This window comes from Megalobrama amblycephala, linkage group LG24 (genome assembly GCF_018812025.1).
Source record: "Megalobrama amblycephala isolate DHTTF-2021 linkage group LG24, ASM1881202v1, whole genome shotgun sequence".
NCBI classification, from domain to species: Eukaryota; Metazoa; Chordata; class Actinopteri; order Cypriniformes; family Xenocyprididae; genus Megalobrama; species Megalobrama amblycephala.
This window is the reverse complement of record NC_063067.1, coordinates 28,875,736-29,164,093: the sequence shown is the minus strand read 5'-3', so window position 1 is coordinate 29,164,093 and position 288,358 is coordinate 28,875,736. Positions and strand designations below refer to the sequence as shown.

Here is a 288,358-nt window from a genome sequence, read left to right as displayed (position 1 = left end):
CGGATGCGGAGAGTGGCTAAAGAACATCAGCATTACACGCGTACACAGGAGCCTAAGACAGGAGCCCTGCCACAGGTCAATGGGTTTAATCCACACAATCCACACACACACAAACACCCCTGCCCTACACACGTTCCGATCCGGCCAAAGCTCTCACATACGCACACGTGCAATACAAAATGGCCTGACTGTTGTATCTCAGATTAAGGGGTGAGAGACAGCACTCAAATAACAAAAACTGAACAGCATATCATTGTATCTCTAAGAATATGCTAAATTAGCAAAAGTAACCACGCCTCCTGTGATTTACATTTGTCGGTAGGTGATAGGGAATATTGAGAGCGTGATGACATGCCCGCGTTGGCGAATTCGAAGCGCCGTTCTCACCACTAGGGGGCGTGTGTCTCTCTCCACGCACTCGAGAACGCGCACAGTGGACAAAAGCGTGTGGCAGGCGCTCACTCACGCACAGACGCTCCCTCATGCAAATTCAGCAGTATCCAATGGGAAAAATCATCACATGCCCTATGAACTGGGCACTCGAGGCTTTAACAGATGATTATAGCCTATTTACAACAGTATTTTGCTAATTCTTGTATATTATTATTATGCATGCAGACTTTTGAAGCGAATTAGTGAGGACAAAATGTGATTAAAAATAATGAAAATTATGACAAATTAGTTTTATATTTAAACGTCATGCATATACATCAAATTGACGCGGATTCTTCGGATTATAACATTTATTTTTAATTAAATGATATTATTTTATTGTTTTTGTTTTGTTTTTTTAATTTTGAATCAAATTATTTTTGCTTTTATTTATTGGTTTTTGAGGTTGCAAGGATGAAATTAAATTCAAATTCAGCATCCGTATTCCACCTGTCATATTAGTATGATAAGCATCTTTGTGATAATAAAGTCGGCATGTTGCCCTCTGGATATTCATAATTGACCTGAAGGCTTCATGGCTGTGCGAGTTCAGCTGGAGCTGTCCAGGGTTTGATGGTGAATGTGAGCGTTTATGTTGCCTCATTTCCTGTATTTGACTCTCGGTCGAGCGAGAGAGAGAGAGAGAGAGAGACACACACACACAGAGGGGGAGGTTGGTTCCTGATACGGAGACACGGAAAAGCAGGGGAGGGAGAATTACAGAAAAAGACGAGCGTGGAGAGAGGGAGACAGCGAGCAGGGGAATTACACTGACCGACACACACGCGTCTCCCAGCTGACTGCTGACATTGTTGACTTGCTCACTCTCTCAAACCTGTCACGAGCAAATACTGGAGCTCCAAAGCATCGACATCGCGCTCCCCCAGAACTCATGGGTTAACAGGTACGCCTCTCTCACCTTTCCACACTATCTCTAACAGCACTTCCTCCCTTCTGACCACCACACAGGCTTCACTCTCAGTGCTTTTACAATCATACTTGGCTTGTCATCTGGATGTATGGCAGAGACACGAGCTCGCGCCTCAACACAGGTATTCAGGTAAGTTCAAGTTGTGAGTTTCCGCGAGGCCGGTGCGTTTGTTTTATTTCGCGTCATTAAGTAGAATGCGTGACAGCAACCTGTTTGACGTCTCCAGGTGAGAACATGTTCATGACAGATGAAGCACGCGCTGCGAACAGCTGTCAGATGTGCAGTCATTCATTCAGGGTACTTTTTATTGGAGTGATGTGAGACTTTCTTTTTGTCTTGTCAACGCGCTGTGCTTCATATTTCACCATTGAGAACTTAATATTATTTATATTACAAGTTTTAATCCTAAACCCATGTCCTTTGGGGGTCAGTGCATGTGGTGGTGGTATTTAAATGAAAAGCTCAGCTTTGGCAGGCAAGGGCTTAACCCCACTCTCTCCTCCCCTCATTTAACCTCCAAAAGGGGAATTTCTCCAGCTGGAAATTTCTGCTGCGTCAACACCCTAAACCTACTACCAGAAAAGGGAAGGGGATTTTTTTTTGGACACACTTTTCTATTATTTTATTTCCCGCATAATTCAAATTTGGGGCTCGGAGCCTAATACTTCCCTCAACTTGAGGAGAGCAGAGTATATTCGAGTCTTCACTGAGGGAAGCGTTCGGTGACATGAGCGCTGCTCTTCGGGTTATTGTCTCTTTTCCCCCGTCTGCCCCCTTAAAGCTGGTCAGTTCCGTCTTCCTCCATTTTCTCTTCGCTGACGGGTTGGTTTTAAGGGGAGCGACCCCACTTGTTTGACTCGCCGACGGCGGAACATCAGCGGTTTTTACTGATAAACGTCAACAATGAATTCGAACGCGCGTCTAGGAATTGATACATTTGAATCGAGCGTTACGCGCAACAATGTATCGTTCAGCGCGTCTGTCAAAAGAATGTACCACTCTGTATTGATGATTATGACGCTTGTTCGCGCCGTGGTCGCTCTTGTTTGCTACAGGTGCACCCGATTCTGATTGGTTTGTTGGGGAGATTTTATAACTGTAGGCGAAAATGTCAAATTCAAACCGTTAAAAACAATAAATGTTACTTATAAACGCATTTGCGTACGAATTTAACTACATATAAAAACGTAAATAATTGTAAACTGTTTTTAAAGTTACATTCATATATTTATGGCTTTGTGACTGTCTGCAGTGCAAAATGAGTCAGTTGAGCAGAAGAACTGGTTATGTAAGGAACTGTCCTCATGCCCATCTACACAGAATGAAGCCAACATGACAACTTCCTTTGCAAATCACTTTTATAGGTCTTTTCCACCTCTTGACACCCAGGACCTGCATTTTGATATTAAACAATGAGTTAATTAACATGACAATGGCATTATTTATACTCTATTGAAGATGTAAAGATTGTAATATATGTTGATGTTAGTGGTGTGTGTGTGTCTGATGGTGCTGTCAGGTACAGCCTGTCCAGTCACCTCTCTCCTGGGTTGGAAAACAGTCATTCAAAGGTAGCCTAGAATCATTTAATGACACCATGTGCTGGACTGACCTATCCAGGGCAGGAGATCCTCATACAGTCTTTGTATCTGTTATAGTTCCAAACTGTTATTAAGCACTAAAATGTGGTGCTTTTCTTTGCCTTCTTCCTTTACTTAAGTCTAAAGCGTGTAGACAGTCCACAGAATTATAATGAAAAGCACTATCTAACTCTTATAAAGTACAGTGATTGTGTTCCTGTAGTTTGACTGGTAGAGTGCGGTGCTAACAGTGCCAGGGGGTTGATTCCCATTGAGTGCGCATACTGATAAAAATATATACCTTAATACGTATGCTTTACTTTAGATAAAAGCGTCTGCCAAATGTGTAAACGATTGTTGTTCGATACATGCACAGCCTGCACAAACTGCATTTGTGTATTCTTTAGCAAGACATCTCATTCTAGAGGGCAGTGTTGGTGTTGCCTCAGGGTCATGTCCAGGTGTTTTTGTTTAATGGAGAATCCGTATGTGTGTGTGTTTGTGTATAAGTGGGAGAACATTTTAGGCAGGAGGGGGGCTTTGGTCCACTATGCATATTGACTTCCTCACAGGTGTGGCTGTATTGTGTCAACAGAAAGCAGGGGAGGGGAACTGGTTCCTACTGCGTGGGGTAAGGGGAAGAGAGGGACTGAAATAAGAGTAAAGAGTAGCAAAGTGTTCTAGGAACTGTTTTAATGAAGCCAAAATATCATACCTGCCCACGTCCAGCACTTAATAAACTGTTATAAAAGAACATTAAATACAACTCTATTGACGGTTTGCTGTTGAATATCACATAGGCTCATTGGAAAAACGTGCCCCTACCTACATTTTGGCAAAAGTACTTATACATGTAACCCACTGAATTTTTCAGCTGAAATGAACACTAGAGGCAGTAAAACGGCAACAACTTTTATTCCTTTTCACTAGGCTTGCTGCATTAGTCAGTGTTACACGGTGTTTGACCATGGCACTGCCCCCATTGTCGTTCTGTTTTTAGTTCAGTTGGACTATGGATGCTACAACTATAAACTGAAAGTGTCTGCTCTGCTCAATACAGCAAAAGCTGCAGTCAGATTTCACATGACAAGAGTAAGGAGAGTTGACTGACAAGACGATGGCGGAGGATTTGGTGTGCAACAGATCCTGAGCGCCATTGACAAAATGTGCGGTCAGTACCACCGGTTCCCTATACACAGAATATGCATGATCGCGAATTCGAAAGTGAAAAGCGGCCGCGCATTCAAAGTCGACCCCCCCCCCCCCCCCCATTGGAAAAACGTGACTCTACCTACATTTTGGCCAAAAACGTAACTATACATACAATTCACTGTATTTTCAGCTGAGGCACTAGAGGCAGTAAAACAGTGTTACACAGTCTTCGGCCGTACACCAATTACATTACTTGCCCACAGCACCACACCCACTGTCGTTTTGCTTTTTCTTTTTTTAAAGAAATAAAAACCATTTAGTTCAGTTGGACAACTAATGCTACAATTATAAACTGAAAGCTTCCGCTCTGCTCCATACAGCATGCGCTGCAGAATCAGATTTCATTTGACGAGAGTAAGGTGACTGACAAGACGATGGCAGAGGATTTGGTGCACAACAAAAATGTGCAGTTTCCACCGCTCCCTATACACAGAGAACATGTGATCGTGAAAAGTGAACGCGCATTCAAAGGCGATTTCAATACCTCGCACGTAGAAAGCTGCTCCCTGATGTCCACAAATTATAGGCATTTACACAGAATACACGTGATCGCGAATTCCAGGTGTTATCGGTAATACCGGTGTTGTGCCGAATTCTGTGACATTTTGACATTTGCATCACATAACTGTATATGTGTTTTCTGACAATATAATTGCTCTGTAGCTCATCTGGTACAGCATTGTACATTGAATCCCATAAAAGACAAGTCCCAATAACAAGAACTTGTAGAAGCAGCTAAAATGGTATGGTTGCTTCAGCAAATGTGTTTTTATCTCACGTTTGCTTTTGTCAACCTTGTCGGTTAGGTTTAATGTAGGTGGTAAATTTTTTTCAAACATGTTAGAGCCTTAACCTTATAGTGCACTAACTGCTGCGATATGTACAACAACCAATGTAATACAATGTTTTGGATGCAACTGAACACACTTTTTTGTGCCTCTCGATGGACATTTCACTTTGAAAGTCACGAAACGTGCAAGAATCGACGTAAAATCATTTTGCAGAAATATCACCACAGGCACATTTTTCTAGAGAGCCTGGTTTGGACTAATTATGACTCAGACCATAAAAACAAACAAAACGGTAAATGAATGCCCCATAGACTTCCACTGTAAGTGCACTCTGTCAACACAGTTTCGTCTGATGCTACAAACTAAAGTTGACATTTTCTATGGAAATCAATAGCATAGATGCTTCCAAAAGTGCAGAACTTGTATACAGCCCTTAATATATTATTTTTATGTGCTGAATTATGCATGGCAGTGCCTACAAGTTGCGTTCATTTAGTTACATTCAGTATACTTTTTATGCTTGATCTTGTATGAGGGAATCAACCACATTGGAGTTTGTTTTAAATGTTTGACTGTTATAATGTTTAAGCATACATGTTTAACGTGTGTAGATGTGCAAGTGTATCTTGAGGGAGGTTCAGGCAGTTAGTTGAACAAGTAAGTGCAGTGCTGTGTTTATTCAGGGTGGTTGCGGTTGTTAATCTGAACATTTGCACAGAAAGGCAAGATATGGGGGAGGAGGTGGCTGATGGTGGAGAGGGATAGAGAAACAGATAAAGAGGGGGTAGTTCAACTGGCCGTGTGTATGTGTACGTGTGTGTGTGTGTGTGTGTGTGAACGATGGAGAATGGGTGCTGATGTGGGGGGGCAGGGTATGGGGGTGCAAGCTGACACGACACACAGCTGAGTGTGTATGTGTGTGTGTGGGTGGAGTGTGTGGAAGATGGCTGCTCTCCCCGGGCTGTGGGCTGTGTTGTGTGGGTAACAGGTTAGAAATCATGAACCTGCTCCAACACTGGGGACCGGCTTCTCCCCCTCACTTTAAGACCACACAAAGCCCGACATTATATTTATCAGCTTAGAAACACACTCGTGAATACTGTACATTAAACATCTGTACGGTACGTGTCTTGTATGATGCCTCCCTTTTGATTCACATTAATATTTAAAGCTAAACACAAACATGACTGTTGAGCGCACAATTGTTGCATTTAAATTTTTTATTTCAGTTTTACACCCTCACACCATATGTGTTATCAATAGCGATGTGTGCCACAACTAATTTAATTAGCGTTCAAAATGGAATTTTGCAACCGACTAGACAACTTTTAACAAAGCCCCAGAAGACAGTTAAAAATGACATTCTCTAAAGCGAACCTTTTGAAATAGTCTAAATCAAACATTCAAATCCTATACTGAGACAATATTATTAAACTCAATGAATCAATAGGCAGTGTGCTGCAAACTCAATAGTCAATGTCAATTATACAATTCCTCAAAAAAAGTTAGATTGCGCATTCAGGTTTGCACGAGCTTCTTGTGCATGAAAAGTACCTGCACACATGACAGGCGGCAAAATCGCAAGAAAACCTTGACGTGTACTGGCAGCTATACTTTCATGGGTATTCTGTTTGTTAGTAGTTGTCAATTAAGTTTCATTCAAAATGTTTCCCTTTTAAACCAGTATAAAATTTCATGTGGGTATTGTCCCTCATAACCAGCAGTATAACAAGTCTATAAGCAAACTTAGAGGGATACATTTTGTCATCATTTACTCACCCTCATGTTGTTCTAAACCTGTATGATTTTCTTTCTTCTGATGAACACAAAAGGAGATATTTTGAAGAATATGGGTAACCAAACAGTTGATAGTCCCATTGACTTCCATAGTATTTTTTTCATACTATGGAAGTAAATGTAATCCATCACCTGTCTGCTTGCCAAAATTCTTCAAAAAATCTTCTTTTATGTTCAACAGAAGAAAGAAACTCATACCGGTTTGGAACAACTTGAGGGTGAGTAAATAATTTTTGGGTGAACATAAATTGTTATATGCTAGTTTAACACTACATTGCCTACACAAAACATTTCCGTTTTCTTATAGTCAAAATACTTCTTAATTTTGCTGATCTTCCGAGTGGAAAGTGACATTGTTAAAATTAACACATGTAAGGTCTGAGTTAAAATAAAATTATTTTCCCTCCAGATATACACTTTTCAAAATAATGTTTCATTTTTAAAACGTAACATTAACATGACATTAATTTGAACATAGCCTTAGTAAAATAAATAAATAAAGCAAAACATAAATGTGCAAAAAAAAAATAAATAAATAATGTAAACGACTATTTTTTTTCAGTGTCAAATAGCAGCAGCAATATTGCTTAGTCGCCTTGTCTCACACATCCCTAGTAATCAAACCAAAAAACTAGATTGTGGAAGTTCTTTTGTGTGAGTGGGGACGCATACAGGTGCGCTTTGCTCCCTAGAGCTGTTTGGGGGCCTGTGCGTGCGTGTGTGTGTGTGTGTGTGCGTGTGTGTGTGTGTGTGTGTGTGTATGGAGTGACAGCTGTGCTCATCAGCCACTTAGATGTGTTCATCCCCCTAGATTAGGCACTCGTTGTGTGGGTTAAACCGGAGCCGACCTCCCTGGAACCGCCCCACAAAGACCTGTGTCCTCAGGTGCCTTGTGAATATTTCAGAGGGGGCTCTCAGGCTGTGTGGAAAGCCCTGGGGGAGAAACCGAGTGAAAAAAAAGCCCCTGGAAATGAGATAGCATACCCTGGGTAAGCGCTTAGCAGTGGGCTTTACACTCCCAGGCTGAAAAAGAGGATGTGGTCATGAGGTTTTTGTTTCTGTTTTTTCCTCTTCTATTTCTCCTTATGCTTGTCCACCTTGCGCTGTTCGATAATATCTTCGGTAATTCTCTCTCTTCTATCTCTCGCTGGGGTGAGATTTGGTCCAGCTTAGTGAGTCTTAAATCATGGCATGCTCTAGAGCTGCTTTTGGGTTTGAAAAGTAAACACACAAACAAACACACACACATAAACTCGTCCGACAACACCCCCGCCCATGTCGCGCTCAGTCGTTTCTGGCTTACTTTCTGACCACACGTGGTCTTAAATACAGGATGTTTACACACAGGGAGGTATGCTAACCCTCACCAGTTAAAACCATACTTGTCTTCATCCTCTTCAGCCCCTTTAACGTGGTGATTAGGGATTTAGAGTAAGTAGACTTTATCTAATGTACATCCTTGCTGAGCTTCATATGCGAGTATTGAATGAAGTTTCAATACTCGTGTATTTTTGACACATTCTAACTTTTCCATGTCACACTTTTGAGTTTTGTCAACTTGTCGTGACGCAGGGTCGCCAGGTTTTCACAACAAAACCCACCCAACTGCTACTCAAAACTAGCCCAGTTGAGTTTCGGGGGGGTCCCCCGGTAAAAATCGCATCCCTGTGGGTAAAATCCACATTTTTGGCGGGGTTCCCCTGGTAAAATTCGCATTCCAGGGGCTAAATATAATGTTATTTGGAGTTGCTTCAACCCGCAGACGTGAACAACAACCCACAGCAACAGTGTTAAAGTAGCCCAAAGGGGCTACAACACTGGTGTGACGTCACATTCAAACAGACAGATTCAATTAGTTTTTGCGCCGGCCCAGAGAGAACCACTCATGCATATTCACACAAACTGCTAATCAGACTTTCTTTTCAAGCACATGGAATCTTTATTTAATGTCATAGAGAATCAAATAACAAAGTACTATGATAAGGGTTGCCAGATCTACCTTGACCAATCAAAACTAACCCAAGACCAGCCCAATGAGCAATGAATCTCGTATAGCAGAACTATTACAGTGCCCTTGTTACAAATGTTACATGCACTTACTGCAGTGATAACAGTAAATTATGCATAATTACATGCAACTAACCCTAAACAAAACCCTAATTCTAATGTAGTAAGTACATGTTGTACATCCTTCGGATGAGACGTTAAAACGAGGTCCTGACTCTTTATGGTCATTAAAAATCCTAGGATGTCCTTCGAAAGGTAAGGGTTTAACCCTGGCATCCTGGCCAAATTTGCCCAATGGCCTCTGTCCATCATCATGGCCTCCTAATCATCCTCATATATACTAGTATATGCTAGTAATGTGTGATGGGCGTCCTGGCTCAATATGGCTGCCGTCGCATCATCCAGGTGGATGCTCCTCATTGGTAGTGGTTGAGGAGATTCCCCCCTTCCATGTAAAGTGCAAATTATTATTATTAATATTAATTAATATTACTCAGTACTTAAATTTATAATTACACTGTAAAAAATAAAGTGTCCAAAATATGCCATTCCCATACCTAAAATACTAATATTTTAGTCACTGTTATGCTTTATAAATTAGCAATGTTAGCTTCAACACTGTATTGTATTAATCATAGTTTGTTTTAATAAATAAAAAAATTCATCATGGGGGGGCTGCAGAACTGTTTGCTTCATATGGAAAAAAAACAACCCCCAAATAAAAATACTATTATTTATACTTTTTAATTATCAAAGAACATATATTATTAAAGGGATAGTTCACCCAAAAATGAAAATTTGATGTTTATCTGCTTACCCCCAGGGCATCCAAGATGTAAGTGACTTTGTTTCTTCAGTAGAACACAAATGATGATTTTTAACTCGTTGCGGTCTGTCAGTCGTATAATGCATGTCAATGGGAACACCATCTATAAGAGTAAAAAAAAAAACATGCACAGACAAATCCAAATTAAACCCTGCGGCTCGTGACGACACATTGATGTCCTAAGACACTAAACGATCGGTTTGTGCGAGAAACCGAGTATTTATATCATTTTTTTACCTCTACCACTGTCCAACTGCCTTGCGCACAGCATCCGGTGTGTGAGGTGTAGTTCTCTGGCGTAGTTTAAAGGATTAGTCCACTTTCAAATAAAATTTTCCTGATAATTTACTTGTCATCTAAGATGTTCATGTCTTTCTTTCTTTGGTCGAAAAGAAATTAAGGTTTTTGATGAAAACATTCCAGGATTATTCTCCTTATAGTGGACTTCAATGGAGCCCAAACGGTTAAAGGTCAAAATTACAGTTTCAGTGCAGCTTCAAAGAGCTTTAAACGACACCAGACGAGGAATAAGGGTCTTATCTAGAGAAACGATCTGTCATTTTCTACAAAAATACAAATGTACAGTATATGCTTTATAATCACAAATGATCGCCTTGCACGTGCTTCTTTCTGTATTCTTCAAAAAGCTTACGCTGTACCTTCCCTATTCTACTTACGGAAAAAACGGAACTGGCGCTGCATTCGTTCTGTAAGTTGAATAGGGAAGGTGAAGGAGTATGTGTAGAATATACAAACTTTTGTTGTTGTTAATACTTATATCTATTTAAATGTCAGAAACATAAAATAAACATCATATGGTTGAAAACACCGAACAGTTGTGATATATGATGAGTGCTGTCCATCTCTGGCTCAGCGCCAGTCAACGCGCGAACGCAGATTTGAATTTAGCAATTGATCACGTGACGCACTGAATATTCTAATCACACCGATGTGATCGTACTCTTCAAAGGGTCAATCATCAATTTTTTTTTTTTTTTGTCTTTTGGAAGCTGCATTCAAACCCAATTTGCTCAGAAATCTGATGGGGCCCCCTTGGTTTAAGTGGGCATGACACCTCTGGTCACAAGTTCCATTGAATTGTGTTGGTAATGACAGAACTTGTGACCATAGTTGGTTTTGGGAAACACCCCTGGTCAGTATCCTCAAACAAACAGAGCAATGTTTTGAAAGCACCAGAGAGACGCAGTGTTATACTTTACAAGGAAATCAATCCAAAATGGCATACTTACAGCTGTCTCTGCGTATTAAGCTGGAATAAGGAAGTATTTTAACAAAAATGTAAAAAAAATTCCATGTGCTCTTCAATGAAAATCATTTCTGTCTAGAAGTAGCAATTGAGATATGACAAAAACAGTGGAGCAAAAAAAAAAGCAAACCAAGAATACGGCTTAATGTTGGCGTTCAGTTATGTCAGCATTGAGTCCTTTTTCAGTTGGACAGGAAGGCTATTACCATTTCAAACATTCTCAGGTGAATCGCTGGACAGTTGGTTGTCCACTTTCCATAGCGCTTTTGTCTGTCTCTTAAAAGCTCTGTTTATTTTTCAGAAGATGGTTTAGTCTGTCTCTATACTTTTCATCCCATCTCGTCTGCCAAGAGCTAACCATTAAGGGAGGGTGGAGACACTCCTAGCGCTAACACATTTACCCCACAATACCACAGAACACTTTTCCTTCTCGCTGTGAATTTTAGAAAGCCATTGCAATCATTGTTAGGGTGAAGATTTCCTTTCTTCAGAACCATCTAGATCTGTGTCTAAATGCTAGCGTAGAAAATTCCCAAACCAAAAGTCCAAGTTGGTATAAGTTTGTCTTGTACATGGCTCAAGTTCCCAAATCCCCAACTGGATTTAATTCGGTTTGCAGTGTCACAGTCTAGATCTACACCGCCTCATTGCTTTGGAGGCAGTAGATATGTCATGGCCGTTGGAAGGCCTCTGTTTTTTCCAAATGTATTGTATGATGTGCCGATCTGCATTAGTCCATTATCAAGGGTCGGTGTAATCCTGAGAGGAGTTCATCGCCAAGTGCTAAAGTGCTGTTAACAGGGCCTGTTTAACATTCAGCACTTCCCCCTCAACATACAATTATTCCGCTGCTCCTGCTATTAGCATGTAGCGTTTGCCTGCGTGCTTTTAATTGAACTGATTTAACGTATGCCAGATCAACTAGTTTTCGTTAATTAGTTCTGTCTTAAAAGTGCCATCAGAACATGAAATATTCATCACGGTGAAGAGGTACATTTGCGGCAGACGGATAAGTGTCTCGTATGGGAAACTCTCAAACCGTGATTGCGCGGGCAGAAACCTGCCTTCGTGCTCTGGCGTGTCGCGGGACTGCCGCTTTAGCTTGTCAGTTGTCAAAGAGCTTCAGTAACAACTTGGCTCTGCACACTGTGACGATACACAAAATTACAGTTGGTGGAACATCTGAATAATATACAGCAAAACTTGTGTTGTCACTTTGATGGACGATGTCAGTCAGTTATGCACTGTGTCCTTCATGCTTGACTCCTTGATCACCAGATCTGGCTTTCCAGCTCCCCCCAATCCAGTGTGTACTTGATTGTTAGTCCAAGAAAAGGGGTGTTGAAAATAGTACAGGTGTGCCCTCCATGGCCCCATTTTTCTTTTCTACCTAGATTAAATAAGAGCCCTGATCTTGCTCTGGTTCCAGCTTCCACGCCCTGTTTTCCGAGCTTGAACACCCCCACTGCCAGGTGAGCGTGCAGCCATGCCAAGCTGCATGGAAACTTTGTGCAGCCATTGTTGGCTCCGAACATTGTGACACACTTTGTGGTTTAGTGGTTATTTTTTTTTTTTATTATTTTTATTTTATTTTATTTTGTCTGACAAACCTACTAACACCCTCTGGCAGCCCCCACTGACTTTGCAGCAATTGTGTCTGAGTGTTAGCAAGGAATTGTTTAGATGTGAACACTTTATTATTTTATTTTAATTTTTTATTGGTTTACTTTATTTTGTTTTATTTTATTTTTATTTTTTATTTTATTGTTTTACTTTATTTTTGTTGTATTTTATTTTTTGTTTTGTTTTATTTTTATTATTTATTTTATTTTATAATATTTATAATATTTTTATCTGAACTTTTCAAACCTCCTAACACCCTCTGGCAGCCCCCACTGACTTTGCAGCAATTGTGTCTGAGTTTTAGGGAGGGATTGTTTAGATGTGAACACTTTTTTATTTTATTTTATTTTATTTTATTTTATTTTATTTTATTTTATTTTATTTTATTTTATTTTATTTTTTTTTTTTTTTTATTGGTTTACTTTATTTTATGTTTTATTTTATTTTTATTTTTATTTTATTGTTTTACTTTATTTTTGTTGTATTTTATTTATTTTTTGTTTTGTTTTGTTTTATTTTTATTATTTATTTTATTTTATAATATTTATAACATTTTTATCTGAACTTTTCAAACCTACCTAACACCCTCTGGCAGCCCCCACTGACTTTGCAGCAATTGTGTCTGAGTTTTAGAGAGAGATTGTTTAGAATGTGAACACTTTATTATTTTATTTTATTTTATTTTTATTTTTTTTATTGTTGTACTTTATTTTTTGTTTTGTTTTATTTTATCTTTTTTTTATTTTATTTTATTGTTTTACTTTATTTTTTGTTTTATTTTATTATTATTATTCTTGTTTTGTTTTGTTTTATTTTTATTATTTTATTTTATTTTTATAATATTATAATATATTTATAATATTTTTATCTGAACTTTTCAAACCTCCTAACACCCTCTGGCAGCCCCCACTGACTTTTTAGGGAGTAATGGGTTAGATATGAACACTCTTCTCTTCTCTTCTCTTATCTTATCTTATCTTATCTTATCTTATCTTATCTTATCTTATCTTATCTCTTACCTTTTCAGACCCCATAGCACCTCCACTGACATGATGATTTTGACAAAAATAGGCTTTGGGTTTAAAAATTAGGTTTTAGACATGGTTAAATACACAAAATGTCATCACAATATTTTGGGCCTTTTTACTTTTGTAAAACGACATGAGAGAGGAAGGGAAAGAAATGAAGGTCTTCTCGAACCCTCCCCACCCACCCAAGGGGTTGAACAGAGAAAGTGTTGGTTGGACACTCGATACCGCCACCTCACAACGTGGGAATGTGTGACTTTCTTTAAAATTAGGTTTGTGAGGTGGGCGGTGTCGCAGAATGATCGTGATCACCAGAGCAACACGCTAGCCCTGTTATTCCTACATGCAGCATGCTGCATGATATATATCGCTCGTTTCGTCCGTTGTTAATCGAGCAACGTTAGCACCTACAGTTCAGCAGGTGACACCTGAACCATTCTGTCAAGGCGTCGTATGGCGAAATATACAAAAGAAGGAAAAACAGACAGTATGGGACAGGAGCGAAGCGTGTGGTGACAGGGTTGACTCTTGGCCACACTCGTGGTTACCATGGAAACACAAGCCTGGGTAAAACACTGGCTATTGTTAAGCTATACTTGATTATCAAATATGAAACAAAAGAAGCTCTTAGAGATAATGAATTATTTAGTAGGGTCATATCAGCCTTGAGGATGATGTTTTATGGGTTAATATAAAGTGCATTAAAATCTGTTATAAGACTTGTAAGACCCATACAATCGCTAATCGCCTCTTATTCTTTCTCTCTTTCTTTTCTCACTCGTTCGCTCACTTCTTTTTCTTTTCAAACTGTCAGACCGAATAAGTATAGCCAGTTGTGTTTCTCTTCATGTTTTCCCCTTTAGTCCTCAGCAGACAGAAGACAAAGGTGTGAAAATGCCCCTGTATGACAGAAACACTGATCATATTAATATAGGACTAATATAGGGCTCGACGATAAAGATGACATGGCCACAGAGTGAGAGAGTTGAGGGTACTGCTACTTGCACTTTTAATCAATATATATATATATATATATTTTTTTTTTTTTTTTATTTCATTGTAAATATCTGAACATACCTGAACAAGACCAGTTTATGTAAGACTGAATTAACGTAAATGTAACCTAAATTAAAATACATCTAATAACATTTAGTGAATTTAATTCACTCAATTTATTTGCCATTGGCGTAATAAAAATACACTTAATTCAAGATAATTATTATTATTATTATTAATAATATATTATATTCTCTAAAATAAAATCTTTAACAATGAAGCATTTTATGAGTTTATCTTGTTTAGATATTGTTACTAAAAAAAAAAAAAAATACTGAATAAAGCCCAAAGTATGCTTCACTTTTTACACGTACGTGAGGGTCAGCATACAGTGTGCATGACATGAATTTCGTCATCAGAAGCACTGCCGGATTTTTGTAACCGCCAACTTGTATGCGCAGGTTGCACATGTGCATTTAATTTTTTTGCAGTAATTAGTTTATCCACAAGGTGGCAACCATGCCCTGGGGGCGTCGATTCTCAAGGTAGTCAAAGAAAAACTGCATAAACAGAACAGACCAGAAGGCGTGCAAAGTGCAAATTGTGCGAAGAGGTTAGAAAGTACCTTATTTGTACAACTCTAGCATGAAAGAATACAAAATATGTTTACATCGGTTGTAACTCGTGGACAGAGTTTGCTCAAAACTGCGCATGCGTCGAACGCCTGTGTACGCGTACAAGTCAAATGAAGTATACTTTTCAAGACTGTGCATTCGACTGTGCGCATACACTAGCGTATGCATAAAAAAAATGCCTCGTTCGCCAATGTAAATGTGCTTTTACTGCTTGCAAACTTGTCATCTTAAATGTGCTTTTACTGCTTGCAAATGTCATCTTAAAAATCGTATATATATATATATATTGTGTGTGCATATAGAAAATTTAATATTAAATGCAGAATTTAAATGTTTCCTAAGTCCTGGTGTAACCCCTGACCCAGGTCCTACTCGCCCCGCTCTGTGCGGGCCTCGAACCCGGGTCTCCGGCGGGGAGTCGGACGCTCTAACTCGCACAGCAACTACTAGCTGGCCTCCATTACACTGGCACATAAAACATATATTGCTAAAAATAAAATGAGGTTAGGGTTAGTGAAAATGTTTAGTGAAGTAGCTGAAAATATCCTTAAAGGTCCCGTTCTTCGTGATCCCATGTTTCAAACTTTAGTTAGTGTGTAATGTTGTTGTTAGAGTATAAATAAAATCTGTAAAATTTTAAAGCTCAAAGTTCAATGCCAAGCGAGATATTTTATTTAACAGAAGTCGCCTACATCGAACGGCCAGTTTGGACTACATCCCTCTACTTCCTTCTTTAATGATGTCACTAAAACAGTTTTTTGACTAACCTCCGCCCACAGGAATACACAAGAGTTGCGTTTGTAGAGTGTGTTTGTCGAAACGCTGTTATTTTCATCCCGCAGTCCAATCACCGGGTCTGATTCCGGCTCAAACTGATAGGGTAAAATTAAAGACATGTTTACAATAACACTGAGCGCGTGCATCTCCACGTTATGGTAAGAGGCGTGACCTTTCCGGGCAAGGTTCGCTAAGCTGCTGTCGAATCACAACACAGGAACCGCTGGCACAATCAGAACTCGTTACGTATTTCTGAAGGAGGGACTTCATAGAACAAGGAAGTCATCAGCCCGTTTTTATGACAGTGGAAACAGCGGTATACAGATAAGTAAATTATGTGAAAAATACTGTGTTTTTTTACACGCGAAACATGAACACATGTTATATTGCACACTATAAACACAATCAAAGCTTCAAAAAACCACGAAAAACGGGACCTTTAATGTTGAGCCCTACGTTATCAACTTGAGGTGTAAAGGTTCAAATTACTCGCAGTTTAGGGTCAAAATTTTAGGGTCACGGTTTCGGTACGGTTCGGTATGTGCTATGTTTAGGGGGAAAAGGACTATACTGTCAAATAAAAATAAAGAAAATAAGAACAAAAATGATCAAACTACAAGCAACGGCACAAATAAATACATTAGATCAAAGATACAAATAAAATAAACAGTGCTTTTCAGGTTATTTAGGTATCTAATAGTAGAATAAAGTAATCAAATATAAAATAAAATTGCATATAATCTTCACTGTATTAGTTAAATAACGATTAATCAATATTAATGTTACAAAAGCCATTCAGTCAAGAGCAGTTCGTGATTTCCTTGTCTTTTGTTCGGTTAACATTAAAAACACAGACAGCAGCAGGAAGGCAAGGCTGTTGTCACTTTAAGACATAATGCACAGATCTTATATACTGGCACTGATACAAATGCGAGATCTATTTGGTTACTGACATATCTTCCTTTGTGTTCAGCAGAACAAAGGAATTCGTACAGGTTCATACAGGTAAATGATGACAGAATTTTCATTTTTGGGTGGACTATCCCTTTAAGACAAAACCGACTATGTTTGCTAGGATACTCACCAAGAAAGGCATGTTGAAAATTTTTGTGTGAATTTGTCCGTTCAAGCGCAAGACTTGAATGAGAACTCCAATATTTGCACGCTGTCTGAGAAGCGGCTTTCTGTGTGCACGCCTCGTATGAGTTCACACACAAATCTTCTCACAGAGAATGCAAGTTCTCTTTTCGCATCTTGCTCTTGAATGTTTAACTTGGCAAGGCTTAAATGAGTTTAGTTTAAACACAGATAGCAACGTGTGCTGTTCAGATCTTCAGATGTGAGATGAACTCTGGTGCAAGTGCGTGCCGAACTGTGGGTGGAGAACGGTACGGTTTGATTTTATATACCGAGAACCATTACACCCCAAAGGTGTACTCGCACTAGGCGCTCTGAACCGTGCTCGAGCGTGTTTGACCCTCAAAGCCCAGTTCGTTTGACAAGTGTGATCGTTCTGTGTCCGGGCGCGGTTCATTTAGCCGGCCCTGGCCCACTTGGAAGAGGTGGGTCAGAACGCGGTTCGGTTGGGCTCGAGCGTTATATTTGGGTTTATAACGGGTCTTATTGATGAACAGGAATTGTAGTTTGCCAGTAAAGCTGCAAATTCCTCCATTAACGTCAGCTGCTGTAATAATCCTCTGATACGTGCAAGTGAAAATCACTGCGCGGCATTATTGATAAATATATTAGGCAGAATCTTATCAAAGAGCATTTCTTCCTGTTTTCTTCCATTCAAAAAGTTGCATCGTATATGACGTAAGCGTGCTCCGGCCGGGAACGTTAGGTGCAGTGTGAGTGCAGGCCAGCGGGGGAGGGGGGAGGGGGGACAATCGCGCTCAGGCTCGGTTCAAAGCAACCGTGCCTAGTGCGAGTACACCCCTAGACTACCCATGGAAGTCCAGACCGATGGGTCGAGTTTAGCTGGTTAGCACAGCCTGTTAGATCTTAACCAGCAAATGCCGCAAGACCTGCAACCATTCAGGTGAAACATAACTTTTGGCAAACATTTTATAAAGTTTTGCCAGTGTCTTTTTTTCCCCCTTCTCACAATAGTTGAGTTGCTGAGAAGCGTGTAATCTTTTGGATGTTAAAAACGCTTTCTTAATATGCTGAGTCAGCTATAATTAAGGCATTTGTAAATTGATTCTCCAGAAAAAGTATAAACGCTGTTTATGCTGCTTTCAAAACATTGCTCTGTTTGTTCGAGCCTTCGACCATCCTGACACAGCAACAGTGGCTTAACCAATGACATTAGTTAGGGGCGGAGCTATGAGTTTGTCTGACCAATGGCAGATGACGGAGTGTTCAAGGAAACCTGTTTGAAGTGTCATTATTTTTAAAGATCTGTTTCATCATGCTAGTTACACAGAAATTACACACCTATAAAGAAAGAGGTTTTTAAATGCCACGATCAGCGATTTGAAGAGGAGCAACAGTTCATTAATAAGTTGTGAGGTCATGCTGTTTTCCTCTCTCCAAATTCTTTCTTTCACCAGCTATGTGTCTCTCTTTTCTGCCACCCCCTCTTCTTCTCTCCCCATCATTTTAGTATTTGGCGAGCTGTTAGTTTGGGGTTATCCAGTACGGATGGTTTTCAAGAAGGATGCCAATGTTTTGTTGACAGCCCAGCAGTCACGCTACAGACACCCCCTCCTTTCTGTCCACCTGCACCTCTCTTTCTCTCTATTTCTCTCTTTCTCTGTTTTTCTCTCTCTCTCTGAGTCATTGACAGGAGCCAGTGTTCCTGATTATGACAATTAGCTTCCTGACAGACACCTCATGCCAGGACATGTTTGTTTGTGTGTGTGTGTGTGTGTGTGTGTGTGTGTGTGTGTGTGTTTAAAAGCCTATAAATCTCACTTTTAAAGAGGTCCTTAATGAGAATTTGAATCTCTATCTATCTATCTATCTATCTATCTATCTATCTATCTATCTATCTATCTATCTATCTATCTATCTATCTATCTATCTATCTATCTATCTATCTATCTCTGTCTGTCTGTCTGTCTGTCTGTCTGTCTATGTATCTATTGTTATATCTTTATATCGTTCCATCCATCCATCCATCTTTGTGGATATAAATGCATATGCTTGTGTGTATGTTATATTTCTTAAAGTTATAGCCTGCATAATAAGTGACAGAGAAGGTGGACAATGGACATGAAAAACTAAATTGCGACTGCACAAAACAAGTGCAATGCTAAAAATATATGTTTTACAAAGTTAAAAAATGAAAAGCAGCGTTCAGCGAATCATTCTGTGAAGTTTGCATTCGTGGACCTTATCTGGCGGTGATGAGCCTTCCTGTTGTGATAATGGCTTGTCACAGCATGGTGTGTGAGGTTGTGTGTTGGTGTGTGTGCGCACAGGAGTGTGTGCTTACAGGAACGGCTTGCTTCAGTGCAGCGTGACAACGCCGGTTTGTTGTGACACCTCTCACGGCGCGAGCTCCAGGAAGGTGTTAAAGATGAGTCGTCGATTCGTGAGTAGCGGCAGCCGAGCTTTAGGGAGTCATCGGTGCACCATTTGGTCGATTTGAAACGTTGACTGTGTGTGTGTGTGTGTGTGTGTGTGTGTGTTAATGTGAGTGTACACTCATAGAAAAAAAGAAATAAGTGGGAGAAAGCAAGACAGCGAAAGAGAAGGAAGAGGTGGAGATCGTGCTGGAATTTGACTCCCACTCAGTAACTAGCTTGTCATCAACCTCTCAACCCTGCGCTTAAGTGAGCCCGTCCCTCAGCGAAGATGGTCAGATGAAGATACACAAACTCATTCATTCAATTTAGTTGAACCCATCCTTGTAATCGTCTCATTTGCAGTATCACAATACGCATCGCTATCCAAGCAGTTTTTAATGTCAAGACTACACTGTAAAATATTTTCTTGTAATCAGTATTTTTTTTTTCTCGTTTTCCAGTATAAAAACATCCATAAATCAACATATATTTACTTGAAAAGCAAAAAAAAAAATGTTATTTTGTAGCTTTAATTAAGGTATTTAATTTACCTCACTAAATTAGTTATTTTTTAATTGCGGTATATAAAAAATGCGACAATAAAGATGATTATAATAAAAGTTTTGCTGTTTTATCGGTATTAACTACTCAATTTGATGCACTGATGCTAAAATAGTGAAAGTTCAGGAGTTTATCTGAATATATTAAGATATATTAAAATATATTTTCTATTAAGATATTATCTTAATATCTTATGCAGCTTTAATTTAGTTCAAGTAAACATATCTTATTTTAAACATCTTTATTGTAAACAGGACAAAAACACTAATTAAGAAAATGATTATTATTATTATTTTTATTTTTTTGCAGTGTATGACATGAATGACTGACGAAAACAAACTGGTCTGGGTCAGATTTCATCCAAAATATAATGAAGCCCATTTAGGCCAGTTTTTTTGCATCGTGATATTATTTTTATGACAATTAAGCACTTTACACCCAATTAATGTGCCGCAAAATAATTTCATTCTCATTACTGCAATCTAAAAATGATATTGTTGTCTTATTGGAAATAATTGGTAATTGGGGGGGGCTGGGGGCTGGGGGGGGTTAATTTAGCTTAACTGTCACTAAAATAATGTCCCAGTGCAAACATCTTAATGGTCATAAAACTATTTCTTCAGTGCACAATATGTTTTTTTTTTTTCTTCTTCTTTTGATTGTGGGGTGAAATGTGACCAGGACATGTGGACATGATCTTGGCAGGTGTGATTCACCCATCCATGGCCTTGTTGCTGGTAATGGGAGAAGATATGTGACAACCAAGACCCCACACAGAGGTTTTGGGACCCCCTAGGGACTCTCCCACCCGTCTTCTCAAACTCTCTGTGAACACTGAATATATCCAGTATTTTAAGCGTAACACGTACGGACAGTTAGTTCCCGGATCTCTTGTGTATGTCCTCATGCCATCATCTCTACGACCGTAAGTCACCCTAGAACATTACTCCAGGATCCACCCCTGTTTATTTTACTGGCAAATCCAATCTTGACTCCCTCCGTAACACCAGCTCTCGTGAAACAAAAGACACTCTGTCAGGTTATCTCCTGCTAACCTCCCTTCTCTCTCTCTTTCACTCTCCCTCTATCTTCCCCCTACCATTTTCTCTTTTCATTTTCCTACAGTGGTAATGAGATGTTTCATTATTTGCATTTCACAGCTTTTAATAGCGAGAGAATTTAGGCTAAGCCCCGGGTTGTCAGAGAGGGAGCCTCCACTGGAGACACGGCTGGCTTCAGGGCCTCCGAGGCAGTGAATAGCCCAGAAATACACTAGGACAGAGGGAAAGAGGGAGGGAAGGAGTGAAAGAAAGATGGAGGACAAAGGCCAGATAGCTCATGCTGCAAGAAGTGCCTCTGCCAGGTACAGTCTTAAGGGTTAACAGGTTAACTGCTTTTTGCCTGGCATGAACTTTTTCCACTGATTTTCTATCCTTTCCATTGGTTAGAGGAAAAAGAGGCAGTGTTTAAAGGGGACCTACAATGCCCCTTTTACTAGATGTCTCTGGTGTCTCCAGAATGTGTCTGTGAAGTTTCAGCTCAAAATACTCCACAGATCATTTATTATAGTTCTTCAAATTTGCCCCTATTTGGGTTTGAGCAAAAACATGCCGTTTTTGTGTGTGTCCCTTTAAATGCAAATGAGCTGCTGCTCCCGGCCCCCTTTCCAGAAGAGGGCGGAGCTTTAACAGCTCACGCTTTGGTTGCTCAACAACAACAAAGCTGGAGAATCTCACGCAGACAAAATGAGGATTGTCAGTAACGGTGTTCAGCCTTACATTGTTCAAACCGGAGTCGACACTGATGGAGAGACTCAGGAAGAAGTTACAACTTTTAGAATGAAACTGGACGTTTCTGAATGGTTAGTGGATAAATTTATGTAGCTGATGTGGAGTTGATTCAACTCATCCACTAGCATGAGCCGTCATGTTAATCTTTTGTGCAAATCCAGCGTTGAATTGACCCTCGATTTTGAAGCAGTCCGGCGTAAAATGAAGAGATGGCAACAACACTCTTCTACAACTCTTCCTCTTCTCTAAAGCAGCCAAAAATAGCCTCACCCCCTTTGTTGCATGTTCTCAGGGGCAGGGTTTATGTAAATTTTGGGGTTTGTGTTGTCACCAACCCAGGAAAAAGCTTGTTGTAGTCTCTACCAGCTGTTTGTTGTAGTCCTTAAAGGTGCCCTAAATTCAAACATTGAGTTTACCTCGGCATAGTTAAATAACAAGAGTTCAGTACATGGAAAAGACATACATTGAGTCTCAAACTCCATTGTTTCCTCCTTCTTATATAAATCTCATTTGTTTAAAAGACCTCTGAAGAACAGGCGAATCTCAACATAACACCGACTGTTACGTAACAGTCGGGGTGTACGCCCCCAATATTTGCATATGCCAGCCCATGATCGAGGCATTACACAGTATGTATTAACGTCTGGAGCTGTGCACAGCTGAATCATCAGACTAGGTAAGCAAGCAAGAACAATAGTGAAAAATGGCAGATGGAGCAATAATAACTGACATGATCCATGATTACATGATATTTTTAGTGATATTTGTGAATTGTCTTTCTAAATGTTTCGTTAGCATGTTGCTAATGTACTGTTAAATGTGGTTAAAGTTACCATAATTTATTACTGTATTCACGGAGACAAGAGCCGTCGCTATTTTCATTTTTAAACACTTGCAGTCTGTATAATGCATAAACACATCTTCATTCTTTATAAATCTCTCCAACAGTGTAGCATTAGCCGTTAGCCACGGAGCACTATCAAACTCATTCAGAATCAAATGTAAACATCAAAATAAACACTGTACTTATGCTATTAGACATGCTGCATGACGAACACTTTGTAAAGATCCATTTTGAGGGTTATATTAGCTGTGTGAACTTTTTTTATGTTGTTTAAGGCAAGCGTGAGCTCTTGGGGTGTGGAGCACGAGAATTAAAAGGCCACACACCCTGAATCGGCTCATTTCTAATTATGCCCCAAAATAGGCAGTTAAAAAAATGAATTAAAAAAAATCTATGGGGTATTTTGAGCTGAAACTTCACAGACACATTCAGGGGACACCTTAGACTTATATTACATCTTTTAAAAAAAAGTTCTAGGGCACCTTTAAAAAGCAATTTCTGTAAAATAAAATATCTCCCTTTGCACTGAACTTTGAGCGTCGTAACTTTGCAGATGATGTTTATGCTCAAACAGAAACATTACACACTTACTAAAGTTAAAAAACTGAAATCATAATCAAGGAAGACTTTAAGGGGAAAGGCATTAATAAAGCTGGTGTGTTATGGACTGTGATTCTGCGATCATTCAGAGACCAATGCAGTGAGAGAAATGCAGTGTTTCTGTAACGCACAGGCATTGCCAGCATACTTTCTGGTGAGGGAGTTGTTGCAGTCTTTCGAGGTGGAGATGAATGGAAATGTTCACCAGGCGTTTGGGGAAAGTGTGCCAGAGCATTACTAAAGAGTAGAGATAAGGCCTTTGTGTGCCTGTGAGTTTGCATGGAAAAGTACCTGTATGTCTGTTGATACTAAAATAGAAAAATTTTACAGTAAAATAGCTATATTCTGGGAATGTCCAGCCACATCCAGACTTTATATTAAAGATGTGTGCATTGCCAAATTTTGATCATACTGGTTCTTCTGCTGTAAAAGCAAAAATTTGAGTCATGTTATAGCAGTTTTGCTCATGAATATTAATTAGTCATGCTGACACATTTAAACTTTCATATTAAGGGTGCTTGATGGGTAAAACTGAATTTTTTTTTCTGCTGTAAAGGTAGTAGTGACTCAATTCTGAAAGCTTCGCTCATGAATATTAATTGATATGTAACCTTCCTGGAATACTCAGCAACTTTTTATTAAATATTTATTGTTTTAATTTTTTTTTAATTCTGTAGTGGCAATGCCAACTGAATTCAATATCAAAAAACACAAATTATTTTATGGCAAAGACTCATGGATATGACATTAATTTTGTCTTACTGCTATTATGCAACATCCAAACACATAAAAGATCGCATGTTTGATATAAAGGACTTGATTAATGCCATTTCAGTTTTTGCTGCGGTGTTGAACGGTAAAGCATGGCGCTAGCAACATCAAGGCTGTTGGTTTGATTCCCAGAGAATGCCGGAGCTGCTCAAAAAATGTTAAATTTGAATGCAATTTTGGATAAAAGTGATGGTTACTTTGATAGTCCACTTTAGACATTCTACTAACTATTAGTAATTTTGCTGCTACATGTCAACTAACTCTCATTAGAGTATTAATAGACTGTTAGGTTAAGGTTCAGGTTAGTAGAATATGTTGGGATGTGCTTGCAACGTTACCTATAGTCAGTATCATGTCTGTTTCATCAAAATAAAGTGTTAGCAAATGTCTACTAATACTCGAATGACTTCTAGTTGACATGAACTTGCAAAGTTACTTATAGTTCGTTCGTAGAATGTTTAAAGTGGACTTTCCAAATAAAGTGTTTATCAAATGTATATGGCAGTTGTATAATTGCTCTGTTGTTACAACACAAGGACAAAACCTGGCATTAGTGTGAGAGGGAATACCTGAATCCCATCACTAAGTTTTAGCAGACAAGCTCAGGGAAAAGTTTCATTATGAATTTTCGGATAGAACCTTGCAGGACCTCAGTTTAGCAGAGAGCACATAGGGACAAGGCCTTGATGTGAACCGGTAAACAGTGAAGTCTCCCTGTCCCTGTTTCACACCACTCACCCGACACTCTGACCTATCCAGCTTTTCAGCACGGACTCACCTTCACTGCTCCGGCTTAATGCTCAAGAGGAGGTAAAGGAGGACGTGGGTGGGGAGGGAAGAGGTGCTGAGCCGGGTGGAGCTGAGCGGAGGGTTAAGACTCTCAAAGCCTTTTAGATCCGCTCTTGTCACATTCTCGGTGGTGTGACAGGCTCTTGTCACCTGGGCCAGCTGGAGTCTGGCCTAAAGACAGACACCGAGATAGTGCTGCTCAGTCTGTGCAAAGATATATAGTCAAACGAGTTCAAGGATGACAATTGTTTGTAGTGTATATATATATATTTTAAAATGCAGTTTATTCCTGTGATGTCAAAGCTAAATTTTCAGTCTTCAATGTCACATGATCCTTCAGAAATCATTAATATGCTGATTTGCTGCTCAAGAAACATTTCTTATTATTATCAATGTTGAAAACAGTTGGCTGATTAATGTTTTTTTTTGTGGAAACACGATTTTTTTCTGGATTCAGTTCAAAAGAACAACGTTAATTTGAAATATAAATCTTTTGTAACATTATAAATGTCTACTGTCACACTGTAAAAATGAACTGTTGGTTTAACTTAAAAACGCAAGTTACCTGGTTGCCTTAAAATTTTGAGTTCATTGAAATTAAAATTTTGAGTTAATACAATGAAGTTGATTGGTTTAATCAACAGAAACTCAAAATGTTATGATAAATCATGAAAATATTTTTTTTTACATCAAATTAATGGATCTGTAAAATTTAATTTCTTTGAAATATCTTTATTTTGGATGTTTTTCTCAGCAAATATCGATGTATGCAATTTAATGCAATAATTTTGATTAATTAGTCCACTTTTTATACAATTATATTCAATTTTAATCGATTGGCAGTCCTAACTAAAACGTTTAAGTGCTGAAAACACCAGCAAAATGGCGGCATGTAAAGTATCAGAGATTTGCTCTTGCTGCAGTCAAATGTACAGTATTTCACTGATGTCCCCATGTAATTTAGGCCTGTCTATTAGTCATATAACTAGAACACATTGTGCCAAAGAACATTTCGTAACTAGCTTCTACTTATCTGCTAGCTTTGAGAGTGAAATAGTCAAACTCGGTATGAAACGCACCTTTTACTTGTATCAATGCCATTTATTTAACATCCACATTTTATTTTTAAACACTTCGGTATCACGTATTAAAACTTTCATTGTTGCGTAATACAGTATAACTATAATGTTCGGACATTCAGATTTATGAGTTTTAATATATATATTCATATTTTAAGCTTTACATTTGCTAATATCTCATTGATTATTATAAATAGTAACCGTCTAGTATTTGTCAATGCAGTGTATCCAAAGCCAAAACACCTTTTTTATCCTCCTCATTTGCTTGTGTCTATTTATATTGCTATCCTAATAGTTATAAATAGCGAGACTAAATGCATCCACCTTTTATCCTCAGCTCATTTATCTCTGTATGTGTTGTAACACTACATTCTTTTTGAATTTCTTCTAGATGCTTTTAAGAGGTACCTCAGCACGGCCCTTGTAACCATATTTATTTAAAGCTGCGCTTAATTCTCATTTTCTGTTTATTTTGTTTTATTTGGCTAATCTTTTAATACCAGTGCTGCTCGTTTAATGAGTCATTTACTCGGTCAGACCACATTTAAACAGCTGTTGGTTGAGTCAATTAATGATTTTACCACCATCTGGAAAGCCAATTTAAGGGTACGCTTGTAGTCTTTCCCTAATTAAATTTAGCTGTTTTATGACTTAAAATGCAGCAGCTGAGCTTTGTAAAGCCATCATAAAACTTTCATGAACTTCTGAAAAAGTTTCAAACTTGCCTTTCTATTTAATTTTTTTTTTTTCACAGTTGTAGCATACATTTTGTGCGATTTTTAAAGGCCTGCACCCTTTTTGTTCCACTTTTCCTGTTGCCAGCTCTGTGAAATTGGGGATTAACCCCTCGGATAATGGACCTGATGTCCAGTTGAGTGGTTTAAAATGACTGGCTGCCTGAGAAACACACTGACGCATACATGACTTACACCCTCTGAGCGCTCTCTGAGTGTCTCCTTCTTCCTCCCACCCTTCCTATTTCCGCCACCTCCTCGCATGTCACGACTGTCCTTCCCACCATCATGTACAGAAACGAAAAGAAAAAGAAAGAAAGCTGGCCTTGTTTCCCCCATCCCCTCCAAGAATATCAGAACCACCTCAACAAAAATAGGGAAGAGCGTAGACGTATATGCATGGGTGTTTGTGTTGAATGTGTGTGTGTTTTCTTGGCCGGAGGAACGCAGTCACTCCAGATCTGAGATTTTGAGGGTGACAGGAACTGTAAGCGGTGGTGGCACTCTTTAACACTCTATCCTCTGAGACTTAGGCTGCTCTGGCCTCCATTCTTTGCACATTTCTTCCCTCCAATCCCATTACAGGCCTAACCCTAACCTTAACCTTACTACTACCACTTCTTACGCCTTCTATTTTGGTGCGGACAAAAGCTGGGCTGCAGTTAGACTAACTGTGAACTCAATAGATAGGGTAGATAATATCATGATGTTGCGCTCTTGGTGGTGAAACATAGATGGATAGTGGTTATCGACCCTTATTAAAGCAATTGCTTCCAATCATGTATAATCATCTGAATCATCTGTTAGATGATGTATTTTTACAGGGCTCCCCCCCCTTCCCACAATTTCTCTGTTATTGAATGCAGTCAGAGAGCTTCAATTAAAGCCATCAGCCTACGTTTGGAGAATGTGAAAATCGTTTTTTTAAAGTCAACATCAGAATTGACCCTATGAAGTTCCTGGTCATGTGGCGAATGACGAATCGGTGTACATTATTACATCAAGACCACTTTTTACTGTCCAACCAATTCCCGCCCATTCATAAAATCAAGTCCCACCCTACAATCCTGTTTAGCTCATCAGAAAAGCATGAACATTTTTAAAGGATTAATTCACTGCAGAATCAAAATTTCCAGATAATTTACTCACCCCCATGTCATCCAAGATGTTTATGTCTTTCTTTCTTCAGTCAAAAAGAAATTATGTTTTTTTCATTCCAGGATTTTTCTCCATATACTTGAGTTTAACTGCTACCAATGGTTTGAAGGTCCAAATTGCAGTTTCAGTGCAGCTTCAAACAATCCCAGCTGAGGAATAAGGGTCTTATCTAGAGAAATTATTGGTCAATTTCTAAAAAAAAAAAAAAAAAAAAAAAAAATGGATATACTTTTTATCCACAAATGCTCGTAGGCGGATTACGTAATGCGTGGCACATCGCAGAGCAGTGCAAGACGAGCATTTGTGGTTAAAAAGAATATAAAATGTTTATTTTTTAGAAAATGACCAATCATTTCACTAGATAAGACCCTTATTTCTTGGCTGGGATCGTGTAGAGTCCTTTGAAACTGCACTTAAACTGCAATTTGGACCTTCAACTTGTTGTGGTAACCATTGAAGTCCACTATATGGAGAAAAATCCTGGAATGTTTTCCTCAAAAACCTTAATTTCTTTTCGACTGAAGAAAGAAAGACATGAACATCTTGGATGAAATTATCAGGAAATTTAATTCTGAAGTGAACTAATGCTTTAATTTGATTATTATTGCAGTGGACATTTATGGGCATTTTACATTTTTTACATCTCCAAGTATTGCTCTGGAATCCAGGCCTCCCTCCACTCATATAGTCTTTTCCAAAATGTGAAATGTAAAATATGGTCTTGCACCTGCACTTCCGCTCAGGGCTCTGTTGGGTTCACTAAGGTCATGTGACCCTGCTGTTTCTCTTTTCATACTCTTCCTTTTTGTCTAATAAGCTTCAGATCCTTCTCGTCCCAGCGAAGCAGAAAATCTGATTAGTCCGACTGCATTCAGTGTTTAGCTGCGTTACACGTCTGTCAATTGTGTTGTTTATGTTTATTGTTGTTTTGCACTTGATTGCCCAGATTGCCATGTAACTCAGTCGGCCAATGAAAAGATATTAATATTCATTGCTGGTTGCACAGTTGAAGTAGTTCTGAATAGTCACATGAAAAGAACTCACTAATTTGGTGTGTCTGGGGTGCGAAGTGCTGTTATTTACTGAGCGTATCCTCATTGTCAGAGAAAAATAAATTGGTCTAAAGGGTTAAAGTGGAATAGATGAAAAGATTTTCTGATGTTTAAAAAACCTGTCGTCATTTACTCACCCTTATGTCATTCCAAAAGCGTATGAATTTTCGTTCTCAACTGGAACACAAATGTAAAGATTGTCCTAAAAAGGACAAAACCACCATAAAAGTATCACAAATTGGTTTATGCGACTCATATTCCAATTCTTCTAAAGTCATCCGGTTTGTGTGAGGAAAGTGTAACTATCCCTTTACATCTGCAACATTGTTCAGATGTTCTTTAGAACAAGTCGAATGATGGAATTACAGACAATTGAATCAAAAACGCCTCAAGCGAAGCAGTTGGAGGCTAACTTAAAACTATTAAAAAGAAAAAAAAAAAGTCACTTGTCACTGTCAGTCTCTTCTTCTTTCAGTCTTCCAAGTAAGGTGTATTTGTACAAGTGGACATGGGAGAGGCAGAGGATTGATTTGATCTTACAAGCCATCAGGTTGAGAAGGAACTTTCCTAAACATGACCTGAAGTGTGCCGGCCCCGCAGCAAACGCTGCTGTCACTATAGTGAACGGGAGCTGTCACACTGCAGTTGGGCCGATGCAAGCTGACAGCCTGAACGCTCACAAAACAAATCATGGCCCCATTTGGTAACACTCCACGTCCCTGCGATTTAGCCCCAACCAGGACGACTTCTGTGCTGCTCATAGAGGATGCTAGTGGGGAAGTGAAGCCTATTGGGGATATCTGTGTACGTATGCGTAAATATGTAGGTGCATGTTCTGTAGGAAGTCACATCACAGGCCCTGTCCCAAATGGTACACTTCATGTGAACTTGCACTCTTGTGGACTTACGATAGCTGCCGTGTGCACGTGTCCGTTAACGAGACCATAAGGTGTCCCATTCGTCCTTTTAGGTTTCAGAAGGGTGCTCGCGATATGCGCCTTCGATGCGCAGTTTTGCTGAGCTCCGCAGCAGACTTCTACCCGACAGTCAAAGCTGCATTACATCATGAAAGTGTGGACTCGGTGGAAGATCGCGAGGGCTTAGGGTTCCATTTGGGACAGGGCCTCGGTGGGTGTCAGTGAAATCATGGCTTGGCAGTTAGATGAATCTTGGCTGTCATGAATCGTTCTGTGGGTGAATCTTACAAAGATCATATTTCATGCTAAAATCAAAAGATTACATTTCCCATAAAGAAGATAAAGCATATTTTTATGACCATTAAGATAATTTTACGGCCCAGCCTCTTTATGAATAAGTCATTGAATCATTCGCTAAGCCGATATCTGAATCATTCATGAACAAAACGCCACAACTGTACATTGCTTGGTTTTGCAACATTTCCGCTTTGGTATTTTTTGGAGCGATTGTTTGCGGAGAAAAAACAGACCATATTCTGTCTAAAATGACTAAAATAAAGTTGCTCAATATTAACTTCTTCTTTGATTCAATTGTTGTATAAAGGCAATATTATTACTTGTGACACCGACTTTCAGAAATGGTCCAAGCATTTAATTTAAACATGACATTTTTAGATTGCACACTTGCTTGTGTTGTTTTATTTATATATATATATATATATATATATATATATATATCAGAGATGTTCACGAGTCTTTTATCTGGAGTCCGAGTCAAGTCTGAAGTCTTTATCACTGGAGTCTGAGTCAAGTCTGGAGTCTTTTGTCACGAGTCCGAGTCGAGTCTCGAGTCATTAAAATGATTTTCAAAGTGTAAAAACTTTTGATTTGTCTTATTTGTTCTTGTTTGATGTTACTGTTCTCCAGTTCGGACAACATGAAGATTAGCCTAGCCTATATAAACGTTTCATTAGTGTCCATAAGCTATACTAGATGTTCGAATATATGTGACGCAGATATTACAAAACTATTTAAACACAACACAAAGTCTTTATTTATTATATCAGTAGTTAAGGGTAAAAGACTTGAGTCGTTTTTAAAATATTCCGAGTCTTTTGTGCCGAGTCGAGTCAAGTCTGAAGTCATTTCAGGTCGAGTCCGAGTCTGAAGTCTGTAAAAATGCGACTCGAGTCCGAGTCCCTAACTCGAGTGCCCATCTCTGATATATATATATATCAAATCTTAAAAAAGCAAATTTTACCATGATATGTATACACACAAATATGTTTTTTAATAAAAGCAATTTGTTATTTTTTTATTGCATTGCAGTAATGCAAATTTTTTTTAATTACTGAAGGCTACTGAGAATTGTGAGTTAATATTGTGTTTTACTGTCATGAAAATAACGTCATTATGCAAACGTCCTAAAAAATGTCCTTTTTTCTTTTTATATATATATATATATATATATATATATATATATATAATTTATAGATTCATCCCTATGCTTTTCCCCCTTTTCCCAGTTGAGTGTGTTTTGTGTTTATAGATTCTCTCTCTTTCCTCTGTGCACATTCAAGAACAATGCATTGCCTCATCTAGCTCTCCTCCCCCATCTCTCTATCTTAATGATTATAGCAGAGATGCTCAGGTGTTCACTGTTCAACCCTTTAATCATGATGTTTCTCTCTGTTCGCTTTATTAGCTGCCAAATAAAATCACCCAGTGAGTGTGTAAAGCACTTTAACACAATCATCGCCTCTCCTCTTCTCACTTTTCTCTTTTTTGTTGCTAAATTGTTTCATTTAATTACCATTTTGTGAGTTAGTTGAATAATAAAGTGGAAAATGGAGCTGCCAAACAGATAATTCATTTTTAGCGAGGAAAGGTGATGGCTGTAGCCCAGAAGACAATCAGCCTCAAGCCATCAGAGTTGGCCAATGCATGTCACCTGCTTCAGAATGGCATTTTAGTGACATTTAGTGCTTAAATGACTTTTTACAGAGATAGAAGACCCCAGTAATAACAACTCAAAGCTATGGCCAATTTCTTCTGTCAGGTTTTGTGCTGGTAGGTGTCTTTTATTGGAGGCAGGTTTTCGGTGATGAGTGAGAATTTCTAGATTTTGATGCAGCGCTCCATGAAAATGCAATTCTTCACTTGATTTAATATTAATCTTAAGGTTTCTTCAAAATGCATAAGAGGTTACAGCAATGTCAGGGACTGTCAATTGTCGCACTACTTAAACATTTTAAAGTTGTTTGCCACACAGAATTGGAAACCTTAAAATGAAGCATTTAGTTCCCGATTGCCCACGTGCAATCTGTGCCCGCAGAACTCTTCAAGTTTCTGCAGAATTGTGTTCTTCGTTTAATAAATATTTTGGCTAATTTGATAATGCTGTGACCTTGCAATAACATTGAAGTACTCTCAGCTCAATTTAATAAATTTTACCATTTTAACAAATACATTTAACACAATCCAGCATATTTCTCCCCAAAGTAGTGCAAAAAATGTGGAAAGAAGTCTGCAGATACTTTTTGGGCCTTCAAAGGGGTTAATGGCCTGTGTTTGGATTAGCATACTATACTATTCCTGCAGTATGTATACTGTGCACAGTTTATGAATTGCCTGTATTTATAGAATTGCCAGGATTGCCAAACAACAGAGGACATTGCACACACTGTTGTATCCCACAATGCAATGCTCTCAGTCTGATTTTCCATTTCTAATATGACTAATTAACTGGCAGATTTTAGCTGTTATTTCTCTTTTTTGACTATTTGATTGGATCGGCAAAAATTAAATAAATATTCTGGGATCTGTCAATACAAGCTCAAAACCAAATTTGCTGTATAATTTGATTAACGCAGAAAATAATTTAGACTTTATTGAATATTAAAGTGATTTAACAAAAATATGACCTTCACAAATACTGTGTGTAAAATGTAGTTTTGCTTAGTGTAAGTCAAAATGATTTTCTGATAATGATAACTGGATACCATTCACATGGAACATAATGTGTGAAAACAATGTGATATACCACTGTTTAAAATGGTTACTGTTAAATAATGCCAACTTGTTTCACAGTGGTCTACAAAGTGTATACTAGTGTAAGCTGTTTGGTATGATTCCTACATCTACTGCAACTGTACTAACCAGGGTTTGTGTATTGTATGTTGTCCTTCCGCCAGACTCTGTTCAGGAGAAGCAGCCACCCGTTAGTCCAATGAATAACCGGAAGGAAGACATGGAGATCACGTCGCACTACCGGCAGCTCCTGCGGGAGCTGAACGAGCAGCGGCAGCACGGCATCCTGTGTGACGTGTGTGTGATCGTAGAGGGCAAGATCTTCAAGGCGCACAAGAACGTGTTGCTGGGCAGCAGCCGCTACTTCAAGACACTTTATTGCCAGGTGAAAAAGGGTTCAGAGCAGCAGGCCACCATCACGCACCTGGACATCGTCACAGCCCAAGGCTTCAAGACCATCCTTGACTTCATGTACTCTGCCCACTTGGCGCTCACAAGCAAGAATGTGATTGAGGTGATGTCAGCTGCCAGCTACCTGCAGATGACCGACATTGTGCAGGCATGTCACGGCTTCATCAAGGCAGCGCTAGACATCAGCATTCGCTCCGAGCTCGCGGATGAACTAGCGGATATTGAGATGGGTAACGTGGTGAGCTCTATCGGAAGCGGGGCGGGGCCTGGTGTGGGCGGAGCCTCGGAGGCACTGGCGTCCATGATCTCGGCCCGCAGCTCCTCGCCGTGGCTGGCCAGGCGCACTAGTCCAGCAAATTCATCTGGAGACTCGGCCATCGCTAGCTGCCACGAAGGCAGTAGCAACTACGGCAAAGAGGACCAGGAACCCAAAAGCCATGAGAGCCAGGAGGATGCTTGTTTGCAGCCCTTGTGGCCTGCTGATTACCGTTCTGTCCAGGTCAAAGAGGAGCAGGTCTCCCCCTCCAATCTGCAAGACGGGGCTGGCCGAGGGGCACAAGGCACACCCGGAGAGCAAGGTGGAAGAGGAGAGGGGGGCTGGCAACCCCCTGGCTCGGGCCGCAGGAAGAACCGTAAGAACAAGGACACAGTCAGGCACATAACCCAGCAGAATGAAGGGGACAGTCGGACAGCATCGCCACTACCGTCCATGCTCTCCACCCCTGGCTGGAGCTACGGAAACCAGGACATTCCAGGTAGGATTGCTGTATTGACTTACTTTATTAGTGTCATCATATCACATACTATAACTGGAAAACATTTAACAACATCATTGAGCCGATTGTTGACCTTTCATGAAAGGTTTTGCAGAAGGAACTTAACCTGCATCTGAATATGCATACTCCCCTATTATATAATACACACTTAAAAATAAAGGTGTTTTTTATATATATATATATATATATATATATTGCCATCTACGGTTCCATGAAGAACCTTAAACATCCATGGAACCTTTCCATTCAAAAAAGGTTCCACTATTTATTAAAAAGTTCTTCACATTAAGAAAAAAAGGCTATTTTAGGCTATTAAAGGATTAGTTCACTTTAAAATGAGAATTACCCCAAGCTTTGCTCGCCCTCATGCCATCTGATGAATACAATCTGAGTTATATTAATAAATATCCTGACACATCCAAGCTTTATAATGGCAGTGAAACAGGAAACAATTAGTATGAGGCTCAAGAAAGTGCCTCCATCCATCATAAACGTACTTCACATGGCTCCAGGGGGGTTAATAATGTCCTTCTGAAGCGAAGCGATGCATTTGTGGTAGAAAATATCCATATTTAACATGTTATAAAGTAAAATATATAGCTTCCACCAGACAGCCCTCCGTATTCAACTTAGGAAGAAAGTTGAATACGGAAGACATAGGATGTAGCTTAAGGCAGAAGCTAGATATTTTCTGGCGGAAGCTAGATATTTTACTTTATAAATTAAATTAAATTATAATCGATTCGTTGGTCCTGTTCACTGCCATTATAAAGCTTGGACGTGTCAGGACATTTATTAATATATCTCTGATTGTATTCATCAGAAAGAAGAAAGTCATATACACCTAGGATGGCTTGAAGGTGAGTAAAGCTTGGGGTAATTTTCATCTTAAAGTAAACTAATCCTTTAACTGTTTCATAAAAAAAATTTGGGAAACCCAAAATTGTTCTTTTAATGGCATTTCTGTAAAAAAAAAAAAAAAAAAAAAAAAAAAAAAACCTTTTGGAAAGTTTATTTTTAAGAGTGTAGGTGAAAAACAATACATGAAATGAGTTGAGTAGTACAGTTGTGTTCAAAATAATAGCAGTCCAACATCACTAACCAGATCAATCATTGTTTTTGATAGAAATTATATTTCTACATGGCAAATATTTTACTAATAGATGTAGTAGAGTAATAGAAAACCAACAACACAACAGTCATGACATGCATGCTGCTGATTATGTGTAATTTAATCATTAATTGAAATGGGTGTGTTCAAAATAATAGCAGTGTAGAGTTCAATTAGAGATTAATCAATTTCAATTAATTCTGTGAAAAAACTGATGTCAAACAAATGGTCCTTATTTAAGGACGAAGGCAGCAAATGTTGTACTGTGCATTTCTCTCTGAAAATCGGAGTAAAATGGGTCATTCCAGACATTGTTCAGAAGAACAACGTACTTTGATTAAAAAGTTGATTAGAGAGGGGAAAACATATAAAGAAGTGCAGAAAATGATAGGCTGCTCAGCTAAAATGATATCTAATGCTTTAAAATGGCAACTAAAATCAGAAAGACGTGGAAGAAAACGGAAAACTACCATTCGAATGGACAGCAGAATAGCCAAAATGGCAAAGACTCAGCCAATGATCAGCTCCAGACAGATCAAAGAAAGTCTAAAATTACCTGTGAGTACTGTAACAATTAGAAGACGCCTATGTGAAGCCAAGCTATCAGCAAGAAGCCCTCGCAAAGTCCCATTGTTGAAAAAACGACACGTGCTGAAGAGGTTACAGTTTGCCAAAGAACACATTGACTGGCCTAAAGAGAAATGGCGCAATATTTTGTGGACTGATGAAAGCAAGATTGTTCTTTTTGGGTCTAGGGGCCGCAGACAGTTTGTCAGGCGACCCCCAAACACTGAATTCAAGCCACAGTACACTGTGAAGACAGTGAAGCATGGTGGCGCAAGCATCATGATATGGGGATGTTTCTCGTACTATGGTGTTGGGCCTATTTATCGGATTCCAGGGATCATGGATCAGTTTGAGTACATCAAAATACTTGAAGAGGTCATGTTGCCTTATGCCGAAGAGGAAATGCCCTTAAAATGGGTGTTTCAACAAGACAACGACCCCAAACACACCAGTAAACGAGCAGCATCTTGGTTCCAGACCAACAAGATTAACGTTATGGAGTGGCCAGCCCAATCCCCAGACCTTAATCCAATAGAAAACTTGTGGGGTGACATCAAAAATGCTGTTTCTGAGGCAAAACCATGAAATGCAGAGGAATTGTGGTGTGTAGTGCAATCGTCCTGGGCTGGAATACCTGTTCACAGGTGCCAGAAGTTGGTCGACTCCATGCAACACAGATGTGAAGCAGTTCTCAGAAACCGTGGTTATACAACTAAATATTAGTTCAGTGATTCACAAGAAAGCAAAATCTTTAAGCATTTTTCAGTTTATACAGTAAATATGTGACTTTGTAAAGAAAAATGCAGACACTGCTATTTTTTTGAACAGCCTAATATTCCTTTTCCTTCACTTTCTGAAAATGTTTTGATTTAGAATATAATGTGCAGTGTTCCCAATGCATTTGTGTGTATTGAAATAAAGGTTATTATATGGATTTTGAGCTTTACTCACTTCTTTTAAACACACTGCTATTATTTTGAACATAACTGTATGTCCAAATTTGTAGTAGTACGCAAAAAGTACCCAGATGACCTACTACTTCTGGCGAGATTGTGCGCAATGGAAAATGGAAACTCTACTGACACAGTAGGTGGAAGATGTAGTACATCCAGATTACATTCATACTACACACATACTATGTGGAACATACTTTTTAACACTCACAAAGCTTATTCCTCATCAAATATAGTGCCTTTCAGACAGTAAGCGATTTTGGACACAACTTTAGCACATGCAAGCACTGCCTCATCGATCCCGTGAGAGTCGGATCTTCTGGAATACTTTCCCACCGTGTTTGATTGTATAATTCAAACCCAGATAGAAATAGAACTCTGATGAAAATGAAAATTATTGTTGTAACACTAATAGTATAGCGGCGTGACAAACTACAGATTGAGGTGGGGAATTTGGGGTTGAAAAAACTCATTTCCTCATTAACATCGGAAAGACACATGGGACACGAGGCAGCCTCATCAACCTAAAAACAAAATCCGTGCTAAGGAACAGATCACGCTAGCAAGCGGGGAAGAGGCCCTACCTGTCTCGGATACTGTTGCTTATAGGTATGTAGATCATTAAAAGTGTGGCAGCTCTAATCTCTGGTGTATTTGTGCAGGCCGACTGTGAAATGGGCACACACACACTTTAAGAAAACAGGATAATTGAATTGACCTTGGTGGCGGTATGAGGATTAAATTGTATGTGTGTGTGCGAGTGTGTTGGGATGGGGGGTGCCCCAAGGTCTTCTGAAGTGTGGAGAAGAAGGGATAAAGTGAAGGAGAGAGGGAGGGGAATACGCGGAGATCTGCATCAGCTTAGTGCGAGTTTACCTACTTAACTCTCGAGGCACTCTCTCATCCTCTCTGTTTGCCAGCCCTGCTACCTGCGGCTCCAACAGAAATAACTGCACTTGCTGACCCAACCCCACAGATCAAATATCAAGTGCAAGACTCCACACATCTAAGTACACACTGGCTCTCTGTACTGCGTACACACACATGCTCACAAAAGTCACGCCCCTTTGTGTGCAACACAAATGGTACACATTTATATTCCACACGCATTGGCCCCTATAAGCCAAACTCATATTCTAGTCAAGCTTTTGAGGTCAATTTAATTACATTGTAAATGGAATCGAAACATTTTCGAATCTAAAATCATCCCTCTTAACCGTGTGTAAATCTCAGTCCGCTAAGGAACCGAGGACTTGAAAAACAACAAATTGCTTTGGATGTCATTTGATAATATGGGCCGTATCTCGATGCTCCGTGAAGATGGGAATATTGCTTGGTACACACTACAGGCTCGGGCTTGGGCGAGTCAGATCGGGGTGAGAGAAAGAGGACGTGTTATGAAAGCCCTCATGCCCTGCTCCGGGTTTTGGAACATGGCTGTAATTTTCCTACTGAATTCGTGGATTTTTGAGGAATTGAGGAAGACAGGTTTGTCCTCAAAATCCAAAACTTAGTCGCGAACAAAGTGCTAGTTTTTTGTAGCTCCATATGGTTTTGTTTTGTTTAAACTAGGGATGTCCCGATCAAGTTTTTTTGCCACTGATCTGATCAGAGTCATTGAATATTGAGTACCTGCCGATACTGATTCCCGACTCCCAATCCGATACTTGTTTTTTCCTAGTGCTTGGTGCACTTGGTGTATCAGTTGGTACACTGAAGCCGTGACTTATTCACGATACAGCACTAGCCTCAAATACCTTATTGCTTTTAAAACATGGTTACCGGTCCGTGTACGTTTTGATAGTTTGTTTTCCAATTTGAAATGAAATACGCAGAAACGAGAAAACGGTTGTTTCCCGTTTTTTCGTTTGTTTAAAAAACGGGAAAACGAGATTTTGACTCGATTTTCGTTTTTTCGGGTCACGGATAGAAAACGGAAACACGACTTCAAAACTCGTTTTCCACATGTGGGCGGTCATTACACGCCCTTTCAGCCGATTGGTCAATCAAATCTGAGCCAGTGACGTCATCTTCAGTTCGTTCAACAAAATAATAGTCCTCTGCCGCTATATCAGTAGATGTCATAAATCGGCTTTCTTCTGTGCAACCTATAACGCGTATATCACAGAAATATGTTTGCACAGATAAAAAAAAAAAAAAAAAGCTTTAAAAAACTACATAATTAAGTCTGTTTTTAAGCTGTCATTGTGTTTTTAAAATGTAAAATGTAAATGCCTCAACATCTGTTACCAAGCACATGACATCCTTTGGGCTAATACCACCGATCAATAGGCTATAGCTACATAGACTATTCTCTATAGATCAGTGGCTGCACTCATTTTTTTTTTTCTTATTTTAATGTTTTGTTTACATTTTATACATTTAAGTTCAATCATTTAGCAGACGCATTAGACTATGCAGTCATATTAGAAAATAGGCTATCCACTAGGTGGCAACACCTAATAACGGTATCACCATCGGGGGGCTTTTTAGTTTTCCTTAGCTTATAAATGGTCATACAGATTTTATCTCTTAAATTAAACACTTTTATGAACACAGTGAACATTATTATATGTCACAGTTTACTTGCTATCCTCACTTTTTCTGTCTTTCCTTCGCTTTTGAACGAATTAGCTATAAATGGCCCTGAACATTTTACTTTCAATTTCAATTTAACGGCTATTGGCGATTCTGCGTCAATTGCTTTAGTGGACAACAGCAAAACAAAAACTCTCGTATATTAAACATAGAACTTTTATTATCTTTGTAATTATTTTATTATCTTTTATCATTTTTGTAATTATTTTATTTTGTAAATATTCGTGGCTTAAACAGCGGGAAAATTTACTGTATGCAGTTCTGTGGATGTTTTGAAAAACTTAAACTAAACGAAAATTATTGTTGCCTTGTCAATATAATTTCTGTTTTTTCCCCCTGACTTTCAACTGATGCGATCATCATCATTTCATTAACCGACAAGATTATAGTAAATTAGAATTAAACGAAATTTGATAAATGTCTGTGAATCATTAAAAAAATCCCAGGGATTTAGTTTTAGCCTACATGAACAAATAGCAGAATAAACAACAGAACATGAGGATTCATCATCATCACGCACCTGCCGCGCTTCTGTGAACAACAAATGATTCAATTATATAAAAGGAATAAATAGCCTATGTCTATGCGCGAAATTTATTTCACTTAATTAACATATTACCAAAATGAAAGGTTTCCTTTCTGTGAACTTCTCAAAAATGAACCGACACTCATATTGTCGCATTTTTCCCTGAGACGGCAGAAAATTTCTTTATTTTACGAACAATGTTTTGTTTTTATTGTGAGAGTACAAAAATAATAGGCCTATTTAACCCTTCACAGATTCGAATGGTGTTACATATATTTGACCATAAATGTCTGAGTATTTTAAGTTGTTTCCGCTTTTATAAGAAAATTCAAGTGAACGCGTCGGCGCCTCACGCACACACAACATCAGTTTTAGTAACTTGACATCACAGCCTGTTAACTGTCAAAATAACATACATTCAACCAAATCTAAAAAGTTATACTGCTCATTTTAAGTAGTCTGTGTAGGCTACAATAAAAGCGTTTAAATAATAAATATAGTTTAGCCTCCAAATCGTGAATACTGAAACATTTGGATTTGTGTCAAATTAGAGAGGTAGTTATAACGCCGGTTTCTGTTTTTAGTTCAGCTTTAAATTAATTTGTTTTGGCTTAACATTTATATATTATTTTTGTCATAACTAAAATAGCTATGTAGCTGTAATTTTGATCTTTAATGTTTGATCTTTACATATTCCCTCAATCTTTTAACCAGGCTATTAACATTAGCCTATAATTCAGCAGGCAATGTTAGGCTATATAAAATAAATAAATAAAGAGAGATGAGCAATTGTTCGTTTTTCCAAATTGCTTACACTACTTATTTATTGTGATCTATTCTATTTATTCAAAATAGAATAAAATAAAAACTGTAGTTTTTTTTAATCTGTGCTTTTCATCCGCTCCTCTGTGTGTGGGTAGTGCAGTTTCACTATGCATATTAAACTACAAACAGCATTACAACAGTCTGTGTGCTGATTAACATTTCTGAAATAAATATTTCTGTGAAATACGCATTAGGTTGCACAGAAGGAAGCCGATTTATGACATCTACTGATATTGCGGCAGAGGACTATTATTTTGTTGAACGAACTGAAGATGACGTCACTGGTTCAGATTTGATTGACCAATCGGCTGAAAGGGGCGTGTAATGACCGCCCACATGTGGAAAACGAGTTTTGAAGTCGTGTTTCCATTTTCTATCCGTGACCCGAAAAAACGAAAATCGAGTCAAAATCTCTTTTTCCCGTTTTTTTTAACAAACGAAAAAACGGGAAACGACCGTTTTCTCGTTTCTGCGTATTTCATTTCAAATTGGAAAACAAACTATCAAAACGTACACGGACCGTTACCACACAATACAAATATTAAAGGTGCCCTTGATTAAAAAATTGAATTTACCCTGGCATAGTTAAATAACAAGAGTTCAGTACATGGAAAAGACATACAGTGAGTCTCAAACTCCATTGTTTCCTCCTTCTTATATAAATCTCATTTGTTTAAACGACCTCCGAAGAACAGGCGAATCTCAACATAACACCGACTGTTACGTAACAGTCGGGGTGTACGCCCCAATATTTGCATAATGCCAGCCCACGTTCCCAACAATTATCAAAGGCATTACACAAGGGCAGCCAGTTAACGTCTGGAGCTGCACACAGCCGAATCATCAGACTAGGTAAGCAAGAACAACAGCGAAAAATGGCAGATGGAGCAATAATAACTGACATGATCCATGATAACATGATATTTTTAGTGATATTTGTAAATTGTCTTTCTAAATGTTTCGTTAGCATGTTGCTAATGTACTGTTAAATGTGATTAAAGAAACCATCGTTTCTTACTGTATTCACGGAGACAAGAGCCGTCGCTATTTTCATTTTTAAACACTTGCAGTCTGTTTAATTCATAAACACAACTTCATTCTTTATAAATCTCTCCAACAGTGTAGCATTAGCCGTTAGCCACGGAGCCCAGCCTCAAATTCACTCAGAATAAAACGTTAACATTCAAATAAATACTTTACTCACATAATTCGAAGCATGCATACAGCATGCATGACGAACATCTTGTAAAGATCCATTTGAGGGTTATATTAGCTGTGTGAACTTTGTAAATGCGCTGTAATATAGTTGACAGCTCCTGTGGCAGGAAGCACGCGTCTTAAAGGGGCGGCGTCGAGTGTAAATCAGTGCATTGTTAATGATGCCCCAAAATAGGCAGTTAAAAATATTAATTTAAAAAAATCTATGGGGTATTTTGAGCTGAAACTTCACAGTATCAATGCAACTTTCATGAAGTAAACTTTCACTAAAGCCGCCCTTCCGCTAGAAAAAATAGTCCCTGACCATGAACAGCAACAGAAGTTACATTATTACGCCATTAGATGGCGGCAAAGACTGTCTTTATGAGTGTGTCAGTCAGTAGCAAAGACTTTTACATTGAAAAGAATTGTCGTGAATACAGAACAAGACACAACTGACAAATGCTTTGACTGGCGCTGTCAGTCACGGGAAAACCCCTTAACTGTTAAAAGGACAAGATAATACATTGGACATTTAAACAGATTTTTTTATTATGAACATAGGACGGACCTGAAGGAAAATGCTGAATCTGAAGGCAGGTAATAAACTCGCTCACTCGATCTCTTTCTCACAATACTCTTCTTCATAATACAGCAAGCTTGAATGAACAACATCAATTGAGAACATACAGTTTACGTTGCTAAGAGTGGTTGCTAAGGGTGTTGTGTAGTGATGCACAGAACCTTTGGGTGAAGCGGTCATAGCAGTGTTTTATCATGAATAAAACACAGCTATTGACCAATCAGAATCAAGGACAGGAACTAACCATTTTATAAAAAATATATATATATTAGGGCTGTCGAACTTTAATCTAATTAATTACATGATGTGGTGATTAATTAATTTGGCAGAGAAATTTAAAATAATTTAAAGTCTTTAAATGATCTAAAAAATAAATGATCTAAAAAATTAGATAATTTAAAGTCATTATTGTGTTAAATGAGAAAAGCATCAAATAGACATTACAAAAAGTAGCTTTGTTATTTATTTTATTTGATTAGTTGAACATCGAATTTCTTACACACAAACTTTTAGGCTTCAACGGCCATGAGGGTGTGTAAATTATGGCAGAATTTTTTATGAATATGGAAATATGAAAAAAAAAAAATTAATGAAATGATACTAAAACTGCCAGTAGGTGAATTTCTAAATGAGTAAGTCAATTAATTAATTGTTAATATGTTAAATCTAGAGCCCTAATGTCTACATCTATCTATCTATCTATACACAGGTATAGACAGTAAGCAGAATAATTGCAACAAAAAGCAAAAAAAGCGGATTTAAGCTTAGAAAGCATGAAGGCCGCGATGTCAGAATGCCAGTTTGTTAGTCAAGTCCAAAGCAAGATACATGCGTTCTGACAGTGACGTTTCAGATAGTCTGACAGCAAATAAAAATAAACAGTAAATAAATGACTTTGGAATGATTCGTTACAAAAGTGCTTAATCTGCCCCGATACCTATCCTTGAGATTGGCTAGGGACATCCCTACTTTACACCTAACTTCGTAGCACAATGTAGGGGTTTCACTGATTAGTTGATTAGTTCTTTCGCTAGTCATTACTTTCGTGTATTGTATGATATCAGTTGTACTTGTCTGTATTAGTTATATTAGCTGTTCTGTATTACCATAACATTTGCTATCTATAATGACCTGTAACGGCCAAATACATTAACAACTTCATGAAAGTTGTATTCATATTACGATGAGCAAACTTTGTTGGTGTGATATCCATATTAACCGGTGAGGCTGCGTTTGCATTGTGTGTCAGACATGCTACGTACTGCTGACATCTTTGTGAAAGGCCTAATTCTTCGACATACATTTTATTTGACTATAAATTCTGTATTTGCTTAATAAATAAGTAACATTTCCTGTAACAACATAACAGAAAAGTGAAGCACTTATTTCTCATTGTGACTTTGAATGACTGTACAGAGTAAGCAAAGATTATTTATTTTTGTGTATTTTATCACCCACCTGTTATATTTCACATAAGCATGTTTAAATCTCGTTGAGAAGAATAGAAGCTTTAGAGCTTCAGTAATTAGTAGGACTCTATAAAAACGCCTTCATAAGTGATTTCAGCTTCCATGCAATCCATGTCCAGTCACCAGGTAGATTTTTCCCAGATTTGGTTAAAGGACACAGGAAGTGTCTAGTTGCAGGGCTAATGGTTTGCACGGTTAAGGGTGCTGTTTGCTGACGGCATTAAATGGGATCTCAGGATGCTGATGTCCAAGTTGCATTGTGCACAGACTAATGGTTTTATGAAGCTTGTAATTGGTGGTTGGCATGTTTATAGAACTGTATATCTAAATTACCATGCTCTTGGTATGAAGTTCTGGCTAGCAGCAGGATATTTCTCAATCTGCACTTTGCAAAGTGTGTGTGTGTGTGTGTGTGTGTGTGGATATGGTTTTTAACATGATTAAGCAGCCAATACCAAAAAGACACTCAGGACTGCTGTGTAAAGCTTCTAGCGGTTTCTCTCATCTGCTAAAAAATCTTATTTTAATTATCTAATTTTTTATTGATACTGTTTTCTGCATGAATGTTGTAAGATAAGAGTCAGATAATGCCATTGGGCTGATTTGCAAACCAGTTCTTCTTTGCATACAGTATGTCTTTACGTTTCACTGCACCCTTGTTTAGGCCCCTGCTGAATGGATTGGCCATGACTGGACATTCCCTTTCAGAGCATCTTACTGACCAATGGCAAACAAGAGGCATGAAGCCATCACAGTTCTAGAGAGGGGATGTGAGGTCACACTGGATGTTTAGCAGATGTTTGCAGGTGTTGAAACTGGATGCAGAATATGCAAGGCATCATAATAGTCGTGTTTCCCCGAATTTAGATTCCCAACTTTTGAGGAGACATCACAATATTACAATCAATATGTTTTGTTTGTCATTCTGCTAAGTTTAAAGGTGCCCTTGATTCAAAAATTGAATTTAGCTTGGCATAGTTAAATAACAAGAGTTCAGTACATGGAAAAGACATACAGTGAGTCTCAAACTCCATTGTTTCCTCCTTCTTATATAAATCTCATTTGTTTAAACGAACCTCCGAAGAACAGGCGAATCTCAACATAACACCGACTGTTACGTAACAGTCGGGGTGTACGCCCCAATATTTGCATAATGCCAGCCCATGATGTTCCCAACATTATAAAAGGCATTAGACAAGGGCAGCCAGTTAACGTCTGGAGCTGCACACAGCCGAATCATCAGACTAGGTAAGCAAGAACAACAGCGAAAAATGGCAGATGGAGCAATAATAACTGACATGATCCATGATAGCATGATATTTTTACTGATATTTGTAAATTGTCTTTCTAAAAGTTTCGTTAGCATGTTGCTAATGTACTGTTAAATGAGGTTAAAGTTACCATCGTTTCTTACTGTATTCACGGAGACAAGAGCCGTCGCTATTTTCATTTTTTTAAACACTTGCAGTCTGTATAATGCATAAACACAACTTCATTCTTTATAAATCTCTCCAACAGTGTAGCATTAGCCGTTAGCCACAGAGCATATAGCCTCAAACTCATACAGAATCAAACGTAAACATCAAAATAAATACTTTACTTACATAATTCGAAGCATGCATGCAGCATGCATGACGGACATCTTGTAAAGATCCACTTTGAGGGTTATATTAGCTGTGTGAACTTTGTAAATGCGCTGTAATATAGTCGACAGCTGGTGTGGCAGGGAGCATGCGATTTAAGGGGCGGCGCCGAGTGTAAATCAGTGCATTGTTAATGATGCCCCAAAATAGGCAGTTAAAAAAATTAATTAAAAAAATCTATGGGGTATTTTGAGCTGAAACTTCACAGACACATTCAGGAGACACCTTAGACTTATATTACATCTTGTGAAAGAACGTTCTTGGGCACCTTTAAATGAGACACTTCTACATGTCAGACCAGGATATGGTAGGTGATTCTGTTTAGATAACATGAACACCTTAGGGCCTTATGAAATCTGTTTTATTTGTTTCCCAAATTCCGTGGTTTCCATTGCATTTTTCTGGATTCCTTTAATAATTTAAAGTGGTCATTAAATGGATTTTTGTTATTATTTTATAATGTTTCCTGAGGCACACTTATAATCTTAATACATCAAATAATTGTTATAGTTTAGAAATAAATACCTATTTTCTACCCTGATTTTAGGCCTCTGATTTGAACGCTCTGTTTGAAGGGGCGTGTCTGCTGTGAGACTTCAGCGTAAACAACCACTGCTGTGATTGGCTGACATCTTTGCAATTGAAATAAGTATTCCTTTCGAATACTTTTACTACATTTTTACTATTACTGTCGAGATTAACGAATCGTGAAAAGTGTGTTGATTATTGCATTATATTTAGATCTATTCCTATCACGTGGAAGGTTGCAGCGACGAGCATTGAGCGGATGACAGTCTGTTGATCGCGTGAATGCAGCAATCTCATTGCAACGCAATTTCTGCACTCTCATTCACTGTAACTAACAATGCAAACACAATTTAAATACAATAAGAGATTCATTGTGTAGTGTAAGAGCGTCACTATAACGGGAGTTTTGGCAAGTGTCGAGATAAACTCGTACTGTGTGATTGACAGCTTCAGTCATTATAAAGAGAGCGTTCTTTGAAGCAAAAATACTAGGATTATTCATTATGAATTTAACTATCATTACCGGTTAATTCCAAAACAGTTGATTCCTGATCTTTGAGCTAAAGTTTTTGGGCAAAGCCAGAATCCTATTGCGACTTGTTCTCAAAACAGTCGCTGGTAAAATGTACAAACATGCAAGTCAGCACTGACGTAAGGACGTTCGTTAAAAATAAACTGTATCCATTTTTCTCTTTCATCGGAATCCTTATGCAGCTTATGCAAAGATGATGTTTTTCCACAGCCAGGATCAGCACATAATCTGTGTGGCATCGCAATCTTGTTATTATCACAATCTTATCGTAAACAGCTAGGCCTACTTTAGATCCACTCGCTGCTCATTGACTGAACACCAGTGGGCGGAGACAACGATGTGATGATTTAAAAGTAGGCATTGTTGTCTTGCTCCAGAGGCAGTCGTATGCAAATGATTGGGCCCCTGTGATGTCACATGCCACCACTGTTATTTATTATATAAATGCTTTTTTATTGATGACGAGGACGTTTTAAGTTATGGAACTTGCAGGACGTAATAATGATACAAAGACCTCTTGTATGGCAAAGACCAAGGAAAATTTGATTTCTCATGTCATGTCCTCTTTAATTAAATTATAATAATCTTGTGGAGTGTCCTCTTATAGTGAGATGGTAGATGCTGAAGACACAATAGGCCACACGTGCTTGAGTATGTGTAGTAGACGATACTCATTCACACAGAGAAACGCAAAGAGAGATGGAAATGTTTAGCCAGCACATTAGAAGCATACATAACTGTTGTACAAACTTAAAGGATTAGTTCACTTCTGAATGAAAATTTCCTGATAATTTACTCACCCCCATTTCATCCAAGATGTTCAAGTCTTTCTTTCTTCAGTCAACAAGAAATGAAGGTTTTTGATGAAAACATTCCAGGAGTGGACTTCACTGGGGTTCAACGGGTTTAAGGTCCAAAAGTCAGTTTCAGTTGCAGCTTCAAAGAGCTCTACATGATACCAGGCGAGAAATAAGGTCTTGGCTAGCAAAACGATCGGTCGTTTTAAATAAATAAATAAAAATGTATATACTTTTTAACCACAAATGCTCGTCTTGCACTGCTCTGCAATGCGCCATGCATTACGTTGAAAGGTCACACGTGACGTAGGCAAAAGTACTGCGAAAAACTTTCTCCACCAACTTCCGCCTACATCACGCATGACCTTTGTAACGTGATCACGTCATATGTGCGGATCTCAGAGCAGTGCAAGACGAGCATTTGTGGTTAAAAAGTATATGCATTTTTATTTTTTTAAGAAAATGACCAATCGTTTCGCTAGATAAGACCCTTATTCCTCGTCTGGGATTGCGTAGAGCCCTTTGAAGCCCTTCAACCCGTTGAACCCCACTGAAGTCCACTATATGGAGAAAAATCCAGGAATATTTTCCTCAAAAACCTTAATTTCTTTTCGACTGAAGAAAGAAAGACATGAACATCTTGGATGACATGGGGGTGAGTAAATTATCATGAAATTTTGATTCTGAAGTGAACTAATCCTTTAATGTTCTTGTGTTACTGTGGCAGGAACAAGGGGGTGGTAGAGTTACCCTCAAATGTCAATGCCATTTAAATGTGTTGCTTATGTATTGCTTTCTGAAATAAATCATAACACGTTTACATTTTGGCTAATTCGTATGAACTCACACAAATTTTGTTGTGTACGTTTTCATACGATATGCTGCTTACGCCTAAAAATCATACATTTTCAAACTCCTGTGAAATCGCCACCTTGTAAAATAGTTAGGGGTTGTAAATGGCGCATGAAATCAAGCTTCAGTAGCTAGAAGTGTTTTTTACTTTCATTTATTTGTGTAAGGTATAATTAAGCAACCTGATTCTACAGCAAAGTGTTTGCGAGAGGAGCAGTGCTGCTATCAAAGATGCGTGTGTTCCTTTCTTTGTTGTCATACAGTGCTCATCTTCTTATCATCCTACAGTTATTTGTTGTATTAATAGTAGCTGTATCAGTTTGTCCCCACCCATCTACATGTGGTATGATTTGCATTACTCATCGTCAGGAGTGTGTGTACACTCGAAAATGTGAATGTAGAAGCTCAACGCTCTTCCGAAAGCCAGACCACTCCTTTGATCGAGAAGCAATGCTCTTCACTTACACACAAACCCACAATGGTTGTTACACAGACCTGAGTCACAGCTCCCTGTCTCACAGACCCTTAAAACAACAATCCTTATTGTGCTAGTAGACTTCCCACAGCATGTGTCTGATGCTAGAGGCCACTACAGTATGCATTAGCGTTTGCATTAGCATTGACACTCGCTTTTTTCAGGTCACAAAATTAACACCATAGACTGAAGTTTCAGAAGGAAATGTACCCATGTGTCTCTGATGTGATGTCATGGTATCTGTGTGAAAGTGGCTTGTTTGTTTCAGTGTTGTTCATGTTTCAGGTTTACTCCCTGTTGAAGAGGGGGGTTTCTGTGGTTTGCTGTGGCTGTGAACTTCATGCTATCTTTAGGGGGATTTTTGAGGCTGGTTAGGAAATGGTCACTGATACTTTATTTTAGATTATCTGTTCATGAGCAAGGATATCGGTTGATCAGAAAGAGGCTAGGAAAATGAGAAGAAGGTCATCTTGGCTTTCCCCTTCCACAGCATAAGACGAGACAAAAATCCCATGTTTAGATAATTCACATGTTTTTCAAAAGTTGCACTGTTAATGTGCTATTCTGTTCTTAAATTGTGAATTTTTACCAGAATAGAAGTGTGTTCTTTCTAGTTTTCTGTATTCATTTGAATATGTGATTTCAGAGTGAAGAAAACACACACAAACAGTTTGCTTATTCATGCATTCATTCACTTATTCACTCTGGTCACTCAGTCCTCAGTACTAAATTAAACTAATTCATTCATCCATTCATTTATTCACTCACCCACTCATTTGTTCACTCATTCATTTACTGACTCACTCACCCATTCATTCATCCATTCACTGGCTCACTTATTCATTCTTGCTGACTCATTCATTCACTCATTTATTCACTCACTCACTCACTCACTAGCTTACTCATTCATTTGCTCACTCATTCATTCATTCATTCATTCTTACTGAATCATTCATTAATTTATGCACTTCATTCATTCACTCATTCATTGATTTGAGCACTCCTCCATTTATTCATTCACTTACTGACTCATTAATTCATTCACTTGTTTGTTCATTTATTCACCCTCCACTCATCACTCACTCAATCTTTTGTTCATTCATTCATTCATTCATTCATTCATTATTCACATTATGCCCTTCGATTGTGTCTTCATCCTGCTCTCAGTCCTGTCTTTTACCCAGCTCATCAGCTCTATCTCTCTGTTTTTACACTCGCTCTCACTTCTCTCTCTCTGCGTCTCTATAGTCAAAAGGTGTGCGCTTGAAATAATGAGAGTGAGGCCCCTTTAACCCCCATCCTCTTACCACTCTCCCCATAGTATTTACACCTCATTAAACCTGAAATAGCTTTAATATTTAAAACATCGTGAACAGATCTCAACCCTCCCACCCTGAACACCTCTGGATTTTCCCCCTCCCTCGTCGCATTCTCCCAGTTTAAAAATCTACTTTCGTATTTCCTCCCTCTCCACTAAAACCAAAATAGACTTCATATTTCACAAGTTAAACTTTTACAAAAGAAGTTTAACCACCTCTCTTCACACCTTTCTTTCTTTCTTTCTTTCTTTCTTTTTCTTTCTTTCTTCACTCACTCCTTATAGTATTTTTTTTTTTTGTTCAGTGTTCTTCCCTCATCTGATGTGCCTCCTTATTTTCTTTTGATTGAGACTCTCCATCCCACCAGATGACCTTCACAGCACTCTTCTCTCTCTTTCTTTCTCTTGTTTCTCTCTCTCTCTCCCTCTGTCTCCCCCCCATGGCATTCTGGGTTGCCCCTCAATGTAGCTGAATGCTTGTTTGTTCTGGGGTAAGGCGTCATGTCGGACTGTCAGACAGAGTTCTTGTGTTCTGACTCGCTCCATGCCATTCTGTCGCCTCTCTCCTCAGTCTCCTTCTGTTCCTCCCTCGCTAGAACAAGTCTTCAACCACAGTAAGGTGAAACAGGCCACATATTAAGTTATTAATTGGCCAGGGTATAGCATTTTTAACGTTTAGCCTAAGTACTAATGCTGGTTAAAGGAATCCAGAGAAAATATAATGAGGAAACTGACCACTTTGGAAGGAATGGAAGAAATCGCAATGCTCAATATACTTGGAAAGGAAGTCTTGCCATTCAGTTAAAGAGCCAATCTTTGCTTGTTTTTGTCTCTAAAATGTACATTAATTTGAACATCCTGGAAAATAGCTGTCTAGTTGATGACCTATTGTGTGGGTCTCACATGCATCATTTATACATAGATCATGCAAATAGTTGTGCAAAAACAAGGTTTACCAACTAGACATGGCATTAATTTTTTATTTATTTTTTTCTGATTTGAACTGAAGAAACTTGACTGTTTTGCGGTCAATCTTGCTCTCAGTTTTGGAGATTTAGGACTTTCCTCTTTCATGTAGTAATTGCATCAGTTGGAAATAGCTGCCCCAGGGAGTTACCAAGAGGGCAACCAGGTCAGCTTATTTGCCTGATTCTGAAAGGGAATACTTCGGGGTTTTTTTTCAACCTAAGGTCAGTTTACTACTTGTGTGACATACTGTTAATTACCACAGTCAATAATTTCCCAAACTTTTAAAGGGTTAGTTCACCCAAAAATGAAAATTCTGTCATTTATTACTCACCCTCATGTCGTTCCACACCCATAAGACCTTCGTTCATGTACGCAACACAAATTAAGATATTCTTGATTAAATCAGATGGCTCAGTGAGGCCTCTATTGAGAGCAAAGCCATTCAAACTCTCAAGATCCATAAAGGTACTAAAAACGACAAGAATACTTTTTGTGCGGCAAAAAAAACAAAACTTTTCAACAATATCTATATGGGCCAGTTTCAAAACACTGCTTCATGAAGCTTCTGAGCTTTATGAATCTTTTGTTTTGAATTAGTGATTCGGATCTCCTATCAAACGGCTAAACTGCTGAAATCACGTGACTTTGGCGCTCTGATCCACTGATTTGATTCGTAAAGCTCTGAAGCAGTGTTTTGAAATCGGCCCATCACTATATATTGTTGAAAAGTTGTTATTTTGGTTTTTTGCCTTTATGGATCTTGAGAGTTTCAATGGCTTTGCTCTTAATAGAGGCCTTACTGAGCCATCGGATTTCATCAACAATATCTTAATTTGTGTTCCGAAGATTAACGAAGGTCTTACGGGTGTGGAACATTATTATTTTCATTTTTGGGTAAACTAACCCTTTAAGTGTTGTGAGTGTACAGCAGGAAATTATCTTTTGTTGGTCAATTTATAATTTATCTAACCTTTTATTAATTTGTTCTGTTTTTGTTGTTCAGGTTTCAGGTTCACTTACTGCTTTTAGGTCTCTTTCCACTGTCCTCATCTCTCTTTCGCTCTCTCTGCTTGGAAATGACATGTCTGTCACTCCTCCACACTCCCACCTATGTGTCTCACTGTCAGTTTCTTTGAAAGTGAACACTCTGGACTTTATCATGAGCAGAAAAATCCAGACTTCCTTGCGGTGGAGTTCCCTCCTGCTTCAGTGCTCTAGTCTCTGAGTACCGACCCCTCCCAGAATCCTTTACACATGCACTATATATAGACACTTTGGCCTCTAAAACCAAGAGGTGCCTCAAGCCAGGACGCACCACAGTGTCTCGGCTTTGGCCAATGAAAATGACGATGATAGCGATGTCATTTTCCAAAACGTCAGCACCCCCTGCCCTTGGAGCAGAATGCCTGAGCTACTCAGCAGATCACAGACCTGCCCCTTCCCAACACCTGAGTTGTATTAGTAACAAATGTAGCCCAATGCCCATCTCTGCCATTCGGGCTCCGTCCCAATTGCATGAGGCGAAATATCAGGCATCAGGCAACATTGCACAACAGCACTTCATATGACCTGAGTTCGAGTCCCGGCTTGTGATCTGGTTCTTTCCTGATTTTATCCCCTCTCTCTTTATCGCTTTCTGTCTCTCCTCTACCATTGTTTCAATTTAAAAAGGCAAAAATTTCCCCCCCCCAATATATATATATATATATATATATATATATATATATATATATATATATATAAACGGTTAGTTCCTGTCCTTGATTCTGATTGGTCAATAGCTGTGTTTTATTCATGATAAAACATGACCGCTTCCCCCAAAGCGTATCACTACACAACACCCTTAGCAACCGCTCTTAGCAACGTAAACTTTATGTTCTCAATTGATATTGTTCATTGAAGCTTACTGTATTATGCAGAAGAGTATTGTGAGAAAAAGATAGAGTGAGCGAGTTTATGTTCCTATGTTCATAATAAAAAAATCTGTTTAAAGGTCCGATGTATTATCCTGTCCTTTTAACAGTTAAGGGGTTCTGACAGCGCTAGTCAAAGCATTTGTCAGTTGCGTCTTGTTCCGTGTTCACAACAATTCAGTCTTTTCAATGTAAAAGTCTTCGCTACAGGCTGACACACTCATAAAGACACTCCGCTTCACATCGTGCCTAACAACGGCCTTCAGCTGTGACTTATTCACGATACAGCACAGCCTCTTGTACCTTATATATATATTATATATATATATATATATATATATATATTATATATATATATATATATATATATATATTTTTTTTTTTTTTTTTACACATTGCATCGATACATCATATGGCTAGACATTTGATCGATGTATTGATCCATACCAATGTATTGTTACACCCCTAGTAACTACTGAGCCATGGTTTTGTTTTGTTTTGTTTTTTTTTTTGTGAAAAGCACCAGCGCTTGTTTGGAATCAGGCCAAAATAAGTCCTCACTCACAGTAAAGATTTCCTTACATTAACCAGTTTAAGGGAAGACCATGCTCAACTGGCTTATTGGAAAGTAATAGACATCTTGAGGGGAGCACAATAAGACAAGCCTCTTAGTATGTTGGTGGGCTGTTTAATGGAGGATAATCCCACTAATCACAATACATAGGGTGGGGGAAAGTGCTTTGCTCTCGTCGCTCACCATCAGAATCAAAGCTGATCTCCGGATGCAATTGGGTTTACGGGGATTGTCCTGCTATTATTCAAAAGTTCTTTTTGTGTTTCTTACCTTTTTAATGGAGAGGGCCTGTCCACACTTGTGACAGACATGTTTTGATCAGTTAGTGGTATTTAGAGACTGGAGAAAGCTTGAAGCACTGGACAGGTAGGAATGCAAAAGGATCCATTTCAAGAGTGTGGAAAGTGCTGGATCAGTCTGAAAACAACTAGGAATATGGCAAATTGGATTTCTGAAAGCACAGCCGACACCCGTTGGACTCCTGGACTCTGGACCCCTGAACTTTTTTAAATTTCACGGGTCAATAGATGTCATCCAATTGTGTTGCAGCAATCCTGATCCTGGAGGGACACTTTCCAGCAGAGTTTAGCTCTAACACTAATTAAACACACCTGAACCAGCTAATCAAGGTCTTCAGGATCATTAGAAACTTCCATGCAGGTGTGATGGAGCTAAACTCTGCAGGAAAGTGGCCCTCCAGGAGTAGGATTGGACACCCCTGTGTTACAGCAACAGTTTGGTCGGATGGTGTAGCATTGCTTTAGAAAATCCTTGCAGGTTTCCCTTATGTCAGTGAATACCAACTCTGTTCCACGAACTCCCCAATAGTAGACATTTTGAGGTTTATCTTATCTGACCCAATCATTTCAGGTCTTAGGGTCTCTAATAACAAGTTTGACAAGTTTGTTTGATCAAGGAGACATCCAAAATGTGTCCTGTTGGGGAGCTTCCAAGAACAGGGTTGGAGTCTTTTGCCTCATTTCCACCAAGCGGTACAGGACAGTTCAGTACAATTCAAGATGGTATACTCTGATCCGGCTTGCGTTTCCACTGCCAACAGTACCCTTACTTGATAGGCGTGGTGTATGCCGGAGTAGGGATCGATATCATTCTCACGCAAAGAAGAAAGCGACACAGTAAACAACAATGGAGGACATAGAGCAGATCTTGTTCTTGCTTCTCTGCATGTGGCTGTTTGTCAAGAGAAGAAATGGTATTGTTTCAACTTTATTTATTATGCCTCTTGTGTTGTCATTGTCATCATCTCTGTCATCATCATCATCATCATCATCATCTCTGTCAACTAATCAACGTTCTGCAGGGAGTCTAGCTCCACCCTTTAGTACCGGAATATTAGCTAGGTACCCCAACGGAAGGGTCGCAAAAAAGTGTTCGGAATTAGGGTACCTTTCACAACTTCTGACAATGGAAACGGCAAAAATTGCGTATCATACTGAACTGTACTGTACCATACCGCTCGGTGGAAACGAGGCATTAGAGATGCACTATCAAAGGAGTGTCCAATCCTGCTCCTGGAGGGACACTTTCCTGCAGAGTTTAGCTCCATTATTAATTAGACAACTGAAATAGCTAATCAAGGTCTTCAGGGTTACTAGAAACTTCTAAGCAAGTGTGTTAGGGCAGATTGCAGCTAAACTCTAGTAGGATTGGACACCCCTGCTCTATCCCATTTTGAAATCAGTAGATTTGCAGCAGTCTGTGATGACTGTAGCTGGTAGCCACTCTAAAAACTGATCACTGAGAGACACGGGGGGAGAGAGAGGAGAGCATTCTGGGACATGATTATAGGCCTGACAGGATATATCTTTTGGCTTGTCTAGCATTTAGACACTCCGAAAGACTTTGGTTGCATACGGGTTCAGATCTCCTTACTGTACTTCTTGTCATCGCGGTGCACAAGCTCCGAGCACACTGCTGTGGACAGAGAGTGTAAGAAGTGCATGTATGTGTGTTTTGAGAGTGTGTAAAGGGGTTAGAACACCACCAAACCATCAAACTTCCCTATTCAGGGCAGGACAACGCCCTGCTGTTTGTTTTCTTCTGCTGTATTTTACTCCGTGGCTTTTTCTTCCTCTTCTGGTTTTACGGGGGGTTTCTGTTCTTTATAGACAAACCCCCACCCTCTCCTGTTCTCTACCCTCCAGTCAGACTGGTTTGAACATAGAGAGAGAGAGAGAGAGAGAGTAGAGAAGAGGAAGAAGTGAGCTGTTTGGACAAACGGACGCCCCGGGCAGGATGTGGAGGTTCGCTGCCCTCTGGGTGTGTCGGATTGGCCCTGCTACACATACACACTCACACAACCGGCGTGGGAGGGCAAAATCTCCCTTCCTCACACACAAACTCATTCTTCAACCCCACACCCTCTCCTACTCTTTTCGATCCTCCACCCTTTGTCTTGCCCTTCCCTCGCCTCCTCCCTGTGGCTGCACCCTGCTCTCCCTCGCTCCTAAATAAGGAGAGATTTAGGGGAGAGGGCGTTAAAGGTGCAAGGGGAAATTCCTATGTCTGTGTGTGTGAAAGTGGGCAATGGCTGATGCATGAACTGTAGCTACAACACCACAGCTATGTGTGCACAGATGATGATGCCATTGGTGTGTTACAAGACGTGCTATATGCGTGTCATATGTGCTCACAGGTGAAATCACAGGGCAGTGGAATATGTGTGAGGGGGGACCTATATTTAGGCATTCAAAGTATCCCCAGAAGCTAGATAAATGGGTGTGCCCTAGGTAAACTACTCAGTGGATCATATATAAATAATTGTTCTTAAGGAGGAGGAATATGATTTTGGTTTAGGTTAGTCAAGATTTTTTAATACCATTTTCAACAAGTCAACAATGAAATAAAAAGTAATAACATACACCTCTTAATATTCATTGAATTTTTTATGTATTTTGAACAAGTTAATAGATCCAGACAAACTATTAGCGTCAATTTGGTTTAGCATCTTTCTCCATTGATGGCTATTCAAAAATGTGCTTGAATAAAAACATTTCATTAGGCTATGGGTGGGCAGTATACCTTTTTTTTTTTTAAAAGTACTAGTCACATGACATTTATAACTCAGCTGGCTGGCTCAAAAAAAGTGTCCGGAACTGAGTACTCATGAACAAAGATGGCAGTTTTCAAATTATATACTTCCTGCACCAGCCAAGCAATTGCAATTGAGATGAATGGAAATAGTTGAAGTCTATGGTATGTATTTATGTAGATATCTAGGTAAAGAGGTCTTAGTAGTGATGCTTGGAGTGTACAAATCTCTTGTATGTCCCCAATTGTGCCCCACCAATTCAGTGTCACTTCTGTTTTCTTTCAAATAATGGACTGCAGCATTGTGTGTGTGTGTGTGTGTGTGTGTGTGTGATGGTATGCCCTTGAAGAGATGCAGTATCTTTGGGTGTGAGCTTCACACCGTCAGAGGCATTCCCTGGCTTCTGTTTCATGCCCACCAACACACACACACATTCAAACTCAGACACACAGTAAGAGCAGCATTGTGGTTTTCTTTGTGAATACTCTTGTACCGAAGTGGATTTTTTGGACCAGCTCACTCTATGACAGCGGTGTAAAGTTAAAGGCTGCTTTTTCGGAGAAAACGGCAGGAAGCCAGCAGATTGCCCCCCCCCCACACCTTTCTCTTTCAGAAATATTGTGAGGTGAGAGAGAGAATGAGAAAGGTGTCACCGTCCTTCCCCTGAGGCGATCAGTATGGAGGGTCTGGGCTCATCACCAGCTCGGCTCCAAACAATCAGGACCTCACGGCAGGAACTGCGCACACAAACACACACCCCTTTCCACCGAAATAGTGCTGGAGCCAGGTTGTGGGAGCTGTGGACCACTCTCAGATCTGGCTAATCTGTCGAGTGACGTAACTGACTAAGTTACTGCATCAAAGTCTTTTTTTTTTTTTTTTTTTTTTTACAAGTTGCAGATTTAGTGTTAAGAACGTACTTTACTTTAAAGCTGCATTACAGAAGATTTGGCCCTCTAGTGGTTAAGGTGTAAAACTACAAGTTACTTGTGGAGGAACTTTGTATTGGTAATTCTGAGGTGGGCTTTGGCTCAGCTCTGCATCGTAGATGAATATGATTGTTTCTGGCTTAATGGGGTACCCGTGGTTACAAGCGATCATTTATCAGAGTGAATGTCACTATTGATCTTAAATCTTGCCAACTTGCACTTCCAATGAATAGACATGAATTATTGATTTGAGTTTAAATCATTATTTGTACACATAATTATTAACTATTTGATTAAGACCACAGAGTGATAACAAACTAGCACAGCTATGAAGGAAATCGGTTGCCTGGGACAACAGACATAGAGTTTCATTAAAGAAGTTTCAGTGTCCTTCCAGAAAAACATTCAGAATGCCATGACTGCCCAATCAGAGCAGAGTATGTCAGATGGCCATGCACTAGAATATAGAAACAGGATAAAGTCTGATGTCTCTTTCTGTTCTGTGTTTGGCTTTGTAAAAGAATTCACCACAACCTTGAAGCAGTCTCACTTCAAGGTTTGTCCTCCTCTCGCCTCGAGCTCACTCTCATTCTTTTACCCCACATCCTCCTTGTTTTCTTTTTTTCTGCTGGCACAATTATGGAGAAAGAGGGGCAGAAGGAGGAGGAAGTGAAAAGAGAGAACTGTAAAAAAAAAAGGGAGGGGAAAAGCAAGAGAGAAAGAAAGATAAAAGTTGGGACATCCCGGCCCCTCTTTCTCTGATAACTGGCTCCAGAGTCTGTGGGGGTAAGGGATTCCTGTCTGGTCTATCGGGCAAACACACACACACACACACCAGAACACACTCAGATCCACCCGTCCTGCATTCCTGAGACCGCATGAAGAAGCGGCAGTTTCTGTCCTCCCAAACAGTCCATTTCTTTCCCCCTCTCTCTCCACATCCATCCTCTCTATCCTTCCCTATCCCTCTATTTTTCCACCACTTCCAACCTCCATTCCTTCTCTTCTGAGGAATTACAACTATGAGGTCAATTATGTCTCCTTCCTTCATTTGCTATTTTCCTCATTTTACCAGCTCCTCTCCCTCATTTTCTTTCTAACCTCTGGTCGCCTGCACTCCCTCTGTGTCTTTCCATCTCCTTTGTGCCTCCCTTTATACTGTCTTTCTTCTTTTCTCTTATATTCATTTCCAAAATCTAGTAAGGCTTCCCAGATTTTTTTAAGGCACACAACACACAAGCACACAATTGTTGAATAAAGTCATTATTTTTGTTTTGGGTTTGCGCACAAAATGTATTCTCGTCGCTTCATAAAATTAAGGTTGAACCACTGTAGTCACGTTGACTATTTTGATGATGTATTTAGTACCTCTCTGGGCCTTGAAAGTGATAATTAAATTGCCGTCTATGGAGGAGTCAGAGAGCTCTCGGATTTCATCAAAAATATCTTAATTTGTGTTCCGAAGACGAACGAAGGCCTTACGGGTTCGGAACGACATCAGTGTGAGTAATTAATGGCAGAATTTTCATTTTTGGGTGAACTAACCCTTTACGTTGAGAAAAGCGAAAAACTCAAGATGGCAGAAAAAGTTGAAGTAGAAATGACTATATACTTATTTTACATTCAAAACTGAGAAGAATTGACAAAAATAGTTCAGTCTAATAATATCATAGCTATTTTTTTGTGTGTGCTGTTAGCATGCTTGTTAGACCTATGAGATCATGTTGTTAGCTTAGCAACTAATATCAAAGTGTTGTTTATGGACCATAGTTCAGGCTAAATGCCATATTTAATTGAACTTGAATGAAAATGAGGCTTTAAGGATGAGCACATCAGTCCGTTTAATGGGTTGTACTGTTGTATACCTTGTTATTGATTGTTCAGCAGGGAAAATATAAAAAAATCTTTTGGTGGGAAAAGTCTTGTTTTGTTTTTTCCCCAAACCATTCAGCCCTAACAGCTGGCTAAATAGATTTTGTCATACATTTCTCTCATCCCTCTTTTCTAGTTCAGTTCTCTCTGTTCATGCCCTAGTCTTGTTCTCTCCTCCACGCTCTGTCATTTGCTCTGATGCGTTTTGATGAGTGAGAGAGTGTGTGTAACTGTGTGGCGTATTACCCACATGTCAACGGGGCCAGCTCTGTGAGCCCCACCGCAAGTGGAAGAGGAAGTGACACGTCAGCTCGCTTAAATAAGACCCAGAGTCTCTAACTCTTCGTCCATCATACTCTAGAGGAGGGCACCTCCTTAATCTGCCTTGATTCTGCTGATTTGATCGCATGCAATTAATTTCAACGACCCAACTCTCCTCTGGCGAGAGGGAATAAGAAGCTTCCGATTCTCTTTTGCTTTCGTCCCCTCTCTTTTCTCTTTCCCACTCTTCCCCCCTCCTGAAAACCTCCTTATTGTTCCATTTTAGATTGGCACGTCAGTCACGGTAACCTTGCACAGAGTTATATTAAGATTCCAGCAGATCACACACAATCACGACGAATCTCATTGTTCTAATGAACTCTTGCGTTTACTTAAGAACTGTCTTGATATATAGAACGTCTTCATGAGATTTTGTTGCCATGGAGCTCCAGTGACCATGTGTGATGGGCGCAAACGTTTGGCGTGAGGTTGTATGGCGTGTTTTGACAGCAGCGAGAATACCTTGCGGCGAATTGTATTAAGGTTTTGAGATCACATGCAACCCCGTCATCTCTCATTGTTCATTGTTGGCTCTCGTGCTCACTTCAACTGTGTTGAGTTGAAATGTAGAAGCCTCTACATAAGATCCTGTTGCCATGGAGCTCCATTGACCATGTGGAGCTGCAGACTGTACGTCGGTCACACGGTGGCCATGCTTGGTGTGAAGTTGTATAGTGTGTTTTGACAGCTGCTGAATTACCTGCGGAACCGGGAATATGCGCATGAATGATCATTCAACAGAATCATTTCTAAAGATTTTATTAAAATCTTAAGTAGACTTTGACCTACTCAGCGCTGCTGATGACAAAGTTTGAGGTTTTCTTTTTGTTTGGAATTGTATCGTGTGTCAGATAATCTGACATTAAGGACTCTGTCTGATCGTCTCGTATGCCTGAAGACGTGGCGTCTTCCTCCTGCTCATTTCTCCTCAGGCTTTCCATTTGGCCTCATACCTGGAGTCTGTCTACACTCTTATGGCAGACCTTTACGTCTGTACCGATCACTTTACGTCTTAATTCTCACTGTCTCTCTCTGAGCTCTTTCTTCTGGCTCCTGTGTTCTTCATCGCCCAAGACAGAAGTTACCAAGGATATGGCCATACAGCTGAGCTGATACAGATCACGATGAGTCACAAATACAGTAAATGTGGGATGGGACGGATACACAGGCCAACTTTGCACCTGGTATTAAATTCAAAAGTTGTGCAAGGGTCGGAAAATGACTAAAGCCACAATCAAACTTGGAAATCAGCTGGACAGAAATGCACCACTAGGCCATGTCGTCAACATTGCTGTCAAATTTACATTAATTTAACCTCATTCAAAGTGTCTGTCAGCAGACATTCCTCACAGGTACAACGCAATCCAACGTCTATCAGCTGTGTGGAAACTTACTGTGTAAAAAATGTTTGTGATGTGTATGTTCGTGGTCCAAAATTAACAGTCGTTAAGCTCCATATGTGAGTAAAATTGCCTTTGGCAAGTAAAAAAATTGGAGTAACTCCATTTGGCTGGTAGGTTTATAAAGATTTGTAACATAATATGTGGCTTAAATTGAACTGTAAGAATGATAGTCTGACTTTCACTGATGTAAGAAACGCAACGACGTAGGCCTATGAAAGAAGACTTTCAACAACTTTTTTCCTTATTGAAAAATGCATCATCAGAGGTTCATCCAGAACTCCAGTGTTCCAAAATTCCTACCATTAAGCTATGAATACATTAGGAAATGTATGTTTGGAGTTACAGAGAGCGAGATAGAGACTCAATTCGTATATGATGCTGAAAATGACTACACTGTTTGTCACAAATATACAAGGAAGAAAATAGCTTTAAAATTCCATTATATCACAGTTAGTTCCAATCTGATTGGCCGAGCAGCATTGCAAGAGTGCTGATATAACAGTCCAACAGCACTGGGACTTTTCAATGTTTGTATCGCACCGCTTGTCTGTGTTTGCACATTTCAGACTGTTTAAAAACATTGATTAATTCGGGGACAAAACTAGTGACTGTCTTTGCAAGTGAGTCATTGAGTCATTCACTTAACCAATTCATTCACTGTCTGTATCCATGACCAGCCATGCCGCTCTCATGCCACACATCATGTTCTCACGCAGTGAAAAATACATTGCAGAGCAAAGAGGACACTGACAACACGTCGACAGACAAGACAGAGCAGGTTACTTTTTATATGAAACAAAGTCATTTTTAAAGAAATGTAAACAATAAATACCGTTCTGTGGCTCTTTAATGTGTCGTACACGGATCGCTGTAGCGACTCAGTTCAGGTGGATCATGAACCGATCATCTCTTCCTACTAGTTAATTTATAGCATTAAATAAACGTGAATGAACATCAGAAGGAATGTTGTTTCAACTGCGGAAAGACGTCAGTACATCTAATAACTCCCCTGACTACTTTGTCGGACAAAACAGCAGATTCTGCGTCATGATTGTTTAGATCGCCTGTCAATCAAACTCCAGGCGAAGTGTCGATTGAAACTTTACTACCTCATGACAGTGAAGTGAAACAACTGATGCCGGAAGGTCACATAACAATGACAACATGTGGTAATGCATTGTAAATTAAGCAATAGTTAAGAACTACTGTATATACGGCTGATCAATTTTCTCAGTTTACCATCAGGTTCACTTTAGACCATGTGTACGTGTGCTTGGCTCTCAGAGTGGACGTCCAAAAAGGGCCGGTCCTGTTGGCTGCTCTTTAAACCCTGATTTCTGGCCTGTGCTCTGGATTTAGCGTCGGTCGCACCCTCCCCAGAGTCGTGCTTTTAGCACAAAGCCCTGCGTGTTTGCTTCCCCTCTCCACCCAGCATTCCATTTTCCCCAAGATCTCCTCTCTCCCACTCTCTCCGGCCCTCCCTTTCTCTCTCCGTCTGTCTTTCTCTGTCTCTTACGCCCTCTCTCTTTCTGCTGCTCGCACTGTCTGCCACTTTGTGCTCCCTCTCTCTCGGTCTCTCTCTGCTTTGCTAAGCTGCATTAACTCCCCAGATTACCTTGAGCCCTGCAATCCTCCACTCCCCCTCTCCACCTCCACCCCTGCTCGCGCTCACCCTCTCGTCCTCTCCGTCGCCCACTCAACTCCCCCCTCCATCATTACCCACACTTCTCCTCTCGTCTTTCCTCCCTCCTTTCTAGCCTTCAGGGTTTGTTTGATTTATTCTCCCTCTATCTCTCTATCTCTCTCTCTCTCTCTCCTTGGAGGTTGTGGCCCGACTAGTCCCTAAAAAACAACAGCGAGAGAGAGAGAGAGAGAGAGAGAGAGAAATAACAACCTCTCTTTTACTTTCCATCATGCCTCCTCTTTCTTCTTTTTTTCCCTCTCATCCCCCTCTCCCACACTGCTTTTAAATTGCCTCTGAATTCTTCGGCTTTTTTAGTGCCTCCCTCCCTCCATTCCTTGGAAATTACTTTTTACCCTTTCAAACTCCAGCCACGCTGAGGAAGCAGGCCTGACCTTCCCCTCCCTACCTATGAGCCCGCCGGACACATGAGTGGCGTGCGTATGTTTACATACATGTGCGTTCGGCGTCCTGAGGGGGCGTTTATCGTGGCTAATGCGCGTGTGTTACTAGTTCTGATGTAACGATGTAGCAGATAAGAGTTAAACATGACAGCTTAAACAGCTCTCTGTGTCTTATCACCGAACAGAAACAAACTCCACGCTGTGTGTGCGTAAACCTGATCTCTGTGCGAGATGGAGAGCGTCCAGGGACACCTCGAAACCGGCTGAAACAAAAGACAGTGTTGAGTTTCAGCCGGGGAGGGTCGTAATCGCCACAGCAGCTGGAACAGAGGGTCACGGGGTCAAAGCCCGTCAGATGACCCTTTTCTCTCTGTCTTTCTTTCGTTTATTGTGCTTTAATAGACATTCGCCCAACCCCATCCCCTCCAATAACTATTAACACGCACAGATCACACACTCTCGACGTTCACAAAAGCTCTTTCAGAGACGAAGCGTGCATTCAATGCTGCGCCACAAGGTCTTACATTAGCTACTACGCACGATTATTACACACTTATTCGTGTTTCTGAATGCATATTCTCTCATGCCGAGAGTTTACATTCTAGAACACGACAAACAGATACGTTCAAACCAGCGGACGCCCACGCGCAGACGCACACACAATCATGCACGGACACAAAGCCAACACCGTGGGTCCGCCTATTTGTGTCTACTCTTAAAAGGGTGTTTTATTTAGCATAAATGTTGAAGCCAAGAGTGCCTGGCTGCCATGGCAACCACATTAAACTGAGATCCCCTTTGCAAGAAAGAATCAAACTGATTCAGGCGTTCTCTTATGAGGGGAACGGGGGACAATACGCACCATTATTCCCACTGTAATCTCACTCGGTGTGACACAACACTTCAATCAGTGCCCATTAAAGCTTTCGGATTACACACGTGAACAAAGATTCCACCGGCGTTCCTCAATCACTTAAGCTGCTATCAGAAACAAAGGCACAACAATGCCTCCGGTATCTCAATGCGCCGTCTCGAGTGGGACGTAATAATGGCGGGACGTTAGGAAATGCGTCTTGTATGGTGCGGATTGAATAAAATAGTATTTACGCATTGTATAGCGTATTACGCTGTGTGGTATATGGTGAATAATTAGTGCTTGAAGACTCTCCTGTGGGCTTTTAATACAGTGGGTGTCCGTACACCTAGGACATTTTTTGCTTTCTGTATAGAACCACGACAAGCGATGTCTGATTAAATGAATCACTCTTTTGAGGTGGTACTTTTCCATGAATTGGCCAAACTGGTTAGTAAAAATCGGATTTGGGTTTCAGTGTGAATAATTTGGATGGATCACTCACACACTGAATCGTTTGGAGCGGTTTCTCACTCTGTAAAACTGGGAATGTACACCTGCACGACGCTGTACTGCAGGTAAAGACATTTTGTCACTTAAGTATCAAAATGATACTTTGGCCTTATCCTGTTTTTGTTAATAGCATCATACGTAAATATGGTAATAATTCAGTACCGTGCTATTACATTACAGTTGTTTGTGTACGTACAGTATTTGTTGTTGATGTTGGTTGAAAGAAATTAGTACTTTTATTTAGCACGTACACATTAAATTAATCAAAAGTGACAGTAAAGACTTTAAGACATTTTTGAATGGTAGTATATCTAAGTACTATATTTTTACCATTTGATACTTATTGAAAATAATTGAAGTTAAAGGGATAGTTCACCAAAAAATGAAAATTCTGTCCTTAATTACCCTCATGTCCTTCAAAATCTGTAATACTTTTATTTATATTTGGAACACAAATGAAGATCTTTTTGATGAAAGCTTTCTGTCTCTCCATAGACAGCTACATAACTACCACTTTGACACTTCAGAAAGTTCATAAAGAGATTGTAAAACTAATCCATATGAATTGAGCAGTTTAGTGCAAATTTTCGGAATTAAATTCAGGCCTTTATTCACATACAGGCCTTTATTCACGCACGTGCGATCAGTTCTCCTTGCGCCTGAATGGTCAAATGCACAAATAGTTGTCAAAATGTCCATTGTGTGGAGTATTTCATGTAAATACAGTTGGTTATGGCTTGAGTGGACATAAACAGGTGTGTGAAAACAGGCTATATGTCAGTAGGGCCTATATTACATCCATGGATTTGGTCTTAAAATGACAGTGGCCTCATTAAATATTTGTCTGTCATTAATGTTCACAAAACAACAAAAGATATATATATATATATATATATGTATCATGAAATAAAATTTCTCATATCATGGTCATATTGCCCACTCGTCCCGTATTCCACCATGAGAAATCTGGTCACCCTAGATTGTGTTAACATTGGTTCGCAGTGTTATGTTATAAACATTTGTTCTGTAATAATTGTTTAGCACCTTTTGAAAGGCAGGTTAAAAAAGACTTGATGTTTGTTTTTGGTTTTTGGTTTTATTATGACTTTGGTGATTCTGCCCTAAGGACACTGTGAAATTTGTGCTTTAAGTTTGTGACAAGCACATAAAAAATATTACTTTTTTCATTGGAGTAATTATAAAGAAGCAGTCCTACATTCATTAGTCTCACTGTGTTGTGCTTGGAAAACTGCAACATCACCCAAAAAAAATTAATTAATGAATGTATAGGCATCGGCATCGGCGAGTACCAGAAAAAAAATATCGGTACTCATACTTGGTGCTTAAAAAATGGTATCGGCGCATCCCTACATATAAACATTCATCAGCTCACACATCGGTTGTGGTAAACTGAAGCTCAAGCATGTTTGACGTGCGAGAACCACTGAGGTTCATTCTTGTGTTACAAAGTACGTTTGAGCTTCAGCAAGAGGTTTTTTTTCTTGTGCATCGAGCTGGTTCAGTTGAGCTTCTGTTTATGTTTGCTGATCAATGTTTATATGTGAATAAAGTCTAAATTCAATCTGTTCATCATATAAAGCGATCGAGTCTCTTCAGAAAATGTGGAATAAACCACTCAATTCATATGGATTAGTTTTACGATCTCTTTGTGAAATTTTTGAACATCAAAGTGGTAGTTGCGTAGCTGTCTATGGAGGGACAGAAAGCTCTCAGATTTCATCAAAAAGATCTTCATTTGTGTTCTGAAGATGAACGAAAGTCTTACGGATGTGGAACGACATGAGAGTGAGTAATTAACGACAGAATTTTAATTTGGAGTGAACTAACCCTTCAAATTCAAAGAAATATTTGAAATTAAATTCAAATTGAATTCTAGGGGGTTCCACTGACCCTAGATCACTCATGGGGTCTTTTGAAACCCCTTGCTTTGAAGATGTCTTTTACTTTATTTGTTTTTAACGTCTTTATACTTTTTTTTTTTTGCCAGTTTGTGCATTTTACACATGCTAAGCTGGTACTTTGTTAATGTTTATTTCTGTCTGTCATTATACCTGTTTTTGACTCTGCGTATCTTCCAAGCACTGGTACTAGAAGGAGCAGGACTGGCACTGCTCATGCTCTCGCTGGAACAGCAAGACTCTCATATAGGTTTCTATATGAGTTCTGTGCTCGTATTGCCTGTTGATGCTTATATAAGAGACGGTATTTTCTTATAGACTTGTACACAGACCCCTGCATTGTCTGTAGGCTGTTCCCCATGCATTTGTACATTTAGATGTGTATCACTGTGGGCTCATAACGGCTATGGGAATGATCCCTCCTGTATCTCCATGTGGCGCATTGAGTGGGATGTAATGAACGGTGAGATGCCATAGAGTGCAACAGAGTGGAATATGTGGTGGTTAAAATAACGGCATGCCTCAGTATTGTGTTGGCTGTAATGTGTTTGTGTTGGGCGAGAGGTCAGGGCAGGTGTGTAGGGGGAGAAATCGGGGTCAAAGGGGCAAGTTTCTCCTCTCTTCATTGTGGGCGTCGGGTCTTGGGGCATTCGGGAGCGGAAGATCCATTTTATTGATTGACTCTTGTGGCCCCGGCCCACAGATGAGGGGTGAACTTATCTAATGAATTCCCGCTTCCCTTCTCCCCACTCCCCCAACTTAATTAACTCTGCCTGAGTGTGTTTGTGCACATCATTGTGTGTGTGTGTGTAACTTGTCCACTCATTGCTCATTTATTTCTCCTGCTTGTCCTTTTTCCCTTTTCTGCTCACTTATCAACAATATTTCTTTCCCATCTACAGGTAGACTATCATTATTGTAATTTAATCCATGCATATATTGCAGTTCCTAGTAAAGTAGGCAAATTTATTTCTCACTGACTGCATGTTAAGATGGGCACTGTTTGAGAAGACCCAGATTTCCCACTTGAGCACCAAGGCTCAATGTGTCCAGACCGTATGTGTTAACTGCTAAGCCATAATTCCAACAGCATGCATCTTATTTGCTGTATGTTTTTTCTAAATATAGTCACATTTACACACGCAAACTCCGGCGCACACACACACACACACACACATTTGAATATATGGTTTACGGGGACTCTCCATAGGCAAAATGGTTTTTATACTGTACAAACTGTATATTATATACCCCTATACTAACCCTACCCTAAAAAAATGTTTGCCATTTTTGGAATTTAAAAAAACAACAACAATTTAGTATGTTTTAAAGCCATTTGGTTTATGAGGACACAGGAACCATGTTTACATTGTAATACCCATATCATTATTCAAATTTGTTTCCTCATAAACCATAAACTCAAGAACACACACGTTGCGTTCGGCTGGTCGTATGATTGTTTGTAAAGCTCTTGGTCGGTGAAGGTCAATTGTATGATGGGTGCATCCATTAACACACTTTCCCGCTCACACACACACACACACACCTCTCTGAATTGCGTTTAATCCGCTGGTTTTAGTGGAACGTTCCCCTGTGGCATTTGAGCTACACACACAGGCAAGATATTCATGAACGCACATTCAACATTTCTTAAAGAAACAAGAGATGAAGCTGCACAGAATTTATGAATGAGAAACATTTTCATAAATTACACATTAACCAAATTATGATCTTGAAATGATGAAATTATGTTGAAATTATCTTTTTTTAGTAGCGGACATCTCTATCTCTGTCTCTCTCTCACCTCCACATTTCTGCTTCCTCACTCATTTCTACATCTTCCACATCCTCTCTCTTATTCTGTTTCACAATTGCTTCTTTCAGCACCTCAAACAGTGAGAATAAGATGTGCTCTCTTTTTTTTGTGGTTTTATTGAAATGACTGTCACATTGCCAGTTCCAATCTGATTGGCTGGCTTCTATGCCAGGTTGTTTATATGGCTGAGCTAGATATTCAGTTTTTCTTAAGTCACATAGTGGCAAGTTAAATAGATATTCTATACAGTCAGTCACGGACCAACAACTGTTTTGCAATTATTTCAAGACTCTGTTCCACTTCAGTCTAATTTTGTGCTCTCAGCTTGTGATGTTAACAAAGATAGGTTAGATAAACTTACCTAAATAGCATGTACAACAAAACTAATTGCGGTTGGTTGCCTTACATGTTGGTCAGACCAGACCAGTTTCTGTGAAAATGAGTAGATCTTATGGCCAGTATAAACTCTAAAGTGGATCAGAGTCTGGAACTGGTCTGACCAACATGTAAGGCAACCAACCGCAATCAGACTGATCATGACTTCATGGGTCAATGACATGACACTCATTTATTCCCCCAGATATAATAATAATTCACACATACAGTGACTTAAATACACCCATTCTACGATTAACGTGTATTGAATTTGCAAACTAAAATGAATTTGTTTATTTGGGGGTACGATAAATATCAGGGTGATACAACTGATATCATAATGAAGTTAAAAAAGAAATCATTAGTGGAATGAAATTCTTGAAAAGAAAACCTTGAGTAAATCGGAATGTATTATTATTTCTTACAGCGTATTAAGAAAACTGCTTCACTGCTGATTATTATTTGAAAAATGATCTCAAGAGGACCCCTGGAGACCCTCAAGACTGTGTGTCTTTTGACCTTTTTATAACATGACAAGATTAGTTAGGGATGTAAATGTCATTATTGTTCAAACTTGATTAATAAATCAAAACCCATTGTTGAAACTGGTATATAACAACATGAACACATTTGTAATTTTTGTTTTTTTTCAGCTATATTTTTAAAAGGACTTTACTTTTTCTTTATCTTGAACACTCTTTGTCTGTTGAACACGTTTTATTTGTCATTGACCTTTCCTAACAAGCTTTTTGTGAGCTTGGCAAGACCACTAAGGTAAATATTGGAATCTACAGAATCTGCCTAAACGGCACTTATTTTCCAAAAAGAAAATATTAATACCAGATTTGCTTGTTAATGCAAATGTTACAGAAAATAGAGTAGGTTTGAATGATGGAGACTCAGTTGTTCATGAGTGACCTTCTTGTGAACTCCAGGTTGTGGACACCAGAAGAGATGATAAGATCTTTATGGGATCGCTGCTTCATGAGCGTCTCTCACACACACACGTTTGTTTTTTGTGAATTGTGGGGACATTCCATAGGCGTAATGGTTTTTATACTCTACAAACCGTATTTGATCCCCCTACACTACCCCTAAACCTACCCATCACAGGAAACTGTGCACATTTTTACTTTCTCACAAAAACTCATTCTGTATGATTTATAAGCCTTTTGGGGACATGGGGTAATGTCCTCACAAGTCACCTTCTCCTTGTAATACCTATGTCATACCCATGTCATTATACACATTTGTGTCCTGATATATTGGGTTTTATGGGGACTTCCCATAGACAATAATATTTATATTGCACAAACTGTAACCCTAACCCTACTCCTAAACCTACCCATCACAAAAAAGTTTCAGCATTTTCACATTTTCAAAAAACATCACTAAGTGTGATAGTATGAAGCTGTTTTACTCAAGGGGAACAAAAAATGTCCCCACAAGGACGAGGATTTCGGATATTGCCATCTTTTCGGGGACATTTTGTCCCCGTAACGTAGGGTTTACCAGAACCACACAAACACACAGAGTCTCTCTCTCTCTGGAAATGAGCCAAATCCTCCTCTAAAACTCAAAGTTGATAAAGTTGCCGTGCTTGTCATTGGGAGGCCCTCAGATGAAGTTACAGTGTGTGTGTGTTGAGGTAGGGGGTTTATAACACTCATTATGTTTCATCCCCTCACACTGTCTCCATTTCTCTGTCTATTCTTCCAGACCCCAGAGAATACTGTGTAAACACAATACGCGCTTCAGAGCCTAGCTGTGTGTGTGTGTGTGTGCGCGCGAGAGCCTAATGTGTATTTTCTGCAAGCATGCTGTCCTAATGTAAGGTGTAATTAAGTGGTGTGAAGTATGGCAGGTTGTGGGCGGGTCTTGCGGTGCCGTGACTGAAGCGGTTTGCCGGCTGGGCTGTCGTTCATGTTGCTTTGAGGCTTCCACTGATCTGAGCTTCACTGACAGCTGTTTTGAGAAGCTCTTCTCCTTTAGGCTGTCAGTTTAGTCTAAACAAGCCTTTCTGGCTCTCTGCTGGTAAATAATTTTTTTGTTGTTGTTTTTGTTTTGTCTTGCCACTTTTTTACCGTTGTTCTTACAGTTTGGACATCCTTACATCCAAGCAGTCCTTGTCTTTTGACAGGAGAAGTGTGTACGTGTGTGTTTTGGCAGCCTTCTCTCTGCTGCCTGATTTGACAGTAGTAATGAATAGGGAGGTAAAGACTGACATGGCTGTTTTTTCTGTTTAAAACGATTGAACTGCAGGGATCAAATAGGTTTCTCTTTTTGATGTATTATTTATCAGTTGTGTTTTTTATTCAGAGCTGGAATTCAATTCACTTCCGTTTTGCTAAGTCATTTTGATTTGATTTGATTCGGATTGTTTTGGGTATATTTCAGTTTTAAAATCTCAGTGAATCAGAAGGAGCGACAGATATTTTCTTCCATATTGTGATGTACATCTGAGTAAAACAGACTAAATAAAATGTAGGGTTGGCCTTGGTTCAATCAATTGGTTGTTAATTGGACGGAGGCAGATCTGAATGCAAGCTTGCAATCCATTGTAAGAAAGGGGCGGAGATTAGGCGGACAAAATGATTGGCGAAAGACTGGAGAAAACTTGCATATGGCACCATAAAGAAGTCTGCCATTTCACCAGAAGATCAAGCTGTGACATTTTGATTAAAAATGACATGGTCAACATTTAAAAAAAAGTAAATAAATAAATGCATGGATAATTCATAAAAATGTTAAAGTGCATGCATTTAGAAAATAAACTTAATGAATTTCCATTTCATTTTACATGAAGAAAATTATGAGTCACAGTCTTGGAATTTTAAGAAGTAGTACAGATAATTCAAATAAAAGTCCCAGACAGTTAATTGGAAATATGGATTATTTTTTAAGCCTTAATCACACTTTTATATTAATTTAATTATTTAAATATATACTGAGTAGAATACTAAACCATAATGAGCATTTAATATAGGCTATTCTGCGCTCAAGCGCACACATAAAGCTTGCTGCAAAACACCGCAAAAGTTATGATTATGAATGTGTTGGGAAAAAAATAGCAAGGAGACATTTTAATTATTTATTAATGAACTATTTTTTTCTGAGTCAGCGTTGGCTGCAAAGATGAAGTTGACAATGATACTGACTCGCCATCTCCGCAGTAACGCGCTTATAGAGAGAAATGCACATTTCATACGGATTACATAATCAGAGTGTTTCTTTTTTATTTGAATTGGTTCATTTAAAAGTAGACATTCTATAGATATATTTCCTATGCCTGTGAGGTGAGTAGCCTGTACGCTGAGTTTCGCTTAATGTTTGCGATGTGCTTCAGAAAGTGCATCCCGTTTGTTTTCTTTATTTTACGTAAGCACAACGTTTTATTGTTATTGTGAGTGTACACAAATAAAAGTCGACCCAGTTTTGAATGATGTATTACTTTTATCTGTATGACCAAAAATGACGGAGTATTTTAAGTTGTTTCCACATTTATTTAGGTTAACGTTAGAGCGAGCTGCCATGTAAAGTTGCTACTACTTGCATGTTTCAAATGATGAGCCACATTTGAGGTCGACGGATGATAGGCAAACGTTTGGATTTCATGCCCAACATACTGTAATTACCACAAGGACCCGCCGTTAACGATCTGTCCTTCACTGACTGCGTGACTTCGCCACAAGTTTTTTCCTGCGACTAACTGACTAATAAAACTTTACCTTTTCTTGTCGACTAACGATTAGTCGACTATTAGGGGGCAGCCCTAATTTTTACACAGCCGTATTTGTCATGCTTAAAGGTGCCCAAGAATGCTTTTTCACAAGATGTAATATAAGTCTAAGGTGTCTCCTAAATGTGTCTGTGAAGTTTCAGCTCAAAATACCCCATAGATTTTTTTTAATTAATTTTTTTAACTGCCTATTTTGGGGCATCATTAACAATGCACTGATTTAGGCAGCGCCGCCCCTTTAAATCGCGTGCTCCCTGCCACACGAGCTGTCGACTATATTACAGCGCATTTACAAAGTTCACACAGCTAATATAACCCTCAAATGGATCTTTACAAGATGTTCGTCATGCATGCTGTATGCATGCTTCGAATTATGTGAGTATAGTATTTATTTTGATGTTTATATTTGATTCTCTATGAGTTTGAGGCTGTGCTCCATGGCTAACGGCTAATGCTACACTGTTGGAGAGATCTATAAAGAATGAAGTTGTGTTTATGAATTATACAGACTGCAAGTGTTCAAAAAAATGAAAATAGCGACGGCTCTTGTCTCCGTGAATACAGTAAGAAACGATGGTAACTTTAACCACATTTAACAGTACATTAGCAACATGCTAACGAAACATTTAGAAAGACAATTTACAAATATCACTAAAAATATCATGTTATCATGGATCATGTCAGTTATTATTGCTCCATCTGCCATTTTTTGCTTTTGTTCTTGCTTGCTTACCTAGTCTGTTGATTCACCTGTGCACAGATCCAGACGTTAATACTGGCTGCCCTTGTCTAATGCCTTTTATAATGTTGGGAACATGGGCTGGCATTATGCAAATATTGGGGTGTACACCCCGACTGTTACGTAACAGTCGGTGTTATGTTGAGATTTGCCTGTTCTTCGGAGGTCTTTTAAACAAATGAGATTTATATAAGAAGGAGGAAACAATGGAGTTTGAGACTCAGTGTATGTCTTTTCCATGTACTGAACGCTTGTTATTTAACTATGCTTTACAGATGCTCTGGTTTGAACCCGTTCTTGCAAGTTAGTAGACAAATTCCCATCTTGTATTGTGTGTGTATATTTGTGTCTTTGAGAATTCATTAACATTCCTCTTTCCTCTCAGGTGCAGAAGTGACGGAACCCAACATGTCCGACAGCCGCAGCGAGCGCATGGACCTCCTGGTAAAGCAGGAGGAGGCCGCAGCGGGAGACAGCGGGTTTCTGTCCGGGGAGCGGGATGAGGCCGTGGCCCAGGAGAGAGGGGGCTCGGTGGCCAACCTGCGTGCCGCCCTCATGAGCAAGAACAGCTTGCTGTCTCTGGGGGCAGAGATGCTCGGAGAGGAGAACCCGCTTCTGTTCGAATACCTGCCCAAGGGAGGACACTCTCTATCCCGTAAGTCACACTGTGGTCTGCTGCTCTCGCTCATGGAGTTTCCATAGTCTTAGGTTCTGATAGAATCCCACTGGGACGTAGATCTGCTCCTGCTAGAACAGTATATGCTGTGTGTTATGTGCTGTGCATAAAGACTCTCCTATAGGTCTTGACAGGTCAGGGATTCCATAGGGTCCTGTAGGGACTTTTAGGTACTTATCGGCTGGGCTGTATGTGCTATAGTGGAGTTTTTGTAGGTTTTCTCTGAAAACATTGACGTTTCTAGAGGATCTATAGAGATTTGTATGTGGTCCTGTTAGAAAGGTAAAGGCTGTATGTGCTGTCATTGAGTGCTTCAAGACTCGCTATTGTATTTTATGTGTCCACAAACCTTGGAGTTTACATAGAATCTTATACAGGGACTCTTGGTTTTGGAACTTTGTGCACTTGCTAGGATGGTATATGCTCTTTTGCTACCATCAAATGCTTGAAAACTGTCTTATAGGCTTCTGTATGCCTTTGTATACCTCTGTGCCCCTGTGTCTTAATAAATCCTATTAGTTGGCTGTGCCTTAGAGAGTATATTAATGTGGATGGTAATTAACAAATTCCCCTGCATTAAAATGTATATATTTTGTATGAGGTAAAGACTATGTTTTAGGTCCTGTAATTGTTCACAATTTCTTTTGAGTTTTTCAACCACTTTTAATCAGAGTTATTATTTCTCTAGTTCAGAGGTCTTCAGCCGTGCTCCTGGGGACCCACTGTCCTGCAGAGTTTAGCTCCAACCCTAATCTCTAGGTCTTCAGGATCACCTGGAAATCACAGGCAGGTGTGCTAAAGCAGGTTGGAAATAAATTTTGCTGGGCAGTGGGTCCTCAGGCAGGGTCGAAGTCCTCTGCTCTAGTTAATTTCATTGGATTAAAGTACTGTAGTATTTGACCTTCATGTCCTACTCAGAATGAGTGTCCCAAATCAGTGGTTGATTTTTTTTTTTTTTTTGGGACATCTTTTTTTTTTTTTTTTTCATTTACTTTAAGGCGTCATATTTTTTCATAAAACTCTTTTCCCAGCCATTGACGGAATTTTCTGGCTTTCCGTGTTTTCATTGTTATATGGTAGGGGGCGCTATTACGCATCTTCTGAAGAGTACTGAATCTCCTGATCAAAACACAGGTGAAGAAGAAGCAGAAACAAGCGATAGCATATATAAGCAAATGCATATGAAAAATATGTGATCATCAACATTAAACAACAAATAAATCAAAACTGCCTGCCTCAAAACTCTGGGAGCCATGAAACTTTTGTGAAAATTACCAAAAATGCTGGTGCCGGCTGGCAACTTTTTTCAAAAATGCTGGCGGGGAAAGAGTTAATACATGACACTATGATATAATGCCAGATAAAAAATACCATTTTTGTTTAATGAGACTGTGCTTTTCAACACTGGGGACATAGTATTGATGGTTATACTTAAATATTAACAGAACCGCATGATGAAACATTGATAGTACACGTTCTCATGAAATTCCAGGTTTTTGTGTGTATGGTTCAAGTATACCCTATGTTATGGGGACAAAATGTCCCCACAAAAATGGCAATATCCAAAATCGGTGTCCTTGTGCGGACATTTTTTTGGTCCCCATGAATAAAACATTTTATAAATCATACTAAGTGATGTTTTTTGAATATCTAAAAATGCAGAAACTTTTCTGTGATGGGCATCTATGGAAGGTCCCCCATAAAACATGAAAGTCCAATGTGTGTGTTAATATCTTTTATTTATGATGGGACAGTGAAAAAAATGATGGGATGTCTGTTACCGTACCATACCTATCTTTACAGATAGTTTTAATTGAAGTGTAATCGTAATGACTCTCGATATATGTAAAAAATAATGGCTGCAGATTTTGAATTTTACATTTGAATGTACTCAGCTGAGAAAGAACTATAATTTCTAGAGTGCATCCATGCATATTTATGCCCTCAACATGTTGTTTTGGTGAAGTGTGTGTGAGTTGTATCATTTTTGTGGTAGAATACCTCCTCCAAAAACGCCAGAGCTTTTATGAATGGCACTGAAACTCATAAAAGCTTTGGGTTCGCCAAACCCAATCTTTGCCCACACTCAATCACTTTGTCAAAGTATTGAATGTGTGTGGGTCTGTGAGTGTGTTATGTTATTTTTGGCTTATTCCTTTGTGAGTTTGTGTCTCCTTCACTCCCTCTCTCTCTCCCTCTGTCCTAGGTTGGTAATTGTCTCTTTTGTCTGTTTAAGTTCAGTCTTCTGAATAGGAGAGGGAGGACAACCCTGAACCATTCCTGCTCTTAAAACCCTTAGGGCAGGCTCAAGAGTGTGTGTTTGCTGAACTACATTAAGTCTTAATGGCCACTCTTGAGGATGAAACACAGTGGCTGTCACTCACGCCACAGGAGCTTTTGTCTCCCAAACTCTAGCTAAAAGACAATGTAGAGGAGCATTAATCTGATCATCTCACTAATGTACGAATCCTGCCCTCCACCAGCACTGGCAGAATGTTCCTGTGATCTTTATTTCCGGCTTAAAGTCAACACGAAACACCATTCACAACCAATTTTACTTTTTTAATGTGACGGATTTCAGAGTAAAACTGGATATTCAACAAGAAAAATGTTGCGCAAGAATTGATTTTACTCATTGCGTATTGATTGGATTGTGAAAAGTGGACTCTAAATGATGTGGTTGGATTAGGCAAGGCAAGGCAATTTTATTTGTATAGCACATTTCATACACAATGGTAATTCAAAGTGCTTAACATAAAGAAGAAGAATAAAAATAAAACATAAAGAATAGAAATAACAGTAAAAACAGAGAATTTTGCTATCTGGATGGATGAGCTAGGAAGTCTTAGGGAGTCTTTTTTTTGTTTTTTGTTGTTGTTGTCCGTCAGAGTGGATCTAAACCGATCTATCCATCAGAGCAGATCTAAATGGATCTTCCTCACATGACAGGACTGCTACCTGTTAAGGCACTTCAAACTGATAAACAAAGTTTCAATCTCCCCTTTTGCCAAGACACCTCAAACTGCGTCACACAGCCCTAATCCCCCTTCCGGAGATATCTTATCTATGCAACGCAGTTCAAATTTCCCCCTTTGGAAAGTGTCCTGACTGTAATCCAGAGATATCTTAACCATGCACCACAGATATTTTTTTTATTTGGAATAAATTTGATTTATCATTCAACCTAAAGGCTTATTTATACTTCTGCCTATACCTACGCCAGAGCCTCTGCGCCATAGGCTATGCGTCAGTTTTCATTTATACTTCTGCATAGTTGTCCGCATTGGCAGTGTTCCGTGGCCAAGTTGAGTATCAAGACAAAATCCGAATAAGAAGCAGTCATGTACGTTGTCAGAGAAGCTTCAGCAGTGATGGCGGCAAATAGGCAACGACTTTTGTTGCAGTTTGATGGAGCGTGTCCCCTGAAACAGAGCGTTTTTCATTCCTATGGAAGTTGAAAATGCTCGCTCTCCTCTGCTTGCTCTGCGCCAGTTTTTTGACCTGAGGGAGGGGTTCTAGCAGACCAATCACAGCGCTTACGGTCCGTGTAGAACTGACACGTTGATACATTTTTGGGTAACACTTTAGAATACTGATCCTTCATTAATGAATAACTACACAGAAACAAATGAGTAATGCATTATTAACACTCTAGTAACTACTATTAACTAACAAGTAACTCTGATGAATGAATTATTAAGTAATAGTGCTCAGTTAGAGGTGGTAGTTCACTATTAACTAATCAGTAACTACTGTTTTTTCATTACTCCCAGAGAACTACTAAGAACTACTATATACATGTTCGTAATTAATGTGAATAATGTATAATTAATTCTAGAGTAAAGGCCTTGGTAACCCACTAGTAATGACTGAAGTATTACCAAATACTTAAGAAGGAATTACTAATTATTTGAAACAGTATTCTAAAGTGAAAAGCATGATAACTCTCTAGTAGCTACTGAAGTCATTGTAAACTTTTGAGGTTTTTGTAAAGTATTGGATAGTAATAACTCAAGAGTTACTATATAACTCTAAAGTAACTACTTCTTATTTTTGATCAGTATTCTAAAGTGAAGATCATAGTAACCCACTAGTAATTACTTAAGTGTTACCAAACATGCATACAAAAACATCAAAAGTTTACAATGACTTCAGTAGCTACTAGAGAGTTATCATGCTTTTCACTTTAGAATACTGATCCAAATAATTAGTAATTCCTTCTTAAGTATTTAGTAATACTTCAGTCATTACTAGTGGGTTACCAAGGCATTTACTTTAGAATTAATTATACATTATGCATCATTCATGTTAATTATGAACATGTATATAATAGTTAAATCAGCCTTAAATAGTTTAAAAAATTAACATTGTCATAATTTATTCGCCCTCCAAACTCATGTTTTTCTTTCTTCAGTAGAAAACAAAAGGTGAACCAAAACACCACATACGGAACACCATAAAAGTGATTCATACAAACCACATTGTGTGTTTGTATATATATGTATTCCAAGTCTGCTGAAGTAATTTGGTAGCTTTGTGTGAGGAACAGACTGAAATTTGTGTAGTTATTCACTAAAAATCATGACATCTGATTTAGCTGTTCTTGGTACATTCAGGAGAAAAGCAATGCCCGATTTGTGAACAAATTGAGTCAGATCCTTTTAAATGGATCAGTTAATCCAGTTCATAACTGGTCTGAATGATTCATTCATGAAACTCGAGTTCAAACCCAGATTCGGTCACTCATGGCAAACATACGGCCTAATTTTATGGTGCTTTACGCCCTTTTTGAAGCTTGAAAGAAAATTGTGGGGGTTTGAAACTACATGAGGGAGTGTAAATAATGACAGAATTTTCTTTTTTTTAATAATTATGTAAATAGATGCATTTCATTTTGATTTTATTAGAGAGATGAAAATCCATTTCTTTATTTTTGTTAATCGAATCTCAATATTCAACAATAATCATTGAAAGATCTTGAGCAAGTTCTACTTGAAGGGATGCGTGTTTAAGTCCAGCACAAACACTCGCAGACTCTCGTTAATGTGTAACCGATCAACCGATGATTGTTTGGGGTTCTGCACCCCTCTAAAACAAACAGCGCTCGTCCAACCGCACCGTGCCCACTCTGACGGATCACTAGTCGCCCTCCTCTACTAAACTTCAAAGTAGATTTGTTGAAGTCTCCAGGAAAGGAATTGATTTGATGGAGCCGAGCAGGTCACAGCGGGTCCCCTTGCGTCCTGCAGGCTGCTGTGATTAACCCAGATTGAGTTTTATTGGCTGATCCTGGGTCAGGTTCGGTGGTGTGACTTGCTTTAGGTGTGTGTCTGTCTTCTCCACTGATCTATACACACTGACAGCAGGCTGACAACCTGTCCTCTTCAACACCACTGCTGAAGTCTCAGGGGAGTGTGTGTGTGTGTGGTTCATGTGAACAGATATACAAATTTACACTTACTAGGAATCAGTGAGTTTTTCCAAAGAACAAACCACACACTCAATGTCCAATCCAAACCACACACAATACAGTGTAAATATTATATGATACACAGTCAATGCTACAACACAACAAAATATACAATACTCTAATGCAATACAATACAGAACAATGTACACCACTGCACATGGGATAGTATGCATAAAATATATAGAGAACGAAATGGGTTTATATTTATAAATATACGTATACAGTATGGATACTGTATTCTGTCATACTGAATACTGTCATATTTGTAGATATGTAACAAACACACCTACATTACAAGTTAAATTTGGACACACTCGTCAGAATCTTTTTTTTTTTCTCATTGTCTTTCAAAACACTGTAGGCAAATATAAATGTTTAAAATTAATTAAAATATTAATTAATGATAATTACATCCTATTTTTCCATTTATTTCATACATTGATAACTGTACTATTAATATTAAATGTGAAAAAGAATTATTAGAAGTTGGTATGTTCAAACTTTTGATTGGTAGTATATGCACCAACACATTTACAATACCTCTTGTTGTAGCAGTGTTTCTTTTTCTCCTATCTTCAATCAGCTGATGTACTTTCAGATTTTCTCAAGATGTTTTGTCCCATCGGTTTACAATCCCTTAAGACAGGACTGACATTTTGAGCATGTGTCTCGAGACGCGTATTATAAAGTTGAACTTCTTTTAAAGACCCCCTGTGGTGAAAATCAAGTTTTTAAATGTATATATGTCTATGTGGTGACAAACCATGTGCAAATTCATCAGTCAACACCACTGCTGAGTATTTTCACCTTAAAACTGCTGTGAACCAAAGACAGTCTCAAAAACGTGGTTCGAAATCGCCCTTGCTCTTTACGTCACAAATATGTTATCAACGTGCCGGCGGTCTTTAGCATATCATGAACTATGACCGCTCTGAAGCAGGGGAGTCTCAAGAGAAGCCAGGTTATCCTGGTATATTTTACTGTTGATATGAAAAATTGGGTAGATTTGGCAATATATTGGGCGAATTATATGTGATGTACATAACGATGTTATGATGAACTATATGCCTTTCTCCACTGAAGTTCTAAAGCCTCGTACACACCAAGACGAATATCGCGCACGCTTATTGCCAGCGTTTTTCGAGACGTTTTTCGTGTTCATACCCAAGCGATTTTCACTGGCGATGCGCTGAGTGAACGTGCAAATTCACTCCCTGACGGTATATGGCGCTTGTGCTGAACGGTAGTGCAAATAAAAATATGAATGATATAAAATTAAAGAAGATAAAAATACAGATATAAAATGGCATATATGGCATATACGTGACATGAGGAGATGGTAGTCAGAAACGGTAGTGCAAATAAGTCACAATAACAGTAGTGCAAGTGAACGGTAGTGCAAATAAATATTTATGAAATAGACATTCTCAACTATATTTCTTGAATGTAAAAGAAAAAAAAAAAACAATAAAAATACAGAAATAAAATGGCATATAATACACATCTATTGGTGTGACCAAGAACTGGCAGAGCACCCATATTTTGTAGGGGTCTTCCTCGTCTACTTACTTCCTCTTTGTTGTCTTGGTATCAATGTGTGCTCGGTAAGACTGTTTTGTGCTTGAGCGCCACCAAGTCGTGTTTTACTGTAACTTCAGCAGCTCCAGGCACGTGAACAAATTGGTCTGCCAGTTTTTAACACGGCACATCCAACCAAAAAAACAAACCCGAGGCATTTGTTTTTTAAAAATGACACTTTTACACCTGGCGTTTTTCACATTGGTGTGCACACTCACATTGGCGCCCTTTGTTTAGTCACAAGGCGTTAAACGTCGGCGATAATCGCGCGCGATATTCGTCCCGGTTTGTACAGGCCTGAAGGTGTTCAAAGCGTTTGTAAGGATACTGATTGTTAGAAGGCAGCTGACTGACTCGGCTGGTGAACGGGAACATGGTTTGTGTAACAGTAGCAACACATTTTTAGCTGTTTGATCACGCAGTCAAGCAAAAGGCTAATCATATTAATTACCATTATGTGTTCGATGTAGAGAGCAATACATAAAAAGCATTACTATTTTGATAAATTGACTTGTAGACGAGCCTGTATAATTCAATCTTCCACTTCTTCTTCTGAATCAGTTTCTGGTTCAAACATCTATGGAAGAAATTAAACTAGTATTTCCACTTGTCATCATGTAGCATTGCCGTTTACTACAGTAAAGTTGACCTAATGGATCAGGTAGTCTGAGCTTGTGTGATTGAGTGGAGGCGGGGACTGATTTGCATATTCATGGCTCCACGTATACTAAATGAAGCAAGGGTGTAGCATTACATTCAAGCTATTTTAGGGCATGAAGAAATTATTTTCACAGGAAAAAAATGTTTAAAGATGTCATTTTGGTGATCCAAGATGAGTTTTAAGGGATAAAATTATTGACTACAGGGGGACTTTAAATTGACAAAGATGCTGCAAAAACACGAGAGCAATGGTCAAAGACATCCGTTTAGCACGTTTACATGGAAAAACTGTCAAAAAAGGCAACCTCATGTAAAAGTTCTGAATATATATTTTAATGAGCCTGATTGTGGCAAAAACAAAAAACAAAAAAACAACTGGAAAAAAATAATGGATAAACACAAACTCAAACCAAGCTTAGAACAGCACTCTTGAATATAAACTTTTTTGAAGTATTGACATTGCAAATTAGCGAATTCAGTTTAAATCACTATAAATGGGACATGCTGGAGTACATATGGATATGAGTTGGAACCAAATAAATTCAATTTCTTTTTTTTTATGTGGAATTCAAATGAAGGTTCCCATAATTGTGCAACTGTTGGCAAGCTGTCAGCAGAAGTGAGCCGAAATTTTGGTTATTTTTGGGCTGAAATTTCATTAAATTGGACCTGAGCATGTGCCTTCCTGGTTGGGTGTAAATGCTTCGCTAATGAAGGTAAAACTGTCCTGCAGTTTGTGCTATTTGCCTGCTTCCTTTTTTTGCCGAATTCATAGGTCATTACACTTCTGGGTGAGCTGTAGCCAGACAGTTTCGCGTTTGCTCTGCCCATGCAACAACATAGGGTGCGAAATCGCATACTTCCCTACTATATATTGAAGGCAAAAACAGTATATGAAAAGAGTAGTAAGTGCAAATTCACAGTATTCATAAAACAGTAGGTGAAAAGTACCCGGACCTACTATTTCCGGTGAGATTCGGCCATGGGATATATAGACTGCTTTTTTGTATTTTTTTTTTTTTTTTTTGTAACAGTGAGAAAATAATTACTTATTCAAAAGTACATACTTGTGAGTATGCAATTTCGAATGCATTGTTCTAAGACTAATGTGTCTTCCAAACCACACAAAAACATTGTTACCAATCAGATATGATTAAGGGAACAAAACAGGTTTGTACCGTTTCCCTCAGAAAGGACATGCCAGCTGGTGGTTAACCTCAGTTGGCCAGCAAACCTGTGCTAGTTTGGTGTATCATGAGCTATAATAGCATAACATGATTTCCTGTATCCTCTCAACTACTCACTGTTTCTACATTCAGATGAGAATTTTCTCCCTGTAGATTCCATTAGATTGGGAAACCAACCGTAGGACATGTTACTTTATTTAGATAACTAATAGGAGAGATGTGAAACGTTTATTTTTAAGGCAAAGCCCCTGACCTGTGATCAGTGTTTTAATTTCTATTGTAATGGACCATGGTAGGTGGTAATTAGTTCAAACGCCTGCCCCAGATCCTATCACTCAACCCTACACCACATTTTCACTTACACCCGAAGAAGTTTTACAAAAGCCATCAAAGCACCCAAGTGCACTTTAGTTGGGAATTTTACAAATGAGAAAATGACAATGGACTAATGTTGACGTGATCCATACATTCAGTTTCAGTAGCTGTTAATTGAAGAGGAGTATGCAGCACGGCTACTGTACGTTAACACATTGCAGACACGAGGAAAGAGAAATGAGAGGGTGATGTGTGCTGGATGGGAGTGGACAGTGTAGGAGTGGAGAATTCCAGGAATCTGTTCGTGGTTGTGCATTACTGTAGCTTGTGCATCTGTCCACTTAGCGCTTAACCAGCAACTCCGGCATATTCCCAACAACAGGAGTCCACAAAATTCTTCTTCTCCAAAAAAAAAAAAAAGACAAAATGAACATTCAGAAACAGTGGCTTCTGTCTCGCATATATTGGCTATTCAGATGACCTTGTATATAAGTATAGGTCTAGCACAGGTCTGATAAATGTATTTTTTATTAAAATGCAAACTTTCAGTGTAAAACAAACTATTGTGACAGACAAGTAAATCATTGAATAGAAATTAAAAAAAAAAAAAAAAAAACCCTCATCTGACATCACCATGTCTTAGAATGCAGTAAAGCAGTCTGAAAAAGCTTTAAAAAGGCTAAACTTGCTAGGAAAATTCCTTATTACAGAATTACAGGTTGTTGGGCATGATTAATTATTTTTTAGCATGTAATTTTTTTAATGAATTGCACTAAAGTTGGGCTGCAACGACGTTGACAAAATCAATTAGGTAAATTAGTCGATCTGCATGGAATGCTTCAATTCGTTGTGCTGTTTTTGTTCCCCAATGATGGCGGCTCCTGGGCATGCTGAAAATCAGCCATTTTTACCAAAAAAAAAAAAAAAAAAAAAGCGAGCCCAATCTAAAGTGTGGAAATCTTTTAAACAGAGACCAAACAAAATGTTGCTCTGCAAAACCGAAATGAAAAATCACAGAAAAACTTTTATGCAAGAGCATCTGAAAAGAAAACATCCTGGGGCTCTCCTGCCTCAAAAAGGAGACGTCACATATTTTGTGATTAATACAGCTGCATTCATACAGCATTCTGTTTCTTACAAGCTGCCGTGAGTGTGAGGCTGTGAGATGTGCGGCTCAAACGTACTCTCTGCAAATAGTTACAAAGCATTTAACACTGTTGTTGGTTATTTAAAATATCCAATGGATGAACTCGCACCTCGATTGGACTCATTTATTTAATTACGCACTGTCAATCCTGGTAAAACTTCACTGTTTTATGGATGTTTGATAATGTCACTATGGTTACAGCTATGGTTAGTTAGAATGCGGTTGTGACTTCAGCTGTTTGATCATACAGCTGAATGAACATATTCAAGCAGCTGCTTTAATCTCCTGAATGAAGAAAACATTTCAGGGTTCACACAATTGTAAGCAATTGCTGCTGTAAATCCCAAAAAGTGACTGAACGCCACAGTAACACCTTTCTTAATTAGGCCTACACTGCATAAACCTTATCTTTTGTGATAAATAATATCATTAGGTAAAAGTTCATACATAGATTAGTTACAATTATTATTTATTGGTAAATTAACCAAAGGATTAATCAACTATTCAGAAAACAATCAATAGATGGCAGGGTTAAAAAATAATTAGATTATTTAGTTAATCAAATTATCATTAACTGACATGCCTAATTATTATTGTTCTATACAGTAATTAAAGACAAATCATCCATCGAAGTCAAATAAAAATCTGTCCCTCATTTGTCCCTCAACATTATATAAATGGTGTAAATATTTCACCTTTCTCTGAACCTTTGCTACTCTCGGCTCTTGTGCAGTTGCAGTCTATTTCGTGTATATCACATTTGAACTTTTGCACGGACTCTGGCAAGTAGCCTGATGTGGTTTTAAAATGAAGAGAACGTCCGCCATCATTTAAAAGCCTCTTCTTTCCCATTTCTTTATCGCTCACTTACACACACACATACAGCCATCCCTTGTGTGTGCACGTGGGTGGATGGAGAGGACCAAAAAAACAGAGCGAGAGAGGCCAAGCCCTAACCCCACTCCGGTCTCTTCATCTCTTCCCTCCTCTCCCTCTCTGGTTCTAAATGAAAGCTATGTGTGCCCCTTGCCCCCTCCCTCCTCCTCCTCCTCTTCCTCCTCCTCCTCCTCTCTCTCTCTGCTGCTGTATGGAAGATGGCCGCTGGTCTGAGAGTAGGTGGGTGAGACTCATTTCCTGTGCTCCTCAGGGCCTCGTTGCTCCAATGGCAGCAGCAGCTCCCACCATCCAGGGGCCCTGTTTGATAGCAAACACGGGGCGTCTTCATCTTCTCTTCAGTCTACTCTTCCTCCTCTTCCTCTTCTACTGCCACCTCCGCCATCAGTGCCGCGGCCCCCAGGGGCCCTCGATATGTCACCGTCTGGGGGCCCCCCAGACAAGCTCTATGTGGAACAGGCCCTGAAGGCCTCACCCACTGAGGTAAGTCCAACAATACCCTATAGGCCACTTATCCTTCAGCTTTGTGTGTGTCTCTTGGTATATATCCTCTTTAAGAATCTGTCGGATTTCTGTAGATTTGTTGCTTCTTTTTTTCTTTTTTCTTTTGTTGCATTGCCAGCTCTGTTCCTGCATGTTCGCTGTTTCTTTTTAATTCATGTTTCTGCTTTTTCTTCCTTTCCATGAGAAAAATGTATCAAAAATGTTTGTTTCTTTTATGTCTTTATTCAATCTTAAGTATTTAAGATTGAAGGGACCAAATGTGAAAGTTATATTCGGACAGGAATCAATGGGTTATGTCCGCCTTAATATCTGTGGTGGTTACGTTTAACACATTTTACCATATTCACATCCATTCTACAGATTTCCCCTCCCCAAAATCAGTGCAAAAAAAAAAGTGACCAACCTCAGGATAGTTTTCTGAGCACCCTGTGCATTTGTCATTCTGATGAAAGAAAAAAGACATTTTCCTCAGCTGAGGATCTTCTGATACGAGGGGGATCCAGGTGGTGGTAGAAATCAATAGTGACGGACAATGCAGAGGGGCAGGGTGGGTTTTTGGTTTTTGTTTTCTTGAGTGTGAGCAGGAAATTGCATTCTCCCCGTGTGTGCTGAGGTGGCATTTGGTTTCGCAGGACCTCCCCCCCAAGAAGTTGTACCATCTCTGTGGACAAGCCATCTGTTTGCTTAAACCATAATGTGTCACTCTTACGCAAGGGAGGGCGGAACGAAAATAAGGGGGAAGGGCCACACCTATACACATGCAAGCTGCATGCATCTCAGAGCACGGTTGAAAAAACACAATCGGACCTGTAACCCTCCACCTTCCAAACAAACACACACCTCTCCTCAAAGACAAATATTAAATATCCCCATGTGGGCCAGGAGTTTTCTCTTTGTCTCCACCTGTTGGATATGCTATCGAAAAGCCCCAGTTGAATGAATCAAAATAGTAGACAAACCATTAATACTTTACACAAATCTGGCTGGTTGTTCACCAAATTGTGTAAAAAAAAAAAAAAAGTTCTTAATCGTTTTTGTTCTTTTTTCCAGTAAAAGTATCTAAACATCACTAAAAATAAGATACATTTACTTTGAAGGACTTTGCGGGAAAAATTATTTAAAAATATATATTTATTACTCTACTGGTAAAGAGTTTTTAATTATTTAAAGATTAAATATTAGAATTCTATAAATACAATATTATAAGTAGAAATATAATTTAAGAATTGTAATTATATTATATTATATTATATTATATTATATTATATTATATCTTTTTTACTGGAAATGAGCAAAGAAAAAAATACTGATTTAAAAATAATTTTGCAGTAAAGACCATCTTTCTTTGCATGTTTTTTTTTTTTTTTTTTTTTTGGCATCTCAGGTTCTGTTGCTTCTACTGTTTCTTTGCTTTTCTTTTTTTTTTCTCTCACTCTCTCTTCTTTTTCCAGTGTGTCTGTTTGTATGTTTTACCTCATGACCTTGCATGCCTCAGGAGAACACACCTCTATACAGACCTGGGATCAGAAGTACACAAGTGTTGATTTGCATGTTGTGTGTATTATTACAGGAGGAAATGCAAGAGGAAGACAACAGTCCAAATAACAATGCAGGTATGTGTGGCGTCTGTGATGCCGATGGCCCGCCACATGACTGCCTGTTATTTTTCACATACATAAGCCGATATCCTGGCGTTAGTTCTCACATCTCTCTCTCCCCCTCCCTCTCAGGGCTGGAGCGCATCCAGGTTCCTGTAGAGGAAGATCAGATGGTGGAGGAGAAGCATGGAGTGTGTGTGGCGGAGGTGCAGGGCGGAGGGCCGGGCTGGCGGCAGGAGCTCGCCTGCTCTCTGTGTAAGCAACTGTTTAGCAGCCTGCTTCAACTGAGACAGCACGAATACAGCCACACGCTCTCGCTCATGGCCCTCTCGCTGGACTGCCTCGACCACCATCGCCCCATAGTGGCCGCGTCCCCTCTCAACCCTCCGCCAGCACGCTACCACTGCTCGCAGTGTCCCGCCAGCTTCACCCTCAAGTCCAACGCCGACCGCCACGAGAAGACCATCCACCTCAAACGGAAGCTGATGCAGTGCGTGTACTGCCTCAAGCACTTTCGCGACCGCACGGACCTGAACCGCCACCTGTCGTCCGTGCATTCCAGCGAGCGTGTGTACACGTGCCCCGCTTGCTCCCGAACCTTCAGCACGCAGAAAAACCTGGCCACCCATGGCAAGGTTTGCTGTCAGTCGGGAATCTCGCCCACCGAGCAGCTGTGGAACCTGCACGGCTTAAGGGAAGATGACCACGACCACATTCGTATAGACGACTGATTCTCCAAACCAGCAACACACTTCATTTCAATAAGGGAATGTTTTACAAACTTCAGGTCATCCCAATTCAGGCCTTTCCTAACTTTGGGCCACAGCACTGTTTCTACATTTCTTTTTACTGTATGTCAGATTTATATGTTTTTGAAATATCTAAATCGTCAGGTTTTTTATGACTACTGCATATGGCTGCTGATAGGCACAATTGCTATGCAAAATAAAGATGTTTTATGGCATTTCTCATTGCATATAGTGCTGTCTGCTTTTTGTACCATGCAGAATTATTCAAGTTCTCATTGAAGACTGGAGAACATAGTGATCTCGGTGCATTGAATGCCAATGCTTTTTCATTTTGGGTGGCTTTGCACCCATCTACCAGCGAACTAATCTTATTATGCTTAGACTGCAATACGGACTCAGGCACAGGGGTCTCTGTAACTGGTCGAGATGTTAAGTAGTGAATTCGGCTGTTAAACCTGTGCACAATGCTGCCCTCTGGAGGGCAATCTCTCTCTTGCATTCTGCGCTTGAGTGAAAGGAGATGATTAGGGATGAGGAAAGATTAGGGAATGTCCTAAATCTTTCACCCTGTTACGTCTTTTTCAAGTGTGTGCACACGAGTATGCAAGTGCACCGAATTATGTCAGTAATTAGCTCTTCTCTGCTCTTACCCATGCTGACCCTAAATCGCACAGTTAAAAAGAGATGTAAAAGGAAAAGAGTCCTTTAAAGTTGTGATCCGTCCTTGTGTGATCTCACACTAGTCTCCAATTCATGACTCTTAACACAGCCAGAGGAGAAGAGAAAGGGGATTGAGGGTGTTTTGTGGGCCCTTGCTAACATAGATGGAAGTTTACCCACTTTTAGTGACTGTTAAAGATGGAAGTGTCTAAAGTGAATTAAGATCTTTTCTTTATCTTAAAAGTTAGCTGTGTCATTGAGTGGTCAAACCACAAACTTATCTAGTAGAGAGTTCTGGGAAATCTTTTCTGCAATCTACACTTGTAGGCAAAGTATACACTTGTATACCTGGAGGCAAAATTATATTAATTTTGATTTTCACACACAGCATATGTCATACTGTTATGACATGTTCACTAGTGTATCAGTGGGTGCTTACACATTAGAGGAAGCTCTGATAGAGCATTTGGCAGGTAAGGGAAGTGTTAGATCCATTTTGAGAGTGTGAAAGAGTTTAGAAGTTAGTTAGAAATCAAGCGGAAATACAGCGAATGGATTTCTGAAACTCGACTCTCCTCTCTTAGAATCTCTGCGATTGGTCATGCCTGTCAGTGCGCATTGCAGCAAAAGTTAACATTTTCGCAACTTTTGAGTGTCATTGGCATTTTTCTTCTTTGTCTTTGTGATGTGTCCTAACTGAAATCATTGGTTTTGCAGTGCTTTCTGATGCAGGGTAAACTCTAGTGTGTAGGCGCCCTTATGCAGTAGATCTAATTTGGCAGTAACTGTGAATGTGTCAACATCATTCTTACTGACAACGTAATGAAAAAGAAAAGTGGATTATTGTCACACTAAGACCACCCTAAAATCACCCTGCAGTCTTGTACCCAAGTCTCCCAGAGGTCTCTTCATTTATTTTTTTTTCCTCTCAGAAAATATGGAGACATTTATCTGGCATCTTGATCATGCTCTGCTCTGATATACTTTTTGTGTAGACTATCCAATGTGTGTCATATGTAAAGCTTTATTTGTTTATCAATCAGCACGTCTGCTTAGAACACAACTTTCCAAAGTCGCGTTTCCACCACAGGAACTTTCCCCAGGAACTAGGGACTTTGGGGTGGTACTTGGTGTGTTTCAACCACAGGGACTAAATTAAGTCCTGGGTAAAAATTTCCCCCTCAGAAAGTCCCTGGTCACGAGGTAGTACTTTTTCAAAGATCAGGAACTTTCGGGGGTGGGACTTGGGCGCTGAACATGCTGATTGGTTGAGTTCACTCAGCATTTTGATTGGTTGACTCCACACAGCATTTTATTTCAACCACCATTTTTAAAAGTCTGTTGCGGTGCAGTAAGAGTTGTTTGCTATCTGAATCAACAATGGAGTTTAAAGAATATGACCGATGGACCGACGATGAGGTTCAGGCTTTATTAAGCTTTATATGCAGAGGACGAAATCCAGTGGGAACTGGAAATGGCAACCCGCAATGAAAAGGTATACCTGAAAATATACTGTACATCCTATGCCACCGGACTAATTTGACTAATCTTCACAGTACTTTAGACCACGATGGAAATGCAGACAGCAACAGGTCTAGGGGAAAAAAAACTCCTGGGACAAATTGTTCCAGGTAATTTTGGTGGAAACGTGGCTCAATTTCAAAGTGAAAGCTTGATATAACGGTTATCTTTCAAACTGTTAAACGTGGTGCTGTGTTGTAGAGCTGTCAAAATGGCTGAAAAACTACATTCGTATTTTTTACTTAAATATTGCTAATATTCGAATTGTATTTGAAATTAAAAGGCATAATTTCAGTTAGGGGAAAAAGCTTTTGGCTCGTCTCCTGAAGCCACAAGAGGGCGCAATGAGCAAAATATTAATGCGCCTCATTAAATTTATTCAAAGCAATGAAATAACTGACTGTCTGTAAATAAGTGTGTAACGTTTAAACTACCGTTTATGAATCAAATATAATTTCGTAAATTGCATAAACAATTGTGAACAAAACACAGTACAAATAATACAAAGAGCCAAAGAGCCAAACACACAGAGTAGGTTTATTTTGCATTTAAAAACATGATATGCAGTGGTGTGGAAAAACCCCCCAGTCTCGAGACGTGTTTTTTAAAAGTTGAACGTCTTTTAACTTCACATGGCTTTCTAAACATGCAGCTCTCTTGTGTGAGGTGAAAGATGTCCGTCTAGCGCAGGTTTACATATAAAACAATGGAAAAGCAGCGTTCTGTGTAAACGGCTTGTTACAGCTTTTGATGTACCCATGATCTTCTCCGCATTGAGCTTCTCGATTTCTGCAGTGTATTGAATGAACGACAAAGCAGTGCCGCATTTAGTGGGTTTAACTGGATAGGCTAAAACATTAAGACTCTTGCATCATTGTCACATCTTATGCGCCACTGATAATGCTGTATGATACACACCTTTTGTTTGCTCCCTTTTGTGGATTTTTATTTTAAATTTGACGAATATTCGAAATTCGAATTTTGATTTGACAGCCCTACTGTGTTGAATGTGGGGTGATTTGTGAAAGGAATCACTGTTCAGCACCTATGCAAAGAGAGAGAATGAGAGACATTTGCACTGCAAGTTTTCAAGGTCTTAGCACTTTCTCCTCAGGAAATGAAAAGACTGATGAACTCATATAGTTTCAAGAGGATTGAACGGTGGGTGTAAAAACATCAGAAATCTCAGTCACAACTGTTTTGAATTGCACTATTTTTATTACTGAAATGAACTTAAGCACAGATTTCTGTAAATGATGTATTCTGGAGCAATTCTATTGTGTAACTGGTTGGTTGTAATTTTGTAGACAATAAATTTTTCTGTAAAGCATCACAAAAACTGTGTGGTTAATTTATTTTATTTTACAAATAACTAAAAGAAATTGCTGAGAGCCTGTTGTCAAAAAAAAAAAAAGTAGTATGCACTACAATTTTATTTGGAGGGTCACAAGAGGTTTATTTGCTACCTCAAATTTAGCTTGATCAGGTCTGACCATCAGGTGTTTAAAAAGTGTAGAATGTCAAAGTTCCAGGGCAGCTGTTCATATTCTGAAGTAGTAAATTTGCTTTGTTTCAGCACATGCTCATTAGATCGTTCATGTGTGTGGATTATTGGGTAAAACCTGGGCTTCAGGTCTGTTCTTACCTAAATGGTGCTCATCGGCTTATTAGCTGAGCCAGTCTAGACCACTGTCTAATGAGATTACAGTCATCACAGCATGAACCATGGTTGCCTCTGTTTGAATCTTTCTGAACAGAAGATGGAAAAATTAGAACAAGAACATGTGGAATTGATGTTTGGTTTTGTGAGTTTGGGTTGATAATTTGTGCAGCAATTGTTCAGCAAACAATAGGAAGCTATGTTATGCTGCGTTGTGGGTTTTTCATCTTTCTTTGTTGAATTTGAGCAGTAAAATCTGTTTCAGGGCTGTGGTTGCTAAGGAAACTGTCTTTTGGGGCTGCTTTTGGTAGCTAAGGGCAGGTGAGTTAGGGAGAGTATCTCTTGCAGTTTGTAAGTGCTAGAAGAGCATTGGCTATCTTCATTGTCTACCACTAGATGACACAGTGGAAGGATTGGAAAGGATATACAGTAACCGATGCGAAAGTGCCATTAATAATAATATAAACACTGGCCATTTGCAAGTGACCTTACTGTACTTTTTTGCACTGAATACTGTATAAAATAAATTACATAAAACATAAATTAAACTATACTATCCTCCCAATATGGTAGCTTGTGTATTTTATATATATATATATATATATATATATATATATATATATATATATATATATATATATATATATATATATATATATATATATATATATATATATGAATGAAGAGTTTGGTTCCAAAACGCTATAACTCCATTTTGATTAATTTGAGTAAAAAGGTGTTTTCTTTACCAAGAAAATGGCAAGATGAAAACCTTCAAACTTTCACATAGCATCTTTTGGTTATAAAAACATTAAAAATTCAAATCTACATTTTGATTACAAAAAGTTTATTATAAAAACCGAAAATGCAATAAATCCATGACACGTTTTTTTTTTCAAAATGCAATTAATCCATCAATATAAAAGTTATTTTTCATATTGAAAATACACAACAAAGTAAGTTGATTCACATATATGACAGCCTCTGAACTTTCTCAATACTAATCTTTTATACAGGCATTTGACTAAAAATACATTCAGTCGTCGCTCCCAAAATGAATTCAACGAGTCATCTTGTTAATGTTAAAAATTAATTATGTCTCTGTTTGTCATTACTGATTAAAGAGTATCTGGCGCTGCTGCATGGTTAAAATAAACACATTTACCGAATACAATGTTATTAAAAACCGGGATGGCAGGTGTATTCAGAGCGCCGCCATTACTGTTTACAGTGCGTGGAATGGTGTGCTGTGATTGGTTGAGCGGATATATCGCGTTCTGCAGAAAAAGGAGACTGGCGTTTGTCGTGTTTTGGAAAGAAAGGGAGAAAATATTACAGAATAACATGACGGAAATCACATTTTGCGCAAAATTATAAATGACTTTTCAATACCGACCAGTTACAATAATGATTTTGGCGGAAACTAAATTTTTTTTTTTTTAAAATGGCGTTTTGGAACCATTATTTAATTTAATATTTTTAACATTTCAAACTTTATAAATGAACAGTGTATTATAAATGAACATGAATTGATGAACAATAGTATATTTATAAATTAGCATTAGCCTAGATTGTTGTTTAGTGTTAATTTATGATGCCTGATGCATTGAATAATGTTTACTACCAAATTTGTGCATCACAGTAATGTAAAATTTGGTGTTGATAAATGTTTAATAATTATAAAAATATTGTCACAATGCTATGGAACCTTGTTTCCGCCACGGAATAAATTTTTTTTAAAAGATAATTGCAACTTTTTATCTCAGAATTTTTTCCTTTGAATTATGAGTTTATATCATGCAATTCTGACAAAAAAAAAAAAGTTAAAATTGTGAGAGAAAAAAAGTCGATTAAGATAAAAGGTCGCAATTACCTTTTTTTTTTTTTTTTTTTAATTCAGCGGCGGAAACAAGCTTCTTACTTTTCATGACCTGAAAATGTTCTTCCTTCTTTTTGTTGACTTATTCTGATGTAGAATCATTTCCCTCTTTCATCGGTCTGTTAATTCATCCCTTACGGCTTTACAAATGCTCCTAAAAAGAAAAGTAGCCCAAACACCACCCATTAAAATAATTAGGGTTAACATGAATCAACTGTAATGTTAATGCAGCAATGGCGGCTGTTAATTAAAGTCATTCTATCCAATAAAGAGAGAGAGAGAGGGATTAGCCCAGTGCTTTGGTAAGTAGGTTTGGCATTAATGCCATGTGCAGGGCTTTAACACTTCTCACATATTAACTCTCATACTTCCAGTGGCTTAACCTGCATGTGTTCAGACTCTGATCAGCTCTCCTCACATCTCTTCATCTCTATCCACAGTTAACGACTTCACAGTGATCAGGAAGAAGTTTAAGTGCCCATACTGCAGTTTTTCCGCCATGCACCAGTGCATCCTGAAGAGGCACATGCGCTCGCATACAGGCGAGAGGCCGTATCCCTGTGAGATCTGCGGGAAGAAGTTCACCAGGAGGGAGCACATGAAACGCCACACACTGGTGAGTGCAGTACTGTGCAGGCAGTACCAACAGGGGGCGGCAGTGAGTGCGGAGCAACTGTGTGTCTTTGCTGATAATAGTATACGGCACTGCAGACTGATTAAGATAACACTGGTTTAACAAAAAATGTACTGAATATTCCACAAAATAAAATGCTCTCTATTAAATATTACACATTTCGAAGCACATGGTTTAAGTTTTTTTTTTTTTTTTTTTTTTTTTTTTTTTTGAAAGACTGAACAGCATATGTGCTTTTTGTAAAGATGTTTGTGTGGGAGACATTCGAGTCTCTAGTGGGCCCCTATTAAATACAAGAATCTGCCATATCCCATAAACCCCTCTTATCTCAGTTCTTCTCTGCCCTTATTGCCAGGAGTCTTTTAACACCTCCTCTCCTTTTCTCTTTCTTAAAGCCTGCATTTACTGTATCATCTCATGGGAGGCACTCATAAACATGCTTTGGCACGTTCTTGGTCTCTGTGTGGCTAAGCGACGTGCCACAGAAATTAGCTCTGGATTTGAGCATATCAAAGGGCCTGTAATAGTGTGACATGATAACAGACAGCGCTGCTTCTGCTTAGCGCTGAAACATTTAACACCTAAACATTGCTTAATTCATGATCCGCAGCATGATGGATCACACCCGATATGCTACACCACCGCATGTTGTCACCGCTTCGTTATAATGTGGTAAAAAAATTCAAGGGTCTGTACAAGAGACTGTACTTGGCTGAAATGCTTCTTTTCTCCTGTGAAGCAAGCAATGACTGCGGATACACGGTTTGCTACTGTTCGAGATGATTTTGTAGACATGTTAGCACAGTATATGTATACATGTAACGCTAATAAAATGTACCATAAGTGATTGTACTACAGCAGAGCATGGCATCAGCAATGTCAAGGTCTTGAGTTTCACTCCCAAGGAATTCTCTTAACAATAAAATGTATACTTTGAATCCAACGTAAGCCGCTTTGGATAAAAGCCTCTTTCAAACGCCTAAATGTAAATGTGTTCAAAGCACTGATCTATATAAATTTACATTCTAAACTGCCAGCAGGCATTGAAGCCACCAGAAGTGTTTGAGCAGCCATATTAATATTCCCTACCAACAGAGGGCATCATTGACTTACAGCCAAAACGTTGACCTAAAAATCACCCGATTTGCAGGATTAGGTTTTAGGATATATGTATGTAAATTAATTGCTGCTTTAGACATTATCTGTAATGTTTATGGTCTTTTCGGGCAGGATGTTCAATATACAGAACTCCTTAAGATGGGTGTGTCTACTGCACACTGCCAACACAGGTAACTGAACTAACACAAAATAGATAGCTTTATATACATAATTATGCAGGAAATATTAAGCATGAACATATATCTGAGATTTTTAGCAGAAAATGATTGATTGATACATACTATATTGTTGTTATATTGCACTATATTGTATTAAAATCCAAGGTTTACCATGCATCATCTTGCTCGGGGCGACAGTATAAATGCTTGGAAATAAAGCTTCATGTCTTCAAATCCATACGTAATTTCTCTGATTAAGTTGTGAAGCTATTATTTCCTGATGTCTTTTTGTTGACCAACATCCTCAGACTCTTGGAGATCTTGGAAACCATTAAAAAGCTACAGGTCAGATCAAATTCTATGGCTTTTAACTATTTATGCAAATGAATTAAGTATTATTTGTATATATTGCTAATTATTCATTTACCCAACATTTAAGTCATTATCTTTACTGCTTCGAAATACATGCTGTTAATAAAAACACTGTTGAATCATTTACAGAATAAAAACAGTATTATAACAAAATTACATAACCACAGTAAATAGCTGTACATGACGAATTAAGTTGTATGTCCTTACAAAGCATAAATCTGTATTCTGAGTTTAGAAGAATCATTGTGACCTTTGTAATATAAATGCTGAGGTGTCTCCATCCGTCAGCTGATCTGATATTCGCTACTGTGATGAAGATGAACGTAACTTTTAATAAGCAGAAGAAATTCCAGACTTTAAACAAATGTTTAGGACATTTGCGTTGTAAGAATGTAAAAGGAACCTTCATATATAAAAAATGGCGACTCGTTAGGTCATGTTTTCTTTTTTTTTTTCTTTTTTTTTTTTAATCAGATAATTTTCTTAATTAAAATCAGATGATTTCCTATAAATTCAATAGAATGCTAGGGAATACCAATATTGCGGCACGGTGGCTTCACTTTTTATGATGTTATGAGCAATCCAGTCATTTATATAGATCAGTGCTTTAAAGCCATTATAAAGTGCAGATAAATTTTGGATAAAATGTACAATCTACATTAATGTGGCATGTTGCTAGGCAACTGTAAATAGTCTAATTGACTGCTGTATATCAATGATTCCCATCCAGGGTAACCTAAGACGTACTTGAGGGTTCTTGAGGGTACTGGGAAAGTTTTGTTTTGTGAACCTAAAAACACTTTCAAAAATTAAAATGACAACATAACTCAAAACAATATCAAACTGAATGCAGTTTAAAATAACAGATGAGAGGAAGCTACTTGAGTCTAAATAATGTATTTACACCAAATTGTTTTTAGTGTAGAAGTAATATAATATAATAATTGATTTGTATGGATTTTGGGTAAAAATCCTAGCCTGACTTCGTCATACTCATATTCTAGGCAGAATGTGAGTCTGATACTGCTCCATTGCACTTGAATTATGGGGCGTGTCTTAACCGAACCAGTAAAAAAAAAAAAACTCTGCACTCAATTGGATAGACCTACAACCAATCAGAGCAACGCAGTAAGTGACGTATGTTGAACTTGTACTTAAACTTTTGCCGAATCCCGTTGGAAGGACGGCAAACACATCTTTCCCATCGACAAATGCCTTGATTGCGGTTCTTTGTTCGTCTTTTAAAATTAATGCGCTGTCGATTTCTTTTATTACAGACGTGATAGCGGAATCTAAACATCTTACTTCTCCAGCTGCAGTCATCGTTGGTGAAAACCAATTCAACCCAAGCGCTCTTTGATGACGTGGGTGGTTACGTAACCGCAGATAGCCTGTCCATCATCGATTAAAGCCCGCCCTGGCAATTTGATTGGCTCGGCCTTCTGGGAGCCGAGCATAATTACTCCACAATGGATCGAGTCCAGACCGAACTTCCCGTCCAAAAAATGTTGTGGGCGGGGTTCGGGCTGGCACCCAGGCTATAAAAATCCATCATTCAACCATGCATTTCACATCATATCCATACACAGAGAATAGTAACTACACTCCTGAACAAAATCTTAAGACGGGGGGAAACATTACAAGAATTCACATTTTGCACTATTGGATCATAACCAGGTTGTAAGTACTGCTTCAAAATGCCAAAAAAAGAAACAGGAACAAGAGACAAAAAATAGAGATTAGGCAATTTATTGAAAACTGCATTTAAACTCAAACAGGCTGTTCATCAGCTGATCAAAAGTTTAAGACCATAGTCTTAAAAAGTTAAAATCTGCGCAAAAATAGGGCTTTCATGTCATTCTCTTTCAGGCTTCACACTGTCTTGATCTTCTGATGGCAAAGGCAAAAAGGCCTTCTGTCTTTGAACGTGGCAGGATTGTTGAGCACAAGCAAGGGCTCTCGCAATGCGCCATCACTACCGAGGTTGGACCCAGTAAGACAGTCATTGTACATTTCTTAAAAGATCCTAAGAGTTACAGGACAACAAATTCAAGTGGTAGACCCAAAAAGATTTCACCTGCACTGAGTTGGAGGATCCGACGAACTGTCCGTGAAGACACAGGCCGATCCTCGCCCCAAATTAAGGCCCTTACTGATGCTGACTGCAGCCCAATAACCATAAGACAGCTTCTGCGAGAGAAGGGCTTAAAGAACAAAAAATGTCTTCAAAGGCCATGTCTCCTCCCATGCCACAACCCTGCCCATTTGGAATTTGCAAGGGAGCACCAAACATGGGACATTGAAAGGTTGAATAAAGTTTTATTCACTGACGAGAAAAAAATGAACCTGGATGGTCCTGGTGGCTTTCAACACTACTGGCATGACAAGGAGATCCCACTGGAGATGTTTTCTATGCGGCACAGTGGAGGAGGCTCCATCATGATCTGGGGTGCTTTTTCCTTCAATGGAAAATGGAGTTTCAGGTTGTGCAGGGGCGTCAAATGGCGACTGGCTATGTGGACATGTTGCAGCGGGCATCCCTGTTGACTGATGGCCCTCGTCTGTGCGGTAATGACTGGGTCTTTCAACAGAACAACGCTGCAGTTCACAATGCCCACCTGACGAAGGTCTTCTCCCAGAGCTCTTTGGACCATTCTGTGTGTTCCCATGGTCTAAATCCCATTGAGAATGTTTGGGGATGGATGGCAAGGGAGGTTTACAGTTCCAGACCATGGATGCCCTTCGTGAAGCCATCTTCACCACATGGAGCAAAGTTCCTACCAGCCTCCTGGAAACAGTCACATCAAGCATGCCGAAATGAGTGTTTGAGGTGATCAACAAGAACAGTGGGGCTACTCAATACCGAGTCCTTTTTTGACACTTTTAGTTCTGTTGTGGGTTTTTTTTTGGGGGGGGGGGGGGGCTATGGTCTTAAACTTTTGATCAGCTGATGAACAGCCTGTTTGAGTTTAAATGCTGTTTTCAATAAATTGCATACTCTCTATTTTTTTGTCTCTTGTTCCTGTTTCTTCTCTTGGTATTTTGAAGCAGTACGTACAACCTGGTTATGATCCAGTAGCGTGAAATGCGAATACTTGTAAATGTTTCCCCCGGTCTTAATATTTTGTTAACTACAATTTATTTGTCCATCCGTTCTGATATCCTATATCTGTGTACACATTTGAACAGTTTGTCCCAGGAACTTTTTTTCCCCCAGACCTGTTACTGTATGCGTTTCCATCACGGTAGTACCATTAAGATTAGGCAAATTAGTCCGGTGACGTAGGACTGTGCGTGACTTTCCAGTTCCCGCTGGATTTCCTCCTCCACATATAAGCTTAATAAAGCCTGAACCCCATCGTCGGTCCAACGGTCGTATTTTTTAAACTCCATTGTTGATTCGAACAGCAAACAACTCTTACTGCACCGCAACAGACTTTTAAAAATGGTGGTCGAAATAAGTCATTGGTGAGTCAACCAATCAAAATGCTGCGTGAACTCAACCAGTCAGCATGTTCACTGCCCAAGTCCCACCCCCGAAAGTTCCTGATCTTTGAAAAAGTACTACCTCTCGAGCAGGGACTTTCTGAGGGGGAAATTTTTACAAGGAACTTCATTTAGACCCTGGTCCCTGCCATCTAAACACACCGAGTACCACCCTAAAGTCTGTAGTTCCTGGGTAAAGTTCCTGCGGTGGAAATGCAGCTATAGTGTAGCTTTAATATTACTGATTATGATAAATTATATCCAGTATAAATTGAGTTAAAAGAGAAACACATTTCTGGTCTCTGTTGATTAAGTTCAAGTGCTGAAGGAGCTGTGGGGTACAAAGGACAAAAAGGTTGGGAAACTATATTACTTGGTGAAATAATTATTCTTCACATATCAAACTATTTATTGAGCATTGGGGTGTTATATATTGCTGTTGCTTTGGCATGTCATGTTGAGCAAAAATTTCATTAACCAGAGTACCTGTATTAGCTGAACTTTGGCTGTGCATGCTTTACTGTTGTGGTTGTATAAATCCAGTGTGGTCACATGCAATTTTGACTTAACAAATAAAATTTGAGTGTTTCCCGATCTCAAAATAAGCCATCGGGCCCTATTTACACATTTTTAACAGTGTCCACCTGTGATCAGGGGCCAGTTGCATAAACAGCCTCAATGTTAAGACTGTGTTTTAGGAACTATTCTGAGCAACTAGCTGTTAGCCAAGTCTTACTTTTCAGATTCTTCTTGCAATCCAAACTACCTCATGACTTAAAAGAGAAATCCAAACCTTTGAATCTAAACCTTTGCGAATTCAAATTAGACCAATCTACCTCATGACTTAAAATAGAAAATTAGATGACTAACTTAGTATGCAACTATCCACAGATCACCTGAGATACGTCTTAAACAGGGTCACTGTAAGCCTCTCATATCTTATAGCTTTAACAAACAAATATTGTGCTGTGGTGTTATGATGGTACTGCCACAGTACTTTTTTGTAAAAGATATGAAATGCTGTCTCTTAACAATGCGTTATCACTCTTTCTCAGGTGCACAGTAAGGACAAGAAGTACGTTTGTAAAGTATGCAGTCGAGTCTTCATGTCGGCCGCCAGCGTGGGCATCAAACACGGCTCTCGCCGCCACGGCGTCTGCGCAGACTGCTCAGGTCGAGGCATGGCTGCCCTGCTGGACCAGAACGGCGAGGACGGCTCGCCAGAAGAGGAACTTTTGTATCCCGGTGACCACCGTTTCCCTGATGACACCGCCGACGGTGACGGGGAAGAGGAGATGATGGTGGAGGCCGAGCTGATGGGAGAAGGGGAAGGGGAGGAAGAGAACGGGAAATGGCGAGCTGGCTCAGGGATGTCGCAGCGAGACGACAGAGCAATAGACGATGGCAAAGAGGAAAGCGACTCGGCTCTGGAAGGAGACGTCAGAGCGGGAAGCGAGAAAGACTTCAGTTGGATCTCCTAGTCCAATGCCTGAATACCAGTCCAAGGTTGACCACCTGTTCCTGTAAGGAGATATGCTTAAGGTGAGGCAATCGGATCTCAGTATGTGGGAGGAGCCGGATACAGAGAGATCCTTGAGATGCCCACAGGGCTGCCAAAGGAGAGACAGTGGAGGGTCTTCTCGCCCCGACTCCATGTGCTTCTGACCCAGGCTTCAGTTTGTCTCCTTTCTTCCTTGAGGACCAAACGGGTTTCTGTGTATGTGTTTGCTATTTCTTCAGACAAAAGAGATTGTGTTGTCTTGGGAGATTGTCCAAAATCAGTACCATGCTTTGATGGGTCAGACAGAGAAAGTGTACGAAAGATGTGCTCTTGCCATATAGTCAGCCGCCACCAGGGGGCGCTGGCGAATCTATTGCGCAGCAGTTCACGTCAGAAGACTTGCACCAGTTTTTTTGGCACATTGTTGTTTTCTGCGAAGAGAAACCGCAACAGACTTGCACTTTAAACGTTGACTAGATTCCTATTGATTCCCTGTTTCTGTGGTTTACATTTTTATTCCAATTTAGATAGATGAATATGGTGACCGCACCTACCTTTAAGGATACGCAGTATGTCCTTATGACTGTTATATATGAACATTTGTGCTAGGTTTGCTAATTATAATGTATGCCTTGTAATGTTTTATTTGGTTGCAGTTTTCATTCCTGAACATTTATATCAAGGGGAAAATCATGTATATATATACATATAAGTGAGATGTTGATTTTGTGTTTTCAACAAAGAACGGTTGTGGGGAAGGTGGGTGAACACTATGCAGAAACGAATCTTTCTAGTTCTCAACAATCTTTCTCTCAATTATGGGAGAGAAAACTAGTCTTCAGCAATGGCAAAGGAGAGAGACTGGAGGAGAGAGAGTATACGAGTAGATTTAATATAATATTTCCTCATTATTTGCATTCCATGGTGGACACAGTCAGGGATGGGTTTGGTTTTATACAGAAGGTTTCCAGTGTGGCGTGTTTCTAAAAAAAAAAAAAAAAAAAAACCTGTATGCAAATGTGTGTATTTTGTAGGTTTGGTGTGTGGGGGGTGTTTAATGTCATTCAAAAGCCTTTACTGAAGTGATTTCAGACTCTCTCCTCTCGTCCCTCTTTTTACGTTCGACTTTTTCCTCGCGTTTCCTCGCAGCCTTGCCATTGTACTGTACTGAGTCTGCCTCTGAAATCTTAAAGCCGTGTGATGTGACAGGGAGATATCATGCCTTCCCACTAAATATTTATTGCTCTAACTTCTGGATTATTCAGAAATATGCATCGATTTCTTAATCAGTGAACCACAGCTTTCTGTTGTTATTAGTCCATTTGAAATGACGAAACACAAAGACGCTTTGTAATGAGACCATAGGGACTGATGTGTGCTGTAGTGAAATTGCTGTTCACTTATTGGGTTTAAATGGTTATTTATTTAGTTTGTGTGTGTGAGAGAGAGAGATTGTCTGGTCTTTTACACATCCTTACCATTCTGTTTGACACTGTGTGTGTGTGCGCGTGTGTGTGTGTGTGTGCGTGCGTGTGTGACCAGATTCATGAATGTCTTTTTATTCATTGTTTTAACAATCTGTGCCAGAATCTTTGACAATGGGAATAAAATGCTTTATTATGCTTTACTTACTATGATTAACAAATTTTAATTATTATGGTTACTGTTGATGTTGTAATTCTTATTGTTATTATCATTATAATTATTGTTATTATTATTATTATTATTAGTGCTGGAGGCTAAGCTTTATTATCTGTTTCGTTTTTATATTTCCTTTCTTGAAAAACAGTGTAAAACTTTCCAATCTTGCCTTTCTATGGACAGCAAGCCATGTGGCTTTCAGAAGTAATTATATTGTGCCAGTTCCATGCATTTCTGAGTGATATTTGAGATAATTTTTCCCTTATTATTCTATTTTATTTTATGAAGGATGAACCTTCTGAGAGCTTAACTTACTAAGTGTTGACAGAAAGGTATATACAGCACACGCTTCTATATTACTAACGTACACTAAGTAATGAATATTATACCAAAAAATAATAATCTTGTATACTTTGTATACATTTAGTGCTTTTGTTTCGATTTGGTGTACAGGTGCAAAGCTTTGATCAAACAGTGATTTGCTTGGTTGATTTCATTTTTTCCCCTCTACTTTGAGAAAGCACAGATAATGGTGTTATGTTATGAAGGGCCACTAGAAAGTACATTTTAAAGAAGAATCGCAGCTTTAATTCTGTTGCCCTTGGAAACATGCTCAAGTTTTAATGAATGTGCTCTACTGTATTCCATCATCCTGTATCTGAATTTTAAAGGCTGGCCACTGTCATGTGGAATCATGGGAAATGTATGCTTGGCAAAGAGAATTTGTACAAGCTTTAGACCTCAAATGTCACTGGCCCAAGTGCCAGGCACAGTTGCTATCCAAATCCCTCCCAACGATTGGACATTTAGCTTTTTCCTGTTTGTTTAATTTGTGTTCTTTACCTTTAATTGAAATAAAATCTGTTGGAATTTAAAGAGAAAATGGATCATGTTATTTGAATCCATCACCAATTGAGTGAATGTGCGTTGTATTTAAGGATGGTAAGGATTCACAATCAGGTAACTTCTACAGACTACATACTAAAACAGCAATGTGCCTCCATGTTCTTGCCCTTCAAGTGTACAAGAAGTGCCCCAGTCTGGGGTTATTTTTTCCCAAACAGGTTTTGCCCATGCTTACCATTTTATATAGATGTCAGATGTGTACATTCTGCCAATATTGGTGCACAATATAGTGTTTCTTGCTTTGTGTTCTAGATATGTTTAGCTGTCTTTCTGTTAAACCAAATCTTCTTGCTACAACCTAAGAACAGCTTGTTTGCAATCACGTGGTTCTGATGACGCACAAAATTCAGTTGGAGGGCAGGAAGTAAAGAAACAGAATGGAAGACAGAGGAAAGTCTGTACTGTAGCGGTTTAGACACCATTTCAAAAAATAGATATAAACAGAAAATCACCACATATGTTGGGCGTGATCCTTATGTTATGAAGAGGAGCGATTTTTCTACTGAATTGAAAGACTTCAAGGTGGAAGATATGGAAAATGTTAACTGCTGTCCCTCCGTGATCCGTTCTAATCTGGTTTGTTTTTATATCACGCTGCCTTTCTGCTAGCGAGGACAGTATTTTGATTTTCTCTCGTGATTGTAAAAAATTTAACCATTATAGGTCATTTATGCTGAATTGAGAATTGCAATAGGAACTCACTTCATCATTCAGGGAAAAAACTGGACGGTGTAATACAATTTTCACCTTTTCTACGTGTAAAAACACTAAGGGAAGCAGGTTGAGAAGGAGGTGACGGGAAGACGCCGTATACCAAATCTAATAAAGCCACTGCCTGTCACTCAATAAAATAATCACATTGCTGAGTGTTTTTTTTTTTTTTTTTTTTAAAGTTTTGTATTTTGTTTGATTTAATAATTAACATTACATTTGCGAGTATGACTCTCACTTGGCTTGTGAATGAGCATAACTTGCATGCAGCCACTTCAAAACTGTTCACGAGCTTCTATGGGTTTGATTTTGTTTGTCATTTGCTGAAATAAATACAAAAAATACAGTGTCTCTGTGTCTGTCTGCTGAATGTGACCCTCCGATTCTCCACCGTGGCCATGTGGGAAAGTAAATATTTACAAAGACAACATTAAAACTACAGTTACATTTACACCCTTCCAACAAAGAAATGGTTCAACTTCTGTCAGCTTGTTGAACACATTTTTATTTGGACATTTTCTACCATATGATGGCTGAAGCAGCAGCGCGTGACACTGTTCTCACGGAAACCGGATCAACATTGTGAATGGAATTTAACGAAACTGAAGTGAAAACACCAAATGTTCATGCAATGGGATAAAATATCTTCTCTTCCCTGCAAATGATACCATGAAGAATGTGAATATTTAACCAAGTCAAAAACAAAAAAAAAGGTAAGCAGGTATCCGTATTAATTTCAGTATCTGTGAAAAAACAATAAAAGTTACGTAAATGATAAAAGCTCCTTGTGGTTTCTCGGTTTTATCAATTTTATCAACCATAAATGACACAAAACATTGAAATTTTGAGTTTGTGATAGCGATTCCTATATAGAAAAATAATTTCCTGCCCTCCAGCAACATTTCATGCCATAGCAATGACGTCATGTGCAAACAGCCTATAAGCCTCGTTTCAACACTGCAGACTTGTTACAACTACAATACAAATTGATGTATAATAAGTGTAGGCGGGAGAAAATTCTACATGGAAATTATGATAATTGCTCAAAACATGTCAAGCATTATTAATATAAGAAAAAATAAAACTGATACATGGGTCAAATGCAGGTACTATATTTTCATACACACAAACATTATTATTTATTAATATGTTGCCTGTTATTGAAAAGACAGAAAAATTATGCCATTGGAAGGAGTATTACTACTGAATGATTAATGTTTGTAAAAAATAAGGAGGAACAAGGATATCATGTCAGCTTATATAATCTTTGTGGGCAGAAATAAATTAAGCCGTTTCCTTTAGTATCATTATAGCTAACCTTCAAAAATGTAAATATAGTGCCTTGCTTGGTGTATAAAGTTTTGAATTTTGTCATTTGACAGACAAAGTAGTAGATAACAGCCTAGGTTATAAATACACATAATTGTCCAGTTGTGTGAAATATATTCATTGATGACTTAATGAAACTGAATTATTCACTTGATGGCACAGATATCGCTTTTTAATAATTTGATAAACAAAAATCTTAGTTAGAAAATAAAATGTATCAGTTTCACAGGCAATATAATATTCATTTAGTTTTTACATTAAACAAGAAAACATCCCTGAAAGTTATAAATTATTGATCTAACAACACATTAAGTGCAGCCCGACATCATCTGCCATATTTGTAACTGATTATAAGTTCAAAAACTAATTCTTGAACATTTTAAACTTGATTAGCAACTTGAGAAAGCTATTTAAATGCTTTCCTTTCTATGATTGCTTAGCTCAACTGTTTAATCAAGTTAAAAAGCTAAAATGTTAAACAATGTTAAAAAAATGTAAAAAAAAATGCAGTATTATTAGATTTTGAATATACTGAAACAGTACAGTATTAATAGACCTATAAAGGGATCACCATGAGTATTATGTGACTCTGGACCACAAAACCAGTCGTAACGGTCAGTTTTTCTGAAATTGAGATTTATACACTTAGGATAGGACAACATTTGGCAGAGATACAACTATTTGAAAATCTGGAATCTGAAGGTGCAAAAAATAAATAAATAAATATTGAGAAAATTGCCTTTAAAGTTGTCCAAATTAAGTCCTTAGCAAGGCATATCCACTCACAAAAATAAATTTTATATATTTACAGTAGAAGATTTATAAAATATCTTCATGGAACATGATCTTAACTAAATATCCTAATGATTTTTGGCATAAAAGAAAAATCGATAATTTTGACCCATACAATGCTATTGCTACAAATATACCTGTGCAACTTATGACTTTTGGTTTTAGTGGTCCAGGGTCACATATAATATGTACCACTATAATGGGGTACATTATTTTGCTGGTGCAATATTATAAAATTAGTGGATATTGTGTTAACACAATATTTGTATTTTAAAGAGTTAGTTCACCCAAAAATGAAGATCCTGTCATTAATTACTCACCCTCATGTCGTTCCAAACCCCTAAGACCTCCGTTCACCTTCAGAACAAAAATGAAACTTTTTGATAAAATCCAAGTTTTTTAATCCCCCATAGAAAGCAACATAATTACCATCATTTAAGGTCCAGAAAGGTTTTAAAGACATCATTAAAATAGTCCATGTGACTACAGTGGTTCACCCTAAATGTTATGAAGCGAAGATGTTAAGGTTGAACCTCTGTAGTCACATGGACTATTTTAACAATGTATTTACTACTTTTCTAGACTTTGAATGACAGTAATTATGTTGCTTTCTATGGTGGATAAAAAATTTGGATTTGGAAACTTGGATTTCATTACAAAGATCTTAATTTGTGTTCCAAAGATGAACAAAGGTCTTACGGGTTTGGAACATGAGGGTGAGTAATTAATGACAGAAATTTCACTTTTGGGTGAACTAACTCTTTAAGGTGACTGTCAACCCACACTTATTTTTACTCTCTCAATATGTCAATATGCAAGACCTTTTAGCTTTCCAATCATTTCAGACAAACTACACTCGCTCAAGTATTTTTCTTCCAACACTAGACAGCTCTAATGTTTGTGGAGTCTTTCCATCCTACATCAGCTTGCTTTTCCTGACCGCCCAGCTTCCCCGCCTGACTGTTGTGTTCAACATCAGACAGATTTTATTTCTGTCCTCATAGAACTGTGGAGGATTAGGGGTCAGAGCAGTTTCGAATCACTGTATATTTCTTGCGCTGATGGTACGCAACTTTTAAACGCACAGAACAAGTCTGTTTTACTGGCCTTGCAACCAGCCATCTGGGGTTTACAATGAGCGTCTCTTTTTCTTTGGTCATCCTGTAATTCCAGTTAGATAAAATATTTGTAGCTGAAGTTGTTAGCGTCTGAGCCACCAGGGCCGCTTGACTGGCATGTCCACCTGCTGCTGTTTTTCTCCACCAGCTCTCTCTCTCACTCTCTCTCTCTCTCAAGTCTGTCATGTTGAAATACAGGGGACGGACCAGCTGACTCAAGTTGCTGAAAAAAGTCTATGTCTATGTTCCATAAATACCGTCCCCTCTGTTGAATGGAGGTTATTTTAGATCGTACATGTGGCATAAGGCCTTGAGTCCTGCTGCGCTCACTGCGCTTTGAAACCAGCAGCTGTAGCGGAGTTCTTGAAAACACAAAAGTGGACATGTCTGAGCACAACGATCAGGATTCATACACAGAGGAGATCGATGAAGATGAGATTCTTGCCGGTCTCTCGGCAGAAGAGCTCAAACAGCTCCAGAGTGAGATGGACGACATTGCTCCTGACGAGAGAGTGCCGGTGGGAATGAGACAGAGAGACGCTTCTCATGAGACGGCAGTCCAAGGTATTGCATTTTCTCTTTTGTTGTTTAATATATTCAGCTGTTTGTTGCCATTAATCTTGAAAACATAGGGGATCTTTGTAAAAAGCTCTGAGGTGCTGAAAGAAAATGAGTTTAACACTCAGCCTACTCCATCTCTAACTAGCTCCCAATAGACCAGTGCTAAAACTGGAGGTAGTATCATACTGTAGTGTTAAGGGATGAAACTTTTTATTAAAATATTTAAGCAATATCACGCTCACATTCATGTTGTTGTACTGAACATAACAGCTGTCCTGACATTCAGTACAACATGATTTCTAGTGTATTATCTCTTAAAGGGATAGTTCTAACAATTTTCAGACAAAATTTGTTCAGTTCAGTGTATATTTTTATTCCATTGATTGTCTGACTAATATCAGGCAGCGAGAGTGTTTGGGAAACCTGTTTTGGTGATGCCAGTGGCACAGAAATTACTCGGCTATTTAACAGCCTACATAAGAAGCTATTTGTGCCTGAAATCTGACTTTCATTGGTTTCATTGGACACAACATAGTCACATTTGTTAAAGGGATAGTTCAAACAAAAATAAAAATGACCCCATAATATACTCACCCTCAAGCCATCCTAGGTGTATATGACTATCTTCTTTCAGACAAACACATCAGAGTTATATTAAAAATAACCTGGCTCATCCAAGCTTTATAATGGGAGTGATTGGAGTATGAGATTTTGAAGTCCAAAAAAGTGCATCAATCAATCATAAAATGTACTCCACATGGCTATGGGGGGGTAAATAAAGGCCTTCTGAAGCTAATCAAAGCATTTGTGTAAGACAAATACTCTTATTTTAAACTTTATAAAGTAAAATAAGAGCTTCAGAAGGCCTTTATTAACCCCCTGGAGCAGCGTGGAGTAGGATGGCTTGAGGGTGAGTAAATTATGTGGTAATTTTCATTTTTAGGTGAACTATCCCTTTAATAATAATAATAATTGTTTTACAGTGCATATTTTTTCCTATTTCAGATTGCAGCGAGCCCCAGTCAGAAGAGGAAATCGATGAAGATGAGATTCTGGCAGGCCTCTCGGCAGAGGAGCTCAAACTGCTCCAGAGTGAGATGGAAGAGATTGCTCCTGACGAGAGAGTGCCAGTGGGAATGAGACAGAGAGACCAAACTGACAAACCACCCACTGGATCATTTGATCACAGATCACTGGTGGAATATCTGTACTGGGAGAAAGAGTCCAAACGTATGCTGGAGGAGGAGAGAGTTCCCACAACTCTACTGCCCAGTCAGGTAAGATTAGTTATTGTTTGCATTATTTACATTCAGCGTATTTCATGTCATATAAACTGTTCTGCTGAAGTGCTTCAAAGTCTGATTATTAATCATCAAATTTGACTATTTATAACTGCTGCAACCAGGAGGCCAATAATACTACAACAACAAATGCCTTGAAACAGCAACTGTGCTGTAAACAGGACATTCTATTTTTAGGCTTTGAGTAAGTTGCTGGAGATTAAATGTTTCGTAATTTGTAGTCTTTAAAAGTTGTTCAACTCTTCAGATTTGACCTTTCTGTCAATTTGTCATCATCAGAAGAAAACTGATGAGGAGCTTGAAGCAAAACAAGAAGATAAAGTTGAAGAGGTGGAATATGTCTATGAGGAAATCGTTGAGGAGGTTGAGGGAGGAGAGGGAGATGTTGTTGTTGATGAAGTGATTGAAGAAGTGATAATGGAGGTTGAAGAAGAGGACAAAGCAAGCAACCAGCCTGTCAAGACAGAACTTGATGCCACTGAACCCATAGTGAAATCAGAAGATGGTTTACAGCCGCCTCCAGAGGTTGAAGATACAAACGTTGAAGCAAAGACTGAACAATCAGGACTTAATGAGACAGAATCTGAGACGAATGAGGAGAAGTTACCTGATTCCACCCAGTCTGATCCTGCTCCCTCTTCATATGAGAACTGGGTTCCCGAGAAAGAGGAAAGGGTCATATCCAAGCTGAAGATCCCAAAACTTGCCCTAGGTGGAGGCACTTTTGTTAAAAAGACTGCAAGACCTTCTGGGAATGAAACGAATTTGGAGACCACTTTGGATAAGATTCGCAACAACAATGCCTCTGTCACGGATGTCAATCTCAACAATATTGAAAACATTCCCAAAGTTATGCTCCTTGATTACGTCAATGCTCTCAAGAAGAACAGACATGTTAAGACCTTTAGTATCGCAAACACTGGCGCAGACGAAAATGTGGCATTCGCTTTAGCTAACATGCTCAGAGAGAACAGAAGCATCACCACACTAAATATCGAATCCAATTTTATCACAGGAAAAGGGATTGTGGCAATAATACGTTGCCTCCAGTTCAATGAGACACTTACTGAGCTCCGCTTCCACAACCAAAGGCACATGCTAGGACACCATGCAGAAATGGAAGTGTCTCGTCTCCTCAAGGCTAACAACACTCTTCTGAAGATGGGCTACCACTTTGAACTCCCTGGGCCTCGGATGGTGGTCACCAATCTCCTCACCAGGAACTTGGACCGTCAGCGGCAGCAGAGAATGGAGGAGCAGAAGTTCCAGCAGATGAAAGAGCAGAGGAAGGTCATGGAGATGTATGAGAACTCTCTTGAACTTGCCCCCTGGCATGTTGGAAATGCTAGGAGGCTACATACCGTTGTCCCTACTGCAGGGTTCTCATGATGGGCCTGAGGAAAGTCCTGAAGTTTCTCCTGAACCTTCACCACAACCAAGTCCTCCTCAGCAGCTCCGCAAGACTCAATATCTTGCCCCACAACAACATCCTCCTAGTTCAGAGACAGGAAACCCTTTAAAGGAAGTACATCTGAAAAAGACTCCAAAACGAAGGGATCCACTTCTGGAATTGAACCAAATGGATGAGAGGAAAGTGGGAAGAGCTAATGTTCAGCTGAGAAGTGTTCCTAAACAAAGAAGCACAGCAAGGGAAGGACCTGCAGATGAGAGAGCCAACCTGAAAGATATGATAAAGACTCTAAAACCGGTTCCTCGAAGGCGACAGCCACCAAAAGTGGAGCTAACACCTCGGGACCAGTTGCTGAGCGAGATTAGACAGAGCAATGTGGCCTATCTCAAAGCGGTACGTAGTCTCTCAAATTAACAGTTGCTGTGTGCACGACACAAACTGTTGTTCTTTTAACAATGGGGGAACACTAAGGTCTTCTATGGCAGTGCTTCTCAAACCTGTCCTGGGGAACCCTCACCGTTGCATAATTTGGATATCTCCTTCATCAGACACGCCCAATTCAAGTCTTGCAGTCTCTACTAATGAGCTGATGAGTTGAATCAGGTGTGTTAAATGAGAGAGACATACAAAATGTGCAGTGGTGAGGGGTCCATTGAGAAACACTGCTCTATGGCATTGGTTCTCAACAAGTCTTGCTTCAGGACTCTGATCAAGTGGAAAGTCAAAACAATACAAAAATGTCCATAAAACTCAATGTATTATGTGCAGTATTAACGTTTCTTTGTTTATTTATTAATGATATCATGAACTACACAGGCCTACATACTTGCAAAATTAATAACAAGGCATCGTCTGAATTAGGGATGTCAATTTACATAAATTCCCACAATCGATCGTTTAAAGTAATGTTCAATTAATCAATAACCAACCTCTTAAATCAGAAGCAGGGAGGGGGAGCTACTAAGTTATCGCATTACTTAACATCCACTTGCTTAACCAACACAAAATAGGTGTCATTTTAAAGCTTGAAAAAGTGCTTTTAAAATTTGCTGACATATTAGAAGTGCTCTGTTTTCATAGCGTGAAAAAATAGTTTTACATGAAAATGTGATCTGTAAAATCATTGTACATAACAGATAGACTTGGGTCATATATCGTTGAAAGGTCTCAACAAGCAGAATATAAGTTTGTTTCAGTTAGAGACCAAACTATACCAAGTATTAGTATGAAAAAGTGCCGCCGCCGCCACAGGTGTAAACAGTATGCAGATGATGCAATGTATATGGCACCGTTTAGCGCCAAGGTTTTGTTTGTAACTTTGTAAAACATTAGTAAACCATAGTAGATCTAGATCGCATATCTTTATTTAGAGCAGGTGGTCTCGAATGAGCCCAAACACAACATAAGACAATGCATAAAACAATGCATTGACATGCTGCTTGGCTAAAGCTATGGACTTCCCGAGTCCGATCGTGTCGCGATCATGATGCAGTATTTTCCAACGTCATTTGGAAGTTCAACCAATGGAAACTGGATCTCGGGTGTGGTGGGTGGGATCAGTGGCTAGGGACGATGTGTAGAGACCAGTCTCTGATTGACAGGTCTTGATTGAGCAGACGGCGTAATAGATAACTACGGCACACTAGCTTCATTCTTCCTCGTGTGTCTGCTGTGCGTGTTTTGCGCATGAGCTGCATGCTCCTCAAAACTACGCTCTCGCATGATGCCCTTGCTTAATCGACCATCAAGAAGTTTTAGCTATTAAATTATTATCGACAAATAAAGGATTAGTTCACTTTAAAATGAAAATTACCCCAAGCTTTACTCACCTTCAAGCCATCCTAGGTGTATATGACTTTCTTCTTTCTAATGAACACAATCGGAGATATTTTAATAAATATCCTGATGCATCCGAGCTTTATAATGGCAGCGAACAAGGGTCACGAGTATGAGCTAAAGAAAGTGCATCCATCCATCATAAACGTACTTCACATGGCTCAAGGGGGATGATAAAGGCCTTCTGAAGTGAAGCGATGCATTTGTGTAAAACAAAAATATCCATATTTAATCTTCCGCCAGACCACCTTCCATATTCAAGTTACGAAGAAAGTGTAAACTGGCATCGCATCAGTTACACTTTTTCCGTAAGTTGAATAGGGAAGGCGCAAGATGTAGCGTAAGCTTCCTGAACTGCGAGAGTTCTTTGAACATTGAATACAGAATGCAGTCTGGCGGAAGCTAGATATTTTTCTTCATAACTTGTTAAAATGGATATTTTTTTACACAAACGCAACGCTTTGCTTCAGAAGGCCTTTATGAACCCCGCCGGAGCTGTGTGGAGTGTGTTTATGATGGATGGAGACACTTTCGTTAGCTCATACTCATGACCCCTGTTTAATGCCATTATAAAGTTCAAATGCATCAGGATATTTATTAAAATATTTATTAAAATAAAGTGTCCATCAGAGAGAGGAAAGTCATATTCACATAGGATGGCTTGAGGGCAAATAAAGCTTGGGCTAATTTTCATTTGAAAGTGAACTAATCCTTTAATCGATCTTCAATTAATCGTTAGCATCCCTAGTCTAAATCTAGATAAATTTATAATTTTGTAAATGGTTTCAATAATTTGTAGGTATTTTAAGTTAATTTCAAGGTATTTTCTTTTACCTTGTGTAGTTTTTGAATTTGACTAGCTTCTATGAAGTAAAGGATGATTTTTTTTTAAATAATTTTGAACTTGATTGGACACACTTTGTTGTCAGCAAAATATATCTGAAGTATTTTCTTCCTTGCCATTCATTTTTCCATGTTAACTTCGCATTTAGCATGTAGTTTTTTTATCTAGCTGTCTGTGACAATCAGAACAGAACTGCAAAACACACACACACACACACACACAAAATCAATGAGAAGCACTGCTTTATGATACTGCATAGATTACTCATTATGTGTGCGGTTTGGGAGCCAACCCATTAAAAAACAGACCCTGACCCCCATGAATTTGGTGTGAGCAACTAAAATTGACTATATTTTAGATTTGTTTTTTTTAAAGTAGAGACTTGCTGCCACCTACTGACGGTTTTAGTTTCCCATTTAAAAGTAGGCCTATTATTTCATTTTTCCAACATATTTTTACATTCAGAGTTTTATATTTAAAACATTAATCTCATAACATTATTTATGCAATTGTAAAAGCAGCGTAATTGCATTAATGCTGCATCTAAATGTCACTTCATGCAGCTTCTGTGCAGTGCTAAGATGGACTTTGTTTACACTGATTTCATTCGATTGGAAACAAAAACCAATTATTCATTCTCATTAATACAGTATTCAGGGGGAAAAAATTTCATTTGCATGTATGTGTTTATGAAAATTTGGTTCATTTTGAACACAATATTCTTGGAATCTTGACACTTCAGCTGGTATAGTATCATAAGACATGTTTATGGTATCATGACAACCCTACTGAAGAGAGGTGTGACTTTTTACACAGACTTATCATTGTTATTTTATTTGCTTTGACATTGTAATGCCAACTGACAGGCTGTCAATGATCTTGAAATAGTCCAAGAAAGTAGTACCAATGTTGTGTTAATATAATTTCAAAAGAGCTTACTTCTGTTTCACACCCACAGGTACCTCTTCCAAAAATCCTGGAGTCAAGCGAAACCAGTCTCTTCTGAGCCAAACTCATGACTTCAGAGAAAGAGAGAGATCACACAGAGGGACAGGGCAGGCCAACATCACACAGATCATGGAACGAGGGCAGTTCATATGGCCAAACAATTCCATGGTGCTCCTCAACTAATGGAGAGAGTGGAGTGTTACATAAGAGAGAGCAAATGCATAATAATAAGCCACAACACTGTGGGCACTTCGATGAGGTCCTGAACTATAAAAATTTAACATGCACCTTTATTCATATTAACCCCATCACTAAATGTTGTGAATGTCTGTGAATGTTTTTGGCTGCACATAATGCACATGGTAAATTTATTCTTTTGTCTGAATTTGTTTTCATGTATGTATAGTGTTAATAAAATTAATAGTGTAAATGTCACTCTGGATTTTTTCTTAATTTTGTTTTTCTAGTTACTGTTATTAAGATAATTATGTAATGCAACTTTTTTCCAGTAAGCACTTCTTTTTCTCAGTTGCATTCTTCGTCCTACACAAGGGGCAGCCAATTAATGTTTGTATATCAAACTAATTTATGAAAAAAAATGATCATATTACTGCATGAAGCAAAAATACAATTTACCTTTAAAGGATTAGCTTACTTTATAATGAAAATTACCCCAAGCTTTACTCACCCTCAAGCCATCCTAGGTGTATATGAACTATCTTCTTTCTGATGAACACAATCGGAGAAATATTAATAAATATTCTGACGCATCTGAGCTTTATAATGGTAGTGAGCGGGATCAACGAGTATGAGCTGAAGAAAGTGCATCCATCCACATCCGTCCATCATAAACACACTCCACACGGCTTTGGGGGGTTGATAAAGGCCTTCTGAAGTGAAGCGATGCATTTGTGTAAAAAAATAAAAATAAAATCCATATTTAACAGGTTATTAAGTAAAATATCTAGCTTCCACCAGACCGCCTTCCGTATTCAATGTACAAAAAAAACTGAACTGGCGTCACATCAGTTAAGCTTTTTCTGTAAGTTGAATACAGAAAGTGTAGGACGTAGTGTAAGCGTTTTGAACTGTGAGAGTTTTACACTTTCTTCATAAGTTGAATACGGAAGGCGGTCTGGCAGAAGCTAGATATTTTACTTCATAACTTGTTAAATATGGATTTTTTTTTTTTTTACACAAACGCATCGCTTCACTTCAGAAGGCCTTTATTAACCCCCTGGAGCCATGTGGAGTGTGTTTATGATGGATGGAGACAGCTCAAACTTGTTGATCTCGTTTACTGCCATTATAAAGCTCAAATGCGTCAGGATATTTATTAAAATATCTCTGATTGTGTTCATCAGAAAGAAGAAAGTCAAATACACCTAAGATTGAGGGTGAGTAAAGCTTGGGCAAATTTTCATTTGAAAGTGAACTAATCCTTTAACCAAAGCTACAGTCAAGAAGCTAAAGTCTGGATAAATTTGTCATTGCCTTATATTTTTAAATGCATTGAGTAAAATTAAAATGTAATGAACTAAAATTCGACTTGTACATCATTAATGATTATTTAATGGATTCGCAATTTAAACGAAAGTACATAAGCACATTATTATGGTAGGCCAATAACGATATTATAGGTCAGGCTTACACTCAGTTTTAAACAATACAGTAAATCCATATCTTTATCCACCAAAGGTTTCTTAACCTGAGAAAGATCGAAATCCCCTTCATGGTTTAGCAGGAAGAAAGTAGAATTGGCAAAATCATAACATTACTGCCCTCTGCTGGACCACACCACAGTCTCGCCCTTTTTAAATATATATATAAATATTTCTAGGTATTTTAGACACGAGCCAAATGTTAGTTTGATAGCAATGAGCCTCTGTCAGTAACATTATTCTATAGAGCATATAACTTATTTGGCGCCTTCAACGGTTTTACATCGAGGCCTGCAGTATATTTAGTATTCAATAACTTGGACGGCCCCAGTCACGGGATGAAGTGTGGTTGATGTTAATATTCACAAACACCAGAACTAACAATGCGTAAAATGAGGAAAAGTATGCCAAACCTTGAGGCTGTCTCCGGCTGTGGGTAAGTCTCTCATCTGTCGCTCTGTTCATCCTTCTGAAGGATCCCAAAAGCCGTTCGTTTTTAATAAGGACCCTGATTATGTCAGTCGGATTTTAACATTTTGTGCGACACATTTGATTCATTTGTTCACATTTGAACACATTGTTTTAATAATAATGTCGCAATGTAATGCAGCTTTGCAAAGAGTTATTGAAGAATGGAGCAGTGGAACTATATTGTAGTTAACAGCAAACCTAAAGTTGATGTACAGAAAAGCGCGGCAACTCACTTCACGTGTAGAGTGTTCCGATTGGAGTAGGAGTCTTAAAGGAGCCGCAGCATTTTTTTTTTTTTTTTTTTTTTGTCCATATGTTTGCATTTAAAGGCCCACTGAAGAGTGTTGGAATGCGTTATTCAATATGTTGATGTAATTACAACTGAAACAGAAAGACAGGGCGATATATCGAACAGCCTCGCCCCAATTGTTTTAAATAGCCAATAGCATTTCGTTTGTTACAGCTCAGTCAGAGCCTTTAGACTCTGTAAAACCTCTGTTTCCTTCTAATCTCTAACCGTTTCTCCTCCCAATGTCCTTTATATCACTTATATACAGCATTCTGTGCAGAATTCAAATGGGTCCGATACCTTTTGTGGTCTGCGCCGACTCACGCATATGATCCTCTCTGTGCTCTCGTGTCTCTGGACCGGAGCAGACTGTGCTGCTCGCGTTGCAGCAGTTCATGTGAAACTAACGTGAAAACGGGCTTCATTAGCGTCAATGGAAAGCATATTTACACTGTCTGAAGCGTTTCCTATTCTCTATATAGTGCACTGTGTGCCATTCACCATGTAGAAACTAGTAAATGTGTGAATAAATTACCGATTTCAGCCGAGGCTTCAGCGTCTGTAAGGGCGCCGTTCACACTTGTCATGTTTAGTTCGATTAAAACGAACCCTGGTGCGATTGCTCTGTCAGGGTGTGTTCACACTTATAGTTCGGTTCGTTTGGTTCATTGGTCCGGACCAAAGAAGAAAAAAAAAACATTTAGTCCTGGTCCGATTAGCGTTCAGATTGGCAATTATATCACCAAACCAAAAGATACTGAACCTAAAGGCATAGGGATACATTCACAATGTGATTGGTCGGATTTTATGACGTATTGCCTATTTTGAGACGGATCTTACCGAATATCCAAAACAATGCTGTGTGCTGAGGTAAATGTGCTCGTTGTGTGTGAGTAGCCTGCATGTGATGGTATTTTGGCTTGCTGGGAACTCATGAAGAGTTATTACGCATTATTAAATGCGTAAAGGAGTCAAAACAGCGGCGGGAATCCATCCATCACACACACAAACGATCTGCTGAGACGCGCGTCTGATGCCTGTCATGGGCAAACTCGCGACTATGACAAGAAAAACCGACATGCGTGAGGATTCTGTCCTTTTTAGGGTCTCATCTTCCTGTTTTTGGTTCGTTTACATGTCTTTGGTCCGTGTTGCGTTCATATATCATTCGAACCACACCAGAGTTCGTTTGGAAGCGGACCGAGACCCATCTTTTCAGCGGTCTCTGTCTGCTTGTTTGGTGACCAGGGTTTGGATGGCAGCATTCACATAGGGTGAATTGCCCTAAAGTGGGACACTGCCTAATGTGGGACACCTAAGGTTTAGTGTTTGTAGGTCCCGCATAAATACATGAATGTCAGTGAAACTATAGGTTATCTGAAGCTGTGGTGCCATGTGATCAAAATCACATAGCCTCTCAAATGTCCAGTCATATATGAGACTGTAGCAATCATCAAAAAGGAAGGACCTTGTGTGAAAGCCACCCAAAGGTCAATGACATAGAGTTTTGACAAACTTGACATTAAGGAGTATAAATTAATTTTAAACAAAAAAATCATGATATCTTTTGACCTAATGTGCTTATGAAATGTATGTCTATCAAAAAATACTATAACATTGTATGTGTAAACTATATATTTTATATTTTTATCAAATTTCCTAGTGTCCCACATTAGGAAATGTGGTTTCAAAAAGTGGGACAGTATGATTGCCTAATGTGGGACAGTACTTTAGTCAGTCAAAAATGTGTATTGGGGCATGGTTTGTGGGACAAAAATGGTTATTTACAGTGTTTTAGTGTTGTTGTGCAATAATAGAATGATTGTGTGTGTTTGTTGTTTAGTAAAATAGAAAACATTAGGCCAAATAAACATTTATGCAGTTCGCAGCATTTTTGTGAATTTTGACTCAATGTTAAATCTAGCCTAAAGTTTGTTCAAGATTTTTTTTTTTTTTTTTTTTTTTGCAGGTTGCAAGATTTTATATTTTGCCTTCAAATAAGCCTAGGCTATATGTTGAAGAGAACAGTGAAGAATTCTGACTGTGCATTTAATTATTTTCTATATATTACATAACATAGCCTATGAAAATAGTTGCCTAATGTCTTTACAATAAATGCATCAAAACTATCATATTGTATTATTTTTCTGATGATGTTCAATTATCAATCAATCCATCCATAACCAAGATAATTACTAACTTAAGAAGATTTTACTATTCTGCATGAATCAATTGATTTTGGCCTTTTATCGTAGACTTTGGCCTTTTCATAGACCTTTTATTATTATGATTATTATGATTTTGGCCTTTTATCATAGAATTTTCAGTGTCCCACATTAGGGATACAACTGTCCCACATTAGGAAACACCAGATTGTTTAGACGACTTGCACTAAGAGCACCAATATGTCTATAATTTCTTTTATGAATGTGTTATCTCCATTTTATCTTTTGATTTGATTAGGAGACATCCTGGGGTTTTTAAAATGGTATTGTGTGTGAATTTAATGTTTTGGCTACAAATTGCAATATGTCACAGAAGTCTGAAATGCAAAAAATGTCCCACATTAGGGCAATTCACCCTATGTTCAAATGAACCGCACTAACAGAGCAATTGCACCAGGGTTCGTTTTAATCGAACCAAACATGACAAGTGTGAATGCACCCTTAGTGCAGAGCAATCGCCCATCTGAACATATGTGAATGCTTATGCTGCCATCCGAACCCTGGTGCGCACCAAACAAGCAGACCGAGACCGCTGAAAAGATGGGTCTCGTTCCGCTTCCAAACGAGCTCTGGTGCGGTTCGAATGATATATGAACGCAACACGGACCAGAAACATGTAAACGAACCAAAAACAGGGAAGATGAGACCCTAAAAAGGACAGAATCCTCACGCATGTCGGTTTTTCTTGTCATAGTCGCGAGTTTGCCCATCACAGGCATCAGACGCGCGTCTCAGCAGATCGTTTGTGTGTGTGACGGATGGATTCCCGCCGCTGTTTTGACTACTTTATACATTTAATAAGCTCTTCACGAGTTCCCAGCAGGCCAAAATACCATCACATGCAGGCTACACACACACAACGAGCACATTTACCTCAGCACACAGCATTGTTTTGGATGTTCGGTAAGATCCGTCTCAAAATAGGCAATACGTCATAAAATCTGACCAATCAGGTTGTGAACGTATCCCTATGTCTTTAGGTTCGGTGATAAAATTGCCAATCTGAACGCTAATCAGACCAGGACTAAATGTTTTTTTTCCAAATGGACCGAAGTTCAAGTGTGAACACACCCTAAGAGTGTAGGAGGAGGCGGGACTTCAGATTCTAGAGAGCATTTGATTGGACTGAAGATTTGACAAGAAACTGAAGTGCGATGTGATGTCATGAAAATCTGTGATCCATTTTAGTGGAAGAGACTGTTTTGAATGCTTATATCCCCTAAATGCGAATTTTGCGAAACACACCAGCTTATTCATAACCATAAAGGCTAACATATTCATACTAAAAGCTAAAAAACTTAAATTTTGATTTCAGGGGGACATTAAAGTCATCTGTATGTTAGCATAATCCTAAAGGTTTACAAAGCGTATTGTTAACAGATCTTCAAACACATTCTTTTTTGGAAAATAAAAGGAAAAAAATGTTGATGACTCATCCTGCACTACACATTTTTGGTCCAATCAAATACTCCTTAGAATGAGAATTCCAAGTACAGGTCTCTGCAGGACAGTAATGGTCAGTGGGAGAGGCCATAAACAGAGGGGCGTTTTTGAGAGCGATACCCGATTTGCCCACGTCAGAGTGTGGGTAGGGTTTAGGGGTGGGGTCAGGTGAAGGGGATTGTTTTCATTGGCATGATATATAAACACCCACCAGTTTGAAAACACCCACAAATACAGAAACGCCCACTTTTATTCCACAGAGACCTTCTCTCCCTCAGCACCATTCGCCATTTACAACCAACCAACAAGCAGCACTAGTTTTTACTACTGCCTCCAGCTTTGCCAACTGCTTTCAATTTAAACTAGCTAAAACTGGTAGCTAATGTCACTAGAATTCATAGATCTATATAAATATGAATATAGATCAGTGGGCAAAATAAGAATCTAGATAAGGTTTGTCCCTAAACTTTTGAAAAGTTTAGGGAAGTCACTAAATCTAGTGACAAAATCACTAAATTGGCAACACTGAGTGCCTTAGATTACAGAGGTAAAATAGGCCTTTCTTGCTTTTAACTAAAAAGCCCTTTCACACAGGACACGACAGTGGCACCACTGTGCTATGAAACCCATTTATTTCAATGGCTTGCGCTGCGTTGACTAAAGCACACACAGCGGAGCACACCATTGGCGAGCTTGCGTGCACACTGCAGTCAAAGTTCAAAATAGTTCAACTTTCGCCACTGCGCTCTGTGACGATTACCCACACGGCCAATAGAAACGGGGCATCAGATGACTAGACGTACTGAACTCCCACTAAAAGTTTAGAAAACTCCGCCTACTTTGCTCTGGCCAGCGTAGCGCAAATCATTTGTATCCGAAAGGGCTATGCTGAATAGCGTTCCGCGTCCTGTCTGAAAAGGCCATTAGCCGTAACTTTCACATCAATCAAAATTTTTTTGCCAGAATAATGACACCACCACATATGTTTACTCTCCAATTTTATTGACAAATCTCCTTACAAGTAATTTCATCATTGTGAACCACTTTTACAAGGTCACATTCCTGTATTCTGAAAATAAAACCATCAGAGCATATAAACACTGTAAATCGATTTGAAACCTATATAATGGGTGTGAACAGACGGAGATGTGAGTTAAGAGTCTGAAGAGGAGTCTTTGACGTCTGTGCTCTCCGTGGCCTCGCTGACCTCACTCATTTCTTTACTCTCTCCTCCACTGTCTCCATCTCCCTCCTTCTCTCCATCCTGCACCGTCAGCTTCTCCACCAGGCCAGTTACAGATGTGTCCTGAGATGCCGGAGCCTCTGAACCCCACAGACGGACACCTGGTTTCTGCAACTGCACAACAGGAAAAGTTAGTGTTTTGCATAGTCAGGGCCAAGTCCAAAACTTTTATATACAAGTAAACATGTCTCTACCAGGGTCAGCCACTGACTATAGGAGGGAATACTGGTGAATGTCATGTGTTAAACGTGTTTTTTTGAGAGTAAAACTACTATTAGCTTTTTACTTTTTGAATGTGAACCCAATTTAACTTTGTATAACTTTCCATTTAAAATCTGTGGAAGGTGCAACTCAAATGCATGGACCAAATTTAGACGTGTAATTTCTTCCACCGCATTTTAGACCAACACTTAACCACCAACAATAATTGAGCAACTTGTTATCAGAGATAAAAATACATATTTTTGAATGGGCATTGAAAAACCACTGGCTCAAAAGTTGACAAGCCCCCTTCTGAGTTCAGCATTGATACAGCAGCCATGACTAATGTTAGTCCTACTCAAACAAGTTGGGAAAATCCAAGGTGGAGGGAAATGGAGTATGAGTGAAGATGTGAAAAAAATTTGCCTGTGTTATTCTTCCTCATACTGTATGTTCAATGGGTGTAGAGCAGGGGTGTTAAACATACTACCCACAAAGGGGGATGATTTGAACTATAATAAAGAAATAGAGATGCACTAGTCCACTGGTCATATATCCAAAAGTTTTTCAGTTTTATTTTGGTCAAGCTTTATTCCGGGCTTGCAAACAAAGTGCTTTGTAATAATTTCACAAAATTTCATTTGTGTGGAAATATTTACAATGTCTGTAAACAGGACAGGCACATGCTGAATACTGACACAAAGAGGAGAGTAGGCCTACCATGCACAAGCTCACTGTCTGCGAAAAATAGGAAGAATATAAATATTAAATTGGGGTTTTTATGAATGCATCTCTGAAGGGAACTGTCTTCATAAAAGTTGATGGCTTTTCCTCTTATCTCTATATAAAAGTAGTTGCCTATTTATTGATGCAGCTGCTTTGTGTATAGCGGTAACCATGGAAACGCGTTTTTCACTGCCGTTCCATAAGCGCCACCTACTGTCAGAGATTTGAATTTGCATTTTTTCAGTCCGTCTGCTGATTTTGTTTTGCACAGGTGTCTTATGTAGCACCATTTCACAAAGCTAAAGCCAGACCATGCTGTTTTGCTGTTAATCTTGAAATTATACAATAATTTAAATGAAAAACAACTCCTCATGCTCATGCGCATAGCATCTTTGTTGGGATTGTGATAAAAATGCAGTGTTTGCCTCTAATAATCAAAGAACTACACATATTTTTTTTTAACAAATAAACAACAAATACATTTGAAAAAAAAAAAAAAAAAAAAAAATCTGCAACCAGTATCAGAATCAGCTAATTTGCTTCTAAAAAAAATTGGAATTGGCCATGAAAAATCAAAATAGGTGCATCACTAATAAAAATATTAAAGCATTAAGTTAAAAAATGCTGTAAAAACATGCAGTTCTAAAGAGCAGTGTACTAGTTTTCTTGCAAATTAAACCTGTTGTTTATATGGTTAATATTAATGCAATTACAGGTGCACTAAAGTTTTTTTTTTTTTTTTTTTTTTTTTTTTTTAAATTCGGCATGCACATGGTTATTTTTTTCCAATCCGGTCCTCAACCTAAAATGAGTTTGACACCCCTGGTGTAGAGGGTCAGGTTACAATTTGGGAAATTTAAATTTAGGGGGAAAAAATTAACATTTTTAAACTGTATTTGATATCACATAATTATGTATAACTGCAACGCCACAAACCTCATCTGCCATCTGTGTGAGATTCCTCTTCATGGCATAAGCATCTTCTCCATCGGCATAATATTTGGGCTCTACTTCACTAATCCTGCAACACAGTATGAACAGTGATGAAAACATCTGGCATGAATATGATGTAATGCAGCATCTTTTGTAATGTCTCTCAGCCATCCCTCTTTCTACAGTATTTCTTCAAATCTCCCTCTTGCTCACTCCCTCCCTTCCCTCCCCTCTTTATGTGTGGACACGCACCCTACTGCTGATTGGCTTTAAGTGTTTTGTGCTGCTCAGTCCGATCCACTTTCAACAACGTTTTTCAGAAAATCGCTTACTGCACCTTTGATGTGAATTTATCTGCAATTTATCATAGTTCATTTTCATACACTATAATAAATGGTGTGATGACTGAAACTGTGCTAGTTTCTCAGGCTGCCTTGAAAATAGGTTTATTCTAGTGCTGTCGTTTTAACACACTACTATTTATTTATTACAGTGGTTCCCAAACTGGGGTACGTGAGGTGACAAAAGGGGGTACGCGAACAAATGCTGAGTAGTTCATTTAATTTTAACTTAAAATAATATTAAAATCGAGCATGTATTTCTAACTGCCAAATGTTCAGTTATTTCTAACTGTCGTAAAATCCAGTACATTTAATCAAATTACTTCATCATTTGCAGTCAAAAATGACTGTATCCACACATATGATAGATTGCGAGCAGAGTCTGCTGTCTTAAATCGCACTAAATTACTGTCGTTCTCGACAATGCACCTTTGTAAAAGTGGGGATTTAGCACTTACTCGCATGTAGAACAAATAGACACAGATAGTGGATTAATTTCGATTTAAGACTCAAACTTTCTCCGATACAAAAACATATATTTGTGAGAGTTCTTGCATTTAATGATAACAAGCAACAATGCAATTGTTCCCAAATATCCTCGACTGCAAACGTGACATTATTAAACAGGTCAAAAAATAAAATATACATTTTAAACACAGTACTATCAGTATTTACTCTATTTTGCAATTAAATAATATTTCTGACGAAAACCACAGCAGAACTACAACACACGTCTGTGTTTCGTGAACAATTCTGCGGCTTTGAACGAATCGCGAGAGTCAATGATTCAATGATTCATTCACAGCCACTTGCTTCGTTACTGAATGAATGACTCGATGACTCACTCATAAAAACAGTGACCTGCTGCCACCTACTGGCGGTTTTAGTTTAATATTTAAAAGTTTTACTTAGTTTTACCATCATTGCATATTTCACTATTGAACATTTTTTTATTTAAAACATTATCTATTTTATAAAGTTATTCATAAAGGTAAAGAAAATGCACTCGAAAATCAATTTAGGGGCAAATATTGTCCCTTAGTGGTAATGGTCGGAAGTGGAAGAGAAGGGGTACGCGGAAGGATGGTAATCCCTTCAGGGGGTACTCCAAGCTAAAAAGTTTGGGAACCACTTATTTATTATATTTAAACTATCAGCTAATTAACTCTTTCCACGCCATTGACGAGTTCTTGTCTTTTATGAGTGCTTCCCTGCCAAAGACGAAGATTTTATGGCTTTCCGTGTTTTCTCTGTTATAAGGTAGGGGGCGCTATTACGCATCTTCTGAAAGAGTTCTGAATCTCCTGATCAAAACACAGGTGAAGAAGATGCAGAAACAAGTGGATAGCATATGTAAGCAGATGCATATGTAAAATAACGTGATCATCAACATTAAATAACATATAAATCAAAACTGCCTAACGTTACTGAATGAAATGTTGACCCAGGAAGAGGTAAAGGACTGGGAAGCTTTGGGGATGTTGATAGGACTCGATCTACTCCATCTGTGTTTTGATCATCGTTCTGAACCTGATCCAGTTGTAGTATTTGACAAAAATGTGATTTTCTCAGCTTTTTGCTCAAAATGTTGCCTTTTTTATGAAACTTACTGGCGCGGAAAGAGTTAAGTTGGTCTCAAGACATGTTTCTGACATTGAACTACTTCTAAAAGGTCATTAACACAGAATGCATTCTTGCATCCCTCTGCAATTATTCCATTCTGATACACACCATCTAACAAGTTTAGAATAAATTCATTGATTGAGAGTCAGAATTTATTCATAATACAAATATAGTGAAATAGAAAAAAAGAAGTGATACTCACTGAAACTTAAGTGTGTTTGAGTACAAGTGAAGAGCAGCCCGGTTACTGAAATACAAACCGCGACACGGTTAGAAAAATCACTCCAGCAAATCTCTGATGACAGAGAGTGAAGGCGCTGGTAGATCCTACCTCTTCCTGACATGTAAAGAGACATATTTGGCATTGAAGTTTTCAATCATGGCTCTGCTGGCTTGATCCATCAGTTTTTGAGCCAGTCCAAGACGCCTGTGAGAGCGTTTAACGGCCTGTTTTAACACACAGCAGTGGATTTGTTTATACACATGCAGACTGAATGAAAGACAATATCAGCACGAATGACACGAAATAACAGCCAATGTTTTCAAACACTAACCAGTGATGTAATGTGTCCATGAGGCACATCGTCAGGATCCTCCTCCCTTTGGAATTGAAGAAACACAGTTAACATAAAATAATACTTATCTTAAATATCTTGGCTCTCCCAAGCTTTATAATGGTAGTGCATGGGGGGCGTTTTGAAGCCACCCAAAAATGCATCCATCCATCATAAAAGTAATCCATACGGCTCCAGGTGGTTAATAAAGGCCTTCTGAAGTGAAGCGGTGGGTTTTTCTAAGAAAAATATCCATATTTAAAACATTATAATCTAAAATAGCTTCCGGCAGATGACTTGCGCCATGAGTAACCCGTGATGTGATGTATGACGCAGGATGTTGGAGTATCGTAAGTTTAGATGCCTCTTGCGGTTCAAACAAATAAGGCTGTGCAACAAACTCACGCTCCTCTTCTCTTATATCAAAATCCTCCGACATTTCTCCTTATAATGTCTCGTTTTAGACTTCTAATTCATGACCGGTGTTTTGTTTTGCTCTATCCTCTCTGATACCGTGTTTGTCAATGTGTCATGCATCAGAGGTTACTCTTCCGCCACAAATCGATGTATACGGCTGTCTGCCGGAAGCTAGTTATCATAGTTAATAAAGTTTTAAATATGGGTATTTTAATATGGGTATCGCTTCGCTTCAGATTATTGTTATGATGGATGGATGCACCTTTTTGGGCTTCAAAACAGGCCTCCCATTCATTACCATTATAAAGCTTGGAAGAGCCAGGATATTTTTAAATATGTGACCCTGGACCACAAAACCAGTCGTAAGTCGCTAGGGTATATTTGTAGCAATAGCCAACAAAACGCTGTATGGGTCAAAATGATCAATTTTTCTTTTATGCCAAAAATCATTAGGATATTAAGTAAAGCTCATATTCCATGAAGATATTTTGTAAATTTCCTACTGTAAATATATCAAAAATGTATTTTTGTGAGTGGACATGCATTGCTAAGGACTTCATTTGGACAATTTTAAAAGGCGATTTTCTCAATATTTTGATTTTTTTGCACCCACAGATTCCAAACTTTCAAATAGTTGTATATCGGTCTAAAAACACCCCAAAAGTCAATGGAAAGCTTATTTTCAGCTTTCAGATTATGTATAAATCTCATTTTCAAAAAATGTACCCTTATGACTGGTTTTGTGGTCCAGGGTCACATGTATCTCCGATTGTATTCATCTGCAAGAAGATAGTCATATACACCTAGGACGGCTTGAGGGTGAGTCAATCATGGGATGACTTTCATTTTTGGGTGAACTATCCCTTTAAAGTGTAAGGGAAGGGTTAACAGTGTAATTATAGATGTACTTACATCTCTAATTACATACAGGTTAAAATATAAGAACAACATTAAAACACACATGTACACAGAAAATGCATTGTATCAAATGGTCAATTTAAATGTTAGTTAATAGTAGTTCAAGACACTTCATATAAACTGGGATAGAATGTTTAACATTTAACATAATCTTATAAATTTCACTATATGAAAGCAATAAAGAAAAACAACACTTACATTTTTGCCAAAACATATCCCACTATCTTCCCGTTCTCATCCTCTGCTATGTACGACAGCTAGAAAACAAACACAGCAGTTCATCATATGAGGATACAACTTTTTTTTTTTTACAATTACAGTTTACAATACATATTGTTTCACTATTGACAGAAAATGCATGTTTCAAATATTACAATCAAGAAGCCAGAGGAGGAAACCTCATCACCGTTTGTGTACAAATCTAGAGAAATTAGTGTTTATTTAAAGATCAGTGTAGGTCACAAACCTGTGGCCAGGACAGGCCGTGGTAGAAGTAGTACTTCATCTGATAGTTCTCTGGAAGACACAGCAGGTTGCAGTGCTGCATGTTCATCAAATCCTCTGGCTGGAAACATGAAAAAGAGAAAATCAGTCAGTCAAGCTATCCACTATCTGTCTCCTGCAATAGTACTGAATCATTCACACAAAGTGCATTAGCAAAATCCACCCATTTCAATACAATATTCAGAGAAAGCCTGGCAAATGGACATGTATAACTAAATTATGACTGTTTTTGGTGCAGAAATCTTGACTGATATAAGTGGACCTTAGGGAAAAGAAATGGTACTAAAGTACAGAACACGGCCCCTTTAAAAGTAGCAAAGCATCAATCACAATAAGATACAAAAGGTAGATGAAATAAAAAGACAATTAACTAACACAGAATATGTGCACTCAATGCCTCGCTGTATTTAAGTTCAAGCGTTCGTGAAGCGCATATGATGCCCAAAATGGGATTTGAGACACAGCCACTGTCTGAACTAATGTCTGCCTGTCCTTTCATTCACTCACCCGTGCGTTGCGTATATTCATTTTGACCGCTGGACTGCTTGATAAATATATTACTTGATATAAATACAGCTGTCAAACTGACACAAACTCTTCAGTAGAAGCGAATAAACAAGCAGATGGACACAGCTACACCTCCACAACCATGTTGCCCATGACCGGAAGACGGATGTTCGGATAGTAAATTCCTTCCGGTGATAACTATAATAAAAGTCCTTGAAAAACGTTCACAAAACCAAGGTTTACAGATAAATATATATATATATATATATATATATATATATATATATATATAGTTTTATTTGTTTTTAATAAATTATATTTGTTTATTTAGAATCATATGTACGAATAAAAATCAAAGTACAGCAGTATTTGAGCAAAAGTATTTTATCACATCCTGATGGATTTCAAAGCTCAACAAATTTTTGACAAATGAATTTCCATTCCTTTTCCAGTCATTCTTGTTTACTGTTTTTATTTTTATTTTTTATGTGGGTGTATGACATAAAAAGATTTAAACAACGTACTTATTTGTGTACAAAAGCTTCCATGAAGAAAAACAAACAAACAAAAAAAACATTTGAAAGGAGGATTCATCTTCCTGAGAGTCCATTATCACCAGATCCAGAGAAATTTGCATACATTACTAAAATCCCCATTACTTTTCCAGGGCTGGACTGCACAATTTTTCACAAAAATTTTCTACCATTCCCATGTTTTCAATGACCATGAACCTGTACAAACTGAATATTTCTTCAAGCAGAATACAGATAAGCTACTCACTCAATGGCTTTACTGAAACTGGCCAAAACATATAAAGACAATATGAACTTAAAGGACCAGATGGAAAAAAGTGAAGCAATGACACACATGTGATACATCTTAGCTATGCTTTATTGTAAAAGTAGTCGTCTATTATAATAAAATAGAAAACACTGGGCATTACTTTTACAGAAAAGTGAAATAGCTCACAGATGTTCAAGCATCACCAAAAAAAAAAAAAAGTTTTCTAAAGTTGTTTTAGGCACACTAACAGGATGATGAAATTCAGTGCTGTCAAAAACTCTAATATAAAGCTGTTTTTTTGACGCTGGTTCAATGTCTAACTAGTGCAAAACCAAAAGCAATAATGAGCAGAAAGAGACAATGCCCAAGCTAAACTCACGTTTTGAGAGCGGTGTAACAATGAACATCAAAGCTCATCTATTAAAGTATTAACAGAGGGATGTGGAATGTAATACATTTGCTTAAATAAGACTAAACAATCATGGCTCTTTCAGCCAATCAGTGGGAGCCTTAAGACATGGTGAAATGTCACATACATTCAGGTTGTTAAGTTGTACCAAAAGTCACCATTTCCCTTCCATTCCTAATCCCTGTATTTTTCTAGAACTTTTCTTCTGTGTGGTCCAATTATACCATTTAATAATAAGCTTGCAACCAAAGTTGCGACAAAATGCATGAAGACAACTAGTAGATTGTACTTTTATACCATCCTTCTGCCTATAAACACTTTTGAAATGTGAGCAGCATTTCATGTTAAGACTTGCTTGTGAAAAGAGGAATGCAGAACAAACGCTTTGTTGTTCTTATACAATAAAGCATCTGAACACAGGGAATGACAGTGCAGTATATGAACATCTGAACGCTGCTTAACTGCATAACAAAATTACGAAATAATTATGAAATATAGAAAGAAATAATGAGGAATGTCCTATAAAGCATTATATAACATAATAAGCAGGTAATAATTCATAACATATAAAGAAAATTGTATTTGCTGATCTTTTGTTTGTTGGTCCTTCTTTAAATGAGTGCATCTTCAAATTCTTTTTTTTTTTTTAAGTGCCCTTTTCTCTGTCTTTTCTCAGGCACTCCTCTTGGGCTGCTTTTTTTAAAACAGGCTTCAGCTCCTCTCATCTCTGTGGTCCTGTTCTTTCACAGTTTGTGTGGGTTCACCCATCTGTATGTGCCCTCGTAGCGGAAGCCCACCTTCTGCACCAGCTCATCAGCCTCCGCAGGACCTCGGCTAAGAGAGAGAGAGAGCCAGAGAAGACATGAGATACATTACACCGTCACTTCATGAAGAATTACTGTCAGAAAAATGAGCGTGTTTTACCTCCCGTATTTGTATTTGATGGGTGGCGTCTTCTCCGTCTCTATCTGATGAAGAAGAGGAGTGAAGATTCTCCAGGCTTCCCTCAACTCGTCACTTTAATAAAATAAGTCAAATTCAGAAACGGTTCTTTATGTTGGTTTACATGTGCATTAAATGTATTCCAAACAAACAGGGTATCTACAGGGTTTTTAAAATCAAATTTAAAAGGGTTAGTTCACCCAAAATGAAAATTCGGTCATTAATGACTCACCCTCATGCCGTTCCACACCCGTAAGACCTTTGTTCATCTTCAGAACACAAATTAAGATATTTTTGATGAAATCCAATGGCTCAGTGAGGCCTCCATTGACAACAAGATCATTAACACTTTCAATGCTCAGAAAGCTACTAAAGACATATTTAAAACAGTTCATGTGACTACAGTGGTTCAACCTTAATATTATAAAGTGACGAGAATATTTTTTGTGTGCCAAAAATAACAAAATAACAACTTTATTCCACAATATCTAGTGATGGGTGATTTCAAAACACTGCTTCATGAAGCTTCGAAGCTTTACTAATCTTTTGTTTCGAATCAGTGGTTTGGAGCGTGAATGAAACCGTCAAAGTCACGTGAAATATTGAAGTTTCAAAACACGATGTAACAAAGCCTTGTTTACTGAAATCATGTGATTTTGTCAGTTTGATTCACGCTCCGAACCACTGATTCGAAACAAAAGATTTGTAAAGCTTCGAAGCTTCATGAAGCAGTGTTTTGAAATCGCCCATCACTAGATGTTGAATAAAGTCGTTATTTTGTTATTTTTGGCACACAAAAAGTATTCTAGTCGCTTATTAATATTAAGGTTGAAGCACTGTAGTCACATGAACTGATTTAAATATGTTTTTAGTAGCTTTCTGGGCATCTGAAAAAGGGAGTGTTATTGCTGGCGATGCAGGCCTCTCTGAGCCATCGGATTTTATCAAAAATATCTCAATTTGTGTTCTGAAGATGAATGAAGGTCTTACAGGTGTGGAACGACATGAGGGTGAGTAATTAATGACTGAAGTTTCATTTTTGGGTGAACTAACCCTTTAATTGCTCACCCTCATGTCGTTCCAAACCCGTAAAACCTTAGATGAAATCCGAGAGGTTTCTGATCCCCCATAGAAATCAACCAAAGTACCACATTCAAGGTTCAGAAAAGTAGTAAAGACATTGTTAAAATCGTCCAAGGATGTAAACACTGAAGCGCTGCACTGTGTTTACTATGTGAACAGCGTAGGAGAATGACAGGGAAGAGAAGAAATGTTGAATAAAGTCATTATTTTTGTTTGTTTTTGTGCAAACATTTTGTATTCTTGGCACTTCATAACATTAAGGTTGAACCACTAAAGTCACGTTGACCATTTTAACAATGTCTTTAGTACCTTTCTGGACCTTGAATGTGGTAATTACGTTGCTTTCTACGGGGAATAAAAAAAAAACAACGTCTCTGATTTCATCAAAAATATCTAACGAAGGTCTTACAGGAGTGGAACGACGTGAGGGTGAGTAATTAATGACAGAAATTTAATTTAATTTTATTTAATTTTAATTTTAACTAACCCTTTAAGGCTTTTTAAAGACCTTTACCATATGGTTAAATCCAAACCATAAAATAAAAATTTAAAACGACTTTACAGTTCAAATAATAACTGCAAAAACACATTTTCACAGTCACTTTTGCTCATATTTACCAAGGGGGCCTATTTGTTTGGAGCCCACTGTAAATACGAAACGGTACATGAAAACAGTAATCACGATATGGTTTGAGCAGTTCACAATCAATGAACACCGCACATTTATACCAAACAAATGCTTACTGATCTACTGTTGATGAATTATGACAATGTTTACTTTTACATGAAGGCTTTTCAGTCCGACTGAGCCATTAGTCCAACTGCTAACAGATTATTTGGGTGCATGTAAACATCCAGCAGCTAGAAAGATACTCACCTGCGTACAAAATGCATCTGACTGCCACAAAAGACATCCAAAATCAGACGTTCATAAGCATCAGGCAGCTTAACATCCTTCGTAAAGAGAACAGAGAAAAGCACATTTATAAAGGAGAAAACGAAGTAACTGTAATAAAGATCGCTTTTTAAGAAATTAACTAATTTTCTATATTTGATGGCCAAAGTTGCCTAACAGGACAAATCATACAGTATGGATGTATCAAAGGTGTCTATTTTACCCTGTATCTGCTGTGGTAGGTCAGGTCCAGCTCTGTCTCCTCAGGGCTGAAATAGACTCCAGGTTTCTTGCTCATCATCTTGGCGTAGATGGCCTCGTTGGGCTGCACGCGGACCACCAACTCGTTCCGCCTGCACTGAGAGTCAAAGATGTCTCCAGGAACATCAGTGAACTGCAGCCTCACCTCCGCCTTCCTCTCATTCAGAGCCTTTCCACACCTGAGGATGAAGGGAACGCCTGGAGAGAGAGAGAGCTTAATGAAATATCAACACATTCAGGAAGAGAAAGACTATCAAGTATACATTTCTGTTGAAAAGTCATTGTTTTTTTTGTTACCGATACTTATATACATATAATACTTTATTCAGCAAAGACACATTAATTGATCAAAAGTGACAGAAAAATAAATTACAAAAATCTAGTTCAAATAAATGCTGTTCTCAAATCATCATATTAGAGTAATTTCTGAAGGATCATGTGACACTCAAGACTGAAGTAATGATGCTGAAAATTCAGCTTTACACCACAGGAATAAATTACATTTTAATATATATTTTAATAGAAAACAGTTATTTTAAATTGTAATAATAATGGTCCCACTTTATATTAAGTGGCCTTAACTACTATGTACTTATATTTAAATTAATCATTTGATACAATGCACTTATTGTGAACATACATGTTTTTACATTGTACTTATATTTTAAAAACACCTGCCTATAATTAATTTCTGTAATTACATTTGTAATTACACTGTCGACCCATCCCTTATACCTTACCCTTACTCTTAAACCTACCCATACCACCAAATCTGTCCCTAACCTTACCCATATCCCATCCCAAAAGCAGCAAAAGTGTTTTGCAATTCAATATCAACCCAATAAGTACATTGTACTTATTTTTTGATGTAAGTACATAGTAGTTAATGCCACTTAATATAAAGTGGGACCATAATATTTCACAATTTTGCTGTTTTTACTGTATTTTTTAATCAAATAAATGCAGCCTTTGGTGAGCAGAAAAATTTCAAAAACATTTGAACAGTACAGTATCTGTTTCAAGTTAATGTTAGTAAAGCTTCAAATGTACTCTTTGAGTAAGTAAAGCAGCTCAAAGGCTGCTCGTAATTCCAGAAAGAGTCACAGGTCAAATACAGTATCAGCAAGGTCAACATTTTAGGTCTTTGGCCAGACTGTAAATATTTGCTAGTTATTGCTTTACTTCGGTTGAGCGCATACTCTGAGCTTTACTAACACATGTCATGATTAGATGCACATGCAGCGTGCATCACTTACCATCCCAGCGTTCATTCTTTACATAAAGCACTGCTGTGGCAAATGTAGCCTGAGTGGAGCCTTTAGGGACAGTTGGGTCATCTAGATAACCCAATTTAGCCTCTCCTTCTCCATCTGGATCTCCCACATACTGGCCCAAGACCACATCTGAGAGAGAGACCGGTTCAATGCACTTCAGCACCTTTACCTGTAGGGGGACACAGAGAGCATTAGAAAACAGGCAGGCTGAAATCTATAATGCATAGAGAGAGACATCCGAGATCATTCCCATTTATCTTAGCATAGCAGTTCAGTTGGAAAATTCATGAACATTCATTTCTTCATGCCAAGAACACACAAACTATAAAATCACACTGACAGGGAAAAACCCAAGTATATTTCACACTGTTAAAAGTCCTCAACAAAACAAAAATGAAACAAAAGAGCAAAAAGCAACAACAACAAAAAAAAACCCCACAAAATCCAAACCAAACCACAAAAGAAAAAACATGAAATAAATGAATAATAAAAAAATCTCTTCGGTATTACACATAATTATCAGAATTTTCTATAATGCACATCTGTAAAAATCAATCAAAGTATAAACCAAAAATTAACATTATCCTGAAACAATCTTGGAGCCGAGACTTTAATTTATGCTTGCTTCAGTCCGCCAACCTTTTATGCTAATAATTAACTGTAAGACAGAGGTGATGGATGGATATATTTGATTTATTTGATCCTCAAGGCTAAATTCAGGATCATTCAGATAAGTTCACAGTTCATTGGCTGACCGGCTCGTTACCTTCTCATCTCTAACATCATCAGAGCTGGTGGATGCGGGCTTCTCCATGGCAACCAGAGAGAGCATCTGCAGCAGGTGGTTCTGCATCACGTCACTGGAGACAGAAAAGAGAGGAATACATTCATTTACAAATCATGCTTGCTCATTAGAATATCAAAATCCACCCTTTGAAGGGAATCCTCATGCACAGACAGTGTAATGGATTTTTTAATGTCTTTGAAATTATGTGCATTTTATCTGTGTTTCTTTTTATGGACAACTTTTATGGTAAACATTAATTAAATATCACAATCATCTCTAAGCAAGGAAACTTAACTAACCGAATGATTCCAAAATCGTCAAAATATCCTCCTCGGCCCTGGGTACCAAACGGCTCTTTGAAGGTCAGAACCACACATGCCACGCTGTCCCGGTTCCAGATGGGTCCAAATATCCGGTTTCCAAACCTTTAAGGAAATGGGAGAGAAATCAATGACTAACAAGACACGGATACAGAGGAAGAGCTTCCTTATGGAGTTTAACCCTTAATTATGCATAAATGACAACTGTGTGTGACAGCCAGTGAAAAGCAGAAGGCAGAGAGGGATGAAGAGAATGATAAACGGACCCAACGAGAAAGCGAAAAGGACACACCTGAGGACCATGAGGTTCTGGACCATCTCTTTGCCTAGGTAATGGTCTATCCGGTAAATCTGTTCCTCAGTGAAGAGAGAAGAGAGATGACTGGATAACTCCTCTGAGCTCTGCAGGTCACGGCCAAAAGGTTTCTCCACGATGATCCTGTTCCAGCCTCTACCAAACATAAAAACACAAGAAATATGCTGCAGTTATATTTATGGGCTTTTTGTGCCTTTATCTGGAGAGGACAGCAGAGAGCTGACAGGAAAGCATTGGGCAGAGAGAAGGGGCCATGATCGGCAAAGGACCTCGCGACGGGAATTGAACTCGGGTCGCCGTGAACGCATTTGCGCCATATGTCGGCACACTAACCGCTAGGCTATTGGCGCCGACAGAAATATGCTGCAATTTAAAAAGGCAAACCCACATACACTTCACTTTAGAAAATTAAACAGAAACTACATCTCATATCTAGCCAGTGATATTTTAGTAATATTATAGTATTTTTTATAGTTTTTGAGGTTTTGTCATTTTATGTGCTTTGTTGTGTCATTTTTATTGGTTTTTGTTTTAAATATTTCTATTTAACTTTATTTCAGTTTTAGTAATTTTAGCACTTATTGTAGTTCTGGACTAGATGTGAGCATCTCTTTTGCACAAAAACAAATTCAGTATTCTTCAAATTGAATAAAAACAGTGGAATGCAAACTATATTACACAAACCTGTAATAATTAAATGTTAAATAATACAAACATACTTTATGTATTTAATCTCACTTTATTAACCAATGTCTTTGCTGCTTACCTTCAATGATCCAATCCAGCCAATTTATTTATACTTTCCATAATGAGTTTAGATAAATATCACATTGTGTTTCTTTTTTTTTATTTTTTTTTTTTTTATTGCTGAAGTAAAAGTGTTGAACTTTTTTCTTCTGCAATCCAGCTGAAAGGTTTGTTTGAGCTGCGCCCTCTACTGTACCAGTGTGAATCTGCATATCCTTCAGCCTAAGGCTTATTTATTTCACTTTTGGTGTGAAAGGGCCTTTTTACATTTCACCACCTTGGAATCATAAGGGTTCTACCTGCATTCTGAGCAGTTTTGAGATATTCAGCTTCAAAGTTTCTACATTCCATACTCCTTTGTGGATAGACCCTTTTTGTTTAAAAAAAAATAAAAAAATAAGAGTCCCAAAATGTACACAATATAAAAAACATCACATATTGTAAATGAGTTGTCAGGGAATAAGAATATGTGAATAACTCAATTTTGACAAAAAAAAAAAAAAAAAAAAAAAAAAAAAAAATGTTAGATAGAACCTTACAGGGAGTGCAGAATTATTAGGCAAGTTGATTTTCTGATCATATTTTTTTCCCAAGCACATTTTACCAATTCCAATCCACATCAATCTTAATAACTACTATTAATATTGTTTTTAATCATTTATAAGTGATATATAATTGTTCATGAAGGCTGGAAATGAAAAATGCCTTATATTCAGGTGTGCAGAATTATTAGGCAAGTTTTCTTTTACAGGCAAAATGAGCCAAAAAAGAGATTTAACTCAGACTGAAAAGTCAAAAATGATTAAATACTCATGAGAAGGACGCAATACTAATGCAATACTAGAAATTGCAAAGTTAAAGCATGACCAAGGGACAGCAAAATGCTCATTGGGTCAGCGGGGTCAGACAAAAACAGGTGGAAAAGAAAAGACACATGTTAACTGCAAAATAATTAAGAATTAAGGTGAAGAATTAAGTGTGAAACCATCAGGAACCCTTTAGTCTCCAGCGCCACCATTTTCCAGAGCTGCAACCTACCTGGAGTCTCCAGAAGTGCAAGGTGTCAGGATCTCAGAGACTTGGGTTAGCTAAAGAATCCTAAAAAATGACCTGCACTTGATAAGAATCACAAGCTGAAGTGTTAGAAAATACATGAAGACTGGGTTTTAATAGGGCTTATAGACAGACAGCTTGAGAATGACTCCTGATGGACCAGCACCACATCCTCTTGTACCACTGTTTGAAGAATTTATCCAGAATCTGGCAGTAAGGTGTTTGAGTTCACTTTTAGTCCATCTCTTATCCTGAAATGTCTGTCTTGCAGAGATGGACTAAAAATGATCTTCCAAAACTTACTGCCAGATTCTGGAAGATAAATTCTTCAAACAGTGGTACAAGAGGATGTGGTGCTGGTCCTTCAGGAGTCACTCTCAAGCTGTCGGTTTATAAGGCCTATAAAAACCCAGTCTTCATGTATTTTATAACACTTCAGCTTGTGATTCTTATCAAGTGCGGGTCATTTTTTAGGATTCTTTAGCTAACCTAAGTCTCTGAGATCCTGACACCTTGCACTTCTGGAGACTCCAGGTAGGTTGCAGTTCTGGAAAATGGTGGCGCTGGAGACTAAAGGGTTCCTGATGGTTTCACACTTAATTCTTAATTATTTTGCAGTTAACGTGTCTTTTCTTTTCCACCTGTTTTTGTCTGACCCCGCTGACCCAATGAGCATTTTGCTGTCCCTTGGTCATGCTTTAACTTTGCAATTTCTAGTATTGCATTAGTATTGCGTCCTTCTCATGAGTATTTAATAATTTTTGACTTTTCAGTCTGAGGTAAATCTCTTTTTTGGCTCATTTTGCCTGTAAAAGAAAACTTGCCTAATAATTCTGCACACCTGAATATAAGGCATTTTTCATTTCCAGCCTTCATGAACAATTATATATCACTTATAAATGATTAAAAACAATATTAATAGTAGTTATTAAGATTGATGTGGATTGGAATTGGTAAAATGTGCTTGGGAAAAAAATATGATCAGAAAATCAACTTGCCTAATAATTCTGCACTCCCTGTATAATTCCAAGGTGATGAACTGCCAAAAACTGATTTTTTTTTTTTTTTAATTAAAAACAAACAAGCAAGCCCAACCCAGATGAGAAAAAGTAACGCAAAAATAACTTAACATTACTTTCCATAAAAAGTAACTAATAATAACCTCTACTAACTAATCTGTTCTAATCAACGTCAAAAATTATTGCTGTAAATAACGAGCATGGCAGTTGCAGGTTCCCTCTTAGGTCACTTCTGGGTTCCTCCAGCACATGTGCACTGCGCTTTAACCTCTTGACAAACTAAAAGACGTAGAATGGAATTTGTATATATTTGGAATGAAAGATATAGAATGTACTGAATGTCAGCTTGCTTGTTTTGCTGAAGGGCATGACCTATGCAAGTTCATCATGCAAAAAGAAACTATGCTTCTAACCACAGGTCGAGAGCTGTCGTTCCAACCAACCACACAACCTTGCAATGCTATTTGTGAATGTTCATTGGAACCATGGTTTTGGGGAAACACCACATCATTGAACTTTGCTGGTGACGATGGAACTTGCGACCATAGTTGGCTAACAATGCTTTTGGGAAACACACCCCTGAGTAGTTACTAGGGGGTTTCTATATTGTTGCTAAGGTGTTCTTGGTAATTGTTATGGTTTTATGGGCAGTTGTTAGCCAACCCTCTATGATATTCAACAAATGGCTCAGGTGCCTCTCAAATGATAGTATTGTCAATCAGGTCAAAATTGTAGGTTTGACTGCCTAGAAAAGTATTATTCAAGTCTGTAACATAACCTCTACCCTATTTTTGATCAAATCTTGCCTTGTTTTAAGAACATAATCGCAAAAATGAAACAAAAGCAACTGCATGCATTTGTTTCTCACTTAGTGCTCATGCATTGATGTTTGATGTTCTTGGTGACATCATGGTAAACGCTGGGCGGCAGTGCCAGGTAGAAGAGGCGGTTGGCCCCAGCTCCTCCAGGCAGGGACAGCAGGTGAGTGTTCAGGTTACCGAAAGAGGATTCATCCACATACTTCCCACTGATGTAAGAGTTTCGACTGAAGAATGCAGCGAGGCGCTCTGCCTCAGAGTCTACCGCCTGAAGGGAGGAAAAACAGAGGCCATATGAACACACACATGCGGTAAGCAGACAAGAGTGTGCATGGAGAAATTCTCTGAGCAGTGACCTTCAAGTAGGGCATGCAGGCCGTGCGTATGGCATCCACGGTCAGATCAGAACGAGCAAATCCCACAAAATATGTCTGTTCGGGGAGAAGACCGTCTCTGAACAACCACCTATAGAGAGAAACAGAAATAAATAGACATACACTACTGTTCAAAAGTTTGGGGTGAGTATGATTTTTTTTTTTTTTTTTTAAATAGATTACTTTAAATTGACATTAAATTGATCAGAAGGGATAGGTAAAGGAAAAATATTTTCATTTCAAATAGATTCTTGATGTTCTTTTGAACTTTCTATTCAACAAAGAACCCTGAAAAAAAAATGTTTCACAGTTTCTACAAACATATTAAGCAGCACAACCGTTTTCAACATTGATATTAAGAAATGTTTCTTGAGCAACAAATTAGCATATTACAATGATTTCTGAAAGATCATGTGACACTGAAGACTTGTGTAATTATGTTGAAAATTCAGCTTTGATCACAGGAATAAATTACATTTTATAATATATTCAAATAGTTTCAAATATTCAAACTGACGTGTAATAATATTTCACAATATTACAGTTTTTCTGTATTTTTGATCAAATAAATGGAGCCTTGTTGAGCATAAGAGACTTTTAAAATTACCTTAAAAACATACCGACCCTAAACTCATGAACTCTATTAAACTAGCAAATACTAGTATGCATGAAGGCATGTTATGTCAGAGTACTCACCACAAAGTTGGGTAGATTTTCTTTTTGGCAAGATCTCCCTACAAAAAGAACACGTGTTACATCACGGTACAATTGATTCATGTAGGCTCAATTACACAAAAGCTGCCACACTTCACTATACAGGGTTTCATACTGCAACATTTTCAAAACTAGATAAATCACACCAGAGAGAGTCTGATAACATGAGAAATCAAATTTTCCTTGATCTTTTGACATGAGGTCTTTGAATCATTAAAACATCCTAGTTTCATAGCTTAAAACCTTCTCCTCATAAACAAAAGCATTTATTTGATCAAGCTCCAAAAACAGCTCGTTTAGATATTGCGGGATTTGTGATATCACGCAGGCAAATATATTTGGCCCACTGGCACTCGGTCACTGTCTACACCAGATGTGAACATCACATCAAAATCAAATAGAAATCATTAAAGGGTTAGTTCACTCAAAAATGAAAATTATGTCATTAATTACTCACCCTCATGCCGTTCCACACCCGTAAGTCCTTCGTTCATCTTCGGAACACAAATTAAGATATTTTTGATGAAATCCGATGGTTCAGTGAGGCTTCCATAAGGAGCAATGACATTTCCTCTCTCAAGATCCATTAATGTACTAAAAACATTTAAATCGGTTCATGTGAGTACAGTGGTTCAATATTAATATTATAAAGAGACGAGAATATTTTTGGTGGGCCAAAAAAAAAACAAAATAACGACGTATTTAGTGATGGCCGATTTCAAAACACTGCTTCAGGATACAAAATGAATCAGTGTAACGAATCTGCTGTTCGGAGCGCCAAAGTCACGTGATTTCAGCCGTTGGCAGTTTGACACGTGATCCGAAACATGATTCGATACACTGATTCATTTATGCTCTGATGCTTCATGAAGCAGTGTTTTGAAATCGGCCATCACTAAATAAGTCGTTTTTTTTTTTTTTTGGCGCACCAAAAATATTATCGTCGCTTTATAATATTAATATTGAACCACTGTACTCACATGAACTGATTTAAATATGTTTTTAGTACCTTTATGGATCTTGAGAGAGGAAATGTCATTGAAGGCCTCACTGTGCCATCGGATTTCAACAAAAATATCTCAATTTGTGTTCCGAAGATGAACGAAGGACTTACCGGTGTGGAACGGCATGAGGGAGAGTAATAAATGACAGAATTTTCATTTTTGGGTGAACTAACCCTTTAAAGGTGCCATAGAATTGAAAATTGAATTTACCTTGGCATAGTTGAATAACAAGAGTTCAGTACATGGAAATGACATACAGTGAGTCTCAAACACCATTGTTTCCTCCTTCTTATATAAATCTCATTTGTTTAAAAGACCTCCGAAGAACAGGCGAATCTCAACATAACACCGACTGTTACGTAACAGTCAGGATCATTAATATGTATGACCCCAATATTTGCATATGCCAGCCCATGATCGAGGCATTAGACAAGGGCAGCCAGTATTAACGTCTGGATCTGTGCACAGCTGAATCATCAGACTAGGTAAGCAAGCAAGGACAATAGCGAAAAATGGCAGATGGAGCAATAATAACTGACATGATCCATGATTACATAATATTTTTAGTGATTTTGTAAATTGTCTTTCTAAATGTTTCGTTAGCATGTTGCTAATGTACTGTTAAATGTGGTTAAAGTTACCATCGTTTCTTACTGTATTCACGGAGACAAGAGCCGTCGCTATTTTCATTTTTAAATACGTGCAGTCTGTATAATTCATAAACACAACTTCGTTCTTTATAAATCTCTCCAACAAACGCATTCAGAATCAAATGTAAACATCCAAATAAATACTATACTATACTACACATGATCTGATATGCTGCATGACGAACATTTTGTAAAGATCCATTTTGAGGGTTATATTAGCTGTGTGAACTTTGTTTATGCAATGTATTAGAGTCGCGAGCTCAGGGGCGGGGAGTGCGAGCATTTAAAGGGGAAGCAGCCTGTATCAGCGCATATTTAATGATGCCCCAAAATAGGCAGTTAAAAAATTAATAATGGGGTATTTTGAGCTGAAACTTCAGACACATTCAGTGGACACCTTAGACTTGTATTACATCTTGTGAAAAAGCATTCTAGGGCATCTTTAACACTGTCTACACTGGATACAAAATACAGATGCGCATTCAGTTTCTGACTTACTCCACGCGCTCGAGTCGACAACAGGACAAATGGAAGAGTGAAAAAACGTTTGCTTTATCCTGTTTTAAAAGCATATTTGCTTCTCTGTACAGTCTTCAGACTCCAGCAGTGAATAGTTTATTTTTAAATGGTGTCCCAGGTCGTGTCGGAGGATTTATGCATTTGTTCTTAGAATTTGACTGCAGATTGTATTATTAACGAGGTACAATATAATGAAAAAAATAAACTTTTCTTGAAAGATGAAGCAGTCAACTGTATTGGATCTGACAGTAAATGATTTCATAATGCTTTGTTTGTAAATGACTGTTTTATATAGATAATGTTTTCAAAACACTTATTCACATGCAATAGCGAGTGGGTGTTGATACTGTTTCCTATGCAATGACATTAGCCAATCAAAACAGTGGCCGTTTACTGACAAGCCTTAAAGGAACCGCCCCTTAAAAACTAATAATTTCAGACAGAGGGTCAGAATGAAGTTTGAAAATAGTTGTTTGTCCGCATATTTAGAGTTATTTTTTGCATATATATGAGCTGCATCATTAATGGTTAAAAGATTGCAATCTTGATTCAAACACCCAGACCGCCTCATTCCTAAATGACGATTCGACGGTGTCTATTAAACCTTTGGCAAAATCATACCAGACCACTTGGGTCTGTTACGGAGCCAGATAGAGCAGTTGTGATGTATAGGTATATAACAGCTTCACAAACAGTCTTTTCAACCACACAGTATCGTTATTACTGTGTTACAAATATTCAAATTATCACAGAAGTACTGGGATAAAAGTTTAGATCTTAGATAGCTTGGATTCTATGGTAGCGAACAAAACACAGAGCATATCGTTTTGAAAGTAACTTAGCACTTCAAATAAAGATTGTATCAATAACATTGTTACATCACTAGGTGGTGACAAGTGAAAAAGATTCATTCAAAAACGCTGATTCATGCAGTAATTAAACTAATGTAGTCTTTATGAGTGAGTCATTGAATCATTAATGCAAACCGATTTTTTAAATAATTCAAATTAATTAAACATTTGAAATAGACTGCAGTCGTTTCTTGCCTGTTCAGAATCGTGGGAGAATCGTGATCTCTATTTGAAACACTCTCTATTTTGATTCTCAATTCATCCAGAATCGTGCAGCTCTAGTTATAAGCAAACCTCTTTTAAAAAAAAAAATTAATAAAAAATCCATGTCATGACCCCTTTAAACTTGTCTAAAAAGCGGTTTTGGCCATCAGTTTTGTCCAAACATGCCTATAAAGCACATAAATGCCACTGAGGTTGGCAGCTCAATATGTTTTGAAATGCATCCATAATTTCTGTGGAACCACCGTGACTCATGTCACAAATACAGATGAATATAAAAATAACATTAAATAATGAATACAAAATACACAAGAACAGATAAAATGTTGTTTTAAAAAAACAAATACAACAGTCAACCCATCCCTGCTCCATGTGACTCAATCTTCTCAAATGCAAAGGTCATTGATCTCAGCAGATCTGCTCCACACCCATTCAGACACATGAGAAAAGCTCTGTGCACAGTGAGACAGCACTATTCTGTTTGTCTTTGGCTGATTTACAGCAATGTGGGAGAGTCTCATCAATCTATATAATAATAATAATAATAATAATCCTTACATTTATATAGCGCTTTTCTGGGCACTCAAAGCGCTTTACATATTGAAGGGGGAATCTCCTCAACCACCACCAATATGCATTATTGGGGGATATTCGAAGGACATCCTGGGATATATATGCATTATTGGGGATATTAATTGATAAACGCTATTTAATCTCTTAATCATTCCAGCTGCTTTGCTGTGGTGTAAAGCACACAGTAATGGTGACTTGACAAAAATCCATCCATACTGATTTTGTAACTTAATGATACTAAAACAAAAACCAAGCAGCCAGATAAACCCTGTGCATTTGCTCTGATGGTGAGTACAGTGTTTCTAAAGAAAAAGTGTTATGCGTTTGTTCATAACTAATTAATTTGTATCTCAGTGATCCTGTAGTGTAAACAGTAGAGCAATCCACTAGAAAGACAGAGACTATGGGTCTGACTCCCAGGGGATATTTAAATGAAAGGGAAAAAAAAAAAAAAGTATAGTCTTCATATCCCAGCGCTCTTTGGATAAGGGATAGCTCAACTTGTTAACAAAAGTAAAAAAGGCAGTTTTGCAGCTAATAAGCCTTCATCAGGGTGTGGAAAACAGAGCACATGCTCAAAGTCCTCTTTACTATGATTAATTAGTCATATGAAATGGTCACCTGATTAGGTCATATCATCATAAGAGAGGAAATCTAAATCATTAACAATATCGAGAGAATCTATAACATCACAATATATTTAAATCACACATAATATATCCAAAATCAACAATTTATTGTCAGCTGTACATCCATGATGTGAATCTCCCGTTCCAGCACATCCCAAAGCTGTTCTATTGGATTGGGATCTGGTGACTGTGGAGGTCATTCGAGTTTAGTGAACTCAATGACATGTTCAAGAATCCAGTTTGAGATGATTTAAGCTTTGTGACATGGTGCGTTACCCTGCTGGAAGTATCCATCAGAAGATCAACACTGTGGTCATAAAGAGATGGAGATGGTCAGCAACAATCCTCAGGCAGACTGTGGTGTTTAAACAATGCTCAGTTGTTACTAAGAGGCCCAAAATGTGGCAAGAAAATATCCCTCACACCATTACACCCCTAGCAACCTGAAACGCTGATACAAGACAGGATGGATGATGCTTTAATGTTGTTTATGCCAAATCCTGACCCTCCATATGAATGTCGCAGCAGAAATCGAATCTCATCAGACCAGGCGATGTTTTCCCAGTCTACCATTGTCAAATTTCATTAAGTCCATTCGAATTGTAGCCTTAGTTTACAGTTCTCAGCTGACAGGAGTGGCACTGGTGTGTCTTCTGCTGCTGTAGCTCATCTGCTTCAAGGTTCGACGTGTTGCACGTTCAGAGATGCTCTTCTGCAGAGCTTGGTTGTAACGAGTGCTTATTTGAGTTACTGTTGCCTTTCTATCGGCTGAACCAGATTTTCTCCTCTGACCTCTGACCTCATCAAGGCATTTTCACCCACAGAACTGCCACTCACTGGATATTTTCTCTTATTCGGACCATTCTCTGTAAACCCTAGAGATGTTTGCGTGTGAAAATCCCAGTAGATCAGCAGTTTCAGACCAGCCCATCTCGCACCAACAATCATACCATGTTCAACGTCACTTAAATCAACTTTCTTCCCCATTCTGATGCCCAGTTTGAACTTCAGCAAATCCTCTTGACTAGTGATGGGAGAAATTAAGCTTAAAATAAAGCTTCGAATCAATTGCTTCGTAAAATTCATTGTTTCGAAGCTTTTGAAACGCCACACGTTGGTGACCCCTGCTGGTCAAATGCAACAAAATCTCAGGCCAAAACATCCATAAAACAGCTTTTACAAACCCACTGTAAGAGTTTTATTGACAGTATAATCAACTGCAATTAACTATTCATTTAATACCATTAAATATCAAGTGTCTGTATAATATATGTTCTTTTATTAATTTCCAGGACTTGTTTTGTTTGTTCTATGGATGGCTCAGCTAAATAGGTCAATAAGAGACTATTAACTACAATTAATCCTTTTTAATTATACAAATGTCTCATTAAAACATCTACAAATACATAAAACTAATCTGAGATCAGGTAAAAACCATAGACGAGTGTTCAATGGTTCGCCGCTGGGGGGCGATCTCCTGAAAACCCATGAATCATGCGGATACATAGATTGCCCCCCAATGGTGAACCACTGGAGTTTTGAAACGTTTCGAAACATTTATGACATAACGAAGCCTCGTTTAATGAAATCACGTGACTTTGGCAGTTTGATACATGCTCTGAACCACCGATTCGAAACAAAAGGTTTCAAAGCTTCACAAAGCAGTGTTTCGAAATGCCTAAATGCATTGAGTTGCTGCATGTGATTGGCTGATTAGATATTTGCGTTAATAAACAGTTGAACAGGTGTACCTAATAAAGTGGCCGGTGAGTGTATATAATTCACTAATGTGTAATCTAATTTACATTCACAAAATAAACAACATTTGAGATGTTCGTTTGCGTTCCATTTACAAATGAATTTAAGGACATTTGCTTTAGCTTGATGTATTTTAATCCAGCAAATCATTTAAGGCCTAGCTGTAACTGTCTTAAAAATTAAAGCTCAAGTTGTTTGAGACAAATGTGATTATAATACTGCCTGGGGTTTGATCCATGTGCTGAATGTAAGTGGCTCAAGGTCAGACAAATGAGGTGATGTTGCATCTGAATTTTGACATGAGTTGCGTCCCAAATGACGCACTATACACTATGCACTTACACACTATGCACTTATACACTATGTACTTATGCACTATGTACTAATCCATGTAGTGCGTGAATTGTATGAGGTTATTTTGTCATTTAAAAGGAGCACTCCACTTTTTTTTTTGAAAATAGGCTCATTTTCCAACTCCCCTAGAGTTAACAGTTGAGTTTTACCATTTTCAAATCCATTCAGCCGATTTCCGGGTCTGGCGGTACCACTTTTAGCATAGCTTAGCATAGTTAATTGAATCTGATTAGACCGTTAGCATCTCGCTCAAAATGACCAAAGAGTTTCGATATTTTTTCTATTTAAAACTTGACTCTTCTGTAGTTTCACCATGTACTAATACCGACGGAAAATGAAAAGCTGCGATTTTCTAGGCTGATATGGCTAGGAACTATACTCTCATTCCTGCGTAATAATCAATAACTATATCAGCCAAGAAAATTGCAACTTTTCATTTTCCGTCGGTCTTAATCCAAGATGTAACTACAGAAGAGTCAAGTTTTAAATAGGAAAAATATCGAAACTCTTTGGTCATTTTTGAGCGAGATGCTAACGGTCTAATCAGATTCAATGAGAACTATGCTAAGCTATGCTAAAAGTGGTACCGCCAGACCCGGAGATCGGCTGAACGGATTCGAAAACGGTAAAACTCAACTGTTTAACTCTAGGGGAGTTGGAAAATGAGCCTACTTTCAAAAAAAGTGGAGTGCTCCTTTAACATCGGAGTCTGATAGCCCCTTCCCCTCCACTACGTAATTAAAGCTGCGACAGTTGAGTGCATAAAGTGTCCAACATTCCACACTTCGTTTTTTCCAATAATTTAGTGCATCATCCGGGTATTTAAAGTGTACTTTTTCTTTTTGGAATTTTCAGTGTGAACGCACTACTCGCACTATTTGTACTTAGAAACGTCATAGAAGTGTTTCTGGATTTCTGAATGGACTAACATTATGCCATAAACCTGTGCAACCCCATTCCAACCAATGATCCAGATCTGGCCTCTCCACCATCTTTCCAACCCCACCCTCATCCCAAACACACAAGCCAGCTCTTTCACCTCTCTCTCCACACCGACTGAAAGAAAAGTGCTGACGGAGAGTGATATTGCATAATCCAGCTCACTAGCACCTATTTAAAAACCCAAACAATAAGAACAGGAAAAGCCAACAGTAACAAAGATCTTTTCACAAAGCGGTTGTGCAAAATCAGACTACCAGAAAGTTGAACAAAATAAGGAGGAACAAGGAAAAGCTAACCAAAAAAAAAAAAAGAGGAAGAGGGTTTAAATTTCATCACTAAAATGTGAAAGAAAACACTCTCTAGTGTAAGCTTGACCTAGTGTAATGCAAACTTCACTTATTCTTCATGTTTTGTGTTATATGCATGTTGAATCTAATCAAGGCTGTCTAGATAAGTCTTTCGTCATGTCCAGTCAATCACAGACCTTCTGTCACCACATTTGACCAATCACCTTTCAAGGCCAAAAGCTGTGAACTGAACTGCTGAATTACTCAACCACCCTGTTCTGTCTGCATGATAAATAGAAGCCTGTGTTGGTAACGTCCCTTCATGGTTGCTTAATTTCAGTTATACTTCCTTCTACAAAACATCAAGGCCATTCAGAGGAATCTGAGACTTTCTTCCTTTATTGGACCAGCAGTAAACAGGCTGTGCTGTAAAACCATAAGCAATAAAGAAACTACCATAGTAGGAAAAATTTTAAATATGAAATAAATCAATAAATTAGTAGGATTTTGGGCAAATTGGACCACGTTGACAGTCATTTCAATGAATATGTCTACATGCACATCAAATTCTGTTTAAGGTCTATATTCCGAATTTGATGTTTATATGCGTAACATGCAACGGAATATTCCAGTATATTTTTCAATATGACTTTAATTAGGACCGACTCCAATTACTTGTCACATTTAAAAAAGCCTGAAAACATTGCCATGAAATGGAAAGGCATGAGTGATTGTTAATAAACATGTAGTAATATGTAACTCAGCAAAAGAAGAAAAGAAAAGAAAAAAAATGCAGCAAGGAATGGAGGTAGAGAGTAGTGAAGAGTTTCCAAAAAGGGAACATAGCTTCAGAATTTGGAAACGCTCATTCCACAAACTATGTGCAATCATGGCCAGTGTGATGAAACCTGGTGATGAAACTGTACACACACCTGTGCCAGTTGAAATGCATCCTCCTGTGTGCTTTACAAACTGGAAAGTTGTGTGGACTGCACACATATATCTCCTTTCAGCAAATCTTCATAAAAAGGTGTTTTACATTAGAGCTGCACGATTCTGGATAAATTGAGAATCATGTTTTTTTTTTTTTTTTTTTTTGCAAACAGAGATCACAAATCTCCCATAATTCTGTACAGACAACTAAACAAAATAACATATAATTTACCAGAGGTTCTGACAAAAAGTTAATTGCTGCAGTCTATTTAAAATGTTTAATTAATTAGAATAAATTATTTTTAAAAATCGGTTTGAATGAATGATTCAATGACTCGCTCCATAAATACTTCACTTGTTTTATTGCTGGTTGAATCAGCGTTTTTGAACAAATCTCTTGAATGAATGATTCAATGGTAAATACATTTTTAACATTAACTTGTCGCCACCTACTGGTGTAACAATGTAATCGATACAATCTTTGTTTAAAGTGCTAAGTTACTTTCAAAAGGTGGTTTGCTCGATTTTGATCGCTTCCATAGACGTCAGTGTTTATATCTGAACAAAAACTTATCCAAGTACTTCTGTGATATTTGAATATTTGTAACACAGAAATAATGATAATGTGTGGTTGAATAGACTTGAAGCGTGAAGCTATTTCATACCTATACATGACAACAGCGCCAATGCATGTTCCGGTATGATTTTGTCAAAGGTTTATAAGACATAGTGGGTGTCTGAATCGAGATCGCGATCTTTTAATGATTAATCATGCAGCTCTCATTTACATGCAACAATTTTCTGATTAGCCTAGGGATGGGAATCGGAATTTGGGGAATCAGAATATTGTCTTAAATCGGACAATTAGAGTGCACCGTTTATATGATTCAATAGTAAATAGGGATGTGCAACGATTAATCGCGATTAATCGTTTGCAAAATAAAAGTCTGTGTTTACGTAAAATATGTGTGTGTTCTGTATATAATAATTATGTATATATAAATACACACACATGCATGTATAAATTTAAAAAATATATGCATGTTTAAATAAATATATATATATTTATATATATTTTATATTACATATAAATATAAATATTTTATATATAAATCTAACATTTTTCTTAAATATATACACATGTATGTGTCTGTATTTATATATACATAATTATTATATACACATATTTTACGTAAACACAGACTTTTATTTTGCAAACGATTAATCGCGATTAACTACCAAATTCTGATTACTATCTGAACACTGAGGTGCATGCAAATGTAGTCACTGTTTTTTTTTTTTTTTTTTTAATATTTAAATCAATAGATGCAACGTATTCCAAATGAGTGACAATTCAAGGCTGCAGATGACACTGTCAATTCCTCATTAGTAGAGACAAAAGATATTAAAATATCACACACACGCGTTTGTTTTTGTGAATTGTGGGGACATTCCATAGGCGTAATGGTTTTTATACTGTACAAACCGTATTTTATCCCCCTACACCAACCCTACACCTAAACCTACCCATCACAGGAAACTGTGCACATTTTTACTTTCTCACAAAAACTCATTCTGTATGATTTATAAGCCTTTTGAAAAGTGGGGTATGTGGTAATGTCCTCATAAGTCACCTCTTTTTGTGAATACCTATGTCATCCCCATGTCATTATACACATTTGTGTCCTGATGCTTCACAAAAATGCATATATACACACACACACACACAAACACAATGAGACTCACCGAAGCACCCATGATGATGAAGATATGCACATCGGATTGGTGAAATTCCTCATCGTCATGTAGTTCTTTCCTCAGTTGCCCAAACACCTCTGAGCGTGAGAGGGGAAGGGTGCTCATCTTGTCTGCCAAGAGGTCAGGAAAAGATTAAAGTGCAGGAGCTCAATCTCATGTTGTTCTTAAGTTTATACAGTCAGATCAAATGCGTCTTTTTGATTTTATAGCTTTCTGGAGTTATATTACAGTATCATTTCAAGTCATTATTGCAAATTAAACAATTTTGCTTAAGAAAAGTAATGCTACATGACAAATAACAAAAATATGTTTCTTAAACTAAAAGCTTTACATATTTTTGTGGTGAAATGTTTTCAGGGCAATTATTAACTTATTTTGAGAGATAGAGATCCAGAGGTGTAAAGTAATTGAGCAAATGCAATTAGTTACTGTACTTAAGTAATATTTTTTGGCTTCTTTGTACTGAGCATCAAAGATATTGGCAACTTTTACTCTCTACTTGACTACATTTTTGAGCAAGTAAATGTACTTTTTACTCCACTACATTTGTGATGAGTAATGCAATTATAAATTACATTTTTCATTGCACCTAACTTTTTCTGCAGCAGTTTTTTCTGATATAAAGAAGCGATATCGGCATTGAAGGTACTATATCTTGTGCATTTTGCCTTCACTCCCCCAAAACTTGTCAAACAAGGATACTTTACGTGAATGTGAGTGCATTAGCAGGTAGTTTCTGATCGCAGGTGTTTGATTTATTAGATAAGGTCATGACTGCAGCTAGTGATGAGGCTCAAACCAGCACATACAGTAGACTTTGACTATTACATTTTACTTAACATTGTTTTATTTATCCGCTATATTGACAAGACCGTTTTGAAGGATATTGGTTTACTTATGGCCTTTCTGTGCACTTGAGCTCAACTGAGACTTGAGAGTTTGTAGACGTTTAAAAGGTTGTTGTGTCGACCTTGATTTATTGCACTATTGAGGTGTTTTATTTTGATTTTAGAAAATAAACATGATTTCTCATCTTACAAATCAATTGTTTCTTATTTTCACTGGTATGTCTCTCAGGATTAGTGCATCTCTGAGCCTACATTCAGCATGCGTAAAATACTTAAGTACTGTTAAAATCAGATACTTTAAGACTTTTACTCAAGTCGTATTGGAATTGGTTACTTGTAACTTGTAGTGGACTCATTTTCGATGTAAGCTATCAATACTTTTACTCAAGTATGGTTTTCAGGTACTTTTTACACCTCTGTAGAGACCAATATGGCAGATATAATGCATACAGTACATAAAACTGGCAGCTTTCCCAAAAGAGCACTTTTATACATTATTTTCTCAATTCCCTAAAAATATTTTAGTAGTATAGTAGAAATTGTACAAGGCATTTGGTAGATTTCTACAAATAACAAAGTAACATAACATATCTGTTAATCACCAACCTCAAAATGGCTAAATTAATAAATACATTGGTCTATCACTACAGAAAAATTTGGCACATTGATTCACACACTCTCCAAAGAGCACTTTGACTAAAGCTGCCAAACACACAGTACCATGTCAATAAATATTACACAAGCAACACAATAATCCAACAAATAACACAACAGAGCAAGCTTGTTTACTAAATGGCCTAAATATGAGAACTGGACCTACAGTAAATGCCACCTGTATAAAAATGATTTGCATTTAAAGGTATTTCACGTGCAATAACTGTGCCAATGCTGAGTCACTTCTGAGGAACAGACAAACAAACACTGACTATAGCTGCTCTATAATTGACTAGTCTAGTAATTTGACAGGTCACATCACATATCTACACTGGGACGACAAACACGGAGTCCTACCACTGTGTTCAGGGACTGTAGTAGTGTGTGCTCTCTCTGTGGCATACAGGAAAGACAGACATATAAAGCTTGTGTTTGCTCCCACAACACACTCTCAACTTACCATAATGTTATTAGCACAATCCCTTATTTAACAGGGCTCAGCCTGACACTGACTGGACTAACAGTTTGCTAATGATTTTATGCAATGCATCACATTCATAACAAATGCTTTAAACGTACAGTTACTTGGACTGAATTTAAAATCAAATGCTATGATAAAGTTGGTTAGAGATGCAGACGTTAGTAAACAGCAGAATCAAACACACCACTGAATAACAACGTGCTACTTACATATAGTGTTCTTTACTAAACAAAACAAAAACACCAGGATTTAAAGGCTAAACTTAAGAGTTGTAACAGGCTCGTTGTATATGAGCGCAAAAGATGTAACAATACTGGCTATAGAGACATTTCTTTTTAATACAATTTCCTCCTTCCCTGTTAAAATGACACGGCTGGACTCTGTGATTTTATTGGTGTAGAGAGGAACTCACCAGCGCTCGCTCGACTGCCCATCATTGCTGGAGCATGTGACGTCACCCGCGCAGCTGCGCGTGAGGAAAAGGCAGGTGGGCGGGGCCAGACTGCAAGAGGGCGGCGCTTGTCGACAACAACCCACTCACGGCGGTGATTGACAGCTAAACGCTGCAATGGCGAACACGCTGAACGCTTTTCAGTCCAATAGAGAGCGCGCATGCGGAATATCTAATGAGTATTAGTCCTGCTGATAAGAGCTAGAAAAAAAGTCATGTGTTCAGTTCTAAAAGAATGTCAGCATGACATTGCAGATTAAAAAAATAAATAATAATAATAAAAAAATAAATTAGACATTCTCATATACATTTAGTGTATAAAGTCACGCATCATAGTCATGTCTTACATTAACAACTGCAAAACTAGAAACTCTATTCTATTGCATTAGCGCCACCTTGCGTTGATGTACATACTCGATTGGATTTTAAGAAACCATTAAAAACAAGAAAATTTAAACAATTCACAATTACATTCAGTCATTGCACACCTCGTTTACAAAAGTCTTTAATATATTATCTTTAAATCATTAGCTTTCATGTAATAATAAATACATTGGCCAGAAACTGAAGAGTGTTCAGTGTGAGAAGAGAAACAAAATAAACGTGTGCATTATTTTACAAACAACGATTTCAGTGCTTTGATTTAGTAAATTCAGTCAAATGAAATTAAACTTTAACCTAATTAAAATTTGGACTCCTGATTCACTGCACAAATTTACAACATTTGTGCGACATTGCACTTTAATATGCACTTTTGCATATTTCAAAAGAGTCTGGTAATCTGACGGAGGACACAGATCAGATGAAAGACCAATGCTGATAACTGTTGGCAGGGTCACAGCATTTCATGATGATGTTGCCATACTCCACCATTAAACACTTATTAAACAGAGCATTGTGGAGAAGATATATCTGCAAACAATTACAAATGTAAGATAACACAAAGATTAAAGACCAAATTAAAATCTTTAAATGGATGAAGCACACAAAAGTTTGAGATTATAAAGGTAATTTTGTGCCATGATAGTACATTTATTTTTTGCAACATCACACAGCCTGAGGCAAAGGGATGTTGGGATATGTACCATACCTGTTGGGAAAGAAGAATGAAATTCCACATCTGCTGTGGAGCTGGGACAGTTCCATCGCCCTGAAAGTTGCACGGCTCCACCCGCACAGGTTCAGGCTCGATCGTCGCATGCAAACACAGCTCCTTATTAATATTATGCCTCAGCTCCTGATGTGACGTGTACTCAAAATACTACAGAGAAAAAAAATAACACAAAAAGATCTAAAATATTTAAATATACTGATTTAACAAATGCAGAGTGCTTCTGTTTACTTTGGCCACTTTTTCATGTTTCTGAGTGAGAAAACATTGCCTAATAAAAATACAATAAAACAAAAACCTATGGAAGCCCGTTTCTGCCACTAAATAAAAAAAATTAAAACATTTTATCTCAGAATTCTGACTTTTTATCTCACAATTGCCAGTTTATATCTCACAATTCTGAGATAAAAAGTCGCAATTACTGTTTTAATTTTTTTTTATTTAGTGGCGAAAATGGACTTCCACACAAACCAAAACAAAATAAAACATTAAAATAAAATAAACTAAAAACAAAACACAAAACAAATAAAAAGCAAAACAAAAACAAAACAAAAAATAAAATAATAAAATAAAATAATAATATAAAAACACAAAACAAATAAAAAGCAAAACAAAAAAAAAAATAAAATAAAATAAAATAAAATAAAATTAAATTAAATTAAAAAAAAAAATGTGAGGATGACAGCAGTGGTCATTAGAATACCTGATTTATTCCCATGTTGTGGCAAATCAATAAAATCACTGACTTCCCTCCAGGATTCTTCTCACCAATATCAAGACAAGTTTTTGTGGCAATGTTCTTCAACTGCAGACATAATATGCACACATGCATAAATACATTGTATATATGTTGGTAATGGCTATTACTGCAATAAATGATCAAATAATAACATTATGCATTACCGATCCGAACAGCACAGGGTTCAAATCAGGCACAAACGCCTCTGTGTAAATGTTTTCTAGATACCAGGAGAAATTTTTACAGTGTAGCCTCTCTTTGAGCTTCAGGCGCTCACTTATGTCCCTGTAGGATTTCTGTGCTCCTCAAAGGTAAAAGAGAAATATGTGAGATTTACAAAGAAGATTTATTTTGTAATTAATTAAAAATATTAAATACATTAGCCACTTCTCTCACCTCTGCTGCAAAGGCAGCAGCTTTTTTATTTCTGTTGTAGAAAATCTTCTTGTAATCATCCATCCAGACTTCTGCGAGGCGAACCTGGTTGCGTGTGATCACATCTATGCCTTTTGGGAAGGAATGTGGACTTTTGGTACGGAAGATGTGGCCGACCACAGAACAGGGAATGATCTCTAGACTACCTCCACACAGCCATACCTGCAAGAGCCAATACATGATGTATGATACCAAAGCAGTGTCGTTTTAGTATTATTTATATGCTATTATAGTATTTATTAATATTTTGAATTTATATTTTTTCTGTCTATTTTCATTTTAGTTTGGGTTTTAGTAATTTTCTTATTGTAATGTGGGGAGAGGGAGAGCTGGATCCATACGTAGTGAGTTTATTAATAGAATAAACAACAAATCCATCATGGAGACCCATGTAGGTCCTGCAGGACCCATGAGATCCATGTAGGACAATGCTCGACAAAAGACATAGACACACATGATCATAGACAACGTAAAACATCAATGCAAACAAGACACACATGATCACAGAACTAATCTACTAAAATAAAAACTATAGGACTACAAAACATGGCGTAGAACAGGAAATAACAAAAGTACAAACAGGACCAAGGGAACACAAGCTGGAATCATAATTATGTGCTTTTCTCATTTTTATTAGTTCTTTTTTGTTTGTTTGTTTAAAGCTGCAGTCCACGATTTTTCCTCTTTGTCGCTATCTCTTGTTTGAAACCTGCAATTGCAGTCAAATGCGGAACAGTTATCTGTACGTGCGTTGTGCATCGGCACAGCTCGTCAGCGCGGATGAATCTAATGTTTGCTGTCAGTCACCGCACCGGTGTGGATACTGAACTTCAGAATCACAGATTCTACGTCTTTAAAGTATGACCAATATAAGAATTTTCACTGGAAAATATCATCTGAACAAGTAAGTAACATGTCTGCCACTTTTGTTCTGACCAACTGAGGAAAAAAAGCATTAGGCCTACAATAAATCACGCTGCCAATGATGATTAAATCTAACGATCGCTTAGCTCTGATCATGCCAAACCGTGCACATTATTATTACTGTTATATTGTTCTTAAATTGTTAATGTTAACAACATCAGCACTGCGTGACTGTGTATTTAGTGTGTATTAGTGTTACAGATTTCAATTTCTGTATCCACTCCACAGTCCGAAGTCTTTTGCTTTTTGACTACGGGTGAATGTCCAGTTGTCACTGATGATTGTCATTTGGACCTTTCTGGATTACAATCCGCCATCAAAATGATAAGTTTAATTATTTCAGCTGCTGTCTGAAAAGGCTATAAACGTGCCGCTACCGGCAGCTTCCTCACGATTTAACTGAGCCTCTCGACGGGACTCCTTTCTGTTTACGGACGTGACGTAATGACGCAGAGACGAACTGCTGCATGCTTGAATTTCCCGCGGAAATCCGCCAGTTCGCTCTTATTATAAAACATTATTACAAGCTAACCGTCGTGAATCGAGACAAGATAATTAGATAGTTTTGAACACTGGCTGGTTATGTACTTGTTCAAAAGTTGATTTTGGATAATTTTTAACCAAAAAAAGTTGCGGACTGCAGCTTTAAATATTTCAATTTAGATTAAAGGTGCTAAAGAGGATGTTTTGTTTTATACATTTTTGCAATATTACTTGAAACTGTCTTTACTAACTGATAAAAGACTATTTATTAGGTGCACTGAAAGTAATACTATTAATATACATCATCTGTGCACGAGGTAGGGCCTTAAAAACATCAGCCAATCGTTTACGCAATCATCACGTAAACGATTGGCCCTCTGGCTTGTCAATCACTGTCGTGACGTTCCTTGTTACTGCGCGCTCCAGTAACTTTCCACACTCCACAGGCACCGCATGCAATGTTTTTGTCAGGAGACAGGAGTAACAACTGCAGATTATGAGTTACCTGCGGTGAGTCCGACATAATGAATCCACTAACACGACACAGCGAATGCTCGTGTTCCAATACTCGTGCACGAGTTTTGGGAGGCGTTCCTTTGAAATGAGCTGTGAAGGAGGGGGGTTGTTCTTACGCATGCGCTCATTTAAAAAACTCAGTAACAGTCTTTGGATTCTCAGTCGACGAAAAAATCCTCTCTATCACCTTTAAGCTTTATTTCACATTTAATAATTTTAGTACTTCAACAATTTTATTTTATTTCAGTTAGTTGCCATTTTTATTACACTATATTTTATCATATTTTTTCTATTTTATTATACATTTATTATGATATATCATTATAAATATTATTTTACTTTTATTTCATTTTAAAAATATATTTTTAAAGTTTTAGGCCTAGTCCACACGTACATGGGTATTTTTATAAACAGGAGTTATTCCTCCATTTAAAAAAATAAATAAATAAAATAAAATAAAAATCTTGTCCACATGAAAATGCAAAAACACTATGAATCGCTGTCAAGAGCATGCCAAACCAACAGGTGGCAATATAACTCTAACCATAAAGCCACATTGGCCAATTAGAAGCCTGGAAAAAAGGTTATTACAGGTTCCAGTTCTGACGTCACAAGCCAAAACGTCTACACGACAACACTGCAACTGGAGTTTCTAAATATCTTCACCCTGGCAGGAGTTTTCAAAAACGTTCGGTTTCAGTGACCAGATACTGCGTTTGCATCTGGACGAACGGCCAAACCGCATAGAAAAAGCTGTGGTTTTGAAAATATCCGTGTTCATGTGGACAGGGCCTTAGTTAACAATAAAAACACTGTTCCAGAATTATAATGATCTGAGTAATAGTAAATGATGAATGTCAAAATCTTTCTATTTTATGATATAACAGTTCACTCAATTGATGCAAAAAAAATACAAAACTGTGAGAGTGTCTTACCCTAAATGACATTTCTATGTTCTCTCCTCCCCAAAACTCCATCTTGTCATCATATGTCCCAATGTGTTCAAAGAACTGCTTGTAAATGGCAAAAAGTCCTCCGGCAATAGCAGGTGTTCTGAACGAAAAAAAAAAAATGTAACTACATGAAAATTGGTGTCTCATATGCAGCAGTGATATAAATGCAATTTAAAGTGATATAAATTCAATTTACTGAGAAAAGTGTGTGTGTGTGTGTGTGTGGGATCCTGTTAAACCCTACATTATGGGGACAAAATGTCCTTACAAAGATAATAATACCAACCATTATTGACCTTGTGGGGACAATTGTTTTTGGTCCCACATAGGAAAACAGCTTATAATCATACTTTCCAAAATGCAGAAAATTTTCTGTGAGGGTTGTGTTTAGGGGTAGGGCATAGAATATACAGTTTGTACAGTATAAAAATTATTATGTCTATGGTAGTCCCCATGAAACATAGAAACGTGTGTGCATGTGCATGTGTATCATTTGCCTGACAGGATAGGTTTCATCTTTGCGTTTCACCCTCTCTTCTTCAGGAATAGTCTCCCAGCCAAAAGTCAGGGTCCAGTCAAAGTTACCACGGGTATGTGTGCGGGCTGACGGCACTGGCTTTATGAAGTGTAGATTGTCCTTGTTGATGACAGCAATGCTTGGGCTCACAACTGTGGTAGGTTCCTGAACTAACCGGGCCAACAGGGGCTCCAACCACCCATAGAAACACTCACCTGGGAAAACACACAAAATCAGAGTAGGAAGTTGACTAATATGTCTACTTTAAAAATTAAACTTTGGTTAGACTCAATCCTCAGGACTGTCTGAATATATTATGTTCAATTTTTAAAGGACTACGATTTTATACCTCCAGTCAGTTCAGTTTCTATGAAAGCCAAAGGTTGGGGAGCACTCTATAAAGTCCCTGATAGTATGTACTCACAGTGGGAGTCCAGGAAGGCAAGCACCTCTCCTCCAGCCTCACGTGCTCCCAACAGTCTGGCAGAAATTAAACCTTTCCTCTCACGCTGCCTCAGGACACGCACAATCTCAAGAGACTGGACATACTGTTCTAGTGGGGCTTTTAGATGATCTGAAATGAAAAAAGTAAATTAATGCACTGCCTTAATCTATTTCAAATCAAAGATATACTGTTTTAACTAGATTTCCATATTTTAATAGGAAAAGTATTTTTCTAATGTGTTTTGAGCATATTAACACATAGTATGCAAGGAGTTGCTAGGGTGCCCTGAGTGATTGCTAAGGCATAGCTAAGGTGTCCTAAGTGGTTGCTAAGGTTTTGCTAGGGTGTTCTGGGTGATTGCTAGGAGGTACTAAATGGTCACTAAGGTGTTGCTAAGGAGTTCTGGGTGGTGGCTGTTGCTAGTGTCTTGGGTGGTTGCTAAGATTTTGCTACTGTGTTTTGTGTAGTTAAGGTGTTACTAGTGTGTCTTGGGTGGTTGCCAAGGCATTGCTAGGATGTCCTGGGTGATTGATAAGAGGTTCTGAATGGTCACTAAGGTGTTGTTTGGGTGTTCTGAGTCATTGCTAAGCCATTGCTAGTGTGTCTTGGGTAATTGCTAACACATTGCCATTGCTTGGGTGGTTGCTAAGCTGTTGCTAGGGTGTTTTGGGTGGCTGTAAAGGTGTTGCTAATGTGTTTTGGGTAGTTAGGGTGTTACTAGTGTGTCTTGGGTGGTTGCCAAGGCATTGCTAGGGGGTCCTGGGTGATTGCTAAGACATTGCTAGGGTGTTCTTAGTGGTTGTTAAGATGTTACTAGAGTGTCTGTCCTAGGTGGTTGCTGAAGTGTTGCTAGGGTGTCCTGGGTGATTGCTAAGAGGTTCTGAATGGTCACTAAGGTGTTGCTTGGGTGTTCTGAGTCATTGCTAAGCCATTGCTAGTGTGTCTTGGGTAATTGCTAAAGCATTGCCATGGTGTTCTGGGTGGTTGCTAAGGTGATGCTGGGGTGTTTTGGGTGGCTGTAAAGGTGTTACTAGTGTGTCTTGGGTGTTTGCTAAGGCATTGCCATGGTGTTCTGGGTGGTTGCTAAGGTCTTGCCATTTACTTTTGGGTGGATGTTAAGGTGTTACTAACTAGTGTGTTAACTTAAGGCATTGCTAGGATGTCCAGGGTAGCATTTCCCAAAAGCATTGTAAGCCTAAGTTGATCAAAGCTCCATTGGTTGCAATGGCTCTACGATCAACTTAGACTTATGATGCTTTTGGGAAATGCAGCCCTGTGTGATTGCTAATGCATTGCTAGGGTGTTCTGAGTGGTTGCTAAGCTGTTGCTAGGGTGTTCTGAGTGGTTGCTAAGCTGTTACTACAGTGTTCTGTGTGGTTGCCTACTGTCCCAAGTCAAAAGAGGCCACGCTCAGGTGATATTCTGGTCTCAAGATATGGCTTGGGTCTCTTCTTCAATGTAAGTCCATGGAATTTGTTTGCTTGTTTTATTGTTAACCTTTTCGTACCAAGTACCTAAAAACCCAATGTTTCTTTGCCTTCACTCACCTTGAGTGCTTGCATCATCCACCAGTATGATTTCTTTGAGTAAAACAGCAGGTGAAGTATGCAAGACACTGAAGATGGTGCGTAGGAGAGTGGACCATGCCTCATTGTGGAACACAATTATCACACTGGTAGAGGGTAACCGTGGACATCTGCTGAACTTTTGCTCAATGCATCTTGAAAGAGTAACAGAGAATTGTATAATATATATATATATATATATATATATATATATATATATATATATATATATATATATATATATAGAGAGAGAGAGAGAGAGAGAGAGAATCTTTTGGAATTAATCTAGAACTATGTGATCATATGGTATAAAAACTAAAAATTATCCCAGTCTGCCTCTTATGATACTCACTCAGGGGGCCGTGTGTCGACACCAAGACTACGGTGGATGGAGATGCGGTCACTGGCAAACTGGTTGAAGCCGTTTCTAGAAAGACCCTCCTGTCTCTCCCTCAACTTCACAGGAGTCATGATGCCAGATATGAAGGGGTTTCCATCAGCTCCAGGTCCTTCAGGATCCTCCTGAGGTCTCTCTATGTGAGGCCTGAGCTCCTCCATGCTATAGAACCCAGAGGGACAGCTGGCATCTCCAGATAATGCTGAAGCTCCTTCAAATTGTGGAGCAGTGGTATTCATCCGAAAATGCCAAATACCACTAGAATTCCAACCAACACTGCCTCTGTATCTTGGCTTTAGGGAAAGACCTTGAAACAAGCTGGCAGACCTCCCTAGATCCAGCTGTAATACCCATAGAAGGGTGATTAAAAGGGTCAATCCAAAGATGCACAGTTTTATGGGTAATGCACATCGGGGACTTCGTAAGTGCATCCTATGTGAAAACAAACCATACTGGATCACAAATTCTGGTTCAACAAGAACTTCATCCATTTATTGTAGTAACAGAAAAATGTTCAGCAAAATAAATTACTTTGCACTGTTCTCGATTTGAGAAGATCATTGACAACAGTGTCCCTCAGTGTGACATGTTATACAATATACAGCATTTTCCTAATTATTTTATGATAATATTATGAATTCATTTTTAAGAGGAAAACATGGAATATTTCAATTAGTTTGTCCCATAGCAGGACTATTTAAAGATAAGCTACATGTAACTTTTGGCCCACTAGCAGTTAATAAAACTGTTTTGGTTCTGTTTTGACTCCGCCTTTGATGCACAGGTGTACACATGGATACTGGATATCTTGTTGGGGGGGAGAGGGGGTCTAATGCTATTTCATGCATTCTGACTTGTTTACACTGTTAAAGAGTTGGATTCTCATGCTAAACATGGCCAAAGTTTCAAAACATGAGTTGGACGTATAACGGAGTATTTGCCAAAAATACTCTTCCGATTCCTCACAAACTTCACATTTTGTTTTTCGAGTAAGGCCCTTTATTATGTAATAAAGGGTGGAATTCCTTGTACAGGCCGTTCTCCTGGAAGAGCCTGCATGCACACATCGACCAGAGCAAGAGAGCAAGAGCACACCCATCAACGCGCTTCTTTTGGCTTTACGGAAGTCATCATCAGCGCTGCACAGGACTTGCTCGAGAAAGATTTGTCACTTTGTTTTTAGACCACAAAATCAATAATGTCACCAAAGAAGTGTGTTTTTGGTTGTGAGGGAAAGATAACCTTGCTTCCCAAAGAACCCAGCATTAAGAGGAGCTGAGAGTTTTGTGCTCACGCATTACATTGATGCGCTCTCGATATTTGTCATTAAAATAACCATAGAAACCGCCTTAAATTAACTATCAAAATAAGGATAAAGTCATGTCTGATAGTTGCAATCACTTTTTTTACTGGTTAAAATGAATGGAGAATATCTCGTGTTTTTCCGAGGCTGCTCGAAGCCCTCAGAATCGGCGCTTATGGTTTTAAGGCCCAGTTCTACGCTGGATTTACAGATCGTTTGAAACTGAAAGATGGAGCGGTCACAGCGGTAATGATCCCGGTCATGAGTCGGAACCGCAGGTGATGAGTAAAACGGCTTCAAATGTCTGTTTTGTTGGCAATGGGAGCCTAAGTGCATGTAATGTAAACAATAGTTCAAAAGTTATCCAGGGATAATGCGATGGTGCATTGTGTGTGTTTAAATACATTTGTTTAGCTGACCATTTATAGCTTGCAGACGATTGCTACACAAAAGCTTTTGTAGCTGTGCATGCTCATCACTCTTTAGCTCCGCTCACACGACACGCCTCCAGGAGCTCGGCTGTTTTCGGAAATACTCTGTACATCTAAAAGACTTTTCAGAGATATTAAGGATGCACTACTACTCTATAGGTACTCAAGATTAACATGAGATTGCCAAAAACTGTGTGATCCCAAAAACAATTGTTTTTGCAACTGGTGATTCCGCAAAGGTTGTTCCATTTTGAATCATTTTTTCTCACTTGTAACGCCAAAATTTCAGCTTCACGTAGCATGCTACTTCCAAACCATAAAAGCACCACAGTCTGTGTAATAATATAATTTACACACGGGCGAATGACGTGTATGCATTTTCCCACGAAATCCGGCCGACACCACTAAATTATAAATAAATCATTATAGGCTTATTAAAGTATATTTGAGTGAAGTGGTGTGAAAGACGGAACATTTTGGTATTTTACAAAATAAATAAATAAATAAATTGCCAAGCAATAAGGAAGTCGAACTACAACTCTCTATCAAATAACTTTTATTTTTTTGGATTTTATCTCTGAAAGAACCATATGAGAGGACCTAACTTAGGCCTACCTAAATATGAGAAAGTATCAGTAGCCTATTATTTGTAACCGGTGCGTTCAAACAAGCAATAAACAGCAATAGACTGATGCGACCATTATGTTTCATATCTATTAATGAGAACTCAAGCACTTCTGTAATTTGTATGCTAAATATATTTCATGAAAAGAACTGAGGTAGTTCAAAGAGTGGCGCTTCAACTCAAGTATGTACTTACCTGCACTAAAGTGAAGCGTTGTAACTACTTCACAGTTGTAAACTTAACCTGCACACCAGAGAAGATATTGTTAATGATTTCTTTTCTAGCAGTAAGATCATTCCGCCATGCCAGGTGCATCTCATTGGATAATTCGACCGATTTATTTTCTCCACAAACAAGTCGTTACCTAAAACAACCGTGAACTAAGTGGACGGAGGTGATATTTAGGAAGCAAACAATGTGTTTATGGCTTTGAATTTGACCATAATCAAATTTAACTCTGCTTTGAGCATTATTTTGAAAGGTGCTGATGAATGAACAGGGGAAATGAGGGGCAGCGCGAGTATCCATGACAACATTAAACATCAGCGAGAGAAGGTCCGGTGCGACTCTTTCGGTTCAGCTCGTTCAGTTGAGCTAGAACTTATACAGTTTTGATTATGGCTTTCTTCGGAATCACACATCTGGGCTATCAGAACCCTTTCGGAGACAGGATGTTACCATCTGCCCAAAACAAACTAGATGCACGAGGACGAGGTATGGCTGCTTTGTTTCGACTTTAATGCAGGCGCTGCCGAAGGCACACCTGTTTAGATTTAGTAGTGAGGTTTATTATGTCTGGTTTTTCCCTTCAGACTCATCAGACCTGCATCTTGGAAGCCAGAGCAGATATCAGGATCCGATCAGACGCGTTCAGAGTTGTAAGTTCATACTAAATTCATCAAACACACACATACTGCATTTATAACTCACCAAAGAGAGATTCATGTATAGTTCATAAATTAATAAGCGATATACACCATGTGTAGATTAGTTAATGTGCATTATGATTTTTTTTTTTTTTTTTTTTTTTTAAATAAATTAGTCTTAAAGCAGGGGCGTCCAAGAGTTTAGCTTCCAGCTTACCTCAACACACCTGCCTGGAAGTTTCCTGTAAGCCTAAAAACCTTGATTAGCTGGTTCAGGTGTGTTTAATTGGGGTTGAAGCTAAACTCTCCAGGACAGTGGCCCTCCAGAAGCAGGATTGGACACCCCTGTCTTAAAGGGTTAGTTCACCCAAAAATGAAAAATTCTGTCATTAAAGGATTAGTTCACTTTCAAATTAAAATTAGCCCAAGCTTTACTCACCCTCAAGCTATTAGGTGTATATGACTTTATTCTTTCTAATGAACACAATCGGAGAAATATTAATAAATATCTTGACGCATTTGAGCTTTATAATGGCAGTGAACGGGATCAACGAGTATGAGCTGAAGAAAGTATCCCCATCCACATCCGTCCATCATAAACACACTCCACACGGCTCCGCTATGTCCTACTTTATAACACGTAGTACGTCATGGCATTGTGTAGTACGTACGGAAGTTAACACTTTTTAGGCGCAAGTCGAATGCATATGGCTGTCATGCCAGAAGCTTGTTATTTTACTTTATAAAGTTTTAAAATTCACTTTATTAATCCCCCGGAGCCGCGTGGAGTATATTTTATGATCCATGAATGCACTTATTTGGGCTTCAAAATCCCAATCACTCCCATTATAAAGCTTGGACGAGCCAGGATATTTTTAATTTAACTCCGATTGTGTTTGGCTGAAAGAAGATAGTCATATACACCTAGGATGGCTTGAGGGTGAGTAAATTATGGGGTAATTTTTTTTTTTTTTTGGTGGACTAACCCTTTAATAATTTACTGTAGATCTTAATTAATTTGCAACATTCTTGGTAGTCATTGATGTCTTGTTCCCCTTTCAGCTCCTAGAGAACTGTATCGTGTACCTGTGACGGACAACCAGCAGTATGGTTGGTGGGTTCCCGCTGAAGGCCTGAAGAGCCAGGAGCCTTGGACTCGAACCCGTCACTTCCCACGCAAAAACAGCGAAATGACAAAGTATGAAGAATCTTATGCTATGAGTCAAACTCTGTGTAGGATAATGTGTAATGCTTTAATACATGTATTTCATTTATTTTCTCAGGTTTGTGAATGAGATGTCAATGACCTACCCAGACTTCAGCTTGTTTTGATCCCTGATCCATGAAACTACAGTGATCACTGTCCCATAATGCTTCAACTATGTTACTTCGCCTTGCAGAACAGGACGTGCAGAGGATACGCAAATGTAACGTGTATCCACTACACACATCTATGACTGTGCCATATTGTTTCAAGAATTTAGTGCAAAAAATGTAGTCCCATACTGTATGTGCTAAATGTTATTCTTTGCATATACCTGTATTATGGCGGCAAAATCCAGTATTAATAAATAAACTATTTGTGACTTAACTTGACATTTTACCTGAAGCAGCTTTCATTCTGAAACTTCAAGTTAAGGGGTTAGTTCACCCAAAAAGGAAAATTGTCATTAATTACTCACCCTCAAGTCGTTCCACACCCGTTCATCTTCAGAACACAAATTAAGATATTTTTGATGAAATCCGATGGCTCAGTGAGGCCAGCATCGCCAGAAAGATATAATTTACACTTTCAGATGCCCAGAAAGCTATTAAAGACATATTTAAAACAGTTCATGTGACTACAGTGGTTCAACCTTAATATTATGAAGAGACGAGGATACTTTTTGTGCACCAAAATAACAAAATAAGGACTTTATTCTACAATATCTAGTGATGGGCAATTTCAAAACACTGCTTCATGAAGCTTCGAAGCTTTATGAATCTTTTGTTTCGAATCAGTGGTTTGGAGCGCGTATCAAACTGCCAAAGTCACGCCCCCCAGTGGTAAACCATTGAAATTTCGAAACACTTATGGCATAACGAAGCCTGATTTACTGAAATCATGTGACTTTGGCAGTTTGATACATGCTCCACAAATTGGAATCAAAAGATTCATATCTTTATGCATATACATCTGAAAGAGTTAATTATCTTGCTGGCAATGGAGGCCTCACTGAGCCATCGGATTTTATAAAAAATATCTAAATTTGTGTTCCGAATATGAACAAAAAGTCTTACGGGTGTGGAACGACATGAACTAACCCTTTAAAGTTTGTTGTAGACCCCTAAAAGGGATAGTTCACCCAAAAAGGAAAATTCTGTCATCATTTACTCACCCTCAGATTGTTCAGATTGTTCAGATTGGGGGGGGGCAACATCTGTTTGGTTAATGACATTCTTCCAAATATCTTCCTTTTGGCGCTTTTCCACTGCGTGGTACTACACGGCACGGCTCTGCCCGTTCTGTACCAAGCCGTCCCATGCAGTGAAAAAGTGCCATTTGTGTTCAGCAGAACAAAGACATTTATACAGGTTTAGAACAACCTGAGGGTGGGTAAATGATGACAGAATTTTCCTTTTTGGGTGAACTATCCCATTTAATGTTTTGTTTCTTCTTTAATTCGTATCAGAAACTGACTAAAACAGGATGAAATAACTGATCTAGGATCAGATGTTAAGTTACCTTAGTATTTGAATTACAAAATGGCTCAACTTGTCAAATGCATGAAATATTTACTGAGCAAGGCATCTCGATTTACGGGTAAAGTTCCGAAATGAAATTAATTAGTTGATACTAGTTTGATTATTGAAGTCATTGAAGTTGATTATTGAAGCTACTAAAGGGATACTGAAGTCACTATCATTAACTGCAAACAAATTTAAAATTAGATTTCCCATTTTTCGCCCAATAATGGTGATAAAACTAGTGAAATCTACAATGTGCCCATCAATAATTTGAAGCTACTAAAACTCTTAAAGAATTCTGCATCGTTTACGGTCACTTTATAATGACTAAAATATACCAAAACAAAGGGATTTCAAACAAAAACCACAAATAAAAAGGCAATCACAAAAAAACAAATAAAACAGACATTTTTTTATTTTTAGAGGGGAAAAGTTTGTCTATATTCAAGAGTCTTTTCTCAACTTTCCTTTGCAAAGTTGAAAAGCTCGTCCCTTTTCTAATCCTTCGAATAAAGTAAAAAAAAAAAACAAACGAAAAAGGTAAATGAAAATAAAGAGACGATCAGGAGTCGTTCAGCCCTGATCTAGACAGAGGCCCCAGTGTGGGAGTCAGTAGTACTAAAATACGCTCCTGCTCGTTTCCTTCCCTCACGCTGAATCGTGTACGCTTTTATTGCACATACTGGACGAAAAACAACGGGGCGCCCTGCCTTTGGTACGAACGTGATCAACTGACATGCAATGACCAAGCTACTATCACAGCAAGTTTTTAATGAGTGAAGAACACAGCAGGAAAAAGACAGTGCTCTGGCCATCATGCAAGTCAATAAGCTGAAAGAGGTGGCCGAGTTAACGAACGTTGCAGTAATGGGTTGCGTTCACCAGGTGAATCGCGCGGATTGGGTTGTAGAAAGTGTGATTTAAAGAGGCACTGTTATCATATACTGAAGTTCGTTCAATTAAGGCAAATGTACTGCGATTCGCACTGCACGCATGCGGTGTACGGAAGTCGGTTCTATGTTAGTAATTAGCTGGCTAGTACTGTTCGGTGTTATACATCCAAATGAATCTGAAGTGTACGTTTTAATGATGTATTTTCCCACGTGGCTTTTTCAGAGATGTTCACTGCAATGAAGCAGAAAAAGCAGCGGAGGGAATATTGTTCACACGTCACTGACTGCAGTTGATCAGTTAGTACCAACTTGCTTGAACGTCTCAATCCGGGTCTTTGTTCCCTTTCCTCGGCTGGAATGGAATCATAATAAGAACAACCAGAACAGGAATAAAAAAGGATACAGAGGTGATACAAAATACCCAAACATTAAAACTTAAGGGAATCAAACAAACAAAAGTCGTAGAGAAGATACCACAATCAGACATGCTTTTGAGCTGTTTAGTTTGGCAAGAAAGCAGCTAGTCGTATCATAGAAACCTCACAGTGAAAAGAGTTATGCCCCTTCGAGATTACAAAGCACAGTATTCAGTCATAATTTATAGATATATTTCTTTCATTTTTAAAAAAGTCCTTTTAGAATGAATTGGATCTCGATAAACTGTCTTGTACCGTGGTATCCAATGCCGTGGCTTTTCCCCAGATGCCTCCGAAAAACTCTTTTTTTCCTTTTATTTCATTTTGTACCAAAAATACTTCTTTGAAAAAAGAAGAAACGGTTGACGGAACACACAAAACTAAACCGAAGTCTTCCTTGAGGACGTGTTAAAGGCCCAGACCTGGTCGTACTTCCCAAAAGAAAAAGAAAAAAAACGACTGTTCCACAGCTTTCCACACTTTTCCATCTAGAATTTGTCATTCTGAAAAAAAAAAAAAAAAAAAGCAAGACTTTAAATTAAATCATTTAATCCTTCATATGATCCGGAGCACAACGCTCTGCCAGTCACCCAGATCGCTGGTCAATCAGTGTGATTTACTTTAAATGATAAAACGTCATAAAAACAGGAAAATCGAGGGATGAGGACGTCAGAGCATTACATAATATTCAAAACTTCCGCAAACGTTTTGACAACTTCTTTTCTATTAAATACTTTGGTCTTTGGTCAATAGTTCTCTTCTTAATTTATACAGATACTGTATTTGTACACACACAGATATACGAGCGTACGTGTTTATGTACGGTATAAATGTGTATGTGTTTTTCACACTTTTTCCATAAAGGACTTTTTGCACAAAACATCAAGATCAAAATAAATAAGGAATTCCGAACAAAACATGAGTACCTGTATTTATATTCTCCTGAAATAAAAATAACAGAGGAAAAAAAAATGTCACAAAAATAAAACTGGAGAAAATGCCTTATGTACAGCGTTTTTCTTCGGCAAATAAAGGCCTTTATTAAATAAACAGACTTTGCATCTTTTAAGCAGCCTGAGGGAGAGGCTTTAAAAACAATCGTCCTTCAAGGTGCACAGCCATATCCACGACCGCCACGACTCTCCAGTCTGGAGTCTGTTTTTTTTTTCCCTCTTTTTTCCTCAATAATCCTTCTTTTTTTGTTTGTTTTTTCTTCAAGTGATGGCAATGGCTACTTGTTTGTCTTCAGCTTGCCTGTGGAGAAATCCTCCTCTCTGGGGAATTGTGGGAATCCAAAGAAATTCTAGTGCACTGCTAACTGTTGGGAGGTCGGTCGTTCAGGAAGTAAGTGGTCATCTCACCCTTGCCTTTCACCTTTATGAGCCCTCGACACTCCAGCTGGTAACCTTTACCGGCCAACACCTGGTGCAGGTCTGTAGTCACCTGCAAAACATCCAGTAAAATACCAGAAAATCACTTCTACGTGACTTACTCACGATGACGATGACACTGTGAGCGTATACAGGCTTAAAGGTTTACCTGAATGCGGTCTGGGACCCCTGTACTGTCCATCCGACTGGCCACGTTTACTGTGTTTCCCCAGATATCATACTGGGGCTTCCTGGCTCCAATAACTCCTGCAACTACTGGCCCAATGTTCAGTCCTGCACACACATGCATATGCCAACTTCTTAAAAACATACTCTAACTCACAGAGTAGCATTATAACTTTCAACACACAAATGCATCTAAAGGCAGGATCACGCCAAGCCGGCGGCGACGAACTAGTGGCGACGAAAGCAGACTGCGGGGTTGGCTCACGTCGGTAGCGTCTGGGTCCAAAGTTGGCCTGACACACCAAACCAACGCTCGACAGCCGACGGCCAAGTAGCACGTCAGTTCTGCGCCCGCGTAAGATGAAATGCCTTTCTGAACCAGCAGGTGGCAGTAGCTGAACAGCCAATCGGAATGATCAGATGGCCCGATGGACCGAAGAGCTCCGATGCCGATTCAACATGTTGAATTGGCCGAAAAAAAAAGCAGACGAGGACCAACTTCAGCCGACGGTGTGGAACACACTGAGAAAACTTAGTCGGCCGACGAACAAAAACTGCCCGACAGCCAACCGTCAGCTTGGTGTGTTCCTGCCTTAATATGATAAAACAGTGCTGTGTTACCCCACATATACAGTACAGTCCAAAAGTTTGGAACCACTAAGATTTTTAATGTTTTTAAAAGAAGTTTCATCTGCTCACCAAGGCTACATTTATTTAATTAAAAATACAGTAAAAAACAGTAATATTGTGAAATATTATTACAATTTAAAATAACTGTTTTCTATTTGAATATATTTCACAAAGTAATTTATTCCTGTGATGCAAAGCTGAATTTTCAGCATCATTACTCCAGTCTTCAGTGTCACATGATCCTTCAGAAATCATTCTAATATGCTGATCTGCTGCTCAAGAAACCTTTAATGTGTACAATTGTACAAAATATTTGTGTAGAATATTTTTTTTCAGGATTATTTGATGAATAGAAAGTTCAAAAGAACAGTGTTTATCTGAAATCTAATCTTTTGTAACATTATAAATGTCTTTACTGCCACTTTTGATTGATTTAATGCATCCTTGCTGAATAAAAATATTCATTTCTTTAATTTCTTTTCAAAAAAATAAAAATAAAAATTCTTACTGACCCCAAACTTTTGAACGGTAGTGTATAATGCTACAGAAGCTTTGTATTTCAGATAAATGCTGTTCTTTTGAACTTTCTATTCATCAAGGAATCCTGAAAAAAAAAGTACACAACTGTTTTCAACATTGAAAATAATCATAAATGTTTATTGAGCAGCAAATCAGCATATTAGAATGATTTCTGAAGGATCATGTGACACTGAAGACTGGAGTAACGATGCTGAAAATTCAGCTTTGCATCACAGGAATAAATTACTTTGTCAAATATATTTAAATAGTACACAGTTATTTTAAATTGTAATAATATTTCACATTATTACTGTTTTTTACTGTATTTTTAATTAAATAAATGCAGCCTTGGTGAGCAGACGAAACTTCTTTTAAAAACATAAAAAATCTTAGTGGTTCCAAACTTTTGGACTGTACTGTACATGACCGGAAGAAGCAGAAGTGGCGACTGCGGCATAATAAAAGCTCCACTGCTCTCGAGACGTGTGTCGCGCTTGTGTCTCATTAGCAATCGCTCCAGCGGCCTTGTTCACCCTGAGTTTATACTACAGTAATGTTAATAAATCTTTAATACATTAGCTCATCCATTAATACGATTTCTGCCCAAGTCTCGTCGGATTCTTTTCCACCAGATGTAGATGTGAAGACAACACCTCCCATGATTCTGCGAAATCAAGGCGTCAAGCTACACCTTTTGTTTTGAATAAGCGACCTCTAGAGGCGAAATCTACATAGTGTGCCTTTAATCATTAAAAAATGTAAATCAAGTTTCTTTTTACTAAGATGATGAATAATTAATTTAAAAATATCATTTTATTTGTGCACCATGACATTTTACAACCTTTTTTAAAGAGATTTAGTTGTACCACATGGCTTTGATTTGGCAAACCAAACATTTTCAAATGTTTCTAATAAATAATCAGTAAAGAATGGACTTTTATGTGATCCTGTAGGTTTTAACACGTACCGATCTTCATCTGGAAGTTGTTGAAGGAATGCTCATTGATGTATTTCATCTGTTCGCGGAGGTGCATGGCATAGTCAGCCAGAGCGGTTATATGCGAGCGGCCTTCCTTGTCATAGGTGGAGTCGTTAAGGCCAGATGCCGCCATGTAGGTGCTGCCAATGGTCTTTATTTTCTCCAGCTGCCTGTATTTCTCCTCACTGATGATCTGTAAAATAGTGGTTTTCATCAATATACACTACCTTCTAAAAATGTGGTGTCAGTAAGATTTGTGTTTTGAAAGAAATTAATTCAGCAGGGATAAATTAAACTAATCAAAAGTGACAGTAAAGACATTTATAATGTAGCAAAAGAATTCTATTTTGAATAAATGCTGTTCTTTTGAAATTTCTATTCATCAAAGAATTCTGAAAAAAATGTAACGTTTTCCACAAAAATATGAAGCAGCACAAATTTTTCTCAACGTTGATGATAATAATAAATGTTTCAATGCAGTAAATGCATCAAATCATCATGTTAGATTTCGGATTAAGGATCGTGTGACACTGAAGACTGGAGTAATGATGCTGAAAGTAAATTAATTAATAAATTACATTTTAAAATATATTACAATAAAAAATAAAGTTATATTAAATTGTAATAATATTTCACAAAATTACTGTATTTTAGGCCTTAGTGAGTTTAAGAGACGGCTTTTAAAAACATTAAATAAATATAACCAACCTAGGACTGGGTGATATGGCCAAAAATATTATTACAATATTTTTTCCATATCATACAATATCAATATTTATCACAATATTAAGAAAATGCTTTCCACATAATTGTTAGACCTTGAGAATGAATGTAAACAATTAAACTGGTTTGTTCACAATTAAACTCCACAGAGTAGCTTTTTTTGATTTGCAAATTTATAAAAACTTAAACAATTTAATCAAGCTTATAATATGTAATCAAATGAAAATGTTAACTTACAACAAAACATTGAATTTTTTTTTTTGTCAAATAAGATGCTGCACAACAGAACTGTATAAGTTTAAAACATGGATGGAAAAAAAGATATTCTTTAGGAATAATATTAATATTATTGCTTTGAGAAGTACATTTTAGTAAACAGTACTGATACATTTCTGTCATCATTTCTTGAAGTTAAAAAGGACTTTTATTTTGACGGTTTGTCGTGACGATCTTTCAGTTTTAGTTTCAGACTGTAGAACGAAACAGTGAAAAGCTTGTGAAGTGACTCTCAAAGCCGCTCTGGAGATGAAGTTCATTTGTTCATGTCCTCATATATTGAGACGGCAGACACTGAAAACACTGCGAATGTCACATGTGTAAGTTTGTGTATCAGACAAAACCATGCCGTTCATTCACAAATCAATTATTAGCGACATGCATTGACTGGCTGATGTCACGTTTATTTCTGCTATGTGATAGGCTGTTAGATCAATCCATATCGAGTAAATGTAAATTTTATTGCTCCCTCTCGATATTATATAGTTCATCGCCCAGCCCTAAACCAACCCAGGACTTTTGAATGGTAGTGTACTCAAGTCAAAAAAAGCCAAAATAGATGCTTTCATATTCGTCACACAGTTTCAAAATTGAAGATTCCCTCATTCTCTCCAGCCTTCTAACCTCATCAAAGTCAGCGATGATCTCATTGAGGAGCCTCAGACACTCCACTCCCTCGTTGTTGGCCTCCAGCTCCACGTAGAACTCGGAAAAGTTGCTGATGGAGGCGAACATGACAGCCACGCACTCACACGACTGGTAGTACAACTCGTCATTCCTCCTCTCTCTTGCTAGAAAGTGGGCGGCCACATCTTTGGGCAAGATGTTGTGGAGAAGCCGACGGTTATAGGCTTGAAGTTCCTCCATCTCCTCCTTCTCTTCTGTGGCCTGTGAAGGAACAGACGAATTGCATATTTTAAATTCTGAAACTATCAAATTCTCAATGTATTTTATGAACAAATTATTTATCCTCACACATTATTGTATATCTTAGTGAACCAAGCAAACAGCAACAAAAAGCTGGTCTATCAGTGGTTCAAACCTGACCTGAAGTTTCCAAAGGAAGTCTAGACGAGCTGTTGACTCCACTTGCTGGGCATGTAGATACAGTGCTAGTACAAATACAGTGAGGATCACTGGGGTCATGACCTTTAGGGACACTTTAGTCACCTTGAAATCACTGCAACAAGAGAGATCAGGTCAGCCACAGGATCAATTATTTAGATCACAGCATGGATGTAACAGAATACAGCACACAACCACAACAAAGATTAGCGTCTCCAGCCAGGTAAACATTAAAAGCAATTCAAATCATTTAAAACTCAATAATAATGATAAAACAGAAGTCTATAGACCCCTTAAAAGTTTGTAAACACCGCAACGTTTCCTGGTGGGCGGGGCTTAGCTGGAGGCAAAAAGAGACGCTGGACTCGATGTTGACAAGCGTAAGCTAGCATGTTTTAGGAGGGATTTATTAAACATAGATGCAGAAGAAGGTTCAGAACTGTCCGAATATGTACAGTCACTGACTCTGCGGGACCGTGACAGCTATTTTTGTAAATTAACTTAAGTTTTGGATATTTCCTAGACAACATATGAATTACTTTCGGGTGGTTCGGGTGGAATTTTGTCAAGGCTTATTGTGTAATGTAACCTAACGCTGGGCTAACTATGATTATGGCTAGCAATGTGGATTATTTTAAGAGACCATTCAAAGGATGGCACACACATCTATCGCTGTATGTTTGTTTAACATTTAAGCTAGCTAGTGCGCTGAAAGTTGGCAACTTTTCACCTATAAAACAAAAAACTTGCTGATTTGTACTAGATAAAACCAACACACCATTACATATGCTTCGATTTTTTTATCTGATATGAAGTGTGCACTGCAAACACGAGCATTATTTATGATCGTCTCCGTCCAGTCCGTACGCCGTATTGCATTCAACCACAATTATCTTCTTGATTTCTGTGAAGGAATGTCTGCCGGGATCTGGTAAAACTTTAGTTTTGAACCAAAAGTCCTGTTCCTTCTATTCTGGCAGCCAAAAACACAACAAGATGACATTTTAAAGTCAAAACCTCAAACTTTTAGCGCGCCCGCTATGAGTTCTTATTTATGTTTTGCCTCCAGCTAGAGCGGTGACGTCACAGTGACGTAGGCGATTAAGGGGTCTATTAAGACATACCACTGTTCAGTAGTTGTATTGAAATTGGACCTGTGGAAAAACCATCAAGATTAAATATTTCTACACTTATAAAAACAATAAATGTATCATATATGAATAATTGAAAGTATGAGAGATAAATATGTCTCACCATTGCTGAGTTTCATTGAAAACTCTAAAAAAAAAAAAAAAAAGAACAGCAAGAATACTTGTTTAAATATGCAGTGCAAAAAGTACACATCACAAGAATTATTAAACAATACAGCATTTATTTTTAACACAAATACAGACTGAATATTCAAATCAGAGATATAGTAACCACATTTCCAGTATTGGGGGGCTGTGTTTATTTTATAATTACTATTGCAAACCACTGTAATTAATTTTAACTAAATCTGCAACTATTAAAATCATTTTCATTAACTAAAATAAGGATGAAATAAAGTAAATTAAAGCTAAAAATTAAGGGTGACCTTTCACAAGATGTAATATAAGTGGTGTCCCCAGAATGTGTCTGTGAAGTTTCAGCTCAAAATACCCCACAGATCATTTATTTGTGTGTTCCTTTAAATGCAAATGAGCTGCAGCTCCTGGCCCGCTTGTCAAAAGAGGGCGGAGCTTTAACAGCTCACGCTTCGGTTGCTCAACAACAACAAAGCTGGAGAATCTCAAGCAGCCAAAATGACGACTGTCAGTAACGGTGTTTGTTTTAGTCCTGAAACTTTAAAAGAAAATATCTCCCTTTGCTTTGAACTTTGAGCGTCATAACTTTGCAGATGTTGTTTATGTTCAAACAGCAACATTACACACTAACTAAAGTAAAAAAAAAAAAAGTGAAATCATAATCAACCACCCCTTTAAACAAAAACTAATAATAAAATTACAAAAGCTGAAATTACTAAAACTGAAAAAATAAAAATAAATCAAATTAAAAATATATCTAAATGCTATAATTTAAATAATGCTAACATAACAAACCACAAGTTACAATATTTAATACTTTTATTAATAAATGAATATAATTCAGTGTTATTATACTATTCAATCTAATCACAATTAGCAGGCCACGGGTCAGATCAAGTTAAGGCTCAAAGGTGGGATGATGTATTTCTGTAGGCCAACCCCTGAAGTTAGCATCACACTGGTTCCCTCGACAAAAACCCAATAGGATTTTTCCACTGGCTTTTGGATTATTGCAAAAAAAAAGAAGCTCTGGGATCAACAAAAGATTATGAGACTTGCACGTTTCAACTACACTGTTTGGAAGATAGTCGGGCCGATACCAACAACAAACGTCTAACCGATCAGCATTAGGAGCGTATGATGGTCAAGGAGAGAGAACGAGCAAGAGGGAGATTTGAAAGAAAGAAAAAAAAAACTGCAGAACAAGAGATGGGACACAATACAAAAGAGCTCAAAAGAATATCACTGGAATGAAGGTTTATGACTGGGCAAGTGCTTTAGGACCTGCGTTAATTTTAGAAAAGCTTTCCAGCGGTGGAGAGAGCTAAGGGGGAAGGCCTGAAAACAGATGTGGAGGCTGCTTTGATTCCACTTCTCATGTGAGTAACACTGGGTTTGATTGTCTGGAGCTGCTGTGCTGTTGGCGACTAACAACGAAAACATTGTATTTATTCTTGTGTACTGTACGTTCATTTTTTGTTCCTTCCTTGTCAACTTGTTCATCAACTGCGCTTTATTTTTTGTGAAGCATTTTGTTGCGCGTCAGCTGTGAAAAACAGATATCCACTCTCATATTGCGTGTGTAACAGTGGCTAGATAGTGAGAGTTGTGCAGATGAAGCACTGCGCACTGACGCCCACTAGAGAATGAGGTGTTTAGCGTCATTGGTAATGCATTCGCCTGAGGCCCGGATTGGCTAATCGGGAGCACCGGGAGAATTCCCGGTGGGCCGGTCTGTTTATTTGGCCGCAAGGGCCTGTGTTGTCATGGCACTGGGTTGAAATATGGAGGCTCTAGAAACTGTGGACACAGCCAAATGTACTAAGCTGAGTAGCCTAACTTTTTCCTAAAAAACATTCAGTGACGGATTTAGGCCTGGATGGCCCAGGGTGGCACGGGGCACCCGCGGAAGAAAAAACTAACGAATGCGCGATCGGGTTTTTACCACTCATTTGCACGCAACGTCAATGATATCATGTCACTCGGTGGGTAAATTTACCTGGTCGGGAGGGACTCGGAGTGTGCTCTCGGAGAAGACAACTCGGGACAGCGGGACAAGTTCTAAATCAAGGCTAAATTATGGTAAGGCAAAAGGTCTAAGCCACTGGAGGCCGATTTAAGTAACGTAAATAAATAAAAAGGAAGAGGGGAAAACATGCAAAAGATAAAGGCATGTATGCAGCTTACTCATATCGTAATAATAGTAGGCAAATAATAAAATATGGCCTATCACTTATGTTATGTTGCTTGCTATGCTATTACACATTGGACAACAATATTCATTTTTCTGTCCAACTAGCTTACATAACCAGTCAGTAAAATGTGATTTTGTAACATGTAACTTTTTTTTATACAAACATAATAGCCTACTTTATTACTTTACTGTAAAGTTGTGCAATTTTGTAGGATTGATGATATTTTGTGTTATTTATTTGCCTCAATTTGTAATAATTTAAGTATATACATTTATATAAAATAGCTAAATTTTATGTTAAATCCACTAATAAAGATCTAAATTTCTAAATTTCATTCATAGTGATAGACATGAAAAATGTGCCTGGGTTTAGTAGACGACTGCTGCCATCTACTGGAAAGCAAACACTTAATTAAATTAAAATTAAAATAACATGAATTTTTAACTACAGCCACTAGATGGCTAGAGAATTAATCAATGGTTCACATTATAAAATCATTATTATAACTATAAAAATAACTATATCAAATTTTAGCATTTTTCATTTGTACTATCACAGGTATTTGAAGATATTTTTGAAAAATACAATTATATTAAAATACAAGGCTGTAGAGAACAGTGCACTATTGCAGACTTATATACTGAGGTTTTAATTACATTATTTTAATATAGTCAGTCGTGAATTAAAGTGGGCCGGTCTAAGGCATGAAACCCCAGGGCTGAAAATGAGTCCCAATCCGGCCCTGATTCGAGACCGACTCGGAGCAGGGTGGTTAGGATTGGAGTGCGAGTTTTGGAGGCGGAGCAATGAAGAGAGGGGTGGGTCTGTTCGGGTTGATTTCAAATATCAACTATGTCCAACAGCGTAGTTGAAAAAATGTAGACCACAACTTTAAAAAAATCACAAGTGGGGTATTACTGGTGTGTTTTATGGCGTAGAATAAGACCATTTAACCAAAATCCCATTAAAAAAAAACATTAACTTCGGGACGATGGAATCGGAAGTCCTAAAAGGCTAACTTTTTTCCCGGTTTTGGCCTACAAAAATACGTCATCCTTGCAGCACTCTATTATCATCTGAATATAAAACCACTACAAACTAGTGTTTATAGGTGCTATAAATTTGACCTGTCACAAGATGGCACTGTTTTTGACACTCTTGATGCTTCGAATCTTTTCCCAAAACCAATCAGCTTCAAAGATTTAAGAGGCTTCATTTCCGCATCCCTACTACAAAGCTACTTCTCTCTGTTGAGTTTGAGCTATGCTGACGCCGTCTAGTGGCTGGCAGCAGTACTTACATGGCATTGGCTGTAACGAAGAGGTCTGCGTTGTCAAACAGCGCCACTTCTGGCCACTCCACAAGCAGCAGAAAAGTGAGCTGGATGAGCAGCATTAAAGCCAGCTTCCCTATACTGCTGATCTGCAGGAACACCGAGCAGGCCAGCAGGGTCAGCAGCACGCTGTAGCTGAAATACTGAAACAGAACGTCAGGTAAACATAAGGATGCTTGAGTACAATCTGAAGTCAACATGGAACCTGTAATGTGTCAGTTTTTCAGTCATGCTCTTTTTACCTCAGGGAAGGGGCAGGAGGGAGTGTTGCTGGGACAGATATCCAGGCCGTCAGCTGCAGAGCGAGACAAGTTGTAAATGACACAGGGATCCACCATCTCTGACAACGACCAGTTAAACTGCTCTGCTACACAGTCCACCAGCTTCTGTGTGTCACAGGAAAACTGCGGGAAACACAAAACACACATTTTCTAATGCTTTTCTGCCATTTTTGGAGTTTGACAAGCCTGGTCATCATTTATTTTTATTGTACAGATAACAAAAAATTTGCAGAAGAAAGTTCTACGTGTTTTGGAACGACACGAGGGTGAGTAAATGGTGACAGAATTGTTCTTTTAAGTGATCATACGGTCTCTTTGGAAGAAATAAGATTGTTAGCTGAAGTGTTAGAAACACTACTCTTGTGTGTGAAGTGATTTGGCAGCTCTGTGTACCATATTGACAAAGGAAGAGATGAAGACGAGGATGATGGTGAAAACTCCCACCAGTGTGCTGTTGGTGCGAGACTGAACAATCTTCTTGGACACAGTCTGCATGGCAGCGGGGAAGAGCTGCGAGACAGAGAGATAAAGGCCAATTGTACACATTTGTAAAATGCAAGAGAATGAAAAGCAGCGCAAGTAGACTGCTTACCTTCACGCAGGAGTAAATGGCACAGATGAAGAGGATGTTGGCGAGAATGATGAAGATACTGATATAAATTCCCAGCATGACCAGAGTACTGCAGAACACAAAGGAGGTTTCAGACTCATGTTTCAGACAACTTAACCATATTTTGGGGACAAATATGTAGCCAGAAGTAAGATAAACCAGACAAAACCTCAGTTTGGGGACATCCTCATTTGTAAAAACAGTATAAAGTAAATCAGGTTTTTAAATTGTAAAAATGTCACATTCGCGACATTTCAGCGATACCATTCAGAATACCATTTGCGGGTCCAAACCTCCAAGTTTCAAGTGAGAATGGAAGTCTCAACATCAATTTATGAGCACTGTTTATTCATATTACACATTTAAGCTTGTATAAATGGATCGATGTATATACTACAGTCTCTGGGCTCACATCGTCCTGCGCACCAATATTTTAACGATTCATAAAAGATGAATCACTGTCTGGCCATCTGGGATTCTGATATGGAGATAAAGGTTTGATTCACGATTATCATGATTTTCCAGTAGTTTTAAAGCATCTGTGAGTGTATATTAGCACTGTTTGTTGTTTGCCGTCTGATTTTGACTAACGTGGACCCGGAAATGGTGATGTGTGTTGTCAGACTTAAAGGGATAGTTCACCCAAAAATGAAGATGATCCCATGATTTACTCACCCTCAAAAACTAAGTGTATATGACTTTCTTCTTTCAGACGAACACAATCTGAAATGTATTTAAAAATATTCTGGCTCTTCCAAGCTTTATAATGGTAGTGAATGGCGCTCATGATTTTAAAGTCCATAAAAGTGCATCCATCCATCCATCATAAAAGTAATCCATACAGCGCCAGGGGATTAATAAATGCCTTCTGAAGCAAAGCGATGGGTTTTGGTAAGAAAAATATACATATTTAAAACTTTATAAACTACAATAATTAGTTTCCAGCAAATGGCTGTACATATTGAGTTACAGCGGAAGCGTAACCTCTGACGTGATGTATGATGTACTGACGAACACTTATGCACAGATCATAGAGCAAAACAAAACACCAGTCATGAATTAGTTTGAGTTTAAAACAAGTTAGTCATGAGTTTAAAACAAGAAATTATAAAGAGAAATGTCGGAGGATTTCGATATAAGAGAAAAGGAGCTTCAGTTTGTTGCCCAGCCCTATTTGTTTGAACAGCAAGAGGCGTCCAAGCTTACGATACTCCTACATCCTGCGTCATACATCGTGTCAGGGGTTACACTTCCACCATAACTTGATGCATAGGGCATTTGCTAGTTATTATACAGGTGCTGGTCATATAATAAGAATATCGTGAAAAAGTTCATTTTCTTATTGTAAATTATTTTAAAAAATGAAACTTTCATTTATACTAGATTCCCTACATGTAAAGTAAAACATTTCAAAAGTTTTTTTTTTTTTTTTTTAATTTGTTGATTAGAGCGTACAGCTCATAAAAGTCCAAAATCCAGTATCTCAAAATATTAGAATATTTACATTTGAGTTTCATTAAAGGTCCCGTTTTTCGTGGTTTTTTGAAGCTTTGATTGTGTTTATAGTGTGCAATATAACATGTGTTTGTGTTTCGCGTGTAAAAAAACACAGTATTTTTCACATAATTTACTTATCTGTATACCGCTGTTTCCACTGTCATAAAAACGGGCTGATGACTTCCTTGTTCTATGAAGTCCCTCCTTCAGAAATACGTAACGAGTTCTGATTGTGCCAGCGGTTCCTGTGTTGTGATTCGACAGCAGTTTAGCGCATCTTGCCCGGAAAGGTCACGCCTCTTACTATAACGTGGAGATGCACGCGCTCAGTGTTATTGTAAACGTCTTTAATTTTACCCTATCAATTTGAGCCGGAATCAGACCCAGTGATTGGACTGCGGGATGAAAATAACAGCGTTTCGACGACATGGCGACAAACACACTCTACAAACGCAACTCTTGTGTATTCCTGTGGGCGGAGGTTAGTCAAAAAACTGTTTTAGTGACGTCATTAAAGAAGGAAGTAGAGGGATGTAGTCCAAACTGGCCGTTAGATGTAGGCGACTTCTGTTAAATAAAATATCTCGCTTGGCATTGAACTTTGAGCTTTAAAATTTTACAGATTTTATTTATGCTCTAACAACAACATTACACACTAACTAAAGTTTAAAACATGGGATCACGAAGAACGGGACCTTTAAAATGACCATCCCTACAGTATAAATTTCGGGTATCTCTTGTTCTTTGAAACCACACTAATGGGGAAGACTGCTGACTTGGCAATGGTCCAGGAGACAATCATTGACACCCTCCACAAAGAGAGTAAGTCACAGATGGTCATTACTGAATGGGGTGGCTGTTTACAAAGTGATGTATCAAAACATATTAAATGCAAAGTTGACTAGAAGGAAGAAATTGGGTAGGCAAAGGTGCACAAGCAACAGGGATGACCGCAAGCTTGAGAATACTGTCAAGTAAAGCCGATTCAAACACTTGGGAGAGCTTCACAATGAGTCAAATGAAGCCGGAGTCAGCGCATCAAGAGCCACCACACTCAGACATCTTCAGGAAAAGGACTACCAAGCCACTTCTGAAACAGAAACAACGTCAGAAGCATCTTACCTGGGCTAAGGAGAAAAAGAACTGGACAGTGAACAGTGGTTGAAAGTCCTCTTTTCAGATAAAAGTAAATTTTGCATTTCATGTTGAAATCATGGTCCCAGAGTCTGAAGGAAGACTGGAGAGGCACAGAATCCAAGCTGCTTGAAGTCTAGTGTGAAGTTTCTGAAGTCAGTAATGATTTGGGGGGCCGTGACGTCTGCTGGTGTTGGTCCATTGTGTTTTATCAAGTGCAAAGTCAATGTAGCCATCTTCCAGGAGATTTTGGAGCACTTTATGCTTCCATCTGCTGACAAGCTTTATGGAGAAGCTGATTTCCTTTTCCAGCAGGACTTTAGCACCTGCCCACAGTGCAAAAACCACTTCCAAGTGGTTTGCTGACCATGATATTACTGTGTTTTATTGGCCAGCCAACATGCCTGAACCCCTGAATCTATGGGATATTTTCAAGAGAAAGATGAGAAACAGTCGATCCAACAATATACAGATGATCTGAAGGCTCAATAGTGCCTCAGCAGTGCCACAGGCTGATCACTTCCATGCCACACTTCACTGATGCTATAATTTGTGCTAGGAGCAAGTCATTTGCTGTAATATGTGCTGCCCACCAAGTATTGAGTGTACAAATGAACATACTTTAAAGAACTTGAACTTTTCTGTTTTGAAAATCCATTTTTTGATTGATCTTAGGAAATATTCTAATATTTTGAGATACTGGATTTTGGACTTTCATGAGCTGTACGCTCTAATCATCAAAATTTAAAAAAAAAAAACTTTTGAAATGTTTTACTTTACATGTAGGCAATCTAGAATATATGAAAGTTTCATTTTTAAAAATAATTTACAATAAAAAAAATTAACTTTTCGTAGTAGTTTATAAAGTTATAAATATGGATATTTTTCTTACAAACCCATCGCTTCACTTCAGAAAGGCCTTTATTAACCCCCTGGAGCTGTATGGACTACTTTTATGATGGATGGATTCACTTTTTTGGGCTTCGTAGAGCAAGGATATTTGTAAATATATCTCAGATTGTGTTTGTCTGAAAGAAGATAGTCATATACACCTAGGATGGCTTGAGGGTGAATCAATCATTTTTGGGTGAACTGTCCCTTTAACGAGTGGATTGTCAATAGCGTAGCAATGTATGAAGCACTGCTCACACAGATGTCACTTTCAAACCAAGCAGCTTGTTGGTCAACATGACAAAATAGCATGACCAATGTGAACACGAACAGAATCTGCATTGGGAAATTTTTTGCCCTCATGCGAAAACTTTAGATTGCACCGATTTTGTTTGGATGAATGGATTTGTCCGCGACTTTTTCGCTGAGAAATGTAAATGTGACTGCATCTGTAGGGTGTGGGTTAGGTTATAGTATTTATAACCAGCTGTGCATAAAAACAATAGAAGTGCATGGAATGTCCTCATTTAGAACGTGTGTGTGTGTGTGTGTGTGTGTGTTGGTCACTCACTGAGGGAATATGACGATCTGGATAAAGGAGATAAAACAGAAGACCAGCAGCGTACAGGCCACATAACCGCCGAAACGATCATCTACCTTCTTAGAATACTAGAAACAAGACAAGAAAATAAAATATCATCAAAACATGTTGACTTACCAATCTGTGCCGCGTACACCATGAACTATAACAATATAGAACACTACAATGATAACTATATTAGCATCCAAACCAGCAGATGATATTGTTCTGTTTATAATAAGCACACTGCAGTTTTGTCGTCTGCCACTTTAAATGCTCGAGGTCTTTAAAGCAGAGTAGATTCTGATTGGCTGTCAATGTTTTTATCCGTTCATCAGCTGGAAAAGTGATTCCAACAACATAATTCCTTGGTGTCATTATCGTTATAGTAGGACTTTGCTATTCTTTTATATTAAGAACGATTTTTAGATCTATATCTTTATCGTTACTGTTACAGTTATCGTCCTTGTTGTGAACGGCCCTTAACCACCCAGAAGATCCTGTTAACCACATGACATGCTAAAAACCACTCTGAACAACTCCAAAGAATTCAGTCTCCTCGTTTTCTTCTTCTTAAATACCAAACAGGAAATTGGAGGACATTTGATCTTGCATGAGCTCATCCATCCTGTTAGTCTGCTAGACGTTCGGCACTACTAAATTAAACTGGAAAGGGTGGGGAGATCTGGACGGGAAGCTGGAACTCAGCCAGTGTCTTTGAGTCTGACCTTTTTCTCCAAGCTGGAGGTTTGGAAGGTGAGCAGAAACTTCTTCACGTGGTCTTTGCGGAGCTGGTCAATACTGCGAGCATCAATGGCACGGCCCAAAAACTCATCCACCTCGTCCTCCGGGTTCAGCGCCTCCTGAGCACCACGGCTGTGTTCGTGAGCAGAAGAACAGTTCGAAAAACACATGTTCAGTTTTGCGTTCTATTCCCCCCAACTGCGTTTATTCTCAAAAAGACAAGAAAAAACACTCACTTGTCTTTGCTGGATTGTTCATCAATGCCCTGAGTGAAGAGAAGGAACAAAGGTTAGCCAAAGAAGATTAGAAAGATCTGAGAGTAATACAGAAGGACAGAAAGAACAACGTTAAGGTAGAAAACGGCTAAAGGAAGACGAGAGAGAGATCAGCCGAGTGCCATAGGGAGTGGGTGACAGATTGAGCGACAGGTCATGTGGGGTCTCACCATCTGTCTGAAGACTTTGGAGTCTTTAGTCCTGGAGAAGGATCTGTCAGGCACCCATCGCGGTACCAGACCCTCGTTAGAGTTCGTCCGCGTGCGCTGCATCTTAGCCATCATGGCCTTCTCCTCTTTCTGAAACAGTCAAGGGCAAAGGAAAAGTACTGCGGTCAAGATTCTTGAATAAAAAGAGGGATGCACCAATATTACAATGATTTTCATGTTTTGGCAGGTAACAGATAAATCTTAACCAGTATTAGAATTCTGTACATCTTTTGTCTAAATAGATAAAAAATAAAACAATAAAAGAATTTTCAACTAAAAACTGAAAACTTTTGGCTGTTCATTTACACGAAAACGCAAGTTTTTGAAAATGATACTATTATCATCTCTGTGTAAACTACAAAAACATAAATTATGTGTTCAGTCTATAGGTTCATAGTGTTTCTTCACAAAGTGACATCGCCATCTACTGGCCTGGCAGCATAATACAGCGTTTTTCGTCATTTTCGCGGATCCGTGTGAACGGGGATCATTTGACAGTGTTGTCGTCTATACGTGAAAAATGCAAAGGAAAAACTCTTCCATTTTTAGTACATTGTTGTCGTGTAAACGCAACCTAAAATACATTGTTTTAATTGTTACAGATGAATCACAAATCACAAAATTATAATGTACCGTACAAAAAAAAAATTATATTTTTTAAGAGAAGTACAGTATTTTTGCTCATCTCATTATATTAAGAATTTTCTACACAGCAAAACATACATTTGTTGATCTTGTTTTAAATATACTATATTTGTCATTTTTTTTAAGTATTTTAAAAAGAATAGAAAATGACTTTTTGCAGTGTAGAAATTTTCATTATTCAAAAATGTATACTACGGGGCTGTTGAATGCTCGAATCTGATTGGCTGACCAACAGGGAAACACATGGCTAAAGTAGTTTTAGCAGGTCTTGACTGCATTGCAGTTCCATATCACTTCACCAAATGATTTCAGTTATGTCAAAAGGTCCTTACAGCCTACAACCGCAAAAAAAAAAAAAAAACCCCACAACCACACCCACCAAGCAAATAAATATAGGATGAAAACGACAAATTATTGTCATGTTTTTTTTTGCACAAAATAAGTTTTATTGTGTCCTGAAAGTGCATACTCTCTCACGCACTCTCTCTCTCTCTCTCTCTCTCTCTCTCTCTTTCAAACATACACACATACAGACACACACTCACACAGAAACATGTTGTCAGTGCTGCTCTGACGAATTACTCAGTAAAATAGTTTAGCAACTTAAAGGTGCTAAAGAGGATGTTTTGTTTTATATATTTTTGCAATATTACTTGAAACTGTCTTTACTAACTGATAAAAGACTATTTATTAGGTGCACTGAAAGGAATAATATTAATATACATCATCTGTGCACGAGGTAGGGCCTTAAAAACATCAGCCAATCGTTTACGTGATCATCGCGTAAACGATTGGCCCTCTGGCTTGTCAATCACTGCCATGACGTTCCTTGTGAGAGACGAGCGCAGCTGCGCGCTCCAGTAACTTTCCACACTCCACAGGCGCCGCATGAGATGTTTTTGTCCGGAGACAGGAGTAACAACTGCAGATTATGAGTTACCTGCGGTGAGTCCGACATAATGAATCCACTAACACGATACAGCGAATGCCGGTGGTAAACACTCGTGTTCCAATACTCGTGCACGAGTTTTGGGAGGCAATCTCTCGAAAGGAGGGGGGGGGTTGTTCTTACTCATGCGGTCTTTTCAAAAACTCAGTAACAGTCTTTGGTTTCTGAGTCGACGAAAAGATCCTCTTTAGCAGCTTTAAAAGATACATGACATTTCTCACCAACGAGGTAATAACTGTGCGGTAAACTTATAGTTTCACTATTAGAGACACTGCTGCCGTGAGAGACGCACAGACTCAAGACTAATTCACATATGCTTATTCTCTCTCAACTGCGTTAATAACTGTATCAACTATTTTATTCTGCTATAAAAGCTCAAGCCTCCGTTACTAGTTCTAAAATGATGTTTTGGAATTCGCAATGGAGGCTTGGGATGAGATTCATAAGAAATTAGTCCCACATACAAGTGTGTTTTAAGGACAAAAACCTGACAAACGTCTTGAAATACATCTGAACAGTGTCTTGAGGTGTGGTAACCATAGTATAAGCGGAATAATTGACTCCGAGCCGTTGAATTCTTAGAATTCGCTTCACGTCGTGGCCGCATTACCACCTCGGGTGTGCATTATTTTCTAAGAATCCAACGGCCCGTCGTCAATTATTCCTTACATATATTCATAGCAGAAATGTGGATAGCTGGTGGCATTTGAAGATATAAAAGTCATAGCACAATCATCTTTAACTCTTTCCCTGCTATTGATGGAATTTTCCATCTTTTCAGTGTTATACGGCAGGGGGCGCTATTACTCATCTTCTGAAAGAGTTCAGAATCTCTGGATCAAAACATAGGCAAAGAAGGAGCAGAAACAAGTGATAAAAGCATTGCTTATGCATGTTGTAGTCTTTGAAAAAAATGCAATTTTCTCAGCTTTTGAATTTTTCTAATTTTGTTCAAAATGTTGCTTTTATTTATGAAACTTGATCATAAAAAAGAATGCATGAAGCTAGAATAAAATTGTTAAAAATTAGAGGCCCTGTTCTTTGACATATTGCATGTTCGGATATTCATACAACAAAATATTCTGGGGGCCATGAAATTTTTGTGAAAATGATCAAAATACTGACTGGTGGAGAAAGCGTTAAAATGTTGTAATATAACATGTCTAACCCGCTTCTGACTGCAGCCCAACACTAGGAAGGTCTCAATGCTGTTCTCTTTCAAATAGGCGTTTCTCTCCCCTCCAAAACCTGGTTCCACCTCATAGTCTCCATTCAGGTACTGCAGAGTAGCTTTAGTGATGTGGATCCTCCTGAGGAACATTAATTTTGCAGTTACTAAACAGTCCAGTGTTTTGTATAGCTGTGTGTACATGTATCTGTGGTCTGTCATAAACTCTCACCCGGCTTTGCCTCCAGCCTCCATGTGGTTGGCCAGCGTGACGTCGTTGGACCACACGTCGAATTGCCACTTTCTCAATCCAAGAACTCCACAGTGCACGCGACCACTGTGGATCCCGACCCGCATGTTTACGTTGACCCCCGTGACCTCTCGCACCAATCTGTGACCCAAACATAAACATGTTATCAATAAACCACACGCTGCAATTAGTGTCGTTTTAGTATTATTTATATACTATTATAGTATTTATTAATATTTTGAATTATATTTTGGAATATTGCGTTTACTCCCTAAAAAAAGTAACTAATTGCGTTTACTGCTTTTTTATGAACATTTTAACATTTTTTTATGAACATTACATTACATTTGCGTTACTTTTTCTCATCTGGGCTGGACTTGCTTGTTTGTTTTTAAATAACAACAAAAAAAGTATTTTTGGCAAATGTTAAGGCCCTTTCAAACCATAAGTGAACTGAATAAACCTCAGGCTGAAGGAAATGCATATTTACACCTGTGCAGTAGAGGGCGCAGCTCAAACAAACCCCATTTCGGATTAAAGAAGAATAAGATACAGAAGAAGGAAGTTCAACACTTTTATTTCTAAATATAATCGGAAGTAATTTTTGCTTATTATTAGTATCGTTGAATTATATCATTGAAGGTCTGCAGTAAAGACATTGGTTAGCAAAGTGAAATTAAATACATAAAGTGTGTGTGTAATTTAATATAGTTAATTATTACAGGTTTGTGTAAAATTCTGAGATTGCATTTCACTGTTTTTATTCATTTTTAGGAATACTGAATGTTTTTGTGCAAGTGAGATGAGTAAATACATGTTAACATTTAGTCTAGAACAACAATAACCATCATGTTCACACAGCGCACACCACGCCTCTGCACTTTATTTCTCTCAACATGGGGACAGGAGAGCTGTCAGTCAATAAATGTGAAAAAGTAACTTGCATTACTTATTTGAAAAAGTAATTTAGATATTTTGTTGTAAATTGAAAAAGTAATGCATTACCAGTTACTTGAAAAAGTAATCTGATTACATAACACAAGTTACTTGTAACGCGTTACCCCCAACACTGACAATGAGTATATCGGGGCATTTATTCAAGTTCAGTCTCTTGTACATTACATGCGCACGAGTGCGAGCACGAGCAATAAGTTGCTGGCTGCAGTTCACTCAACGCCCACCAGAGTCACTAATAACAAGGGTTTCTGAATTCTACATATAGCCCCTTTAATATAAAAATAATATTTATTACCATAAAAATATCATTTTTATTTAAAAAACTCCTCATAAAACATTTAATATTCAACATTAAATAAATTCACAGATCACTATCAAAAATGATCCGTTCACATGGAATAAATTTCAAAAAGGTCCAAAGAAAGTTACTGTCTGACAACTAGGTGAGACGTACGAAATGGCTTCGATCATGTCCACCCCCATTTCCACACAGCAGTGAGCGTGGTCCGCTCTGGGCTCAGGTAAGCCTGACACGCAGTAGTAACAATCCCCCAGGATCTTGATCCGTAAGCAATGGTTCTCCTGCACACACACACACAAGAGGGAACAGAAGTTAATTAGAAAGTTCAAGCTGGGAAGATGGCAGCTTCACGCTGAGGTGTAAAAAGAGGGTAGTCATTCTGCTTAGTGTGTGATACAGAGAGAGTGTGTGTGATTTTTGTGTGTGCATGTGACATACTAGCTGCATCCCAATTCAGACGCTGCATCCTTCAAAGGCTGCATTCGAAGGCCAAATACGTCACAGCGGCGCAACGAAGGCTGTCCCAATTGCGGCCTACAAAAGCGTCCTTCGCTTTTTGGGCCATGAAGGATAGAACGCGAGGATCCTTCACAGCCTAGCCTATCCCAAGATTCATTGCGCACGAGTGACAACAGCAATTTTTGGGAGTGAAATTGCCGGATTACACTTTTAAATATATGTATTGGGTTTCAACTTTCTCAAATATCTAACGATGCAAATGTAAAAATAAAAAAAACCCTTTGAAGTGGTTCAAATGTTTACATATCTTATTAAGATGCAATGTTATATAGTTTATACTCTCAGTTAGAGCTGCACGATTCTGGATTTTTTTTGTTTAAAATAGAGATCACGATTCTTCTATGATTCTGAACAGACAACTAAACAAAATAACATGTAATAACAATTGCTGCAGTCTATTTAAAAATGTTTAAAGGTGCCGTAGAAAGTTCTTTCACAAGATGTAATATAAGTCTAAGGTGTCCCCTGAATGTGTCTGTGAAGTTTCAGCTCAAAATACCCCATAGATTTTTTTTATTAATTTTTTTAACTGCCTATTTTGGGGCATCATTAACTATGCACCGATTCAGCGCGTGGCCCCTTTAAATCTCTCGCTCCCTGCCCCCCGAGCTCTCGACTATAAGTGCAGTTATACAGTACATAAACAAAGTTCATACAGCTAATATAACCCTAAAATGGATCTTTACAAGAAGTTCTTCATGCATGCTGCATGCATGGATCAGATCATATGAGTATAGTATTTATTTGGATGTTTACATTTGATTCTGAATGAGTCTGATAGTGCTCTGTGGCTAAAGCTAACATTATACACTGTTGTAGAGATTTATAAAGAATGAAGTTGGATTATACAGACTGCAAGTGTTTAAAAATGAAAATAGCGATGGCTCTTGTCTCCGTGAATACAGTAAGAAACGATGGTAACTTTAACCACATTTAACAGTACATTAGCAACATGTTAACAAAACATTTAGAAAGACAATTTACAAATATCACTAAAAATATCATGATATCATGGATCATGTCAGTTATTATTGCTCCATCTGCCATTTTTCGCTATTGTCCTTGCTTGCTTACCTAGTCTGTTGATTCAGCTGTGCACAGATCCAGACGTTAATACTGGCTGCCCTTGTCTAATGCCTTGAACATGGTCTGGCATATGCAAATATTGGGGGCGTACATATTAATGATCCCGACTGTTACGTAACTGTTACGATTCGCCTGTTTTTCGGAGGTCTTTTAAACAAATGAGATTTATATAAGAAGGAGGAAGTAATGGAGTTTGAAACTAAATGTATGTCATTTCCATGTACTGAACTCTTGTTATTCAACTATGCCAAGGTAAATTCAATTTTTGATTCTAGGGCACCTTTAATTCATTTGAATGAATCATTTTTTTTAATCAATGATCAATGAATGACTCCCTAATATACTTGTTTCATTATTGGATGAATCAGTGTTATTGAACAAATCTTTTGAATTAAACATTCAATGACAAGTAAATTTTTAACAGTCACTTGTCGCCACTTGGTGGTGTCGATACAACCATTTTTTGAAGCACCAAGTTAGTTTCAAAAAGTGATTTGCTCTATTTTGATCGCAACCGTAGACAGCAGTGTTTATATCCAAACTGTAAACTTTTATCACTGTACTTCTGTGACAATTTGATTATTTGTAACACACACAGAAATAATTATAGGGCCTACTGTGTGGTTCAAAACTGCTTTCTCTGGGTCAGCGGCATCACGAACACAGATTTTAATGTTCCGGTATGATTTTGTCAAAGGTTTAATAGACACAAATCGTTGCCATTCATAAATAGGATTGCATGGTGTTTGAATCGAGATTGTGATCTTTTTACAATGAATCGTGCAGCTCTACTCTCGAAGGATGCAGCCTGTGAATTGGGACACAGCTAATGTGTGAACAGACAGAAACCTTTGACAATGGATATCCATTACAGCGAGTAACAGGTAATAAATGAAGTCAAAGCAGAGCAACAGAGTAGTGGTGTTTTGCTCCGGAATGAATAAGAGTTTTTGAGTGAACAATTCAATGACTCACTCATAAAGAAAAAGGAGAAAGGCCAGGCTGTTCAAGTGGCAGGGGTTGGAGGATCAATACATTAGAAATGCTGCTGTCTTTCCAACATTTCATCCACCAACACCCACCAGGGCTCCAACCTCAGCTCTTTTGGAGGACACAGAGCCCGTTTTTCTGCACCATGCCTGCATCACGCTGGGCTATCAAAACCCCTTCTGCGCTGTGGTGGAGCCCATGCTGAGGATGCCCACTGGGAAGCCTCATTCCCATAGCCTGGAGGTCAGACTCCCAACCCTGAGGGACTATGTGCCTCATTCACCAGTGGTTCACAGGGGTTCACCCACATTTACCCCATTGGTCAACCCCTGGCAGATCCACTAAAATATAAATAAATAATTTAAAAGACACCACTGACTACAACATTACAAATTCATCAATGAATGACTGATACGGATCTGTTTCTGATGCAGAAAAATTAGTTCATGCATTCATGACCTCTAGACTAGATTACTGTAATGCATTACTAGCTGGTTGTCCTTCTTCCTCAATAAACAAGCTACAATTAGTACAAAATGCAGCTGCTAGAGCTCTTAACATGTCAAGAAAATATGATCATATAACACCAATTTTATCATCTCTACACTGGTTACCTATTAAGTTCCGTATCAATTATAAAGTATTGCTACTGACCTATAAGTCCCTAAATGGTTTAACTCCTGTGAACTTAACCGACCTTCTATCGCCCTACAGTCCTTCAAGATCACAAAACTCTGGACTTCTGGTTGTACCTAGGATATCTAAGTCCACTAAAGGAGGGAGAGCGTTTTCACATTTGGCTTCTTAACTCTGGAATAGCCATCCTGATAATGTTCGGTGCTCAGATTTAAATCTAGATTAAAGATGCATCTCTTTAGCCACGCATTCACATAATGCATCTCATATCAGATCAACTGCACATGACTATCTTTGCTTAATGTTATGAACAGCAGCTACGCTAATTATTCTCCATTTGCTTTTCTGTTTTATCTCGGGACACCTGTCCTGAGGTGACTAGAGAGGACATCAGCTTTAGTTTGGATCCAGCCTCTTAAGAAGACCTCAGATGACCAACACCTATGAAGAGACGGCACCTGCAAGGATCAACATGCACATTCCCAAATTTCTATATATCCTAACTATTGTTAATATGTAATTCATTACTTCCCGGAGCTCATTGCTTCTACCTTCAGTTAAACTGCTAACAGTGATTGTAAATTAAATTGCCTAAATTATTACATTATTAGCTAACTGCATTCTCTAAATTGTAACGTTGACATGCATTCTCTGTAAAGATGCTTTGAAACGATATGTATCGTGAAAAGCGCTATACAAATAAATGTGAATTGAATTGAAATTCATGCATAGACTTTTTCCATCCTCTCACTGACCCTTATAATTAAACAGCGTTTTAATTTTTTATTTTTTTGTTTCGTCATAGTTTTTGTCTTTTGATCAAAATATTCCTTTATAGTTAGATATATACACATTATTGTTTAAAATTGAGGTTGATCAGATTTTTAGTAAAAAATTTCTTATGATCACCAAGTCTCCATTTATTTGATCAAAAATAAAGTATAAACAGTAATATTATGAAATACTGTTATAAGTCAAAAAACCATTTGAATATATAAAATGTAATTTATTCCTGTGATCAAAGCAGAATTTTCAGCATCATTACTCCAGTTTTCAGTGTCACATGATCCTTCAGAAATCATTCTATGATTATTTGCTGCTCAAGAAACATTTTATTTTATTATACTATTAGATAGTTCCAAAAACAGAAATCTTTAAACAGAAATCTTTTGTGACATTATAAACGTCTCTAAATGTCGTCACTTTCAAAAAAAGAAATCTTACAGACCCCAAACTTTTGAACGGTAGTGTATTTTATATTTTGCATAATTTAAACATGTATTAACATTCAAATGAAAACTGCAAGTGTAATGTAAAAGTAATATCTTGCAGTCTCAACAATTTATTCAATATACTTTAGACTTCGTCTTGTAACCATAATAAACATATAATGCTGCAACAATGATCCAGATGAAAACATCTTTTCAACATGTGTTAGTAGTCATGCTCACCGAGGCCAACTTGTCAAAGCGGGCAAACAGCTCGTTTAAAGTCATGACCAGCTCCTGAGCAGTGCACTGTGACGCCAGACTAGTGAAGCCCTCAATGTCTGCAAAAAGAATACTGACAGACACAGAAAGAGAGAGAGAGAGAGAGAGATTTAAACTATGCATTGTTGTTCCCATACTGATTAAATGCTTTGGTAATATTGAACAGCAAACAGTCATGCCAATCAAACAATGAATTAAGACAGAGATTAAAAAAAACTTTAATTTTAATGCTTGGATATACATAGGTCAATAACGTCATCTTTTTAAACAACCAGTTAGAAAAGTATATGTGTGTGTGAATCCCTTGAGCTGAGGGGAATTCACTCTGTGGCTGTGCAGTGGCAGACGCCGTGGAGCACTTTAATTGAATCGCGGCTTCATTTCAGTATCTTCTGGGGTTAGCGCTAGTCTAGTGACTGATAATTAACTATTCCCTCTTTTGCCATAATTAGCTGACCACCTTTCAAAATAAAAGCCCCATTGCTCAGCTCCCATAGCTGAAGGAAAGGAGAAAAGAGTAAAAAGAGACAGGAGAGATGAATGGAAAGAGTGATGATAAACCCAGAAAGTGACACATGGCCACAGGAGATGATAAAAAGCAGATGAACTACCTTAGCTAAAGGCTAATGCTAATAGTCAAAGGTTCTGCAGGCTTACAGAAAACAAAACTGACCCTATTGTCTTTTTAAAAAAAATAGTTGTCTTTGTGGTCATTCACTTAAGGATTGAATGAATGTTCACTTCCCACTTCCTGTCTGCTTATTTAAAATATATGAGTTAAGATTACATGATAATTTTAAGTTTAATGTATGAATTAACTTGCTCAAAAAGTTAAGAGCAATTAAAATGTATGAGTACAAAATTGAAATCTGCCTGTTCTGCTTGTTTAAAGGTGCCCTAGAACTTTTTTTTAAAAGATGTAATATAAGTCTAAGGTGTCCCCTGAATGTGCCTGTGAAGTTTCAGCTCAAAATACCCCATAGATTTTTTTAAATTAATTTTTTTAACTGCCTATTTTGGGGCATAATTAGAAATGAGCCGATTCAGGGTGTGTGGCCCTTTAAATCTGGTGCTCCACGCCCCAAGAGCTCGCGCTTGCCTTAAACAGCATAAACAAAGTTCACACAGCTAATATAACCCTCAAAATGGATCTTTACAAAGTGTTCGTCATGCAGCATGTCTAATCGCGTAAGTACAGTGTTTATTTTTTTATGTTTATATTTGATTCTCTATGAGTTTGAGGCTATGCTCCGTGGCTAACGGCTAATGCTACACTGTTGGAGAGATTTATAAAGAATGAAGTTGTGTTTATGAATTATACAAACTGCAAGTGTTTAAAAATGAAAATAGCGACGGCTCTTGTCTCCGTGAATACAGTAAGAAACGATGGTAACTTTAACCACATTTAACAGTACATTAGCAACATGCTAACGAAATATTTAAAAAGACAATTCACAAATATCACTAAAAATATCATGTTATCATGAATCATGTCAGTTATTATTGCTCCATCTGCCATTTTTTGCTATTGTCCTTGCTTGCTTACCTAGTCTGATGATTCAGCTGTGCAGATCCAGACGTTAATACTGACTGCCCTTGTCTAATGCCTTTCATAATGTTGGGAACATGGGCTGGCATATGCAAATATTGGGGCATACACCCCGACTGTTACGTAACAGTCGGTGTTATGTTGAGATTCGCCTGTTCTTCGGAGGTCTTTTAAACAAATGAGATTTATATAAGAAGGAGGAAACAATGTAGTTTGAGACTCACTGTATGTCTTTTCCATGTACTGAACTCTTGTTATTTAACTATGCCGAGGTAAATTCAATTTTTGAATCTAGGGCACCTTTAAACTTTGAATTTCTTAACTTAAAATATAAACTTTATGTAACTGATTACCTCAATTTTTTTGAGTTTTGCCAACTTATTCGGGTTTACAGTGTTATACAGTGTGCCATTTACCATGTAGAAAATAGTAAAAGTGTGAACAATGACTGATTTTATCCTAAGCTTCAGCGTCTATTTATAATGTAGGAGGGCAGGACGATTCAGATTATAGAGAGCATGTGATTGGACAGAAAATCTGATGAGTTGCTGAAGTGCAGAGTGATGTCATCAAAATCAGTGATCCGTTTTGGTGAAAGTGAGAGACTGTAGCACTTTGAATGCTTATATCTTCTAACTGAGAATTTTGTCATCAGCACACTAGCTTATAGATAAGAGTAAGGCTAACATATTCATACTAAAAGCCAAAAAACTTCCATTTTGATTTCATGGGTACTTTAAGGCCATGAGGGCGGGAAAAATAATACGAACAAATAATGTCATAAACTAGCATGCTGGATCAAATCCATTCATAGTTAATGTGGCACAGTTTGACACGACAGTAACACTCACCTGACATTGTCGTGTTTCTGGATGTAGATCTTGTGAAACATCATGTCTTCTTTTTTAGCGTTGATGTCAGCCTTCATTTCCATGGCGACATGCCTTGGCAAAACAGACAGCAACAGGCGTTCCTGAAAATTGCAGAGGAGAGAAGAGAGGGAATGTACGTATGAGAAAGAGAAAGAAAGCTTACCGTGCAGTTCTTCTCACTGAAGATTAAACATCCTTTATTTATTTAGTTGCTCTTTGCATGTCAAACATCAGAGTCCAAGAGCATATATACTGGTGGCTTGTCTATTGACTACAGTGTTTAGACTTTAATTACATTTCTGTTAAAATTAGAATATAAAGGCAATCAACAGAGGTTTTCAAAATGAGTAGAACTTTATTACAGATTCAGAGTAGATGCCATATGAATGCAGGGAGACGGAGAGAGAGTTCAAGAGAGTTCAACCTAAGTGCAGTTTATTTCAAACAAACACAAAATAAATACAAAATAAACACAACCGAATGATGACTTAACCTGAAACCATAACAGAACTCAACAGCGTCTCAATCAGCTCCCTAGCTTCCAAGGTCGTGAAACAGTGTACGCAAATTCAGGCACTGGTAAGAACAGCAAGGACTCTGGCTCACTATATAGTGAGCATCGATGCTCCCTGGATTTCACGGTGCATTGTGGGACTTTTTAGCGAGTGAAAGTTTACTAGTGCACTAGAAGGATTTCGCAATTGAGAGAGCCCTTAAAATGGCCGACTACCTGATCAGTTCCCTGACTACTGAACTACAGAGCTGATTGAGACGGACCAAAGTCCCTTTCAAGGAAAGTCTGTTCACCAGCGACCATATTTGCACCGCCTCCGGGCAGCTATTACGGGCATCCAAGACCAAATCCTGTCTATTTGAAGGGGGGAATCCTGAAATCTGAAAAACTGCTTGGCGAACTCACAATTAAATAACATTTCAAATCAGCAACAAAATCTGACATGAAGTGCCCTATAAAATGTTATTTCTTATGCTCAAATAGCGTTAAAAAGCTTATTTTTCAGGCTAGACGAGCCAATGCACCTTTGCAGTCCTAAACACGAAGTCTCAGGTTTCTATAGGGACCAGAGCTTCTTACGGCAGCAGCAGTGACGCAATAACTTTATCAATCAGCGATTGGCTCATTTACTTATGGTATTCTGCCATATTGCGCAATGCAGTTTCTCCCATTCATAAAAAATAGGAGTGAACCATCTTTCTACATCTATAGTTTTTGGACGCACCCAGGGAAACATGAGGAATATGAATACACATGGGCTTAATGAGCTAACAAGGAACACCTAAAACAATTAAGACAGCAAACAGGAACACGTGGAACAGGAAGCAGTGATAAAGACTAACCCTCTATATGTCTACTTCCATACTATATAGTAGGCAAAAAATGTGAGCTGAGTAGTATAGCACGTCCTGATTTTGCTGAGTTATTCCTGGGTCAACATATTTTGTTGATCCTGGAACAACATTCCAGTCTGAAAATTTAGGTCTTAACCCTATTCCTACCCCTAAACCTAACCCTACCATAAGTTATCCCAAAAATCAGAGGGAAATGATAGATGAATAGCACTGATGTAGAAGCACCAATTCATGATTTTAAGCCTAAACTTGACATAATCTGTAAACTTGTCCCTCAAATCTGATTGGTTGATTTGAATGTTGTTCTAGGATAAACAAAAATGTTGACCCAGGAACATGTTGAACTCAGCAAAATCAGGTTCTGCAGTAGTGCACATGTCCGAATTCAAAGTATTCTTAAAACAGTAGGTCAAAAGTACCCAGATGACCTATTTCTTCTGGCGAGATTCTGAAGTGTGCATTTGATGGACACTTTATGAGGCCACAGGAGAAGATTTGTGAATGGCAGTGTAGCGACGCAACTGACGCAGAAAGTCACATGACAATCAGAACATTTCAGATGTAATACATCAGAATTTCCTTCATACTACCCTCATTCTATATACACATTCATACTATCTATTATGTTTAAACAGTATAAGATTCAAACTAATTGTAGTACTGTACCTACTGGACATGAGATTTCGGACACAGCGTAAGACAATGTACAACCTGAATTCCGGAAATGTTGGAACGTTTTCTAAATTTGAATAAAATGAAAACTACAAACCCGATTCCAAAAAAGTTGGGACACTGTACAAATTGTGAATAAAAAAAGAATGTTATCTAATGTTTTTGTGCACAAAATGTATTCTCGTCGCTTATTAATATTAAGGTTGAACCACTGTAGTCACGTTGACTATTTTAACCATGTTTTTAACTACCTTTCTGGACGTCAAAAAGTGCAGTGACATTGCTGCCTATGTGTGGATCAGATACCCTCGGATTTCATAAAAAATATCTTAATTTTTGTTCCGAAGATGAACAAAGGTCTTACGGGTTTCGAACACCATGAGGGTGAGTAATTAATGACAGAAATTTCATTTTTGGGTGAACTTTCCCATTACGGTGCAATACTGCCATCCTATATGTTGCTCTGCAATTTGGCACTCTAATAAAGTCATGTCACGTTTATTTATATAGCACTTTATACAATAGATTGCTTAAAATTAAGCAGCTTTACTGTATTAAACATGAAATACAGTGTCAGTGTCTCATTTAATCAGAAGTACAACTTCATTTTCTACTATAAAGCAGCTCTCCAATGTGTTCATGTTTTCACCCACAGAAGTCTGACCTCCACAGATTGAACAGCAGAAATGAAGCGGAAAAGATTTCTACGTTAAAGAAGGCAGAGCCTCACTGGATCATGGGGTCTATTTGAAGCTTTCATTTATCATGAAGCATTATTTACAGGAATCCTCCGATCAGGATTTATTCATATATTAATACATTACTTTACATTCAGCAAGAATGCATTAAATTGATCAAAAGTGACAGTAAAGACTTTTATAATATTACAAAAGTTTTGTGTACTTTTTTTTAATTCTTAAAAAAAAAATCACTGTTTCCACAAAAATATGAAGCAGCACAACTGTTTTCAACATTGATAATAATAAGAAATGTTTCTTGAGCAGCAAATCGGAATATTAGGATGATTTCTGAACGATCATGTGAATTCAGCTTTGATCACAGGAATAAATTACGAATACAGCCTTGGTGAGCAGAAGAGACTTCTTTCAAAAACATTAAAAAAACGTATAGATTCCAAACTTTTGAACAGCATATACAGTATATTGTCACATTCAGTTCAGTTTAGTTTGTTTTCATGGACTTTCAGTTTTGTTTTCAATTGTCACGTGTCTTTGTTCCGATTCTCGCCACTCGTTTGTCTCCGTGGTCACCGTAATTATTAGTTAATTCGCTTCAGCTGTATTCACCCCATCACCATCTGTATTTATGTCACTCTGTTTTAGTTCTCAGTTGTCCTGTCCCATTTCAGATATGTGTGTGTACCCTTACCTGCTTGGATTATATTATTAAACTTTATATTGAAAAGTTGCTCGTCTTCGTCTTCATCTGCCTACATACATGTTGTTACATATATATTTTATATATATATATTTTAAAAAGGGAGACTTAGACAAAAATATAGGCTTATGAGGAAAGAGCATACAGTGCTAAAAGTCAAAATGGACTATCAATTTTTTTTCTTACAGAATGTTGCAGTGCTTATTATTAAGGATTTATCCATGCACTCGTAATCTTTAATCAAAAATGTTAACCTCCCCTCCCCCTCGAAACGGCGTCTGTTCTCTTCATGACGTTTGTTATGGTGGAGGGTGAAACTAAATATCCTCCAAAACTGACTGCAAACTGCCTTCATTTAGTTAGCAACACCCAACTTACTTCCTACGATCCAATCAATATATATATATATATATATATATATATATATAATATCTATCAGTTTCACTTGGATATACATCATATTTTGTAACATTATAAATGTGTTTACTGTCGCTTTTGATCAATTGAATGCATCTTTGCTGAATAAAAGTATACATTTCTTTCAAATTTGACTTTTAAACAGTAGTGAACACTAGTGAACTGTGCCAGCCAGTGGCCATGACCTCAACGCTGTAACTGTTAGGCACTAAGAGCCTGTGAGAACTGACCTGCTGCTGGTTTTCTCTTTGCAGGTGCAGTCGGGCCTGGATATAGCCTCGCGTCTCCTGAAAGGCTTGTCTCTGAGAGACTTCTGCTGGGTAGTGGGTGCAGATCCCAATGATGTTGGTGCACAGGAAGATCAGCACGTTTGCACTCAGCTGAGGGGAGAAAAAAAAGAAACATTCAATGTCTCTCTAGTGATCCGTTGAACCTTTCAACAAAACCAGCTTTAGCTCAGCACTCTGGAATCCTGGGACATCTGTTGTACTCTGGGGCTTTACTCAACTGTAGTATGGGAAAAAAAGCCAACCTCTGACCCAGAGAGGCAACTTCCTGTAGAGGAGTTTATACTAGGGGAGCCAGAACAGAGCTAAAAATGGAGCCTGAAGCAGAGCCAACACTGTTACTTCCTTTGGGTAAATGAAGGGAGGGTGTAATGGGAGAGTGATGGGGGTTACTCCAGGTCACATGATTCACACCATTACACTCTGCTGAAAGCATCACAGAATCACTGTGAACCACTTGTCGGCCTATCAATATATGCTAAATAATTACTTCCGTGTCACACCAGAGGACACATTACGTGGCTGTGGGAAAGTGAGTCGAAAGTCGTTAAAACATTTCATTGAGAAAATGTAACCAAAATAGCGAAAAAGTAAAATTTATATTGCCACAGCAGATTCCATACAGTTCAGATATTTTATTATAAGTAATGCTGGCCAATATATTTCAAAAATGTTATCTTTTGAGCCACGTAATGTAAAATATACATAAAACATACATTATTTAGTATTTTCCTCCAGTCTTTAGTGTCACATGGTCCTCAAGAAACATTTCTTATTATTATCAATGTTGAAAATTTCTGTACTGCTTAATATATATATATATATATATATATATATATATATATATATATATATATATTTATTATATATAAATATTTTTTTTAAACAGACATTTATTCAGGATTCTTTGATTAATAATAGATTTGACTTTGATGAATCTTGTGTGACAATGTAAAATTGTACAATTTAATGCATCCTTGTTGAATATAGGTATTAATTTCTATTTTTTTTTTAAATCGATTAAAAAAATAGATTTATATATATATATATATATATATATATATATATATATATATATATATATATATACAGTACAGTCCAAAAGTTTGGAACCACTAAGATTTTTAATGTTTTTAAAAGAAGTTTCGTCTGCTCACCAAGGCTACATTTATTTAATTAAAAATACAGTAAAAAACAGTAATATTGTGAAATATTATTACAATTTAAAATAACTGTGTACTATTTAAATATATTTGACAAAGTAATTTATTCCTGTGATCAAAGCTGAATTTTCAGCACAGTTACTCCAGTCTTCAGTGTCACATGATCCTTCAGAAATCATTCTAATATGCTGATTTGCTGCTCAATAAACATTTATGATTCTTTTCAATGTTGAAAACAGTTGTGTACTTTTTTTTCAGGATTCCTTGATGAATAGAAAGTTCAAAAGAACAGCATTTATCTGAAATACAAAGCTTCTGTAGCATTATACACTACCGTTCAAAAGTTTGGGGTCAGTAAGAATTTTTATTTTTTTTGAAAAGAAATTAAAGAAATGAATACTTTTATTCAGCAAGGATGCATTAAATCAATCAAAAGTGGCAGTAAAGACATTTATAATGTTACAAAAGATTAGATTTCAGATAAACACTGTTCTTTTGAACTTTCTATTCATCAAATAATCCTGAAAAAAAATATTGTACACAAATATTTTGTACAATTGTACACATTAAATGTTTCTTGAGCAGCAGATCAGCATATTAGAATGATTTCTGAAGGATCATGTGACACTGAAGACTGGAGTAATGATGCTGAAAATTCAGCTTTGCCATCACAGGAATAAATTACTTTGTGAAATATATTCAAATAGAAAACAGTTATTTTAAATTGTAATAATATTTCACAATATTACTGTTTTTACTGTATTTTTAATTAAATAAATGTAGCCTTGGTGAGCAGACGAAACTTCTTTTAAAAACATTAAAAATCTTAGTGGTTCCAAACTTTTGGACTGTACTGTATATATATATTTATTTTTATTTTTTTTTATTTTTACTAAAACACAAGAACAATTACAAAATATGAGTTTTCATAAAAATATAAGCAAGTACAAGGACCTCCATGAATAATTGAGTGATTGCACATATTGAATCACTGAATCAGTGCTTTGAACCGATTCACTGAGAAGGACATAATAACTGACATTAAATTTTGAATTTTCACTTCAAAATAACCAGAAATTAAACAAACCTCACGACAACATCGCTATTGTTGCTAATGAGGTTTTTTAAATAAAACATGTTGAAAATATCTATGCTGTGATACAAGAAACGGAGCAAAACTAAATAAAAATTCTCCTAGTCTGCATGTAAAAAAAATAAATAAAAGAACAGTAATGGACACCAAAGTAATGTTACTGCAGAGGGAATCAGTTTGGAGTTGTTCAGTCCTTAAAAGGCTCGTTCGCACCAAGGACAATAAATATAAACATGACGATGAAGATATAGTTCTAAATATCGTTCTAAATATAAAAGAACAGCACACCACAACTATTATGATAATGGCACAGAAGAAGTATATCACTTTCAGAATGATTTTTTCCATCTGATGAATGAAAAAACATTGACAGCCAATCAGAATCCATTCTGCTTTAAAGAGTTTGAGCATTTAAAGGGGTAGACAACAAAACTGCAACGCACTTTTAATAAACAGAATGGTATCGTGATTGGTGTGGACACTAATGTAGTTATCATTATAGTTATCGTTCTATCGTTCTATAATATATCGTTCTTAACTCTGTATTTTTGCAGCATGAACACAGTCAGAGGTCAATCGACACTAAATTAAGCGCTGTTAATGGTGGAAAAGCAATCAGTCGATAACTCTTCTTCCACTGTCATCCACCAATCAATACACAGACCAAGCATGACCATTTGATATTAAGAGTGAGGTATAAACTGAAATAATTTCTCAGTGCCACTTTATTGTGTCAAACAGGCAGGTTTATAGCAGCCATATTAATCTAATAGCCTCTTATAGCTGACTGGATAGTTTATGCCTGTGCTGTTTTGAAAACTACAGAGGATTTATCTGAAGTGATAGCAGTTGTACTGTATGCTGCTATACATAGGATAAAACAATAGATTTGACAAACAATGGTTTGCTCCAGTACACAGCATACGAAACGAGAAACCAAAAGGACAGGCAAGAGGCAATGCTGTGGAGCGGTGTGTGTGTGTGTGTGTGTGAGGCAGAGCCTGCTGGCCACACTGACATTAGGCAGATGGCTGTGAGCTCTGTTTACATTAGAGTTTCTGTTCAAGCAAAACCAGGCCTGGTTTATGTGTGTGCATGTGTGAGTCAGCGTGCACGTGCAAATGGACGCTTTTAGTGCTTCAACAATAGACATCAACAATAGTGTTATATACAAGTTAGAGCTGTCAGTTTGACCTGATAAATTAGTAGAATTTATTACAGAAAAAATTGTAAAAAATGTGCATTTTTAATCATGAAAAAATAATGCTAATAAATGTACGCTTTTAATCATGCCCTCTGACCCGTACATAGCAATTCAACCTTGAAATAACACCTAAATGTAATGAATGCTTTTGCCGTCCACATCAAATGTATTCTTGTGCTCAAATATAATGAGACTCGAAAGAGTAAAGGGTTGGGATACATTTTTAAAGCATTTTCACTATTTTTAATTTGACAAGGGATCTTAAAATAGGTGATTACACTATTTTGCAAAGAACAGAAAGACACAACACATTCGGCTATAAGTCTACCTCAGACAAACATCTAATAATATATATATATATATATATATATATATATATATATATATATATACATACAGTACAGTCCAAAAGTTTGGAACCACTAAGATTTTTAATGTTTTTAAAAGAAGTTTCGTCTGCTCACCAAGGCTACATTTATTTAATTAAAAATACAGTAAAAAACAGTAATATTGTGAAATATCATTACAATTTAAAATAACTGTGTACTATTTAAATATATTTGACAAAGTAATTTATTCCTGTGATGCAAAGCTGAATTTTCAGCATCGTTACTCCAGTCTTCAGTGTCACATGATCCTTCAGAAATCATTCTAATATGCTGATCTGCTGCTCAAGAAACATTTAATGTGTACAATTGTACAAAATATTTGTGTACAATATTTTTTCAGGATTATTTGATGAATAGAAAGTTCAAAAGAACAGTGTTTATCTGAAATCTAATCTTTTGTAACATTATAAATGTCTTTACTGCCACTTTTGATTGATTTAATGCATCCTTGCTGAATAAAAGTATTCATTTCTTTAATTTCTTTTCAAAAAAATAAAAATAAAAATTCTTACTGACCCCAAACTTCAGCATCGTTACTCCAGTCTTCAGTGTCACATGATCCTTCAGAAATCATTCTAATATGCTGATCTGCTGCTCAATAAACATTTATGATTATTTTCAATGTTGAAAACAGTTGTGCACTTTTTTTTTCAGGATTCCTTGATGAATAGAAAGTTCAAAAGAACAGCATTTATCTGAAATACAAAGCTTCTGTAGCATTATACACTACCGTTCAAAAGTTTGGGGTCAGTAAGAATTTTTATTTTTATTTTTTTGAAAAGAAATTAAAGAAATGAATACTTTTATTCAGCAAGGATGCATTAAATCAATCAAAAGTGGCAGTAAAGACATTTATAATGTTACAAAAGATTAGATTTCAGATAAACACTATTCTTTTGAACTTTCTATTCATCAAATAATCCTGAAAAAAAATATTGTACACAAATATTTGGTACAATTGTACACATTAAATGTTTCTTGAGCAGCAGATCAGCATATTAGAATGATTTCTGAAGGATCATGTGACACTGAAGACTGGAGTAATGATGCTGAAAATTCAGCTTTGCCATCACAGGAATAAATTACTTTGTGAAATATATTTAAATAGAAAACAGTTATTTTAAATTGTAATAATATTTCACAATATTACTGTTTTTTACTGTATTTTTAATTAAATAAATGTAGCCTTGGTGAGCAGACGAAACTTCTTTTAAAAACATTAAAAATCTTAGTGGTTCCAAACTTTTGGACTGTACTGTATGTAACAGTATAATGGATCTGTGTGTCAGGCGTTAAAGTGACAGCAGCCTAATATACCTGCTGCCAAATTATAAGATAATATTAAAAATATCTATATAGCGGTTTTTCCCCATGGTTTCGATGTCAAAATTGTGGCCAGTATATATGTATATATACACACACATACATACATACATTTATGATCTAAAATATTATGACCACCTGCTTAATATGCTGTTGATCCTCTGTGTGTTGCCAAATCAGCACTGACCGTCAAGGCATGGACTCTACGAGACCCCTTAAGGTGTGCTGTGGTATCTGGCACCAAAATGTTAGCAGCAGATCCTGTCGTCCTGTAGGTTGCGAGATGAAGCCACTGTGGATCAAACCTGTTGGTCCAGCACATCCCACAGTTGCTCGATCAGATTGAGATCTGGGGAATGTGGAGGCCAGGGCAACACCTTGAACTCTTCGTCATGTTCCTCAAACCATTCCTAAACAATGTGGCAGGGTGCATTATCCTGCTGAAAGAGGCCACTTCCACCAGGGAACACCATTGTTATGAAGGGGTGTACCTGGTCTGCAACAATGTTTAGGTAGGTGTCAAATTTACGCCCACATGAATGGCCAGACCCAGGGTTTTCCATCAGAACGTTGCCCAGAGCATCACTCCCTCCACCAGCTTGTCGTCATCCCACAGTGATCCTGCTGCTATCACTTCCCCAGGTAAATGGTGCACACAAAAGGCAACAGGACTCATCGGACCAAGCAACCTTCTTCCACTGCTCCAAGGTCCAGTTCAGACGCTTGCGTACCCATTGTAGATGCTTTCAATGGTGGACAGGGATCATCATAGACACTCTGATTCATCTGCGGCTAAGCAGCCCTCCACCCTGTCGCTGGTTTGTGGTTTGTCCCTCCTCGGACACTGTTGGTAAATTCTCACCACTGCTGACCGGGAGCAACACACAAGCCTTGACGTTTCAGAGATACTCCGACCCAGTCGCAACAATTTGGTCACTCAGATCTTTATTCCTGCACATTTCTCCTGTATCCAACATGTTAATTACGAGAACTGATTGTTTGCTTACCATCTAATCTACCCAGACTTTAATCTGCGGCCTTGTTAGGTGATGATAAATAATATTTGCTTCACCCATGACTGGTCATAATGTTATGGTTCATCAGTGTATATATATATTTCAAGACACAACACATTTGCCTCTAAGACTACCTCAGACAGAGTGAAATGTGAATTATTTATTGATATGCAATTACGTTTTTTGTATAATAAACATGTCATATATATATATATATATAATAATATTAATATATATATTAATTTTTAGAAAACTAATAATTTCATAACACTGCTAATAGTAATCTTTAACAAATAATTAACATTTATTTCTCATACTGTATTGTGCTTTTTAAATGACTGATTTCAGTTTTTAGTTTTTATTTATTATGTACAATAGTACAGCATTTAAATATCGTCTATTTATCTTTTAATATTTTAAAAAAATATTTTAATTATTTTAAAATTATATTATTATAAAAGAATTTTAATACTAGTGTATCCCTATAATGACTTCAAAAGTCACTATAATAAAAATGCTTTACTTATGTCACAACAATTATTATCTGAATAATAATAAATTATGATCAACTGATATATAATTATTGATTTATCTTTATAATCAGCAGATCTTAGTTTGATTACATTGATTAGCAGCTCTAATCTAATCATATGTTTGTTTGACATGCAAAATATCATAACATGCAAAACGTTCTCATTCATGTGATTGAATATTTGCTAGCACTCAAGAAATGGTTATGATCAGTGTGTGTTATTAGCCGTGTGTGTGTATAATCACAGGCAGGTCCTAATTGCGTGCTCTTCACCAGAGGGCGAGGTCAGTGGGTTTACACACACACAAACACACACTCGGCCGTTCTGTTTGCGCAACTTGACACCTCTCTCCTTCACGCTGAAGATTTATATGCAATAACCATCACAAGCGCTGGAACACACAGAGAGAGAGACACCGTTCACCCCTTTATGCTCTGTCAATCTTCTCCTTCGTCTCTTTTTCTTTGCCTTTCGCTCACAAATCATCAAATAAATATATTTTCCTGACTCCCTCACAACATGTTCTCACACACTGGCTTCAAAGTGACACATTTACTGACACTGAGAACATCTCTTTCCTTAAAAGCCAATGTCTAGAGATCCTTCTTGTGTCTGCCAAATTTTTCCAGTAAAAGTCAACAAGCGACACGTAGAAACCTTCATAAAAATCATAATATGATTTCAGCTCACTTTGAATGTCCACTGCAGTCTTTTTATTACTCAAAGTGCTGAGACAAAGAGCATTTAAAGAATCCGGGCGTAATTTGACTTAAGCTCTATGAACAGCATCCTGCGGTATAATGTCGGTTACTAAGGAATGTAATGTAAGAGCTAATAAAAATAAATAAATAAAGTTCTGTTCGTACAGTGGAAGTATTTGGGCCAATACAACATAAAAGCAAAAACGTGCAGCTTGTATTCTTCAGTACAAGGTTTCTACTTTAAGATATCAAGTTGTTGTCATCATTTTTGATGATTTGGACTGGCTGTGCATTACTAAGATAACTCCTGCGAACATGCAAATCATGAATGCGGGGAAACCTGTCACTGATATGAGATCCACCAATAGCAAACCACAAATCCAATCAATTCCCTATGGGCAAAATCAAGCCCTACATTTGTTCTTGTTTAAGAAGCCAATCAGGCATAACATTATGAGCACTGACAGGTGAAGTGAAGTGATTATCTCTTCATCACGGCACCTGTTAGTGGATGGGATATATTAGACAGCAAGTGAACATTTTGTCCTCAAAGTTGATGTGTTAGAAGCAGAATCCGATCCAAAAGACGAGCTCCTGTAGCTCAAATTGCTCAAGAAGGTAATGCTGGTTCTGATAGAAAGGTGTCAGAATACACAGTGCATCACAGTTTGTTGCGTATGGAGCTGCATAGCTGCAGACCAGTCAGGGTGCCCATGCTGACCCCTGTCCACCACCGAAAGAGCCAACAGTGGGCACGTGAGCATCAGAACTGGACCACAGAGCAATGGAAGAAGGTGGCCTGGTCTGATGAATCACGTTTTCTTTTACGTCACTTACCTGGGGAACACATGGCACCAGGATGCACTATGGGAAGAAGGCGAGCCGGCAGAGGCAGTGTGTTGCTTTGGGCAATGTTCTGCTGGGGAACCTTGGGTCCTGCCATCCATGTGGATGATACTTTGACACGTACCACCTACCTAAGCATTGTTGCAGACCATGTACACTCTTTCATGGAAACAGTATTCCCTGGTGTCTCTTTGGCCTCTTTCAGCAGGATAATGCTCCTGCCACAAAGCAAAAATGGTTCAGGAATGGTTTGAGGAGCACAACATCAAGTTTGAGGTGTTGACTCCAAATTCCCCAGATCTCAATCCAATCGAGCATCTGTGGGATGTGCTGAACAAACAAGTCTGATCCAAGGAGGCTCCACCTCACAACTTACAGGACTTAAAGGATCTGCTGCTAACATCTTGGTGTCAGATACCACAGCACACCTTCAGGGGTCTAGAGGAGTCCATGCCTCGATGGGTCAGGGCTGTTTTTGCAACAAAAGGGGGACCAACACAATCTGATTAGGAAGGTGGTCATAATGTTATGCCGTGTACGTCACAAAAGAGAAAATTATCACAACTTCCATTTCATGCCACTCGAGGGTTGTATTTTTTCTGTTAGGCAAAGATTTCAAGATTTCACAGATTTCAAGATCCCACACAAAGTATGATTTTGCTTAGTGTGTGTCTGCTTTTACTTTTGTTCATTTGTCAATTCACGACTTCCAGGTATTTGTGATTTTTTTTCGGATCATTTGTGTTTGTAGGCCCATTTATCCTCTTTTGTGCCGGTCTGTGTTTATCTACCTGTGGCTGCTCCAGATATTATATAAAGCCATTATGATCATTGGAGATTATGTCCAGCCTCTGTGATGCCACTAAAGGGGGTGGGGTGGGACAATAACACATTGCTTCTGCAATGAAAACTGTGGAAACATGAAACTATTGGGCTTTAACAAAGAATACGTTCCCACATGCAGAAAACTGTAGCCTTGAAAATCTGGATGGGACTTATGAGGATGAAGTGAGAGGGACGGAAATAGACAGGGAGAGAACGATGGGACAGTGATGGAAACATGTTCCATGATGACAACCTTAAAAGACAGATGGCGTCTAAAAAGGTACATACTGTACCGTTCTTAAATGATGTATGACTCTGAACAAGGGCTTAATTTGACATTAGATCAATTTACATACAGCATCATCAAAAAAGATAAACTGGTGGACATCTACTTACTTTTACTCACTATACAGTGTAAAAAAAGCATACATATGTTCCAGTTTGCAGGACCTTTGGTGTCACAAATACTAAGTAAAGTGAATTACTTGACATTACATAAAAACCCTTGTTAGGCCAACAGAATTCCCCCAAATGTCCCTACAAGTCAACAATACTGCTGAAATGTAAAGCGTTTGTGAGTACACAGCATGCATCACAGCATGAAAAATGATGCAGTTACTGTCATAGGATTATTGAGTCTCTGTTTGCTGATTTTTTAAAATTTATTTATTTATGTATTTTTACTTTTGTGGCTTTTTTTGTCATTATTGTTAGTTATTTGTTGTGTTGTGTTGTGTTGTGATGTTGTTGTGATAATACAGTCTAGAACTACAATAGTTCCTACAAACAATTATGGCTACCAATATGTTAGATCAATTTATTGTGTTACTGATTATAAATTTGTTGAACAAGAAATCAGACCGGTTTTGTAACTGAGCTATTGTCAGTGTCCACATGAACTGTGATCTTCTACACACATGAGAGGTTAGTGACTATGTGCTACCTCTGTGGCATAGCAGTTGAGCAGCGAGAATATTTAACACTGAGCTAATGCCTTTGAGACCTTCTGCTGCAGTAATTCAACCTTCAAAGCTGGCCGAGGGATACTGGGAAACCAAACTTTTGCTAAAAACTGCGAAACTGATCTTTTAATAAGAATGAGAGTGCAATAGTGTCATCAAGCAAGCTTGCAATGCTCGTGTAAAGGAGGCGCGAGCATTGGCAAGCTGTCCACGAGCCGTCACGACGTTGAATTTCTTTCAGCGACTCTAGCCCAAATTCCACAACGTCCTTTCAAAGACTCACATGACCTGAGAGCCCATCGTCATGTTGGATATGAGCTAGTAGCAGCCCACAGTCCATTCAGTGACCATCTGATGATTATTTCAAACAAAAATATCAAGCACTTGCCAAAATCTCAAGCTCCGATCTGATTGGCAGGTTTGTACCTGCACTTTTAAAGGGATACCATTGTGGATTCATACATTTCAGATTGACCTGCCGCTAAATGGCACAAAAAAGAAAAACAAATTATGGCTCATCACTGTATATGCTGGTCAGATGGTCTTCCTGTTTAAGTGGGTGGTTCTTGGCCAGAAAAAAGCTGCAAAATGGACCACATGTGCATTGCTGAGAATATTTTTATGGAACAAGCATTGAATGGAAATGCGGTTTGCTAACTGGCAACAGCTCACTGTTTTCATCAGAGTATCAGTGTCACAGATAACAAGATAATAAGTTCCTCTCAATCGAGAAATGTGTTCAAACCAACAGTCTTAACCAAGCTTTGTGTCAGCCATGCACAGTCTACTGCTATTCTGTCAAGATACAAAATACAGTATCTCACAAAAGTGAGTACACCCCTCACATTTCAGCAACCATTTTATTATATATTCTCAAGGGACAATACTATAGAAATGAAAATTGGATATACTTTAGAGTAGTCAATGAGCAGCTTGCATAGCAGTATAGATTTATTGTCCTCTGAAAATAACTCAACATACAGCCATTATTGTCTAAATAACTGGCAACAGAAGTGAGTACATCCTAAGTGAACATGTCAAAACTGTGTCCAAAGTGTCAATATTTTGTGTGAGCACCATTGTTATCTAGCACTGCCTTAACCATCCTGGGCATGGAATTCTCCAGAGCTGCACAGGTTGTTGCTGGGATCCTCTTCCACTCCTCCATAATGACATCACGGAGCTGCTGGATGTTAGACACATGGTGCTTCTCCACCTTCCGCTTGAGGATGCCCCACAGGTGCTCAATAGTGTTCAGGTCTGGAGACATACTTGGCCACTCCATCACCTTCTCCTTCAGCTTCCTCAGCAGGGCAGTTGTCATCTTGGCGGTGTGTTTGGGGTCATTATCATGCCGTTCAGCCCAGTTTCTGAAGGGAAGGCATCATGTTCTGCTTCAGAATGTCACAGTACATGTTGGAATCCATGTTTCCCTTAATGAAGCAGAGCTCCCAAGTACCAGCAGCAATCATGCAGCCCCAGACCATGATGCTATCACCACCATGCTTGACTCTAGGCAAGACAGTTTTCTTGGTACTCCTCACCAGGGCATCAGACACCATCTGAGCCAAACAAGTTTATCTTAGTCTCATCAGATCACAGGACATGGTTCCAGTAGTTCATGCTCTTGGACAGGTTGTCTTCAGCAAACTGTTTGTGGGCTTTCTTGTGAGCCAGCTTCAGAAGAGGCTTCCTTCTGGGACGACGGCCATGCAAACCGACTTGTTGCAGTATGCGGCGTATGGTCTGAGCACTGATAAGCTGACCTTCGGCTTCTGCAACCTCTAAAGCAATGCTGGCAGCACTCATGCATCTGTTTTTTGAAGCCAGCTTCTGCACCTGACGCACAGCACAAGGTCTCAGCTTCTTTGATTCAACTTCTTTGGCCTGTTCCGAGAGGAACCCGTCTTGGAAAACCTCTCTCTATGACCCTGGCCACTGTGCTGTAACTCAGTTTCATGGTGTTACCGATCTTCTTAAAGCCTAGGCCATTTTTGTGGAGAGCAACAATTCTAATTCTCAAATCCTCAGAGAGTTCTTTGCCATGAGGTGCCATGTTGAACATCCAGTATGAGAGAATTGTACTCAAATCACCAAATTTTAACTGCTCTAATACAAGATCCACACATTTGTATGGTCCTGTCAAGCAGACAAAAACATGAACATGGTGAATAGGAGGACATGTGGCTTTGCATGGTTAAACAACATACAACTGTTATCACTTAGGGTGTACTCACTTTTGTTGCCAGCTATTTTTACAATAATGGCTGTATGTTAAGTTATTTTCAGAGGGCAGTAAATCTATACTCACTCTTAGCCCGGATTTTATATTTACTTAAAAATATAATTACAATATACTTAAAATATTTAAGTTTGGTTGCATTACTTATAAAATATAAGTATATTCTACTAATTTGTGGGTGTATTTGAATGTGTTAATAAATGTAAGTTAAATGCACTTAAATTATGAAGTTTTTCTCCTGACCACGCCTCCTACACACTGGTTTGCGGCAGGTAATGACGCTATTTTGTCGTGGTGTGTGTGAATTCAAGGAGCTGTTGATGAGCAGTTGGAACATTTGTTTTGGCTGTTCTACAAACATTTTTTCCAAACATTTACCTTTTTATAGTTTTTCACCAAAGGAGAAAATCACAATTTTTAAGTTACCATCATCAATGTCAGGGTTTGTTTTAGTTGAGCTCTTGACCCTTGACTTTTTAATATTAGATTTTGTTTGGGCAGTTTTAACTGCATTAAAACCAACCAGACAAGCAAAGTTAAAAGATGATCAGGTGGTGCTGATTATGTTTTCACATAATTATTATTTGATCTGAATCACTGAACTCATTTAAAGCCCAATCTCTGAGTTAGATTTACATTACTGATTACAGCAGCACTGTGATTCTACAGCGGAAGATCAACTTTTACAATACAATTTTTTTTTTTTTTTTTTAAAGTTGTCCTTACAAAAAAAAATATATATATATACACATATATATATATATATATATATATATATATATATATATATATATATATATATATATATATATATATATATATATTAGGCACACAGACATCACGAATCAGCGTATGAATCTCAACAATGGTGACAAGCAACATATTCTGATAAACAGATCAACTCTGAACATTAGAAAACAAGCTACTAAAAAGTCACAGAAAAACAGCAAAATTTAAATAGTGAGAATAAAGAAAATTACTAAGACAATTCAGCTCATAATTTATTCATGCAGCAATGCATGATGGGAGGCATGGATGAATTTTGATTGGTGGCAAGTTAACTTGCTTAGTACATTGAACTTAAATATACTAGGTGTAATAACTACAAAGTAATTAATATTACAAAACATTTTAAGTTAAATGAACTCGAATTATTAAGTTAACATTACTTAATTTTTTTAGGGCAACCAGTTTCCTCAAATTTTTTAAGTAAATTCAACTTATCAGGGCTAACAGTGCTGCTATACAAGCAGCACATTGACTACTCTAAAATATATCCAAGTTTCATTTCTATAGTATTGTCCCTTGAGAAGATATACTAAAATGGTTGCTGAAATGTGAGGGGTGTACTCACTTTTGTGAGATACTGTACATGCTTCATGAATTCATCTAAAATTTTATTTGCTGGAGTGCATGAGGCCATGATCTGAGCACATAAGGGCCAATGACATGATGCTCAGTTTTTATCTAAAATACTGGAAAAGGTTTTTGCAACTCAAGTACATGACCATCTCTCTGACAACAACCAATATGAACCATTTTAATCTGTCTTTTGTTTAGCATTTGTGTAAGAAAAATATCCATATTTAACACGTAGATCACTGACAAGCTACGCAATATCGCGTTCATTATCGCAGATGAATTGACTTCGATAATGAACGCGATATTGCGTAGCTTGTTAGTGATTACGGCATCTGTCTATTAAATGCCGCTCCATTTGAAAGCAGGTGATGACGATTTAGCGGTAATCAGGGAACCGGCTTTACTGACGAAATGCGCGTGACAATCGCATGCGATATATCGCCCAGCCCTAATGTATATGACTTCCATGGGATCTTGAGCTTTCAGCTATGCTGCCCCTCATCTATAGAACATGCTTCCACAGGATTTCCAAAATTGTGACACTCTTTCGTTTTTTTAAGTCTCGTGTCTAAACGTACCTTTTTAAACAGGCCTTTCGGTGACTGTGTCAAAGTAATTTTCGTTTGTGGTGTTTTTAAGCTTGCACTAAATGCATTATTATTAATAATAATAATTTTACTTTTTGAACAAAACAATGCAGACTTGGTGAACAAAAGAGACTTCTTTCAAAAACAACAAACATTTCACGAGTTCGTTTCCTCATAAAATCTTTAAGCTAATAAGGTTAAGCGTATTTGGCTTGCTGTCCGCTGTGGAGGGGCTCGAGGAAGCAGCTTCAACTCGAGCTTGGATATACCCCCCAGGGACTACTATTGCATGAAAGAGGAGTACGATAGATGAGATGCTTAATTTATGTGGTGGAGTTGGGGAGGTGGAGGGATATCGAAACAACTGATGCCAGAGCAGGGTGAGTAGCTGCTTATATGCTCTGGATGTAATTGAAAGATTAGGGTTCCCTCCTCTTGAGATTATGTTTGAGTTTCACTAATTTAAAGATTAGATGGGTTCACTCCTCCCGAAATTACGTTGTGAACTTCACTTCACGAGTTCGTTTCCTCATAAAATCTTTAAGCTAATAAGGTTAAGCGTATTTGGCTTGCTGTCCGCTGTGGAGGGGCTCGAGGAAGCAGCTTCAACTCGAGCTTGGATATACCCCCCAAAAAGCGCAAGTTCCATTTAGGACAGCAAGCTGGAAAGATGCAAATGAAGCTGGTAGTCTTACGGATTCGATTTACGTTATGGAATACCCCCCAAAAGAGTATGAAAAGAGCAATGAAGATATGGGACAAGAGCCGATAGTAACCATATTGAGGACGTGTTTGTAGATGGCTCCTGAGGAGTTGTAGGGGAGTTTTAGTGGGTTGAACTCTGATGTATCTCGCTGCTGCGTTTATCGACCTGGGTCGTGAGCGAGCACTGCTGCGGCAGTGACGCTCGAATTTGCTCCTGCGGGAGCAGCGTTTGGACTGGAGGGATACACATGTAAGAGATGAAGTACGTCCCTCCGTGGCATTCATGACATGGAGTCCCCTGAGTCAGAATAACAGGGGGCTCATAATGTCATGAGTGAGGAAGGAGGTACTTGTCCCCGGAGAAGCGGGCCGAACGGTATCCACAGCGATAATCCCTCCCCCGGCAACAGAGAGGGGGAGCCTGCGAAAGTGTCGAACGCAGTGCTCCCCTCCCTCTAAAGCGAGGGCCAGAATCGCATGGGAACACGATGGTCCACAACTGCCAAAGGACGACAACAGAGTTCCTCCAGTCCACTGTTCGGATAGGAGGGCCCACACTGCGATCCGAATGGGAGAGCCTCCATGACGAAAAACATGAAGGATCACACTGCAATTCGGAAAGGGAGAGCCCCCACTGCGCCCGAACGAAGAGCTCACACTGCGATTCGAACGGGAGGGCCCTCACTGCAATTCGAATGGGGAGCCCATGATAAAAATAAAACACGAAAGCTCTTGTTTAGCGAACGGGAGGGCCCACACTGCAATTCGAACGGGAGAGCCCGCGTTGCATCTGGATGGGGGGGCCCACACTGCGATTCAAATGGGAGAGCTCACGCCAGGCGTGGTAACTCACGCTCATTTGAACGGGAGAGCCCTCACTGCATCCAGATGTATGTGAGCCCTGCGGGGCTTGTTAAGCAGCGAGATTTATGTGGATGTGAGAGTTTGGTGGGCTTGTCTGATATGGAAGAGGTTTGATCTCACATAAGTTTCAAAGGTGTGGGAGGACCACCGACCTAGCATTTTTATCTGGTTTTCTGAAAGGCCTTTCTGTGCGGCTGTGGTGGCTGCTCCTATGCGAAAAGAGTGGGAGGAGAAGTTTTTTGTGGGGATACCTGATCTGGTGAGAACAGATTTTAGTTTCTTCTGAAACCAATGTCTAGAAGCTGGGAAGTTATTCTCGTCGATGAATAGAGGGTCGAGCGGAGAGTTAATTTGTGAGTGCCTCTGAGATAGGAAAGCGGCAAGGGACTGGTAGGGCTGAATAGGTGTTGGCAGATTGAAAAAGAAGACCGAATGGCCACGTTTCAATTGGTCGGTTTTGCTCTGTTTGATGTTGAATCGAATCGTGTCGTGATTTAAAATTTGAAGATCTGAGAATGTTGGATGGGTAGCTGGGTTGAAAGTAGAATTTGTGGTAAACTCTGAAACTCGAAGAAAGCCGAAAAAGGCTAAATTAAACATGGCATCCAGGGTTCTGGTTATGTTTGGAGGAAAGAGACCGGAGCGGATGGTGGTCAGACATTTGCCTAGGAGGTCGATAGTTAGAGGTTGCCTGGTATCTGGTTTGGTAGGGTGAGTTTTTTGAAGGCCTTTGAGAAGAAGGGATGTCTGGGGATTTGAGATGGCGGGGCACTGGTGGCCATGGATGAGTTTAAACAGGAAATGTATGCCGCTGAGGTAGACTTTAATGGATCCTGGCTGAATGGATTTGGTACTGTTCAGGTGGGAAATAAAAGAAGTAATTGAGAGGAGGGAAAAATCTGGAAAAGCCATGTTGTAAATTATATGGAAGTTTTTAAAAGAATTCCAGGCTGTCCAGTAAGATTGAAGAGTTCTTGGAGAAACAGCTTGCAATATTGATTCCATTGATAGGGTGTGGAGATGACTGAGAGGATGGTCTACTGGAATATGAGTTCTGAAAAGGGAGGAACTGGTGTCGGGTTGGAGTCTGCATCTGGAGCCAATGTTCTGAATTTCTGGAAAAGAAAACGAGAAAGGGCATCAGCGATTTGGTTTTTATGGCCTGGGATGTGTTCAGCTTTTACTATGAATTGGTTGCAAGCGGATGTCCAAATGAGGCGTCTCAGCAGGGGCATAATTTTTGGAGCATTAGAACGGCCTTTGTTGATGCAGTGGACTACCGTTTGGTTATCGCAGAGAAAGCAAATGGTTTTTGTTGACCAGTCCGAGCCCCATAGATGGGCTGCTACTGTTATAGGATATAGCTCGAACAGCGCAATTGATTGGTCAGAATGGGGGAGTAGAGTAAGCTCGGGTGGCCAAGTTGAGGCGAACCAATGGCCTTTGTAGAAACCTCCATAACCAACAGAGGGGGCAGCATCGGTGAATAGACAGAGGTCATGAGCTTGGGACAGAATGTTGTCGTAAAAGAAAGTGAGCCCGTTCCATTGTTTTAAGAAAGTAATCCAAAGTTTTAGATCTGATTGGCAGGGGGGATTTAGTTCTACTAGATCATCGAGATCTTGAGCTGCAGTAGCGAGAGTCAGGAGATGTGAAATGAAAGGCCTGCCTTGAGGAATTATGCGCATGGCATAGTTTAAATGTCCTAGAAGAGAGAGCAAATCGCGCTTGCTACAATGGGGGGCTTCTAGCAAGTTTGAAGAAATGGCGATTATTCTGTCTATCTTCTCCTTGGGAAGAGAGGCTTGGAACTTAATGGAGTCAAGGTTGATTCCCAGGAATTCCAAAGATGTAGAAGGGCCTGAGGTTTTCTCTGGGGAGAGGGGGACTCCTAACTGTGAGAAGACCTTTTGGACGGTGCGTAGGTGTTCTGCTGGGGGAGCTTGGCTGGGGGAAATTATGAGAAAATCGTCGAGGAGATGAATGAGGTAGGGAATGGCGTAGTTGTTTTGCAGGATCCAGCAGAGTGCTTCTGATAGGGTGTCAAATATTTTTGGGCTGCTTTTGCAACCGAAAGTCAAACGGACTGCAAAATAAAATCGTTCACGCCAGCGAATGCCGAACAAATGCCAAAAATCAGGGTGTATGGGCATGACTTTGAAAGCTGAAATTATGTCGACCTTTGCAAGCCAGGCTGCGGTACCAGCATGTTTAATGAGATCGATTGCTTGGTCTATGTCATGATAATGCAGTGAGAATTCTTCTAATGGGATTAAGCTGTTGATACTGGGTTGATTTTTCCCATGGGGGGCAGAAAGGTCAATTATGATGCGTTTTTTACCCGAGAATTTCCTGGTGGCTATCCCGATAGGATTTATGCGGAAAAGTTTGAAGGGGGGGAATCAAAAGGACCAATCATGAAACCGGAATCAACTTCTTTTTTGATGAGGGCCTCTACGGAGTCTGGTTCGGCTAAGGCTGATTGAAGATTGTCGCAAATTAGGCTGGAATTTGGTAGGCTTTCTAAGCCGGGATCGAAGCCTTCTTTCAAACCTGAAATGAGGTAATGCGTGAAGTTTTTGTCTGGATGGTTTTTTAGTTCATTTGCAATAGAAGAAATGATAATAGGAGAAGAGAGATACTTTTTGAGATTTTTATTTAGATTTGCGGACGAACGGCGTACAGGACACGTAGGACGGGCATGAGCTCCGCCGCAGTAAGTACAAATGTGGAGGAAGCGACAACGTTGTCTAACACAGCCCAAGTTATTAAAGTTGATACAGACTTGTTTCCCTGAGTTGAAACTGATGGTGCGTTCGTTCCTGGAACGTGGGACATATGATGTAGACTTGGGCGCTTGCGGTTCCGGGAGAGTTGGGGGATCCGGAGTTATTTGGGGACAAGACGAAGTTGTGTGAGAAATCGATCTGCAAATGGCACAAGAGACACTTCGGCAGCCCAAAAAAACTTTATTGTAAAGCTCTAGGTCAAATTATATGGAAGTTTTTAAAAGAATTCCAGGCTGTCCAGTAAGATTGAAGAGTTCTTGGAGAAACAGCTTGCAATATTGATTCCATTGATAGGGTGTGGAGATGACTGAGAGGATGGTCTACTGGAATATGAGTTCTGAAAAGGGAGGAACTGGTGTCGGGTTGGAGTCTGCATCTGGAGCCAATGTTCTGAATTTCTGGAAAAGAAAACGAGAAAGGGCATCAGCGATTTGGTTTTTATGGCCTGGGATGTGTTCAGCTTTTACTATGAATTGGTTGCAAGCGGATGTCCAAATGAGGCGTCTCAGCAGGGGCATAATTTTTGGAGCATTAGAACGGCCTTTGTTGATGCAGTGGACTACCGTTTGGTTATCGCAGAGAAAGCAAATGGTTTTTGTTGACCAGTCCGAGCCCCATAGATGGGCTGCTACTGTTATAGGATATAGCTCGAACAGCGCAATTGATTGGTCAGAATGGGGGAGTAGAGTAAGCTCGGGTGGCCAAGTTGAGGCGAACCAATGGCCTTTGTAGAAACCTCCATAACCAACAGAGGGGGCAGCATCGGTGAATAGACAGAGGTCATGAGCTTGGGACAGAATGTTGTCGTAAAAGAAAGTGAGCCCGTTCCATTGTTTTAAGAAAGTAATCCAAAGTTTTAGATCTGATTGGCAGGGGGGATTTAGTTCTACTAGATCATCGAGATCTTGAGCTGCAGTAGCGAGAGTCAGGAGATGTGAAATGAAAGGCCTGCCTTGAGGAATTATGCGCATGGCATAGTTTAAATGTCCTAGAAGAGAGAGCAAATCGCGCTTGCTACAATGGGGGGCTTCTAGCAAGTTTGAAGAAATGGCGATTATTCTGTCTATCTTCTCCTTGGGAAGAGAGGCTTGGAACTTAATGGAGTCAAGGTTGATTCCCAGGAATTCCAAAGATGTAGAAGGGCCTGAGGTTTTCTCTGGGGAGAGGGGGACTCCTAACTGTGAGAAGACCTTTTGGACGGTGCGTAGGTGTTCTGCTGGGGGAGCTTGGCTGGGGGAAATTATGAGAAAATCGTCGAGGAGATGAATGAGGTAGGGAATGGCGTAGTTGTTTTGCAGGATCCAGCAGAGTGCTTCTGATAGGGTGTCAAATATTTTTGGGCTGCTTTTGCAACCGAAAGTCAAACGGACTGCAAAATAAAATCGTTCACGCCAGCGAATGCCGAACAAATGCCAAAAATCAGGGTGTATGGGCATGACTTTGAAAGCTGAAATTATGTCGACCTTTGCAAGCCAGGCTGCGGTACCAGCATGTTTAATGAGATCGATTGCTTGGTCTATGTCATGATAATGCAGTGAGAATTCTTCTAATGGGATTAAGCTGTTGATACTGGGTTGATTTTTCCCATGGGGGGCAGAAAGGTCAATTATGATGCGTTTTTTACCCGAGAATTTCCTGGTGGCTATCCCGATAGGATTTATGCGGAAAAGTTTGAAGGGGGGGAATCAAAAGGACCAATCATGAAACCGGAATCAACTTCTTTTTTGATGAGGGCCTCTACGGAGTCTGGTTCGGCTAAGGCTGATTGAAGATTGTCGCAAATTAGGCTGGAATTTGGTAGGCTTTCTAAGCCGGGATCGAAGCCTTCTTTCAAACCTGAAATGAGGTAATGCGTGAAGTTTTTGTCTGGATGGTTTTTTAGTTCATTTGCAATAGAAGAAATGATAATAGGAGAAGAGAGATACTTTTTGAGATTTTTATTTAGATTTGCGGACGAACGGCGTACAGGACACGTAGGACGGGCATGAGCTCCGCCGCAGTAAGTACAAATGTGGAGGAAGCGACAACGTTGTCTAACACAGCCCAAGTTATTAAAGTTGATACAGACTTGTTTCCCTGAGTTGAAACTGATGGTGCGTTCGTTCCTGGAACGTGGGACATATGATGTAGACTTGGGCGCTTGCGGTTCCGGGAGAGTTGGGGGATCCGGAGTTATTTGGGGACAAGACGAAGTTGTGTGAGAAATCGATCTGCAAATGGCACAAGAGACACTTCGGCAGCCCAAAAAAACTTTATTGTAAAGCTCTAGGTCGAGAGCCCCCCAATATGGGCACTGGTTCCAATGGGTTATGCGAGCGGCGCATTTTGCAGAAAAAAGTTTATGGTATGTGTAAAAATGACTACCACCGAAAGAGAGGCTGAGCTCGGCTATAATGGAGAGATAGTCATTTAACTCTTTGCGTCTTGTGGGAAAGATGGCGCATATGATATCTGTTAGTCTACTGAAAGCAATGCAGAATTCTGAAAAGGTGAGTACTCGTTTGGTGGTGGGGATGGAGTCTTTAAGGTGTATGGTTAAGGGGCCGCATTCGAAAGAACGATGGGATTCATTGATAGGAACTGATGTAAGAAGAGAAGGAAGATCTATATCTGCACCTGCTAGGATTAGTGAGCGAAGTTGAGAAGACACTGGAGGAGGTTCCTGGGCTACCGCATGAGGAGGAGGTGGAAGATGTTCCGCTGACGCAAGGGAATGAGATGGCCAGCGAGCTGGGGCTATAGACGTAGAGGGCTGAGGATCTTGATTAGTATGAGTTGCAGCAGGTGGAAAAGAGTGGAAAATAGGAAGAGATATAGGTGGGACTGACTGCGGAGGCATCCTCACGCTGTGGTCGTCACCAGAAGAAAAAGGAAAAGGGAGAGGGGGCGGAACATTCAGTGGAGGCAGCCTCACACTGGATTCCACACCTTTTTGAGAATTAGGAAGGAAAGACGGAACAGAAGAGAAAGGAATTAAATGAGAAGGTATTTCCGTGTCATGCTTGGAGGATCTTGAACCTGAAAATAAAACTTGAGGGTTATTTGGAGCCGGAGCCGCTGGAGAACTGTGTTCGGCGGCCGCTGTTGCCAGCCGGGACGAGACGGGAGCGAACGAGGAAGTACGAGCGGTCGGATTAGCGCGCTCGTGCTGGTGGCGAGTTTGGCGACTACTCTGCTGCCGCGGGGAAGAACGGATAGTTGAGATGCGTTGAATTTTGTTTTTAGGATTTTTTGATTGAAGTTCGGGCTGGCTGGGAGAATTTTGGGAACTCGTCAGAAGCTCGTATAGTTGGATCTTTGATGATCTGCGTGGGAAATGGACACCGGAATTAGCCAGTGCTTGACGGAGGCTGTTTACAGTCCATTTTGAAACAGGGGGAATTAACGGAACGTCCTGGCGAGTAGTTTGAGATAAAGACTGAGGAGGAGGAGGAGGAGAAGGAGAACTGGAGACGGAGGAAGATGACGGTCTTGATGGAGGAGGAGAGAGCGGTCTTCTTGAGCGCGGCTTGTACGAGCGCTGGAGCTGACGTCCTGTGCGATTCGGCAGTGGATCACAATCCAATGTGGAACGACCTGGTTTGGGTTGGAGATGAAGAGCGGGCGTCTCTGGGACGCTGGAGAATTCGTCGTCTGACGGGAATAGCTGGAGTTCGGACATGTTTCGATAACGGACGCATCCGGATGATATCGAAACAACTGATGCCAGAGCAGGGTGAGTAGCTGCTTATATGCTCTGGATGTAATTGAAAGATTAGGGTTCCCTCCTCTTGAGATTATGTTTGAGTTTCACTAATTTAAAGATTAGATGGGTTCACTCCTCCCGAAATTACGTTGTGAACTTCACTAATTTAAAAAAATCTCACTGACCCAAATCTTTGAACGGTAGAGCATATAAAAACATTCTCAAAGAAAATTAAATTGTACTATTAAAAACATGGAAGATGGGAAAGTTGCAAATATATGTAAAAGTAATTTCCTTTTAGGGCAATGACTGATAGGACACTTTCTGAAACAGTTCTGAGCTGCTTCCTGTTTCGGGCAATGACTCAGTAGAAACATCTGGAAGTTTAATGTAAGAACTTTTGTGTCTATTATCATACCCTGGGACAGAGCTGTGTTGCAGTAGGAGAGAAAGGCATTTCCCTGTATTTCAATTTTTAGTTTATCTTATCTGTCAGAGTCATACAGAACTAAGTGATGAGACTCCACCACAACTAGCCTCTTATCATCTAAATGTTCAGAAAAGATTACGGAAATAACTGACATCCAAGTCAAGCATTCATGAGCTAAAGTAAAGACATCCAACACACACTTTATTAGACATGTACGTAGATACACCAAAAACAGATTGTATGATAGCCTTGAGCTAACTAAGTTAACTAAAACAGGCCTTTCAGGTTCTAACTTGAACACAAACAGACTCTCACTACTAGCATTAAAGAAGGACTTGAGGTGAACTGGAAAACATATTTACTTTTCTGCAGAACATTCAACCACAGACCACATAACACATTTTCTTTAATAATACTCATACTTTGGTTATTATTTAAACTGTACACTTTTTCAGTTTATATTTTACATTTTAAATGTTTTAAAAACATTTAATAAAACTACTGCTAACCAAAACTAGAAAGTCCAAATGAGATTGGAAAGCTGGGAAGATTCTTAGTTAACAATTCAATTTCCAAACACCATAGACAGTGAGAGGGGCGGACAGGGTCCCCCAATAATTAAAAAAAGGACAAATTGTTTTTGTCCCTCTAGTATTTGATATTCTTGATGCAGTTTTGATGCACTCCATTAAAGTTTTTACAGTTACATTTTTAGGCTGGTCTGCCTCAGGTTTCTAACAGCGTTTATCGATGTCAAAATTATTGAGATGACCAATACAATCAATGAAATGGCTTTACTGTTCACAGAAGATGAACTTGAATTCCAGAGCAACACTTCGGTTTTAACAGTGAAAGAGGGAGTTAAGAAAAATATTTAATATTTGACAACTGTTTTCTGATAGAAATGTTAAATGATAATAATATCCAGTGATGCAGACTTTGCTGTTTTAGTCAAATTTCAGCACCTTGAAATGAAACTATACATATAACTCATGTAATTCATGATATTCAAAACAGAAAGTGACTAGACAAGAAACATTAACAGAAAAGAGCAACATGAACATTCTGCTAAACATCTCTTTTTGTGTTTCTCATAAGATATGTAGTTATACAGGTTTGAATGAAAAGATGGTTATAGTAAATGATGACAGAATTTTCATTTTTGGATGAACTATTCCCTTAAACCCATTTTTGAACATACAGCGGTTGGACAAACTAACTGAAACACTTCAGGAAAAAAGAGCTTATTCCTGATTTAATTAAATCTCACTTACCAGTGCAGCTGCAAAGGTGAGTCACATTAAGTTGAATCATGTTGACAGCTATAAAACAGGTCTGACAATTAACATTTTTTTGTGTGACTTTCTAAAAAAAACAACAAACCGTTTCAAAGAGACCAAATAGATGATAGCCAAATTGCAGAAGGATCATTCACAGAAAATGCTAAATTATTTAAAGAGTCAAGGGGAACATTGACACCAACAAACTGCCAAACACCAACAAGAATTGGACTTTCAATAAGATGATGCTGAATGCCCAGCCTCAGAATTAAGCAGAGAATTGAATCAGCACCTCTGTGACCCAGCATCAACAAAACCTACATGTCAAAGCTGGAATTTATGACAGGACTGCTATTGAGAAACGATGTGTATCCAACATCAACGCATAGAGACGCATAACCCAGTACAAGGGCCACAAAACCTTGACACTTGAGCAATGGAAAAAAAGTGATATGGACTGATGAGTCATCTTTTCCCTTTTTCTAAACTTAGGACTTTGGATACATTTCGAGAAATACAAAGAAATCATTTAGTCTGTTACCAAATGGCAAATAGGGTGGAGAGGTCCATTATATAACGGTACAAGAAGTCATCTAGTGGCTAAGTCTTATAGTCATAAGGTGTGTTATGCTACATTTATTATTTATAAATTATTAGTTCACTTTCAAATGAAAATTAGCCCAAGCTTTACTCACCCTCAAGCCATCCTAGGTGTATATGACTTTCTTCTTTCTGATGAACACAATCTGAGAAATAACAATAAATATCCTGGTGCATCAAAACTTTATAATGGCAGTGAACGGGACCAACGAGTATGAGCTGAAGAAAGTACATCCATCCATCATAAACGTGTACTCCACATGGCTCCAGGGGGTTAATAAAGGTCCGTCTGAAGTGAAGCGATGTGTTTGTGTAAGAAAAATATCCATATTTAACAAGTTATGTAGTAAAAAACCTAGACCGCCTTCCGTATTCAAATTACAAAGAAAGTGTAAAACTCTCACAGTTCAAAATGCTTACACTACGTCCTAAGCCTTCCTTATTCAAATTACAAAAAAAAAAAAAACGTAACTGACACAACATAACACGAGAATGAACCTCATTGGTTCTCACACACTCAAGTAAACATGCTTGAGTTTATCACAACTGATGTGAGAGTTTATGAACGTTTATATGTGAATAAAAGCCTAAATTCAATCTGTTCATCATATAAAGTGATCAAGACTCTTCAGAAAAATTAGACTAAACCACTCAATTCATATGGATTAGTTTTACGATCTCTTTATGAACTTTTTAAAGCATCAAAGTTTCAGTTGTGTAGACTATCAATGGAGGGACAGATTTCAGATTGCATCAAAAAGATCTTCAGTTGTGTTCTGAAGATGAACGAAAGTATTACAGGTTTGGAACGACATGAGGGTGAGTAAATGATGACAGAATTTTCATTTTTGGGTGAACTAACCTATTAAAGCCACGTCATCATAGCGCGAACCCGGAAGTATAAAGGGAGCCCCTGAGGAAGCAGTCGACATCTTCTCGTCTTTCGGGACTGTTCTGTCTATGCCATTGTTTTCAACACCGGTAAGGAATTACTCTATATATGCCTTACAAACGTTCAGGAGAATGTGTTCGTCTGTGTCCCAGGTTTTTGACACTTGATTTACACATTTCTGGCGTTTTTTTCTGTCCGGAGAGGAGTGCGCATAGACAGTGCTTGAGGGCGCCGTCTGTGTGTTTGTCTATTGTTCACTGTGAGCGTCTCCCTATCGGGACGCTCCGTTCTCGTTTGGCACTCTTCCCGAGGGAAGAGGTGTCTGCATCTGTGCCTGGTGATTCTAGCCCATGTGTGCTGAGGCAATACGGCGGCTGCAATCATAGGGCTCGCAGGTGAGCTCGTTGGGAAGTTTGAGAGAATTGTATTCTCTCTCGGCTTCCCCGGGGCTGACGAGGATGAGTGGCTGGATGACGCTGACGTCCGTGTTTGACGTCATCGTGTCCGATAGCGAGCACTCCTCTGGCTGCTGGGGTATGTGGAGCTGCTGTGTTTTTGGGACGCGCTTTTCGGCGGGCTGCAGCTGCAATTATTATTATTATTATTATAATTATTATTATTGCATAATTATTTCTGTCGGCCCGCTTTTTCGGTTTGATAATGAGAGGATCTTTTAGGCTTAAAAGAACCCTAGATTCTTTTAGCCGCAGGAATATGAGATGGGTCTCTTTTATGTTTTTAAAATAAGACCTTGTTTTCCTGTACAGTTTTTCTGAGCATGTAGTTTATCAGGAGGCTGGCCCTTCTCGAGCTGAGGCTCTGAGACAGGGCCAGAGGTCCAGTGCGGCTGCTCAGGCACCTTCTCTTTGCAGAGCAGGGCGCAGAGACGGCTGGACTCAAGGAGGAAGAAGCAGGTTTGAGGAGGTGATCGATCACATACACCAATAGCGTCTGTGATCAATTCCCTCTCGTTGCAGGGGCAACTTTACATTTGCCCTCGCCCCTTCTTCCTCCACCTCCTGAGTTTGAGCTTCTTTCTACTTTCTCAGGTGCTTCTTTTACAGTTAGGCTGATGGCTGGGCCTTTGATAATATTTTTTCTAAAGGCCACCTTCTGGCTTGATAGTGAAGCTGCTTTTAGGCTTAAAAGAACTTTTGATTTCATCCTTCTTCATGCATAAAAATCTTCGTTCTACGAGCTAGGTCTATATATCTGTTTATAAAAAGTGTAGACCTTGTTTTTCCTGTATAGCTTTCCTGAGCATGTAATCAGTAAAGTTAGAAGGGTTTTTTGGGGGGGCAGAATAACTGTAGCATTAGGTTGGCTAGTTTTCAAAACATGCAGGCCGCTTTATGGCCTCTATTTTGTAGCCTCCTATGTTAGAGTAGGTTCTCAGCTAATACTTTAGTTTGGTTTGAGTTAGCACACGTCACTTCAGTTATTTGTGCGCAGGTCAGCCGCCTGACACTGTTTGCTTGCAGTGCTTCATTTTCTCCTCATATTTGAAGGATTCAAAATGAAGCCCAAGCTTTGCTTGGCCCAGTAGGCCTTAGCTAGCGGCTAGGCTAGAGCTAGGTTTAGGTGTTTGTTATATCACCCTTTATTATTACTATCCTTCTGAGGTTGTATAGTTCCTAGTTCTGGCCTCCTCCTGAGGGAGTTGCTGGCCGTATGCCCATTTCCCCTTCAATGTGATGTAGGTGCTATAGCTGAGGTTAACAGCTAGGGTTATAGGCTGTTATGAGACTTCCTGGTGCTGTTTTTCCCAGGTGGTAGGCCCTTATCTTTGAGGAGATAAGTTATGCAGTGCTGCTAGGCCCCACTTTGTAGAACTTTGTCATGCTTATAATGTTTTCTCATGAGCCCCTTGAATTATATTCAAGTTTGAGTATACTGTGCTAAATGCTTTTAGCTTTCGTTCTCAAGGGTTCAACACAGATCTCAGATCTGTTTTGTGAAAACATTTATCGTGTTTGGATGGCATGTATTACAAAGCATTTATTTTTGCTTTGGGTTCTAAGCCTTAGCCCTACATACTTTAAAATATGTGAGCTTACTCTAGTGCTGCCACAGGTTTCTGTTTCTGTGATAGCAGGCTGTGTTTAGCCTCTATCTAAGAATGTGGTGTTTTGTTGTACTCCCCGGGTAGGGTTTGTGTTTCACTGAGTGCATCACCTGTTGGATTGCACACTCAGGTTGAGTGTAGAGAGTCTTATTCTGGTTAGAATAGAAATGATCTCTGATAGCTCCCAGTCGATCATGACCACAGCAACTGTTTTATATATACTGTTAAGATTGTTGGCTCTTTATTGGTAGCCTCTTTCTAAATACAGCTTGTATCTCGGGCGCTGTTGGTTTACAATTGCGAGTTTGCTCACGTATCTTAGCACTGCCTCAGGCTTATGCTCATGGTTGTTTGAGGTGGTAGGCCTTGTAGGCCTCCCTTAGACCATGGTAACATATTTATTTGTACCATGTACATTGTCTGTTGGAATGTGTAGGCTTAGCTCAGGTTGTGTAGCTAGTTACCCACAATTAGCTTGTTGGGTCTAGAGCTGGTCCTCTTTGAGCTTGGTCCCTATTTATGACCACTGGCTGGCGCCACATGGTGCTAAAAGTAGTAGGCCCTGCCAGGCCTCCTTTTCAGTTTTCATGTTGGCACAGCTGGGTTGGTTATATTTGAGACTCATCTCCATGTTTGAGTCTTGTTTGCTGACTCACACCGCCATCGGCCACGACCACCTCTGTAACAGTAGGCCCTAGGTCAGGCCTCTCATGGAGTACTGTGGCGGAGTGTGTACTCCTCTTATCCAAGTGTTAAGGTGTCTTATCGAGTACTTGGCCTACAGGCTGGTTTAGCCATGAAGCTACCACTGGCTGATCCCATGTGTTCATGGAGGTTGAAGGCCCTACCAGGGCCTCCTTTCAGTTTACATGTTGGCACAGTTTTGTGTTGGTTTCTATGTGACTCATCACCATGGATGGGTTGTGATTGCCACTAGCTGACGCCATGTGTTTACGAGTCATAGGCCTTTTTAGGCTTCCTATGTATCATGCTGGAGTTTCGGCTATGTACTCCTCTCACTTAGGGAGTAAAAGGTGCTTTTACTGAGTACTTTTTCTGAGTGGCTTGCCTCTCAGGGTGAGTTCTTGTGTTAAACTGATAGGTTGTTCGGTTTTATGCATTTACTTCCTTGGGCAAGGTCTCCTTTAGCTCTAGTTGAGCTAAGTAGTTACCTTGTTTTTAACTCGGTTATATTTTGCTCCTAGAACTTTAGTGGCTGCTAGCTGGCATCGCGTGTGACAGGTAGGCCTCCTTTGGGAACATGCTGGCATGTACCTTTTATATTTCTTTTACATTTCTTTACTAAGAGGGTAAAGGGGATTTTATGTTGCTGGCTGGCCAGGGCTCCGGGTGATTCTTTGTAGTCGGTTTGTCCCGGCTGGAGCTTGATAACACTGCCACGAGCTGATGCCACTTGTCTGCTGAGGTTATAGGCCCACGGGGCCTTCTTTAGCGCATAATGGCATACGCTGTACTCCTCTTACTTAAAGAGTAAAAAGGTGCTTTTACCGAGTACACTGCTCTCTGGATTGTGTTGGTATGGACTGTTTTGTGGGCACTCACAGTTACTTAATTACATGGTTGGTCGTGTGCCCAGCATGTTATGTTTTCAGGTGAGTGGCCTTATGGGCCACCCTGGAATACCACCATGCGATTTGAGTTTCTGGTGTGATATTTAGGTTTTCTTCGAGAACTTTAGTTATGTTGAAGGCCCCTTTTCCTGCCTACAGTATGGTCTATCTGTTAGGTTGAGCTTCGTACTTCCCTTTGGGTTGTCTGTGTAATTGTGCTTAGCTCCCTAAGCTGGTCATTGGTTGTAGACTTCTATGAAGTTTCCCGTTGAGACCAGCCCCAGGCTGGTTTGTGCTCCCCTGTACCAAGGTTTTTCTAATAGATCCTAGGATGAGCGGATTACACTCCCCCCAATACGAGGGTTTATAGCACTCAGCTGAGTTCTGCTCTCCAGGATGCCCATCTCTGAGCGTGGGTTTGAGTTGCTTACTGCTCTTTCACAGAAGCTCTTACTTGCTCTGAAGAATGCGTTATGGAGATTCTGTGTAACAGACTGAGTTGGCCCAGTTTTGGCGCTGAGGGTGACTTTGTTCCCCTCTAGTGACTGGCTGGGGTTCCTTTGGGTTTCCTGGCCACATTCCCTTTAAAGGACCGTTTTCCACGGAATGCTGGTCCCAGATGCCCTGAGCAGCCTTGGAAGGCTTTCTGTGGAAGGCCTCATTTAGGCTCAGCTTGGGCTGTTGGCCGTAGGGAAAGGGGGAGTTGCTCCCGGCGTTTCTCTGAAACTGCTGGACGTTTGTCTAGTCATTTGGCATGCACTCTCCTTTACCATGGCGACATGGGTATATCGTTCCCCACAGCGGTAAACGCAGAGTTGAGTTCCCTTTTGAAAGGGAATGTCTCAGGTTACGTATGTAACCATGGTTCCCTAAGAACAGGGAACGAGACTCTGCGTTGCCCTGCCATGCTTCGGGCTGCCTGCTGAACAGTCCCTCAAGACAAGTAGGTGTTGACTGCTTCCTCAGGCGCTCTTTATACTTCCGGGTTCGCGTTATGATGACGTCATAGGCTGTCGCCGGCCAATAGGATTGGAGTGGTGTGATTCTTTGGCATTCGGACACCTGTCACGAGTGATGGTTCCCCATAGCGGTAAACGCAGAGTCTAGTTCCCTGTTCTCAGGGAACCATGGTTACATACGTAACCTGAGACGTCTTCCTTCTGTATGTATTTCAAGATTTTTGAAGTGTGATCATTCACTTTATTACAGTTTCTACAATTTTTGACCGATGACTTTCCATGAGGTTGCACTCACAAAAAGCAATTTCGAACTGAGCATTTAAAAAATGTATTTTACATGGCGTTTTTAAGAAGAATTTTCATGACTTATGAGTTCATTACTGTAAACACTATTTTTTATAATATGAGGAATGATTTGATATTATTTTCTGTAGCATTTTATTGATAGGACTTTAATTTCATTGCAACCAAAACATTACTTTAATTTCTGTAATATTTTTCTGTTAATTTGTCCTTTGTCCATCTTTGGTATCTACTGTTACTTTGCCATCTTCTTCTAAGAGTAACACACAAAAATGATGGTCAGATGGATTCAGGATGCCATCTTTAATTCCTCATGGATAATGCAGTTTCAGTGAACCACATGCTTTGTCTTGATTCAAAAAAAAATTCCCAATTCACCCACCCCAACCTCACCCCCTCAAAAACATGAGCAACAGCAACAATGTGCACCATTCATAATCTTTATTCTTCTGCGAGAGCGTGTGAGAGAACGATTCCCCTGTCCCACCCTCATATTTCATATTTCAGCCTAACGAGCTCAGCCACCATGATTAAACCTTTGTTTCATTAGATCCACAATCAAACAGACACACTATATACTGTTTGAGGCTTTCTTTCACAAGAGACAAAACAAAGCATAGTTTATATTTACATCATTTTTTTTATTTATTAATAATCTTTAATCAAAATAACTTTGATTAAAGTTATTAATCAAATCACCTCCTCTTGCAGCAACATCTCTTTTCTTCTCCGTAGATGTGTTTACTGGTGCAAGGGTGGGGCAACCTGTCATTCACATGAGATCCACCAATAGCAAACCACAACCATGCAACCATCCAATCAACAAGAACAAAATCATTTTTTCTCATTCGAGAAGCCGTTTCACTCGGATATACACCACAATTGGGAAGAAAAGACTATCGCAACTTACATATCATGTTGACTTTATGTAACATGGCCTGGTTGTATCAGCCATGCACAAGTTTCAGCTCAGTCTTATTTTCATGTTATGGGCAATAGCTGTTCAATTCTGACTAATAATCAGACAATATATATATATATATATATATATATATATATATATATATATATATATATATATATATATATATATATATATATATATAAAAAAATCTACACTGTTAAAAATATATGCCATTTTGTAAAAATAAGTAAATAAATACACTGTCAAGTATCAGCATAAATATTCAATAAATAAATTCAACATATACAGTATCTCACAAAAATATATATGGCTAACAAATGGCTGATTTTTATATATATATATATATATATATATATATATATATATATATATATATATATATATATAGTTACGTCATGGACGTATTATTGTGTTGTGTTTGTATACATTTATTGTAATGTATTATGTGTAGTGCACGGTCTCTCTCTCTCTCTCTCTCTGGCAGCGCCGCTTGATTGAGACCAGCTGCGGCAAGTTAGGAGGAAGAGCGGGAGCGCTTAAATGCAGGAAACGAGGACGGTGTTGTTGGGCTGTGTCGAGCGCGTCGTGAGCTCCACGCGTGTCCTGTCCTCCGTCTCCTGCCCCAGACTACTTTGAATATTGTTATGGTGTGACCGATGCTGTTGTTGTCAACGCGTAAGAATTGTTTTCTCCTAGTTGTGACGGAGATCCCTTACCAAACCGTACTCAGTGAGAATTCCTTCATCTCATTATTTATTTAATTCTACTCCTTGTGATTATGACACTTGTTTCTTTGTTATCTTTGAAGCTGTAGGTCGGGGGAGCGCCACCTTTAATTTGTGCAATTTTGTTTTCTCCTGCTTTTGTTTAGTTGGGGAGCTAGGGTAGTTTGTTGTATTTTTATTTATAATTTTTATTTGTCAGGTAAGTTAGCATTCTTCTAAACCCTTAGGTAGTTCTCCTTTTGTTTGTTGTTTTGGCCAAGACCCCCATCCGAATAAATGCTTCTGTTAATCTTTGGTTTTGAAAGAGAATAAAGAGAAGAGTTTTTGTGGTTATTGTGAGCTGGGACAGGAGAGGAGGAATTGCTGATCTGTAAAAGTCCCTTATTATTTTAATTTTATTGTCACCAATTCATCCAACCCCTAGACGGGTCGTGACTATATATATATATATATATATATATCTCAATATGGACCAATACAGACCAACACAAAAAAAATACTGGTCAAAAATGTTGGACCTGATAAGCCAATAATTATTTTCATGTTATGGCCAATATCTGATAAATGGCTTATATTAAAATCTATACTAATTTGTCAACAATAAAGATAAAACACAACAAATGATCAAATATTATAATATCAGAAATAACTTCAAATTTTTGCGTTAGGGACAAATAGTGCACCTAAATAAAGTGCTGAGTTTCAAACTAAATTGAAGTTAAAAAGTCACAAATCTTTTTAACTTTACTTGAACTTTACTTAATATAACACCATACGGACAATAGAGCAACCCTGGCTAGCAGAGAGTAGCACCTCTCTGAAATCTCTTATCCTGCATATGGCACAAAATAAAACAACTTCCATGATAGCAAAGTGCACAGTCAGAGAAACCCCAGCCTGCTGGTCAACAGATAAGCTTGTGTGGTAAAAATATTGACCAAAACAACTGGAAGTGGACAGAGCGAGTTTTAGGAGGAAGAGCGAGGGTTTCACCTTGACACCATCACAGTAATTTCACTCAGAAGTTGAGTTTATTTCCTCATTTTCTGCTATAGGTACATCAAATGTGACCAGGAATGGAGCTTGACAAATATTTGGATAGTACAGACATCCAGAACCCATTGTAACATGTTACACTGATACTACCTTCACTGGCTAAGCTGCATTGACTAGAGATGTCAGTCGATGGGCTCATTTTTTACTCATCACATGTGGACTAAAATCTCTGTAAGATCAAGTGAATGAGAAAAAAGTGTGTAATTTCCTCCACAATAGACAGAGCCCTTTGCAACTCATGCAAAAAACAACACGTCCTGTCTCAAACTCATGCCATTGGTTAAGCCAGAAGTTGTCATGATAGGCCTCTCAAATACAGTAAACACCAATAAATCTCCACAGAGCTGATAACCGTTGGGAAGTCAACCTCCAAATGGCTTACTTTTTCCTCTACATATAAAACAGAGAAATTTTTTTTTTAACTTTAAAGACTTTAATGCCTTTTAAAACACATAATAGATAATTCATTAGACATTTTTTGTTCATTTCAGTTTTTATGTTCACATCTAAAGTATTTCCTCATGGGTCTTAAAGTTAGGTATGTCAAAATGTATACAGTTGCCATGGCCACACCCATCCCATAATCCCCCTCTGACTGTCTATATAAAGGAAACTAATAGTGTCTGTCTAACAACACAACAACTTCTAGATGAAATGACCAACACTGTGGTGTGAACTAAACATAAATCATCTAGTATCAACAGCTGAAACATTCCTCATATCCGCAGTGGATTTGGGCGGACACATCATTGGCATTGTTAGCATGCAGTGGTGCTGGAGACAGTAATTATTCATTACAGAAACACTGAAAAGAGTATCACATTCTGCTCAGACTTAAAGCACACTGCAGACTACACTTCCCAGCATCCCCTTCTAGTAGTGCATAGCTACATACCGCAATACTACAATTTCTGCGATAGCACAGACACTGCGGAGAGTATGCAAATACTGTATGAATTATGAAACCTAAATTTAGTGCAGTTCATCATTTGATTAGGTCACATGACCAGATGTTGCACACTACTGTTTGAAATGGTTATCATTTTTTAAAGTGTAGGTTCTCATAATATTTTATACCATTTATTTAAACATCATAGAATCAAATATTTTATAGCCCATCAAAACAATAAATCAGGTGACCAAACAAAGCATGTATTTTGCAGTGTTATTTTAGTTTTTATTACTTATATGCATATAAATAATTATATATAAAAATAACATTTTTAATTATTGATATACTATTGTGGTATTAACACAATAGTATAGTACTATAGTATATAACATTTTTATATTTTTAGTTTTTTAGTTTTCATATTCAATTTATTTATTTTGTTATGAGCTTTAAAAATAATATTTCTATTTAAAATAACTTTATGTTGAAGTAACTAAAACTATTTCAGTTATTAAGTCAACATTTCTAATTTAAAAACATTTGTAACTTATATTTTTTAAGTTCAAGTTTTTCCTTCTAATATTTATATTTCTTTTTATTTCATCTTCATTTCAATTAACAAAACAAATTTTTAATAGTTTTAATTAACAATAACAACACTGGCATTTTGACTTTTTATATATAATCCACACCAAACAAACATGACACCATCTAGTAAATATGAACTCAAAAAGAGCCAACTGAATACAGAAAGTGTGAGAAAGAACAAGAAGAAACTAGCAATTTTTCCCCAGAGAATACAAGCAGGCATTTTTGAGCGCTGTGGTCAGTGAATTGTGGAAAACATTCCCACATAATTCATTTAAACTTCTAACATGATTTGTAATTAATAAAAGGTCTGAACTGAGAAATGTAATTCAGTTTTGCCAGCTCAAACACACACACACTCTCTCTCTCTCACACACACACACACACACACACACACACACTTACACGCAACAGCTGATGTCTGTTGTGTTTCAAAGAGCCCTGAGGGAGGGTGTTGGCTGGAGGAAACAGGAGATTCTATTGTGTATGTGCGAGCGTGTTTGTTTGGGCCTCGTGTATTTTGTGTGCTAATTGGTTTCAGAGAGAGGACACCAACTCATAGGTTCAGAAGATGGTTAGAAAGAGCAAAAAGAAGCATTCCCTTCACTGTAAAATACAGGTTGTGGTATTCCAGAAAGCAGGTTATGTAACATATCCAGGTAAGTTTAAGGATAACCTCAACTTTCGATTACAAAAACTGAGGTAACTTTCGGGTAAGTAAGTTGCCATAGCAACTTACTCTCTGAACATAACCTGCCCTGGAGCAGCTCATGTTCCTGGGTTAGTTAACTTGAGATACATCCCTTTAAGCTTGATACATCACCAAGTGCAATGCAAAGCATTGGATGCAGTGGTGTAAAGCACGCTGCCACTGGACTCTAGAGACGTGTGATGAATCACGCTTCTCTGTCTGGCGATCCGATGGACGAGTCTGGGTTTGGTGGTTGCCAGGAGAACGGTACTTGCCTGACTGCATTGTGTCAAGTGTAAAGTTTGGTGCAGGGGGATTATGGCGTGGGGTTGTTTTTCAGGGGTTGGGCTTAAACCCTTAGTTCCAGTGAAAGGAACTCTTAATGCTTCAGCATACCAAGACATTTTGGACAATTTCATGCTCCCAACTTTGTGGGAACAGTTTGGGGATGGCCCCTTCCTGTTCCAACATGACTGCGCACCAGTGCACAAAGCAAGGACCATAAAGACATGGATGAGCAAGTTTAGTGTGGAGGAACTTGACTGGCCTGCACAGAGTCCTGACCTCAACCCGATAGAACACCTTTGGGATGAATTAGAGCGGAGACTGTGAGCCAGGCCTTCTCGCCAACATCTCTGCCTGACCTCACAAATGCGCTTCAAGAAGAATGGTCAAAAATTCCCATAAACACACTCCTAAACCTTGTGGAAAGCCTTCCTAGAAGAGTTGAAGCTGTTATAGCTGCAAAGGGTGGGCCAACTCCATATTAAACCCTACGGATTAAGAATGTGATGTCATTAAAGTTCATGTGCACGTAAAGGCAGGCGTCCCAAAACGTTTGGCAATATAGTGTATGTGACACATATCACCTTATTACAAATGTGGAAGCAAAATGGGTAAACATAAAAAACTAACTTCATACAGACATATTATCTTTGCAAGTACACATCCTAATTCACAGTAATTCACAGTTGTCATAAACAATTCTGTGTTACTGAAGTATGGCAAGGAGAAAGGAGACCACAAGATTCATTCATATTAACCATATTCATACTATATAGAACACACTTTTTTAGCTGTCGCAAAGTAAGTACTTAAAATAAGTAACAACTCAGTACGCAACTTTACAATTTAGCTCTGGGTTACCAGTAGGAGGTTAAGTGAACTAACTCTTCACAGGAGTTCTGGAACCAACATAGCCTGAGTAAGCAAGGTTTGGGTTAATCAACCAAGAGTTCAGGGTACATGTGACGGTAAGTTAACCTTGCATTGTGGAATACACCCCAGATGACCAACTGAAAAAGAAAAAACTAAAATAAACAAATAAATGCAATCCCTAAAAAAATTATTAAAATATAATAAAATTGAGATCAAACAGGATCATAACCATGTTTTCAGACAGAATTGTACACTGTGGCACTGCAACAATCACTTCCTTGCCACTCTTTTTATTCTACAATAAATATGACAAAAGTCAACCTCTCAACTTCGACTGGAAATAGAAGATACTTTTAACATTTTCTACAGAAAGATGCTATTCTGGTCTTTAGATATTGCTTGCATCATGTCTTCAATGTAAGTCTGGGAAATTTTTCCCCATTTTACTTTTGAAAATGTGTCCCATAGATCATAATGTCACACTGATCAGATTTAGATTTAAGATCCGTCTCACTAGTCCACAGCAGTCTATCTCCAGCCAGAGTGTATTCATGACCTAGTCCTAAAGGAAACTCTGTCACAATGAAATACTAGACAGGAAGAGAAAGGAAGTTCCCTAAAGTAATCCAACTCAAAACAAATGTGAATTCTTCCGGCTGAAGCTGATGGATCCAGGATAAATGGTGGAATTTTTTTATTATTTTAAAAGTTTTCTATTACATTTTTAGTAGGGCTATAATAGTTTTTAAAAGCAAATACATTTTTTTTCGAGATTAATTCGCGATTACTCACACACTTATCATGAAATTATGTATGTGTATAAATGTTCATTTTGTCACAATTTGCTATATCCAGCAAAGTAAACCATCAGAATGAAGGTTCAGAAAACTGTATTTTCTGCAAGCTTTTTTCAAGGTAAATTTAGGTGTCTTTCCAAAAAATGTCACTTGGAGACTGAAATTGTCTTTACCTTAATTGCAAACCTCATCCATCAAAACTTTATTAGCGAGACGTTGGTTTGTTTTATCCAGCCAAGAAACACAGTTTATGTATCATCCAGCCATACAGCGGTGGGATGTTTTGACATTCCATTCAGTCTGTATTTCACTCTTCAGAAACAATCAGAATATGACAGAGCTCAGGTTTTAAAGCTAAACACATACTGGAATAAATAATTCACTGAAAACGCAACGTGAGTCTCTATTCTCTCTGCCATCTCTGATGATGTAATCAGCCTGTTTTTCTTTAAATTAGCACTGGTTTGAATTGATTGTTTGGATGAAGTCACTTCGAGTATCATTGGACTGAAAATTTTCCCAGAGTTTAGGGGCTTAAATTGATCTGATCGCTAACAGCAAAGGGAAATCGGGTTGAATGGTTAGAATAGAAACTTCCACCTACCAGGGTTACAGGTGCTTGTACCATTATAGATGCTCAGTGTGAAAAACTATGGACTTGGTAGTGGTGAACTGGGAACTGGGAGTGGTATAAATTATAAGTACATTAATTAACCACAATTGCTTTTGTGATTCAATAAGTTAAGAACTGTAGTGTATGTTCCTCAATAAAAAAAATAAAAGTTATTGAGGGTAAAAAAGAAATATGATTTCAGTTTGCAACCTGATTGTTTTTTAGCATTTTAATTGTGTTAATATATTAATATTGTATTAATAAAAATAATTTAAATTATTTTAAGTCATCCTGCGGCCCCCTTGGATGTTTGCTAAGCCACCTTGTTCACCGAAAATGGAAATTCTGTCATTATTTACTCACTCTCATGCTATTCATGTTGCTGAACTGAAGAACTGGATCAGTCCACTTCATCAATGAATCGTGCGAATTGGTTTTGTGAACCAGATCAAACGATTCATTGAAAAGATCCGACTCAAAAGAATTATTTGTTCATGAATCATCATGAGACATTGCTACTTTTCTCATTAACTTTTGCTTATGAATGCGTAAATAATGACAGTTTTTTTTTATTTTGGGGAGAACTATCCCTTTAAAAAATAAGGCTAATGTACACAAGATCACACGCACCCTACAAAGCATTGTGTTGCAAGCATGAACACAAATGCATGCAAATAAACACATATGCATAGATAGAACTAAGGAGAAAACAAGCCATGCAAATCGTGCCTGCTTGTAGGAAACATACATGCTAAGGTCTTGAAACTAGATTTCTGAGTCATCAGCCCAGAATACAAATACCCCTTCCACATCAATGTACTACAATTAATCTGTAGGAGAGAGAAAAAGAGCGTGCATGCATGTGCACAGCCTAAAATAGATTTACGACTGTATGAATTATTCTATAAATAGGACCTATCTATGGTGCGGTATTAACAACACCCAGTTGTAATTCTTGTGGTCAGTTTTAACCGCTGGGACGGCTGGAAAAAAACGGTAAGTCTCAGATCACACAGATTATTGAAGGCAGTAACACACAAATGCTCCAGCAGCAGAACCAGCAGGGATGGTGTGCTGGTTTAATGAGTCACAGAGGAAAGGGGAAATGCCTGGATGCAGTGTCCACACTGCAGGATAAATTGGCCTGTATAACACTGCAGCTTTCTGAGAAATCTACACTCAGATCCGCTTCAGCCTATTAGAGATAAGTGCACGTGTCATCAGTGCTCGCTCTTCCTAAAAAATTGTCTGACAACAAAGGTCACGTTGGGAAGATTTATGAAAAAACAAGGTGGTGGTTTCAGATGTACATGACAGATTTTTATTGGGAATTTATCATTGTCTATTTTAATACTTCCTTGTGGCCATTCTGGTAAAAAAAATTTTTGAGACCTACGTAGGTAATTTTTGTCCTAATTAGCATCAGGATTTATCATACACAAGTAATTTTGATTGATTTTTGATAGATATTTGTATATAGAGTTGGAAAGATTGCTGTATTGCCAATTTTACAAAAACAAATTTCATGTCAAAAACACATTTTTCATTCACCTTTCATTTTCATTAACCCTATAAAAGCCTACTATCACATGTAATTTATGAGTTTCTAAGGGCTCTAGATGATCAAAACTTTGCTAAAAAAAACTGCTGTACACAATCCTCTACATGCCTGCTGTCATCTGATTAAAGGGAACCTATAATGCCCCTTTTCACAAGATGTAATATAAGTCTCTGGTGTCTCCAGAATGTGTCCGTGAAGTTTCAGCTCAAAATAATCCACAGATCAGTTATTATAGCTTGTCAAATTTGCCCCTATTTGGGTGTGAGCAAAATCACAGTTTTTGTGTGTGTCCCTTTAAGTGCAAATAAGCTGCTGCTCCCGAACCCCTTTCCAGAAGAGGGCGGAGCTCAACAACAACAAAGCTGGAGAATCTCACACAGTCAAAATGAGGATTGTCAGTAACGGTGTTCAGCCTTACATTGTTCAAACCGAAGTCGACACTGATGGAGAGACTCAGGAAGAAGTTACAACTTTTAGAATGAAACTGGATGTTTAAATTATGTAAATTTATGTAGTTGCTGTGGAGTTGATTTAGCATGTGTCGTCATGTTAATCTTTTGTGCAAATCCAGCGTTGAATTGACCCTCGTTTGTGAAGCAGTCCGGCGTAAAAAGACGGCATGTCAACAACACTCTACTACAACAGCTCTTCCTCTTCTCTAAAGCAGCCCAACATGGCCCCGCCCCCTTTGTTGCGTGTTCTCGGGGGCGGGGTTTATGCAAATTTGTCATTTGTTGTAGTCCTTAAAAAGCGATTTCTGTAAAAGAAAATCTCTCCCTTTGCATTGAACTTTAAACGTCATAACTTTGCAGATGTTGTTCATGCTCAAACAGAAACATTACACACTAACTAAAGTTAAACACGTGAAATCATGATCAAGTACGACTTTTATAGTTCATTCATTTAATAGTTCATTTTTAGCAAGTAAAAGGCCTTAGTATAATTGTAAAATATCCCCCTTCAGTTTGTGACACACGTGTCTTTTTGCTGGTAAATCTTTACTGGTTTTTATAAAGTAAATGTGAGAATAACTTTTATATTGTTATTATTTCAAGATGAACACTTACTGGACTGAAGAAACTTAGGTTTCATTTATTATACATACAACTTTTTTTTTCTTTTTCTTTTTTGAAAATCATGTTAAAATGTGAGTATCAAATATGATCCATCAGGCTTTTGAGGAACGTTTATTTGTTTATCTCTCTATCATCATTGTATTGCATTGCATTACAGGTTTTTCCCCCATAATAAAAAACTAAAGAGCTTTGATCATAAAACTAAGCATTAAATATCATCTTACTAAGACATATTATTGGAAGATACAGAGAGGACTGATATTCATATGCATTTTATGAAAGTATTCTGCTATACTGTTATAGAAACTTTTTGGCCAAATAAATAACAACTACAACAAACTGCATATTTTTCTCAGTTTGGGGCTATGAATAAATTTAGGTGCTTTTCATTCTTTGAGTGTGAGCTTCATATTCTCTCTTCTATTCTCTCTAAATCATATGATATGAGCCATAAAAGCCTGATGTATCAAATAATTCTCTATTATTATTATTATTATTATTAGACTATTATATATATGTCAGGTTTAACAGGGTCAAGAAGAACCTCTTTATTCAACCTAATATCCAAATATAAATATAAATCAGTTAAATATCCAAGCCGGTCTTGGAAGAAAACGCAAGTGTTTCACGAAATTGCAATTTTATATGAATTTGTATGATGCACAATTGTAATAAAATGTACAATTTGCAATAAAAAAATAAAAAAAAGTAAGAATTTACGTGCATCACTAAACCTCACATAATCCTCAATAAACCTCACATAATCCTCAGTGGGGCATCAGCAGGTCATACAATAACATACAAATGACACTGTGCGAACTTGCACCAATTTGCCACCGATTTGCCAAAACAGATACTGTGTTGAAGTATCAGGCACAAGTCATTATGAAAATCCACTCTGCTATAGCGTTCAAATCGCATTCATGCATGAAGACTGTCAGAACATATCATTGGCTCTTGCGTGTCTCATGATCGATCACGAAGCACCAGGATTGAATACTGGTGATTTGAGAGCTACATCACAGAATAACAACTTTGGGTTGTTCGTCACACAAAACTATTGTATCGCTTTGGAAAACTAGGAAGGCTTGCTTTTTGTGCTTTTTTAAAGCTTGACAGTCATATTTGTGTTAAATGGAAAAGAGCATCCTGGACATTCAATAAAACATCTCCATTTGTGTTCCACAGAACGTCATGCAGGTTTGAAACGACATGAAGGCGAATAAATGATGACAGAATTTTGACTATGCCTTTAAAAAGGACAAGAGAGACTCCTCATCTAATCTCCCTACCAAAGTTCATCTTGTATTTTCATGTGTTTGTCCTGAGTCTAAACATTACGCAGGCAACTAATCAGAATCTTGATGGCTTAAAAAAAAACAACCAACAGCGACTTTGACAAGGCCGATAAATATCAAAACCTTGAAGGAATATAGTGAGTAAAATCAAATTTAAGCTGTATCGACTCAGAAAAACAAATAAGAGAGTTTGTTTACAGAAATGACTCACTCCATTATTACCACCCCATAGACTTCTATTGTAATTTCTTGACTGACAACACATTTTGTTTGTTTTCAGAAATGCAGGGATGAGTTTGAATTATTTTCAATTGAGCTGAACCAAGAATATTCTTTTAACACTCCATGATTCTCTCTTAACAACCACAGTTTAATAATTGAAGTCTCTGCTTAATGTCTCAATACTGATATCCTAAGTCCAACTTGGCACGATATACATAGGTTATCTCTAAAGAAAAGGAAGAGAGTCATTTTAATTTGTGTTGACTTAATCAAATGTTAAGGCTTATGATAAAAAGTACAGGCGTACTGCAAACATTGGGACTAACGCAAATAATCCAGCTAGATATGCAGTCTTCCACTATGCAAAGGAATCCTCACAGAGATCTGCTAACAGTCCTTTAATTAAAGGATGGAAATGTGTTCTAAGCAAGCGTTCCTTCCTGCATTAATGAGGCCAAGCATTCTGCTTTGTCTTCATGATTGTTTATAATGAAATGACCTCCTGTTCCCATTCTCTCCCACTACTTTGTACAGTAGAAGTAAATAGTTTCACAGTGCTCTATGGTCGTACAGTGACCCTAAGGTCAAGACCTCATTCTCCCTCCTTTTATACACACCCACAACCTCCTCCTGTCCCCAAAACCTCCTCACACACAAATACACACACACACACACACACCCTGCAGAAAAGTACAAAGCGTCCCTTGTGTAGGAGCACAGAGGCTGGGTGACAGCGCTTAACATGATGCTGATATTTTCATGGGAGGAGCGCGAGGAGAGAAAAGGATCTGCTCTGCTGGGGCGGCTCATTCAACCACACTGCCTGACCTTCATCCTACCCCCGAGGTCCTTGGCTTGACTCAAAACAACACACTGCGGCCACAGATAGCACAGCCAAAGCCTGGCACAGCGGTGTTAATATTAACAAATACATCCCACACAAAAGCATCAAATGCCTATTCAAATTTATTATTGGTTTTGCTGTAGGCCAGTTTGCAAATTTCCACCATTTTGCTCATTTCAATGACACACCCTCTCTCTAAAACCCCGCCTCCAAAGACATCTCAGCCAACCAGATGTCAGCAATTCAAAAAAAAGTGCTACATGAATCACAACCAATGCATGGAAGCTTGTTTCCACCGCTAAATAAAGAAATAAAAAGGTAATTGCGACTTTTTATCTCACATTTCTGACTTGCGTGATATAAACTCGCATTAGTGAGTTGTAAAGTCAGAATTGCATGATATACTGTAAACTCACAATTGCGTGTAATAAAGTTAGAATTGTGAGAAAAAAAGTCAGAATTGTGACTATATATTGGAGTTTAGTAGGGATACACAAACATTTCTGCAAAACTGCAACAAAAAAAAGAATTTTCAGTTTGACGTTTCATTAGCGCCATTTATTGAGAAGCTAGGTCAACTATTTTCCACTGTTTTATATAAACTACTGAAACCCATGAATTTCGAGATATAAAGTCAGAATTGTGAGTTATAAAGTCAGAATTGTGAGTTATAAAGCCATAATTGCATGATATAAAGTCCCAATTCTGAGGAGAAAAAACTTTTTTCCTCAGAATTGGACTTTAACTTGCCATTGCAAGTTTATATCTAACATTTCTGAGAAAATAAGTCAGAATTGAGAGTTTATATCACACGATTGCAAGAAAAAAAGTCAGAACTGTGACTTTACATCTCGCAATTATGACTTTATAACTCGCAATTCTGACTTTATTTCTTGCAATTGTGAGTTTATATCTTGCAATTCTCAGAAGAGAAGTCAAAATTGCGAGATGTAAACTTGCAATTGTGAGAAAAAGTCAGAATTGTGAGATAAAAATTTACCTTTTTTATATTTTATTTGGCGGAAACAAGCTTCCATAAGCAAAAAGCCTTTCCAACTGGTTGAAATAGTAGGAGACCCTAAAAAATTTCAAGGGGTAAAATGCTGCCATTGTAGTAGTGATGCACAAAAATTTCAGCAACCAAAAATTTAAGGCTGAAACTGTAAAAAAAAAAAAAAAAAATCACTTCATTAGCACCATTTATTGAGAAGCTAGGTCAATAATTTTACACTGTGCTGCTTTTCCTCTGTTTATGTAAACTACTGAAACCCATGACCTTGGTGTTCACGGTGCACACAAAGATACATTTTGAGACCAGCATCTGTTGATAAGCATGTGTTTTTGCCAGATTCCAAAAAACTGACAATTACAAAATCTTGTCAATTGATGCTGTGCAAATATTTTAGTACATTTTGAGTATATATGGTAGGGGGGGGAAGTGTTTAATTTCAGCAATTTTACATACATCTCATGTGCTATCATACACATTATATGGGTCATCAGCCATCCTGGGCTACGCTTCCCAAAAGCTTCAAAAGCCAAGTAGATTGTAGAAACCATTGGCACCAATGTTCTCTATGATCTACTTAGGCTTACAATTCTTTTGGGAAACATCCCTGGTCTGTACATACATCGATCATACACAGATTGTCAACTAAGTTGAGTCAATACCACGAAAGCAGAAGCGTTTACTAGTGTTGACACGATGTTGACCAGTGTCACTGACAACTGTCATGCCTCAACAATCTCAACTTCGCCAGAATCGATTCTCTAAAAGAATGGCTACCACACCAACAGGTTACCTATTAACAGAATTAACACAACACACTTGACAAGAAATCATTATTAGACAATAGAGCATTCAAAACGGCACTGTCTGCAACTTTTATATTCAGTTGTAAATTGCATTTAATATGCATGCATGAAAAGCCAAATGGTAACTGTGACTAACAGATGATGTGATACAGTGTCACCAACTCTAAAGGAAGAGAAATGTCTATACTAGAGGTGCCTGCAATCGCGTTAATGCAGTAAAGACACTAACAGTAATTCAAACAAACTCACGGATGTCAGCGCTGTGGGCGGAAGTGCACATATGATCAGGTGACTGATTACCATGGTGGAATTCAATTCTGAGTGTTTGAATAATTGACGCTGTATAGCATGTCTTTACCATTGAAGACTTCCAGGACTAAGGCAGTAAATACAGATATGAGAACAGATGGAAGTAGTTAAACCTCATTAAACATAAATAAAAAGGAAGTGCTGTGTAAACGTTTATATGTGTAAAAGTATGTTGTTCATAATGAAATGTACTGTATATTTGTTGTGCATCAAAATCTCTCAAGTTAACAACACACTGCCGCAAAACTATTTTCCTCTAGTGATTGGTACAGTCATCATTAGGGATGGGAATTATTTAAAGGTACCCTAGAACTTTAAAAGATGTAATATAAGTCTAAGGTGTCCCCTGAATGCCCATAGATTTTTTTTAATTCATTTTTTTAACTGCCTATTTTGGGGCATAATTAGAAATGAGCCGATTCAGGGTGTGTGGCCCTTTAAATCTCGTGCTCCACGCCCACAGAGCTCGCGCTTGCCTTAAACAACATAAAAAAAGTTCACACAGCTAATATAACCCTCAAAATGGATCTTTACAAAGTGTTCGTCATGCAGCATGTCTAATCGCGTAAGTACAGTGTTTATTTTGATGTTTACATTGATTCTGAAGGAGTTTGAGGCTATGCTCCGTGGCTAACGGCTAATGCTACACTGTTGGAGAGATTTATAAAGAATGAAGTTGTGTTTATGAATTATACAGACTGCAAGTGTTTAAAAATGAAAATAGCGACGGCTCTTGTCTCTGTGAATACAGTAAGAAACGATGGTAACTTTAACCACATTTAACAGTACATTAGCAACATGCTAACGAAACATTTAGAAAGACAATTTACAAATATCACTAAAAATATCATGTTATCATGAATCATGTCAGTTATTATCGCTCCATCTGCCATTTTTCGCTATTGTTCTTTCTTGCTTACCTAGTCTGTTGATTCAGCTGTGCAGATCCAGACGTTAATACTGGCTGCCCTTGTCTAATGCCTTTCATAATGTTGGGAACATGGGCTGGCATATGCAAATATAGGGGGCGTACATATTAATGATCCCGACTGTTACGTAACAGTCGGTGTTATGTTGAGATTCACCTGTTCTTCGGAGGTCTTTTAAACAAATGAGATTTACATAAGAAGGAGGAAACAATGGAGTTTGAGACTCGCTGTATGTCATTTCCATGTACTGAACTCTTGTTATTCAACTATGCCGAGGTAAATTCAATTTTTGAATCTAGGGCACCTTTAATGTGTGTTGGTTGACAAAATGTAATGGTTCTGGTTCAGATTAAGGATATGTGTATATCTCTACATACTACATAACTACATATTTCCAAAAGCTAAGTTGATTGAACTAATAGTCAACTAATCAGTCTTAGGGTGTTGAACTGCATTAAAGTTTGAAACCTGAGCCTTGTCATATAAAGATCCAATAATCTGATTTGAGACTTATTTAACCTGACTCACAGTCATGAGGGTCTGCAGGGGTTCTCTCTATGATATCATTTCCTGTTTTGTTTTTCGTCTGCAAGATTCTTCACGTTGCACATGACTTTGATTCGAAAAGAAATAATAATAAAATATTATGCTAAAATACTTGAAAAGAAAACCTTTGAGGCTTCATCATGATATCAGGATATTTTTTAATTTAAATTCAGAAAGTCATTGTGTCTATGAATGGCATTTTCAAAAAAATACTAAAAAGATTATGTCACTGACCCCTTAACTGGAAGCCCTAAACAATTAACATTTCTTATGGGGCTTTTCCATGTTCTTGAACGCAAAAGAATGGAACAGAATGCAGCAGGTCTCACATCTTTAAAATATTTTTTAACTTGAAGAGGCACATTTGCGATGCTCATGATGGGAAGCTCAAAAAACAGTGCAACATGCAACTACCAAAGACATGCATCTGCATTTTTATGCCTTTAGCAGTGATGTTTGAAATGGGATTAAAGGTAGGGTAGGCAATTTTTTATAAAAAGAATTGTTGTTATACTGGTTGAAACTCTCTTCACATCCTGATAGCAATCAATAATAGAAGTGGTCAAAAAATTAAAAAATGTAGGCTACATATATCTTCTGTGGAAGTCTCAGGACCAAAAAAATGTTCATCCAATCATTGCATTTGGTCCAATATGATGTCCTGTCTGCCTGTCAACATATGTATTTCCATACCTCCGTGCACCTGCTGGCGCAGACATCACACTTCATCATCAGCGTGATATGTAAGGCTATGCAGAGTTGTAGACAGACAGTCACCGAGAGCCGCAAACAAACAGCAGCCACCTTTTACAGTTCCTCCTGAACCAAAATAATGAGCTTATGCAGCGTTTATGCCATGTCATAACTGTAATTACGAGATGACAACCTGTGACGTACTACCTGGAGCAGTTGACGTCCTCAGATTTATGTGTTTCTATGTCAACACCGAAATTAATCTGCAGCAGTCGGGTGTACAAGAGTAAGTTGTTTACGTTCATTATTATTGTAATGTCGTGTTTTGAGTCATGAGGTAATTTAACATCATCTCTCGTGACACTTTGCAGACTCTGCTGTGCGCGTTCATATGTTTTGGAGGAGGCGTGGCTTTGGAGATGCTCTGAAGGGAGTGAACTTATGCTTTCAAAGATTGCCTACCCTACCTTCAATTTAAAGACACAACTTTTCAAAGGGAGTTTTTTTTTTTTTTTTTAAATTGAACCATTCTCAATTCCCAACCCTATTCAAATATACTCAAATATAATGAAGAAATAGATAAAAATCAAAACCAAAGCTTAGTTGGAATTAAAATGGAGGACTACAGCGCAGGACCCACCTGTTTCCAGAGGAACTCATCATCCTGATTGATCCTCCATGTGGTGAGGAAGTGTATGGAGGACAGCACTCCTCCGCTGAGCACTGCCGCCCTCATCCGCACGGGCAGCAGTGTGTAGATGATGTAGATGAAGAAGACGGACCACCAGATCCCCTCCGAGGCGCTGCGGGGGGCGACCATCAGCACCCCGTAAACCTGCACCACAATTAGCACTCCAATCACAAGGTAGCTGACCATCCACATGTAGTCCTGGTGGAACCCGTTACGGTTGCACACCACCATCAGCGCCAAGAAGAGGGCCATCGCCACGGAGAGCACGGAGGCGTAAGCCTTGTCGGGCTTTCCGTGGACGCAGTGGAAGGTGAGCATGACCCCACAGACGATCACCAGGACGCCCATCAGCATTGTGAGGGAGCTCTGATTGAGCCTAAAGAAGTAGCGCTGGTAGAGACGCTCCAGTTTCCGTGACTGGAACTTCTTGGATTGGAACACGCGAACCACCCGCTGCCAGCAGTCCGCCGCCGTCACTGACCCCGTCCCGCTGGCCGTGTCATCACTGGAGCCCTCGCAACCTGAGCCGTCACCTTTCCGCCCCTTGACCTCGCCGTCCTCGAAACCCAGGTCCACAGATTTAAGCCCCATCCCCTCCCCCCCACCCCCCACTTTCCCGTAGTGGTCTTCCTGCCATCCACAGCGCATGCCGAAGTTGCCTCCGCCCGTAACTCCTCCTCCTCCAGACCGGGTGGCCTGAGAGTGGGGTGGCTGGGGAGGAGGCTCCATGGCTTCCACGTCCCGCAGGCAGCTCATGTAGCGTGGGTTGCAGAGAGAGGAGCCAACCTTGCGCTTGGACTTCTTGCCATTGCGCTCGCCCCACACGGTCTTACGATCATCCACTCTGGCCACTAGGAAGCCGTTGATCCAGGACATTCTGTAGGGAAACATGAGACAGAGTGTGATGGCATTGTACCATGCTTATGTGGGTCAGACAAAAAAACACATGTGCCAGGTAAACATTCCGGTTCACATGTCCTTTAGAAATGTACTCATGTTGGTTAAATATGGTTTTGAAAAAAGTTTTTACAATTTACAAGAAATGTCAAGTGGCTTAAGCCTTTAAAGGCATAGTTAAAAAAAAAAATGAAAATGTTATCATCATTTACTCACCCTCGTGTTGTTCCAAACTTGTATGAGTTTCTTTCTTCAGTTGAACACAAAAGAAGATATTTTGAAGAATGTTGGTAACCAAATAGTTGATGGACCCCATTGACTTCCATAGAATTTTTTTTCCTATCTTTCTTTCCTACTAGAAGTCAATGGCTACCATCAACTGTCTGGATACCAACATTCCTCAAAATATCTTTTTTTGTGTTCAGCAGAAGAAAGAAACTCATACAGGTTTAGAACAACATGAGGGTGGTTAAATGATGACAGAAATTTCATTTTTGGGTGAACTATCCCTTTAAGTAATAAGTAATAACATACTTTCCATACTTTACACTTAATTTTAAAGGATTAGTTCACTTTCAAATGAAAATTAGCCCAAGCTTTTACTCACCCTCAAGCCATCCTAGGTGTATATGACTTTCTGATGAACACAATCAGAGAAATATTAATAAATATCCTGACGCATCCAAGCTTTATAATGGCAGTGAGCGGGATCAACGAATATGAGCTGAAGAAAGTGCGTCCATCCAGATCCATCCATCATAAACACACTCCACACGGCTCCAGGGGGTTAATAAAGGCCTTCTGAAGCGAAGTGATATGTTTGTGTAAAAAAATATATCCATATTTAACAAGCTATGAAGTAAAATATCTAGCTTCCACCAGACTGCCTTGCGTTTTGAACTTACGAAAAAAACGGAACAGGCGTCGCCTCAGTTAAGCTTTTTCTGTAAGTTGAATAGGGAAGGCGTAGCATAAGCTTTTTGAACTGTGAGAGTTTTACACTTTCTTCTTAAGTTAAATACGGAAGGCGGTCTGGAGGATATATATGCGTCAAGATATTTATTAATATTTCTCCGATTGTGTTCATCAGAAAGAAGAAAGTCATATACACCTAGGATGGCTCGAGGGTGAGTAAAGCTTGGGGTATTTTTCATTTGAAAGTGAACTAATCCTTTAATCATTATTTTCGAAGTAATTCTTAATTATACTTTTAAGACATTTATTTTTTTACAAACATCACAAATTATTCATTCATAATTATCTTTTTGGGGAGTTGTACCATATGACAGCTTTTTAATAATGAGCAGTGAAGCAGTTTTGTTATTTTTTAGAAATAATTATAAATAACATTACATTAGTTAACACATTAGTTAACATGCACTAACAATGTACAATACTTCTACAGCATTTATTAATCTTAGATAATGTTAAAGGCTACTCACCCTCATGTCCTCCCAAACAAGACCTTCGTTTGTCTTCGGAACACAAATTAAGATATTTTTGATGAAATACCGAGAGATTCTGATCCACACATAGGCATCAACGTCATTGCCTTTTGAGGGTCCAGAAAGGTAGTAAAGACATAGTTAAAATGTTACAGTGGTTCAACCTTAATGTTATGAAGCGACAAAAATACTTTTTATGCACAAAAACAAAACAAAAATAACGACTTTATTCAACAATTTGAACTGTTGTCATACGCTTCCAGGTTCTACGTCGGAACACGACTCATTATTGGCCGGCTCCTGCGTCATACGAATGCGTCGTACTGCTCACATGTACAGCATCAGCCAATACTGAGCTGGCGTTCTGACGTAAACACGGAAGCTTTCACTGTGTTCACTACGTCAACAGCGTATGACAACAGTTCAAATTGTTGAATAAAGTCATTATTTTTGTTTTGTTTTTGAGCACAAAATGTATTTACGTCGCTTCGTAACATTAAGGTTGAACCACTGTAACATGTCTTTACTACCTTTCTGGACCTCAAAAGGCAATGACATTGCTGCCTATGTGTGCTTCAGAAACCCTCGGATTTCATCAAAAATATCTTAATTTGTGTTCAAAAGATGAACGAAGGTCTTATAGGTATGGAATGGCATAAGGGTGAGTAATTAATGACAGAAATAACCCTTTAATCTCATCATTTACCAATACATTTTTAAGATCAAAAGTCATATCTGTTAACATTAGTTAGTGCACTGCAAACTAATAATAAAAAACATGCTCATCAGAGAACCATTTAATGAGGTTTCGTTGATCTCTTTACCTGTGTGGGTTCTGGTGTGCGACCCAGCCCTGATCTTGCTGTCTAAGACACTCATTTAGAGCAGTGGATGAGTGAAAGCAAAAATGTAGAGTTCAGACAATTGAGGGAGTCCAGGTTCGTTTAGTTACTGTAGACTGGCCTGATGGATCTGGAGATCTTTTACTGATACTTTGTTCAACTGTATCTTCGTACCTTCTGGATCTGTTGACGATAAACCATCAATACAAACAATGTGAGATCAATAAAATGCATTAAAAGAATCTGAACAATTTCACTGTTGAATTATTCAAAACTCAGCATTTTCTATAAGACATCCAAATGCATTTGATCCTACTTAGGGATCAAAATGTTTGATTAGTAGATGGTTATTAATCAATACACATGCTTTCACATAGTCTAAAATTTAACTATTTAACAGGTTAAAATTACACCGCACCTAAACTAAGCAATAAAACAATCGCAAACAAATATGGAAAGCACCAGGTTCATTTCCCTAAACTGTCACTGTATTTCTAATCAATGACTGGCAGCTCTTAAATCTATATACACTTCACTTCCTTATCAGCAATGATTAATAACAATATGCCTAAGTAAACCAGTTAAGGCGGCTCAGAAACAGTAACCTTAGATGTAAGTTTCACATTTAATCCTTGCCCATTTAAGATATTCTGAGCTTTGAATGTTATTCTACCATGGTTGTGGGTCCAAAGGCTGAAAGGACGAGACATTCTGCTAAAAGATTCGAAAGGAGATGAATTAGAAAGCAAAGAGTCAAGATATCAGTAAGATGACTAGATCAAATAACCAAAACTGAAGCAACTGAAGTTAGATAAATGCATGTAAATAGTACATCTTAATTCTATCTAAATATACTCTTTTCAAATTTAATGTCTGTATTTTACCATTATCATTTTTAAAGGGGTCATGACATGGATTTTTTAAATATGTTCCTTGAGGTTCACTTTTGTTAAAGGTGCCCTCGAATGAAAAATTGAATTTATCTTGGCATAGTTAAATAACAAGAGTTCAGCACATGGAAAAGACATACAGTGAGTCTCAAACTCCATTGTTTCCTCCTTCTTATATAAATCTCATTTGTTTAAAAGACCTCCGAAGAACAGGCGAATCTCAACATAACACCGACTGTTACGTAACAGTCGGGATCATTAATATGTACGCCCCCAATATTTGCATATGCAGCCCACGTTTCCAACATTATAAAAGGCATTAGACAAGGGCAGCCAGTATAACGTCTGGATGTGCACAACCAAATTCAGACTAGGTAAGCAAGCAAGAACAATAGCGAAAAATGGCGTCATAATAACTGCATATCCATGATAACATGAAAGTGATATTTGTGAATTGTCTTTCTAAATGTTTCGTTATGTTGCAATGTACGAAATGTGGTTAAAGTTACCATCGTTTTTTATGTATTCGCAAGAGCCGTCGCTATTTTCATTTTTAAACACTTGCAGTCTGTATAATGCATAAACACAACTTCATTCTTTATAAATCTCTCCAACAGTGTGTAATGTTATCTTTAGCCACGCAGCATAGCCTCAAACTCATAAGAATCAATGTAAACATATAACAGTATACAATACTCACATAATCCGACGCATGCATGCCGCATGCATGATGAACACTTTGTAAAGATCCATTTTGAGGGTTATATTAGCTGTTTGAACTTTGTTAAGGCACTGTTTAAAGCAAGCGCGAGCTCCGTGGGCGGAGAGCACGGGATTTAAAGGGGCCGCAGCATAAATCGGCGCGTTTATAATGATGCCCCAAAATAGGCAGTTAAAAAAAATTTAAAAAAAAAATCATGGGGTATTTTGAGCTGAAACTTCACAGACACATTCAGGGGACACCTTAGACTTATATTACATCTTTTAAAAACATAATCTAGGGCACCTTTAATAAAGTTTTTTTGCACAAAAAAAACAAATAGGCCTATATGTGTGGAAAAAAAAATTCAACCTTCATTCGGACCCTCATTTTTAAATTATCTTTTTTTAAGGGGCAGCTACTTTATGGCTTGTCAATAAACAGCCACTGTTATGATTGGGAAGCAGTATCAATGACCAATCGCTATTGCATGTGAGTAAGTGTTTTAAAAACATTATCCATATAAAACCGTTACTTACAAACAAAGCATTATGAAATCATGCCTCGTTTAAAAAAACAAAATGCTCCAAACAAACATATAATCCTCCGATGCGATCCAGGACGCCATTAAAATAAACCATTCACTTGATGCTGGGATGCAAAAATGCTGTTTAAACTGGACAAAAGCGAACGTTCCTTCACTCTTCCATTTGTCCTGCTGTTGGCAGACTTAAGTAGGCCGGGGCGATAAATAATATCATATCGAGATCGTAATAAAATTTTTGTCGATAATGATGATAAGCATTTTTACTCAATATGGATTGATCTAACAGCCTATCACACAGCAGAAATAAACGAGACAAAAGCCAGTCAATGCATGTCGCAAATAAGTGATTTCTGTGTGAATGAACGGTGCAGCTGTCGTCCTCATTATTATATGAAGACATGAACACATGAACTTCGTGTCCAGAGTGGCTTTGAGAGTCACTTCACACCGTTTCATCTGAGAAAATCTACAGTCTGAAACTGAAACTTAAAGATCTTCACGACAAACTGTCAAAGTAAAAGTCAGTTTTAACTTTAAGAAATTATGACAGAAATATATAACTATTGTATACTAAAATGTACTTCTCAAAGTCATAATAATAATAATATTTCTAAGGAATATCAAACAACCAAGATATTTTTAAAATGTATAGTTCTGTTGTGCAGCATATTATTTGACAAAAAATAAAAATGCAATGTTTTGTTGTAAATTAATAGTTATTTTCATTTGATTATTTTTAAAAATCTTGATTAAATTGTTAAAGTTTATACAAATTTGAATGAAATCATAAAACACAGAATCCCAAAAAACAAAATGGAAAACACAAAATTTAGGGAAAAATAAAATGGATTTTATGGGGTCCTAAATGAAAAGTTAGCTATTCTGTGGAGTTTAACTGTGAACAAACAAGTTTACATGTTTCCATCCATCAGATTTAACAAATATGTGGAAAGCATTTCCTTCCCCCAATAGGTAAATGAATAATCGTGATAAATATCAATATCGTATGATATGGAAAAAAATACTGTGATAATATTTTTGGCCATATCGCCCAGCACTGGACTCAAGCACATGGAGTAAGTCTGAAACGGAGTGTGCATCTGTATACTGTATCCAGTGTAGACAGCATCAGTGATTATAATGGGTTCTATTTGATTTTGACGCAATGCTTACATCCAGTGTAGGCAAATGCCAGCTGTTGAATGCCAGTGGGCGGGGCCTATGGTGCGATGATGTATAACTATAGACCAATTTGAGTTTACATCTCACATTTCTTACAAAGAAAAACAGAATTGTCAGATATACTCGTTATTCTGTCTTTTCTGAATTGCAATTCCGCAATTGCAAATCCCGCAATTCTGACTTTTTCCCTCTCAGAATTGTGAAATAAACTCACAATTGTGAGTTATAAAGTCCGAACTGGGAGTAATAAACACGCAAATGCAAGAAAAAAAAGTCAGAATTGTGAAATAAAAATTATTATGTTTAAAAGTTATCTATGTAAAATACTATAGGTTTAAATTATTTTAATTATAATTATTTCATGATGTAACTGCTATGTATGTATGTCCTCTGAACTGCATATGTGAATATTATGTACACTTACTGTTTACATCAAATTCCTGCTTTAATAGTAGACTAATCCTTACAGATGTCATCAGTCCAGTCTGTGAAACGTCTCTGTTTATCTTCAAAGGACGTTTTTAACGATGGTTTTCTTTAAAAATGAAGACTATATTTTTTGCATTCCGATTCCAACATCCAGAGGCACAACAAAACATTTTTCTCTTTTTCTGTGGATTTTGCACATTTCCTTCAATTGCTACCACTATTATTCTGCAACCAGTATGCGCGCGCAGCTGCAAGTGACGTAATTGTGACGTCTGCTCCAAAGTGGTCTATTCGTCGATGTCTTGCTCTGGTGGTGGTCATATGCAAATATCAGTGGCGATTTCTTTAAGACTGCAAGGGAAGCTCGGCTTCCCTTATAATGTCACAAAATTAATGGTCAAATATGTACTATTGTATTAACATTTTATTGACTAAAAATGCGTTAGAAAACGTTCATCTCAAAGACGAGTTCGTTCAGAATCAGTTACATATAGCAGGTCGGCTGACTCGATTTCCTTCTCATACATTCCCGCAGCGTCACAGTGCATTTCCCTATTGAAGCCCAGCGTCCATTGCCTTCAATGGGGCTGCTTTGAACGGTTTTTTTCAGCGCTTCGAAACTAGACGGTCATTGGATAAACGCTGCGATTATGTCCCGCCCACGGACGCTCAGCGTCTCTGGGGGTGAATGGGGAGTGGGCTGGCCCGGACTCCGAGCTTCTGCGTGATGATTGGAGGGTCTGTCGAAAGACTGCATCTCCTTTTGACTGACAGCGATTCTGTACTATAAGGAATCACTGAAGCTATTCGCGCTCAGTCCCATCGCGGATTTCTCAAGTTCAGTTGAAATAAAAACTGCTGCAACCTATTTCTTTGATATTTGCTTGGCGAAATTGCTTGATTTTCATCATACATTTCACACAATTATACACCACATTCCTTGTTTCAGTTTTACAGAGTTTAATATTTTTTTTTTAGATCGTTCATTCATTCATTCATATAACGTTTGCAGGCTAGGCTAGCGTCGTGGGTGAAACTGCGCACGATGGCAGACGGTGCTAATATTGTCGACCTGATTTTGGCGAAGCCATTTGAAAGTGTTCCTTACGAGGAAAAACTTAGAATTAAACAGCAGGGCTATGGAGTCAAATTAATGCCTTAAAGTTTTGCACAAAAATAAAGTTTTGCAAAACAAAAAAAAGAATTGAGCAATAAAAAAATGTTTTGCAAACAAAAATAAAGAATTGCAAAGGAAAATAAAGTATTGAGCAGAAAAAAATAAGTTTTGCAAGCAAAAATAATAAATTGCAAAATAAAATAACGTAGTGCAAAAATAAAAATATAATCAATTACAAAAATCAATGACAGCTGTAATCCTATTTTATCTTTGCCACATATTTTTCATGCTCAAACCTACTAAATCATTTGCAACGCTCATTTTATTCTGCGTTTCAGTCAAGCGTGCGCTCACGATACCGGCTTTCGTTTGCGCTGCACTGTTCTGTGCGGTTCTCTTATGGCACTGGTTTGACGTGGGGGTGGAGTCAAGAAACGGGGGCACGCCCCCGCGAAACACGTCATCGACAGGAGACGCAGATCGCAACAGAACAGATCAAGCATAGAGACAGAGCGCATTTATTATAATCTGAAAACCATGCCCACCGGGGGAAAAACAATCCAACCGGGGGAAAAATCAATCCAACCGTCTCCATTGACTTTGTAATGCATGATGCTGCCTCCTTGTCTTTTCTGACTCATTACAAAAAACAGAACAATGCCTAAAAGCTGCTGTGTGACAAGGTGTACAGCTAACAAGCTAAAAACCCCAGAAATAAGTTTTTATAAGCTGTCGACCCCAAAAAACGAATGTTAAGGACACAAAAGTGGATACAGGCAGTGAGACAGAGCGCAACAGGTCATATTACTATAAGAAATGCATTGGAGGGGGTCGTAATTGGCGACAACATATGCTAAACAAACCAACAAAAACAAACCATTCATTATTTTAACCATGTCAAAGAATTATTTCACCTGTCGCTGATTACGTTCCCCTCCAATGCATTTCGCGGGGGCGTGCCCCCGTTTCTTGACTCCACCCCCACGTCAAACCAGCGCCATAAAGAGATCCGCACAGAACAGTGCAGCGCAAACGAAAGCCGGTATCGTGAGCGCACGCTTGACTGAAACGCAGAATAAAATGAGCGTTGCAAATGATTTAGTAGGTTTGAGCATGAAAAATATGTGGCAAAGATAAAATAGGATTACAGCTGTCATTGATTTTTGTAATTGATTATATTTTATTTTTGCACTACTTTATTTTATTTAGCAATTTATTATTTTTGTTTGCAAAACTTATTTTTTTCTGCTCAATACTTTATTTTTCCTTTGCAATTCTTTATTTTTGTTTGCAAAACATTTTTTTATTGCTCAATTCTTTTTTGTGTTTTGCAAAACTTTATTTTTGTGCAAAACTTTAAGCATTAATTTGCATTAATTTGACTCCATACAGGGCAGATCAACACCTAAGATTGATTTAGTGCAAAAGATAGGGAAAAATAACAGGTCTTTTCAGCTCTCCTGGTATGACAAAGTTAGCTGGCTGACTGGAAGTGCTGTGACAAATAAAATGTACTGCTGGCCATGCCTCTTGATGAAAGGAGCTTCTCCTGTTTAAAGCGACTCAAGTCCTACACCCGAAACACAATGGGCCAAGGCCGTTTAAGCAGCCTAGCTCTGCTGGCTATTGAGAGGACACTGGTCAAGTCACTTGAAAAGACTCCTAGTTGGTACGACAGGGTCACAGACCATTTTCTTGAAAAGGAACGTAGGGCAGAATTTACTTTTAAATAAATAGACAATTTTATGATGTAGGCCGAAAATGAGCTTCCCCTCTCTGACAGACCAGTAGCCGCCACTGGCAAATATACATTTTTTGTCTATGTGACATCACAGACCCCACAATATCCAAACAAGCCATTTTTTATATATTAAGAGCCATTTTTGACAAATTGAGATATTTTTGATGAAGTCTGATAGGTTTCTCCATAGAGATCCACCGCAACTACCACTCCAAGGTCCAGAAAAGTAGGAAAAAGACATCATTAAAGTACTCCATGTGACTCCAGTGGCTTAAACTCAATTTTATGAAGCGACGTGAGGCCTGTGTTTACCAAATAATATTATCCAAAGCATGTTCATGCAACAATGCCAGCTCTCGCATGAAAACAAAATGTATGCGTCGTGAAGCTTGAGTTGACGCGCGTAGCAGATCAATATTTTTGTAAGTAAAGTGGTAAATTACGGGGTTCTTTTGCACAAACAAAGCACTCACGTCGCTTCATAACATTGACTTTAAGCCACTAGAGTCACATGGAGTACTTTAATGATGTCTTTTTCCTACCTTTCTGGACCTTGGAGTGGTAATTGCGTTGGATCTCTATGGAGAGATAGAAACCTCTCAAGATTTCATCAAAAATATCTTAATTTGCATTCTGAAGATGAACGAAGGTCTTACGGGTGTGGAACAACACAAGGGTGAGCAATTAATGCCAGAATTTTCATTTTTAGGTGAACTAACCCTTTAAATACACTGGAGAACCACTTTGGAACAATTCAGTCTGATTTACGAACGAATCATTTCTGTGAACCGATTCATCAGCAAGAACTTAAACACGATTCATTCACAAACCGAACATCGCCGAACATGATTTATGAACGAATCATTCAGATCAGTTCTGTGAACCGATTCATCGACAAGATCCCCGCAATATTCAAACAAGCCATTTTTGGAGCTTGATTAAATAAATGCTTTGTTTATGAAACATGCATGATTTTTTAATGGTACAAAGACCTCTTATATGTCGAAAAATACCAAGGCAGATTTTGATTTCTCATGTCATGACCCCTTACATAATACATAATATACACTTATGCACTATACATTTTCATAACACAGGTTCATTGAAGATTCTAGAGTCCATTCTTTGTATTTTTTGCTTCATAACTTTAGTGTTTGTATTGTCTATTTTATGTACTGTATGTATTCTGTTATACAGTCTGACAATGCTGTAGGTGTTAACAGTGATGCAAATAAAGCTTTGGTGACTGCATATGAAAAGTATCACTGTATAAAAAGAAGATATTATTGCTCTCTAGAATACTTGATTTGCATTGGCCAGTTGTGGCATCCAGTCAAATATTTCTGAATAATGACAGTTGCCTAGGGCAACGCTGTATATCTGACTGCTCATCATTAATTTATGGCTTCGCATTAATTCACATCACCTAACTATTCTATCTTACATTTCTATAGCATATAGTGTATTATATTCAGAAGACATTCATATATTGTAGCAGGACATGGCACCACTTCCTATCAATGATACCGGTTCCTTTAATCCGAAAGCAACAGTCCTGGTATATCCTGTCTAATCAGACAATGACAGATAATCAGAGGTAAGACGTGATCAACTTAAACGAATCCTCCGGCTGTCAATCACTCAGTCCTGGCAGGCCAGAACCAGCAGAATGAACATATGAATTAACAATATTCTTATACAAATGAGCACATAGCACATATTTGTCTCACATATCTGGATCTGGACCAGCTGGTGATGTTGAAAGGTATTGATGAGCAAACAGGAATTCATTGCTGTATGTCTTCAGCCCTGTACTGGCTCATATTATTCGCTTGTACAGGGCATGTTGACTAGTGATGGGACGGTTCTGCCAAACAGTTCATTTCAAACCAGCTCAAAAAAGATTTGCTGGTTCTTTACGTAATGACGTGGTCGCTGACATCCAAATGTGCCAAATTAGTCTAAAACGTTCTAGTAAAAACATATAGTTTATTATGGTTTTTATTTTATGTGTCATTAGTGTGTTTATTATGTCATTTGTCCTAGTTCAGTTTATTGTTTCAGCTATTATTCAGGTAGTTGATTAAACAAAATCTAAATGAAATTTACACATTATAGTAGTAAAATAATCATAAAAGTCTTAAAAAGAAATCTGAAAACTTTTTCCAGTAGCATTGGTGACTATATATATATTTGAGAGAGTAGTGCTAGTATACAGTTCAGCAAGTTAAAGGGTTAGTTCACCCAAAAATGAAAATTCTGTCATTAATTATTCACCCTCATGTCGTTCCACACCCGTAAGACCTTCGTTAATCTTCAGAACACAAATTAAGATCTTTTTGATGTATATAAAATGTAAATAAAATGTATACTTTTACTCCGATACATTTTCCCAAAGCATTTTCGTTACTTACTACAAAATAAAGTCGGAAGAACACAGACTGCAAGCAAACAAGTGCTCGCACAACCGCGGTTGATTTCATTTTTCCGGGTTGAGTCCGTTGCTGGAGCGGCTGAGAAGAGTGCGCTGTCATTATACAGTACGAAAGCGACCTCTAGAGGCGAAATAAAAACTATCACTGATGCCTCGTGGAGTTTGTTTTGACACGTGAGGTGAGGCTGCGCGCTGCATAGAGCGGGACGGATTTAAAACATAGACAACAAAACGGTATGTTATACAGTGTACACTACAGTACATGTTTTCATATCATTATAAAGTAATTAGTTTGTTGACTAGATGCTGCATTAGTGGAGAACAGCAGTATGTTTGCCGTCGAGGCTAAGAGGATGCTAACATTATTAGTACCTCAAGCATGTCACGATTGTTACAATTCATTTGCATTAGTTTATATCCATTTGTTCGCTGTTATGCATTCATTATCCAGCGAAGTTGCATATTTAAACTGTATTCGCATCATGCAGCGACAGAAACATTAATCAGAAGAGTATGCGATTTCAGTTCTTTTTTATTGGTACTGTAACACATATTTTGATTAGATAATCATCAAGTTTTTTAAAATAGAGGCAAATAAATAATGTGTGAAAGTATACATATAATAGACCTATGCTATGCCTTTGTGTAAAGATGGTAATTTGTAAGCATGACTGTTTGGATTTATATGAAATGGTAACACTTTACAATAAGAGTCCATTTGTGACATTAAATAAGGTTAATAAAAGTATTGTTAATTTCAACATTTACATTTTAACATTTTAAAATTGTCTCTTACATTAGTTATAATGCACTATGAATTAACATGAATGACCAATGTATAATTAATATATTAGTATTTTTTATATTACTAATTACAATAAACATTTAGCCATTTTTTTAATTCAAAGAAACAAAATGTAAGAAAGAGTTAAAACCGAACACAATCTTGCTGTTCAAACTGTGTATAGAACAAATTTTAATAATATTTTTTGCTCCTTTTGTATTTTACATTTACTTGTACTTTTACTTTCAATACTTAAAGCTGCAGTATGCGATTTTTCCTCTTTGTCGCCATCTCTTGTTTGAAACCTGCAATTGCAGTCAAATGCGGAACAGTTATCTGTACGTGCGTTGTGCATCGGCACAGCTCGTCAGCGCGGATGAATCTAATGCTTGCTGTCAGTCACCGCACCGGTGTGGATACTGTACTTCTGAATCACAGATTCTACGTCTTGAAAGTATGACCAATATAAGAATTTTCACTGGAAAATATCATCTGAACAAGTAAGTAACATTTCTGCCACTTTTGTTCTGACCAACTGAGGAAAAAAGAATTAGCCTACAATAAATTGCGCTGCCAATGATGATTAAATCTAACGATCGCTTAGCTCGGATCATGCCAAACTGTGCAAATTATTATTACTGTTATATTGTTCTCAAATTGTTAATGTTAACAACATCAGCATTGCGTGACTATGTGTATATTAGCGTTACCTGTAGATTTCAATTTTTGTAGCCACTCCATAGTCCGAAGTCTTTTGCTTTTTGACTACGGCTGAATCTCCAGTTGTCACTGATAATTGTCATTTGGATCTTTCTGGGTTACAATCCGCCATCAAAATGATACGTTTAATTATTTAAGCTGCTGTTTGAAAAGGCTATAAATGATCCGCTACAAGCAGCGTCCTCACATGATAAAACTGACTAGCCTGGGGTGCGTTTCCCAAAGCGAACTATGGTCGTAAGTTCCGTCGTTACCAATAGAGTTCAATGGGACTTACGATCATAGTTCACCAACGATGCTTTCGGGAAACGCACCCCTGGACGGACTCCTTCCTTTCTGTTTACGGACGTGACGTAATGACGCAGAGACGAACTGCTGCGTGCTCAAATTTCCCGCGGAAATCCACCATGTCGCTCTTATTATAAAACAATATTACAAGCTTACCGTTGTGAATCGAGACAAGATAATTAGATAGTTTTGAACACTGGCTGGTTATGTACTTGCTCAAAAATTGATTTTGGATCATTTTTAACCAGGGCCGGGTCTAAAAAATTTCCTTGTGCCCCCCCCAAAAATACCAACAATAAAAATGGACTAAACATTAAAAACGCAGAATAAGGATCTTTAAGAAAAAAAGGGAATACGTTTAACGTACGTTTAAACGTACAGCTTAAGTACCTAAAAAAAAATTCACAATAGGATTCTGCATCAGCCGACATATTTTCTGTACAGCTTTAAGTATGTTTAACATCAGGGGCGGCGCTAGGGGTGGGCTAAGGGGGCTGGAAATGTTTTTCCACTTTTCGTACTTGCTGCGTGTTTTAAGTACAAACAATATCACATAAAAAGATGTTTGAGCCCTATTAAACTTTTTCTTTGTTCCACTCAAGTAACATTCTAAACAGTGACTACAATACACAAAAATTTCTTACCGGGGGGGCATGCCCCGGACCCCCCTAGATGATGGTATATAATGTACATTTTATGAACTTTAACCAGAATCACAAAAAAAGCTCCTTTCTGTCAGTAAATTAAAATGATATATAGATTTCTATACTTTTCCGCCTCTTATTATGTCTAAATAATTCAAGCATGGTTTTCCTATAATTTGAGCCACAAGACGATACAAAAAAACAAAAAGTTTATAATATTAGCAGAAAATGCCACTGTGATTGCCCCCCCAGTCCAGCAAGCCTTCCGGGCCTGTTTTTAACCAAAAAAAGACGGACTGCAGCTTTAAGGAGTGTTTAAACGTAGTTGCGTTTAAACGTACAGCTTTAAGTACCTTTAAACGTACAGCTTTAAGTATGTTGAACATCAAAAAAATACTTTTCGTACTTAAGTACAAACAATATCACATACTATTAAACTTTTACTCAAGTAACATTCTAAACAGTGACTACAATGACTACCAAAGTCATTTTCTGGTAAGATATCTAAACTTTTACTCAAGCATGGTTTTCGAGTACTTTATACACCACTGCTTTCTGGACCTTGGAGTGGTAGTTGCGTTGGATCTCTATGGAGAGACAGAAACCTCTCAGATTTCATCAAAAATTGTGTTCTGAAGATGAAGGAAGGTCTTACAGGTGTGGAACCACACGAGGGTGAGTGATTAATGACAGGAATTTCATTTTTAGGTGAACTAACCTTTTAAATACACTGGAGAACCGCTTTGGAACGATTCAGTCCGATTTACGAACGAATCATTTCTGTGAACCGATTCATCAGCAAGAACTTAAACACGATTCATTCGTCGCTAATTGATGCGAGAACGCACTAATAACAGTACAGTACGTATAAACATCCATGCCAATCTATTCTGAGTCATAATTTCAGTAGAGGCCATACTACTGCACAAATGTGCTTGTATCTGTAACGTGCATCCTCGCTGGCGCTCGTATCGTGCTGTATTCCTCCGGGACATTTGCACGACATTTCAACAGCCGCGCGCTGATGTTACATAATGCAAATGTAGAGATGTCAATGTCGCATCAGTCACAACACTAACTGTTATTAATCTACATGAAATCCCCGTTTCCTCTTAAAGAAAAAAAGCTCCATCAATCAAATTGCTGTCCTTTAAAAAAAAAAAAAAAAAAAAAAAAAAAAAGAGAGAGAGAGAGAGAAAATAATTAAAAACGCTTATATACACGAACATCGATGTGTGCACGTTCATACAAACACCAACGACTGTTCGCCATCGCCTTAACATATGCATGCTGCATAATTTCAGCGCTTCATCGATGGCTCATGTTGCCAGAAGAACTATGCAGCATTTCTCCCATAGGCCGTTTGGAGATGTTTCGTTACATAACACCGAGTGTGTGTTCAGTGCGTGTGTGTGTGTGTGTGTGTGTGTGTGTGTCATATTCGCAGCAGTGACCGTGTAGAGGCTGTTACAGTAACAGTGTGCGGATACTTGTGCAACACAGCATGTCACACCCGACCGCCAAGTGTGGTCTATACAGCCCCGTCCTTCACCTAAACGAGCTGAATTATAGCGCACCACAGGCCGTGAACACGTCCGCTCGGTCCATATCTGCGCTGGACATGTTATAGGGATCATAGCGTGCGAAACATTCCAACGCATCAGTCATCATCGCCTTGTTTTATATAGAGGCAAACACGCACAACTCAACCATCAGATGCACACCAAGCCGTATGCCTTAAGCCTCATGCATGACATCTATTTAGACCGGCAGCTGCTGTTTTGCTCCTTATTTCACATTATTTCACGTTCGACCTTTAGGGCAACATCAGCAGTGCGAGCCAAGACAGGACGTTTAATTCTGAATATATCGCTGGTGTGAATGAAGAGAGGGGTGTTGCGTTTGGCCGTTGCTTATTCGTCATGTCAAAACTCAGTGCTAATGCTGCATTAAAGCCTTCTGCACGACTCTTCCAAATGTCCTCTATAAAAGGCAAACGCTTGTATAACGTTTGTCCATCTGAAACCACGCTAGAAAGCAGCCCTACATAAAACATGACTGATCACCCTAGAAAAAGATCTGACTCACCGTGGACATCTCTCCGTTTCGGGCGCAGCAGCGGTGGCGTCTCGAGCGCGCGCGGTCGTTCGATCGCTCGGTGTCCTCGTTATCGGCAGGGCGATGTGTTTTTTGCAGGCATCGAGGACGAGGGGACAGAGGGCCACAGACGGTGAAGCTCTGCCTCGCTTGTGCTCCCGTCGTTTCCCAGCCTCTCCCCCTTCACACAGACGCGGTGCCAGTCTCAGTCTCCACGCGTCTCAACACTCCCCCTAAAGGCCTGCGAACAAGCAGCTCCTCACTGCCAGCTGATTTCACCTGTCCTCCTCCTCCTCTGCTCTCATACGGAGAAAGACCATCAGACGTATCTATCTATCTATCTATCTATCTATCTATCTATCTATCTATCTATCTATCTATCTATTGTTCATTCGTTCCTTCGTTCGTGGCCCTGAAAATATCTGTACACTTAACCCACCACCATTATATTATTACATAACAAAATGTCAAAACCGCTGACATTTGAAAGCCACATGCCACAAGCAAAATATTTCACAAAAAATTGTTTTAAATTATTGAATAGTTATTTGGTTCCCAACATTCAAAACATCTTCTTTTATGTTCTGCAGAAGAAAAAAAGTTATACAGGTTTGGAAGAACATCACAGTGAGTAAATTATGAAAGAATTTTTTTATTTTTTTTATTTTTGGGTGAAGTCCTCAGACCATAATGTCTTTTACATAGATTATTATTTAAAAATAGATCAATATTTGATAAATAAAAATATAAATAATATAAACATGTTTAAGTTTTGCCTCTTTGTCGCCATCTCTGTTTGAAACCTACAATTGCAGTTATTTGCGGAATTATTATCTTTACGTGGCTTGTGCATCAGTCAATACATCAGTACTTCGGAATCACAGATAGTCCGAAGATAGTCAGTCGTTGGAGATATGACCAAAATAAGAATTTTCACTGGAAAATGGATCATTTTGGATCATTTTTAACCAAGAAACCAAGAAAGTTCATTTTAGAAATAAAATTGAATGTATTAAAGTAATTTCACATTGTCGCTTTTATAAAAACATTTTGTAAAAAGATTACATTGTGAAATCCCTCTTTACATATTTTACCTTATTTTCAGTTCAAAAACATCTCACAGATTCTGCTGAATTGCATACTGTATAGTTTTATAATACGTTTATGTAATTGGGCTTATGTTTTCTGTCACATACTCATGACATGTCCACTCACACATATTAAAAAAGTAATAGACTTCTTAAAACTTTTATCTTCTTAAAGTCCCCCTGTGGTGTAAATCAAGTTTTTAATGTTGTTTATATGTCTATGTGGTGTTTTTAATATGCTTTAAGACAAACCATGTGCAAATTCATAAGTCAGGCACCATTGCTGAGTATTTTCTCTGATCTAAAGACAGATTCAAAAACGTGGTTTGAAATCGCTGCCGTTTGTGACCACAAACTACCATGTAACCAATCACGTCAACGTGCGGGTGGGCTTTAGCATATCATTAACTATGACTGATCTAAAGCAGAGGAGTCTCAAGAGAATATATCCTGGTATATTTTTCTGTTCATATGAAAAATCATGTAGATTTAACAATATAGCAGGTGTATGATGTATATTACGATGTTGTGATGAACTATATGCCTTTACTGACGTTCTGAGTTGTTCAAAGTGTTTCTAAGGATACTGATTGTTAGGAGGCAGCTGTCTGACTCAGATGGTGAATGGGAACATGGTTTGTGTAACATTAGCAACACATTATTAGCTGTTTGATAATGTAGTCAAGCAAAAGGCTAATCATATTAATTACTGTCATGAGTCCGACGTTGTAAAGAGCGATGCTATTGTGCTGCGTTTACCTCATTAAGTTGACCGAGTGGATCTCTGAGCTCGTGCGAGTGAGTGAAGGCGGGGCTAATAAGCATATTCATAGATCCACGTATATTAAATGAAGCACGGGTGTAGAGTTACATTAAGGCATGAAGACAATTTTTTGTCACAGGATATATATATTTTTTAAATATGTCGTTTTGGTGATCAAAGATGAGTTTTAAGGGATAAAATTATTGACTACAGGGGGACTTTAAGTATAGGCCTTGTTAATTGCTCAGAAAAACAAAATGTCTCTTTTATTTAGTACATTAGTGATGTACAAAATATTACATTGTGGTGACATCTTTTATAACATGCATATCAGCATGTTATAGATATGTTATAGAGTTCTACTATAACATCTTAGATAACAAAGATTAAAAACTGGAGGTCAATCACCCTCACTATTGTCTGCTGCACCCAGATTGACAATGTTTTCCATGAAATCTCAGGTATAAAATATTTAAAGAAACTATTACTGGATAGAAAAGCTAGAGAGAACTGCGGCAGTACGGGTTGTGGGTTATCAGATATCAGTGATTCACGTGATAACTTTCAAATCTGTGGTTAGTGTTTGTCACAGCTGAGTAGGCATTCCTGTGTGACATCCAACCCAAACCCCAGTCCCATATTCCATGCCCAGTAAAGTGAAAAAGGCCATTTCAAGCTGGAATTCCCAGTTTATAAAATACAAATCAACCTTAACGGAGCACTATTAACTAAATATTTTTAAATAGTTTCACTTCAAAATACAGTGTTGGGGGAAATTACTTTTAAAGGGGACTTATAATGCCCCTTTAACAAGATGTAATATAAGTCTCTGGTGTCTCCAGAATATGTCTGTGAAGTTTCAGCACAAAATACCCCACAGATCATTTATTATAGCTTGTCAAATTTGCCCCTATTTGGGTTTGAGCAAAAACACGCCGTTTTTGTGTGTGTCCCTTTAAACGCAAATGAGCTGCTGCTCCCAGCTGCTTTCCAGAAGAGGGCGGAGCTTTAACAGCTCGTGCTTTGGTTGCTCAACAACAACAAAGCTAGGAGAATCTCACACAGCCAAAATTAAATACACAAAGTAGGCTATATTTGTGTAATTTAACATATTTAATTATTGCAGGTTTGCGTAATATTAAATATAGTTTGTATAAATATTAAAGGTCCCACTTTATATTAAGTGGCCTTAATTACTATGTACTTACATAAAAAATAAGTATAATATACTTATTGGGTTCATATTGAATTGCAAGACACTTCTGCTGCTATTGAGGTGGGATAAGGGTAAGGTTTGGTGGTATGGGTAGGTTTAAGGGTAGGGGTAAGGTGTAAGGGATGGGTCAAAAGTGTAATTATAAATGTAATTACAGAAATTAGTTACAGATGTAATTACATGCAGGAGTTTTTTTTAGTAAGTACAATGTAAAAACATGAATGTACACAATAAGTGCATTGTATCAAGTGATTAATTTAAATGTAAGTAGTAGTTAAGGCCACTTAATATAAAGTGGAAATAGTATGCATTTCACTGTTTTCAATCAATGTGACACTGAAGACTGGAGTAATGATGCTAAAAATTCAGCTTTGACATCACAGGAATAAATTACGTTTTAAAATGAATCAATATTTTAAAGTGTAATAATATTTCACAAAATTACTGTTTTTACAGTATTTTTGATCAAAAAAGCAACCTTGGTGAGCAAACGATTGAACGGTAGGGTAAATGATTCCTCTGAATTATGTCTCATCTGTTTCATCATACTAAAAAAAGAAATGTCATATAATTATGTTGTCAACATCATCAACTGCAGGTCAGATTGTCGCAGTGACTCAAACTCATGTGCCATACTGAATTATGCAACTGTACGACTATATGCAACACATTTGAGTTAAACCATTCACAGTTTACTCATTTAAAAAGCGTCCTAAGATATGACTTTCCAAATGAACTGCTTTTATGATGCACAGCAAAACAATACCGTGGCAATGGATTCTTATCTTACTTCTTATGCAAATTCTCAGCTGTACCAAACTGTGCAGTTATGCAAAGAGCTAGAGAGCCAAATATAAAACTATGAATGGTTATTGTGTAAATGTTTGATATACATTCTTCCATGCACATCTGAATAGACAGAGAACAAGCCAAGACAAATGCAGCTAGTAAGTATACTAAAGACTACCAAGTGAAGACAAACCTGTTTCATTTAAACACAGCACACCCACCACTTGAAGTGCAGGAGGATATATGTCTTGCACGGCATTAAATGATGATGACTGAAACATCAAAACACACATTAGGACACAAATATAAGCAGCATGCTTTTCATTTAAACAAAAGCTTGGAATGATTTCCGTCTGCCGTGTTTACACAATTGTAATTCAGTGCTGATGTACGCTGGTTGTTGCTTTGCTGCTCTGTAGTGACGGTAGACATGAAAAAGGGTAGAGTAAATAAAGGACTATTTGTCTAATGCTCAGCTGACAAATAGGTTTGGATAGACTGCCAGATCTTTGCCCTTCATAGGTTCCTCATTGCCTTAAGGTAGGGCTATTTTGTTGCTATTTGAACCAGCGCTGGTGTTTGTTTGACTCAACCTCCGAGGGCAACTTGTGTATTCTTGTGTATGAAACTTTAACATAATATACCTTTAACCAGGCTTGTGAGTATAAAAGTGCACTAATTAACCCTATAAAACCTACTGTATCATATTTGACAGCATTCATGCCTTCTATACTTAGCAACTTAAAAGTCTTGGCAATATAAATATCAGAAACTGGACCAAATTGCATATTTTTGCTCAGTTTGGGCCTCTGAATAAAATTGGTTTATATCTCCTTGAATGTGATATCCATAAGAAAAAAAAATCATGATTGATTATCACAACAACATTTTTTCTTTTGTCAAACCAACAAAGATAATTGATGTGGTTCAGATAACAATATTTTGGGTTTCTGTTGATTAAATCGCGTTCATTGTATTAACTCACATTTTTAATTTCAATGAACTCAAAATTTTAAGGCAACCAAGGTAACTCACTTTTTTTAAGTTAAACCAACAGTTCTTTTTTACAGTGTACTAATATTTCATATGTCAGATTTACAGGGTTACACATACACACACACACACACAACTAACTTTTATATTACCTTAACACTTGTATTATGTTACATAATCTGAATACTATTAAATATATACTAATATGAATACTAATACATAACAGTTGTGCCAATTTGGCATTTGTATTTAAGTGCAATAGAAACCATTGAACAATCAAACAAACAAAAAACAAAAATAAAGCTCTTTATCACCTGTAATTACACAGAGATAGCACCCTGCTGTTTCATAGTGAAATCAGGGTCCAGCTGTCAGCAGTGCATCACTTGTCACATCAACTCACCGATAGCATGATTTTAGTGTCTGACGATTAGTGGCTGCCAAAGGAGTTTACATTCACGTGATTGACAGGCTGATTGCTTCAGCGTGACGGCGTAAACAGGGAGGAAGAGCCTTTAGACATGCACACAACACAAGACACTTTGGATCACAAGTTACACCAACCACCAGCAGAATACTAGCATAATATTACTATTTCAGCCATATCTTTATATATTCAAAAACTATTTTATACTGTTTGTGGAAGTTTACATAGCCTATATACCTGAATAGGAGATTTTTTTTTTTTTTTAAGGAGGAGGAGGAGGAAGTGCTCTTGTTCCTAATATTCAGAACAACAGCATGTGACTTGCAAGTGTGATATTTCACAAACAGTTCAATAAACAATAAATTAATCTGGTGTAACGTATCCTTATCACCAGTCCATTTAAGTTCTGACAATGAAAACGGTTCTAAATGTGGTCAAAGTAAGGTTTAAGGTCACCATGAAATCAAAATTGACAATTTGTGTTTGTTATGGAATTTTGCAGGTTTTTATCATAAATGATTTATCCGTGCACATCATTATTTCTTTTAATTCATGTGCCCTCATAATCTTTAATCAAAATAACTTCACTTCCCTTTTTCAGTGACATCTCTCTCTTTACTGGTGGAAGGGAGGGACAACCTGTCACTCACATGAGAACGACCAACAGCAAACTACAATTATTCATCCAATCAATTCCCCATGGACAAACAGTAAAAAAGTCCAACGTTTTTTTTTTTAGTTTTTATTAAGTTTATTATTTTTGTTATATTTTAACGTTTAAAATTTCTGCTGTCATAAATGTCACATCGGTCTTCAACACTTGAGAGGATGCAAGTTTATGTCTGTGTGTTTGTGATGAAAACCACACCTCAAGAGTTTCGATGTAGTTACTTATAGATCACACTCCCACTGAGCCACATTCTTGTTGTAATTATAAATTTCCCTTCATAAAACTTCCATGTTGACATTACTCATTGACTCATAAATCTAGTTTGGCCAGTTAAAGATGCCAGATAAAGTCAAAGCACATGAGACAAATATATGATTTTAGATGAGTTATAGGTGATTGTAATATTGATAGATATAATTATAGATATAGTGAAGTCACAATGGGATTACCTTTTACAGTTTTCACAATTGCTTTGGTACATTTTTCTGAACAGTCTTAACATTCTCTAAACTGAAAGTTCAATTATCACTACTGTTTGCTGGAAGATCAGAACTCTATTGCATGTCTGCAAAATGTAGTAACTCACCCAAAACATTTAAATAGGTGGCTGATTATGATTTCACTTTTTTAACTTTAGTTAGTGTGCAATGTTGTTGTTTGAGCATAAACAATATCCGCAAAGTTACGATGCTCAAAGTTCAAAGCAAAGGGACATATTCTCTGTTTAAGGACTACAACAAACGGCTGGTAGGGACTACAATGAGCTTCTTCACGGGTTGATGACATCACTAACCCTAAAATTTACATAAACCCTGCCCTCGAGAACACACAACAAAGGGGTGAGGCTATGTTATTGCCATACAGTATGTAACACAAATGCAATAGCATGTCATAAAAACAAGATAACAACATGACAAGTTATAACCATAATTAAACTAAACTATACCTGTTCTGTCTTCATGCAGCATATATTCTCTGGCTCTGTAGGAGCTCTGTTCCCACATGAGCGATTTATAGATTATCATGACAGAATATGCTAATCAATGACTTTAAGATAGTTAAGTCCACAGCAGCTAAAGAAATTCAGCAACTAACCATCCAGAAGCGTTTCATTCTACATGTTGTCACTTCTTCTTGAGTCTCTCCATCATTGTCCGACTCCGGTTTGAACAAAAGGCTGAACAGTTTCTTACATTTTCAGTGAGTCTGCGTGAGGTAATCGGCGTTGCTAACAGGAGCTCTTGAAACTCCGCCCTCTGCTTGTGAGCAGCAGCTTATTTGCATTTAAAGGGACACACACAAACTGAGCATTTTTGCTCACCCTCAAAATGTGACAAATTTAACATGCTATAAAAAATTATCTGTGGGGTATTTTGAGCTAAAACTACACATACACACTATGGGGACATCAGAGACTTATATTACATCTTGTGAAAATGGCATTATATGACCCCTTTAATTAACGCTTCATAACCTAGTTATTGTGTCGGTAAATTGGCCAATACCATCAAAATAAAAAAGTGTTGTTTAGAAAAATGCTTAGATGTTTTTTTGGGGTTTTTTTTCCAGCATGGAAATATCTTAGGGCTGTGAATCTTTGGGTAGACAGCGAATCGATTTGATTCACAATTCATAGGTGTTCGATTCGATTCAAGAATGATTTTTGCAAATTCAGAATGATTCAACTCGAGACGATTCACATTAAAAATCTATGCGATTTGATTAATTCGATTCGGCATTTTTATACGCATTCATCGGGGTTATTGAAATGCTTCCCCCAATGTGTCTTAGTCAGGGTGTGAATTACTCACTGACCTTTAGGGGGTCAGAGAGTAAAGGCAAAAAACAACCTTTTGTCAATTGTTAATGTAAGTTCATGTTAGTTCTTAATGATGCAACATAACTTTATTTTAATTGCCTAAAAATGGGCATTTGTAGAAATGTACATAAGGCAAAATTTTAAAAGGCTTTAAAAGTAATGTTAGTTCATGTTAACTATAGTGCAGGACAGTGTTAATGGCTACACAACCAAGTGTTCCAGGTACATTAAACATTCTAATGCTTAAAGGTGCTACAGAGGATGTTTTGTTTTATACATTTTTGCAATATTACTTGAAACTGTCTTTACTAACTGATGCAAAAACTTGGGAAAATGAGATCCAGGCAGTAGATAAAGTTGAAGAAAAATTATTTATTCATTACAATTACATTTAGCCTCACACGCAAACTTTAATCGATAATGAAAATATTCAATAAAACCAAAAGGTAGAATAATCATCATAAGGGATTAGTCAATAGTTAATAATACATTTAGAGTATTGTAAAATCCAGAGTATTGTATCTAATAGATGAAAATCAAAAAGAATTAAAACATTAAGACATTTGCAGATAAGAGAGAAGAAGCAGAAGCCCAGGAGAGCAAAGGAGAGAAAAAGCTCTATTATCAACAACTCAGTCCATATTATACCATAAGCATACAGGGAGATTCCCAACCCACTCAAACTGATGTTTTTGTTCAAATGAAAAAGGTTAATTTCACCCATTACGTCGTCCACTGGTCCAGTGTCAAAAATAGTTGTTTTAACCCTTAGGGAATTTTGCAAATCTTGCACTATTAAATGTCAGCAGACAATAATTCTGAAAAACACCACTTCTGCAGTACTTGGCAGGCGTCCAATGTCTAACCACAAACGTGTCAGCGTGACCTGTCACACTGGAACACTTGAAGAACAACTGACATAACAAGCATACTCTTAAATATAAAATAAGAATAACCATAAGGGTACAATAAGTAAATATATAAAGTAAAAAATAAAGTAAATACTTGTTATGATAAGAATTAATATATATAAAATATGAATACATAAATATAGGAAATCAAAAGTGAAACTGATAAATCATAAGCCATAAACGATTAACATAAATATGAATAAAAATGCATGAATATGAATATTGACCATTTTGGATCCACCACTAACTGATAAAAGACTATTTATTAGGTGCACTGAAAGGAATAATATTAATATACATCATCTGTGCACGAGGTAAGGCCTTAAAAACATCAGCCAATCGTTTACGCAATCATCGCGTAAACGATTGGTCCTCTGGCTTGTCAATCACTGCCATTATGTTCCTTGTGAGAGACGTGCGCGGATTGGCCCTCTGGCTTGTCAATCACTGCCATGACGTTCCTTGTGAGAGACGAGCGCGGCTGCGTGCTCCAGTAACTTTCCACACTCCACAGGCGCCGCATGCAATGTTTTTGTCAGGAGACAGGAGTAACAACTGCAGATTATGAATTACTTGCGGTGAGTCCGACATAATGAATCCACTAACACGACACAGCGAATGCCGGTGGTAAACACTCGTGTTCCAATACTCGTGCACGAGTTTTGGGAGGCGTTCCCTCGAGCTGTGAAGGAGAGGGGTTGTTCTTACGCATGCGCTCATTTCAAAAACTCACTAACAGTCTTTGGTTTCTCAGTCGACGAAAAGATCCTCTGTAGCACCTTTAAGACTGATTTATACTTCTGCGTCGAGTGTACGGCGTAGGCTTTTTGTACCACACATAGGCTACAACATAGCCTGACGTGCACCTCTTCAAAAATGTAACAACGCGTCAATTAAAAAAAAAAACCCTCCCTCAGGTCAAAAAACTGGCGCAGCGCAATAGGAGAAGAGCGAGCGTTTTCAACTTCCATCGGAATGAAATAAGCTCTGTTTCAAGGAGACACACGCAGTCAAACTGCAACAAAAGTCGTTACCTATTTGCCACTTCTCTGCCGTTTCTATTTGTAAGATTCTCTGACAACGTACATGACAAGCTGCTTCTTCGGCTTTTGCCTTGATACTCAACATTACCGCGGACACTGCCTACTAGTGGTCGATGCGGACAACGACGCAGAAGTATAAATAAACACAGACGCATAGCCTACGGCGCAAAAGCTCCGGCGTAGGTCCGATGCAGAAGTATAAATCAGCCTTTAGCAGAGGTGTGGACTCGAGTCATGTGACTTGGACTCGAGTCAGACTCGAGTCATGAATTTGATGACTTCAGACTCGACTCGACAAAATGTACAAAGACTTGCAACTCGACTTGGACTTTAACATCAATGACTCGTGACTTCACTTGGACTTGCGCCTTTTGACTCAAGAAGACTTGCTACTTCCCATGAAAACCTGTGGAAAAAAAATGTTCACACGGCTGCGCCGCTCTCAGTGTATCTGCATCTGTGAAAAAAATGTGCACCACCTGTATGCATGCAGAGATCACCACTGTTGCCAACTATTTTCAAAGGAAAGTAGCTAAAGCCTGCCCAGAAAGTCGCTAAATGTCGCTAGATGACGTCATGTGTAAATTAGCATATTTGTGACGTCGTCACGTCGGTTGCGTTCTGCCTGTCTAAAGTGTTTTCTCTCCTAATCCATGCTCACATACTGTATTTAATACAATATAATATAATATAGCCGAATGTCAAATAAAGCTGTTCTCATTTCCTATATATATATATATATATATATATATATATATATATATATATATATATATAATTTATGTATAGCCTATATAATTTTTATTTTTTTGTCCGGCAACAGAATGAGTATGATATAATGAATGACATTTTTATATATTTGTAAATTACATGAATTCAGAGTTCGAATGAACTAAAGCTCTGTGATAGTGAGTAATATAAGTGATAAGCACACAAGAAAAATGGAAATCAAAACCTTCAAACTAAATTCTTTAAATATAAAACAAAGGAGAATCAGAAATAGTCTTTAGTCCGTTCCGTGGCAACACTGTGTGCTCGTGTGTAGCTCGCTCATTCACGTCTGTCAGATGCCGTGAACTCGTGCTGCTGCTTCTCTCAGCCACTCACTGAACAGAGTAAACGCCGAGAGAGGTGTGACGGCAGTGGGAAAGCAAGACCGCGCGCTCACAGGACAGTGCCGGTGACATTTGAAAAGTTACTGAGGTTTGTCCAAAAAGTCGCTAGATTTGTCGCTAGGCGCTTTTTTGAAAAATAGTCGCTAAAGGGGTCTGAAAAGTCGCTAAATCTAGCGACAAAGTCGCTAAGTTGGCAACACTGGAGATCACGCGCGCTGCCTGCACCACATCCAATCACTGTAGTCCCACGTTGGTTTGATTCGACAGCATCTAAGCAGGCAAACTGAGCAGTCCCCGGAAATGTCCCCGTTTTATAGCTCGTTCAAAATAATCCGCAAATACATTGCAAAAAAGCCCGACCAACACACAGCAGCCTGTTGGTTATCGGAGCAATCGTGTAGTAATTATATTCACCAACAGAGGGGGCCGTGCAGCTACACTGTCACTGCTACACTTGGTCGCGCGTGCGCCGCTACTTCATGAAGAACGTAACCTGGACCAGAGCAGAGCGCCATTATCATCAATTATCAAAAGAAACATCGTTATTGGTTTCAACTTTTAAGGTAGTAACATACTAACTATTCATGTTAAATTAAAGTAATACGGTTTTGTGTTTTATAACAGGGCTTCAACAGGGTGCTGGATTGTTTTGGACAATTTAAACGTCCTCAGTCACAAAGCAGCAATTTCCACACACGTCTTAACTGTATCACGAGGTGAAGGTACACTCAGATATGAATAAATAAAACAATTATAATAAAATAATAATACACTTGCAACTTACTTAGTGTTTAAAATGAGTCTAAAATGCAAAATAATAGTTAAACGTTTAAAAAGTTGTAATTTCTGTACAGCTCATGAAAATATTACATTCAATAATAAATGTTAAAAATATTTGTTAAATGCCATTTTATTTATCTTATCTCATATTTATGTTGTTTTAATTTTGTAATGTGATTTTTCAAAATAGTGTAATACTTTTTTTAGTTAGGCCTGGTTAGTAGTGTAATAGTTTTTTGGTGAATTGTATTAAAACCAGACCAAAAATCCTAATAATAAAATTAATTCATAATTATTATTAATGTAATGATATAGGGAACCCATATTTACCTTTCAAGTTATCTGTACTTAACTATTTAAGTTAATTCAGTGAAAAGACCACATTACCCCATTACTCAATTGAACTGAGGGAATCACTTTCCTCAAATTATTTGAGTAGTCTCAACTTATTAGGGTTTACAGTGAACAATTAAAAAACAAAAACCTTCCAAAATGTATTGTCCCCGTTTTTTATTAATAGTTAATAACAAATGAGATTTTGGTGATATTTTGACCACTCAAATAGGAAATGTCCCCGGTTTCCATTTCAGAAATCTGGTCACCTTATTTTATTGATGACATGTTTAAGTTAGCCCTAAGTTTAGGCTAAAAGGACCCATGTCTATTTGAAAGTTAAACTGTTTTGCAATATGAGGTCAATACAATACAGGACTGAAGCTGCTGTGCATTGTTCTAGTTGCAATATACTGTTGAAATACAAGCATTTTTTGTGAAAATTTAAATGTTCTGTTTTTTACTGTATTTGATTAATGTCATTGTATAAAAAGAGGTTTAAATAAATACAAATCTTACAGACATACATGATTTGTATAAATTTTATTTCTGTGGTAAGAGGACTTGAAATTACTCGAAACTAAAATGGTAGGACTTTGGACTCGACTTGAGACTTGTTGGCTTTGACTTTTGACTCGACTCGGGACTTGCCTCATCTTTGACTCGACTTGACTCGGGACTCGAGGACAAAGACTTGAGACTTGCATAACAATGACTTTGTCCCACCTCTGGCCTTTAGGCTACCTTAGAATATGTACTTTCCCAACTAATCCTAAACTAACTTTTCTTCACAGAATAGTAAGAAAATCCCTCTTTGTTCTCTTTATACGGATCATTTTCCTTACGATGATTCTGAAAGAAAACGTGCTGGGTGTCTACTGTTGCTATAGTAACGAACGCAACTTTAATGCGCATCTGATTAATAGATAAACCTGGCGCTCTTATTTCAGTGTTGTTAATGTTGTAGTTATTTCAGCAGTTTCCTTCGCATATTCAGTTTAACAACATGAAGTTAAATTTCATTTATCATTCATTGGAACTGTGCATATGCTGCATTTAGACACTTACATGATGCTCCGTCCATGCAATAAATGCGTGCCCTTGAATAAGCGGGGTTTTACTTTAACTGCTCAGGTAATGTCAATGGTATGACCCACTTCCGTAAAACTTCAGTATTTTATCTTATATAAAATAATGGTGACATTTCCATGCAATGAAAGCAATTTATTTCAACAGTAGTGACCACGCAAAGACTTGGCAGCTTTATCAATGGCTTGAGCGGTTTGACTCAGACTATTGCTGTCTTAGAGAGCTGTCATCTCTTCATGTGAATAGCAGTGGCTGTCCTGAGGACAGCTCAAATGTGGGCTGCGCAAGAGCAATCCAGTGAAAGGCGGTAAAGAGTTCAACACGTGTCTGTGAAGGAGAGCTGTGAGGGCTCGAGTGATGCGCACAATGTCTCCCTTCAATTCGTACATGTAGTAATTTAATGTTTATATATTTTAAAGCACTGAATCACTATAGAATCACGATTAATCTGATTCTTAGCATTTTACATTGATTATCGACTGAAATTAACGATTCACGATTCAAAAAACATGTTTCAAGATGGATGCATATGCATCGTCAGGAAATGAAAGCTCTAGCGTAAGTTCTGCCAGGAAGACTCAATGTTACGTCACCAATTAGTTTAGAGCTAACCAATCATTATCTTGCACTTGGAGTATAAAAGATTGCTGACACATGTTTGAGTCACGCAAACCTTCACCTCCATCCTCCCCACCACCACCAGGATGGTCCCTGTCCATACCTCCCAGGGGGTCGGCTACGCCCCTGCCTTCATCTTCAGGCAGGAAATGCCGAGTCCGCAACCCTTTAGGAACTGAGCTACGGACGGGGCCTATGCCACGGCCTATGCAAAGAACTTTCTTACAACATTTTGCATGCTGATTGTTAATAAATATGGTTGTCACATTATCTTACCTCCCCAAGTCTTTCTGGTAGAATTGTAATTGATGCATCGAGAAAACGAGTGAATCGTTACACCTCTAAAATATCTGTTATATACAAGTTTCAATTGGTTGACGAGCCGAGGTGGGCTCAACGACTGGAGACAGAGCCAGGGGATCCCCTTGCCAAGGCCAAGACCCGAGGCAGATCCATGCAGCAGAGTGGAGTCAACAGAGGGGGAGCCACGGGACTGAAGAGAACCAGTGAAGGCGGGGCCGAAGGACTGGCAGTCTTTGGTAGAAGAGATGGGAGACAGAAGTTGAGTGGATTCACTGGAGATGCAGGAGACTTGGTACTGGGCAGGACCAGTGGGAACGGGAGACTACAGGGATTATCCTATTCAAAATCATCATAATATATTGCAGGGGCCAGCTACAGCTCAGCTTCAGTGGTAGGAGTGTGAGAGGGGCTCCATTCCATAGCCTCGAACTCCACTAGGGTACTCACTTGAACAGACGATGTTGCCAGCTCACACACCTGGTCAGACTCTCTTTGGGGCTTGGGCTCTGGGGCGATGACCGGCTCAGGTGTTGACTCTGCTGCTGGCATCATGGCCATATTATAATAACAACCATATTATACTAAGATGACACAGAACAATGAAAAGAGGAAACTAAGGGCTTAAGTACACAAGGAGTAATCAACGTAACAGTGAACAGGTGTAGAACTCAAATCAGCAACCACGGTAACTAACAATGACAAGGAAACACAAGGCAAAATGGGAACAGGGAAAACAAAAACAAAATACGATGAAACTAAACAAACTAAAGCATAATCCTGACAACTGTATAATGAAGCAAAGTATTTTTTTTTCTGGTTGTTGGAGAGGCTTTTTGACTGTTAGGTTCTGATTAGGTAATGGACAAGTAAACCCCCCTGGGTGCCGGTCAAAGCATAAATAATGAGGAGACAGGTAATCAGCTTAACACTGTGTATTGGAGGCAGAGGGGTGGGCCACAGATGTATATTCAAAGATGTACATAGTCTGAAAAATAATAAGTGCAATAAAGATAATGAATAAACTAAATATATATAAACAAAATTAGCATTCACAGTTACATATACAAAAATAGTATACCCAATTCACATCAGTGATGTTATACACATATAGTTTACATAAACTGAAATGAGAGATTTCTTAGAAAATACACGCCATAAGCGATAAGTTGCCATTAATAACATAGAATGCGTGCCCATGTATTGATAGTATCAATACATTATTATAATACAATGCAAATTAACATCACATCATTAAGAACTTGTAACATAGATCAGCATCTTAGTAAAGAATGAATAATCACACATTTCATAATATTACCGATCTGAACAGAACGATTGCTACAGAACATGCCTAGGCAGAGGCATGTCACAGAGATTAAATACATTTCGGAATAATGTAAATCCAAAATGTAACACAAATAGCTTACTTTGAGGACAATGACTAAGACCTAGATGTTACATCTACAAAAATTACCACAAATAAACTGGAATTAACATCCTTTCAGCTGGTGGCTCAAACAGATCATAATGACATAGCAGATAGCGGCGGATCAGCTAACTATGCTTACCTTTGGGCCATTCCATGAGGGGACTATTTGGCGTCACCAGGTCAGAATCTGCTACGTCTGTCGACACATACCCCAATGGTTTTGAGTTCAGGATTGCCTTGACTTCCAGCAAGACTATCATTAAGACTTCCTCGGGAACTGTGTACAAGGCCGATTTAACAGATCTCACCTCCCTCTCCAAAACTCCACCAAAGTGGGGGGCCAATGGGGGATTAAAGTGGAAGTAGATCCTCTGGCAGCCAAGCTGACACTGTAGGTCAGGAACCAATGTGGCATAAACTTCCCCTAATTCATTTTCACCCTTCACTGAGGTTCGTACCTTGATCCAACCATAACTCTGCTGTTACCTCATTGGTAGCTCTCACGTCAAACCTTCTAAGAGCCATGAGGAATGAGTCTGTACTCATGCTCGGGAGTAGGTCTAAATGCGGCACTCTCGTGGTCAGACATTTGAAGAGAATACCCCACCGCTTCTCTGTATTTCTTCCAATTTTGACCAGAAGGGGTCCAAAGAGGTCCACTCCACAGGAACATAATGCAGGTTTGCAGAGCCAAAGGCACACAGAAGGTAGATCCAGCCATTTTAGGGATTGTTGGCTGGGCCCTCCATTGTCAGCATTTTGGGCAGTCATGCTGAAACCGCCAGACAGCTTTGCAGCCTTGTAGGATCCAGTAGTATCTCCTTATTTCTGCAAACAATTGTTCCAATCTAGAATAATGTAACTGGTGGTCATAATGGTCAGAATGATCAGATGGGTGACTGGAGTCCTCAAGACTTGCAACTCTTCTCAAACGACCACCTTCTCTAATCAGACCACTGGATGGATCCATTTCAGGGGCTAGGGTAACAAGTAGACTTCTGCACCTGATGGAATTTACAGTCCCTAACCATTTATAATCCTCAGGGAAGGATTCCTGGTGCACCTGTTTAAGGATAAGGACAGGTAGGTACGACCCTGTTAGATATTGGAGTTCCTCCTCCCATGCATTCCAGGACATCTGACTTCTACTGCATCAACCACAGTTACACACTCACTGCTCGGGTGTTGGTTGGTAGGTGACTCCATACATCAGGATCATTGCAGGCCCACTGACGAATTTCAAATCCAGCTCCAGTAAGGATATTCCTTAGTCGATCAATTAAGCTCAGAGCTGCATCAGCAGTAGGCAGGCTCTGCAGGCAAACATCTTTCCATTAAAAAACGAATTGCCTCATTCATTAGGGGTGTTGCCATACATGGCCTTGTAGCGCATAGGTAGCAGAAAGGGCAGTAGACCAACTCAGACCGGATCTCAGAGATGGGCATCCTGGAGAGCAGGACTCAGCTATCGACCCTTTCAAGCGAGGGGAGTTACTCTGCTCGATCCTAGGATCTACAAAGCACCTATGTTTCAAGGCGCTAAGGAGGCTGTGCACTCTAAAAAGGAACTCTCGCAAGGGGAATGCTTACAGCCTAGGGCTGATCTAACTGGGAAGCCTCAAGAGAAGCCTTCAAACTCTGACCAGTCTTAGGGAACTAAGTACTCAAACCCACCCTCAGAATGAGGAGAGTACAAGCTCGACTTATCACTGATACCCAACTGCTGGGGACTCACATCAGGGAGGCCAAACTGTGGCCAACTACCTGGTATCTAGTCTTAACTGGCAGAGAAGTAACCATACTGTGGGGAATTCACTACAATCTGAAGCAAGCCCATGCAGCTCTACCAGAGACCCCAATCCTGCTGGGGGACTAGGCTCCAGGGTGGCCCATTAAGGCCAGCTGCCTGGTAGCCAGTTCTATGTGGCTACACTAAAAAAGTACCCGCACAATAGGGAACTCGCTCACAGAGAGGCCTCCTAAGGCCTACATATCCAAAGGCAAGTCATTGGTAGCCGAGCTTTCACTTACCCAAAGTGCTGGGGACTCGCTCACAGGGAGGCCTGCTAAGGCCAGCTACAACAGCTACAGTGTCTTGTTGCTACAACATCCACACTGATGGAGGCTCGCCACAGAGAAGCCTGCCAAGGCCTACTATCTGACGGAATAACAAAATAGCTACCAGAATAACCATTTACTGGGGCTGTTAACAGGGAGGCCTTTTAAGGCCAGCTACCTGACAGTGCATGTGCTGGCTGCTAGGGGCCCAACATGGTGGGGACTCATTTTGAAAGGAAGCCTGTTAAGGCCTACTACCTTATAGCAAGTCTTGTAGCACAGATAGTTTTACTATTCCAACAATGCCTGGGACCTATCACATCGCCCACAAGCGGTGTACTCAGTAAAAGCACTTTTTACCCTTTAAGCAAGGGGAGTACAAACATATGCCAACATGCCCTGGAGGAGGCCCACCTGAGTCTACTACTCCAGTAGAACACGGACGTCAGCTCGTGGCAATGCTGAACTACAAGTGAGCGTACTAAATGACCAGCCCGCAGTGAAGGTCAAATACCACTCGACCTGAGCCACATTGGTGCAGGGCAGGACAGAGCTATAGGCAAAGCACTCAGATAATACCTTGTTTTACAAGGAAGTACTATCTGCCTGACCCTGAGAAAGCTACAGGGTGGAGGCCAACCACAAAGACTCTATCATGACAGAAATTATATCTGTACTCAGCCCCAGGGGAATAGACCCTTTTCACATTTCTGGGTTTCTCAGAAGCGGAAGTCATCATAGTTGGGTAAAATTCTATAGCGGTGAATGAGAGAATACATTAAATATATTTTTTGTGTTTCCATTTGCTCAAATAGACTTTAAGTTTGCTCATAAACTTTCATAAAGAGGAAAAAAATAGAAAGCGATTGATAACGGCAGTCAGAAGAGAGAAAGATGTCATTTTTACTGTCACTCCCATAGCTGCTGTATTAGAAACACCCTCACAGCAGCGTTAACTAATTTTTGTAATTTGATGCAAAGGTAATATAATACAAAGTATAGTGTGATAAATGTGAATACGTTTTTTTTTAATGAAAATATAAAAAACTTTGCAGGATTTACTATATTGATGACCGTTAAAATGTGTCATCACAGTCTATGAAAAGGGTCTATAGGGGCCTTTCATAGAAGAAACCACCCACACTCAACTCAACAGAAATGCAGGCCAGGATTGTTGGGCGTTCAGAAGATTTTGTAATTTTGTAAATTCTGTAATTAATATATATATATATATATATATATATATATATATATATATATATATATATATATATATATAAATTACAGAATTTACAAAATTACAAAATCTTCTGAACGCCCAACAATCCTACACAGGGAACCATGGTCTAAAGAAATACATTAGTATTATAAGCTTAAAAAAGTCCTGAGCGCAGTTCCACCTGCAGCCACAGGACAGTGACCTACCACATTGGAAAACCATGGAGTCTGCCACCCTACAAGCCTGAAAGTGTCTCTCACTATCAAAGACAAAGGCAAACCATCAGAATTATTTTCACCATCAGCCAAGCCACAGGCCTGATGTAAGAAGCTACTGGGCTGAAGAAGAATGGAGAGGGTTAGATCTTTTCAACCCTCAGAGAGAGGAGATCCAAAGCTTTTTTGACGCTCTGTGGCCACCATTGCCGCCATCGATTGACCGATCGAGGCAGCGGTCTGTTTAGTGGCCCGCAGCGGCAAATCCATGGTGCGCACAGCTCCACGACCGCTTCAGGGGATAGCCCCGCCCCCTTGTCTAAGTCCCTTAGCAAGTCTGCCTGGTACGCCTGCAACACAGCCATTGTGTGCAGAGCAGCACCAGCCTGGCCTGCTGCCGCGTATGCCCTGCCATTTAAACGTGATGTCACTTTAAGGGGAGTAGATGGCAGGGTTGGAGCCTTCAGTGTTGATGTCCGCCCCAATACGAGATTGCGAGCACGTTCGCGAACGTCTCGTCAATTGGTGGCATCGACACATACCCATAATCTGCCAATCCCTTAACATCAGCGAAATTCACTTGCTGATTTCAATGGATTCGTGCCGAGTACAGTTTTTCCATGCCTTCTCGACCTCAGTATGCAGGTCAGGAAGGAATGGAAGGCTCACTAGAGTTGGAGGGCCATGGCCAGAGAGAAACCGAACGTCAAGCCGACCGCGCACGATCTCTTCATAACGTGCTGACATGGCAAAGGTAATCTGCTGGCAGCGCGTTCCACAACCTCCAATAACTCAGCATACGCAGGGAAGGGTGGCTGAGAGGATTCAGTAATATCAATAAACTCTCTACCCTAAACTTCTCTACCCTCCTCAGCCATCTCCTTCTCGGCTGGAAGAGCACTGGCGGTTGGACCTGAGGATGCAGACAAACTCGCATCCTCTCCCAGCAGTGCTGCCTCGTCAGCCGTCGAGCCGTTCGAGAGGTCCACGCCCCACTCAATCTGCCTCAGCACGAGCGGTACCACAGCCACCAGGTCCAGATGCGAGAGGCAGATGAGACTGGAGTGTTTTCAGATGAAAACACTCACAATTTACACAAGAAGCCCCCTCAAGAACGTGCTCTTCCCCCAGAGAACGCACAGAGCGTGTGTGTCATCATGTGTCAGATAATGTGGATATGGATCAACACATTTCACAAACCTCTTAGTAAGTCTGGTTTTCTCCCTGCATTTCATTTTCTTTTTATTTGCCACTATGTGCTTCAAACAAAACAGTCCCTGAAGACGAAAAGAGGATATATACTGTGGGTCGCATTGTTATGATGTCATGGGCTGTCGCCCGTCAATATGATATTGCCAAGATTGGATATGTGTTTCAGACACCGGTTCCCACGGAGGCGGTTCCCCTAGCGCTTTGGACACAGCGCGAGTTCCCTTTTGAAAGGGAACCATGTCCTGACCTGGGTGCAAGTAAGCTTGAAGCTCAAAAACTGATGGGTAATGTATGAACAGCATTTAAAGGAACATAACGCTAATCACTTGTTCGGTATTTTAAAAGAATACAGATTATGAACCTGTAACATTGATCTGCATCTTAATAAAGAATGAATAATCAAACGTTAAATAATATTACCGATCTGAATAACAGAACGTTCACTACAGGACATGTTCGTATGTCACAGAGATTAAATACAGTACACATATAAATCCACATATAAAGCAAATGGCTTACTTCAAGGTCAATCACTAATACCTTGATGTTACATCTGCAACAATTACCACAAACAAACTGGAATATCCTTTCAGCTGGTGACTCAAACAGATTACAATGGCTGCGTCTGAAAACTTATACAGCTGACTTGTTGCCTCACTGCGATATAGACAATGACTTTGCAGGCAGCGTTTGCACATTAAGGCATCTCACAAAACTGATTTTAGACAGACATCTGAGGCAGTGTAACAGTTTAATGACCTACAGCAAAATAGAGCAAGCTTTGTTGATAACTAAGTGAATATTTAATTACTACAATAGTAATTTTGTGCTAGAAATGACATCAGAAGTGGAAAACGTTGGTCAAAAATGTACATTTACACAAACTGACCACCAACCGCAACTTTCAGATGCCATCTTTATTTTCTAGCTCAAATGCCACAGAATGGAAATGACAGGATTGTGGGATATCAAAGGTAGCGAAGGATACAGTTATGCTGCCTTAAAAAATCGATCAGATGAAGGTATCTCAGGAGAAGCTAACACTGGATTCAGACATGCCTTGATGCCTTCCTACCTTGGAATGCATCCTCCGAAGGCAGCATTTTTAAGTTTTCGGAATCTTTAATACTCTGGTAATGCATTTATTAAAAGAAAATTCTATCATCAAAACTACATGTTCTCTATTGATTTTTTATAACATATTCAGCTTTAGACACACACATTTTTGGAGTTTTGTTATATGTATGTTTCTTCTGCTCGACATCTCCACTAGCCTCTTCCATTACAGTAAGTCAACTCTCTCCACCACCTTCCACTCTTACACCTCTTTCTTTACCCCTTCTTGTTCTTAATCTTACTGTTTTTTTATTTGTATATGTTTGTTACTATTTTTTAAAACAAATAGTTTTTATAGTTAATGCAGCTGTGTAAACAATTTTAAAAAAATGCATTTCATGTGATGTGAGTATTATTAACCCAGCAGATTACCCAGACAAATGGTACATAAATGTTTGTGATTTTTGTAAAATCAATAAAAAGAGCTGCAAATGAACACAATATTTGAGAAAATTATGCAGATGATTTGTAATTTCAGTGAAATTAATGAAAACTTACAAGCTATTTAGGACAATTACAAAGTGTTCAGATAACTGTTTTAATTGTATTGAGAGCAGTGATCTGAGTTTGGACAAATGTGTCAAATCAATTCAGAAAAATTGTAAAAAAAATTACAAGGGAAACCACTTCACACTTACCCTTATCAAAGTTATAAGGTATATATGCTCCAAAGTGCCAGCAGAGGGCACTGTAGTTTACTTCTTCACAGAGTAATCTTTAATGTCAACTATTGGTTATATTGTTACAATATTGATGATATTAAAATTTTCCCTCTTCAAATCTCATTCTCAATGCTGCAAGAGGTATTTCTGCAAAGAAGATTCAGGGAATGACATGAGGTTTGTGTAATAGAGAGGGTCTGTCTATAGGTTTCATCAGAAAATTAGCATTAACAAAATCACTAACTTAAATGGGACTAAGTAACCATTTACTCCTGTTAATACACCCCATGAGATTGAGTTTCTGTTTCGAATGAACTATTTATTTATTTATAAAGATGTTACTTATTTATATTATATTACTTATACATATCATTATATTATTTTTACGGCTGCCAAAGTTAACTGAGGTGCAGTGTGCATTTTCTACCACTAGTGCCACCAAACGAATTTGCATTTGCAATTAATGATTGTTGCAAAAAGGATAGCTGCCTTAAAGGCACAGTATGTAGTTTTCGCCACTAGAGGTCACTTATTCAAAAGAAAAAAGGTGTAGCTTGGTGACGCCTTGATTTTGCAGAATCACAAGGGATTTTGTCTTCACGTCTACAGTCGGTGGAAAAGAATCGGGATGGGACTCAGGCAGAAAACATCATGGATGAGCTAATGTATTAAAGATTGATTAACATTACTGTAGTATGAAGCAGGGTGTGGCTGAAAGCCATGGGAGTAGAACAAGGCCGCGATTGCTAATGAGAGACAAACGCAACACAGGGCTCGAGAGCAACGGAGCTTTTATTATGCCGCAGATGAGAGCTTTTGCTTTTTCCGGCGCTGATTTATCATATTAGATACATTTGTGTGTTGAAAGTTGTTATAATGCTACTCTGTGCGTTCGCTCGGCAGCTGCTATGAGACACTTGCACACTGCAGTAAGCTAGACCAATATTAGTCATGGTAAAACATGGTACTCACGGTAAATCAAGAAAACGAGATTTAAACAAAAAGACTTACTGTGTTGAGCTATATAACATGATTAGTTTTCTGTTGATGAACGTATCCAAACAGTTGCTCACCTGTATCATAAAACATAATATAAAGTATCTTTGGAGTTTCCATGTTTTCTATTAAATAAAACTAGAAATCGTGGGTAATGCAGGTATGATGTCATTGATAGGCACGGGCATGGTCCATATCCTGGTTAAAATTACTTATTTCTCTGGATTTAAACATTCTTGGAAACATTTGGGATAATGTAAGTACACAAGTCAACAAAATATATAACATTGTTCTAGTAGTTTTTGGATATTTTAATCCAAAAATCTTACA

At 38.4% G+C, this 288,358-nt stretch overlaps 7 protein-coding genes across 14 annotated transcripts in view; 3 read left to right on the top strand and 4 right to left on the bottom strand.

Moving 5' to 3' along the window:
• zbtb46 (zinc finger and BTB domain containing 46) overlaps positions 1 to 103,260 on the top strand; it is a 144,408-nt gene extending 41,148 nt beyond the window's left edge. The window contains exons 1-6 of one of the 4 annotated variants that reach the window (XM_048178274.1): positions 1,055 to 1,336; positions 32,907 to 33,908; positions 73,361 to 73,630; positions 85,156 to 85,385; positions 86,977 to 87,019; positions 87,137 to 91,273. In XM_048178274.1, coding sequence (XP_048034231.1) covers positions 32,942 to 33,908; positions 73,361 to 73,630; positions 85,156 to 85,385; positions 86,977 to 87,019; positions 87,137 to 87,735 — 2,109 coding nt within the window. In that variant the 5' untranslated portion in view covers positions 1,055 to 1,336; positions 32,907 to 32,941 and the 3' untranslated portion in view covers positions 87,736 to 91,273. The other 3 variants (XM_048178275.1, XM_048178273.1, XM_048178276.1) reach the window with 3 other exon arrangements.
• A 4,224-nt stretch (positions 103,261 to 107,484) lies between these two features.
• lmod3 (leiomodin 3 (fetal)) lies at positions 107,485 to 114,576 on the top strand. Its single transcript, XM_048178277.1, is given in 5 exon segments — positions 107,485 to 107,804; positions 108,807 to 109,078; positions 109,382 to 110,416; positions 110,418 to 110,906; positions 114,152 to 114,576. Coding segments are annotated over 5 exon segments (2,025 nt in total). The 5' UTR covers positions 107,485 to 107,623; the 3' UTR covers positions 114,200 to 114,576.
• A 6,635-nt stretch (positions 114,577 to 121,211) lies between these two features.
• naa10 (N-alpha-acetyltransferase 10, NatA catalytic subuni) lies at positions 121,212 to 128,384 on the bottom strand. The gene is made up of 8 exons (XM_048178722.1): positions 128,198 to 128,384; positions 127,653 to 127,751; positions 127,385 to 127,443; positions 125,852 to 125,897; positions 125,629 to 125,744; positions 125,500 to 125,544; positions 123,337 to 123,421; positions 121,212 to 121,587 (listed from the first exon to the last, which is right to left on the bottom strand). Exons 1-8 carry the CDS (start codon positions 128,216 to 128,218, stop codon positions 121,384 to 121,386), a joined length of 675 nt encoding a protein of 224 aa, XP_048034679.1. The 5' UTR covers positions 128,219 to 128,384; the 3' UTR covers positions 121,212 to 121,383.
• Positions 128,385 to 129,070: 686 nt separating this feature from the next.
• Positions 129,071 to 153,084, bottom strand: g6pd (glucose-6-phosphate dehydrogenase). Of its 3 annotated transcripts, none has more exons than XM_048177737.1 (14): positions 152,868 to 153,084; positions 152,332 to 152,367; positions 150,461 to 150,582; positions 139,975 to 140,012; positions 139,261 to 139,369; positions 138,955 to 139,172; positions 135,244 to 135,402; positions 134,931 to 135,056; positions 134,611 to 134,704; positions 133,827 to 134,013; positions 132,533 to 132,768; positions 132,292 to 132,368; positions 130,314 to 130,406; positions 129,071 to 130,223 (listed from the first exon to the last, which is right to left on the bottom strand). In XM_048177737.1, the coding sequence occupies exons 1-14, from the start codon at positions 153,067 to 153,069 to the stop codon at positions 130,133 to 130,135; spliced, it is 1,788 nt and encodes a 595-aa protein (XP_048033694.1). In that variant the 5' UTR covers positions 153,070 to 153,084; the 3' UTR covers positions 129,071 to 130,132. The 3 variants fall into 3 exon arrangements, with proteins under 3 accessions (XP_048033694.1, XP_048033695.1, XP_048033696.1); XM_048177738.1 differs by lacking the exon at positions 152,332 to 152,367 and adding an exon at positions 152,665 to 152,679 and having other exon boundaries at positions 152,868 to 152,904; XM_048177739.1 differs by lacking the exon at positions 152,332 to 152,367.
• Positions 153,085 to 153,394: 310 nt separating this feature from the next.
• Positions 153,395 to 164,466, bottom strand: LOC125259805 (polypeptide N-acetylgalactosaminyltransferase 6-like). Of its 2 annotated transcripts, none has more exons than XM_048177735.1 (11): positions 164,434 to 164,466; positions 160,947 to 161,423; positions 160,577 to 160,749; positions 159,009 to 159,158; positions 158,565 to 158,799; positions 158,050 to 158,167; positions 155,153 to 155,353; positions 154,921 to 155,052; positions 154,721 to 154,822; positions 153,997 to 154,167; positions 153,395 to 153,818 (listed from the first exon to the last, which is right to left on the bottom strand). In XM_048177735.1, exons 2-11 carry the CDS (start codon positions 161,420 to 161,422, stop codon positions 153,705 to 153,707), a joined length of 1,872 nt encoding a protein of 623 aa, XP_048033692.1. In that variant the 5' UTR covers position 161,423; positions 164,434 to 164,466; the 3' UTR covers positions 153,395 to 153,704. The 2 variants fall into 2 exon arrangements, with proteins under 2 accessions (XP_048033692.1, XP_048033691.1); XM_048177734.1 differs by lacking the exon at positions 164,434 to 164,466 and adding an exon at positions 163,546 to 163,680.
• LOC125259807 (testis-expressed protein 49-like) lies at positions 163,729 to 165,812 on the top strand. Its single transcript, XM_048177740.1, has 4 exons — positions 163,729 to 164,064; positions 164,163 to 164,228; positions 165,279 to 165,414; positions 165,500 to 165,812. The coding sequence occupies exons 1-4, from the start codon at positions 163,968 to 163,970 to the stop codon at positions 165,546 to 165,548; spliced, it is 348 nt and encodes a 115-aa protein (XP_048033697.1). The 5' UTR covers positions 163,729 to 163,967; the 3' UTR covers positions 165,549 to 165,812.
• Positions 165,813 to 167,340: 1,528 nt separating this feature from the next.
• adcy6a (adenylate cyclase 6a) lies at positions 167,341 to 265,433 on the bottom strand. 2 transcript variants are annotated; one of them, XM_048177235.1, is made up of 23 exons: positions 265,156 to 265,433; positions 251,574 to 251,774; positions 248,357 to 249,284; positions 200,533 to 200,682; positions 196,427 to 196,548; positions 193,988 to 194,099; positions 189,459 to 189,586; positions 188,030 to 188,188; positions 187,798 to 187,939; positions 184,997 to 185,125; positions 184,788 to 184,816; positions 184,536 to 184,683; positions 183,799 to 183,896; positions 179,688 to 179,775; positions 179,489 to 179,605; positions 179,057 to 179,218; positions 178,782 to 178,957; positions 175,255 to 175,278; positions 173,983 to 174,115; positions 173,560 to 173,823; positions 171,925 to 172,129; positions 169,792 to 169,916; positions 167,341 to 169,695 (listed from the first exon to the last, which is right to left on the bottom strand). In XM_048177235.1, exons 3-23 carry the CDS (start codon positions 249,281 to 249,283, stop codon positions 169,567 to 169,569), a joined length of 3,567 nt encoding a protein of 1,188 aa, XP_048033192.1. In that variant the 5' UTR covers position 249,284; positions 251,574 to 251,774; positions 265,156 to 265,433; the 3' UTR covers positions 167,341 to 169,566. The 2 variants fall into 2 exon arrangements, with proteins under 2 accessions (XP_048033192.1, XP_048033193.1); XM_048177236.1 differs by lacking the exons at positions 251,574 to 251,774; positions 265,156 to 265,433 and adding an exon at positions 175,125 to 175,154.
• Between the last annotated feature and the right edge of the window lie 22,925 nt (positions 265,434 to 288,358).

Bases quoted from the DNA above. Each gene is read 5' to 3' on its own strand.
- naa10 (XM_048178722.1), bottom strand. From the start codon at position 128,218: ATGAATATACGCAACGCACGG. The intron at 125,898-127,384 runs GTAAGTGTTGTT...TCAATTCCAAAG, and splicing joins GGATATGTTTTGGCAAAAAT to GGAGGAGGATCCTGACGATG. The intron at 123,422-125,499 runs GTGAGTATCACT...ACTGTGTTGCAG, and splicing joins TCAAACACACTTAAGTTTCA to GATTAGTGAAGTAGAGCCCA.
- g6pd (XM_048177737.1), bottom strand. From the start codon at position 153,069: ATGCGCGCTCTCTATTGGACTGAAAAGCGTTCAGCGTGTTCGCCATTG. The intron at 152,368-152,867 runs GTGAGTTCCTCT...TGTATGCCACAG, and splicing joins GGGCAGTCGAGCGAGCGCTG to AGAGAGCACACACTACTACA. The intron at 134,705-134,930 runs GTTAGTTAAGTT...TTCTGTCTCCAG, and splicing joins GACGATTTTGGAATCATTCG to TGACGTGATGCAGAACCACC.
- LOC125259805 (XM_048177735.1), bottom strand. From the start codon at position 161,422: ATGCACTTACGAAGTCCCCGATGTGCATTACCCATAAAACTGTGCATC. The intron at 158,168-158,564 runs GCAAATGATACA...TTTTTCGTTCAG, and splicing joins GATGAAACCTATCCTGTCAG to AACACCTGCTATTGCCGGAG. The intron at 155,354-158,049 runs GTAAGACACTCT...TGGCTCTTGCAG, and splicing joins ACATAGAAATGTCATTTAGG to GTATGGCTGTGTGGAGGTAG.
- LOC125259807 (XM_048177740.1), top strand. From the start codon at position 163,968: ATGGCTTTCTTCGGAATCACACATCTGGGCTATCAGAACCCTTTCGGA. The intron at 164,065-164,162 runs GTATGGCTGCTT...TTTTCCCTTCAG, and splicing joins ACTAGATGCACGAGGACGAG to ACTCATCAGACCTGCATCTT. The intron at 165,415-165,499 runs GTATGAAGAATC...TTATTTTCTCAG, and splicing joins AAAAACAGCGAAATGACAAA to GTTTGTGAATGAGATGTCAA.
- adcy6a (XM_048177236.1), bottom strand. From the start codon at position 249,283: ATGTCCTGGATCAACGGCTTCCTAGTGGCCAGAGTGGATGATCGTAAG. The intron at 184,817-184,996 runs GTGAGACCCCAC...CTCTTCACTCAG, and splicing joins CCAAAGTCTTCAGACAGATG to GGCATTGATGAACAATCCAG. The intron at 172,130-173,559 runs GTTAGAAGGCTG...ACTATTTTACAG, and splicing joins TCATCGCTGACTTTGATGAG to ATCATCAGTGAGGAGAAATA.